This window comes from Gopherus flavomarginatus, chromosome 1, assembly GCF_025201925.1.
Source record: "Gopherus flavomarginatus isolate rGopFla2 chromosome 1, rGopFla2.mat.asm, whole genome shotgun sequence".
NCBI lineage: Eukaryota > Metazoa > Chordata > Testudines > Testudinidae > Gopherus > Gopherus flavomarginatus.
Window position 1 is genome coordinate 274,094,112 of NC_066617.1, and position 288,358 is coordinate 274,382,469.

Genomic DNA, 288,358 nt, shown 5'->3' on the forward strand with positions numbered 1-288,358 from the left:
TCAGTGTTTCTCAAACTGGGGTCGCCTCTTCTGTAGGGAAAGCCCCTGGAGGGCTGGGCCGGTTTGTTTACCTGCCCTGTCCACATGTCTGGCCAATCATGGCTCCCACTGGCTGTGGTTCACCGCTGCAGGCCAATGAGGGCTGCTGGAAGTGGCAGCCAGTAAGTCCCTCGGCCCACACTGCTTCCAGCAGCTCCCATTGGCCTGGAGCAGCGAACAGCGGCCAGTGGGAGCCTCAATTGGCTGGACCTGTGGACGGGGCAGGTAAACAAACCAGCCCATCCTGCCAGGGGCTTTCCTTACACAAGCAGCAACCCCAGTTTGAGAAACACTGCGCTAGTTGAACTAGTACGATGACATAAACCCAACCACTAGCAATATGGAGATGACACACAGCTCTATCTATCCTTCACCACATATAACTATACCATTATCACCAAGACAGCCTCGTAGTTGGACAAGGTCAGTTCATGGATGAAGAACAGCTGGTTCAAGCTGAACCCAAGCAAGACAGAAGTAATGCTGGTGGAGAGATGAAAGCAGTTTGAAGAATGCTGTCATGATGTAGTCTCCTATGGTTGGAGGTACACACCCTCAATTAGTCTTTTCAGTCCACAGGTAGGAGTGCTCCTGGATGCTTCATGTAGCAGCATCTGTGAGTATACCGGAAAGGAGTAGGATGGAGGACAAGGAGTTGAGGATGGCGTGGATAGGGAGACTAAGATTGGATGAGGAGCCTATGGAGGGATCCTGGGAGCTAATGGGGAAGGAAGGAAGAGACAGATTGGATGATGAGCCAGGAAGTGGGATTGGCTGGGCAAGGAGACTGGGTGTGGGGAGAGATTGGGACTCAGATGATAAACTTGGAGGGTGAGAGTAGGTTAATGAGACTGAGACTGGGATGAGAAGGAGTGGAGACTGGGACAGGATGGACAAGGAAAACTGACTGGGACAAGGAACTAGGAATGGGAAGAGACGTGATTGGGACAGTTACAGATTGGAGGGGACAGGGAAGAAGAAGTCAAGTGGAAACTGACAAAATAATGCTTTTTCTGGTACAGCTTATACAGGTTCCCCAAACAAAATAAGCTACACTGGCAAATGCACTTTTTGTTAGTACAACTTGCTAGTCTGCACTTGGGCTTTTGCTGGTGCAGAAATGTTGTTTTAATTTAAAAAAAATCAAACTGCTAACCAAAATTAGTATATTGGCGCAAGTTTCTAGTGTAGACCTGGCCTAATTCTGCCATTCTTTTGCAGTCATTTAAAACAATGAGGGAAGGCTCAGATTTGCGTAATAACTGTAAAGGAAGGTGTTCCTACCCTCTCACCTATACATAAAACTTTTTGGGACAGATCCTCAGCTGGTGTAAATCAGCATAGTGCCATTAAAATCACTGATTTACATGAGCTGACGTGAAGACCCTTAGTTTTTACCAAGGCTTGGAAAACAGAATGAACAGAAGAGTACCAATCTATACAAAGAAAATCCTTACTCTTTCCCTCTCTTGGGAAAAGTTTGTGCTTTTTATTTGTGTTATCTTTAAGGAAATCCTGGTGTAAAACTCTGGTAAACGTACCTGGATACAGTCACCAGAGCAGGGGACATTGGTAGATGAATGCCATCTCTGATTCAAAAGATTTTTCTTTAATATTTTTGGGGTGGTTATTATTGATGCTTGTTTCTATTATTTTGTATTATTAAAATGAATAAAACATATATTCTTGATATGCAGTTACACAAATATATTGAAAGTTAGTGGAATTACTCTGGATTTCCACTAGTGTAACTGAGCATGTCTTCCTACGAACTACCAAGAGTGCATTCCAGAAAATTCTCACTTGAGAACAACAGTAACAACTGTGCTTGCAATGTGGCATTGGCATGTAGCATCTTATCTTGTTGTTTCAAATAGAAGTGGGAGTCAACCTCTCATGCAAAGGACACTATTCACTGCTTTTTTGGCTACCATGGTTCTTAGAAAAATTTGAGTGAATCTTTTAGACATAGTCTAGGTTGTTTTTTTTATTGCTCAAATAGTCTCTCATATATTTCTTTCTCATGATTTTGACAGTTTAAAGAACCCAACATGTCAATGATTCAGCTAATTTTCTGGTTCTGTCAACTTGTTCTAGAAGGAGAGAAAGATCATTGATAGCTCCACAGAAGAGAAATGAAAGTAGGAAAATCAGATTTGCGATTTTCTAGACATTTCTCAAATTCTTAGATTCTCTACTGCCTGTCCCAGTCATCTTTGGACCAGATAAACACAAGTGCAGAATCAATGAATTATTTTACATCCAATTGTTTTTTAAAATCTTCAGGCCTAAAGAATTGCCTCTCCCTGTGCAGTACTGCTAAAGGTATGGTAAGCTCAGATGCCAGAGCTGGATCCCCACATTATAAAAGAGGGGGCTGCTGGAAGGGCTTTCTCTGTGAGGGCTCTGAGGCCTGGTCTACACTGGGGGAGGGGAAGCATCGATCTAAGTTACGCAACTTCAGCTACGTAAATAACGTAGCTGAAGTCGATGTACTTAGATCTACTTGGCATGGTGTCTTCACTGCGGTATGTCAACGGCTGACGCTCTCCCATCGACTCTGCCTGCGCCCCTCACCCTGGTGCAGTACCGGAGTCGACGGGAGAGCGCTTGGCAGTTGATTTATCACGTCTTGATAAATCGACCCTTGCTGAATCGATTGCTGCCCGTCGATCCAGTGAGTAATGTAGACAAGCCCTTAGTCTGAAACTTGCTCTTCCCCCTGGTCCAAAATATCTTGAATCTGGTGACCTTCTGGGCCTGCTGCAAAAGGTGCCTGTTCAAAAGGGCTTTTCGAGAGGGCTAATGGTATGCTTCTCACAATGATGGAAGGATGGTAAAGAACTTCCTGTAGGTGGCAAAGTTCCTTTTTGAATAACTATTTTAATGCTGCTTGAGTTTTTTTGTGGTATTAATTATATTAGGGCTCTGAGAGCCTTTTATAGACATCTTTTTATTATATTTTAAAACAAAAGAAATAAAAGGCACTAACGTTAGGAGAGAGAGCAAAACCTGATGGTGCAGAACAAAACCTCAAGAGACTGAAAAAAAGAAAGAAGAGGGAGAAGGCATATGGATGAGTAATTTGTTGTGCTCACAGGAGCATGGGGACAGAGAAGAAGTTGATATATGGTTTGCATCTTAGAATCTGGGGTTATGAGGGTTTTCCTTTTAGCTGATCAATTATCTATGAGTATGGCATGGGAAGGAAGAACAAATACTAGCTAAAGGATAGAAAAGAAACTTCTAAAGTTCTGTCAATGAGTGTGTGATTCCCATAAGCAATGTATCTCACTGATGGTAAGCAGAAGAGTCCTGTTTGTGGCACCTTCTAAAAGAGTTAAGATTTTTTTTATATACGTGTATGTGTGATAGTATGTAAAGGAAACTTTGCATCCTGCAGAGCCCCAGGGCTGTGGGTCAGAAGAGGGAATTTATGCCTTTGTATGCTATTGGACTAATTTATATGTGCAAAACCCCCAAACGTTTCTAAAACTATTTCGGTTCTAATTAATACAAGAAAAGCAAGCTCTGGATTTCTTAGTGAATAGGATGAAAACATAAAACCTACTTAATCTCAAAAGAGGAGAGATATGCTATCCACTTGAACTGACAGTTCCTATTTACTGAGCATGGTGTGAAAAGTATGTTGCAGATCCATCTCTCCCAACCAGAGCTCACATTTTGTGCCTACTGCCTATTTAAGAAGATGGCAGAATGTTGTGGCAGGGCCTTGATGAATACTTACATATACAGTCTCCTGTCATTACCCAAAATGCCTTTTCAAACACATCTTTAAATTGTCTCTGGGTCACCCAAATATTCCTGGTCCAGAGTCCTAACCATGGTAGACAATCTGTCCAAAACTCTACAAGAGCAACAGATGACACTTAATTCACTTCAGTATATCCAATCAGATAAAGCTACAACTTATTCTAGAAGCAAATACACTGGGAAAGTTGGAGATAGTCAGAATGCCTGAGTTTCCAGAAGAGAAAAGCTCCCAAGAAAATTAAAATAGGGACAGGTGAACCCATCTATCCACATTCAGCAAAAGAATTTTATAAGTAGTTCTACTTCACAGTAACTGACTTCACAGTGTCCAGTATTCAGTCAAGATTTGAACAGAGACTACAAAAATGTTTGAAATCTTGAAACTCTCAAACAATCCACATATAAGAGAAATGCAAGTTCAAGATGTGCTTTAGGTGTAAGGTTCTGATTTCAACCGTGATCGACGGATTACTCAGCTTCCTTTGTAAGCCAGCTGCCAACCAATGAAAAGATTATTACTCAGTGGAATGACAATAATCTACATCATGTGTTTTTTTTAAATGAAAAATGAAAGTCACTTTCTGATATTGCATTGTTGCAAAAGACTCAAGCACTTCTGAATGACTGAAATTAACCAGAGAATATTTTTTAATACCATACCCACAATAAGAAAAATGGTGTGACAACTGTAATTCACAAGCAACTAGATTTTGCTATTTTGCCCCAGGAAAAGGATGAATATAGGTTAAGATTAAAATTTACATATCACTTTTGGTGATCCAACTCTTTTCTTAGCCACATGAGCCTAATTCAAATAGCATTGAAGTCCATGGGAGTTGTATTGGCCCCTATAATAGTATTAACTTTTCTATTAATTGGACAAATTTGATCCTCTGAAAGCAGTGGGTTGACCAATTTAATTGAGGGGCAGAATTTGCTTTGAATATTTGAGGAGATGATCTAAATACTTCAGATCCTATAATATAAATTTTTCTGAAATCAAAAATTAAAGCCATTTAATTACTTCAGCCCTCTATAATCAACAAGTAAGATTCCTCCTAAGATCCCAGGTGACAGACTGAACTGGGACACAGCGGTACACTAAACTAGACCAACACTTTGCTGTCAGCCCCATCAGTTTCTACTGAATATGAACTTACATTTGGAGAAACAGGACTTGTTAGCTTTACTGTTGTAAACCTTTCAAATGTGAATTGATGTAGTGACTTCAATCTCCACAAAGACAGCTTGAACGGTCCTCTTTCATCTCAACAGTGTGGTATCTGGAAGCTATAATGATAGTTTAAATGGAAGCCTTACTAACTATTTCACTGCTGATCATTTTATCAGAAAAAGTCAGACATTATGGGATAGGAGGGCAGAACTTGCAGAGAGTACCATCTCAGTCTCCTTCCTCCTCCCCTGCAACAATGTAACTCTAGCAGAGCACTAAAAAATATAGCTAGGAAACAATTTCTGACCATTAGGGGGTGCACTATATGACCTAGCAGATCTGGAAAAAGCCCTATGCTTTATTTAGATTTTTTTTATTTAGATAAGTATTCTCATGACTCTTTTCAGACTCCTCTCCCATATTTGTATCAATTTAAAAAATGTAGCTTTCTAACAATGTCTCTCTTTGTATCCGTTAGCGTATCATACCTACTTTTCTCAGCAGCACCCATTCATGGCAGGCCACAATAACTCTCAAAGCACTAGATATACCGAAGCCCCTTCATTTTCAGTTTCAACCGATTCTTACTGAAAAATTCCTGGGTATTTTAAAAAGTATTGTTCATTTTTTTCTGATTCACCCTACTTTTGTATCATTCAAATGTATAAAAAATAACTTGTTTTATTAGGAAAATACAATACATTGCATGAGATATATGTATTATGATAATACGTTAGTCTGTGTGTATATGCAAAGCTGCCTGTTGAAGTAAGGCTATGCATTAGTTTAGAAGATACACACAATAAACAAACAGACACACATGCTCTGAAGTGTGTGCACATCTGAACATACTGGTGAATATCATGCCTCCTATGTACACATTTCAAGCTGTCAGCAGATGACAGTTTAAAGATTTGACACTCTACAATGGAAAGAAAAGGAAAATCTGTATTAGAATACATTTCAGAACACAAGGAAGTATTCAAAAGTTTTATTAAAACAAAAACAGGAGAAAAGCATGAAGTTGAGTGTATGTCTGTAAATGGTGTGGCCCAATTATTAAAAATATTTATAAGTTAATAGTTCTAAGTCTGCAACAGTAAACTGTTTTTTCAAATGAAAAGCTTTATTTGGGGATTAGAGATATATTGTTTTCTTAAACTCATAGGTGGCATTGTGTTTTGAGTTCTGTTTTCGTTCCACAGCAAACCACACTGATGAATAGAATTCAAAGCATTAATCTATTGAATACTTCCCCCTGTCTTTCCATTCACCAAAAGAAACCCTGATATTTACCCAGAAAAACTATTAATATTTTTTGCACTGATTTTCACCTGCTTTTGTTGTTGTGGCAATAAACACTGACAAATTCCTGGGAAAAATTAAATAAAATCAAAACTGAAAATGAAGGGCACTAGAAATACCATATATTGGTTATAAAAGCCCTGGTGAGGATGAGTTGTTTCAAGAAGTTCTGTTTGGCACAAGATATTCTTCTTGATATATTGAACTAGACATTTTTGTTCTACCACCAGGAAATCATTTACAAGGATTTGGAACACTTTCACTTGCAGGACAATCAATTTCATTAATATCTAAGAACTCAAGAGCATGTTTTACTCATGCACAGTCAGACTATGAAGTCTTCATTCATGTAGCAACCAAACCCCACAAAGTTTATCACAGCAATTAACTTTGAACTTGGAACTGAGATTTAGAAATACAATTTTCTGATAATATCTGAAGGAAAGCTTGAATAAAATGCTTCAAAAGTATTTTGATTTTATTTTACACTTATATTTGTTTTATTTCAATTTATTTGTAGTCTTGTGGATACCTTTAAGTTGGTGGTGCTTTCCTCCTGCAGCTGTCCATGGAAATCTAATTAGTGCTTATTTATATTTCAGTAGTGCAAAAAGGGGCTAGGCAAAAAGTACAAACATGTAGGAAAATTGGTCCTCTCCTAAAGAGCTGCCAATCTAAGGAAGTGGTTTCCAACCTGTGATCCAGCACCCCTGGGGGTCTGCAGACTATGTCTAAGATTTCCAAAGGGATCAACAGCTCCATTCACCATTTTTTAAGGGGTTTGCAAATGAAAAAAGGTTGAAAACCGGTAATCTAAGGTCTTGTTCCTGCAAGTTGAGCCATGGAGCTGGCCTCTTGTAGATTTCCTTTGTCTTTGCTAAGGCCCAAACCCTGAAAACATTTAGGCATCTCAGAGACTGCGTGTAGCTGAGCTGACCGGCTGAAGCCAGTGCCAGGACTGGGGTGCCTATGTGTTTGAAGGATGGGGGCTTAAACATTTAGGGTAAAATCCTGTCCCCGGTGAAGACCACGGCACAACTCCCCTGACTGCGAGGCGGTCGGGATCTCCAGGCTGGCCGGCGATGGTCATTTCTCATTTCTTGTACCTTTGAACAGGGCGAGGAGCAGCTGTGCTGTGCGTGGGGACCCAGCCCGGGCGCTCAGTAGCCCCGCGGCAGCCTGCGGGCTCCGCCCACGCGGGACTGGCTCGCCCGGGCTCCGGGCCAGCAGGAGGCGCCGGGGAGGGTGTCTGGTTTCCCGGAAGCGGCTCCGACGCCGTGCGGCTGAGCCGGGAAAGCAGCTGCTGCCCGGCAGCCCCACGCCTGTTGCACGCCGCGGGCCGGGCACGGAGCGACCAAGCCAGCGGCAGCAGCAGGTGACGGAATAGCGGCCGGGGCAGGGGGATGGAGGCGCCGCGGCGGGAGGAGAAGCCCAACCCCCTGCGGGCTGCCAACTTCTGCTCCCGGCTCTTCTTCTGGTGAGTCCCCCCGCGCCGGCCCGGCGCCGGCTCCCCATGGCGAGGCACCGCCGCGTGGCTGGGCTGCTCGGGCCGCGGGAGCGCGGAGCCGGGCTGTGCAGAAGGGGGGTCGGAGCGAGCCCGCCCCGCGGCCAGGTTCAGCCTGGCGGTGCCTGCCCCGTCCCGCGCCTCCCGGGGCGGCTCAGGCTGAGTGAGTGTCGCTGCTCCCGGGAATGTCGCTGGCGGCCCCGGTCACAGCCGGGCAGGAGCTGGCCGTGGGCCAAGCTCCCTCAGTGGCAGATCACGGCGGCGGGGGCTTTCGGTGCCAGCAGCCGGCTTCTCAGAGACTAGGGCAGGTCACATGAGAGGTGACCTCTTCCCGCCTTGCGCTGCCTGCTGCACCTGCGGGCTACGCCGGGCTCCTCAGCCAGCCCCCTACCAATCCCTTGTAGGGGGCAGCTGGTTTGAGAAGCCCCCGCCCCGAACACACAGCTGGGAGCAGGCTGTAAAGTAGAACTTCGGCCCCCACTGCCCCCTTTGCTGATTGTGTTACCCATAGGTAGTCAGGGGCCTTGGAGCAGTGCCCATTTTTAAGTATCCTGTGTGGCTTGCTAGGCTACTGTGGGGAATGTCCTTGTTTACTGCTGATTCAAGCTCCCTTCCACTAGTCACTATGTCATTTTGTTGTTCTGTAGTAATTGGAGAAAGAGGAAACTTCTTTTCTACTTGTGTCAACACTTACCATTGTGTGAGCCACTTGTGCTTAGACTGGTTATGACATCATGTCATTTCTTCCTCTTTCTTCATGGATCAGAGGCAAACTGTTCATAGATCATTCTAAAGAAATTTACTCTATCACTACCAAACTCCTGTTTGCTTAAATGAGATCCCTCAAGTAGTACCTGATGCTCTGGGGAATCTCCCAAGGCAACAGTCATCCAAATTTTTGACTGACTGCTTCCTGCAGTATCATTCCTGACCATAGGCTGTATTGGCTATCCTATTTGGGGTGGTAGAGGTTTTCTCAGCGGGGTGAGATGGGGAGAAGAGCCCATAGAAATTACTATGTATTTGGGTCCAGATTCCCCACTGCATTTGCTCTTTTGCAAAGCTAGTGTAAAATTTGAGCATTCTTATTTTGTAGCATTTTACAAGTATTTTGCACAGATGTACGATTACTCAAGGTGCAAGCCAGTGGCGAATCAGTCTGTCTTCTCTCACTTTGTGGATCAAGATCCCAGCAGAGCTCTGATGGAAAGTCTCCTGGTAGGGTGACTAAAGGAGAAGGGAAGAGCAACACTTCCCCCAATGCAGGCTTCACTTGTAGAGAAGGAGGGGGCGGTGAGGGGAGAAGTGCTGGATTCTTTGTTTGGAGCTCTTGGGAACGCAGGATGAGTTTGAGTAATCAAACTTTAACCTGATCCTGAAAACAGTTCTGAGCAGGTACAGAAATCTTTTTTTGAGGATGGAGGGATGAACAAACAAAAATGCACAAACCCAGTGTTACTAGATTTGCCTGTTACTTTGGGGTATGCTCATATATTAGTGTTATTCTTGTGTGGGGGAGGTGTTCTGTAAGTCTATCAATGTGCTACTTGTGTTCTCATACGGAGTTCTACTTCTCCCTGCTGCACATTCTCTCCCCATGGAGCTATCCTGCAGGACCTAGGTTCCCCTGGTCTGGGTTTTTTCAACCCCGGAATCAGACAGACAGACACAGGCACACATACCGTCTGAGAGGACTGGGTTCATCAGCATTCCCAAGTTGACCCTTTATGTGTCCATCTGCTCAGTAGGTTGGGTCGAGCAGCATTTCCAAGCTGTCACCTGCATATGCCCTGGGCACAGCACCGGAATAGAGTATGCCTGAGCAGGTTGGGTTGAGCAGAACTTTCAGTCTGCCACCCTCATATGCCCCTGGACTCAGCAAACTGGGTCGAGCAGCACTTCCAAGGTGCCATCCTTGTATGTTCCAGGTTCATGTTACAATTGTTCTGGTAGCAACTGTCAAACCTTAGTCCCAGATTTGGACCTTAGCCTCCAAAATATGGGGGTTAGCATGAAACCCTCCAAGCTTAGTTACCAGCTTGGACCTGGTAATGCTGCCACCACCCAAAAAATTAGAGTGTTTTGGGGCACTCTGGTCCCCCCGAAAACCTTCTGTGGGGACCCCAAGACCCAAATCCCTTGAGTCTCACAACAAAGGGAAATAAATCTTTTCCCTTCTCCCCCCTCCAGGTGCTCCTGGAGAGATACACAGACACAAGCTCTGTGAATCTAAACAGAGGGACTCCCCACCTCCCCGTTCCCAGTCCTGGAGAACAGAATTACCGAGAGTTAATCTCTCTTTCCCCCCTCACCCAGAGGGTATGCAAAGTCAGGTGAATAAATCTAACACACACAGATCTCCCTCTGACTTCTTCCTCCCACCAATTCCCTGGTGAGTACAGACTCAATTTCCCTGAAGTTTCCCAGTAAAGAAAACTCCAACAGGTCTTAAAAAGAAAGCTTTATATAAAAAGAAAGAAAAATACATAAAAATGGTCTCTCTGTATTAAGGTGACAAATACAGGGTCAATTGCTTAAAAGAATATTGAATAAACAGCCTTATTCAAAAAGAATACAAATCAAAGCACTCCAGCAACTATATTCATGTAAATACAAAAAAACCCATATAAATCCTATCTGATCTTTTTGTACTTACAACTGGGAAACAGAAGATTAGAAAGCAGGAAATAGAAATCACTCCTCATCTGAGAGAGCATACAGGCAGACAGACAAAGACTCAGACACAAACTTTCCTCCACCCAGAGTTGAAAAAATCTGGTTTCCTGATTGGTCCTCTGGTCAGGTGCTTCAGGTGAAAGAGACATAAACCCTTACCTATCTGTTTATGACAGCAACCCACTTGATGAGCAAACCCCACATGATTTTTGGATGCTGTGGGGATCTTTAGCTTAGGTACGAGGAACGTTGCTGCAGAGTGAATGAGAGAGTCAAAAAAACCCACACCAAAAAAAAAACAACAACCCACCTGGGATGGGGAGAGGGGTGAGAGAGAAACAACCAGCTTAGCCATGAAAGTTATTTATTGCCAAATAATAACCACAGGGGAGACAAACAAACAAAACAGGTATAATATTAAATCTAACTTAAATTTGATTATAAAAGTCAGGTTTAGAAAACTATAACTGATCACACAAGTCAGGGTCAGAAGGCTATACCGAGAGAGAGAGCTGGGTTCTCACCACTCTGTGAAGCTTGAATCGATCAGGGTTCCCAGTGGTCGTGTTAGCTGAGGGTCCAGAGTGCTGGAGACAGGCAGAGCCCCCCAGCATGATCAGTCAGGAAAAGATGAAGTCCCAATGGAACTGATGCAGATGTTGGATCCAGGCATCAGAGCACTTACTTGAATATGGATAGGGCTTTGTGTAGGGAAACTGTGGTTCAAGGGAGAACACTAGATTTGTTTGTGGGTAAACTGATGGCTCAAGGGATTATACCAAAGTTGTTTTGTTCAGGCTAGACAATAGGAACTGATCATTCCTGGCTATGAGCAGTGTTCCTTGGAGGGAGCTCACAGTGCAGTTAGGCTGCTTCAGTATTTTGGATAGCAACAAAGGATTTATTACTAGAATTGGTCTGATAACTACTGAGCTGGGTGTGTGCAGGTGTGGGTTCATTAAGTCTGGAGCAGAGATATTCCATCATGCAATGCTTCCCTGCTTTTCTGGTCCCAGAGTTCCATGCGGTCCTTGCCTTGGAATCTCTGTTCTCCATTCTGTATACTAATAGAGATGCCTCCCTGTCCCATCTTTAATGCAAATGAGGCTAGGGGAGTTTTCTTAATTCTGTCACCCTTGTCCCAGGGGTTTAGGTGTGTGTCTCCCTGCCTTTTCATTGTTTTTTGTATGTCTTTCTTCTGATTGGTTTTGGTTCAAGCAAAGGCTGGGGTGGGGAAGGTCTTTTGTAAGTCAGAGAGGCTGACCATGGCTACACTGGCGCTTTGCAGCGCTGCAACTTTCGCACTCAGGGGTGTGAAAAAACACCCCCCTGAGCGCTGCAAGATACAGCGCTGTAAAGCCTCAGTGTAATCAGTGCCGCAGCGCTCCCAGCGCTGCAAGCTACACCCGTAAGGGATGTGGTTTACGTGCAGCGCTGGGAGAGCTCTCTCCCAGCGCTGGCGCTCCGACCACACTCACACTTCAAAGCGCTGCCGCGGCAGCGCTCCGAAATGTCAAGTGTAGCCATACCCTGATACTGTGCCTTGGTTCCCCAAGAACATAGAGCTGATTGGCAATCTGGTGTTACCTAACATTATTTCAGTTGTTAAGGGGATGCTCGCAGGTCCTTATATCTTTTATTAGACCATCTTTTGTGGGTGGAAGAGACAAGTTTTCGAGCTTCACAGAGCTCTTCAGGTCTAGGAGAGGTAATCTATGTTTCACAGCTAAATATAAAGTGAGACATAACGTAAGGAGTTAACATGTTGCAAGAAACCACTTCAAATGAAGTAGGCAAGTAACATCTCTGCTTTGTCATAGGATAAAGGAGAATTAGTATGTTACAAATTGTTGAAATGAGCCATAAACCTAGAGTCTCTGAGACCATGGGTTTTAGTGACTGTCTTGTCTGTTTTCATAGTTCAAACTGGGAGTAATTAAAAAAAATACATGATTTAGAAAAATGTTTTTGTTGTTGTTTGTTCTTTGTAATGCATGGGAAGGTAAAACATGTACCCCAGGCTCCAGAACTAGAACTTATGGGGAGAGATTAGGGAAAATGGAGTAGAAAGGAGGCATACATCTTCTACTGCAGTAATCTCAGGTGCAGTGGGGTATTACTGCTCATTTCACCAGAAAAATCCTTCACTCTGCATAGGGAAGCACGCAGCATTCTTTAGCTTACTCCTTGGCTGCTCCTGTCTTAAAGCCTCTTTAGAGTCTTGCAGCCTCAATATCCTGGGCCTCATCAGGGTGGATTTGATTGATCAAATTGATTTAAATAATGATTTCAGTCACTAGTCAGGAAGACTCGATTTAATCATGGATTTCTACATAAAAGTGCATTCTTGTTGGCTGTTATAAGCTTAATACATATTCTTCACAACTCAGAGATGGATGTAGGTTTCATTTTTAGAAGGTACACACTATACATTTTTAAACTGATTTATTTTGAAAACTTTTCAGATTAGTTTTATGGCTATATCAGAAAATGAATGTTTGGTTATTTCATTTACCAAAGGTAATTGAAGCAGATATTTATGAAGTCATTGGGAGGTGAACTATCTTCAGGTCAACAGGTTAATCATTAATGTTTGGAGGATTTTATTGTCATAAAATGAGAACATCACCAGACAGACATTTAAATTGTTTTATTTAACTAAAACAATGTTAAATATTCAGGATTTTTTTTCTTCAACAGCAAACATAATATTTTAAGAAAACAAGCATATGAATTTTTGAATTTAGTTAAACATTCAAATTTTTTAAAATCAGGTTTGTTTTTGTTAAAATTGTTTTTAATTAATATAGTTAAATGAAATATTAAAAAAAAATTTAAATCGACTGTGTCAGCCAGGTCAACATGAGAAACTTTAAATATTGGCTTCTGCAGCTAACTCAGTCATCTTTACCTTCATTTTCCTGTTTGTTCATAATCTGGAAAAGAAAAACAAGCTTTCCTGCTTTTTCAGATCCTAAACGATTTCTCATTTTGGAATGAATTAGTCTAAAGGAAGAAAATATTCTTTCTACACTGGCAGAAGAAGCTACTGCTGTTAAAAAGTGAGATTATCACTTCAGCAGTCTCTGAAACCAAGTGCTTAACTGACTTCCAGCAGTTCACTGGTGTGACTTTCTTTAAAACATCATCAGCAAACATATATTTCTTTAATGGTTCACCCTGAGCTCTGAAGTTTATTGTAGTTGGGATTATGGAGATTGCTGGATGTCCATGTCATAGCCAACTCCTCTTCATCAACCGTTAAGTCTGAGCCTGGTACCGAGTATTGGGAATATTTGCAAGAAAATGAGCTGGACGTAGTGCTTGTCCCATTTGTTTTTTCAATGCTTGTAATTTAACTCTGTCATTGCATATTTTTCTATTTAAGATCTCACTCAGTTTCTTCCATATTTCAACAGCATCAGCAATAAAACAGTTTTTCCCTGCATTTTGTTCAGGGCTACAGAAATAAGCTTCAGGATACTCAGCATGTGTTCAACATTTCTCTTATGCCCAATGGTGAGAACTTTGGCTGTGACAGTGCTATCTGTTTTTTCATGATTTTGTTCACAAACTGTCATCACATTAGGCCAGTTCTTGATATAGTGCTCAAAACAGTCCACTACTGAGTTCTCTCGCACATCTTGTGGGAGAGTTAGCTTGTTTCCTCCCACTTCTGTCAAAGCAGCTGCTGCAAAGTGGTTGTTATGGAAGTATTTTGCAAGTTCAACAACGTTAGCCTTTATTTCTGGAACACTGAAGTCTTTGGCTAGGAGCTGCATCAAATGAGCACTGCAACCATATGTTATTAGCTTGGGACTCTCTTTTAAATTTCTTCTCATCTTGGATACATTTGCAGCATTGTCTGTGACCAAGATGCATACTAGACATTTGATTTTTTTTTCAGTTTGTTATAGCTTTTACTGCTACTTCTTGTAAGTATTCTGCTGTGTGTGTATTTCCCGATGTATCAATTGTTTCTGTAAGAAAGACATGCCCTTTTTCTGTTGTGACACAAGCACATACAATAGGATCATTGTGGATATTGCTTTGCCCATCAAGACTCAGGTTAACAATTTGATCATCTAGACATTTTGCACACTGTTCAGTTTCTCTTTCATATACTTTATCCAGCAATTTGCCTGTGACATCTGCTCTGTTGGGTGGACTGTATCCTGGTCTTAATGACTGAACCAGGTTAATGAACTGTGGGTTCTCAATCATATGGAAAGGAGAGTGTGTTGCATAAACAAACCGGGCAATTTTTTCATCAATTACCTCTTTTTGTAATCTGCTGGTTATTATCACAAATTTATGTATGGTTGTTTCTGGATGATAGAGGTTTTTTTGCTTTTTGCTACAGATACACTGATTATGTTACATACGTGATGTGACTGAAACACTATCATTGGTAGATAACTCTGAAACTATGGGTATGTCTACATCTACAATTTTGCAGCGCTGGTTGTTACAGCTGTATTAGTACAGCTGTATAGGGCCAGCGCTGCAGAGTGGCCACACTTACAGCAACCAGCGCTGCAAGTGGTGTTAGATGTGGCCACACTGCAGCGCTGTTGGGCGGCTTCAAGGGGGGTTCGGGGAACGCGAGAGCAAACCGCAGGGAAGGAGACCTGCTTGCACGGGGGTTCGGGGAACGCGAGAGCAAACCAGGGAAGGAGACCAGCTTCCCCGCGGTTTACTCTCGCGTTCCCCGAACCCCCCTGCAAACCGCAGAGAAGGAGACCTGCTTGCACGGGGGTTCGGGGAACGCGAGAGCAAACCGGGGAAGGAGACCTGCTTCCCCGCGGTTTGCTCTCGCGTTCCCCGAACCCCCCTGCAAACCGCAGGGAAGGAGACCTGCTTGCTCGGGGGTTCGGGGAACGCGAGAGCAAACCGGGGAAGGAGACCTGCTTGATTACCAGAGAGGCTTCCTCAGGTATGCTGCGATACCTGCTTATTCCACGGAGGTCAAGAAAAGCGCTGGTAAGTGTCTACACTTGATTACCAGCGCTGGATCCTCTACACCCGAGACAAAACGGGAGTACGGCCAGCGCTGCAAACAGGGAGTTGCAGCGCTGGTGATGCCCTGCAGATGTGTACACCTCCTAAGTTGCAGTGCTGTAACCCCCTCACCAGCGCTGCAACTTTGTGATGTAAACAAGCCCTATAGAAGATGATGGTCATCTTGAAGGTTGATAGTCTTCAGAATCTTGTATGTTGAGGATGGATTCTCCTAAATAAAATAAGTCAATGCAGAAGCCCCTGGAACCCCATAAGATTGGGTCCCTAATCCATGAATTTAACCATTACATGAATATATTGTCTCATACTATAGAATTAGAGCTTATAATCCCTCTTTTATGATGATAGCTTTGAGCTATAATGTATCTTAATTAAAACTATGTTTAGATAGGTTTTTTTCCCAAAAAGCATTTTATTAAAAAAAAAAAAATCTTCTTTTTTTTTTCCTTTTAATCATTGATTTTTTTTCCCATACTGGGCCTCATTCATATATGCAGGCAGTGGATCAAGCTGCAGAAGCAAGGGTTCCCTGTTCTGTAGATGTGGAGCCTTTTTCTGTCTCGTTTTGTTCACCTACATATGTTTAGATGGAGGAGGAAGAATGCAATGTATGGATTTTTAACCTGACTTAAAATGTGTCCATTTTTAAGTGCCCCTTAAAACTTGAGAATTTTAAAAATCTATTTTACATCTTTATGTTGTTTGCCCAAGCTTAGGAAGTGGAATAAATAAACAATGAGTAATTTTTTACTTTTACTTTGCTTTACTTTAAGGACTAAAATATAGACCCTTGTTCTTCAATGTGATGCAGATAGACTCCTGCATTCATGCAGAGCCCTGTTGATTTTATTGGTGGTCCCTGGGCACACAGAAGCCCACTCATCTATATCATGTGGCAGAATCATGGCCATCTGTTTAAAGTGAATTTCATTTCTAAATTTTTATATAGAGGCACAAAGCTGCAATGTTTGTGCTTTAAATAAAAACATAACAGTTCTCACTAAATTAAAAATATCTCCCTATGTATTTTGTTTTGTAACCTTTCTCCCCTCTACTCCCCTGAAAAAATCTTCACGTTTTAGGCCTTATCTTTAAGTCACTTCATTTGTCCTGTACTGTATGCACTTCGTGTCTGATTATCAATAACATCACTTTATTCTTACTGAACTATGCAGGGGAAAAGCCACTACTGTCTGTTTTCTCAGTGGAAAACTCACTTGTAGTGATGGCTTTAGTAGAGTAAACTGAGTATCATGGAGCTATATCTTTTAGCAAACTGGCACATAATTTATATATGTGTTAATCCCAGAAAAGGATAAAAATGCATTTAATATATTTTTTTAAAAGCTCACTTCAAGAATTTTACATTACTGTGTACATCCACCCACTCACCCCTTCCTGAAAGCTCCCTGTAGATGATCGAAGAAGAACTCCATTGAAATAGTGGTTTCATATAGCATATTCTGAGCTGCTTTCAAATTTGAAGCAGGAAAAACAGAGCCAGAGGAGGAAGACTGGAGGGAATAGAATCATCTCCCTCCTCCGTGTAACAACTTTTTGTGTACTTGAAAACTGTTATGTTTCCTCTCAGTCTTTTCTTTTGCAGACTAAACAAACCTAATTTTTTCAATCTTCCCTCATAGGTCATGTTTTCTAGACCTTTAGACTATTAAAACTTCCTTTTATGCAGCATATGATGCAGGAGTGGAATTCACTAATACAGGAAGTTATCAAGATGTACATAATGTAACAGAATTTTTAAAAGACTGGATAGTCTTTTTTGGACATAAGCTAGAACACTATGATTAGGGAAATCCACCTTGTTGTTCAGAGCATCAGCTGAATCCACAGTAAGAAATTTGAGAGAGAAATTATGATCATTATGAGTTTTTAATTCCTTTGGAGAATTAGGTACTGCCAAGGCCATAGACAGGATATCTTCCTGGATCATCTGTTGATATTGTACCATAGGACAATTCCTACTATAATGTTAAAACAGGTGACTAATTCCATACTCACTGAGCTGAAAACTTGCTCTAAGGCAGGGGTCGGCAACCTTTCAGAAGTGGTGTGCCAAGTTTTCATTTATTCACGGTAAATTAAGGTTTCGCATGTCAATAATACGGGCTGGCAGATGGAACACCAGGCCGGCAGTGGGCTGAGTGGCTCAGCCTGCTACTGGGTGTCTGCAGTTCCGTCCGCTGGTCCCTACCAGCTGGGATCCTGGCCACTGGCCCCGCTCAGCCCGCTGCTGGCCCGGGGTTCCTTCCATCCAGGCTGGCAGTGGTCTGAGCGGGGCCGGCGGCCGGGACCCCAGGCTGGCAGTGGGCTGAGTGGGGCGACGGTAGCGACCACAGGCCGGCAGCACTGTGCCACAGTAAATCAGCATGCATGTCGTAGGTTGCTGACCTCTGCTCTTAAGGTATCAAAAGGATGAAGGGAAGTGTAGGTTCATTGCTTAATGGGGAAGAGGAGCCAATATTGGATAATGTAGAGAAGGCTGAAGTGTTTAGTGCCTTCTTTGCTTAAAAGGTTAATTGTGATCACATTCTTAACACAATATTAATAACATGGGGAAAGGATTTCAGGCCAGAATAAAGAAAGAACATTTAGGTAAGTTAGATGTATTGAAGTTGGCAGGGCCTGGTGAATTCATTCTAGAGTACTTAAGGAACTAGCCAAAGCAATCTTTTGAATCTTTCATAATTACCTTTGAGAACTCATGGAGGACAGGTGAGGCGCCAGAGGACTGGAAAGAGACTGGAACAAATATTAAACCATTAATTTGTTTCAACTTGGAGGATAAGATAAGAAGAAATAGCCAATGTGGGTTTGTTGAGAACAAATCATGTCAAACCAATTTAACTTCTTTTTTTTTTTGACAGAGTAACCAGCCTAGTGGATAGTGGGAGAAGGAGTAGATGTGATATCTGGACTTCAGTAAGGCATACTTGTAAACAAAATTGGGAAATATGGTCTAGATGACATTACTATATGGTAGATACATAACTGACTGAAAGACCATACTTGAGTAGTTATCAGTGGTTTACTGTCAAACTGGGAGTACATATCAAGTCAGCTCCTGCAGAGGTCTGTCCTGGGTCTGGTGGTATTAATTATTTTCCATTAATGCCTTGGATGATGGATTATGCTTACAAAATTTGCAGATGACGACACCAAGTTGGGAGGGGTTGCTATCTTCTGGGAAGACAGATAAATTGGAGAATTAGTCTGAAACTAAAAAGACAAAATTCAGTAAAGACAAGTGTGAAGTGCTGCACTTAGGAAAGAAAAAGCAACTGTGCAAATACAACAGAGCGTTTAACTGGTTAAGAAGTGGTACTGCGAAAAAGGATCTGGGGGATGACTCAACAGTGTAATGCTGTTTGAAAAAGGCACATGTCACTCTGGGATGTATTAACAGGAGAGTCATATGTAAGACATGGGCAGTAATAGTCCTGCTCTATTCCACACTGGTGAGACCTCAGCTAAAATACTCTGTCCAGTTTTAGGCATCTCCCTTTAAGAAAGAGAGAGAGTCAAAAGGAGAGTAACAACAATGATAAGAAACTTTGAAAACATGACCCATGAGGGATGGATGAAAGAATTAGGCATGTTTTAGTCTAGAGCAGTGGTTCTCAAAGCCGGTCCACTGCTTGTTCAGGAAAAGCCCTGGTGGGCCAGGCCGGTTTATTTACCTGCCGTGTCTGCAGGTTCGGCCGATCGCAGCTCCCACTGGTGGCGGTTTGCTGCTCCAGGCTAATGGGGGCTGCGGGAAGCGGTGCGGACTGAGGGATGTGCTGGGTAGTTCCCACAGCCCCCAATGGCTTGGAACAGCGAACTGCGGCCAGTGGGCGCAGTGATCAGCCGAACCTGTGGATGCAGCAGGTAAACAAACTGGCCCGGCCCGCCAGGGGCTTTCCCTGAACAAGCGGCCGACCAGCTTTGAGAACCACTGCTCTAGAGAATAAAAGCCTAAGGGCGAACATAAGTCTTCAAAGACGTAAAAGGTTGTTATAAAGAGGATGGTGATCGTTGTTTGTGAAATCCACCAAGGGCAGGACAAGATGTAATGGGATTAGTTTGCAGCAGTGGAGATTTAGGTTAGGTGTTGGGGGAAAAAAACTATTTATGAGGGTAGATAACCTTTGGAGTAGATTCTGAAGGGAGGATGTGGAATCCTCATCAGATATTTAAGAACAGGTTAGACAAACACCCATCAGGGATGGTCTAGGTATACTTGGTCCTACCTTAGCATGAAAGGATGGATAGATAACCTCTTGAGGTCCCTTCCAGTTGTGATTGGTAATGATTAAGGATGCAAGTTTGTCTGGGAGGCCGTGGATTCAGTAAGGCATACTTGTAAACAAACTAGGGAAATATGACCTTCCCAGGACCTCCAGGACTTTGGTAGCTGCAGTGGCTGGTGCAGCTGGCTCCAGGGCCACCCCAGCTGCTTGGGCAGCACGGGGGCCAGCCTCAGTGGCTGCTACTCTGGCGGCCCCAGGCAACTGGTCCCAGGCTCTGACCCACAGCAGTGGTCTGGCAGCATCAGTCTTGCCTCAGGTCGCCACCGCTCAGAGGAGCAGCAGCAGTGGTGGGGCCATGGGATGCCCCTTGCCTGGAGCAACGGTGGCAGAGGCCCGGGTTACCCACACCCAGAACAGTGGCAGTGGAGCCCTGGACCACTCCTGGCTCGCAGCAGCGGCGGTGGTGACGTGGTCCCCGGCTACTCCGCAGGCCCAGAGGAGTGTCGTCGGCGGGGCCCCCGCTTGCCCCCTGGGCTGGAAGAGCAGCAGTGGTGGGGCCCTGGGTTGCCCGCTGGCCTGGAGCGGTGGTGGCAGGGCCATCCCCCCGAGGAGCGGCAGTGGCAGCAGGGCCCTGGGCTGCCCCCCATCCCCAGGAGCAGCATCGTCCTCTAGAGCAGCTCCCCTTCCCCCACTCAGCACCTAAGATTTAGTTAGGGGTATTTTTAGTAAAGAAAAAGCAACTTGGTTATTGCCTGCGACCTGTTTGTGATTTTTACTAAAAATACCCATAATTAAATCATAGCATTAGTAATTATATGTATTCAGCTCTTGTATAGCACTTTTCGATCTGATGATAGTGCTATTGGCTTACCAAGGAAGTCATTTAAGGTGAGCAACTATCTACTTCTAGATTTTAGTAATCGTTTTCAGTAGTCTTAGTCAAGATGTCACTGGAGAAGACTCACTACTAGATTAGGGGCAGACAGGCATTTTGGGTCTTTTTTTTCCCAGTTACTTGCACCTTGTAGTCATTTACACCTATGTAACTAAGGGTTGTAGTGTTTTACACCTATTTTGCACAGGTTTCGATAACTACATGCTATTTTTTCATAGATTTTTAAGGCCAGAATGGACAATTAGACCATTTAGTCTGTCCTTCTGTATATAACAGACCATTACATTTCACCCAATTACCTGTTAACTGAGCCCAGTAACTTGTGTTTGACTAAAGCACGTATTCCAGAAAGGCATGTAGTCTTGGTTTGAAGATATCAACAGGTGGAGAATTTACCACTTCTCTTGGTAGTTTGTTCCACTGATTAGTTACCCTTACTGCTAAAAATTTTTGTAATTTCTCATTTTAATTTGTCTGTCTTGTGGTAAAAGTCAAATGCCTTACAAAAGTTTTTTTGCCTCTACACAATCAAACTTGTAATCTATTCAAATAATTAAATCAGGTTTGCTTGACAAGGCCTATTTTGCATAAAACAATGTTGACTGGCATTAATTATATTCCTATCCTTTAATTGTTTATCAGTTGAATCACCTATCAGCTTTTCCATTATTTTACCTGAATTAAATGTCAGACTAATGGGCCAGTATGAGACAATGGAGAATCAGGGTCCTTTGTGCATGTGTTGTCTATAGTCACTAAATATTTAGCATCACACGTGAGCATTTATTAGGTTTAGAGGTTCAAGTTCAAATAGGGTGACCAGACTTCCCGATAAAATTGGGACTGTCACGATTTTAAGGAGTTTGTCCGTGTCCCGACCAGAGTACGGTCGGGACGTCATTTGTCCCGATATTTTGTTTCCTGGTCTTTGGCGGCAATTCGGCGGAGAGCCCTTCAGTCGCGGATGGTCTTCGGCAGTATTTCAGTGGTGGGCGCTTCTGTGTTTAGCGGCAAGATTTATTACCCGCCGCTGAAATACCGCCGCAGACTGTCCGCGAATGAAGGGCTCTCTGCCAAATTGCTGCCAGACTCCTGGATAGGTGAGTATAAAAATAAATAAATGCCCCCATCCCCACCCCCCGTGGCGGTCCTGATATTTTCCCCTTAACATCTGGTCATCCTAAGTTGAAATATCTGTAGAACTCCTCAAAGAGGAGCTCTGCATAATGTAATGTAACTTGGGTATGAGCTATCACAGTCAAGCTGTGATTTAGAATGTCAGTTTAAAATATTAGCCATTGTTGGGCTATCAAGTTTGCAATGAAGAAAGGATTCTGTTTTAAAAAAAAATACATTTAAGCCCCAGATATTGAGAGATAGCGATGAGGTAGTTGCTCAAATAACTGTGGTCCCAATTACTGCAATAAGGGTGAGGCGGTCTGCATAGAGCCTACATCAGGACTGGGGTCTTTGTACATCATAAACAGAAGCAGTTTTTTCTCAGATCAAAAGGAGACTGAGCTAATAGGCATTTTGTAATAGATAAAAAGGCAACCTCCTGTCTCTTTGTTTACCAGAAATATAACACTGTGCTATATTCAAAGTTTGTTAATTCAACAATCACATGACAAACTGCTCATTTTAATTTTTTTTCTGAATCTATTTATCCTAAGGTACTTAGCAACAAGAATAGTCCTTTTATAATAACTTAGGGCTTGTCTACATCACAAAGTTGCAGCGCTGGTGAGGAGGTTACAGCGCTGCAACTTAGGAGGTGTACACATCTGCAGGGCATCACCAGCGCTGCAACTCCCTGTTTGCAGCGCTGGCCGTACTCCCGTTTTGTCTCGGGTGTAGAGGATCCAGCGCTGGTGATCCAGCGCTGGTAATCAAGTGTAGACACTTACCAGCGCTTTTCTTGATCTCCGTGGAATAAGCAGGTATCCCAGCATACCTGAGGAAGCCTCTCTGGTAATCAAGCAGGTCTCCTTCCCCGGTTTGCTCTCGCGTTCCCCGAACCCCTGAGCAAGCAGGTCTCCTTCCCTGCGGTTTGCAGGGGGGTTCGGGGAACGCGAGAGCAAACCGCGGGGAAGCTGGTCTCCATCCCCGGTTTGCTCTCGCGTTCCCCGAACCCCCGTGCAAGCAGGTCTCCTTCCCTGCGGTTTGCTCTCGCGTTCCCCGAACCCCCGAGCAAGCAGGTCTCCTTCCCTGCGGTTTGCTCTCGCGTTCCCCGAACCCCTTGCAAGCAGGTCTCCTTCCCTGCGGTTTGCTCTCGCGTTCCCCGAACCCCCGAGCAAGCAGGTCTCCTTCCCTGCGGTTTGCTCTCACGTTCCCCGAACCCCCGTGCAAGCAGGTCTCCTTCCCTGCGGTTTGCAGGGGGGTTCGGGGAACGCGAGAGCAAACCGTGGGGAAGCTGGTCTCCTTCCCCGGTTTGCTCTCGCGTTCCCCGAACCCCCGTGCAAGCAGGTCTCCTTCCCTGCGGTTTGCTCTCGCGTTCCCCGAACCCCCGTGCAAGCAGGTCTCCTTCCCTGCGGTTTGCAGGGGGGTTCGGGGAACGCGAGAGCAAACCGCGGCGAAGCTGGTCTCCTTCCCCGGTTTGCTCTCGCATTCCCCGAACCCCCCTTGAAGCCGCCCAACAGCGCTGCAGTGTGGCCACATCTAACACCACTTGCAGCGCTGGTTGCTGTAAGTGTGGCCACTCTGCAGCGCTGGCCCTATACAGCTGTACTAATACAGCTGTAACAACCAGCGCTGCAAAATTGTAGATGTAGACATACCCATAGTCTCTTTTGTGATACAGTTTTGTGTGGTAGAGGGTCGCCAAATAAACATTACAGGCTACAAGCACACACCTTTGTCACTAGGTCTGCTGGCATTTTCCCCATTTTCTGTGTATGGCAAAAACCTTTATGGAGATATGGCTCATATGCATTTGCACAGTTTAGAACTAATCAAATAAGCGAACGATTTTTTGCCTTTGAAGTGTCCCAGGTGGCGTAGACTAACCAAAAAATTCTCAGAGATTACATCCTTCACTCCATTCCACCTCCAAATCTCCACAAAAATTGAAAACTAGGCCTACAGTATGCTGCCTGTTCCTGGTCATTCTGTTTGTAAATCATACCTCTTCCCCTTTGCTTCCTCCACTTTAAGAAATTCCCACTGCATGTCTGGAAAGAAAGAGGGGAGAGAACAAAGTCAAATGTGGGTGAGTGGCAGAGGGAATGTTCTCCTAATTCTGTCCACAGTCTACACGCCAGTCACTTATTAAGACAAAGTGCGATACAAAGTGCAAAGTTAAGACAAAGTGTGATGCTATTGCAGTAGATTGTACAGATCTCCATATTATGGCTGGCTGTCTCTTTTCTGCATGCTTAAATTATCAATGAAATAATTAATATTTAAATTACCACTGTTAGGCTTCAGCATCAATAGCTCCTTTCACAGATTAAGGCTATGTCTACACTACAGGATAAATTCGAATTAGCTTAAACCGATAAAACAGATATTATAAAGTCGATTGTGTGCATCCACACTAGGCACATTAATTCGGTGGTGTGCGTCCATGGTCCGAGGCTAGCGTCGATTCCTGGAGCGGTGCACTGTGGGTAGCTACTGTAAAATAATGAGACCAATAACGTCAATTTGCGTCCACACTAACCCTAATCCGATATAGTAATATCGATTTTAGCGTTACTCCTCTCGTTTTGTAGGAGTACAGAAATTGATTTAAAGAGCCCTTTAAATCGATATAAAGAGCAGTGTAGTGTGGATGGGTGCAGCGTTAAATCGATTTAACGCTGTTAAAATCGGTTTAACAGCGTAGTGTAGACCAGGCCTTTGACGAGATGGCATCATTATGATCATCTAATCTGACCTCCAGCACAACACAGGAAATATAATTTCATATAATATTACCTGCATCAAGTCCAACACTTCGTTCTGAGCATTAGCATATCTTTTAGAAAGACTTTCAGTCCTGATTCAGGTGCTAGAGAATCCACCTTGTCCCTATGTCAAGTTGTTCTAGTAATTACCCTCACTGTGAAAATTTTGAATTTTATTTCTTGTCTGACTTTGGCTGCAGCTTGCAACCGCTAGATTTTGTTGTGACGTTGCAGTCTATATGATTTTATAAAAAATTGATGAGTGAATATAATGTAACTGGAATATGCTTCATGCAAAAGGTCTCTTGCAAGGTATCATTACAAAGCTTATTGTCCACTGAGTGTGGTCATCTATTTGTATAAAGATATCACTCTTGTATCTGAAACTAGAAATATGAAATATAGCTCTGAGGGTCTACTGTGATTATGCAAAGTGTGGGCCATTAATGGTGGTTTGGAATCTTAATGGCTCCCATCAACAGGACAGTTGACTGGATGGCTTTGTTTTCAGGCAAGCCTTCCTGTGCGACAGGCTGGGAGGAATGAAGGCTTGGGGTCTTACAGTGACGTGATTGTCACCTGAACTGGAATTCATCTTTAACCTGGTCCTTTTCCAGTGGTGGGGGGGAGGGTGGAAACCCAGAGGGACAAAGGTTTCCCACCTTATGCAAAAGATATATAAATGGCTGGAACAGAACAGAGATGAGCCATCATGAACAATCCCCTAGCTACCACCTGAGCTGTATTCAGTTTGATTAGACATAGATTCGTGCATTTTATTTTATTTTGCTTGGTGACTTACTTTGTTCTGTCTGTTACTACTTGGAACCACTTAAATCCTACATTCTGTATTTAATAAAATCACTTTTTACTTATTAATTAACTCAGTATGTATTAATACCTGGGGGAGCAAACAACTGTGCATATCTCTCTGTCAGTGTTATAGAGTGCGAACAATTGATGAGTTTACCCTGCATAAGCTTTATACAGGGTAAAACGGATTTATTTGGTTTTATTCCCCATTGGGAATTGGGCATCTGGGTGTTAAAGACAAGAACACTTCTGTTAGCTGCTTTCAGGTAAACCTGCAGTTTTGGGGCAAGTAATTGAGACCCTAGGTCTTTGCTGGAGCAGACGGGAGTGTCTGGCTCAGCAAGACAGGGTGCTGGAGTCCTGAACTGGCAAGGAAAACAAGAGCAGAGGTAGTCTGGGCATATCAAGTGGCAGCACCCAAGTTGGGTTCTGTGATCCAACCTGTCACACTTGTTATGCCTTTTTCTGCTAGATTAAAGAGCTGTCTACTGTTAGAAATCTCTTCCTCATGTAGGTACTTGTAGACTGTGATGAAATCACCTCTTAACCTTCTCTTGGATAAACTAAATATATTGCACTTAAGTATCTCATTGTAAGGTATATTTTTCCAGACTGCAAATCATTCTTGTAGCTCATTTTTGAACCTTTCATATTGTTCAACATCATTTTTGAAGTGTGGCTCTTGGAACGTGACACAATGTTCCAGTTAATGGTCTCAATAACACCACATATAGAGGTAATACTCCATCCCTACTCAATATTCCTGTGTTCTAAGGGTTGTGTTGTCTCTCTTAACTGCAGCATTGCACTTGGAGCTCATGCTCAGCTGATTATTTGCTGTTACTGCCAAGTTCTTTTCAGTGTCACTGCATTCCAGGTTACTCCATCTGTGTAACCTATATTCTTGTTCCTAGATGTCTGACCTTGCATTTGGCTAAATTAAAACTGATGTTGTTCATATAAGACCACTTTACAGACCAGTCTAGATCGCTTGGAATAACTGACCTATCCCCATCATTATTTACCACTCCACCAATTTTTGTGCCATGTACAAACTTTACTAGCAATGATTTTATATTTTCTTCCAGATCACTGATAAAGATATAAAACAGAATACCCTGAAATGAATAGAGGCGGGTTTCACCTCTCAGGGTTATGATTTCAGGCAGTTTGTAGATTCAGGCAAATAACCCTGCATTGTTTTACCCCTTGTTCACATTCTGAAGATTTTCTTAGTAACCATAGGGGTTAGAGAACCCCCACCCCACCCCTAAATGAAAGCTGTGATTCAGGAACACAAACTGAGGTCGCCAATTTGCCGCAAGAAGGCGTAATTTGACCCATGGAAAAGGGACAGAATGTTATCGAGGGCTTGAAGGTTTTGGATTTCTGAGTGGAGGGCAAGGCAGTTGAAAGAACTTCTAACACAGGGGTTGGCAACCTTTCGGAAGTGGTGTGCCAAGTCTTCATTTATTCACTCTAATTTAAGGTTTCACGTGCCAGTAATACATTTTAACGTTTTTAGAAGGTCTCTTTCTATAAGTCTATAATCTATAACTAAACTATTGTTGTATGTAAAGTAAATAAGGTTTTTAAAATGTTTAAGAAGCTTCATTTAAAATTAAATTAAAATGCAGAGCCCCCTGGACCAGTGGCCAGGACCTGGCCAGTGTTGAGTGCAACTGAAAATCAGCTTGCGTGCCGCCTTTGGCATGCATGCCATAGGTTGCCCACCCCTGTTCTAACATTTCACTCTGCATGTACAGCCATTTTGATATTGTGGAGCATACGAGGGGGAGGGGTTTGCCAGGGTAATGGTACCTCACAACTGGGGGGTAACATGGAAATCACTGGCTATGTTACTTCTGCTCAACACCACTAAGTGATAGTGCTCAGCAGATTGGAGGATCAGGCCCTATTGTGGAACAGCCATGGACAAAATAATTGTTTTTAAGGCTTCAGGGGTATTTGAGCCTGGCACTGTAACTGCAAGTCCAAAGGGCATTGCTGAGTCTCAAAGACTTTAAAAAACAAAGTTTTACACTGAATGTAATAACCTCTTTTGTAGTGCCAGCAAAAAGCAAATCTTTTTCTTCAAGCCCCAAGGGATTCTTTAAACAGAGTGCAGTAAATAGGAACAAGTGGCAGACAAACTACAAACCACAAGAGTTTTTATAAAAATGACATAGCTCATTCCATTTACTGTGTTAGTGGTCGATATTTTTTATTCCACATCCCCCACCACAGAAACTAAAGTTATGAAAGAGACGAGGTGAGCCTATTAAAGAAAACTAGAAGGGAATAACAAAAAAAAATAGGAATGTTACAAGTTACTTACTGAGAAGTCACACACTTTATTGTATGTAAGAACAATGAAGTTGTAGTTTCTCTCAATACTTCTGGGGATAAAAACAACCAAATGGTAAATAACACTAGATTTTTCCAAACTGGGCCAGACCATTGATTCAATAAATGAATAAAGGAATAGTCAGTAAAAGAAAGCATGCAGGCACTTAAGGTAGAAGGTAATAGAACCACACAAAGAACAAATAATGCCAGAAAACTTTATTGCTTTTTGTAATCAAATTACAAAGCTGATAATTAAAGGGCACACAATGCATGCTGTATATTTAGCTCAGTATTTAAGGCAGTGCCTTAAGAAACTACTTGAAAAAAAAATCTGAGTGCAAGGGAAAAAATTGGGCAGAAACAATTTTGTTTACCCAACTCCTGAAAAACAGCTGGACACTGAGTATAAACAGATGATTCCTGTAAAGTAATTTACAAATAGGCTTAAGGAGAATTGGAAAAATGTCGTTTCCAAAGCCAGCTGCATGAGGAATTAAAGTTTGTGGAAACATACCGAATGTGGCTTTTGTTAGGTATTTTAGCCCCACAGGCAGTAACGTCTCTGTAATTTGAAAATAAAGAGCATGGAAACAGAAGAATTGCCATATTGGATCAGAAGAGTGGTCAGATTAGTCTGATATCAGGGCGTACACTAGCTGTAGGCAAACTGAGCAGTTAAATAGGATAGCAGATTTGGCCTAGCCGCTTCTTCGTCATGACTGAGGGGCAGCCAGGCCAAATCTGTCACCCTAGGCCTGTGAGGAGGGGTCAACATGCTGGAGTTTTGCCTAGGGCATCAGAATGTCTTGAGCAGCCTCTGTCTAGTATCTGTCTTGGTGACAAAGTCCAGGGGTGAAATCCTGGCCCTAATGAAATCAGTGGGAGCAGGATTTCACCTCAGATGTTTCAGAGGAAGATGCAAGAATCCTTGTAGTGGACAGTTATAGAATAATCTGCTAAGGGGTGTCATAACCTATTCCCAGATTTGGACCTTAGCGTCCAAAATATGGGGATTAGCATGAAAACCTCCAAGCTTAGTTACCAGCTTGGACCTGGTAAAGCTGCCACCACCCAAAAAATTAGAGTGTTTTGGGGCACTCTGGTCCCCCTGAAAAACCTTCCCTGAGGACCCCAAGACCCAAATCCCTTGAGTCTCACAACAAAGGGAAATAAACATTTTCCCTTCCCCCCTCCAGGTGTTCCTGGAGAGATACACAGAAGCAAGCTCCGTGAATCTAAACAGAGGGATTCCACCCTCTCTATTTCCAGTCCTGGAAACAGAAGTACTTCCCTCTTCACCCAGAGGGTATGCAAAGTCAGGCTAGTAAATCTAACACACACACAGATTTCCCCCTGACTTCTTCCTCCCACCAATTCCCTGGTGAGCACAGACTCAATTCCCTGGAGTCCCCCACTAAAGAAAAACTCCAACAGGTCTTAAAAAGAAAGCTTTATGTAAAAAAAAAAAAAAAAGTACATAAAAATGGTCTCTCTGTATTAAGGTGACAAATACAGGGTCAATTGCTTAAAAGAAGTATTAATAAACAGCCTTATTCAAAAATAATACAATTCAAAGCACTCCAGCAACTACACACATGTAAATACAAAAAAACAAACCTATCTTTTTGTACTTACAACTGGGAAACAGGAGATTAGAAAGGCAGGAAACAGAAATCCTCATAGCCGAGAGAGAGACAGGTTTAAGACCAAGAACAAAGGACTCGCACACAAACTTCCCTCCACCCAGATTTGAAAAAGTCTTGTTTCCTGGTTGGTCCTCTGGTCAGGTGTTTCAGGTTACTTCTTTCCAGGTGTAAGAGACATTAACCCTTAGCTATCTGTTTATGACAAGGGGAATTTCTTCTTAAACAAGCAGTTAGTAGTTTACATCTTTCTTTTTTTATACTGTCTAATGTAATGATGGATGTCCTTATTATTCATATAATATCTACTATTCTTTTGAATCCTGCTAAATGCTTGGTCTCAGCAATATTTTGTGGCAGTGAATTCCACAGGCTAATTATGCATGTAATAACAAATCCTTTATGCAATTTCTGGAAAACTCTGCAGACTTCTCCTACAAAGTGAAAACCGTTTTAAAATACTAGCAGTTGCTGAGCACAATATAGCGGATACTCACTGTCCAAGTGGTGTATTGATCCACCATCCCTAGATTGAGGAACCATTGCCAGCTCAGCCTCTCTGTAATAAGTTCTTTCCAGTCAGGGAAGAAATGCCTTTTGGAACACTGTCAAACCTCACAATAGCAGGGCTTTGTGATTTAGGAGATAGGATCCTATTCTTCTGTGTAGAAAACACCTGGCTTGACAGTATTGATTCCAAAAACCATAACAGGGACCTAATTCTTTTCTCTCTTACACTAGTGTACAGTAACTCCTCACTTAATGTTGTAGTTATGTTCCTGAAAAATGCGACTTAAGCGAAACGATGTTAAGCAAATCCAATTTCCCCATAAGAATTAATGTAAATGAGGGAGTTAGGTTCCAGGGAAATTTTTTTCACCAGACAAAAGACTGTGTGTGTGTATATGTGTGTATGTGTGTGTATATATATATAAACAACACACACAGTATAAGTTTTAAACAAACAATTTAATACTGGTACACAGTGATGATGATTGTGAAGCTTGGTTGAGGTGGAAGAGTCAGAGGGTGGGATGTTTCCCTTACTGCTAAATGATGAACTAGTAGTTGACTGAGCCCTCAAGGGTTAACTCTCTCTCTCTCTACACAAGGCAGCAGGAATGGAGGGAGATATGCACATTTCCCTTAAGTATGCTGCCTTGCTAATTAGATCAGTTTGCCAAGAGGCAGCTGCTGCAAACTCCCTGAGTCCTGGTCTGTCCGCCCTGCTCTATGGAAGATGGGGTAAGCGGGGTGCAGGAGCAGGGGGAGGGGGACACCTTGTCATTAGTCCCTCTCTTCCTTCCCTCCCCCCCCCGCACAGCAAGCAGGAGTCTCGGGGAGCAGCTCCAAGGCAGAGGGCAGGAGCAGCACGTGGCAGTGGGGGGAGGGACACAGCTGAACTGCAGGCAGCTGCTGCACAGAGAATTTAGGGGAGAGGGGAGCTGATTGGAGGGCTGCTGGTCCACCCTGGTTTAAAGCGCCCACCACCTAGCTGCAACGGGCTGCTCTTCCTGCAAGCAGTAGACAAAGCAGGTGGCTGCCAAGGACGTTAGAAGGGAGCATTACACAACTTTAAATGAGCATGTTCCCTAATTGATCAGCAACGTAACAACGTTAACCAGGATGACCTTAAGTGAGGAGTTACAGTAGCAGAAAATTAACTCAACTTCTGTCCTCACACAGGTGCAAGTCTCATTCAAGATAATAGCAGTTGCAGAATTTGGCCCACAAGTTACATTGATGTGAAACTGTTGTGTGAGGAGAATCAGGTCCCAGAACCCTAAGGCCACAGAACGTTCAGGGCCTACTCTCCCCCCTGCAAAATGACTTATGTATAGTTACTGTTTCTTCAGAGACTAATCACCTACATTGAGGTTCCCCCACCTGTCAAAATGTCAGCGTAATCACTATAATTGGCTCTGGAAGAAGTCAAACATTTCTCTGGACAACCTTGAAGCTATTAAGCCACAGATTATCTGTATGTGATCTTAGAATCCCAGAGAAGATTTTTTATATGGGACTCAGGATGGCCAAGATATGTCATGTGGTAACATACCAAGGAGAGTATGAAAGCAGTTATGTCCATCAAGTCCATGTTTGTAGGATAGTCTCATTTTATAACTGTTGGTCCAGATAATGAGTCCCTCTTCCAGTCACAATGTACAGGAGTGTTTCTGAGGAGCTGTACTCCTATAAAGGAGTACATCTCATGAGCTTGTGTCAGGTTGCCAGGTGAATCCAAGAAGTAAGGACACAGGTTACTTCTTGGATTATTTCCAGAGTGGTGTCCTCGATCCTTGTAAGAGAGTCCCCTTAGGTTTTTTTTTCCAGATGGAGGGAGACTCTGGCCATGCTCAGTTATCTACCCTGGGTGGCCTATACACAGACACCAGTTTCCTAGTCCTTGCAAAGTAGGGACCATGCCCATTGTGGATCTTCTTAAGTATCTTTAGATGGGGATCAAAAAAAAGAAAAAAGAAATGTCTATGTCCTGAGAATAATGTCCTAGAGCCAACTCAAAAGGAAAAAGGCCAACAATAGTTTCTTGTTTCGGTGCTGCTTGCTTAGCAGTTTTTGAAGAGTCAGCTGCCTGGGCTCATTGTGAGGCTTACATCGGGAGTACTGCATTCCCTGTAGGGTCAGAGTTGGAGATCTCTTGGATGGGAGTTCCCTTTGTGGCTTTAGGGATCACTCCAGCAGTTTCTTGCTCAGGGTGATCTCTTCTCTCATCTTCCTGCAGTTTCCTCCTTTTTAAAGGCCTCTTCCCTACCATACATGATTGACAGAGCTGGAGGGGCGGGTGCTAAGCCTGCTCACAATTCCTCTCTGGTGACTTCCTCATCAATGTGGAGCCTTGGCACTCATTCACAATCCTCTAATGCAGGGGTTCTCAAACTGTGGGTTGGGACCCCTCAGGGGGTCGCAAGGTTTTTATGGAGGGTTGCGAGCTGTCAACTTCCTCCCTAAACCCCGCTTTGTTCCAGCTTCTATAATGGTGTTAAATATATTAAAAAGTGTTTTTAATTTATAAGGGCGGTCGCACTCAGATGCTTCCTATGTGAAAGGGGTGACCAGTAAAAAAAAAAAAAAAAAAAAAAAAAAAAAAAAAAGAGAGCCACTGCTCTAATCCCCTATATTGGAGAAGAGGTGTAGTCTCAGCCTGAGCAGAGGATGCTCAGGGCCTCTTTCAATAACATCCCCCTTCTGTTTGAAGGAGAAGGACTGTTTAATATTCAAACTGATGAACCACTAGAGAAAATGAAAAATGTAAGATCTACTATTGGACTTTTAAATTTCTTTAATACAGGGAAGAGGCCATATTCGACTCATTATACAAGTATCAGAGGCAACATCTACCTTCTTCATCTCCTTCACTTCATTATAATTATCAGAGAAGAGCATGTCATTTCCAACCTCAAAATTATACACCACAATACTGACTACAACAGAGAAAGAAATTTAAAACTTTCAATAATAACAGGGAAGTTTCATTGTCTTCATCCTCTGCAGTTCCTCTGAGATATCAGATTTGACATGAGGACACAGCACTTCAAGCCAGTCCACTTGGACATTTTTTGTCCACAGTTTGGGGACTGGTTGTCCCATTTTTATTACCAGTGGGCGTTAATAACATTGGACAGGTGGATTTTAGAAGTTTTATTTCATGCAGTTACACAATTCAGTTCAAAGAAGATCATGCCAGACCAAATTGATATTTTATTTGAGAAGAAAAATGATTTTTTAGACAAAGGAAATGCAGTAGATCTAAGGCATTTAATACAGTTCCAGATGGGAAATTATTAGTTAAATCAGGGAAGATGGAGATTAATATGAGAATTGAAAGGTCGATAAGGAACTGGTTAAAGGAACTGAAAGGTGATCTGTCAGACTAGAGGGGGGTTATTAATGGAGTTCCTCAGGGATCAGTCTTGGGACCAATCTTATTTAACATTTTTATTTTTTAGACATTTTTTGTGACCTTAGCACAAAAAGTGGGAGTGTGTTTATAAAATCTGCAGATGACACAAAGCTGGGAGGTATTGCCAATAAGGAGAAGGACCAGAATATCATACTAGAAGATCTAGACGACCTTGAAAACTGGAGTAATCGAAATGAGACAAAATTTATTAGTGGAAAGTGCAAGGTCATGCCCTTGGGGACTAACAACAAGAATTTTTGCTCTAAGCTGGGGACTTATCAGTTGGAAGCAACAGAGGAGGAGAAAGACCTGGGTGCATTGGTTGATTACAGGATGAGCTGCCAATGTGCTGCATCCTTGAAAAGAGCTAATGCAGTCCTAGGATGCATCAGGTGAGCTATTTCCAGTAGAGACAGGGAAGTGTTAGTACCATTATACAAGGCACTGGTGAGACCTCATCTGGAATACTGTGTGCAGGTCTCATCTCCCATGTTCAAGAAAGATGAATTATAATTGGAACAGGTGCAGAGAACGGCTACTAAAATGATCAGAGGAATGGAAAACCTCCCTTATGAGAGTAGACTCAAAGAGTTTGGCTTGTTTAGCCTAGCAAAAAGAAGGCTGAGGGGAGGTACGATTGCCTTCTTTAAATGCATCAGAGGGCTAAGTACCAGGGAGGGGGAGGAGGAAGTCAAATGCTAACGTTAACACAAGTGCAAATGGATATAAACTGGCCATCAACAAGTTTAGGCTTGAGATTATGTGAAGGTTTCTGACCATCAGAGGAATGAAGTTCTGTAACAGCCTTCTCAGAGGACAGGGGATGGGAGGACACAAAAACTCACTCACTTCAAGACTGAGCTTGATAAGTTTGTGGAGGGGATGATATGATGGCATGTAGCTAACCTGCAACTGTTAGTAGCAAATATCCCTAATGGCTAGTGATGGGACACTGGATGGGCTCAGAGTTACTACAGAGAATTCTTTCCTGGTTTCTGGCTGGTGGGTCTTGCCAAAATGCTCAGGATCCAACTGACTGCCATATGTGGGGATGGGAAGGAATTTTCCCCTGCGTCAGATTGGCAGAGACCCTGGGAGTTTTTTGTCCTTCTCTACAGCATGGGGCATGCAGGTCACTTGCAGGTTTCAACTACTGTAAATGGTGGATTCTCTGTAATTTGAAGTCTTTAAATGATGATTTAAAGACTTCAGTAATTCAGCCCAAGGTCGTGGGTCTGTTACGTGAGTGGCTGGGTGAAGTTACATGGCCTGCAATGTGCAGGAGGTCAGAGCAGATGATCATGATGGTCCCTTCTGGCCTTATAGTCTATAAGCCCATCAGAAGGCAAGTCCTGATTCAACTTACACTTTCTTGGGGACCTGATGAACCTGAAGAAATGGGAACTGGGTATGGTATTTTGTACTCTTCCTTATGGTAATAGTAGGGATATATACTATATTTGATCCTTTACCCTGATTATAAGGTCAATAGCTGCCCTTATCCATATGTGGAATGTCATATGTGGTCTTTGGGATGTCCATAACTAAGCATCAAGCATTCATAGTAATGATTTGTATCACTTATTTCTTAATTCCTATATGTAGAATCATAGGATCATAGAGTTGTAGCACTGGAAGGGACCTCAGGAGATAATTTAGTGCAGTTCTCTGCACTCATGCCAGGACTAAGTGTTCTCTCGAGCATCCTAGACAGGTGTTTGTCTAACCTGCATTAAAGATCTCCAATGACAAAAATTCCACAACTTCTCTAGGCAATTTGTTCCTGTGCTTAACTACCCTGACAGTTAGGAAGTTTTTACTAATAGACTCATAGACTTTAAGGTCAGAAGGGACCATTATCATCATCTAGTCGGACCTCCTGCACAATGCAGGCCACAGAATCTCACCCATCCACTTCTATAACAAACCCCTAACCTATGTCTGAGTTACTGAAGTCCTCAAATTGTGGTTTGAAGACCTCAAGCTGCAGAGAATCCTCCAGCCAGTGACCCGTGCCCCATGCTGCAGAGGAAGGCGAAAAACCTCCAGGGCCTCTGCCAATCTGCCCTGGAGGAAATTTCCTTCCCGACCCCAAATTTGGCGATCAGTTAAACCCTGAGCATGTGGGCAGGACTCACCAGCCAGCACCCAGGAAAGAATTCTCCGTAGTAACTCAGATCCCATACCATCCCAGAACACTGGGCATACTTACCTGCTGATAATCAGAGATTAATTGCCAAAATTAGGCTATCCCATCATATCATCCCCTCCATAAACTTATCAAGCTTAGTTTTAAAGCCAGATATCTCTTTTGCCCCCACTACTACCCTTGGAAGGCTGTTCCAGAACTTCAGTCCTCTAATGGTTAGAAACTTTCGTCTAATTTCAAGTCTAAACTTCCTAGTGTCCAGTTTATGTCCATTTGTTCTTGTGTCCACATTGGTACTAAGCTTAAATAATTCCTCTCCCTAATATTTATCCCTCTGATATATTTATAAAGAGCAATCGTATCCCCCCATAACCTTCTTTTGGGTAGGCTAAACAAGCCAAGCTCTATGAGTCTCCTTTCATAAGACAGGTCTTCCATTCCTCAGATCATCCTAGTAGCCTGTCTCTGAACCTGTTCCAGCTTGCATTCATCCTTCTTAAACATGGGAGACTAGAACGGCACATGGTATTCCAGATGAGGTCTCACTAGTGCCTTGTATAACGGTACTAACACCTCCTTATCTTTCACCTGATGCATCCTAAAATTGCATTAGCTTTTTTAACGGCCATATCACATTGATGGCTCATTGTCATCCTGTGAGCAACTAATACTCCGAGGTCCTTCTCCTCCTCCATTACTTCCAGCTGATGCATTCCCAATTTATAACTAAAATTCTTGTTATTAATCCCTAAATGTATGACTTTGCACTTTCCTTATTAAATTTTATCCTATTACTATTACTCCAGTTTACAAGGTCATCCAGATCTTCCTGTAGGATATCCTGGTCCTTCTCTATGTTAGCAATACCTCCCAACTTCGTTTCATCCGCAAACTTTATTAGCACATTCCCACTTTTTGTGCCAATGTCAGTAATAAAAAGATTAAATAAGATTGGTCCCAAAACTGATCCCTGAGGAACTCCACTAGTAACCTCCTTCCAGCCTGACAGTTCACCTTTCAGTACGACCCTTTGTAGTCTCCCCTTTAACCAGTTCCTTATCGACCTTTCAGTTTTCATATTGATCCCCATCTTTTCCAAGTTAACTAATAATTCTCCACGTGGAACCGTATCAAATGCCTTACTGAAATCGAGCTAAATTAGATCCACTGCATTTCCTTTGTCTAAAAAATCTGTTACCTTCTCAAAGAAAGAGATCAGGTTGGTTTGGCACGATCTAACTTTTGTAAAACCATGTTGTATTTTGTCCCAATTACCATTGACCTCAATGTCCTTAACTACTTCAAAATTTTTTCCAAGACCTTATATACTACAGATGGCAAACTAACAGGCCTATAGTTACTCGGATCTTCTAATGTCCAACCTAAACCATCCTTGCTGCAATTTAAGCCCATTGGTTCTTGTCCTATCCTCAGAGGTAAAGAGAACAATTTTTCTCCCTCTTCCTTGTAACAACATTTTATGTGCTTGAAAACTGTTTTCATGTTTCCTCTCAGGCTTCTCTTTTCCAGACTAAATAAACTCAATTTTTTCAATCTTCCCTCATAGGTCATGTTTTCTAGATCTTTAATAATTTTTGTTGCTCTTCTCTGGATTTTCTCCAATTTCCACATCTTTCCTAAAATGTAGCACCCAGAACTGGACACAGTGCTCCAGTTGAGGCCTAATCAGCATGGAGTAGAGTGGAAGAATTACTTCTTGTATCTTGCTTACAACACTCCTGCTAATGCATCCCAGAATGATGTTTGCTTTTTTTGCAAATTACACTGTTGACTCATATTTAGCTTGTGTTCAGCTATGACTCACAGATTCCTTTCTGCAGGACTCTTTCCTAGGTACTCATTTCCCATTTTGTATGTGTGCAACTGATTGTTCCTTCATAAGTAGAGTACTTTGCATTTGTCTTTATTGAATTTCATCCTATTTGGTTATCAGACCATTTCTCCAGTTTGTCCAGATCATTCTGAATTTTAATCTTATTCTCCAAAGCACTTGTAACCTCTTCCAACTTGTTATTGTCTGCAAACTTTTTAAGTTTACTCTCTATGCCATTATCTAAATCAAAGGTCCCCAAACTGTGGGGTGCCCCCCCCCCCGGGATGTGGAGGAATTTTTTTGGGAGGGCATCTTCCATGACTTTTTGAAGATAATTGATAATAGCTCAGATATCTGCTCAGCCAGCTCCTTGAGTATTCTAGGATGTATTTCATAGACTCTAGGACTGGAAGGGACCTCGAGAGGTCATCGAGTCCAGTCCCTTGCCCTCATGGCAGAACCAAATACTGTCTAGACCATCCCTGATAGACATTTATCTAACCTACTCTTAAATATCTCCAGAGATGGAGATTCCACAACCTCCCTAGGCAATTTATTCCAGTGTTTAACTACCCTGACAGTTAGGAACTTTTTCCTAATGTCCAACCTAAATCTCCCTTACTGCAGTTTAAGCCCCTTGCTTCTATTTCTATCATTAGAGGCTAAGGTGAACAAGTTTTCTCCCTCCTTCTGATGACACCCTCTCAGATACCTGAAAACTGCTATCATGTCCCCTCTCAGTCTTCTCTTTTCCAAACTAAATAAACCCAATTCTTTCAGCCTTCCTTCATAGGTCATGTTCTCAAGACCTTTAATCATTCTTGTTGCTCTTCTCTGGACCCTCTCCAATTTCTCCACATCTTTCTTGAAATGCGGTGCCCAGAACTGGACACAATACTCCAGTTGAGGCCTAACCAGCGCAGAGTAGAGCGGAAGAATGACTTCTCGTGTCTTGTGTACAACACACTTGTTAATGCATCCCAGAATCATGTTTGCTTTTTTGCAACAGTATCACACTGTTGACTCATATTTAGCTTGTGGTCCACTATGACCCCTAGATCTTTCTGCCATACTCCTTCCTAGACAGTCTCTTCCCATTCTGTATGTGTGAAACTGATTGTTCCTTCCTAAGTGGAGCACTTTGCATTTGTCTTTATTGAACTTCATCCGGTTTACCTCAGACCATTTCTCCAATTTGTTCAGATCATTTTGAATTTTGACTCTATCCTCCAAAGCAGTTGCAATCCCTCCCAGTTTCGTATCATCTGCAAACTTAATAAGCGTACTTTCTATGCCAACATCTAAGTCGTTGATGAAGATATTGAGCAGAGCCGGTCCCAAAACAGACCCCTGCGGAACCCCACTTGTTATACCTTTCCAGCAGGATTGGGAGCCATTAATAACTACTCTCTGAGTACGGTTATCCAGCCAGTTATGCACCCACCTTATAGTAGCCCCATCTAAATTGTATTTGCCTAGTTTATCGATAAGGATATCATGCGAGACCGTACCAAATGCCTTACTAAAGTCTAGGTATACCACATCCACCACTTCTCCCTTATCCACAAGACTCGTTATCCTATCAAAGAAAGCTATCAGATTGGTTTGACACGATTTGTTCTTTACAAATCCATGCTGGCTATTCCCTATCACCTTACCACCTTCCAAGTATTTGCAGATGTTTTCTTTAGTTACTTGCTCCATTATCTTCCCTGGCACAAAAGTTAAACTAACTGGTCTGTAGTTTCCTGGGTTGTTTTTATTTCCCTTTTTATAGATGGGCACTATATTTGCCCTTTTCCAGTGTTCTGGAATCTCTCCCGTCTCCCATGACTTTCCAAAGATAATAGCTAGAGGCTCAGATACCTCCTCTATTAACTCCTTGAGTATTCTAGGATGCATTTCATCAAGCCCTGGTGACTTGCAGGCATCTAACTTTTCTAAGTGATTTTTAACTTGCTCTTTTTTTATTTTATCTTCTAAACCTACCCCCTTCCCATAAGCATTCACTATGTTAGACATTCCTTCAGACTTCTCAGTGAAGACCGAAACAAAGAAGTCATTAAGCATCTCTGCCATTTTCAAGTTTCCTGTTACTGTTGCTCCCTCCTCACTGAGCAGTGGGCCTACCCTGTCCTTGGTCTTCCTCTTGCTTCTAATGTATTGATAAAAAGTCATCTTGTTTCCCTTTTATTCCCAGAGCTAGTTTGAGCTCATTTTGTGCCTTTGCCTTTCTAATCTTGCCCCTGCATTCCTGTGTTATTTGCCTATATTCTTCCTTTGTAATCTGACCTAGTTTCCATTTTTTAATATGACTCCTTTTTATTTTGTAGGTCACGCAAGATCTCGTGGTTAAGCCAAGGTGGTCTTTTGCCACATTTTCTATCTTTCCTACTCATCGGAATAGCTTGTTTTTGGTCCCTTAATAGTGTCCCTTTGAAAAACTGCAAACTCTCCTCAGTTGTTTTTCCCCTCAGTCTTGATTCCCAATGGACCTTACCTATCAGCTCTCTGAGCTTACCAAAATCCGCCTTCCTGAAATCCATTGTCTCTATTTTGCTGTACTCCCTTCTACCCTTCCTTAGAATTATTTAATCAGGCCCTGGTGACTTGAAGACATCTAACTTGTCTAAGTAATTTTTAACTTCTTCTTTCCCTATTTTAGCCTCTGATCCTACCTCATTTTTATTGGCACTTGGTTTAACTGCTTGGATATTGCATAACAACCTAACTGCTAAAGCCCCCTCCTCACTCCCAGCTTCTTTCTTGCAGAATCCCATGGTGTGGTACCATTTGTCTCTGAGAATGACAGTGCAAAATAACTGTAGATCAGATATCACCTTAGTCCTACACTATTTAGCTAAATCACAGCCTCTGGCATACAACAGCTATCAGTTATAGCAAGCCTAATAACTCATTTGCTTATGTTTGTATATTTGCCCTCCACACGTGTTCCAAGCTAATAAGCAATATACTCCATGTCAATCTTACACTTCTGTAATGTCATTTTACCTTTAGCAAGCATAAAATCACTCTTGAGTCAGTGTCATAGGTCATAAAATCAGGTCAAGGGTCAACTGGTGAGAGATGCCCAGATGATCCTAGCTGGTGATCTATGCCTTGTGGTTCAGAGGAAGGCAAATCCCTCTCAAGGTCCCTTCCAGTCTGACTTGTGAGAAAATTCCTTCATGATCCCAAATTTGTTTGACTGTGAGCAAGACCCACCAGCCAGACACTTGAGAAAGAAGAGTGTCTTTACCACCTCAGAGCTCTGGTCAGTGTTCTGTCTCCAGTTATGGCCATCCCTGATGCTTTAGGGGAAGATGACCTCCCCTCCTCCCCTGAATACATCTGGACAGTTGTGTATCTGGGGGAAAAAGAATCCTTTGTGATCCCTCTGGCCGACTGGCGGAAGTCCTGAAGTATGAGATTTTATTATAGTCATAGTCATAATGTAGAGCTGCTGGTGTTATGACCATATTGAAGGCAATTCAGAACTTTCTGTTCTCTCTATGACTCATGAAGGATGGGAATGAACAGGGGGATTAGTAGATTCAGACTCCAAGGCCAGAAGGGACCACCACAACCAAATAGCCTGATACCCCGGCACACATGTAGCATTTCTCCCAGCAGCTGTATTAAAGCACATCTTTCAGAAAGATATCTAATCTCATTTTAAAGACTCCAGATGATGGTGAGTCCACCACCTCCCCTACTATGCTGTTAAATTGTTTAATTACTGTTACTGGTAGGAAATTGCATCTTATTTTAAGGTTGAATTTGTCTAACTTCAGCTTCCACTTTTCACAGAATGATAATGCCATATCTGACCTCTTAGTCCTCTTCCTCAAAGGAAACCTGCACAACACCTTCAAAAGACAAGCCTGGGAACATAAATTCATAACTCGGCTAGACACCAGAAATTATGGACTTAATAAAGACCAGGGCTGGCCCTAAACCAAACAGTACCCCAGGCGAGGAACATCTTTGGTGCTCCCCTCCATTTGTTAAACTTTTGAATACCTTATGTTTTATTGCATTTGTAGCCCATTTCATGACTTTGATGCATGACTTATCCCATGATTTTTTTACATTTTCAAAATAAAATGTTTACACTTCTAAATCAACCCCACCCTCAAAAAATTAATTCCAGGTTGAGCAGAATGTTTTAACTCAAATTGAACTTTTTCAGGGTTTTCTTTTCTTCATTTCTGTGAGAAACTAAAAAAATTTCTAGTTTGGGGTTCAACCCAAAATGTGGAATTTTTTTTCCTGTTTCCGCATTTTTCAGTTCTGCCACTGAATAGAAAATCAGTTATTCCCTCAGTTCTATTTCTATCCCAAGCACTTTAATTAACTACCCAAAGTTATTCAGAAAGACTGTGTTGGAGATGATAATGAAGTATATAGTTCTTTTGTTTTTTGAGATTTAGATATTTTGTCTGATAGTGGACAATTCCTTCCTATATGTGTGGGATTTCAGTCTCTAGCTTAATGTTTTACATTTTGGTTTGTCTAGTTTACATGCTATCATTTGTAGAGTTTGGTACATTTGGAAGATAAATATTATGAAGGCGATTCCAGTTTTAAGAAAATTCTCTAACAGGGATAATTCTGGACCATATCCACCATTTAAAGATTTAATTGGACATATCACCAGAATTGTTGTATAAAACTGTTAAAAGATTTTAAGAATTGTTGTTACTCCTATCTCTCTTTTCAGTCTCAAAATATTATTATAACAGTGTGTCCCATAGCGATACAAATTTACCTTATTGTCTGACTTTATTTTCATAAGTGTCATTTCTAATGTATATTTCCTTGCTGTAAATTTTGTGACTAATTTTTTTATTGATGGGAAATTTTAAGCTCCTCTACTTAGCCAGAATTCCACTCCCTTTAAAAGGGACTGATTGTCAAAATAGTCTTTATTTCGTGCTTTCTATGCTGGTAAGAGTATACAATACCCAGTGTCTGGACAGTGGAGAGGAAGGAAGGTGGTGAGGTCTTGAGAGACCAGTGTTCAATTCCCTGCTCTGCCACAGACTTCCTGCGTAACCTTGGGCAAGTGACCCAGGGTACATCTACGTTGCAGTTAGACACCCATGGCTGGCCTGTGCCAGCTGATTTGGTCTCATGAGGCTCAAGCTAAGGGGCTGTTTAGCTGCGGTGTAAATATTTGGGCTCAAGGTGGGAGCCCAGGGTCTAGGATCCTGTGAGGTGGGAGGGTCCCAGAGCTCAGGCTGCAGTTTGAGCCCCAACTTCTACATTGACATAAGCCAGCCGCAGATGTCTAATTGCCGTGTAGACATACCTTGAGTCTCTCTGTATCTCAGTTCCTTATCTGTAAAATCAGAGTGACTTCTTACCTCTCAGGGGTTGTGAGGATAAATATGGTAAAGACTGAAGTGCTCAGTTACCACAGTAATAGGGTGGGGAAGGCTTGTAAGTACCCGAGAAATCAAATTAATACATAAGTAAATTACTCTTTCTGCTCCATTGACTGAATATAAAAATTTGTGTATTTAAATAGGTGGTTGAATCCTTTATTTGTTACTGGTCACAAACGAAAGCTTGAAGAAGATGATATGTATAAAGTGCTGGCTGAAGATTCATCAGAGAGGGTTGGAGAGGAGTTGCAATGGTAAGGAAAAAATCAACACTTCATGTAGTCACGTCTTCACTGTGAAGATGAGAGCTCTGAGATGAAAACATATACCGTAACTCCTCACTTAACATCCTTTCAGTTAATGTTGTTTTGCTCTTAGGTTGCTGACCTATTAGAGAACATAATCCTTTAAAGTCCTGCAATGTTGCCTTATAATGTTGTTTAGCTCTCCCCGTTCCACCCGCCTGGCGCTCTTGTTGAGGACCAGAGTCAGGGCGTGGGGACTTGCCCCACTCTGCCCATCTGGCATTCCAGTCAGGAGGCAGGCAAGCAAGCAAGCATCCCCGCACCTTGACCATGCTCCCAGGCTGGAACACTAGGCAGGTGGAACAGGGCAAGCCCACACACTCCAACCGTGCTATGCCTCTGCCTCAGCCAAGCTTCACAATCATCACTGGTGAGTACAGTATTAAATTGTTTTTTAAAAATTATTTAAAACTTATACTGTGTATGTATATAATGTCTTTTGTCTGGTGAAAAAAATTTCCCTGGAACCTAACTCCCCCCCCATTTACATTTAATTCTTATGGGGAAATTGGATTCACTTAACATCACTTTGCTTAAAGTTGCATTTTTCAAGAACATAACTAGGACGTTAAGTGAGGAGCTACTGTAAAAGGATTTACATTGGCATTTTTTCTTCAAAGATGCTTCATTTGAATAGCACTCTACAAAATGCCTGGAATTGAAGATTCTATACTCTGACATTCCAATAATTATATCTTAATAAAGCAATCCTATGCTTTGGTACAGATATATTATGCAACTTACTCTCTTTACAGAGATAGGAACAAGTTTGCGCTTTCTACCTTTTTGCTTGAAAAACAGAACAAACTGAATTAATAGGGACAACAACATTCCCTTAGTAAAGGTGAAATATGCTACTGATTGATAGAGAGGGTTTAGCTGCACAGGACATCTAAGGGCCTATCTTCACTAGGATTTTTGCCCTGGTATAGGTCCAGTGGTATGAATAGGGTTGGCAGAACTTGATTTTTTTTTATAACTTGACAGTTTAATGTTAAACACTTGGAAAATTTAAATTGATAAAAATAAGTCATGCAAAATTATGGGCTTTAAGCCTTTTTCAGTTTTTATTGATTTTAAATTTTTACAGTTGTGGGAAGTTATGGGAGGATCAGACAATAATTTAATGACAGACTCTGAGATTCAAAAAGTTAAAGCTTTATAGTTGTTAAAACACAATTTATCAACATCACATGTGTAAGTATACACAGTACATATACCTAAATCAAACTTCTAAGTTTTCAAACAGCATTTTTCTTACTCTGCCTATCTGTAAATTTCTGTTGTTATCAATGGAAATATTTTTTTGTTGGTTTGTGTGTGTAGGGTGAAATAGATTGTCTACTGACATTTACTGATAAAAATCTAATCCTTCCAAGTGTAGGTATAAATATCCTTGTTCAAGGTAGGCTTAAAGGTTAAGAGAGTCAGTTCTAGTCATGTGCTGGGATCATAGACCAAGAGTGTATCTTTATTATAACCTGTTTTAAGAGAATAACAGTTCATGCAGGTAATTTTCTTTCTTGAGGCTCCTACAGGAACCTCATCAGTACCTCTATTATAGGAGAGAGGTTTTTATTACATAGTAACTTGAAACAAGCAGTGTTTCAATATATCTGTAGGGGGCTTTCCTACTGAAAGATTGTCTCCTCTCTACCAGACGAGTGTTGGCATGGCCTCTTAACTTCCTGCTGTTACATGAGGAGAGGCAGCTATGGAGGAGGTGGACGGAATCTTCTGAAAGGTCTTATTGTCACTCTTAACTAGATTGGAAGCAAGGACTTTTTTGTAAAGGAGAAGGAGCAAAGAGTAGCGACAGCTTCTTTGAACCTGAGTTAGCTAGAGCGGAATAGTAATTAAATTGATAATCCCCCTGGAATGCAGTATTTAACATCTATTCAGCAGATCATTGCAGAATTCCAAGAGTATTAGCATAGTAGAACCTAATTATGGTGGAAGTGAATATCAATTTGAGCGAGTTCTCATTATAATCAGAGTGGAAATCCACTGACATGCCTTGTAGAGTTCAGGGCTTTCACTATAAAGGAGGGTGAAGTCTTTCCAGGGACTCTTGCAATAATTGCACTTCCTTTCCGTGTGGTCAGGAAAAATACTTGCATAGACATAATGGGATATTTAGTAGAATCTATGGTCTATATGTGCATTTTCACTTTCTATTCTACTTGACAACACACAAGGAGAGTCATTCGTAAATCATAGAATCACAGAATCGTCAGACTGGAAGGGACTTCAAGAGGTCATCTAGTTCAGTCCCCTGCACTCATGGCAAGACTAAGTGTTATCTAGACCGTCCCTGACAGTTGTTTGTCTAACCTGCTCCTACAATCTCCAGTGATGGAGATTGCACAACCTCCCTAGGCAATTTATTCCAGTGCTTAATGTTATATCCTTGGGGGCAACAGTTTTGGGAAGAAATCACTTGTGACACAGAGAACTGAAAACCTTAGAAGCAGCCATTTATTGCCACACATTGAACTAACCAAAAACCAGCCAAAACTGGCTGGGCTATCCCCTAGTAATCTAACTGAATTGCCATAGCAACAACAAGATTCTATTACCACGACAACCAAATACACAACACTTAACCACCCTGACAGTCAGGAATTTTCTCTTAACTCCAATCTAAACCACACTTGCTACAGTTTAAGACCACTGCTTCTTGACCTATCCTCAGAGGTGAAGAAGAACAATTTTTCTCCCTCCTCCTTGTAACAACCTTTTATGTGCTTGAAAACTGTTACATCCTCTCTATCTTCTCTTCTCCAGACTAAATAAACCCAATTTTTTCAGTCTTCCCTGATAGGTCGTGTTTTCTAGGTGGTATTTTTTTTTTTTTTTTTTAAATAATTTTTGTTGCTCTTCTCTGGACTTTCTCCCATTTATCCACATCTTTCATGAAATGTGGCACCCAGAACTGGACACAGTACTCCATTTGAGACCTAATCAACCCAGAATAGAGTGAAATAATTACTTGTGACTTGCTTACAGCACTCCTGCTAATATATCCCAGAATGGTGTGTGTGTGTTTTTGAAACAGTGTTACACTGTTGACTCATATTTAGCTTGTGATCCACTATGACTCCCAGATCCCTTTCTGCAGGATTCCTTCCTAGGCAATCGTTTCCCATATATGTGTGCTACTGATTGCTCCTTCCTAAATGGAGTACTTTGCATTTGTCCTTAGTGAATTTCATCCTAGTTACTTCAGACCATTTCTCCAGTTTGTCCAGATTATTTTGAATTTTAAACCTATCCTCCAAAGCACTTACAACCCCTACAAGCTTGATATCATCCACAAACTTTATAAGTGTACTATCCATGCCATTATTTAATCATTGATGAAGATATTGAACAGACCCAGAACTGATCCCTGCGGGATCCCACTTGATATACCCTTCCAGCTTGACTGTGAACCACGATAACTACTCTCTTGGAGAGGTATTCCAACCAGTTATGCACCCACCTTATAGTAGCTCCATCTAGGTAGCATTTCCTTAGTTTGTTTATGAGAAGGTCATGTAAGACAGCATGAAAAGCCTTACTAAAGTCAAGATATACCACATCTACCACTTCCCAATATTCACAGGGCTTGTTACCCTGTCAAGAAAGCTATTGAGTTGGTTTGACATGATTTGTTCTTGACAAATCCATGCTGACTGTTACTTATCTCTTTAAGTAATCACCTAGAAGATAATAATCATTTGCTCCATTATCTTTCTGGGTACAGAAGTTAATCTGATTGGTCTGTAATTCCCCAGGTTGTCCTTATTTCCCTTTACATAGATGAGCACTATATTTGCCCTTTTCCAGTCCTCTAGAATCTCTCTTCCATGACTTTTCAAAGATAATCGCTAATGGCTCAGAATCTCCTCAGTCAGTTTCTTGTGTATTCTAGGATGTATTTCATCAGGCCCTGGTGACTTGAAGACAGCTAACTTGTCTAAGTACTTTTTAACTACTTCTTTCCCTTTTTTAACCTCTGATTCTACTTTACTTAAGCAAGCAGCCGTCACTACTGCGAGATTAAGGCTTATAGAAACTCCAGAAAATCCAACGAACTGCACTGTGGAGTCTGTCATTTTACCCAATTTCCCACCCCCCGAGATAAGAAAAAATATCTCAGTAATCAAGATAATATCTTTCTGGTGGCTATTCTGCACGCCCAAAGTTAGTGTGCCATCTTTTAACAAGTTTGAGACCTTGGTGTATTCACAGTTTTCAGACCAACAGGGTCTCGGTGCACAGCAGAATGCACTTGACCTCCAGAAACAAGGGAGCACCTTATGTGAAAATCCCATGTTTCAACAATTGTAGAGTGGTGCTGGTGTATTCTTGATCACATTATATGAACAGAATGATCACTTGTGTTCTTACTGTCTTTTGATTTGGATTTGAACAGATTGTGCCTTGCTCATGTGCAGGTGCTGAGCCACAATGCAAAGGTCAAGCACAGTCACAGTCCCTGCCTTAGGAAGGAGCACATACTGGGGAAACCCAGGCACCACAGGTGGTGCAATCCACCCGATGATGTTTGCCACCATCACATTGTTCTCTCTGCTTGTGCATTATCCTCCTTCCTCCACCTTGAGTCTTTCTTGAGTCCACTTTTTAGAGTGTAGTCCCTTAACTGACGAGCTTGTCTATTTGTTCTGTGTTTTTACAGCACCTAGCACAATGGCATCATGGTTCATGACTGGGGCTCCGAGGCAATATAATGCAAATAATAATAAAAAAAATTCCACTTCCCCTTCACCTAAGTACATGACCAAGTGAAGATAAGAGAGCATGCTTCACAACCTAACGAACTGTGGATGTGCACGCTGCTCTGTTCTTCTTGGAGCTCGAGGGGTTTTGCTGAGGTGGCGCATCTCCACACTGCCTCAGTGCAGGCCAGTGCTAGGAAGGCTTATTATGACTTGGCCCTTAACTTAAGTAGCTGGCTCACTCTGATCCAGGCTAAGAACAAACCAAGGACTGTGACTTGCTAGTTCGGCCTTTGTTGTAAGTTTCTATAAATCAGCAGCTAGTCCAAGGTTTGTTGATATTATCAGTGTGTTCTTGAGCACAGAGGAACAAAATGAGCCTGTAAAACTAACCACAAGCTTTCATGAGCCAAATAAATAAATAAAATTAAAAAACAAAAAAGATTATTTTGGTGTCAGGTTCTTAAAGAGAAAGTATTTAATTGTGCAGGATGTGGAGTGATTGACCAAATAACTTGGCAATTCTACTGTAGACCTAACTCTCTCTTTTACAACGTTAGCAAATGATGTTCTGTTTCTGTTGATTTTTAAGTTAGACTTTTCTTGTCCGCCAGTCTCATTGTACTTTATTTTCTAGGTACTGGGATAAAGAGGTGCAAAAAGCTAAAAAAGAAGCAAGAACGCCACATTTAACAAAAGCAATCCTACTTTGTTATTGGAAATCCTATTTAGCTTTGGGATTTTTCACATTGATTGAGGTAAGAGATGGAAAATACAATACAATGTATTTTTAGATATCTTTTTACCCAATAGTAATGTAAGTCTTGTCCAACAGGCATTTTTAATGAATACTGGTGATTTCATTCTGGGACCCAACTCTTTCCCCATTTATAATTTCTTTCTGTCAGATAGTAGCAGCTATAAACTCTGTATTTTTGTTTGTCAGAGACCAGGAGGTCTCTTCTTAACCATCTCTCTCTCTCTCGCTCTCATAAAAATACAGTAGGGCCACACAGACTACTAGAAGTTGAAAACACTGGGTTAGTGTCTCCTTTCAGTTACAACTGCATAAGAGTGGGATTACACTGGTATAACTGAAAGCACATTATCTCTGTGATATTGCCAACCCTCCCCTCTCCCTCTTCAAGGAGTTGTTTCTGAACTCATATCTGCTGCGGGACTGTACATTACAGTATCCGTAGGTTAGTGGGATGAATTATTAAAAAAATCTTTTTTCTATATGTAACTACGTCACAAAAAAGCACCATGTGGTCTTCAGAAATTAAAGGAGATCTGTACTTATGTAACTTGTTATGACAACATGAAATATTTTATTGGTGGCTTAGAGAACTTTTGAAAAGTTTTTAATATTTTAATTTTAATACTATTAAAATACATGTGTTAATACAGAAGTTCATTTCTTCTGGGTTATATGGCAATTAAAACTGGCCTGGGTATTTAAAGCAAGATAATAAAGGAAGAAGGGTGTGCCAGAAAGTTCTTACTTGCCTTGGAAGAAACTTGGATAGAAAACTACAGAATAAATTATTTCTATTTGTTTCTCTCCCTCCCTCCCCCTTCTTTCATTTAGGAAACACTCACAGTAATTCAACCAGTCTTTTTGGGAAAAATTATTAATTATTTTGAAATTTTTGATCCTCTTGATACTGCTGCTTTGAATTTTGCCTACTGCTATGCAGCTGCTTTGTCTGTGTGTACATTGATTTTAGCCATAACACACCACTTATACTTTTATCACGTACAACGGGCTGGCATGAAATTGAGAGTAGCGATATGTCACATGATTTATCGGAAGGTAAGCAACCTTTCATTTTTCAAATGTATGTGTATATAAGTTAGCTGTTCTAGTAATCAGTTTAAAATTAAGTGTTTGAATTATTTTTCACTCTTGCAATAGTTTTGAAGTCATGGCATTTGAAGGAATAGGGTATAAGTATATTCATGAAAATCTGGGTTAGCATTTATATATGTATTGATTTTTTTTATACTGCACTCAACAGTATATGGATGCCTATATAATGTTGTAAGCTATTGCCTGGGCTCCAGAGGATGTGGGGAAAAGGAGCTGTTGAGTGTTGTGTGCTTGTTCTCCTCTATTCAAGAGATGCACTGAGAGAGAATGGGCTCTTCCCCCCCCGGCCTGTCACCTTCCTGTCTCAGAAGGGAGGAAGTTTGATCAAACCAGTGAGTAGGGGAATAGCCGACTTCTGGAAGGGGACGTTCATGTCCAGACAGACTGGAGCAAAACCTCTCCTTATGCCTCAAAGTACATGTGGGATTGTGCTTGGAGCAGGCGCTTCTCTGCCTCCCTTTGACCAGCCAGGGAGGGCATTAGGGGAGCTGCTGGCTCTCACAGCTCCCGCCTCTCAATTTAAAACCTCTCTAGGTGGTCACTTGCACTTTAAAGCCTCCCATAGGTCACTTGCAGTACTGCTGCCCCACCCTCCCTGTAGTTGAGCTATATTGAGCTGTCTTTCCAGGATGCTGTGAGTCTGACTGATCACCAGTTCCTGGGATGAGGAAGGATTTTTTTTCTTGGCAGGTCCAGAGGGTTTTTCACATATTTCAGGTTAAAAGGAGTAAGAATAGGATGGGAATTTAACACTGGGAGGAATACAGAAATGTTAGTCAATTGCAACGTGAGCCTGGTGTCTAGTGTGAATAAAGGCTCAAAGGGCCAGGTCTCAGAGGTAAATGAGACGGATGTGGCTAGTGACCCTGTTGCTGTAAGAAGGGGAGACCTGAAGTCTTTGCAGACTGAATTCATCCTTAGGGCTCGTCCAGATTAGGGGGGGGAAATCAATCTTAGATACGCAACTTCAGCTACGTGAATAACGTAGCTGAAGTCGAATATCTAAGATCGAATTACTCACCCGTCCAGACGGTGCGGGATCGATGTCCGCGGCTCTCCATGTCAATTCCGGAACTCCGTTGGGGTTGATGGAGTTCCGGAATCGATATAAGCGCGCTCGGGGATCGATATATCGCGTCTAGATTAGACGCGATATATCGATCCCCGAGCAATCGATTTTAACCCGCCGATACGGCGGGGTAGTCTGGATGAGGGCTTAGTACCCTTTATCTCCCTTGTGGAGGGAGAGTGAGAGGAGTCAGAAATTAGGTAAGTCCTAGGGTTTAGGCTGAAGAGGGTTTGCCCTGAGTTATTGGTTATAGTGAGAGCCATGATTCTCTACTGGATCCAATTAAATGCTTGGTATGTGAGCAGGGATGAGGAGGTAGCACTCTTCCCCATCTTTACGTTACTAAAGTTGTGGCCTGTCCCTTAATTCTACCCCTGTCTCTGCATTTCTTTCACCTACATGTACTGATCAACATGTAGCAGTCACCATCTAGGGAGAGGAGCCAGGTGATCAGTGGAACAGAAGCAGAAGTAGCAACTACCAGGCCAGAGCAGGCAGGGAAAGTAACTGGGCAGCTCACAGGAAGAAAAGCTGCTTTCGTCCATTGCCAGTGTGGCTCTTGAGAAGCCATAGCCTTACTAGCTGTCAGTAGCTTCTTTGTGGCTGGTGGTAGCCTTCAAGCCACGAGGCCTCTCTCTACTTTTACCTCCATGTAGGCAACCCTGTAAAGAGAAATTTTGGGGCAGCAGCACATCATGGTCACTGCCTTCCCTCCCATTTCACTTTGTTTACACAAAACACTTTGAGAGGACCCCGGACCTCAGGGCCCAAGTACAAGAGTCTCTCCTTTTCTCTCCCTCTTATCAGCCCTTGATGTAGGAACCATACGGGAGGTGGCAGAGGGGAGAATGTCCTATCTATATAGTTAGGGGCTCTGGTGGTATGACTTAAATTACCTGCCTTCCAAATTTTTGGAGCAGTTCCCTCATCACTCTTGCCTCTGAAGTGAAATTTAGGCAGGGATTAGACATTTATATTACATTCAGATTGAATTTTAATCAACCTTTCTTTTTAAGAGGGGAAAAACATGCAACCCTTCCTCTTTTCTAAAACATGTAACGCCCTCACTTAAAGTTAACATTTAGATTACTCCTCTCTCCATCCTCATCTCTGAACTCCATAATTTATAGTAAAGTAAGAGAGAAAAATGTGGGGAATAATGTCTCAGGCCATATTGGGCTGGTGAATTGTTTTTTATGGACATATTTATCCTCCTCCCTCTTCTGATACCTTGGAAATTATCCGCTGGGAACTCAGTTCTAACATGGCACACTACTTTCTTGTACATAAACATATCTCTAAGGAATTAATTTACTATACTGATTATCATAGCACACTTTGTTTGAAATTCATGAAATATTTGTATAGTAAGCATTGTTTGTTGCAGTGTTGATATTCACTTGGAGGGCTGAAAGCTTGGAAAGGCAAAATGTTCACATTGTTCACTTTATTTCTAGGCATGATTAAATTGAATATTAATCTGCTTTCATCTCATAAATGTTTACTCCCCAGGGTGAAGGTTGAGGTCATGGTAGAACACCAATAAACTTTGCAATCAATTATCCTCATTTGAAGTATATGGATGTCATCCCTTTTATAAATCCTTGATGTACAGTTTTGAAAGAGAAGCTAAATGCTAATTTCCCAATACTTTTTTTTGGCATTCATTAATATCTGTCTTAAATATATACCTGAAATGCCAAGTTTCTGTCAGTGGTGGCTGGGTATCACTGTGTGTGCTAGTTTTGTTAACCATAGTAAATGACAGATTCCTAGTACTGAAGTTCAAATGCTAGTTACTTAAATTGTTGTACTCCTTTTCCCTTCATATGAAGTGATAGAAAACTAATTTTATCTGTAGAACAAATCCTTATCTATCTGTGTTATTAAAACTCCAAAAAGTTGTTTTGTGTATACTAAAAAGTATTAGTAATAAGATGCTACACTCAGATTCTAGTGCCATCTTTGAAACAGACTTCCTATCTCATGACTAATTCTCAGTCTGAAGCTGTAACCCAAAGATCATCGATACAGTGCTTATCTTAAAAATAATTGGCTTCATTTTCTAAGGATTCTCTTCAGTTTGGCAGAAATAAAAAAAAACATAACAGCTCAAGTTGTGAGACCCAGAGATTTTTTGGTTAGGACTCTAAAATGTGACAGCAGTCCCTTCAGTGGAAATAAACTGGTCCTTTCTGCAGTGATATTTTTCCATCTTTCTGTACTTGCAACCAGCAATTTGGAACAGGGAGAGAAGAGAGACCAGAATTAGTTAACCTGATTCTAAAACAAATCCTAATCCAGGGATTGATGTCAATGTTATTTAGATGGTATATCTGGTTGGGAGAAGAGTAGAACTGCTTGTAACAGCGGAACGAAATGGACAAAGGACCAATGAGCTCATATCTGAAAGAAGGTGGCATTTCAGAAGAAGACAGCACTGGGAGTAGGATTCCCCTTAATTTCTCCACAACAATCATTAATGATTTCATGTAATTACGCCCTAGTTTCTTCCTCTCCAGCCCCCCAAAATATAGCCCCAGCCATGTGTTTTCAAGGAGCTGTAACTATATGGAAAATTCAAAGGGATATTAACCAAAATGTGTTTTGTGCTAGAAAGAGAGAAACATTTGACAAATAGAAAAATTTCAAATCAGGATTTCTTTTTAATGATCTATAACTCAAAAACAAACAAACAAACAAAAAACACCACCTTGGTAAATTTTCTTCAGTTCTTTCAGAAATTCTCTTTTGCCTTTGAAGTATATTTGGCAATTTTCAGGCCAAACCAACATTCCCAGTCAGTATTCTCGTGGATGGGGAGAGAGCTAAAATAGGGGTTTTTGATGGAACCTGGTTACAAGCTTAAGGCCACTGCTTGGTGTTTGACATTGCCATTTCCCTAGACTTAGGTCTAGGCTGGTTCTTTTTGTCAGGAAAATGTAAATGTTTCTCTGAGATTTTTTTTATGACACACATGCTAATTTGAGAGCAGTTAAGCTGCAAGAGTTGCCAATGACTACAGGAGGGGTTCTCTCCCACCCATAACAGTGGCAGAGAATGACAGAGTGAGCAGCAGGAACTGCTGTAGGTGTGCTCTTGTGTACACCTTCTCCAACCCCTAGACAACCTTTAGAAACTATACTATTTATATGGGAACTATCTGGCTGATTGCTTTCTCAGAGGATATCAGCCCGAATCTTTGTAGGGTGGACAAGTTGGAGCTGCACTAGTGAAGCAGTTTAGCTGGGGTACCTAGAAAAAGGAGGGAGAGTTGGTGAAACATAACACACAAACATAACTACTAAGACATGTACCTAAGATCACTTCAGACATTTTACTGGTTGAATGGTGGTTTGTCGGTCTTTCCAGATCCTGAAATCAGTGAGACTACTTTGCTTAAAGTTGAGCACATGCTTATGTCTTTGCAGGATCAGGGCTTTCAGTTGTGAGCTCTTTGGAGAAGAGACTATTTTGAAAGCACCAGCGATATTTTCAGTAGTGATGTAATGTAAATAACAACTCCAATAACTATTTGATCTGCCTCTTGAAGATATATTTCAAGGGTACAGTGGGCATCATTAAAAGTCTTGGCATTTTCCCCCTGCATCTTCATATTTACAGTACCTGTATTTTGGCATTTGCTGTGTGCTCTGTTCTTATCATTGGAAGATTGGGGCAAAGACTCAGCCGGTCAAACTGAATCTTCAGGATAGAGCTTTCCAGTCTAGTTTTGCTCAAGTATTCTTGACGGAGGGATGCGTGTGAAAGAAATGTGCGTTTTTTTTTGGTTCAGGTTTAATATTTTGCCATATTAGTTTCATGTTCTGAGTCACTTCTGCAAATGCAGAGGGAAATAGATTTTTAATGTCAATTCTGCTCCTCTTTCCGCCTCCCCCATATACTCTTCGATATGTGTTTTCTACTTTAGAGCCAAATGTTGATCACCAGCCAGTGTTTTAACTAAGGCCTTTAAACAGCAGTTCCAAGAATTCTCATGTGTCTTCATCTTTAAAATGCCTTATAATTCATAGCTCAGATGCCAGTTTTGTCAATAATACATCTAGGCTTTAGAAGAGATGATGCAGCTATTCTGATACCATACAGTGTGATAGTTAATTTAAAATAATTTAAGAATGCTTGATTTTTTTTTTTTTTTTTCTATTTCAGGCTCTTCGTCTCAGTAACACAGCTTTGGGAAAAACTACCACAGGTCAAACAGTAAATCTTTTATCAAATGATGTGAACAAATTTGATCAGGTAAGACTTATTATTGGTGGTCTTAGACAATTCTGGTAAGGAGATGAGAGATGGGTCCAAGTTGCAATATTTGAGGGGTATGGGAGATGAGGTTTTACTTCACAATCATTGTTAAAGTGACAACTTAGGCTCATAATTTAGTATTGATTTTTAAAGGTGGTTTTACCAAACATATTAATAGCAATATCTTCCTGAAATTGGAAAAAAAAATCCATTTTCTTTTTGTGTGTAGATATTTCTGCTCTGTTTATAAACCTTGCATAGTGCTGGTGCATGTAAGTGTATTAAAGGCAACTCTACAATTGACTGAATTATTTGAGATGCTTTTCATTTTAGTTTTTAAAAGGTTATGTTGAGTGAACTGAAACACATTTAAAACTCTTCATTTTAGCTTTTAAGCTGCAGTTCAACCAGGATTATTGTAATAACTGGGAAACACTTCCATGCTTTTTAATAAGGTATCCTAGGCTGAAGTGATATCCCAAGGCAGTGTTCCTGTTGAATTAATAGACTTCACCCTAATGTTATGTGTGTTTCACTAGAATATTTAAAATTTAAACAAAATACCCCCACAAAAAACTACATTAAAAGAACATTATTAAAGTTGCCAAGTCAAGCACTCAAAAGTTAGGAAATGCATTACAATCTCTGATTACACCATCACGTACTATGTTTTTCACAACCCCTATCAGTTTCAGTGCATAGGAAGGATGGAACTGACTGACTGAACAGGCAGTCAGTATTTTTGTTTTATCCTCCTCATTCAGTTGTGGCCCTAGGCCTTATTTATTGTGCACTATTCAAACTGTGCCCTGAAGAAGATTATTCATTTCCTTATAGTATCAGAGGGGTAGCTGTGTTAGTCTGGATCTGCGGAAAGCAGAAAACATGCAAACATTTATATTTTAAAATTGAAAATTACATGTATTTATATATACAATTCCCTACTGATAAGAGTTTTATTGTTTGTGTTTGTCTTTTCAATTAATGCTAAAAGCTGTTTTTATATCTTAACTAATTGTGCAGGTCACAATTTTCTTGCACTTTTTATGGGCTGGACCACTTCAAGCTATAGCAGTAACTGCACTTCTCTGGATTGAAATAGGCCCATCATGCTTTGCAGGAATGGCAATTCTGATTATTCTACTTCCTTTACAAACCTGTATTGGGAGGTTGTTTTCTTCACTAAGGTAAGGTAAATTTTTGTGGTGCCTATTATCTGTGCAGGTTTTGAAAGTGCATGTGTTCGGCTGGCCTGATGTCAAAACTGCCATGGGCTAGGCCCTTGGTTCAATTTCCAACTGTTTGCCAATATTTTCAAAAAGTAGCAGCTAAAATAAGGGATGTGATTTGCAAAAGTGCTGAGCATCCAGCAAATCCCATTAAAGTCACTGGGACCTGCTTGGGTGCCCAATCCTTTTGAAAATCAGGTTGCTTATTTGCTTGGCTACATATGGACTTGGAAATCCTAATATTTTGAAAGATCTTGACCTTGATGTCTTGCTGCATGGGCATTTAGGGAATGGGATTGTTGTGGACAATGCTGCTGTTCCTTGCAACAGGAAAAAGAGAGTGCCTTGGTTTTTCACAAGGTCTGACCTCTGAGGATGATAAAGATGTTGCAGTCAGAAGCTCTGAAAAGATTCCTATGTAAGGCTCCTCATCTGCAAGAATGGTACCCCTGATTCAGGGTCTTGAAAGTGGGGAGAGGCTGTGAGGAAACAATGCGGGGGAGGAGGGAAAGGAAGAAATGGGCTCCTTAGGACATCAGTAGTGTTTCAAGATTTGTAACAGGAAGGGTTTTTATGTATAGTGGCTCTGCAGTATCTTTCCAGCCAGATTCAGACCTTATGGTCTCCCCCCACCCCACCAGCTTCCTCCCCCTCAAAAAATTATATATTGTGGAAAATCTGATCGTTTTTCTTAAATTACAGTATTCTGATTTACTAACTTTCAAACTTTTATAATGGCAAAGTTCTAGTAATGTGTTAAATTAACAGATAACTTATTTTACAAATGTATTCTGTTTTAATGAAGCATTTGGTGGCTTTATCTGAGAATGTTATTAAAGCTCTTTAATGTGTTACGAGTGGATGTCTGTGAGCTTGGCCTGGCTCTTCTTTGTGTCATAACCTGTTATAGTGTAAATAGTTTCCTGCTTTGTGTTTATATAATAAAAACTGTATGGCTAGGTACTGATGTTTTTATTTGTTTTAAGATTGGTTGAAGGTAGAATTTTGTGAAAATAGTCAAACTGACATTGTTATTGCATGGCTAAGCACTCAAAAGTCTGGAAATTACCAAATTAGAGTTACCCATAGAATGCTGTTCCTTGTGCATATTCACTGTGATACAATCTTCAGTTACATGGTCACATACTATTTCTCAAATAATAAAATAACAGTTCCCTCCCCCCCGTACAACTTTAGTTATACATACATGTACCATGTTTTATTCTATACACTTGCACTGTTTTCATTGTTGTAATGATCCAATGTAGCTTTATTGACTTAGGCTTTTTTATATTAACAATCATCATAATACTTAGCACTTACATAGTGCTTTTTCAAGGCGGTAAGCATTATTATCCCCATTTTACAGATGGGAAAACTGAGACACAGAGAGATTAAGTGACTTGGCCATGGTCACACAATGAGATGAGCAAAGAATCCTGTGGCACCTTATAGTCTAACAGACGTTTTGGAGCATGAGCTTTCGTGGGTGAATACCCACTTCGTCAGATGCATGTAGTAGAAATTTCCAGGGGCAGGTATATATATGCAGGCAAGCTAGAGATAATGAGGTAGTTCAATCAGGGAGGATGAGGCCCTGTTCTAGCAGTTGAGGTGTGAAAACCAAGGGAGGAGAAACTGGTTTTGTAATTGGCAAGCCGTTCACAGTCTTTGTTTAATCTTGAGCTGATGGTGTCAAATTTGCAGATGACCTGAAGCTCAGCAGTTTCTCTTTGAAGTCTGGTCCTGAAGTTTTTTTGCTGCAGGATGGCCACCTTAAGGTCTGCTATAGTGTGGCCAAGGAGGTTGAAGTGTTCTCCTACAGGTTTTTGTATATTGCCATTCCTAATATCCGATTTGTGTCCGTTTATCCTTTTCCATAGCGACTGTCCAGTTTGGCCGATGTACATAGCAGAGGGGCATTGCTGGCATATGATGGCGTATATTACATTGGTGGACGTGCAGGTGAATGAACCAGTGATGGTGTGGCTGATCTGGTTAGGTCCTGTGATGGTGTCAGTGGTGTAGATATGTGGCAACCTGCCAACCTGAAACATATTCTCACCAGTAACTGCACACCGCACCATAGGAACTCTAGCTCAGGAACCAGTCCATACAACAAACCTCGATACCAACTCTGCCCACATATCCTATTTTTCAGGATGGGACTCTTATTCTATAATGTCTTGAGTAAGACTAATTAGTGTACTTGTCATATAAATGACCTTTGTGGTCTCTGGGACACTATATTATATGATATGACTGTTAGCCACACATAAACATTTATCTAAAATGTATGTATTATACTGTATTATTTGAAAAACAGTTTGTGATCGTGAAATTGAAGACTGTATTGTAAATATACGCACGGGAGCAACCTTCAGATTGTGTGAACAATCTTAGCATTATAATTTCCAGACTTTTTCAGGGTTTAACCATGTAATGGTAGCATTCTCTTTAAATGTACTTTAAAAATGTAATTTTCTATGTGATTTAAAAGAGAAGAAGTTAGAAAAGATTCATTCCACTATTGGGCTAGGCACCACTGGTATGCACTGTGGCTGCTACCATTAAAGCCAGTGGGAGTTTGAGGACTATATGAGGGAAACTCTCATACACAGTTTAGGAAGTCTATAGGAAACCTTTGGTACATTTCCTTTTCACACCTAAAATTGGTGTGAGTGCACGTGTAGCACAACTAACATGCATGTGCTGAGATTAGATCTGTCCTTTTTATAAATCTGGGGTCAGGTCTTCTGTTGGTATAAATTGTCATAGCTCCGTGGAAGTCCATAAGCTACTCTGATTTACACTAGTGAGAATCTGGCCTCCAGTGTGCATGTGCAAATATGACTTTCCAATGGGGAATAACTCATCCAAATAAAAACTAATTTTCACTGGAACATTTGAAGACGCTCCCACTGAGGACCATTACTATAGGAAACTTAACTTTCTGTCCTCAGCCCCTCCAAGAATGTCTGCACAACTCAGCGGCAGCATATGGCAGTGAGCCTCCGAGCCCAGGTCTACAGTCTCAGGCTCATTGGGCTTGTGCTACCACACTAAAAATAGCTATTTGGACAGAGCTTTTAAGTTGTGTGTAGGCCTGGAACTCAGGTTCTGAAGCTTACCCTCCTCCCTATGCTTCAGAGTCTGAGCTGCAATGTCTACACATCTCTGTTTAGTGCGGTAGTGCAAGCCCCGCGAGCCCGAGTCTCTTGACCCAGGCTCTGAGACTCACTACCGAGGGCTGTGTAGATGTACCCTCACTGGGAGAGTTGAAAAATCATAACAAGGATTATTTTGTTTGTTTTATTCTCCCCATACTAAGCTTCTCTCCCTTGACTAAACCCTACAAACTTTAACATACAAAATCTACTCTGGTATGGGTTCCAGACTATATGGAGACCAATCCTGGAAAATAAGCATCTGAAAGGTAAACATTTTCACAAAGTTACAAGTAAGACTAATTATTTGTTACACAAACAAATCACACATTTGATTTTTTTTGCTATTATCTGGGAATGGGGAGAAGAGTGTGTTTGTATCATGGCTGTTCAGTAGTCCTCTGTGGCAGATTTTCAGTTTTTTGCTAAAATAGTTCGTAACCATCATAGTTGTAAAGAGAAATCTTCCTGACGTGAAACAAGAGTGACTGATACTATATTGTCGTCCTGTGTTCTACTAGCAAGCCTTGTTTATAGGGAGACCAGATATCCCAATTTTGTAGGGACAGTCCCGATATTTGGAGCTTTTTCTTATATAGGCACCTATTACCCCCCACCCCTTGTCCCGATTTTTCACACTTACAATTTGATCACCCTACTTGTTTACATTAGAAAACACAGTAAACAAAAATATCGATAAATTCTTATAAAAGTTATAGTAAGGTTTATTTTGATACATCATGTGCTGCATTCCTAAGTGATATGGTTTTACAGATATCCTATCATCTCTAAACACAACTTTTATATGAAAGAAAAATGCGTTGCAGAATGGCTTCTTTGGCTATGCATACACAAGCCTATTTTCTCTGAAATTTCTCTCCAATTCTAACAGTAATAGTAATGGTCGGGGCACCACTATAGAATGTGCTGTCTAGCCCTGATGTGCTAGTGCCTTGTCCACACTAGTGCTCCAGTAGTTCCTGCTGTTAGTGAAGCTGTGCTGGTAGTAGCAATAGTGGAAAAATTTAGCACATGATGTGTCAAAATAAACCCTACTATAAATAAAAATTTATCAATAGGTTATATTTACTATGTTTACTATGTTTTCTTTTCTACATGAATGAATTCAATATGGTTTTAGAATACTTTAAAAATAAGGAACCATTTCATACATATGAAAAAATGTGTTAATTTTTCCCCAGTTTAAATTTGTGACTTTTGACCATTAAAAAGCTATGGTTTTTTTTAAACTTGTTTGACACGATAAACTAGGACCTTAGTTATAAGCAGAGATCCTAATTTTCCATGATAACAAGAAAAATGAAACCAAAATCTCTCATTAAAAAAAGTAAGTATGTTTTTCCACAATTAAAATAAAATACTGTACTTCAGTTTCCCTAGCCACAATATATATAGGCATCAGCTGAACGCAATATTTTGTTGATACAGTGGAACCCTTTTTATCTAGTCTAATTGGGACTGGGGCCAGATCAGATAATAATTTGGATAATCCGGAGAGCTCAGCCCTGAGTGGCAGGGCTGCAACTTCAGCTGAAGCCTGGGGCTGACAGTGGGAGCCCCGTCGCCTGGGTCTCGGGCTGTCAGTCCTGGTTTGGTTAATCTGGAGAGCTGGATAATGGAGGCTCAGATAAATGGAGTTCCACTGTACAGGTTTTTATCTGCAAAGTGTAAAAACTAAAGATTCTCTGTAAAAATAAAAATTCCTTGTTTTTCCATGGCAAATAGACGTCTTGGATCCCGGGTTATAAGCAACTGGAAACTTGGAGCTAGAATAGATATGCTTAATGCAACCTAAACAACAAATCCTGCTGTCATTTTATAGAGTTATCAACAAATAGTGACCGTTTCTCATTGTTTCCTGCTATAACTTCCATTCACTTTTGTACCTATCTTTTATATTATTTTTTGAAATATCCCTGGTGATTTTAAGTCTTAAAGTCTAGAAGTATATTATGTGTATTTACAAGAAAATTTCTTTCTTATAATTCCTGCTTTCAGACGGTAGGAATTATAATAGATACCCACTTTCCTTCCATGTAGTATTAGAGGTGGTCTGCTTTCCCTCTCATATTGTCAACTGCTTCTTGAAGAAACTGGTGGCTTTGTAAAAGCAGCAAAGAATCCTGTGGCATCTTATAGACTAACAGACGTTTTGGAGCATGAGCTTTCATGGGTGAATACCCACTTCTTCAGATGCATGGTGGTTTTGGTAGTTGTAGACTGAGTTTATGCTACCTGCTTGTGAGGTACCAATAGCTCTGGATGCAGAATATTATATTTGAAGCTGGTTAGAAAACAAGAGTTCACATTTTTTTCCCCTTTCATTTGTCAAAAGAATTTAATCTTGATGAAAATTTTCTCACCAGGTCTAATTATAACTAATTACTTTTAATACTCAATATCGTGGGTTTTGTTGTGCTTCAGGCAGAATTAGCCACAGAAGTAATCAAGATCAGATGAATCCCATTCATTGACCTCTTCAGAAGAGCCTCTTTCCCCACTTTGTGTGGGCAGAAAAAGCTTCAACATACTGTTTTGGAGAAATGCTTATATTTTCGCATTTTCAACTCAGATTATTTACTTCTTGAATGTCCAGTATTTTCCTTCTCTTTTTTTATCTTGTCTTTTATATATGTTTGGAAAATCTCTATTATATTGTATGTTACAACTGATGGGAGGTATTTTCTTTATCGGGTTATTATTTTTATTGGCAAATATTCTTACTCTGGCCAAAATATATTTCAGTTAATCTTAACCATGCAAAAATACATTTTCTTTTTTTTGAAATAAGGCATATAATCACAATGTGTGTATATACTGGTATATGCAGTGTTCTGTATATAGACTTCCAGTGTATACAAATGCTAGGCTCTTCACTGAAAACTGCATAGATGAGAACACATAATCCAAATTTTTACTGCATATCAAAGTTTACTGTATAAGTGTAACAGTACAGATTGAATAGTCACTGTTGTTGTGAATCTAAGAACTTTTCTTTTAATTACAGGAGTAGAACTGCAGCCTTGACAGATGTCAGGATTAGGACAATGAATGAAGTCATAACTGGTATGAGGATAATAAAGATGTATGCCTGGGAAAAATCATTTTCAGAACTAGTTAGCAGTATAAGAAGGTAATCAGTGTTTTACTTAAATTTATGCCATGGTATTTGATCTAAATTCATGTAAGTTTTTATGTTAGTAGATGCCCTATTTTTGGATTTGAAATCCAGGAATTTCCTAGAATCCTTATATAGCTTTGTCGTTTTTTTTCTGCACCTCTGCATAAGGGGTGACAGTATGAGTTTGTCTTGTGGGCAGAAAAAAAGTTCTTTGATATTTGTTAAAATTGGTTTCTTGTAAGTGTGAATACAAAATCACCATTTTTCTTCTTTCCACATTTGGTTTATTGCCTAACAACCTATTTACATCAGGTGTCCTCTATTTATAAAGAGTTTCATCCTCGCAATCGACTTACTGGCTCTCCTGACTTGAACCTGCAAAATTCTTTTCTCTGTGGAATATCATGGGATTTCCTTTCTCACCTTAGCTATAAATCTAGAATCCCATAGAGGCTATACTTAGACTCCTTTTGTGTTCATCTGAAGTGCAGCCATCAGGTGGCAAGCCTGTTGCTGCACCTTTCTCAAGGGTGGAACTCTGCAGTTTAACCAGTCTGGGGCTGGATCTCTGGGCTGCGACCCCACTGTTTCCCTAATTGTGTTGGATATTAAGCCTTTTCCTTCAGGAGCCTCTGACTGTTGCTGTTTGTGGTGGGAGAAGCAGACTGCTTGCTTGCTGCAGTTCCTATCTCTCTCCCTGCATTTCTGTCAGGACTCTCAACCTCCATCCCTTTTCTAGGTGCAGGGATCTGTAATGGTTTAATCCTCCTTTGGTGCTAGGGTTAGAATAATAGAATCATAGAATATCAGGGTTGGAAAGGACCTCAGGAGGTCATCTAGTCCAACCCCCTGCTCAAAGCAGGACCAATTCCCAACTAAATCATTCCAGCCAGGGCTTTGTTAAGGTCAGGCTTGACAACCTCTAAGGAAGGTGATTCCACCACCTCCCTAGATAACCCATTCCAGTGCTTCAGCACCCTCCTAGTGAAAAAGCTTTTCCGAATATCCAACTTAAACCTCCCCCACTGCAACTTGAGACCATTACTCCTTGTTCTGTCATCTGCTACCACTGAGAACAGTCTAGATCCATCCTCTTTGGAACCCCCTTTCAGGTAGTTGAAAGCAGCTATCAAATACCCCTCATTCTTCTCTTCTGCAGACTAAATAGTCTGTTCCCTCAGCCTCTCCTTATAAGTCATGTGCTCCAGCCCCCTAATCATTTTTGTTGCCCTCTGCTGGACTCTTTCCATTTTTTCCACATACTTCTTGTAGTGTGGGTCCCAAAACTGGACACAGTGCTCCAGACGAGGCCTCACCAATGTCGAATAGAGGGGAATGATCACATCCCTCGATCTGCTGGCAGTACCCCTACTTATATAGCCCAAAATGCCGTTGTGTGTCCTTGTTGCCAAGAAGGCTCTCTCATCCACGGTAACCCCTAGGTCCTTTTCTGCAGAACTGCTGCCTAGCCATTCGGTCCCTAGTCTGTAGCAGTGCATGGGATTCTTCCATTCTAAGTGCAGGACTCTGCATTTGTCCTTAAAATATCAGGGTTGAAAGGGACCTCAGGAGGTCATCTAGTCCAATGCCCTGCTCAAAGCAGGACCAATCTCCTGACAGATTTTTGCCCCAGATCCCTAAATGGCCCCCTCAAGGATTGAATTCACAACTCTGGGTTTAGTAGACCAATGCTCAAATCACTGAGCTATCCCTTCCTTCAACTTGTTGAACCTCATCAGATTTCTTTTGGCCCAATCCTGTAATTTTTCGAGGTCTCTCTGTATCCTATCCCTACCCTCCAGCGTATCTAACACTCTTCCCAGTTTAGTGTCATCTGCAAACTTGCTGGTGGTGCAGTCCACACCATCCTCCAGATCATTAATGAAGACATTGAACAAAACCAGCCCCAGTACAGACCCTTGGGGCACTCTGCTTGATACCGGCTGCCAACTAGACATGGAGCCATTGATCACTATCCACTGAGCCCGACGATCTAGCCAGCTTTCTATCCACCTTATAGTCCATTCATCCAGCCCATACTTCTTTAACTTGCCAGCAAGAATACTGTGGGAGACCATACCAAAAACTTTGCCAAAGTCAAGGAATAACACATCTACTGCTTTCTCCTCATCCACAGAGCCAGTTATCTCGTCATAGAAGGCAATTACGTTAGGCAGGTATGACTTGCCCTTGGTGAATCCATGCTGACTGTTCCTGATCACTTTCCTCTCCTCTAAGTGTTTCAGAATTGATTCCTTGAGGACTTGCTTCATGATTTTTTCAGGGACTGAGGTGAGGCTGACTCACCTGTAGTTCCCCGGATCCTCCTTCATCCCTTTTTTAAAGATGGGCACTACGTTAGCCTTTTTCCAGTCATCTGGGACTTCCCCTGATCACCATGAGTTTTCAAAGATAATGACCAATGGCTCTTGAATCTCATCCGCCAGCTCCTTTAGCACCTTCGGGTGCAGCACATCCGGCCCCATGGACTTGTGCTCGTATAGCTTTTCTAAATATTCCTGAACCACTTTTCTCCACAGAGGGCTGGTCACCTCCTCCCCATGCTGTGCTGTCCAGTGCAGTAGTCTGGGAACTGACCTTGTTCGTGAAGACAGAAGCAAAAAAAGCACTGAGTACATGAGCTTTTTCCACATCCTCTGTCACTAGGTTGCCTCCCTCATTCAGTAAGGTGCCCACACTTTCCTTGACCTCCTCCTTTTTGTTGCTAACATACCTGAAGAAACCCTTCTTGTTACTCTTAACATTTCCTGCTAGCTGCAACTCCAAGTGTCATTTGTCTTTCCTGATTTCACTCCTGTATGCCTGAGCAATATCTTTATACTCCTTTCTGGTCATTTGTCCAGTCTTCCACTTCTTGTAAGCTTCTTTTCTGCGTTTAAGATCAGCAAGGATTTCACTATTAAGCCAAGCTGGTCGCCTGCCATATTTACTATTCTTTCTACAAATTGGGATGGTTTGTTCCTGCAACCTCAATAAGGATTCTTTAAAATACAGCCAGCTCTTCTGGACTCCTTTCCTCCTCATATTATTCTCCCAGGGGATCCTGTCCATCAGTTCCCTGAGGGAGTCAAAGTCTGCTTTTCTGAAGTCCAGGGTCTGTATTCTGCTGCTCTCCTTTCTTCCTTGTATCAGGATCCTGAACTTGACCATCTCATGGTCACTGCCTCCCAGGTTCCCATCCACTTTTGCTTCCCCTATTAATTCTTCCCTGTTTGGGAGCAGCAGCTCTGCCCCTACTTGGTTCCTCCAGCACATGCACGAGGAAATTGTCCCCAACACTTCCCAAAAACTTCCTGGATTGTCTGTACACTGCTGTATTGCTCTTCTAGCAGATATCAGGGTGATTAAAGTCTCCCGTGAGAACCAGGGCCTGTGATCTAGTAACTTCTGTTAGTTGCTGGAAGAAAGCCTTGTCCACCTCATCCCCCGGTCTGGTGGTCTATAGTGGATTCCCACCATGACATGACCCTTGTTGCTCACGCTTCTAAACTTAATCTAGAGACTCAGGTTTTTCTGCAGTTTCATATCGGAGCTCTGAGCAGTCATACTGCTCTCTTACATACACTGCAACTCTCTCATCTTTGCTGCCCTGCCTGTCCTTCCCGAACAGTTTATATCCATCCATGACAGTACTCCAGTCATCTGAGTTATCCGACCAAGTCTCTGTTACTCCAATCACATCATAATTCCTTGACTGTGTCAGGACTTTCACGCTTCTTGCATTTGTGTATAGGCACTTAAGATAACTTGCTGATCATCCTGCTTTCTCAGTATGAGGCAGGAGTCTTCCCTTCTTGGGCTCTCCTGCTCATGCTTTCTCCCGGTATCTGACTTCTCCACATACCTCAGGCTTTGGTCTCCTTCCCCTGGTGAACCTAGTTTAAAGCCCTCCTCACTAGGTTAGCCAGCCTGCTTGCGAAGATGCTCTTTCTTCTCTTCGTTAGGTGGAGCCCGTCTCTGCCTAGCACTGCTCCTTCTTGCAACACCATCCCATGGTCAAAGAATTCAAAGCCTTCTCTCTGACACCACCTGTGTAGCCATTGGTTGACTTCCATGATTCGACTGTCTCTACCCAGGCCTTTTCCTTCCACAGGGAGGATGGACGAGAACACCACTTGCGCCTCAAATGCCTTTATCCTTCTTCCCAGAGCCATGTAGTCTGCAGTGATCCTCTCAAGATCATTCTTGGCAGTATCATTGGTGCGCTCATGGAGGAGCAGGAAGGGGTAGCCATCAGAGGGCTTGATGAGTCTTGGCAGTCTCTCCGTCACATCGTGAATCTTAGCTCCTGGCAAGCAGCACGCTTCTCAGTTTTCCCAGTTGGGATGGCAGTTAGATGACTCAGTGCCCCTGAGGAGGGAGTCCCTGACTACCACCCTACCTCCTTCTCTTGGGAGTGGTGTTCGTGGTACCCTCATCCCTAGGACAGTGCATCTCATGCCTTCCAATCGGTGGAGTCTCCTTTTGCTCCCTTCCCTCAGATGTATCATCTAGTCCACTCTCCACATTAGTACCTGTGGAGAGAACATGGAAACGGTTGCTCACCTGTATCTGCATTGCTGGTACATGGATGCTATTTCTTCTTCTAGAGGTCACATGCTGCCATTTTTCTTCACCGTCCTTCTGTCCCCGCTGCGCAGCCTGCTCTGATTCTTCAGAATGTTGTGCCCATAGAAGCATATCCTGACGTCTGTCCAGGAAATCTTCATTTCCTCTATGCAATGCAAGTTTGATACTTGTTTCTCCAGACCTTGAACCTTCTCTTCCAACATGGCCTTCGGAAGAGTAAACCACAGCCTGGACAGAGCCAGGTAGGGAGTATTCCCTACTGGCTTCTCAAGGATCCTGGGCATTCCTTATGATAGCACCTTGTCTTTGTTAATGTTTCATTTCATAATAGTTTCCCTCTTACAGCCTCTTTTGATTTAATTGTATGCCTTCACACAGGATAATACTGCACAGGTAAAATTCTAGCCCTGGTATCCAATTTCCAAAGAAAATAATCTAACTGTTCATTACTTTACTTGAGAACTAGAAGAAGATCTAAGATTGAAAACAAATGAGTAATAGGTTTAACAGAAGTTACATTAGATAAATTCAAGCAGAAAGTTGATAGAATTAGAACAAAGAGAGGAGAGAAGTTGTCACATATTCGGCTAAAGTGTCACCAGTACGATCCAGAGTTACTACTGTAGCCCTATTATTCAGAGAAAAGCATTGCTTCAGATCATGAACTGTGTGTTAGATTGAATGACTAATTTATAAGTGAACATTGAAAATAAATTTTAGTCTGAAAACACATGCTCCAGCAACCCTCAGATCACTATGGGGAGATGAATTAGGTGAACAGCCTTGTATTCCTATGAACTGAATCGGTCTACCCAGCATCAGGTTGGTAGTGTAATGGTTGGCAGAATAGCTGGTACAGAGGTCACAGCTGTGGATCTCATGGCTGTCAGGAACTAGATCTAGAGAGGCAGAAGTTTAGGAATAGGGCCCAAATTCAGTGAAGGATCTGGAATAAGCACTGGGAACATTGAGGGGCCTGTGATTCAGCCAGAGGAATTGGCAACCAACTAGCTACACAAATTCATTTGAACCAGCATTCCTCAGCTGAACTCATACATTTTTTTTCAGAGTTGAATCAGTTTTTAACTGTGATATCTATTGACCATAATAGGGGTTGCATGGTCAAACAATACTGGACTCCGAGAATATTAAGAATAAAGAGCTTCTGGATGCTCTGACTATATATGGTCTTAAAGAAAACCCTCAAAGTAAGAAATTAAACAATAGTAAAGAATGTATTAAAGTTCTTTACAGAGATAACAGTTTCTCAAAGTGTGATGCTTTGTATTCTGATTAAATTAGATAAAAGAAAGCACTTTATTTTGCTTTTCCTCCTTTGGATAAAAAGTAGTCTTACTTAGAGCTTCCCTTTCCTAAAGCTATTGGTGAAGAACCTTGCATTTAAATTTTATTCTAAGCCCTATTTAGAAGCTCCTCTGTTGTTGTTTTATTTTATTACTATTTGCCAAATACAATACTGTTCTAACAATTATTCTTGAGTACATTATTTTTAACAACAATTAAAACATCCCAGCAGTTAACAACAAAACACTGAAACTGGATGTTTTCCTATTATTGAAAGAAGTCCATGATGAGAGTAAGCCTGTGTGGATGGTCTAATATAGTGATAGCGCTGAAACTATTTTGTGTTGTGTTTTTAGGAAGGAGATTTCCATGGTTCTTAAAAGCTCCTATCTTCGAGGATTGAACTTGGCATCGTTCTTTGTTGCAAGCAAAATAACAGTTTTTATGACTTTCATGACATATGTACTCCTTGGCAATGTTATTTCTGCAAGTCGGGTGTTTGTGGCAATGTCACTGTATGGTGCAGTGAGACTGACTATCACTCTCTTCTTCCCTGCGGCTGTTGAGAGAGCATCTGAGGCACTGATCAGCATACGACGAATCAAGGTACACTGAGAAACTGAGAAGTTTTTGGATTTAATGTTTGATAGCTATATATACAGTTCCATCAATATTTTAGTGTCTCCAACAAAGTTTGAATTTATGTTGTAATTTGTAGCGTTTTGGATTCCTATGGAATAACCTTGTTCCAAAATAGAATACTCTATTTATTTGTGTGCAGTACTCTGGAAAATATCTGAATTATACTACAGTACTCTGAAGTACAATAGACCTATGTTTCTGGGGGTTGGGAGGAGATGTTACAACTTCCTTTCTGTTATATTTCAGGAGAGAATTCATACTAGAGAAGTACTTGCTTTAAAATTCCACAGCTGGGTCTCTTGAATTTGCTTTGAGTAATATTGTAGTATATCGCACTGTGTCAAATACTTATATATTCATTTTTTCTGGAGATATGATAAGGAGTTACACAATGTTATTTTCTTTAAATATTTACTGCTACGTGCAAATACCTTATTTTTCTTAAAGCTGCAACTATATTTTTGTGGCTAAATTTTTCCTTTTATTGTGGAGGCATCAGCTGCAGCAGGGACTGGATACCAGCAAATCCTCTTCAAAATTACTTAATTTGTGAAGTGCAGAATTATTTTTTTGAGAATTTAGAAAGCTATTAATTAGTTTGTGTTAAAATTTAATTAAATACTGGGTCCTTTAAGGAAATTTTAGCATCCTGTCTGACTTTTTTTTTATCCCAAATGATCTTCGTAATGGAATAACAAAGACTTCAAACTTCCCATACAGTGATAATTCATTGAAAATTTGTTCATTGTCTAAACTTGAAGAAAATGTTTAGGATTAAGGGTCTTTTTTTGCCAATATTCTTCGTAACTGGAAGTTTCTTCCTCAGCAGAGGGGAGACTGTTCTATTGCACAGAATTCCACAACCTGCTTTTTCAAAATTGCTGCCATCTCTTATTTTTCCTCAGTGGGACTGAGGCAACAGGTTGAACATGGGCACAGTGTTAATACATATATGCACACACAATTTTTAGAGAGAAATTATTTTAACACAATACATTTCTAAATAAAGTAAATATTTTACAAAAATGTTAAGATTGACAGAATACAGTGTTAATGCATAGTTACATGCTAACATGCATTTTTAGAGAAAAATATCTTTATATGCAGTTAGTACATTTCTAAAAAAATAAAATTGCACAAAGGTTGCGAAGTATTCGTGACAAAGAGACAAAATATAACTGTAGAGTTAGTTACATTGTGCGGGGTACAGTTGTTCTACAGCCTCTTTTCAGAGGTGACCAAGAAAGTTTTTTAAAAGTACAGAGGAAAAAAGGCAGAGAGAAGTGAAAAACTTGCCCTTTTGCCCCGTACAAGGCATGTCGCAGAAACCTCTGTTCTGGGAGCTTACAACAAATCCTACCTCATTGGCCTAGCCTATCAGAAGGTATTCTTTAACGAGTGGGCTTTTTGCAGAATCTCATTGTTGGGGTTCCCCTGAGACATCTTCCACTCAGTTCCCCAAGAATCCAGTCTGACTCCAGTTCATCACTCAGGTTCCTGTATCTGGCATACAGAAAAGCTACACGGAGTTGAACACAAACAAGCATAGGAGATGTGTATGGCGTTACACAGTAAACCTCTTCCTTTTATTTTATATATAATTTACACATTGAATCACATGTTCTGGGATTGGCTTGATCACTTTGTAGGAGCCAATCCCTGTACAGCACATTTTGTCCATGCTCAATTTACTATTTATATCATCCTACGTTCCAGGCTTATCTTGCCCATGATAAATGATTCCCCAGATGTTTCTAGTTACTTTAGCTAGTATAGACATTCCGTTTCCAGCCTGCTGATCTGTTTTCCTCCTTAATCCTGTCTCCTAAGAAATGAGGCCTCACTCTTGTCAAGCCAAGCCTACACACATCATAGAATATCAAGGTGCATTGCATTTTCCTGATCTAGTCTGAAGGTTTTTCTAACCCCACATCTTTTTATGGGATTATTCACTGTATCATATTAATATATAAACTAAAGGGGATAAAACAAAAAAGCCCAACAAAACAAAAATATCAAAATGAGTATGCAGAAAGACTTTTTTCAAACTCTTTACAAAACCTGTGTAAATTTAGCAATTAGCCTTATTTGTTTTTTAATTCTGGAACACGAATAAAATTTCCTCTCTTTCACACAATTCCTTTAGCATTTGTCTTTTTAAAAAGACTGATAGACCATAATGGGAATACATGCCTAACCTGCACTCCAATTTCTCTTATTCCATTTACTCAAATTAAGGTCTTTCTTCACAACCTTTAATATTTGTTGGAAATTAGCATCTATTGTCTTTAGCTGTATTGGAAGGCTCTTCATTTTAGTGAAAATTTTGAAGGATGGATAAATATTTTTAAAATTTTTTTTTTAGCAAAACATTCAGCACGCAAACACAGAACACCACTCATAAGCACCCTCCCCTGCCCTGCTTCCCAAAACAGTTAAGTATACATTCAAGCCCACTTCTGTATTATTTTATAGATAGATCACTCTAAGCATACATTCAGTTAGAACAGGGTTTCTCACTCTGTAGGTGGGGACACAAAACTGGGTCTCCAGAATGTTTCAAAAGAGCTCCAGTGGCTCCTGTCCCATGGGGCTGGCTGGGCTTGCTTCCGTGGTCCAGGCACTGCAACCTCTGGGTCCCAGCACCACTCAGGTTTGGCCTAGCTATCGTGATGACGGGAGTGCAGGTAGGCCAAATTTGAGTGAATCGTATTGCAATTCCACAACTTCACTCTCACAAATTTGGTTCAGTCAGCGGGGGAGGGAGGCAAACCTGAGCAGCACTGTGACCCCGGAGAGAGCCAAGCCCAGACAGCTCCACAGCACAGGAGCTGCAGAAGCCACCACTGTGGGGTGAGTGCTGGGCAGACCCCAACCACCCCCCTCAGGGACAGGACATGACCAAAAGCACCCCAGGGCCTTCACTCCCAGACTATTTACTGGGTCGCGACAGGCCATAAATATTTATAAATGGGTCTTGAGCCCAAAAAAGTTGAGAACCACTGAATTTGAAAGCCTGGGCTTGTGGCAAAAGGGGGGATGATGTGTAAAATGGGTGCTCATTAGTGCAATATCCCAGAAAGGGGTGTGGAAACATGCCAAATTATGCGATGAGTAAAGATAGAGTCAAAACTGTTGATATATCGGGAAAGGTGCTAGATGAGGCAGAAAAAGTGGGGAGATCCTTACATATTATATTGTCAAAATTTCAAAGCAAAAATTCAGCTGACTTTGAAGTTCAGATTATGGTACCAACTTTCTCGTAAGAGTTCTTAACAAAAAAAAATCCTGAAACCTCACTGGAAGTATTTTTATTCCATGAAATGTACACTTCTGGATAGTATTGCTGTTGGAACAATAGGCAAATGCACGGATATGGTTGGTTAATTATGGGATATCGTTTTTGAAGTCTTTGTCCGTTGCTTTGGAAACATAATTCCTAGGTCAGAGTAGTTTTGTCACAGATTATTTGCATTTTTGTACGGTATACCCAGAAACACTTTTATTTTTAATTCATTTTCTAGATCCTGTTAAGCAATCCCTGTTTTTTCTTTTACTACAGAACTTTCTAATACTTGATGAGATTTCACAGTTCAATCTGCAGTTGGAGAATAGCAATGAAAATGTCGTACTTCATGTTCAAGACTTGACTTGTTATTGGGATAAGGTAAAGCTCCCTCTGCAAAACCCCATGGATACAGGTTTTTTTAAAACTATATTGAATTTGGTGCTGCAAGTATTTTGAGCCTAAATAAGGTAGTGGGTATATTGCACAATACATTCAATACACAAACTTCGTATATAACTTCTTACATATGTGTGAAACCATTTAGCGGGTGAAGTCAAAACTAAGGAATAGCTATGGAAACCCTATCAAATTAGATTAATTATAAAATAGAGCTATCTCTAAATGTTAAAACCAGTTATATAAGAAGCTACTGTTCTATGTGACAATTTCTCTCAGCTTGGCTGAGTAGCACTCTGCTGTCACTCAGATACTCTGAACCCTAACTCTGATTTGTTGCTAGTCAAGGACACAAAACATAAAATGGAGTATAATGCTCCTTTCTGGTGAGCTTTTTATAGTACATTATCAGGTTTTAGTCTTTTATCTGATTCAGAACAACTGACTGAAGATCAGTCACTGGTCTAGAAACAGCATGATGCACTGCCATGCATGTTGGGGTTGAGAGCAGGAGCTCACCATGGCGAACCTGAAGCATTTTGTTCTTTTAATTACAGTGGCAACCCTAGAGTTCATTTATAGATTACTTTTATGTAAAAAGGACTAAAAAGCTTCATAAACTCAAAAGTGGTGTTTAAAAAAAGGTATTACATAGATGATAAATCTATTACATGGACTGTCTGGGTTTTTAAAAACAAGATGCTAAGGTACCTTTTTCATTTTAAAACTAGTAATGCTGTGTCAAACAACAATCTATTGTGCATTTTGAAACTTTCATAGTTTCTCTTATGGATTGCATCCGGCAGTGCACAGTGACTTCTATCTGTAGGTATAAGGAATCTTGAAGTTCTAAAAATTATATTGTATATAAATTTAATGTTATCCATAAGACATGCCGCATGCCTCTCCCAGTCTGACTTAACCCCCCTCCCCAAAGAAGTTACTTTATTTTTATATATAGTAATTTATTTCAGTTGTGCAGTTCAATGTTAGTCCCTAGTTGATGTCTTTATTCAGTTAAATCATTTTAACAATATTTTTGATGTGAGTGGGTATACAAGCTTTTGTTACTAATGAGCTTTAAAGAAATAGATGGAACTTTCAAATCTGTGTCAAATTTTGCTTGAACATGGCTTCACAGTGTGATTTAGCATTTTGTTTTATATTTTCTTGTCTATACTGGCCATTTGTGATTTGATGACAGATTACAGTGTAGCATGATGCTGTCTCTGCCATCTCCTCCTGCGCTCGTACTGACGTTTTCAGCTTTTCTTTGTTGTTTTTTGATTAAAAGTCTTCACATTTCTTATAATGGGCCTGATCCAAAGCCCTCTGACATCGAAAGAATTACCACCGCCTCACGTACAGAGCCTTCCACTTAATTCTGTGGGCTTTGGATTGGACCCGGGTAATGAAATAATATTCCCATATGTCTTTTCCCAGTTTGTCTTGAGAGAGGTCCAGGATTCTGACAAGGGGTCAAGACTGAGGTGCATTGCCAGAATGCTATGGGGCAAATCTTATATACTAACGTTTGCCTGAACTCTGCATTGTTCTAGTCAGTGTTATCTGTGTCACACACTAGGGCCAAGTTCAAAATATATTAAGACAACCCCTTCTCTATTTGGTTTACTGTGTGTTGTATGTAAGTCTGTAAGTTTTATCACTGACTTCTGATTTGTCACATAATTTCTGGGGGAGGAAAAAAGTGACCTCTAGGGTTTTACATAGTCATGGGCTCTTTCACCCTGGTCTGATGACTGCTGAGCAAGACTTTTCCGTGAATGTATATGCATGTAGCTCTTTTTTTGTGTGTGATTGGCTATCTTTATAGCCTTTCAACTATTAATAATAATTTTACATTTTCTCTAATAAACGATATTTATTAAAAAGAATGTATGGCTTGAACTTCCCCTTTTATTAGAACTAAAATTAACTTCTGCATTTTTTGCTGTAACTTTTCCCATATTGTACAACGATAAATCACCAGTTTTGGACAATGTACAGACAAGAAAAGAATCTTTTTTTTTTTAAGCCAGTTAAATTAATCACCTAGTCATAGGAAATAGCTTTCATATGTGTCTTTTTAATTTGTGTCCTGTACAGGGCCAATCACACTGTTGGCACTTAATAAGTAATACATACTGTTTTTGTTAGTGGAGACACATTTTCAAATAATTTTTTTCAGTAAGTAGAGTATTTCAACAAACTATCTGTTGAAATGTTGATTATTTAATGACACGAGTAACATGTTACAAATATTGTAAGTATTGTGTGCATTTGTGTGTGAAATAATCTAGGAAAGATCAAGTATCAGAGGGGTAGCTGTGTTAGTCTGGATCTGTAAGAGCAGCAAAGAGTCCTGTGGCACCTTATGGACTAACTAACAAACGTATTGGAGCATGAGCTTTCGTGGGTGAATACCCACTTCGTCGGAGACATGCATCTGACGAAGTGGGTATTCACCCACGAAAGCTCATGCTCCAATACGTTTGTTAGTCTATAAGGTGCCACAGGACTCTTTGCTGCTCTTAGGGAAGATCAAAATATCAATTGTTATGCATTCTTAACAATGGTGGGGGGGATTAGTAATAAAAGGGGTTTAGGGGTGTGTGTGTGTGTGTGTGTCCTGGCATTTTCTAGAAGTTAAAATACAGTTTGGCTGTGCCAAGCATCAAAGAGGGCTTATAGGTCTCAACACATTATTATTTGTCAAGTTTGATCCGTGTTTTACAAGCTGGTACTATTCCGAACAACCAGGACCATGATCTTTTCCAATTTCCTCTGCCTCCTGCTCATCCCTGTATCACAGTTAGGGTATTAAGTACACAAATTATACTGTTTATTACCTGTTGTGAGATTCATAATGCATGTGAGGTTTTTTGTGTGGCAGCCATATTCTAATACAAAAGGGAAATGTATTCCCCAAATGATGATTTTTTCACCAGCACTTGTGCCACCATTGATAATTCACAGGAAAAGATTACAAAATGTTCTTGTAAAACAATTTAGTCACATTTTCAGGCGAGTTGCACAGCATTCAAGCCCAACCAATAGGATGACTGGAATTAGTCTTAATGTGCTGGCTAAAATTAATCTCAAATTACATTTTTTATTTTAATTTTTAATTAGAATAAGGAGGTGAGAATACTCATCTGGAACCAAGTTGTCTTAAGTTTTTAGTAATGTGACAAAATAGCTTATTAGGGGAGTTTTGCTGAAAAGATCATGGAGAAAGCTAAGTTATAAAACACTTATAATTTCATCAATACATCAAGTTTGATAAAGGTAGTAGTATTAATGTAATATGCTTTGGCTGGCTATCTGATAGGTCTCAAAACATATTTGTAAAAAGGGACTCATCACTGAATGGGTGTGCTTCAGGTGGCATCCCACAGGGATCAGTTCTTGGCCTATGCTATTTAATATTTTTATTAATGATCTGGAAGGAAACATAAAATCATCACTGATAAAGTTTGCAGATGACACAAAAATTGGGGAAGTTACTGGTAAATAATCAAGAGGACAGGTCACTGATACAGAGAGGTCTGGATCTCTTGGTAAGCTGTAGTCAAGCAAACAATGTGTTTTAGTATGGCTAAATGTAAAGGAACAAAGAACGTAGGCCCTGCTTATAAGCTGGGGGATTCTATCCTGGAAGGAGCGACTGCAGAAGATTTGGAAGTCATAGGAGACTGTCGGCTGAACATGAGCTTCAAGTGGCATGCTGTGGCCCAAAGAGCTAATGCAATGCTTGGATCATAAACAAGGGAAACTGGGTTTGGAGTAGAGAGTTTATTTTACCTCTGTATTTGGCACTGGTGTGACTGCTTCTGGAATACTGTATCCAGTTCTGGTGTCCACAATTAAAAAAATATGATAAATTGGAAAAGGTTCAGAGCCACGAGAATGATGAAGGGATTAAAAAACCTGTTTTATAGTGATTAGGCAGTTTGCATCTGTTTACATGAGGAACAGATATTTGATAATAGGCTCTTTGATCTAGCAGAGAACGGTATAAAGCAATCTGATCACTGGAAGTTTAAGGCAGACAAATTCAGGCTTGAAATAAGGTAAATGTTTAGCAGTGTGGGTAACTAACCAGTGGAACAACGTACCCAGGGTCGTGCTGGATTCTCCATCACTGAGAGTTTTAAAAACAAGATGGGATGTTTTTCTAAAAGATATATTCTAGGAATTAATTTGGGGAAATTCTATGGCCTGTGTTATACAGGAGGTAAGATTCGATTATCACAGTGGTTCCTTCTGGATGTGGAATCTATGTATTGATGAATTTAAAACATGTTGGTTAAGTAATTTTACTTAACCAGTTACCTTACTGAGTTTCTCATGGTTCTTTGGATCTTCTGTTTCTTAGCTGAAGTACAGCTGGGGAATTATTGTAGCTTTCTAAATTTTGTTAGTCGACATAAAGCAAATAAGAAATCAGAGAAAGCAAAATAAAGTTTGTTTGTTTGTAGTATTTACAGTCTTTTAAAAGAACAACTCAGCATGGAATGTTATAATTTATCCAAAGACAAGCATAATCAATTAATGCAAGGTTTTATAACACTCCTGTTCCAAATGCATACTTTATCCTAGTTCTGTATTATTTGGAGCAGGTTACTTTGGTACCAGCATGGAGCTATGAATCCTTATTAGTGTGCCCATTAAATTTATATGCCAGTTAAATTATGAAACTGTCTATGGCAGTTTGGCCGAAAAACTCTAAAGTTAGAATTGAAAAATATAAATAAGCTATTTAATTACTTAGATTGTCAATTCAGTTCAGAATTATCTTGCCCAGGGGATACTCATATCCAAGCCTTTTCCCTTATATATTGTGACAAAGTTCCTCCTCTGCCTTGATAGGTCCTGCGCTTTCTGGAGATTTGCTCGCCTCAGAGGTTCACGGCAGCTTTTGCTAGAGGCTCAAACCTGCCATTCACTCAGCCAGCCTCATCGCTGGCCAGCATGGGGGAAAGGGAGAACAATCCCCACAGTCTCCGTCCCCCACCTAGTGGGTCAGGGACAGGGCAGATACCTTTTCCAATTTAAACCTTCCCTCCGATGTGTCTCATAGGCCAAGTCAACTCCTTCTGTGTCAGATAAGGGTTGGGGGGAACCCGAGCCCGCCCTCTACACCAGGTTCCAGCCCAGGGCCCTGTGGTTAGCAGCTGTCTACAGTGTCTCCTGTATCAGGTGCATGACAGCTACAACTCCCTGGGCTACTTCCCCATGGCCTCCCCCCCAGCACCTTCTTTATTCTCACCGCAGGACCTTTCTCCTGAAGCCTGATAACGCTTGTACTCAGTCCTCCAGCAGCATCCCTTCTCACTCCTTGTGTGCCCCCCATTAACTGATGGGAGGTCCTTTTTAAACCAGGTGTCCTGATTAGCTTGCCTGCCATAATTGATTCTAGTAAGTTCTTAATTGGCACCAGGTGTCTTAATTAGCTTGCCTGTCTTAACTGGTTCTAGCAGGTTTCTGATTGCTCTAGGGCAGCCCCTGATCTGGTCACTCAGGGAACAGAAAACTATTCATCCATTGGTGTTAAATTTGCCTTCTACCAGACTTCTGCACCCAACTGGTCTGGGTCTGTCACAGTATATTACATATAGGAAATGATTGCATATACACCCTAAATACAATATGTAGGTAATTTAAAAGTGTGCAGATTTCTCTGGAATTTCACCAGTACCAGTGCCACTTTCTATATATATACCCTGTGATGGAAATATTTTAGCTTTTACCCAGGTTAAAACTTTTCTGTGAGACATGGAATGTCTCCTGCCATCAGAGATGTTTTAAAGGTTTAGACCTAAATTATACCAAGAATATATATATATATTGTGGTGGGGTGGGGTTGACCATGTGCGCTAGAGTTTTATATGGTCAGTACCTGACTGGTAAACACTGACAAATGGGTCATTATAGCTGTTATAATGTATTTCTACTGAATCACTTCTTAAATAAATAAACATATATGTTCCAGGTCCCCAGCTGGTGTTAACTGGCATTGCGCTGTTGAAGTAAACACCAGCAGAGATCCTAGACTGTTTATGCCGGGTTGAGAAATCAACCTGTAAAAATGTACTGTTGCTGCCACCTTGTGGGGATTAATTATTTTCATTAAAATGATGGATCATGGCCATAAAGAGTTTACAATTTAGAAAAGGAATGAATCTCCATTTTGCTAGAAATTAAAATGTTACAATTAAAGGTTGGAAGGAGAGATGCAAAGCATGTGGACAAATGCTCTGTATCAACTGAAGAAATAAACAGAACTAGAAATAAATAAATAAATATTTTAACAGTTTCATGTTTATTAAGTGTGTGGCTTTATCTACTAGTTTATGTACACTATTCCACTTTTTAAAAGACATTTTTAATATATTTTTCAGTATTGAGAAAAATTAACTTATTTTTCCCTTCATATGTTCATAGAGTTTGGAAATCCCGACCCTTCAGCAACTTTCTTTTACTGTCAGACCAGGTGAATTATTGGCTGTGATTGGCCCTGTAGGAGCTGGGAAAGTAAGTCATAATGTGTTGCTCTGTTTTGCATTGTTTTCCTACAGTTCTATTGGACATATGCGTTCAAGTTTTATGAATTTCTTGTGTTGTGTAATACATTTAGATGCGCATGCTGGAATACAGAGCAGTTAGGGAAATACCACTTACTGTGAAGAATATGGTTAGAGGTTCAAAATTAAGACTCTGCCCCCTCCACCCCCCCCCCCAATGCATAATGTGTTGGTTTTAGAATTCTTTTAAGTTTTGTCCCATTATTTACAAAATGAAGCTTTTAATACAATAACAATGGCAAAGTATTTTAAAAATGATATAACTAACTAAGTTAAAGGATGACATTATTATAAGTACCTAAGTGACTTCAGATTTCAGTCCCATTGAGAATTAGGTGACTTTGGAGCTTATGTCTCTGACTCTCAATGGGACTGAAGTTTTGAAGTCACTTAGGTGCGTTAGAAAATTGTATCCAAAGGTTTTTTTTTTTAAACACATTAAAATGAAAAATTAGTTTCTGAATCTGCAGTGGGGGCATGTATAATTTCTTTTCTGCATTTTCTAGTGTTTAAAAACTGCATTTTCTAGTGTTTAAAAACTGAGTTTAACAACTTTTTTTTTAAACTACCAACCAACCAATAAACTCTCTTGCAGTCATCTCTCTTAAGTGCTGTCCTCGGCGAACTGCCTAAAGATAAAGGTTTGATGGATGTTAGAGGAAGAATAGCCTATGTTTCTCAACAGCCATGGGTATTTCCTGGCACCGTGAGAAGTAATATACTATTTGGTAGAGAATATGAGAGAGAAAAATATGAAAAAGTTCTAAAAGTTTGTGCTCTTAAAAAAGTAAGTGGTTTTCTTTTGAATGTTGATTCTGTTTTAGCAGCACCCAACTTTGTTTTTCACTTTAATGTTATTGCTGTAATAGCTAGTATCTGTTGTGCTGTGTAATCTATAGAATTTGTTACCAATTTACTTGTGATATAGATGAATCCTGTAATTTAACACTGTACATAGTAGTTTTGTGAGATCTAGGTATAAGAGCAAATTCTTGTAATTCATAATACATTCACTAGAGGGAGACTGATTTTCTGAGAAGCTAGGACAAATTTGATAGAAAAAGCTACAATAGTTCCAAATATTTTGTTTCATAATGACTTTTAGCCATGTTAATCGTTCGTATGGTAGACACAATTGCTTAGAGGAGCTAACTGCTTAAATGAGCTAACAAGGTAGAAACACAAACATTCATAACTGATGTCACTTGGGACTTTTGTTTTGCAAATAACCGTTACACAATGCTATACTCCCTTTAAGATGTACAATGTGCATATTGCAAAGTAATATTCATAGCTCCTGAACGCTATAGACTGGAGAACCTGCTGAGTCCTTGTAGCCTTGTGGAAAAATGTTTTTGAAAGGAATGTGTGTCTGTCTGTCTTTGTATGTATGTATAGAAGGAATTTGTGATGTGTGATACAGAAGAGGGTTAAGCCTATTTGTCAAGAAATAGACATTTGGCTTGGAATCTAAAGGGTATTATTATGCTGCATATCCTGCAGCGTATTACGATATTCCTATCAGCAGTAATACAGGTGAAAAGTAGACTGTTACTGTGATGGAAAATCTTTCTTGCAAGGTTGTTTTTACACACTGTAGATAGAACTTCCTTAATCTCTCCTGCTGTTATAGTTCACTGGTGTCTAAACTTCAAGTTTTGTGAGTTTATACAGAGCACAAACCATATTTCTGAAAAATTAACATTTTGAAGTGCCTGACGCTTAAAACTGACTTTTCTTCTTTTGGCAGATCTGCTTTTTTAGAGTTTTTCCTCAGACTTATGAAGTGTTAAAATGTGATGAACTTATTGAACATGTTACATGAACCAGCATAAGACCTCTGCTTTATTCAGGAAGGAAATGAAGTAGAATATATCTATACAATTTTATAAATCAAAAGCAATACTACATGGCAGGGGTGGGCAAACTTTTTGGCCTAAGGGTTTCCAGAACTGTATGGAAGGCCAGTTAGCAGAGACTGCCCCTCCCCAAACAGCCAGGTGTGGGCTGGCCCCAGCCCCTATCCGACCCCTCCTGCTTCTTACCCCCTGATGGGCCCCCCCGGGACTCCTGCCCCATCCAACCCCCCCATTCCCTAGCCACTGACAGCCCCCGGAATCCTCGCCCCTGACTGCCCCCTGCCACCCCATCCAACCCCTCCTCTCATTGCTGACCCCCTGCCCCATCCAAGCACCCCTTCTCCCTGACTGCCCCGGGACCCCCCCTCTCCTGACTGTCCCCCACCACCCCATTCAATCCCTCCTCTCATTCCTGATCCCCCCCCCCGGGACCCCTGCCCCTATTCAACCCCCGTTTCCTGTTCTCTGACCGCTCTGACCCCTATCCACACCCCTGCCCCCTGGCCGCCACCCCGAACTCCCCTGCCCTCTATCCAACCTCCCCCCACCCTGCTCCCTGTCTCCTTACTGCGCTGTCTGGAGCACCGGGGGCTGGCAGTGCTACAGCTGCGTCCCCCAGAGCACTGGGTCAGGCAGATGTGCCGCCAAGCTGGAGCCAGCCATGCCACCGCGCAGCACTGAGCACTGGGTGAGGCCTGGGCTCTGCAGCTGCGCTGCACGGCAAGAGCTTGCAGCCCCACTGCCCAGAGCATTGTACCTGCGAAGCAGTGAGCTGAGGCTGCAGGGGAGGGGGAACAGCAGGGATGGGGCCGAGGGCCGGCTAGCCTCCTGGGCCAGGAGCTCGGGGGCTGGACAGGAGGGTCCCGCGGGCTATAGTTTGCCCACCTCTGCTATATGATGTACTACACTCTTGGTATATGCCATCAGAATAGTTAAACTAGTGTAATTCTTAGGGGAAGTGTTGATGGAAAATAATTACTTCATATGGGTAGTAGATACCTTTCAGTTTTTAATAGATTTTGTGGTTAAAAAAATTTGTATTTCGAAATATTAACATCAGTAGTCTATAATATAGACTAATTGCTTATTAAATTTTATACTGATTAGTGTACTTAAGGGGTAGTCTGAGCCCAGCAAGTAGGTGTATGGGGCCATAGATCCTCTGCAAGCTATCTATATGGCATTGAAAGTAACCATACACCCTCCAGCAATAGAACTAGGCAACTTATGGCCCAATTGTTTTTCTGTCCCACTTCCACCCCTTCTGCTTCTTGCTTGGAGGTCAGTCATGTTATGTTATATTGTTCAAATATCTTATCTTGTATACCTGATACCTGCTTTTTTAATACACTGATGAAAGAAAATAGCTTCAGTATCTTGGTAAAATAATTAAATAACTACTAAATACTTTGGGAAGGTCATTTTGATTCAGATATAGGAGATATTCCTTTTATAAAGAATTTTTACCACTATATGTTCTCTATATCCACAGGACATGGATTTGTTAGAAGATGGTGACCTAACTGTGATAGGAGATCGTGGCGCTACACTGAGTGGCGGTCAGAAAGCCCGTGTAAATCTTGCCAGGTAAATATAGTTGTTTCTTGTAATATCTGGTGGTACCTATCATAGACACTAGTGACTAATATAAGCAAGTTAACTATAAGAATGTATTTGGCACTGACTTGACTAACATTTCTTTAAATGTTGTAGAGCAGTGTATCAAGATGCAGACATCTACCTCTTGGATGATCCACTGAGTGCAGTAGATGCAGAAGTTAGCAGACACTTGTTTGAAAAGTATGTTACTATTTTGTTTTCCTTTGAATTTTAATTTAGATTTACTGTTTCCAAATGGGGAAATTTGGAAAAAAACATTGTTTTTAGAGACAATTCTCCTTCTGTATCTTATATTATCAGTATTTTCTTCCTGGACTTATTCTTTAAAATATTTGTATGGAAGCAGTTATCTGTTCATGCTGTTTCATTCCTCACTTGAATCCATAATCTGTTTTTGAGGCCATAATAAATAGGACTATATGTTTTTTAAGGAAAAAAAGTGCCATTTTCCATGGAGCAAAATGGCAAATTTCATAGGGCAATATTACATTTGTTGAGCAAGTTTTAATCCCTAGTACCAACCAAACATTAGTTTATAATGTTTCAGTCTATACCTGAAGAAAGAAACAAAGAATTTTCATTCATTTTTTTACCTTGTTAGAGCTTTATGTTGTTAACTGCAACTGTTTGTTCTAAGTGGCTAGGAGAAGCGTCTCCCTTCTCTTTTAAATTCTAGAGTTATTTTACTCTTCCCTCATTCTTGATAGTTTAACCCATCTCAGGCAGATGAAATAAGGAGTCATGTCCTCTTGTCTAGACACTTGAGAGAAGAAAGGGGAATCTAGCCCTTCCCTTATTCCCAAGGAAAATAGAGCTGTTCTTTGTGAGAATCAGGTTCCCTTTCTCATAAATTACTGTGGGTTTTTTTCTTTTCTCCCTTTTCTGCTTTCAGAGGTCTGCTCTGCAAGCCCAGATAGATAACTCAAGAACAGTTGAGTAGGCCAATGTACCTGGTATGCTCCTATCTCTATTGACAGGTCTCATCCAAGGCCTGTTGCAAGTCTGAAGAAAGATTCCCATTGACTTCAGTGGGCTTTGGATTGTTTTCTTGATCATATCTACATTTGTCATGATTTTCTTTAGTGGATGCAAATTCAATCTTGCACACACTTCTATAGCCATGCAGAAAAGTAACATTTAGGTTTAGATAATTATACATCTGAATACCTATTGGTGTAGGTGGTTCTCTGATTTGCAGCTGCATTTTCAGACCATTTGAAAATTGGGCGCAAAATATATATTTTTTTTCACATTCTTATTCCATCATACTGATTTTGTTGTTTCTTTCAGTATCTGAAATACACTTCTGTGAGCCAGCACTACCTGCTTTGTAGGTCTTAAATAAGACTTTAGTGGTATATAGGCTTTGTGCTAGACTTGTGTGCAGGGGAGAATTTTGCCTTCTATGATTGGTGTGCATCCCTGATCACTTATAAAGCTCATATATTCTGATGCTCTCCACTGCATTCCCATGTACACTGAGCTACACTGTTTCCATTTCTGCTTCTTGTGGGAGGGCTACTTCCAATTTTAATGTCTTCAATTTTCATTACATAGACTGCAAAGAAAAAAGGAAAGGGCATACGTACCGTTTTAGAGGTTAATCTTCCAGCTTGATAGTTCCAGATCCATTATTTCTGAGTTCATACAGTGCCTAGCACAGTGAGGTCCATGACTGGGGCTACTAGCTGTTATCGCAGTACAAATAATGTTTTCCTACCAATAAACACCATAAAGAGGCTAGACGACATTCGTTCATTGGCATGTGATCTCCCATTGCTGCTGAATGGCATGTAGAATGAGATATTTAGAAACTCAGAAAAGAAATAAAAGTTCTTTTCAGTCTGCTTTTCCAAACTCTAGAGTAAAACCAAGATCTATTATGAGGGAGGAAGACTTGGAGAACAGCTCTTTCTGTGATTGCACATGTCCATTCCAATGATGCAGACTTCGGCAGGATCGGTGGGAACCACTGAGCCATGGTTGCCAGGCAGAGACTCCTTGTCATCAGAGTCAGAAGGGGGTTGTACTCCTCCTGTCCTCAAGTTGACTGTACCTGGCTGTGCACCTGGGCCATGGAATACCGTCGGGTGCTTGGCCTCCTGATCACTGGCCGTGACCATGCTGTGGCCTTTTTGGAACCTGTGGCCGTTTCCCCCAATGCAGGAACCCCAGTCAAGGCATTCCTATTTGCTGACCTCTGAAGGAAGGGCACCCCCACACCTTTGGGCAGCACCCAATCCAGACTTTGGAAGCAAGGCCATGGCCATATACCAGGAGCAGGTGCATTGAGATCCAATCAGCACAGAAGGTGAGGAGGAGTGCCCTCAGTCAGTGTGAGGCTCCTCTGTCTCCTCTCTTGACGTTACCGTGTTGGGAGCAGGTATGTCACCTCCCCATAATGACTAGAAGGCCCACCAGGGCTTGTTGAAAAGGACGGTCCAAAATTTGGGAATACAGGTGGAGGAAGTCAAAGAGTCTTCCTATAGTTTGGTTGTCATCCTGACCCTGGTGAGCCTGTCAAGGATAGCCCTCAGTGAGGCCATCATGGACTCTACTTCATTTAGTCAACATTCCAGGCTTTAGGCATGCTGATAAATGCACAGAAATCTACCTCCATAGAAGATAGTGTTTTTTTGGCATGGTGCTCGATTCCACCCAAGTCAGAGCCTTCCTCCGAGAAGGCTGGTTTCAGATAATCGCATCCCTGATAGTACTCCTCAGAGACCATCCCATTATAACAGCCTGTTCTTGTCTGAGGCTGTTGGGCCACATGCCCTCATGCATGTTTTTGGTGCAGCATGCATGACTACACCTCAGGTCCCTCCAGCTGTGGCTGGCCTCAGCGTATGCACCTAACCGCCATTATTTGGACTTGGTCATCACTTTATCTTCTCTGGTCCTCACCTCTCTCAGTTGGTGGCTGGACCCATAGACAATTTGCATGGGTATTCCCTTCTCACGGTCCCATCCGCCAATTTCCCTGGTCTTGGACTCATCAGCGCTAGGTTAGGGAGCACACCTATGGCCACTCGCGACTCAAGGCCTATGGTCTCCGTAAGAACTCTCTCTACATATCAGTGTCAGAGATCTCTGGGCAGTTTGCCTGGTCTGTCAAGCAGTTTTGCCTCATATTTCGAGAAGGTGCTTATAGGCGCAACACTGCAGCCATGTTCTACCTCAACAGGAAGGGAGGTACTTGCTGTTCCCCACTGTCGGTACCATACCATTCTGTAGATCCCTTCAACTCTTCATAGCGATCGCTGAAAGGGTGAAAAGTCTGCCTGTCTCTGCTCAGAGACTTTTGTCATGGATCACATCATGCATTCTCACGTGTTATAATCAGTTGGGTGTTCCGCCACCAGTTATCTTGACTGCCCACTCCACAAGAGTGCAAGCATCTTCAGTATCAGCATTCCTGGCTCAGGTGCCTATTCAGGACATTTGCAGAGTGGCTTCTTGGTCGTCTGTGCGTATGTTTTTTACTCATTATGCAACAGACTAGGATTGTGCCAGTTTTGGTCAAGCTGTTTTACAGTCACCACGTCCATGAACTCTGATCCCACTTCCTATACAACTGCTTGGGAGTCACCTACAGTGGAATAGACATGTGGAATCACTCAAAATAAAAAAAAAGTTTACGAAGCTTTCCGTAACTGTTGTTCTTCAAGATGTGTTGCATATGTCCATTCCAAGACCCTCCCTCCTGCCTCTCTACATCAGAGTTGGCTAGAAAGAAGGAACTGAGGGGGTGCAGGGTTGGCCAGGCCCTTTATACTGGCACTAAAAGTGCACTGCACCAGAGCTGTCCCAACGGGTACACTGAGGGAAACCTTTCTGGTGACTGTGTTTGAGGCACACACACAGCTATGTTGGAATGGACGTACAACACATCTCAAAGAACTACAGTTACGAAAAGGTTAGTAACCATTTTTTTCTATCCACAGTCTTCATGGATACCTCTTTGAAAGCAGAAGTTTTCTTCTGATACCTCCATAACAGCTGTAGAATTGGGAAAGGTCTACATCAGGGTTTGGCAACCTTTCAGAAGTGGTGTGCCAAGTCTTCATTTGTTCACTCTAATTGAAGGTTTCGTGTGCCAGTAATACATCTTAACGTTTTTAGAAGGTCTCTTTCTCTAAGTCTATAATATATAACTAAACTATTGTTGTATGTAAAGTAAATAAGGTTTTTAAAATGTTTAAGAAGCTTCATTTAAAATTTAAATTAAAATGCAGAGTCCCCCGGACTGGTGGCCAGGACCCGGGCAGTGTGAGTGCCACTGAAAATCAGCTCGCCTGTGCCATAGGTTGCCTACCCTGGTCTTCATTTTATTGGCATTCAGCAGCTAGCTGAAATGAGTAACAAATTTTGACATATGCTTTAATATCTGCTGGTTCCCAACCATGCTAGATAGAACTGAACTCTGAGCATGATCTTTTGTATTTGTAGAATATCAGGCTGTGGGATGTTTCAAAGACAGCACTTTTGAGTCCTGATAGCAATTGTGTGAACAGCAGAGCAAAGAGCAATGGATGGGATGAGAGAAGTGGAGAACTTTTTAATGAGAACTTTAAATGAACATGTTATTTCACCAACTCTAACCTGCTCTTCCTTTTGATTTTACCAGAACAGATTTCAATATATTAATGCTAAATAAAACAAAGTAGTATTATCTGGCCAACCCAAACCCAAGTTCAACTATTCCATTTTCTCTAAAGTTGTGATTTGTGTAGATTTGTGTAATTTGCTTTACACAAATTATCTATCTCATAATAACTAGAGATTACGCTAGTTCTTTTCCTTGTAGTTCAACTATATCACTAGTACACCACAGTTCATGCTGAAGCATCTCATGAAATGGGAATATATGTAGCAGAATACGTGTGAAAGGAGAAATGGCATCATAGAAGTTTGTGCATTCAGCATCTCCTCATGGTATACCACATATTTTGTTCTTTAGTAAGTTGTAGAGAATTTTGACCTGCATTTGTAAAAGACTTTGTTACTTAGTTTCTGAAAACCTGTTTAAATAAAGGTCACTGAAATTTGCAGAAATACTTTGAGGCTTCTACTCCCCAAACCCTTAATACTTGACAGGAAAAAGAGTAGAAAATAAGAGTGAATGAACAAACCAAATATAAATCAATAACAAAGGCCCTGATCCTGCAAACATTTGTGCATGTGCTTAACTTCATAACCATATTTCCATTGAAATCAATAGGATTGACAGGAGTACAGTTAAGCATGTGCATAAGGTGCCAAAAAGAGAACACTCAGGGGTAAATACACAATTTAAAATGTGTACATAGCTCACTCGCTCTCTCTCGCGCGCTCTCTCTCTCTTTCAGGGTTGTGTTTTTGCAGAGGTGAAAAAATAAAACTAAAAAATGTCTTCAAACAGGATTACATTAGTGAGAATGAGGAACCTTTTAGTTCATGCCATCAGTGTCCACATAGGAGAGTTACAAATGCAGCGCTTTGTTGCATGCTGCTATTCAGACTCTGTAGTCCAAAGTGCAGGCAATGTTGGCACAGCCTTACTTATCACGAGTGCAAATGTATAGGACCTGGAGGGAGAGAACAAAGTTATATCTAATAAATATAATAACACTGATCAATTTAAATATTTCATTTTTGAAATTGACTAAACTTAATTGATACTATGGAGAGGAAAGATTGAAAAGAATAAACAAATTGAGATACTTTTTTCCACTCTAATCTTTCAGTTATGGTAGTAATCTTAGGTGCTACTTGGAACAATAGCAGGTAAAAAAATTTAGACCGAAATGTTGCTTCTTTGAAGTTGGTGTCTCTTTAAAAAAAACTTCCAAATGACTAAAATCATGTATTTATAAAATTAGATTCTAAGATTTGTAGTGATGATGATATCCTGAGTCCTTCTAGTGGTAGAAGCAAGTATCATTTCCAGGGAAATCTGAGAATCTTCTTTTCCAATGAGACAAAGCTCCTGTTTCTAGCTTGGCGACTTTGTGAAATATTGGACCGTAAACATGTCAATGGTGCAAGATTTGACAATTGCCAAATCTGCACTTCAGAATAATGTAATTTTGGAGGGAAATTCCACGTTTTAGACTTGCTTCTGACTAATGGGAAGGAATTCATTGCGCATCTGAAGGTGGAAAGCAATTTGGATTAAAGTGAACATGAAATGATATACAATTTTAAGGAAAGGAATGAGTGAGAGCAGCAGAACAAAGGATTAAAAAAAAGCAGACTTTAACAAAGAACTGGTACGTTAGGTCCCCTGGGAAGAAAATCTAAGGGCTGTTATAAAGAGGACAGTGAATTGTTCTTCATGTCCACTAAAGATAGGACAAAAAGTAATCAGTTTAGCGCTTGTTTACATGAACAATTAGATTGCGTGAAGGTGTAAATCTATCCCTTGCTAGTCTGCCACAGTCTAACTGTCCATGTGTATTCTTTTCATGCACATTAACTGTTTGATATTACTCTTTGAGCTAGTCCAATTTCAAAGAGGGCTGGATCAAAGCACTGTGACGAACTGTTAATGTGCATCTGCAGGATGCACGTGGACAGGTAGACCACAGCAGGCTAGTGCATGGTAGATTCACATCCCATCTTGCTGCAATCTAATTGTTTGTGTAGACAAGCCCTAAATCTGCAACGAGAGAGAGAGAGAGAGATCAGATATCAGGAAAAACGTGCTAACTGTAAGGATAGTTAACCACTGGAATAGGATTCCAAAGGACTTAACTAGACTTCCTGTTGTTGGAGGTTTTTAAGAACAGGTTAGTACCCTTTTTTTTTTTTTTTTTTTTTTTTTTTTTTAAGTTGGAGCAACTCCATCCCTTTACAAAATGAGACTTTCTAATGTAATCTAGATGGAATGGGGCCATTAATACATTTATTTCAATAAAGGTGATTCTGCTTTAAATAAATTTGATCCTGCTGTCTGTGTGTAGGCTATCTTACTATTCACAAAATTTCAGGGTATTATTTCTCAGTTGTGTGAGGTCGCAATGTCACACACTGAAATATGGCCTGGTCACCCCTTCATCTGGGGCATGAGAGTGGGATGATACCACAGAGACAGGTGAGCTCCCTTTCTGTGAAGGTGGGATGGAAGAGGGTGAGCTATGCTTGAAGGATCCCCCACTATACACACATTTGAGTCAATATGGTCCAGGCCAATAATAATAATGTTCACTCCTCCTGTTAGTATTAATTACATACGCCACAAACTTTTGGAAATTTAGCTCACAGAAGTTGAATGTTGCCCTTGTTTTTGGATAATTGTCTACGCTACAATATGTTGCCTAACTTCATTCACTTCTGTGAATTTCATTTTGATTAAATAGGTCTGTTCTGCTCGTAGCCCTGTTTACTTTAAGACATGTACATGTATTAATAATAGGCTTAATGCAGAATTATAAGATTTCCTTAGTTATCTCTTTTCTCTAAAATCAGAAATTTTCATTCACAATTTGGTTTACTTCACTACTTTGTAAGAATACAGTATTTAAATAAGAGATTCCCATAGTGTGGTGTTCAGTGTATTAGAGACATGCCAAGTTAATATAATTTTGACAAGTACATTATTTTGGATGTCTGCCTGTGGTGGTATTTTTCTTCCTTGAAGACAAAGTAATTAATATATATAGTTTTATAAATATTTCCGTAATGTACAAAAATGTTTTAGAACATTAATGTGCTGTCAGTTTCTTTCCTTCTGTTTTCAGGTGTATTTATCGGGCCTTGCACCAAAAGGTCTCTATTTTAGTGACTCATCAGTTGCAGTACCTCCATGCTGTAAACCAGATTTTGATTTTAAAAGAGGTAACTGATATCACTGGCTAGCTTTTAAAACTCAGCTGTTGCTGCTACTCATTCATACCCTGAAGATAAAAATGTGAAGAGTTAGGAAAAGTGATTTTCTATAAAATATAATTACTATTTATAAATGTATTTTATGTCTCCTAAAGATATTCTTCAAGTGTATCTGTTATTAACAACAGAAGCTGAGAAGAGTTTTCTTAGAATACCTCAGGGCTGTCCAGAGTGGGGGGCAAGTGGGGCAATTTGCCCCAGGCTCCGGGCCCTGCAGGGGCCCCCACGACAATATAGTATTCTATAGTATTGCAACTTTATTTTTATGGAAGGGGCCTATGAAATTTCTTTGCCCCAGGCCCCCTGAATCCTCTGGGTGGCCCTGGAATATCTTACCTGAAAAATTTGAACTGGTATATTATCATATTGTATATTCTGCTTGTAGGAAAGTGATTTTTATTGAGTATTTAAAACTTTGTTCATTGTTAAGATTTATTTTAGTGCCTTAATAAATAGGTGGGGCAGCGGTAAGAGCAGGAGAAACTGTATTAATTAGACTCTGCACCTCAGTTCCCTTTTAATTAAAGGCTGAGAAAAGGCCATATGTATCTGAGACCAACGAGTCTTCCAGCAAAAGCAGAGAGCCCCAGACTTGAGGGTCCTAAATACTCAAGATTTAAAAAAAAAAAATGCAGGATTGTCCCCCTATTTTTTAAGATTGGGAGAAACAGGACCCTTTAGGCCTTCATTATACTTCATAAAGTTGGGGGAAAAAAAAAAAAAAAAGGGCCACAACACCCATCTTTTTCCTTGTCAGATCGCCTTGAAGATACAGTAATCTCTGGCATAGGTGCAAAAGATTGGATTGCGTTGGGGTTTTTTAGGCTGGAACACATGGGTGAAATTCTGTGTGGCTCCTCTAAGAGCATGGGGAGTAAAGAGGGCTAAGGTAACTTTAAGACCTCCCAGTTCTTGGGGGGCTCCACAACCCCTGGCATATCGCATAAGCTAAGAGACCTGTTTATGATACGGAAGCCTGTCTCTAAGCTGTAAGGCTACCTTCTGCAGGTTCTGCAATGAAGGAATCTTCCCCCCCCGTCCAGATCTGCTTCCCTTTATAGCACTCTGACCCATTTACCTGGCATGAAGGGGCTGGTTTGGGGGAGGTAATGATCTTGCCTGTTATGCCTTGCTACAGAAAAAGAATAGATAATTGGAAGGATTTAACCTTTCAGTGTTATGAGGTGACGGTTTCTAAGAAATCTCTTGAGCTTTTATTTGCAGACAGTACATGTGTCAAAAACCATGAGGCTCCAGTAGTGAAGAGGTATGCAACAGATTGTTAAATTCACTCTGTACAGAATATGCACACACAATGTGAACAACATTTTAAAAAATATTTTGCTGTAGGGTAAAATGGTGGGGAAAGGGACCTATTCAGAGTTCCTGAATTCTGGAATCGATTTTGCTTCCCTTTTGAAAAAAAATGAAGAGGTTGAACAGTCACCAATTCCTGGAATCCCCACTATGAAGTCAGCAAGGAACCGTACCTTTTCACAGTCCTCTGTCTGGTCACAAGATTCCTTGGTGCAGTCACAGAAAGATGGAACAGTAGATCAGCCACCTGTGAGTACATAAAATATGAATTAACATATTACTTAATTTTTTTTCAAACTGTGATATTCTTATGATAATGTAGGCTAACATTGAGGAGAGATGACCACTGAAGCAGGGAGACAAGCCACCAGTGAGGAGATTCTGAATCTGAAACAGCTTCCCTGGCACACATGGAACTGAATCTGTGACCCTTGCATTCCCAGACCATTGCTCTAACCCCCTGAGCCAGAGAGATGGGCTATAAATATGTGTATACATAAGGGCTATGTCAGGGTTTCTCAAACAGGGGTCTCCGCTTGTCTAGGGAAAGCCCCTGGCGGGCCGGGCCGGTGTGTTTACCTGCCCTGTCCGCAGGTCCGTCCGATCACGGCTCCCACTGGCCGCCAATCGCGGCTCCGGGCCAATGGGAGCCGCTGGAAGCAGCGGCAAGTAAGTCCCTCGGCCCGTGCAGCTTCCAGCAGCCCTATTGGCCCGGAGCAGTGATCCTCGGCCAATGGGAGCTGCGATTGGCCGGACCTGCGGATAGTGCAGGTAAACAAACTGGCCCAGCCCACCAGGGGCTTTCCCTACACAGCGGTGAACCCTCTTTGAGAAACCCTGGGCTATGTGCTCTCCATCCCTGTGCATATAAATACCATTATTTAGTCTTATCCTAAAAAAGAGAATATATACATACATATAAAAATAAATAAAAAGGAGGGGCAAGGGTTCTTCTCTGTATTTTGTTTTCTGTATTTTAAGACTGTTTAGAATATTAATTTTAGGCCAACAAAACTTGATATTTTACTGTAATTTGTCAGTGATTAGTTATATTTGTTTAAACTCCCTCTCCATCAGCTGGTACTAAAGCCGATGGGCTCAATATTTTCATCAAATGTGCCCATAGCATGCTGTCTGAGAGCCAACCTCAGGGCAGACTGTCAAGAAGCACGGCAGAGACCCCAAGCTGGTTGTGAATTCTGTAATTAGATTTCACCAACCCAGTAACAGATATGCACTCCTAATTCACTATAACAACTCACCGTGGAGTCACAGACATCCCCTTGGGCATTCCAAGCTGTCTGGCCACCCAGGCAAGCTGGACTTAGTGATAGTTGGTTGCAGTACAACAAAGATCACAACACATGCAAGTAGCTTCCAGTCCCAAGAGACCAGTTACTTACCGCAGGTCAATTTATACCTTAGATCTCACACCAAAGACAATGCTTGTAGCCGATCCTATAGTAAACTAACTAAGGATTTATTAACTAGGAAAAAGAAATGAGAGAATTATTATAAGGTAAAAGCAGATTTCCAAAAGGTGACAGAACTGTAGTAATCTATCAGCTATGACTGTCTTTTATGGTTGGCTCTGGGGTATCTGCTTCTCTTTCGTAGCTCCAGCCGTGTAAAAGTCCAAAAAGCAAAAGAGAGTTGAAAATTTTTCTTGTCGACTATTTTTATTTTCTTCTCCCATAATTCAAAAGCTGATGGGATGAGCCCTTTTGCAAGTAGCCTCTTCATGGCTATGAAAGGCAATTAACAAAGTCTTTGTATTGTGATGTCCCTTCGTGTCTCATTTAGTTATGATAGCCCTTCTTGATGAGGAGGAGATGATCCCCCCTGACAGGTTCACAGTTTCAGAGCAAACAGTTTTTACAGTTACAAAGCAAAAACTTTAATATTACCTTACAGCATTTAATAAAGTTATTTTAAGTTGCTGCATGCATTAATCTCACTTACAAGCATTTCATAAAGTCTGAACACTAAACATATTGTTATAAGTCCCGTACCCCTCTTAACCATACTAATACGCAGGTGAAACAGACTGGTTTCCAGCAATGAATTGTCAGTGCTCAGCTGAGGCTTAAAGCTTTGGCATGAGTTGGCAACTGGTTGCCAGCATCACAGCCCAGGCCATGCAAAATGCCAGTAGTAATATACAAACCCAGAACAGATTATCGTTCTCTCCTAGGTGTGTGTATACTGAGTTCCTCTGCTCCCCTCCCATCCGCAATGAGGGTCTGTCATTCCCCCTGTTCCTACACAATCATATCCCTGGACATCTAAATGAAACGTGTATTTCACTGTATTATGTTCATGTCTGTGTGTCTCTCTCTTCCTTCTCTTTGCTTTTTCAGTGTTCACTATAATTAACTTTTCTTTTTCCTCGTTCCTCAAACTAATTTTCTCCATTTGTCATCCTCTCCTTCTGTTTTCCCCACTAAAAGCTCCCTTGTGGGCACTTACTATTCGGAGAATTTATTAGAAGAAATTGACTGGAATTTTGTGGCTCTTGCAATCTGAACTGTTTCAAGGGAGTTGCTCCTGTTGAGTTTGATCCATTAAAGAGGCGAAGATGCACAGTTTTTGGCTATAGTTTTTTTTTTTTATTTTTTTTTTTTAAGGACTTGATTCAGAAACACACATGTTTAAACTGTTCCTATTCAGGGAAGTATTTAAATACATGCTTAAGCTCTCTTTCTGAATTTGGATTCTTTCCCACATTGTGATCTTGGTCTCTGGAACCTTTATTACTGATGTTGATACACAAGAGAGAAAAAACTCAGGTTGGCTCTCAGTAGAGGTTTAGTTTGCAGCACTGGCAGTTAGAACAAACATCTGGTTACTTGTAAACTAAGTACTTTTAACATGGAGTCACTGAGAGAAAAAGATGGAACCCCCAGAATCCCGTTTTGCAGAGTCAAATTCTTGAAGTAGTACTGCACTGTTAGATTGAATTTCCTGTCTTCTGTTGCTTTTGTCACAATGCTAACATTTTAAAAATATTTTAATAAGTATAATTTTATCTCCTTATTTACAATATTGCTGATTCACAACTATGATCTATCAGTAACTTTTTCTGGAACCATGACTTTAATATGAATTTTAGCATTAGTTTTCTTATCCATTTTATTTTTTATAGACTGAACCTTTGGTGACTGCGCTGCCAGAAGAGAGCCGGTCTGAGGGAAAAATAAACTTCAAGATTTACAGGAAATATTTTGCTGCTGGAGCAAACTACTTTGTAATTTTTATACTTTTACTTCTAAATATTTTGGCACAGGTAAGATATCTGATGGATGCCACAAATAATAAAGAATGGATTTATGTTTTGTGTTTACATTAACATTGTGTACTGAACAGCTGTTTTGATGTTTAAGTGAAAAGCTTTTGATACATGATGCTCTTATGTATAATCATGTTAATACTTGGCAGTATACCTGATCAAATCTGATAATATCTGAATGTGGTTTCTGTAGTTTAAATTTGTACTCCGATGGCACATTAGGGTAATAATCCTCAGTTCAAAGTCCTACTGATCAATTTAAAGCACTTTGTGTTGTATAATTTATTTTATATTGCCATTCATACAAATTGTATCCCACTACCCTTCTCAGAGATACATAATGTAATTACTAAATTAAATAAAAATAATGGCAGCCATAGATTGCATTTGAGGTATAGCTATGGGAGAAAATGTGTTTTCAGTTCAGAACTGAAATATTCTGTGTGGCTAATGAGACAGAGTGATAGAGGCTGTTCCTGACATAACAGCTACAGAGGAGAACTTGTCCTGCCAACAAACAGAAGATTATGGAAAGAGGTCAGAGGCTGTCGTTTACCAAGCAGAAGGAGTAGGGAACAGGAAATAGAGGAAGACTATATGTCTGAGGCAAGCTGGAGCAAGTTTGTGAAGGAATTTTTACCAAGAAGAACAATTTTGAACTGTATCCTGAAGTGAATGGGGAACCAGTGAAGTTATTTTGAGGATGGTATGATGTGGACTTGTTACTGTGTTCTGGTGAGAAAGTTCAAAGGAATTTTGTGGACATGATTGGTCTTGGCTTTAAAGATAAGTTTGAGGAAATAAGAGAATTTGCACAGGGTCCTTGAATTGAGACCATCTATGTTTGGGAAGATGATGAATATGATCTGATCTCTCTGGGTAGACATACAGTATTTTAATTGAATTGAACAGAGGTAGATTTTGAGATAAATTAAGTGCTGTTACAGAGCTTGTAAGATCATAGTCATCTCTGGTTGGGGAGTTCTTTTCAGTTTTTCCTTCTTTTTAACATTGTGTTCCTAATTATCTCCTATAAAAATAAAGTTCTGAACTGATAACATCAGGAGTTGGCTCTTATGCCTGTGAGTGTATGTACTAAGCAAGAAGCAGTTTGGGAGATGTCTACAATAGGGAGTTTAGGAAGGGAAAGACCCAGCCCTTTGCTATATGAATGAACATCTGTTAGAGAGAGTTGTTATGGCTGTTTTTTGTTGAATGTCTTGCTTTTCCCTTGTTTCACCATCATGCAGTTCTCATAACCAGGTAACTTCTTACCTTCTGGAGACTGAGGGTTCTAGCTCTCCTAATATTCCCTGCAAATAACTGCTGGTCTTGGAAAAATCAGCTCATGCACTTTCATATGGATGCCTAGTATTTGATTTTACTAAATATACAGTGAGGTGTACAACTAACAGAAGAATGAGGTTGGGCCTTAAATATATATGCACCACCAGCTCAGTATAGTATATGGAGAGGGGGTGGGGAGGGAAGGGGCAGGTTTGGGATAGGGCAGCATGTTTTTTTAATGATAGATTTTACCAGGGGGACATAGAAGAATGACTAAGGAAATTTAGTTCTCTAGTACTATATACTTTTTATAAATTAATGCAAATGTTTGGTTTTATTTATTCAAGGTTGCTTATGTGCTTCAGGATTGGTGGCTTTCATACTGGTAGGTTATTTGACTTCTTGCAGAGAAGGGCTGTATAATTAATAGAAAACGGTAATATATGTAGGGGAGGGGGGAAGTCTGTTTCAAGAAAATTCAAAATTTGTTCAACTTTCCTTCTAATCCCCTCCTGTTTTATATGTGGGAGAAAATAAAGTTCTTGCAGTAAAAGTGTGACTCATAATAGTCTGCATCCATGTGTAATCCATGACAGCATGAACTCAGATGATATTTAGAATTGGAGATCTTGATTGAAGTTCAGTTTAAAAGTAGTAGAAGGTACATGTGAATAATATAATAAATGTACAGGGATATGGCAAACTTCAGGTATGTTTTTCCAGTTTCAGAATGATTAGATAATGCCTGGCTTAAGTGATCTTCCTGTTTATATTGATAATTATTTATCTTTTGCATACATTTCTGTAGGTCAAACCAGCAAGAAAAGCTGAATGTCACAGCACATGGAAATAGTGGAATGAATGAGACTAGACATCTAGATCTTAGCTTCTATTTAGGAATTTATGCAGGTAAAAATATTTTAATCATTTGCTCCATTATAATAGAGGGTTTTGAAAGGAACACTTTAAGTAGCAGTGTGGGAAAATAGGATTTCTAACAGTGATTCAGTATTGTCTGAGCAGATTAGCCGACTGAGCCTTGTTTCCTGACTAAATTAATTGGAATAATTAAAAAAGAAAAAACTCTAGTAGAAGCAATAGATTGAATGTAGACTCCTAATTTGCTCTGTACTGGATTTTGGAAGGTAAACCAGGAATTGAGTATTCAAAAAGGCAGTCACTGTAAACTTGTGGCTGTTGTCTATACTAATAGGTTGTTTCAGCTAAATCGTCAGTCATTATATGTGTGGGCAAGAGGGATTAGAAATTGATCTTCATTCTGCAACTCTGTGTTCCAGTTTTTGTTTGTATACAGTGATGGCTTTTTAAAAGTCACGGTGGGTATGTTCCTTCTGAAGTTCTGTAGCAAAATAAAGCATCTTTGATAGGTACACAGGACTGCGGAGGAGGGGGGCAGCAGGTGAGGGGCCGGGGTGAACCTCCTGAGCCAGGAGCTCAGAGGCCGGGCAGGAACGTCCCACGGGCCACGGTAGTTTGCCCACCTCTGTAGCAGAGGCTCATGCACGAAGCTCCAGTGGTCCCAGGTCCAATCCCAAACGACGACCAGGGTCGGCATTACACAGTTTCACAGGGCTACACATTATGAGTAAGGGTAGCAGAATCTGGCATTTTATGATTGTACAATCAAATCATTTTACAAATAATAAAGTAATTATACAGATTTAAGGCAAGATTTGTGTATGCTAACAAAATAAAGATATATTTGATATATTGAAATTTTAAGATATCTCAATGATAGAATTTTTTTTTTAATCGAAAACAATAGGTTGGTACAATGTTCATTTTACAGAAATCAGTTTAAACCTCAATCCAAAAAAATCTTAAAAACCAAATGCAAAAGGATATATCTAATAGTCTAATGTGATCTCTGCCTATTGCTACCATTTCTGAATATTTGCAAAAGGCTATGTTTTGTTTCAGATCCTGTGTGATGTGGGGGGAAATAAATGCTACAGTATTTCTTTCTCAACCTTTGTGTAAAACAGAGATTCAGAAAAGTAAAGGATATGTTACTGATGTAGAACTCTAAGCCAGCGGAAGCTACTGCAAATAGCATGGTACAATTGATAGACTATATAAAGTGGTTGACATTTAAAAACTCACCATTTCCCACTGTTGCCATACAGGGAGATCTGAAATATAGCCAATTTCCCCTATCCTTAGAATGGGAAATAATTGGTCACTATGTGGTTAGTACCTGTTGGAAAATGTTGACTTTTCAGTAGTGACCAACATAAGCCACGATTACGTGTAATACTGTATAAAGAATTACGTGACAGAATGGATGTGCGAAGGATAGTATACAGACTATCAGATAGTTCATGAAATTTCCTGTGGTGGTATAAAGTCATGCCTCTTTGTAAATGGTATAAAAATAAACTCTTAAATTGACAGTTAATTTTAGGATAAATTAAACTATTAACAAGTTTATAATAATGCTTCTTACTGGAGAGAGCATTCATCCTGAGTCTTAAGCTTTAAGATTAGGATTTGCTTCATGTGAACTGTCTGAACACAACTCTGAACAAAATGGATATAGTTTTAACCAAAATGCTCTTGCACTGTATCATTAAAGAGCTAGATCTGTGTATATACTGTGACCGTATTTGTTTAATTTTAGGATTGACGATGGCTACCGTACTGTTTGGCATAGTGAGAAGTCTGTTGGTATTCACAGTTCTTGTGAATGCTGGTCAAACTTTGCACAACAAAATGTTTCAATCACTTTTGAAAGCTCCAGTGTTGTTCTTTGACAGAAACCCTATAGGTAAGATGAACGTTTTAAAAAATTACATAGTATACATCATTAAGTATGATAAGAAAAATAAAACAAATGTATGGTAATCCAAATTAAGTCTTCTGATACTCACACAGTTTTGCTTTTTAAAAAGTAAATCTTCATATTTACCACTACATCATATCAGTTAGAAAGCTAGAGTTTCATTATTTAAAGCATATTAGTAACTGACTGATCTTATTCTGGATATCTGCCTAATCCTGTATTTGCATATGCAGACAGAAACTGTTATATTTGTATCACTTATCTACCATTTGTATTACTAATTACTTGATTTGTGAACATGAGTTTTAAGTTTTTCTGGGTGTAACAAGTATACGTGCATTTTTGTGAGGGAATCTGTAGTGTCTTTCATTGGAAAATTGACCCTAAATATTATTTGTGACTGGCAAAGATATGTACAGAGATTATTTTAAAAAAGCTATTTAAACTATGATATAGCGGTGCAAAAATGTGTGGAAACAACAGTTTGGACAGTGACTGTAAAAACAACTCACTCCCATACCCAGAATGGATAGAAAACAAAACTCTGCAATTTAAAAGATAAAATCTGGATCAGTATCCTTAAATGGAAAAGGGAAAGATGTTTGAATGCAAAGTACACCTGATAAATTTGTAATGTGATTATAAGATTTGAGGAGGGGGAGAAGTGAAAGGAAGCTAAAGTGAAGCAGAGTGAGGAGGAGTGGGGAAAGAAAATACCAAGAGGAGAATCACTGGTCTTTGAGAAATGGAAGGATAATGTGATGTTCCTATAGTGGTTTTTGTTTTATAAAACACATCTTCCAGGATTGTGAGAACAAGTCTAGGTTGCTGTTAATTGAGAGAATTATTATTTTTCCTTTACATAAATGTTCATATGAAGTAAAAAGCAGTAGATGTGAGATTATAAGTGCAATAGATAGCCATAGTACCATTTTTGACATACCTCTGTGCATGTCTAAATGCACGTTATGTCTGTGGGCCAACATTATGGGTATGTGGCAGTCTAGGCCGGAAGACTCGAAGAGAAACTGTATGCTCAGCTAGGGGGCTGGTGAGTGGAGAGCTGGTGCTCAGTGGAGCAGGATATTTCTGTTTGTGTGATGCCTATTGGAGCTGGTCATGAGGAATGGCAGGACCAACCAAGGGGGATATCACCAGATATGCAGCATTTCCCCCTTTTGAAGTGTTTAACAAGGTACAGTAACTCCCTCTGAGGGGAGATGTAATCATCGTGTAGTAAGCTCAATGAACATAATTTATTATAACAATCGCTAGGTCATATCTATGGGATAGAATTAAATGGCTACCTACAGTCTGCATTACCAGTCTGCTTTATAACATACTTTGAAACTTATAGATAAAAAGTGAGATGTAAAAGATCATTATTTGTTTTTTAACAACAGCTACGCACAGAACAAATCCACCATTATTACCCAGATCTCTCTATGGATTTTACATGGATGTTTCCATTATCAGTAGTTATTCTATGACAGGGGTTGGCAACCTTTCAGAAGTGGTGTGCCGAGTCTTCATTTATTCACTCTAATTTAAGGTTTTGCACGCCGGTAATACATTTTAACGTTTTTTAGAAGGTCTCTCTCTACAAGTCTATCTATTATATAACTAAACTAGTGTTGTATTGTAAAATAAACAAGGTTTTCAAAATGTTTAAGAAGCTTCATTTAAAATGTTGATCTTATGCTGCCGGCCCACTCAGCCCGCTCCTGGCCTGGGGTTCTGTTCACCTAAGCCAGCAGCAGGCTGAGCAGGACCTGCGGCTGGGACCTCGGCTGGCCAGGGTCTGGCAGCCAGAACCCCAGACCGGCAGCGGGCTGTGCGGGGCTGGCAGCCGGGACCCCAGACCGACAGTGGGGTCTGAGGTCCCGGCCCTGCCCACATACAGTGGGTACCTACCTTCTCGCTTGTTCTGGCCCATTCTTTTCCTCTCTCTTCACTGAGCTGAGGGTGGGAGTGCACTGAATACATGGCTGGGGGTGAATGGTCTGGCCAGGAGCTAGAATGAAGGAGGGGGCTCAGGGTTGGGGTAGGAGATTTGGGTGTGAGGGCACTTACCTGGGCAGCTCCCATTTGGTGTGAGGGGTGCAGGTGGGGGTGAAGGGATGCAGAAGCTCCCGTTTGGTGCTCAGGGTGGGGATGGGGATGTGTGGGGTGCAAGAGTCAGGGCAGAGGACTGGGGGCATGTGAGTGGGGTACAAGTGTCAGGGCAGGAGGACTGAGTGTGTAGGGGTGCCAGTGTCAGGGCTGGAGTCGGGGGTGGGGGTGAAGGAGTCAACAGAGGGCTGGGTGCGTATGAGGAAGGTACAGGGCTCAGGGCAGGGGACTGGGGTGTATGTGGGGGTACAGAGCTCAGGGCAGAGGGCTGGGTGTGTGTGAGGGGGTCAGGGCAGAGGGTGACTGCCTCCCTCAGAACTCCCAACCCCCCCGCTCCTTGTCCCCTGACTACTCCCTCCTGGGACCCCTGCCCCCAACTGCCCCCCAGGACCCTATCGCCTATCTAAGCCTCCTTGCTCCTTGTCCCCTGACTGCACCCCTAGGACCTTACCCCCTACCTGTCCCCTGACTACCTCGACCCTTATCCACACCCCTGCACCCAGAAGGACCCCCCCCCCGCGTACTCCCATGCCTATCCAACTGCTCCCTGCCCCCTGACAGGAGCCCCAGAACTCCGGACTCATACAACCCCCCCTCGCTCCCTGCCTGCCCCAAGCCCTCTCCACACCCCTGCATCCTGACAACCCCCCCCGAACTCCCGACTCATCCAACCCCCCCAGCTCCTTGTCCCCTGACCACTCCCTCCAGAGACCCCCCCCACCCTAACTGCCCTCCCAAACCCTCCTTGCTCCCTGTCCCCTGACTGCCCTGACCCCTATCCACCCCCCACCACCTAACAGACTCCAAGACTCCTTTGCCCCATCCCTGACTGCCCCCTCCAGAGACCCCGCCCCTAACCACCCCCCCCGGGATCGCACCCCCACATCCAGCCCTCCCTACTCCCTGTCCCCTGACTGCCGCCACCACTTATCTAACCCCCTCCCCTCCCCAGCCCTGGACCCTTTACCGTGAGGCTCCTCGCTCATCTGTAGCCTTGCTGCCACGCGCGCAGCCCCGCCCTGCCCCTCAGAATGCTGCACGTGTGGTGGCAGGGCTCCGGATGAGCGGGGAGCGTCTTTCCCTCCCTGTGGAACCAAACACTGCCCCACTGTGGCGGCAGAGCTCCAGGGGAAGGCAGCGGCTTGCTGCGCTCTTCCGGATGCTCCAGCCCGGGAGTGCGGACCCTGCGGCTTGCCACTCCGGCAGGATTTTTACTGACACACTGGAGTCCCGGCAGGCTTCAGCCTGCCATTAAAATCGGCTCGCTTGCTGTCTTTGGCATGTGTGCCGTAGGTTGCCAACCCCTGTTCTATGATTTAGGAATAATTTCTGTGTACATCATTCCTTCTCCTACGTCATTTGCTAACGGTAGCATATCAAGATATTCTTGTGTAGGTATTTTTGCATATCTTTTTCTCTCATTAAGAAGGCATATGAAACTCTGGTTGTTCTTATTCAAAGTTGCTGCAGTCAGCAGTTCTGCAATTTAGTGTTGAGCACCAAATCTGCACCATCTGTCAGTCATCTGGAAAACCTTGCATCTTATTTTAGATCTTCACCTTATGGATTCCATTTTGCTATCAATTCCTATGCAGGTAGCTTCTGAACTGGAGCAAAGTTTGCCTGGGTCAAAGATGTCTCCGTTTATTAAAAGAAGTGCCTTCTTAATATTTATTTATTTATTAAATAAAAGAACTACAACTTTATTTTGAAAATACTGTGTTGCTCTTGTAATATTATATGATAGACCCAGGCCAGTTGGGTACAGCAGAATAGCAGAAGGCAGAAATACTGGCCACTGGAATAACAGTTTTCTGTTCCCTGACTGACCAGAGCAGGGACTCTAATTAACCTGCAAAGAGTCAGGTGAGGCCATTCAGTTAATGTGACCACCTGACTCTAATTAAGGCCCTGCTGATACTATAAAAAGGCTCACTCCAGTCAGACAAGGAAGAGCCAGGGAGCCAGAGGCGAGGAAGTGCAGCTGAAGGGCTGGTTACTGAAGACACCCTCAGACCATCGTTAAGGGAGCCCTAGGTAAGGGCGAAGAAGGGAGAAGCAGGAAAGCTGTGGGGAAGTGGCCCAGGGAAATGTAGCAACTCTGGCAGTGAAAGGTTAGCTGCCAACAACTGCTGCCATTAGGGTCCCTGGGCTGGAACCCGGAGTAGAGGGCGGGCCCGGGTTCCCCTCAACTCACCACTCTCCTGGAACATCTCCTGGGAGGGGAAGTCAGGCCCCTGTCAGGACAGGAGGCTGAACAGAGACTATGGGAGTTCCCTCACCAACCTCCTTGCAGACCTATGATGAAAAGGGCTCAGTAGACTATGGCTGCGTCTTCACTACCCGCCGTATCGGTGGGTAGCAATCGATTGCTCGGGGATTGATATATCGTGTCTCATCTAGACATGATATATCGATCCCTGAGCGCGCTTATATCGATTTCCGGAACTCCACTAACCCCAATGGAGTTGCGGAGTCGACATGGGGAGCCGCGGACATCGATCCCGCGCCGTGAGGATGGTGAGTAATTCGATCTTAGATACTTCAATTTCAGCTACATTATTCACATAGCTGAAGTTGCGTATCTGAGATGGATTTTCCCCCATAGTGTAGACCAGCCCTGTAACCCTGGCCCTAGAGGGAGAAGGGCTACGTGGACGGTCACAGTGGGCCACTGAGGCTAGCATAAACTGCCTAGAAGCGCAGGACCCACGGGAGCAAGGTCAGAGCTCTACCACCATTATATTTACACTGTTATATGCACCAGGAAGGACGAGATTGTAGTAATGCAGAAGTTAAGGAATGTATTGTTAACTTCCCCACAGCAATCTTAGCAATCTCTTTACTTATCTGTTGTACAGTAGGATCATTCTTTATATGACCACTGAAAATATAAGCAGTAATACTAAATACAAGAGCCAAGATTTTGAAAATGGTGGACTAAATTAGGCTCCTGAATCCAGTTAGGCAACTAATAAGTGGTTTGATTTTGCAAAAGTGTTGAGCACCTAATAGTTCCTGTTAGGGCTAGTAAGCAGGGCTAGGCAAGTGACATTGGAAAAGGGAAATAGGTGATGAATCATGACACGTCCATCATCTCCCAGTGGTATATCTCAAATCAGGTAAAATAATTAATGGGAACAACGTTTTAAAAATAATATTTTACTGATTAACTTATGACTGAGATATGGGGCCTGATTCTCCTTTACATGAAAACCCATTTATGCTGCTCTGACAGTTCCAGAAGTGTGTAAAGGTGTCTTGGTATAAATTAGGAATGATTGAGGTAATCTGGAATAATTTTGGAAATTTAGATGTCATGATGTTTTAGGAAATAAAAGAAACAATAGAAAAATGTGTTGTGTTTTTAAAAAATATTATTTTAATAATGAAAATAAAGGTTTTTACATAGGCAGAGTCTACCATTATGTAATATGACACATGTAAAAATAGATTGTTTAAGTGTGTTACTTATTGGTAACATTATCGGAAAGAACCAGCATCCTATATTCCGAAGTGATTTAGGGTATAGCTACACTACAAATAGACGTTGTGGTTCTGAGGGGATGTTTAATTGTGGTGTAGACATTCGAGCTTGGCTGGAGCCTGGGGAATCCCAGCATGCAGGTTGGTTTTTAATTGCAGTATAGACATAACATTAGGAGCCTAAGTCTCATTGCAAATAGGACTGAAGTGCCTAAATGACTTAAACATTTCTGAAAATTTTACTCTTCATGCAGAAGTGGTGATTGGAAATTAGGGCACTGAAATTCAGTTTTAGCTGTGGATCTCGACAGACCCCTAATTATGGAGTCATCATAATAATGTTTGATTTATATGTGCTATCCCATTGTTGGGTTTCAGACTTTATTATGTATTGCTTGTCTATATTGGTTAATAAAACTTACTTGCATTCTTTTAAAGGAATATACAAGTTGCCCTTTGCTCTTCAAACTTTCCTCTGCTCCTCCCTCCAGATACCAGTGTGGGAGCCTGAACGTGCATTCCAGGTTAGCTCTTAGGAGGAAACTGTGGACATTTTCCACTTCATAGTGAATGCTTCATATGTTCCACTTCTTCTGTTCTCCAGCATGAATAAAGCCTCGCTCTCTTTTGCAAGTCTAGCACAAGAGGGCAGCATGATCCATTTTATCCTGGTCTAGTATTACAACAGTTTATTAGAAAAACAGCAAAAATTCATCTGGTCTATTTTTAGAAGCAATCTTTAAGCATTGGACTTCCAATTTGTTCAATCTATAAATTTGGCAATAATATGGTTCTGTGGTATTATCTTGATTACAGATAAGTATAATATTTTTCCTTAATTATTCTCACTGTAAGTTCTCTGCCTACCTTCTAGGAGATTAGAGTTCACAAACTGTGTAGTCTTGTCACCAAAGGAGGCAGGTAACTTTATGGATTTTACCTATTTGCCTCCTATAAGGAGGACTCTAGCAACACTTCTGTTAATTTCTTTTTCCACTTGTCTGTAAGAAACATTTGTCATCAAATTTGACAGAACTCTGGGTTATACAGGAGTGATTGTTTAATTGAGAGCTCCTACTTTGAAATATAATTTCATAGCTTTTAAATAATGGTGTTTTTTTTTTCTGTTTCTTGGATCTTGTGGGCAGATCTCTCCCCTGAGAGAAGAGATGCTAGTACTTGCAATAATGTTTAGTTTTTGTGGATGGTCTACATAATTTGTCGGTTTAAATTTAGTAAACTGAAACCCGCTGCTGCCATGTTAAGTGCCATAGGAATGATTCATATGGATGAATTTGTCCAGATAAAATAGGAACCTGTTTTCCCCTCAAAGCTCTGTCTAGAACCAGAAGCACTACTGAGATGTACACAAAATTTTCTAAATCTTTATAAACAAAACAGACGCTTAGTACTTTTAGCACTCTTGGTTTCGGGCTGGAACTAGAACAAGAGGAGCTGCAGTACTGTGGACTACTCAGCAGCAGAAAGTGCTGAAAGTCTTGCAAGAAATGTCCTGTTTTTGGTGAATTTTTCAGCCCATTTGTGCCAGAGGGCTGGATAAGCTGTGACTAAGTGTTCAGTCTTTTGGGTGCTTCCATGCCAAACTTTTTGAAATTCAGGCATAATTATCATAGAAAGAAGTAGTCCCTTACCTTGACAGCCAAAAATGATATATTAAACTGAAAGCTACTAGCCATGTGGCAAAAGTAAATCCCAACTATAAATGTGGGAGATAAAATTATAAAAGAAAAGTGGTTTTATAATGCAGTTTATTTTTTCCTGTGGCATAGATTATTTAATTCTGGTGTTCATAAATCAACTGATGAAACACCTATAATTTGACAGAGAAAGTTTCTTTGTAGGATGAAAAGCATGTTCATCAATACACAAGTACCTGTCTGTTTTATTTGAAAGTTGAAAGTAGCTTCAAATGGGAAATGCTGTTAAAGTATTTAAACATATGATATTTTCAACAGGCATGGTATTTCAGCACTCTGAAAATTACAGCACTGATAATGGGGTTAAATTATAGCTCTATCAGTTGGATGGCAAAGCTGCTTAAGTTAGTGTACTTTAATCTATGCTTGTTCACACAAGTGATTCTGCTGAATAAGTAGCATGCTTAAACAAGAAATACTAGTCTTAAATTCTGATTTATGGTAGGTGATGTTTTGACATATGGGGCAGGCAGTTTACAAGGCTTCATGTTAAAATATTTCACTAGTGTTATCATTCGTTGCTGATAAAATATTCAGTAGCAATGCTAGAAAATTGGTTATGTGCCTATATGAGTGGAATTACTCAATTGGTTTCCTTTTATAACAAGATATATTATATACTGGGTTTTTATAGTAGTTTTTTGACGTTTCCTTGTGATCAAGATGAATTTCAAGGAACTGTGAGTAAGGATAATAGCTATTTGACAGCTCTCTTAAGTAGAATATTTTTCATATTTGCTCAAGTTCCACAGGCTTTGTGTTTTCCCTCTGTGTGCCAACTTTAAAAACATATTCACATGTACACAGGTTTGTTAGTTTATGTTCAAAGGAAGGAGTTAGTCACTGTAAGACAACCTTTATTATAAAATAAAAACACGCACTCCTTTTCCTTGTTAGTAACAACAAATGTGAGTCATTATAAAAATGACTACACAATAGGTTCCATCAATCATAAAGATCCTGAACAACCACATAACACTCTAAATATTATTTTTGGGTGTTCGAATGGAACTGTTTGTAGTTTAAAGTAGGTGTGGTAATTAAACCTTTTTAAAAAAAAACATGTGGTAAACAAACAGGTTATAATGTTTTTTCACATAACAATGGTTATATGTACTTAGTCTTATCAGGGTGTGATATTAAATGATATTACATGGGAGTTGTTCACTTACTGATAATAGTCTCGTAGCTTTTGTTACAAATTTAAATAGCCTTACACTCACGTATATTTGATTACTGTTGTGATTCTGCCAATCACCTTGATAAAGTTGATTACTGTAGGAGTAGTCTAAGGTTAGTAAATATTACACCAGAATTTTCATTACATTTATTATCTATTATCATAACCTATTTCATCTTTATTATTATTTTTCTTTGTAATAATCATTCGCTGAAGCTGTTAGAAGCTGATAATGAGACAAGCCTTTGCAGCTTGTCAAATTGCCATTCACTCTATTCACTTATTTAATGTGTGAAATAAAAATAATATTATAAAAGCTGTTTAAGAGAATACTGCACATTATTTGAAACAGAAATAGAGTGACACTTTGTGCTTGCAGCCACTTCCAGTGTCCTGCTTTACTGGCAGTGTCCTGCTTTACTGGCACAAAATTTCAAGTCCCTTCACAGAGATTTTTCCATCTTCCTCACAGTAAGATCCCATGCAAAAGAAAGGCCTGCTGTGAATCTCATTTCTGACCATATGCTGACCTGCCCAGATACTGCAGTTCTATGCTGAAGCAGCCAGAAAGGCAGCCGTTCCATCTCAACCAGATGTAAAGGAATAGAGAGAGGAGCTGACAAAGGGAAAGAACCTAATTAAAAGTGTTGAATTTAGAAGACTGAATTAAAGTCATTCATGAACATGGCACGCAGAAAAGTAGAAGAGGAGTTATGCCATGGTTATAAACAGATTCAGGACATTTTAACAACTCACCACAGGTAGGAAGGAAACATTGATGGTTCAGGGCCCTTTCAAAAGGAAAGAATAAGTGATAATATTAGTGAAACAATGTGTGAGTGATTTAAAACTGTAACACTGAAGACTAGCCCAGTTAGTGTGACCCTGCCATAAAATACAGCTTTGGAAATAGACAAATTGGTAGACAAGTATGGTTTGAAAGCTAGGAATAAGTGATCTGAGGGATGCAGAAAGTATTAGTCTAGTTGCTTAAAAATTGTGAGAGGCTTCTAGGATTGTTGTGAATTGGAAACAAAAGAGAGAGCATGCAAAAGTCATTCTATCTTGCTGTTTATGGACAGAACCCTTGGTCACGGCTATATGAGTCTTTGAATTATGAAACCAAAAAGCTTCCAGGAAACTGCACCTTATGTTTAAAGTCGTATGTTGGGATAATCAAATTACTTAAAAACCTGTTAGTGTTTGTCATTTCTAATTGATAAAATGGATACAATTTAAAGCACAACATCGCCAGCAGAGACGTCAACCTGCTGGGTGCTGTGAACTGAGCTGCTTCAAGTTGGAATGAACTGAAGAGCGAGCATTACAATTTAAAAAAAAAAAAAAAAAGTTTCATTAACAGTGCTTTTCTGTTTTGTACTGCACGGAAATCTCTCTCCCAGATGATCCTGGGTAATCTGCACTGCAGCATCTGGATGAGTTAATTAGTCTCATACCAGACTGTAAGCATCTAGCAGATTATGCAACAGTTGAAGATTGTTTCTCTGCATGTGAGGTTCCTGAAGATGACTGGGATTGAAAATACACTTCTCAGATTTACAATCCAAAATAAAAATATCAGTAGAAGATATGAATGAAAATTAGGATAACGCTATATCTAAGAGTCTAACTACTCCAGAAATCCAGATTAAAACCTGAGCTATAGAAATCAGTAGCTAAGGGAGTGGTGAGATTTTTGCACTTAATAGTGTTTAAGTGATCACTACTCTGATGTTGTTTAATTAGAAAATGGAAAGGTAACAGCTAGAATTAATTGCCAAACCATTAGAAACAATCCAGAATAAATAGGGTGTTGGTTTTTTCCTCTTTTTGTCCCCCCAGAAAAAATGTGTTGATGCTTTGTCAGCTGTTTTAAATCACAGCGCATTATGCATTAATATGGGTAGAAATGCAGGAAATCTAAAGAGAATCAAGGCTTGGGTATTTGTGACATTATCTTCCACTGTATGAACATATTCTAAATAATAACATGATTTAGTATTTAGGTATGTAGGTGAAACAACAGCTTGATGGGCTTGGGGTGTGACAGATACCAGTATTTAAATAGCCTTTGCATTAGTAAATTATTGCGCTTGTATGGTGTCAGGGCTGATTCTCCACTCTGGCACTTTGAGTGCAGAAGGTGAGGTCCGCAAGGGTTCTAAAAATTAATACTGGCCACTTCAGGCTTGTATTAAACTCCCAAGGTTACAGCTTCACTCTGACCTTGGATAGGTAGATGCATCCACCACCTAAGTGCAAAAACCCCGCTTTTGAGAACCCAGGAAAGCGCACCTGGGAATTCCTTCCTATGGGGTACCCTCAAGCCTTTCACACCCCACTCCAGGGAAAAGCTGAGAGAGAAAAACAAAGGAAATCAGTTGTTGCCACCAACTAATTAAACAACATATGCACAAACCTCTTAGGGCACAAAAATTCAATCCTGTTTTTTAAAAAGGTAAATTTTATTAAAAACGAAAAAGAAGAAAATACATTTGGAATTTAGGCTTTTTGCTAGATTTTAAAAGAACCACTTATAAGGATTAAGCATCAAAATAACTTCCTTGAGGTCCAGCTTAAAGGTTACAAGCAAAACAAAAGCATTTGGGGGTTGGCACAGAGGAGTCCACAAGCCAATGAGAAATAAAAGAAATAACCCTAATCGCGTCTTCCTAGACATTTCGTGATTTACTTACATATCTGGGGTTTCAGATAAGTAGTCTCTAGGTATGATCTTATGGTTTTTCATACCTGGCTTAAAGCTTTCTGTGGCATAGTTTTGCCCTGTTCCTGTTCTGCATCTCTTCTCTCCTGAGAACAATAGACAGACAAAGGGGAGTCTTGTTTCCATTGGCTTTTTTGGCTAGGTGCCCACGCACTTCCTTTTACCTGTGCATAGCAGTGAGACTTTTTAACCCTTTACAGGTAAAGCAAGTAGAGAACAGCTACCAAGAGGGATTTTATAGCTAACTGGCTGGGTGTCCATAAAAGGAAGCTATCTCCCCTTCATTTATCACATATGGCTTTGTTTAATTTATTATATTTTAAGAGTAAAAATCATAAAAAGTAGACGTATGTTGTATGTCCTACTACAGAGGCTCTGGGAAGTGACTCCATAGCTAGGGTAGTATTCCAAAATGGGGGGGAAAATTCTCTCTAAATGTTAGGTGTCCATTTGGGGTGAAATTTTACACTAGTGTAATTTTTATCCCCTTTTGAATTTTCTATGTATTTTTATATGGTTTATCATATTTTTAATAGGAAGTATTTGAATTTGGTCGTCTGCTGAATTATTTTCCTAGGCAGTCCTGTTTTATATTGTTGACCAATATCTTTTTAAAAAGATTATCTAGCGATGCAAAACTTGGCAGGAGGTGTCCCTTGAAAACAACTGGTGGAATCAGAGTTTTTAAGATATATAAAATGGTGAGCTGAGGATCATATTTAACCATTATAACAAAGCTTATGCACTGTGCACACTTGGTGGGGCAGGGGGCTTGGATGCTCCCAGGGCTAATGGGTTTATCTTTGGGGGAGTGTGTCAGGGTGTGCATACAACCCTGTTGGTTGGTTGATGGGTCTGGGTGTGCACAATATCTTCTCAATGATGAACTACATGTTTCTGTGATATTTTATTCTATGACTAAGAAGGACCCATGAACACCTGGTGATTAAGGCTACAATTTATTCATGGGTATTTTTAGTAAAAGTCATGGACAGGTCACGGGCCATGGATTTTTGTTTATTTCCCGTAACCTGTCCATGACTTTTACTAAAAATACCTTGGTTAAATCTTGGGAGGGAGGGGTATGCTGAAGGAGCATGGGGGGAGGACGCTGCTAAGGGGGTACTCGGGGGCAGCGGCACCAGCTGCCATGAGCCGTGGACTGCTGCCAGCGGACCACAGCTGCTCCGGCTGGCCAGCAGGGGACCGCTGCCCGGGGCCAGTGGACCATGACTGCTTTGGCTGGCTGGCGTGGCACTGCTGTCCAGGCCAGCAGACCGAAGCAGCTCCGACCAGTCATGGACAATGAGCCAGGGGATGCCAAGGACAAATGATAAATACAGTGCATGAATTAGCCCAAACTGGAGGATTTATTGATGGCCTGGAAGAATAGTTACCTGTAAGGGAGCGATTTGGTGGGTGACCGGTCCCTATGAAAGGGATGACACATATATGAACTCCACTAACTCGGGGAAGTCCTTGTGCTGGTGGGGATCTTGTGTGCTCCAGATCCATGAAATTGCTTGAGGCACTTGAGTCCATCAGCACCTCTACTTTGGTGTCAGGTATGGCAGGGTGCCAGAGTTGGAGATGTATTGGATGCTGATTGGCCATCACCAAGATACCGTGAGACAAATGTTGGCCTTCAAGGAGAGGAGAGAGGCTCTATTGGGGCTGGAACTTGGCGTTTCCCACTTGACCGCATCTCAGACCTTGGTGGGACTGCTTGATGGAAGTGTCCTGGTTCCCATACAGTATAGCATAGGCCCAATGCCTGGCACTGATTCTTCTCCATGTTGGAGAGACAGGGCTGGTCCAACTGAGTTTGTTAAGTTACTTGGAGACTGTCTTTGCTTCAAGCCCTGAAACCTGACAAACACTAACCCATAAAAGTAAGGAAATGAAAAGTTAAGCCACCGAGCGATTTGTACTATTTACTCTTCCATCCACAACTACATTCCTTACCAGTGCCACAGTTACTGTACCTCAGACAACACACCTCAATCTCTACTTTGCCTATCTAGAAATGCCATCCTTCCATCACCATCTTTAAACTTCCCTCTGCACACACTTTTTTGCCAGGCTACCTTCTCCCAAGATAACCCTATACTACACGACTACTAGTGTTGAGGGGAAAAAAGAATCTGATGAAGTGATGCATGCAGAAAGGTAAAAAAAGCCCATAGTTAAGATTGTGGTGCATGTCTGTTGTGTATGGCAGTTATGGTGATGATAGTGTGTTGGTCGGTGGAGAAGATAGTATTTATAGAGTTAGGTGGCTTAACTTATCATTTCCTTGCTGTTTTCAGGCACAGTACTTCACAGTTTTGTCAGGCACGCTATTTCATGGCAAAAATGTTTGTGTATTAATACATATAAGATAAAATATAGACCCCTGCTAATTAGTAAATAGCAAACATAAAGCCTTGTATTGTGGGGAATCTTTTTCCATCAAAGACACCTAGTCATGGCTTCCTCAGTAGTTCATCAACATTGTTCCTTAGTTGACTGGAAAGGTCACAAGAAAACAAACACAAAGTACTTTCTCCTGCTCGGCCACAGCATTCTCACTCCATAAATTAAGGACAACATTTAGATCCCAAAGCTGGGTTCCCCACATATAAGCATATTGTACCAGCATTGAGATTAGACCAAGATGGTCTCAAAATCTATGCTATTTTAATATCAGCTATTGATCCTGCAGTGTGCAATTATTGCTATTTATAAAGGCCAAGAAGTATACAATTAAATACATATGGCATCATCCTAACAAACTTCGGTATGGTCTTTCTGATAACTCATTACACTTATTCAGTAAAACAGCCCATGGCATAAAACTTCTGTCTTCGAGTCAAGAGATTTAAGATGTACAGTCAAATTATGACTCTTTCTGTTAAAGCTATGGTGTGGGTGTGGTGGCGAAAGGCTAGGAAGTGTGGTGATAATGGGAGGCATTATGCATACAGAACAGGAGCAAATATGATGCCTCTGATGATGCAGGGGAAGCACACTCCATAGTACTCCTTTGTATAACCATTGAAAAGATGTAGCATGGATTGCCCCCAACAGACCTCTCCAGAGGTCTTCTAATACAGAGGAAGCATGGCTACAACCTATCTGGGCTATTCAGAGCTGGTGGCAGCAGCTCTCTTTTTTTTTTTTTTTTTTTTTTTTTTCCTTTTTCCCCTCTCTCTTCCTGTTCCAAGAAGGGCAGGCAGCTACATTATTACTACATTCTTTGCATGGGAGCCCTGGATGGCTGGCAGGGTAAGGCTAGCAACCTCTCTCTAGCTCTCACAGTGCCTACACTGGAGCAGCCATTATTTGGCTCATAGCTTCATTACTAAAACTGTTTTCCCTAATTAAAATGAAGTTAGGACACTTAATTAAAATATTTTTATTGCAGGCTAATAAACTGAAGGTGCATTTTTCTAAAGACGGTTGCCAGGGAAAACAGGTGTAACTTCTAAATGTCAAGCTGCTAGATGATGATATAAGGACAGTTTTTTTCCTCCACAGGAACATCTCAGGTACAGGATGAGGACACTCCAGAAAACAGCCACTATCCCCTTTTTAGGACTTTCCCTATACATCTTTTCCTTTTCACATCAGTGGTAAACACCTCCCCTAAACCCAGTCACCTCCCCCCCCCCAAATTCAAACGTCCATTCCATCTCTGTGCTAGTGCACTTATTTTTTGTGTGTGATCCCTGTTGTCTTCCTCGGAGACAGTATCCTGGAGTGGCTGTTACCCCTTCTCTTAGGCTAGCCCTTCTGAATAGGTGGAGTCCTGACCATGAGGTTTTTCTATGCAGGACTTCCTGCAGTATGAGAGTCAGTGTGGAGCATGTCAGAGAAACATTGCCCTCATTTATGGGTCAGTGGGCTTGTTTGCTCTTTCTTGCTCTACGTGGCAGAAAGGAACATGTGACCTATAGTGCTGACTATTTGCTATATATCTATATCTATATCATGCCTTTTATTTATTTTCATTATGATCTATAAACAATGATCAATCATTGCAGCACCCAGTGAGCAGGTACTTTAATATTTCCAATTTGCAAATGGAGAAATCGAGATAAATTCAGGTGCTAAGATTCTGAAGCCTGTGTTTAAACCACACTTGTGATATATAGCTATTCATCTAATTTATGGTTCTATTAAAAAACAGAAAAGCTATTTATAGTATAAATAAATTGTTCTTTTAACAGTTAAGACCAGAGATGGATTGGGTAAACAGTTATACAAAATCCTGCTGAAGTGGCACTGGCATACAAAGTTATAACTTCTCATAATGGATCTGCAGAAGCTTTTATTTCCCAGCCAGGAAAAAATCTCAGTTTGAGGGTGACTAAATATGTTGTAAAATGTCCAGACAAAAGAGCCCAATGCTCTAAAATTGCTAGTAGTTTTTGTTTTGTTTTTTTTTAATTTGGGGAGGGGAAAAATGCATACAAAATTTGTCTGTCTTTGAGTAAAAGCTACTATTATTACTTCTTCAAAAGTAATTCTGGTATTCCTCGACTAAGAGTGCAATTCTGGAAGAATCCTTAGATGATAGTAGACATCTTTATTCATCTTGTACATCTTTGCTATTCAGAAGGAACTTCTTGGTACTTGGATAGGATGGAAGGTAATAATATAGGGCATTGCAAGTTGAAAGTTATTAGTTATGTAATCAAGTTCTTGGTAGTTTTTCAAAAACATTTTTTTCTGTTGCAATTCTATTGATCATAGAAAAATTATATCGCAGGGGTAGCCGTGTTAGTCTGGGTCTATAAAAGCAGCAAAGAGTCCTGTGGCACCTCATAAACTAACAGACGTATTGGAGCATGAGCTTTTGTGAGTGAATACCCACTTCACGGATGCATGTAACATCCACCCACAAAAGCTCATGCTCCAATATGTCTGTTAGTCTATAAGGTGACACAGGACTCTTTGCTGCTTTCACAAAAGAATTGTAATAATCTTTCTAACATTTTCATTAAAAAGTGTTCATTTTAGACTTGTTCTAATAGTGAGAAATTTATCCAAAGGAATAATTTCAAAAGAGAACCAAATTCATCCTGCAAGAGAATATTGACTTGAAGTTTCTTTCTGAAGCATTGACAAGTGTATTGGAGACCTTTGTTTTTGAACTATGTTACTAATGATGGCAGTACATCTGTTTTAGTAATAAAGTAAGTTCGTTTTCAGCATTGACACATACAATGAAATTTAGCATTGGCTTTAAAGTCATTCACCAAACACTGCTTATATGTGTGTGTAAAAAATAACAACAACAAAACACAACCCCTCAATCCTCCCCGAGCCCGCATTTTCATAGTGATTAATCCAGTGATGCTCATTCTGTAGTAGAGACTTGGGAAAATTGTTCTGCAGGTGGTCATTCTAAAACAGGTGTCAGACACATGAATGGGGCAGAAGGCAGAAAGCTTGCATTGATGCTGTATTCCATGTGTGGGCTGGACTTGAGTGTGACCTGGTCTATTATCTGTCACTTTTCACAAGCAATTCACTTATAATATTAGAAATATAGTTGAAAAAAGGGATTGTTTCCTTTTTTTTCTTTTTGTAATGCAGTCAAAATAATGTTAGAGAAATAGCTAATGCTGCACTGTGTTGATATTTTTAGCCAATTGATTTTGACTACACCTGTGGCTGGATATTAAAAATGTCTGAGACACCCAAATAACCAAGCTCAGCCAACTTATTGTAGATAGACAAAGAAATATGGTGCACAAAAGAAACAGTTAATAAATCATCAGTCATAGAATCATAGAATATTAGGGTTGAAAGAGACATCAGTGCTTCACCACCCTCCTAGTGAAATAGTGTTTTCTAATATCCAACCTAGACCTCGCCCATTGCAACTAGAGACCATTGTTTCTTGTTCTGTCATCTGCCACCTCTGAGAACAGCCTAGCTCCATCCTCTTTGGACCTTCCCCCCCCCCCCAGGTAGTTTAAGGCTGCTATCAAACCCCACTCTTCTCTTCTGCAGGCTAAATAATCCAGTTCCCTCAGCCTCTCCTTGTAAGTCATGTGCCCAGCCCGCTAATCATTTTTGTTGCCCTCCGCTGGACTCTCTCCAATTTGTCCACATCTGTTCTGCAGTGGGGGAGACAAACTGGATAAAGTGCTCCAGATGTGGCTTCATTGGTGCCAAATAGAGGGCAATAATCACTTCCCTCAATCTGCTGGCAATGCTCCTACTAATACAATATGCTGTTGGCAGTAAGGGCACTCTTAACTCCTATCCAGCTTCTCATCCACTGTAATCCCCAGGTCCTTCTCTGCAGACCTTCTGCTTAGCCAGTCGGTCCCCAGCCTGTAGCAGTGCATGGGATTCTTTCTTCCTAAGTGAAGGACTCTGCACTTGTCCTTGTTGAACCTCATCCAATCCTCCAATTTGTCTAGGTCGCTCTGGACTCTCTCCCTAACCTTCAGCATATCTACTTCTCTCCCCAGCTTAGTGTCATCTGCAAACTTGCTGAGTGTGCAGCTCATCACATCATCCAGATCATTAATGAAGATGTTGAACAAAACCGACCCCAGGACCAACCCCGGGATGCTCCACTTGATACCGACTGCCAACTAGACATTGAGCTGTTGACCACTACCTGTTGAGTCTGACAACATAGCCAGCTTGCTATCCACCTTATAGTCCATTCATTCAATCCATACTTCTTTAACTTGCTGGCAATAATACTGTGGGAGACTGTACCAAAAACTTTGCTAAAGTCAAGATATATCACATCCATCGCTTTCCCCATATCCACAGAGCCAGTTATCTCATCATAGAAGGCAATCAGGTTGGTCAGGCATGACTTTCCCTTGGTGAATCCATGTTGACTGTTCCTGATCACCTTCCTCTCCTCCAAGTGCTTCATAATGGATTCCTTGAGAACCTGCTCCATGATTTTTCCAGGGACTGAGGTGAGGCTGACCAGTCTGTAGTTCCCTGGGTTCTCTTTCTTCCCTTTTTTAAGGATGGGCATTATATATTTGCCTTTTTGCAATTGTCTGGGACCTCCCATGATCGCCATGAATTTTCAAAATTAATGGCCAGTGGCTCTGCAATCACATCAGCCAACTCCCGCAGCACTCTTGGACGCATTAGATCTGGACCCGTGGACTTGTGGACGTCCAGCTTTTCTAAATAATCCTTAACCTGTTCTTTCACCACTGAGGGCTGCTCACTTCCTCTCCATACTATGCTGCCCAGTGCAGCAGTCTGGGAGATGACCTTGTCTGTGAAGACCGAGGCAAAAAAAGCATTGAGTACTTCACTTTTTCCACATCTGTCACTATGTTGCCTTCTCCATTCAATAAGGATCCCACACTTTCCCTGACCACCTTCTTTTTGTTAACATATCTGTAGAAACCCTTCGTTACCTTTCACATCCCTTGTTAGCTACAACTCCAATTGTGTCTTGGCCTTCCTGATTACACCCCTGCATGATCTAGCAATATTTTTATACTCCTCCTTAGTCATCTGTTCAAATTTCCTCTTCTTCCACTTCTGGGGAGCGGGCTCTTGCAGTATGTTCAGTTCACGTTACACAGAAGATGTGCTTTGGAAATATGCGTTTAAATTGGCTATATTTATGGTGTGGTTTCACACGTTACAAAACATTCTATATGTCTTTAAAATTCAACTCTCCAATTCGTACCTGTTCCTTAACTTATTGTTTTGTACCTTGCTTGTCTTTGTTTGCAAAATAGCACTCCAGTTACTGGTCCATGAAGGTATCTCCCAAACTTGTATTGGGGCGGAACGTTAATGCACTTTGTTTCTGACAGTTTTCGTGTCCTCTTATACCAAATTCTGAGTTGTTCTGTACCCAGGTATTGTGGCATATTCCAGTGAATAAGAGTGAACAGCATTGTTGAAAAAACAGTACAATTCAGTTGGTGTAACCCCAAATTTATACATACAATATCCATATCATGCATTTAATCCATATGAATGTGAGGTAAGTAATACATATATATGTTGACCAACACCTTTAATCTATTGGTAGCAGGGACAAAAATTATTTGTAAAAAGAAAAATCGTGTTTTCAAACTAATTTTAGTCATGTTTTCAGCCAGAGATACAGCCCTATGAGATCAATTTCCATGGTAATAGCCATTGTGACAAAGTTCCTCCTCTACCTTGGTAGGTCCTGCGCTTGCTGGCGGATTTACTCACCTCAGTGATCTTCCCCTCTTGTGGAACCCACAGACTGGGTCAGCTCCTCCTGTGTCTGATCAGGAGTTGGGAGGTTTAGGAGGGAACCTGGGCCCGCCCTCTACTCTGGGTTCCAGCCCAGCGCCCTGTGGATCGCAGCTGTCTATAGTGTCTCCTGTAACAGCTGCATGACAGCTACAACTCCCTGGGCTACTTCCCCATGGCCTCCTCCAAACACCTTCTTTATCCTCACCACAGGACTTTCCTCCTGGTGTCTGATAATTCATGTCCTCCTCAGTCCTCCAGCAGTTCACTCTCAGCTTCTTGCCCTCTTGCTCCCAGCTCCTCACACGCTCCTTCTCCTCTGGCCTCCCTGCCTGACTGGAGTGAGCTCCTTTTTAAACCCAGGTGCCCTGATTAGCCTGCCTTGATTGGCTGCAGGTGTTCTAATTGCAGTAGCTATCTCCACTGCCTTCTAGAAAGATCTTAATTGGCCCCAGGTGCCTTGATTAACCTGGAGCAACTGCCATTTGGTTATCAGGGTCCTAGGGATTTGTTTAGGCTGGGGCTAACATACCTGTTTCTCAGTACTTTACTATAGCCATCTGGCCTTGCCTCATCACACCATAGAGCCTGCTTTTGTTGTGTTGTGAGCTCTTGCCATTAGCTTTGTCACTTTGACCATGGCACTGCTCTATTTGCACCCCTCCATTGGATCCAATTCTCTGTGGCATCAAATATCAGTTCCTTGTCTTCATTTTCAAGGCCCTTCATAGTCAATCCCCATCCTACATATCGTCTCCCATTTGCTGTTGAATTGTTTACAATCGCTTCTGATTGGTCCATGGTGCCAGTCTCCATCTCCACTTGTTACGTTTTTCAAATAAGCACCTTCATGTCTTTTTCCATGCTGTCCCTGAAGACTGTCCATAAACATCTGCAAGCCTCCTTGTTATCCACTTTCAAATCCATCCTCAAAATACCTTTGTGCTGTGTTGCCTACAAAAGACTTGACATGGGGAGTAGTGGGGGCAAAACACCCAACTGGCTTCAAGACTTAGATTGAGAAGTTTATGGAGGGCATGGTATGATGAGAGTGCTGACAATGGGATGTAACCGATCTGCGACTCCTACTTGCAAATATCTCCATGGCTGGTGATGGGATACTAGATTGGGAGGGCTCTAAGTTATTACAAAGAATTCTTTCCCAGGTGTCTGGCTGGTGGGTCTTGCCTACATGCTCAGGATCTAACCGATTGCCATATTTGGGTTCAGGAAGGAATTTTTTCTTGGGTCAGATTGGCAGAGACCTTGGGGGGTTTTCACCATCCTCTGCAGCATGGGGCATGAGTCACTTGTAGGTTCAAACTAGTATAACTGGTGGCATCTCTGTAACTTGAAGTCTTTAAATCATGATGTGAGGACTTCAGTAACTCAGCCAGAGGTTATGGGTCTATTACAGGAGTGCAGGAGGTCAGACTAGATGATCATCCTGGTCACTTCTGGCCTTAAAGTCTATGAGACAACAGTTATGCTGCTAGTGTGGTGTGACCATTATCACCAATGTTGACTCAGTGTTTCCTTGTCTATCTGTATCCATCTGTTATCTCTTGTCTGATACTTACTGATTGTAAGGTTCTTGGACAGGGACCATCTTTTTGTCTCATGTATTTGTTCAGTTCCTAGCGCAATGAGCTCCTGCTTCATGACTAGGGCTCCTAGACGCTATGGTAAAACAAATAATAAAAAATAAGCCTCTTTGTCCCAGTCCCTTGGAGAAAATGTATTTGAGTTGAGACGTTCAATTATTGTTTGAATCTCCTGTTTCAGCTGGACTATAGACACCAGTATGTCTTGAATAGAAGTGTCCCATGTTAGTTCTTAAATTCAAGGTGCATGGCCCCATAATGAGAGCAAGCTAGCACCACCCTTTTTGGGCAAATCAGAAAAATATCTCCACTTGAAAAACAAAACAAAAAATACCCCAAATCTCTCCATGGTTAAAGAAGAGAAATCGGATTATATCTGTGTGTGATCTAAATTGTTATGGTAGAATACGCAGCAAACTAATCCTAACAAGTGTATCCAAAGTACTGTGCAAGGTAAACATGAGGGCTCTCTACAACACGTTAGGTACATGAAATAGATATTGGTGGACTGCTTAAAAAGCTCTTGGGCTTGTTGTAAGAAGTAAGTCATACATCTTTGGCTCTAGTTTTAATGGGAATAGAGGTTCTGTTACATTAGACTTGAAACGATAAAGAAGGCACCAAAATATGCCACTCGTTTAAGAAAGGAAACTCCTTTAAGAAAGTGACTGGTATAATGCTTCTTCTGCAAACTCTGTTTGCATCTTACAGTATGTCTTTCTATTTCTGCTATAATTCCAAACACAATTCTGGAAGGAAACAGAGCAAAGAAGCACTTATTTTAATTACTGAACTCTAGACAATCCTCAAAGACCATCTAATACTTCCATCCAATTCAATGTGCAACAGATTTTCTGTTAAGTTTTCCAAGTACTCCAGACTTAGTAAAACAAAGCCCGTTTCTTCACAATTGTCAAATTTCATTGAATCTGAAATCCTGGTGATAGATTTAATTGTCATCAAAATAAGTCTTGGTTTCTGTAAATTGTTTGATCTCAGTTGCTTTAGAAGTGACAATATATTTTCTTTTACAGAGTTTAGATATTGTTTTCATGTGGTATGTGGAGTGAAGTTTGAACCTACTAAAGAAATTATTTCAATTGTTTGATTTCTGTCAGGAAGGCTTACACAAAAAGCTTAATCTCAGATCCTTTAAAGTTCAAGCATCTGCCGCTAGGGGCAAAAAATTATTTTCCTGTAGGCAATCACCCTTCATTATAGATTATAGTGCTGCTTCTTTTAGCAGATAATCTAATTTAAACCTAAGAGATGAGTCATGCATCCTCAATAGGATTCAAATCTAGTTTAAATTCTCAGATGTTAGAACCTTTCAGTTCTTCCTGTGTCTCTTTTTTAAACATAGAAGTGGTCCTTGGTTGTCTGTTTCTGCTGAGGAGAATAGAGGAATTGAGTATGTGTAGCAGCAACTAATTAACATTATCTTCAAAATATTTCTGTAGTACTTGAAAACACCTAGAGTTTGTTACTAATGGATTTCCACACGAAGGGCCTTGTTTTTCAATCACTTTTAAAGCACATAATTTAAGATCTCATCCTGCAAGATGATCCATCTGAGCAGATATGCATCTTTAAAAAAGGGAAGAAGGAGAATCTGAGGAACTGCAGACAGGTCAGCCTCTCCTCAGTCCCTGGAAAAATCATGGAGCAGGTCCTCAAGGAATCCATTTTGAAGCACTTGGAGGAGAGGAAGTGATCAGGAACAGTCAGCATGGATTCACCAAGAGAAAGTCATGCCTTGCCAACCTGATTGCCTTCTATGATGAGATAACTGGCTCTGTGGATATGGGGAAAGTGGTGGACATGATATATCTTGACTGTAGCAATGCTTTTGATACAGTCTTTCATAGTATTCTTGCCAGCAAGTTAAAGTAGTATGGATTGGATAAATGGACTGTAAGGTGGATAGAAAGCTGGCTAGATCATCAGGCTCAACGTATTCAATGGCTCGATGTCTAGTTGGCAGTCAGTATCAAGCAGAGTGCCCCAGGGGTCTGTCCTGTGGCCAGTTTCGTTCAACATTTTCGTTAACGATCTGGTTGATGGGATGGATTGCACCCTCAGCAAGTTCGCAGGTAACACTAAGCTGCGGGGAGAGGTAGGTAAGTTGGAGGGTAGGGGTGGGGTCCAGAGTGACCTAGACAAATTGGAGGATTGGACCAAAAGAAATCTGAGGTTCAGTAAGGACAAGTTCAGAGTCCTGCATTTAGGATGGAAGAATCCCATGCACTGCTACAGGCTGGAGACAGACTGGCTAAGAGGTAGTTGTGTCATTCCTCTGGTCTTACCTGGATTGGTGATCTGCTAGGTCACTCCAATCCTTGACTCTGGGAGCCAGTCTTACCCTGCTCTGCTGTGAAAACCCCCACTCCCAGGCTATTCACACACAGCCTCTAGCATGTAAGCCGCTCTCAGCTACGTGAGTGAGCACTTTTGGTAGCCGCTGCTTGGATTGTGCAACCAAATGACACTAGCCAATATCTCCGGTCCCAGACACAATCCTAGGAACCTCTGTCTTGCAGTGTTCAGTTATGCCTGATGGATGCTGCGAACTTATATGAGTTTTTCAGTTTAACAAGGAAGTTGATATGTACCAAGCTTGTTATTCCAAGAGGAGTCTCTGACATGCTTCAAACCAAACACACTGCTTCAAATAAAATAAACAAACACATTTATTAACTACAAAAGATAGATGTTAAGCTATTATAAGTCAAAGTACAACGTCAGATTTGATTGAATGAAATAAAAGCAAAACACATTTTAAGCTGATCTTAACACTTTCAGTGCCCTTACAAACTTAAAAGCAGCAAAGAGTCTTGTGGCACCTTATAGACTAACAGACGTATTGGAGTATGAGCTTTCGTGGGTGAATACATGCATCCGATAAAGTGGGTATTCACCCACGAAAGCTCATGCTCCAATACGTCTTTTGGTCTATATGGTGCCACAGGACTCTTTGCTGCTTTTACAGATCCAGACTAACATGGCTACCCCTCTGATACTTACAAACTTAGATGCTTCTCACTACCGGCTGGCTGGTTGCCCTTCAGCCAAGCTCTCCCCTTTGATCAGCACTTCAGTTGCTTGGTGGTGGTGTCTGTAGATGGAAGTGGAAGAGAGTGTGTGGCAAACGTCTCTCCCTTTTATCATGTTTTTTCTTCCCTCTTGGCTTTGCCCCACCCCTTCAAAGTCAGGTGACCATTACCTCCTCATACTCCCAAACTGACCAAGGTTTGGGGGGGAGGGGTGACTCACTCGAAAGTCCAACAGCTCCTTTGTTGCTGCCTAGGCCAGTATCCTTTGTCCTGTGAGGCTGGGCTGGGTTTGTTTCATGCATGCCCTGATAAGGTGTGAACTTCCCCTCTGCTCCTGGAGAGTTTTGCCTGGGCTTGTTTTAAGCCATGTTTCAGCCTCATAACTATACACATGAAATTACAACCTATAATTTACTGTAACAACAATGCTCAGTGCATCATGAGTCTTCCGAAGACACCCAACATGACAAACTTTGCATTGGATACCACACAATCATATTATAAGGATGAACATAGGGGGTGCAGGGTGTTTCCCCCAAGGTACAGAGTGTCACAGCAGTTCTGCAGAAAAGGACCTGTGGATTTCAGTAGATGAGAAGCTGGATATGAGTCAAGAGTGTGCCCTTGTTGCCAAGAAGGGTAGCGGCATATTGGACTGCATTAGTAGGAGCATTGCCAGCAGATCTAGGGAAGTGATTATTCCCTTCTATTTGGCACTGGTGAGGCCACATCTGGAGTATTGTATCCAGTTCCCCTGCCCCCCCCCACCACAGAAAGGATGTGGACAAATTGGAGAGAGTCCAGCGAAGGGCAACAAAAATGATTAGCGGGCAGGGACACATGACTTATGATGAGAGACTGGAGGAACTGGGCTTATTTAGTCTCTTTAGAAGAGAAGAGTGAGGGAGGATTTGATTGCAGCTCTCAACTACCTGAAGGGAGGTTCCAAAGAGGATGGAGCTAGGCTGTTCTCAGTGGTGGCAGATGACAGAACAAGGAGCAATGGTCTCAAGTTGTAGTGGGGGAGGTCTAGGTTGGATATTAGGAAATACTATTTACTAGGAGGGTGGTGAAGCACTGGAATGAGTTATCTAGGGAGATGGTGGAATCTCCATACATAGAGATTTTTAAGGTCCGTCTTGACAAAGCCCTGGTTGGGATGATATAGTTGGGGATTGGTCCTGCTTTGAGCAGGGGGTTGTACTAGATGGCCTCCTGAGGTCTCTTCTAACCTTAATTTTCTATGATTCTGTGAAGTCTCATTGAAGTCCTTTGGGCTGTGTACTAGTAAAGGGGTCCATCAGAATGGATTATGTTGTGAGTGGAGCCATATTTTCTCTGCATAGATCATGTATCTAAAGTTTGTTAATTGATCATGTAGTTTTCCAGAAACTAATTTGATTATGAAACAGTGGACAAAACCTAAATGATGTGCACGCATGCATAACTGGTAGAATAGACCAGATCCTGTAACTTGTTTTGTATTCTCCTCTTTCAAAAAGCATGTATGGTTTGGAAATTTTGAAGTTGACCAGAGAGAACATTAGATGATGAATCCTTCTTATTTGGAATGTAGCCTGTTTTGGGGGTATCCAAGCAGTCCCTTCAGGTTTCAGTCACGGTCTAAATAGACATTTAGAAAGTTAATATGTATTTGGCATAATGCAGTGGAATTACAATGGAAAAAATGAGTTTATTGGAAAATGCATACATTCTATACTATGCTTTTTTAAAGGTAGCAGCACAAACAGCTATTCTCTGAATATTAAAGATTATATTGTCTTAAATAGACACAGTATTAAATTGCTATTAAATATTTGAAAAAACAGAAATAACAGCGCGTACATTGTTTTATTTGTAAAGTATTCAATTTCATGTGACAGAACACCTTCACAGTTTTTAAAAAACACAATATTGATAGAAAAAAGAACAAACCTGTTTGTTTGGGCCTTTTGGTGTCCTTGCCCACTAAGAGGATGCCTTCATTGGATATGTCTACACTTTGAGCTGGAGGTATAAATCCCCCATGTCAAGGAGACATACTCACACTAGCTTGATAACTCTAAAAATAAAGTGTAGCCACAGCAGCACATGCGATGGGAGGCACTAGCAACTCCGAGTACATACCTGTATCGTAGATGGAGTTTTCAATGATGTACTTATGAAATGATCCCTAAAAAAGAACTCTGATCATGCTATTAGTACTAAGAATTAACAGTAAGGAAGACTTTGAAATCTTTCTTTTGAAATGAATGATTTTTTTTAGGAGTATTGATTAATTGCAGTTAAATTGCAATTAAAAAAATTAATCACAATTTTAATTGCATTGTTAAACAATAGAATTCCAATTGAAATTTATTAAATATTTTGGATGTTTTTCTACATTTTCAAATATATTGATTTTAATTACAACAGATAATACAAAGTATACAGTGCTCACTTCATATTATTTTTATTACAAATATTTGCACTGTAAAAATGAAAAAATAAATAGTATTTTTCAATTCTCCTCGTACAAGTACTATAGTGCAATCTCTTTGTCATGAAAGTGCAACTTACAAATGTAGACTTTTTTTTTGTTACATAACTCAAAAAAACTACAATGTAAAACTTTTGAGCTTACAAGTCCGCTCAGTCCTATTTCTTGTTCAGCCAATCACTAAAACAAACAAGTGTGTTTACATTTACGGGAGATAATGCTGCCCGCTTCTTATTTACAATGTCACCTGAAACTGAGAACAGGCGTTCACATGGGACATTTGTAGCCAGCGTTGCAAGATATTTACACGCCAGATATGCTAAACATTCATATGCCACTTCATGCTTCGACCACCATTCCAGAGTACATGCTTATGATGCCTGTTAAAAAAATAATGCATTGATTAAATTTGTGACTGAACTTCTTGGGGGAGAATAGAATGTCTTCTGCTCTGTTTTACATGCATTCTACCATACATTTCATGTTATGGCAGTCTCGGATGATTACCCAGCACATGTTTGTTTTAAGAACACTTTCACTGCAGATTTGACAAAACACAAAGAAGGTACCAATGTGAGATTTCTAATGATAGCTACAGTACTCGACCCAGAGTTTAAGAATCTGAAGTGCCTTCCAAAATCTGAGAGGGACAAGGTGTGGTGCATGCTTTCAGAAGTCTTAAAAGAGGAACACTGCAATGTGGAAACTACAGAACCTGAACCACCAAAAAAGAAAATCAGCCTTCTGTTGGTGGCATCTGACTCAGATGATGAAATGAACATGCATCAGTCTGCACTGCTTTGGATTGTTATCGAGCAGAACCCATCATCAGCATGGGTGCATGTCCTCTGGAATGGTGGTTGAAGCATGAATGGACAAATGAATCTTTAGAGCATCTGGCGCATAAATATCTTGAGTGGCCGGCTACAACAATGGCATGCGAATGCCTGTTCTCAGTTTCAGGTGACGTAAATAAGAAGCGGGCAGCATTATCGCCTTCAAATGTAAACAAACTTGTTTGTTTGAGCAATTGGCTGAACAAGAAGTCAGACTGAGTGGACTTGTAGACTCTAGAGTTTTACATTGTTTTATTTTTTTGTACATAATTCTACACTTGTAAGTTCAAATTTCTTGATAGAGATTGCACTACAGTATTTGTATTAGGTGAATTGAAAAATACTATTTTTTTTACAGTGCAAATATTTGTAATAAAAATAAATATAAAGTGAGCACAGTACACTTCATATTCTGTGTTGTAATTGAAATCACTATATTTGAAAATGTAGAAAACATCAAAAATACTTAAATAAATGGTATTCTATTTTTAAGAGCACAATTAATGTTTTTAATTGCTTGACAGCCCTACTTTTTTACATATTTTGTAGTGGTTTTATAGAAACCATGTCAAGACTTTATGAATTCCCTCTTCCAAATTTGCAGTGGTAAGTCAGACCAACTGCACTGAGTCTTATGAGGGAGATTTTCAAAGGCACAAAGGAAAGTTACATGCCCAACTCCCACTGTAAAGGTACTTAAATTAAGTTCTCAGTCTTGCCTAAGCAGGGAAGTGATAGATTTTGAATTCACATGGCTGCACATTTCCCTTAGAAATATGTTAACTCCAGTGGAAGTTGTATGTGCACATCCTAGAGCAGAATGTGGTCCACAGAGAGTTTTTTGCAATAAAATTTCATAAACATACACATTTTTTGTCCAATTCTAATCATGCTTTTTCAGAGATTTAGTATAAATCCTGTAGTTTTAGGACAAGAAAACCTCAGAGCACACATTTATGTTAGCCTTTCTCATTAAGACTAACTCTTTTCATGTTATAACCAATGCACACTTACAGTAATTTATTTTTTTTACTGCAGTCTGTAGTATAACTTGCAATTCAGCCACATCACAGTATCTGATGCACAGTTTTGCATGGAATATAGACACATGATAAATCCAGGTTTTCTCACAGTCTTCATGTTGTGCTTCTGCCTGTCCCTGAACTTCTTTTCTTCCTGCTCTGTTTGATATCTTATAGTAGATAGGCAGAGCATCTTGATGATGAATAAAGCATCTGAGCAAAAGCAGTTGGCAGAGAAACAAAGTTGCCACATAGGTAGGTGAAAAGTTAATGATTAAAACACCCAAAGAGAAGTGCATCTTGAAGGAACAAAGAGAAAAATATTACACGGAATTCCTTTATCAATGAAAGCTTTTGATGCAACATCACCTCATGAATACCTTAACTTACTCATGAAAGCTCATGCTGAAATAAATTTGTTAGTCTCTAAGGTGCCACAAGTACTCCTGTTCTTTTAACTTACTAGTTGGTAGCTTTCTTTCCTAAATGCAGTGTCATTTAGGATAAATTGAGATGTTCTATTTATAGATAATCATTAGGATGCTTAGTGTCTTTTTGTGCAGAACTCTTACTTAAAAAAAATTGGACTTGACTTAAGGGGTCTTCAGTTTCACCTGAAATGTAGTTTTGTTTGCCACAAAAAAATCCCATATGCTCTGGGACAGACCTTCAGTTGGGCTGTTCTGATGTTGGTGATAGAATTACTCTGATTTATGCCAGCTGAGGATCTGGCTCTACATGAACATATTGTATATTTCCTTCATGTCTGTAGTGGGTTAGTACTTTTCTTTACATTTTATGCTGCTGGCTTTTTCTCAACACATAGCTAAATTACAGTTCATAACTTGCCTTCAGATTAGTGTTTAAAGAAATATTTTAAGTTGTTTTTGTAACGCCTCCAGCAGGATTAAACCCCAAAATTATATATATAGACTAAACATCTAAGACAGGGTTTGTCTACGTGGGGAAGTTATTCTTGAATAAGGTAAAGTGTAAATTTAAAGAGTAATAGCTATTCTGCAAAAGCTCTTCTGGTTAACTTCCTAGTGTAGAGAAGCCCTATTTGAGACTATATTCTTCCTTTTTGTCTGCCACAGTAGCTGTAAAGATCTACCTTTTTCTTTTGCAAATAGTTTGGGTAATATGAGCTACATTCTTCTCATATTTGCAGATTTAAAATACAATAATATAGTCCAAATTAGGAAGATAGTGCTTGTGAATTTTCCATAGCTTGTTGATCTATGCATCCCTGAGGTTGCTTCACAACGAAGAATTACTGTACATTGCTTTTATGGTATAAGGATGCAAAATACTGTCTGGCAGACATTCTATCAGTCTGTAATTTTATTTTCTCATTAACCCCCATGAGCAATATGAAATACAACCATCATTTTATTCCTGGTAGAAAATGTTTTAAGAATTGCTGTGTCCTTTTATAAGACTTATTTTCATGTAATTTTCATGAAAGGTATATGTAGTGTAACTGCATTTATACTGGGGACAAGAGTTAGGCGGCCTTTTTATAGACACAATTTACAAGGGGCACAGTGGCCCTTTGTAGGATTATCCACATAGCCTACTGCATTGAAGTAGAGCTGTGTCTAACTTCCTTATAAGTTTGAGACCAATGGAGTCATTTAGCTTAGACAAGAGAATAAGAAGATACTAGTTCACTGGCAACGGCTGCTGTAGACCACACACAAATTTATAGTGTGCAGTGAGCTGAACCGGATGCAGTTCCTTCTTTTACAAAAGAGTTCATAGATCTCCAGGCCTGCACAAATAATAATAATAATAATTACTAATAAATAATGTCAAATGTAATCTCACAGTGTGCCTGATCCAAAGTTCATTGAAGCCAACAGAAAGGCCCCTTGACTTTAGTGGGCTTTGCATTATTGCTCTATATCATGCCCCCTGGTATAAGGTCCAGGAATATATGGTTTTGACCAAAAATAGTTGTGTACATGAGAAACTTTTTCAAGGTAAATTACTAGCCTTGCTTTTAGGGATAATCTATAAAACAATTTGTCCCCTTGATATTAACAGCAAAGTGCTCATTTGGTTGCTAACAAAGAAATGTATGTTGTTTCCACTAAAATCACTCTTTTTGAGGAAACTGGTCAGATTAATTACTGATTGGTTTAGAGAAAAATGGATAGTTCTCATGATTCTTCATCTCCAACTTCTGAATTCTTAGGCAGCAAGTAGTCAGAACTATTACAATGTATTTAAAGAAACCAGGGCCTTCCCTGTGTTACTGAAATTATTCCTTAGAAACCATACTGCTCTGCCCATATCTTCTTGCATATGATTGCTACATGAATTTATGATCCACAGCAATACACCCCTATGTCATTTGTCTGCAGGCATATAAAGTAGAAATGAAGCAACAGCCCCAACATTTGTCTTCAAAAAAAAGGTGAACTTTGATGTCTAAATATGACAACTTAAATGCCAACGTTGTTAACTGTTTCACTGCTATTGTCATGCCATTAATATCAAAGTATTGTAGAAAGTGTGCAAGGAAAAGACTTAAGCCATCTTATCTTTCTCTTTGTCGATGACAGATTGTTACCTACTGTATATTTTTAAATACATTTTATAATCTAGTTTTTAAATAACTCTAGTAATGGGGTTTCCACCATTTTCCTTTGGAGACTGTTTCATAGTCTGATTATTTATGCTGGTTAAGGAATATTTTCTGCTATACAGCCTAAAAGTTTCCTGTCTCATTACTCTTAGTTGTAACATAATACTTGCTGTTTTGTATAGTCCACAAATGGATTTGTCTTGACTACCTGGACATACCTTTTATATTTTAATTTTTGAATAGATGTTTCCTAGAAATAAACCCACGAGATCCAAATAAGTAGCTAAATGAATATTAATTTGATTTGTTAGTTACTTTAATCTAAGAGAAATAAAAAAAGTGGTCGTATTCAGAAAGAGAAGCTAAAAATGCAACATACAGAAAGAAAGAACTAAATAATTTTGTTTAGACTTTATTGACTTTGTATTCTCAGGCTGGTGATAAAGAAAGGGGCATGTGTGTCCCCCTGGAGCAGCAACAGCGTAACAAGCTGCAGATGCCTGCTCAGGTCTACAGGTCTGCCAGCTCAGGCAGACAGTCTTTCAGGGTGGCTTCTTTCCTCTCTGGCCTGTGGTTCACATGCAGATGGGGCACATGCATTCTATCACAGGTGTCCCTTTTGACCTTGCCCTCGCTCTCTAGACCTACGCATCCAGGTTCTATTTAAGTTGAGCTTCTTCTTGCTTCACAGTATTGCCAACATCCACACCCCAAGACCTTCATTCAGGCACTTATGTCCTATTTTGACTATTGCAGCTTCCTTCTCTTTGGCCTCTCTGACATCTATCTTGTCTCACAAAAAAGATTCTGTTAAGATCAACTTTCTGATCCATTGCTCTGATCAGGTCAGCACTGGTTCTCCTTTCTTTATTGCATCAAACACAAACATCTGGTCCTTCTCTTGAAGACCCTTTATCACTTGACCCCTTCATATTTAGCTTATTTCTGTCACCTTATCAGGACCCATTTTTTTTTTTGGCTCAGCCAGTAATGGCAACTTATTATGATTATTAATAATCATAAGCAAACTAGGGAAATGTGGTCTAGGCAAAATTGCTATAAGGTGGATGTGCAACTGGTTGAAAGACCCTGTTCAAAGAGTAGTTATCAATGGTTTGCTGTCAAATTGGGAGGGTATATCTAGTGAGGTCCCATAGATGTCAGTCCTGGGTCTGGTACTATTCGATATTTTCATTAATGACTGAATTCAGCATGATAAAATTCAATAAAGACAAGGCAAAGTACTTCACTTAGGAAGGAAAAATCAAATGCACAACTACAAAATGGGGAATGGCTAGGTGATATAGTGGACCACAAACTGAATATGCATAAACAATGTGATGCAGCTTCAAAAAAAGGCTAATGTAATTTTGGGGCATATTAATAGGGATGTTGTGTGTAAGACACAGGAGATAATTGTCCTGCTTTACTCAGCATTAGTGAAGCCCTAGCCGAGGTACTGTGTCCAGATGAGGGCCCCACAGTTTAGGAAGGATGTGGACAACTTGGAAAGAGTCCAGAGGAAAGGAACAAAAGTGATAAAAGGTTTAGAAAACCTAACCTATGAGGAAAAGGTTATCTGTAGCACTGGAGAATTAGGTTAGATTTTAGGAAAAACTTTCTAACTATAAGGGTAGCAAATCTCTGGAATAGGCTTCCAAGGGAGGTCATGGAGTCTCCATCATTGGAAGCATTTAAAAACAAGTAGGACAGACACCTGTGAGGGAAGGTCTAGGTCAGGAGTTGGTAACCTTCAGCACACGGCCCATCAGGGTAATCCGCCATTGGCTGGGAATGGCAAACCGCTGCCATTGGGAGCTGCAGGGGGACATGCCTGCGGACGATCAACGTAAACAAAATGTCTCACGGCCTGCCAACGGATTACCCCAATGGGCCTTGTGCCAAAGGTTGTCAACCCCTGGTCTAGGTTTACTTGGTCCTGCCACAGTTCAGGGGTTTGGACTTGATGACTTCTCGAGGTCCCTTCTAGTCCTACATTTCTATGATTCTGTGTTTATTAGAGTAGTGCCTAAGGACCAGCCATGAATGGGGCTCCATTCTGCTGGGTGCTCTACACACACAGAGTAGCGGTCTGTGCCTGGAAGAATTTATGATCAAAATAGAGAAGAAAGTCATAGGGTCGGGGAAAGCCAAATGAACAATGTGACAGTAGCAAATAGTATGTTAGTTCCACAACATTTTGGAGTTGTGGAGGCAAGAGGGAGTTACTAAATGAAAAGTGAGAGGGGGCCATTGTAAGGAATGAGACTGAAGGGACAGGATGAGGAGACCAGGGTAAGGGGGCGGATATGGAGTGAAGCTCAGCTGAAGGGCCTGTGAAGGAACAAGGAAAGGGGAAGGAGGGAATAGAGTCAGTCAGCACGGACAGAGAAGGTCCAAGAAGAACTGTAGAACATTCTCTGAATGTCCAAAGGTCCCTGATTTGGCTTCTTCTGCAGCTGCACTTACCAGCTGGAGTTTGATTCGTTTCTGCAATTTCCCCTGAAAGCTACATGGCAGAGGGGAGATCCTAGTGCTCCCCCGGATTAAAGTGTTTCCCTTGCACAATTGTGGCTTCAGGGGGATAAGTCAGGGAGGGGTACCCCTGGCTGGACCCCATTTTGACCCCTGCCCCACAGTGCTGAGCTTGCTTCTCCTCCTGCTCAATGGAGTCTCTGTAGCTGGTTCGTCCCTGCAGTTTTTCTCCCGTCCATCACCACTTTGTCTGCTTCTCTCACAAGGTCATATATGTGTTCATGCCCTCTGTGCACAAAAGACTGTCCTGAGCTTATCCACAAAGTAGATCTACTACTTTATTGTTCTTGAAGTCTTTTGTCAAGAGCCATCTCTGCCATGATTCCCATAGTTAAACTACCAATGAATAATGGCTTGTAGAAATTCACTAACCGCGCTCTTTTATAATTTTATTTATTTTTTCCTTAAAAGCACATAGTAGGTCTTGTGACCCCATTACTGTTACCTTCTTCCCTTTTTTCCTGTCCATTTCCCTTGTTATCTGCTGCAATCCTTTGTGTTTGTATTTTGTCTTAATCTTAATTGTGAGCCCTTCAGGACAGGGACTGTCTCATACTACATGGTTGTCCAACACCCAGCACAATGGGGCTTTGAGTCTCACTGGGTCTGTGAGTACTACCATAATACAAATAACTAACAATAGCACCACCATGTGACAGTCCTAAATACTACACTTTTGTTTAATTGGTTTCTATTTTGTAATCACTTGTTGATTCATTGTTCCAGTGTAAATCTAAGTTTGAAATATACTTTTAAAAAGTCTACTTGTAATTATGTAATGTATTTCCAGAGACATGAATAAAGTTAGATTTATAGTATCGTGAGATTCCCCCCCTTAATTTGCTTTTAATATATATGCGTGTCTCAAATGTAACCTACTTTATTAATGTAAACAATCTATCTTTCAGCTCTCAAAGAATGTAGGTGATACAATTAAATTATGCTTGTATATGATAAGGAGCGATCACTATGAATACTGAAGAATATTCCTAAGGTGTAAAGTTTGCTTTCATAGGTTTAGTTTCATGTATCACTGCCTTTGTAGTTATCGCTAGAAACAATTGGAATAAACCATGACACTGTATTCTAATATTAACTGCTTTGTCTAACTGTAATGACTGGTATTGTTTACATCTTCAAGAAATGTAAATTTCTAATAGATGACCAGTAGAGAGGGTATATTATAATATTACCTTTGTCAAGTATTATTACTTAAGATAATATGGATTTTTTTCTTTTTGTTTAATGTATCTAATCTTATATGCCATTGTGGATTGCTTAAGAAGAAATTGTTAACTTTGTCTAATTAGAAATATAGGATATAAGATTTCCTATACATTCAAACAGCTTTTGGTATTAGTGAAAGCTATAGATAAGGCTGTATAATTATTTTTATGATAGCCCCTTTTTTTCAGAAGCTGGGTTCTCAAAGGAAGTTATACACAAAAAATTCATATGCATAATCTCTGTCCATCAGTTTGGGTTATCATTGTGGAAAGATGGAAGAAAATTGAAGGAATTTTTTTTCAGCCATATCTTAGTTTTAGTCAGAGAGAAAATCCCCCCCCCCCATTCTAAAAAACCCTCGGTTACAATTCCAAGATTGGGAATAAAGGATGAAAGACTAGCTGCAGATTGATTCCAGCTGGATAGAGGCCAAACTCAACATCCCGCAAAATTTAAGTTGCTCTTTGAATCTGATAGTAGAGTAAGCACACTTACAGTGTTGTTGTGCCACTCCTAAACACAATGGGTAGAATGATGGTCCCATTAAAGTCGGCAACAAAACTCCCATTGGTTTCAGTGGGGCCAAGATTTCTATTCTATTCTATATAGATTTTTATACCGTGCTCATCACTGTAGTAACTGGGTGCCTTCTAGTAGTACATGAAGCCGTGTGACTACATCTATGCCATGTGTTTGTTCTTATCCTGTCCTTAGAGGGTGAAGTGCATGGAGTAGAATGTCTTATTTTGGTAAGGTTTTTCTGTTTGTTAAATATTCCTGTTATGTATTTATATTAGAGAAGGGAAGGTCAATGAAATGTGCCTTTTGTTTGGAGCGGAAGTTGTTGAGGTTTGTGATAGTCTTTATTTCCTAGGGGAGTTCATTCCACAGTCTTGGACCAGCCCGGGAGAAGGTACTATCTCCCACACACAGACAAGCTTGACTCTTACTGTTGAGAGTTCCGTTGTGCCAGAGGAGTGAAGTTGTCAACCATGATGTTCATCCTGGAGCTTTTAAGTGATCTTTTAGGTACAGTGGGCCCAAGTCATTAAGCTCTTTGAAGATGAGGACCAAGAACTTGAACGTGATTCAGAGTTATGTGGGCAACCAACATAAAGAACAGGGGATAGATTTGATGCACTCATGGTGGCCTGTGTGGCTGAGGAGATGTATTGCAGCATTTTGTATTAGTTGGAGTTTCCTAAATGCTGAAGGGTTCATACCCAGGGATATCATGTTGCTGTAATCCATCCAAGAGGTGACAAAGACATGAATAACTGAGGTCAACTCTTCATCCGCTAGGATGGGATGGAGTTTCCTAGCTAACCAATGATGGTAGAAAGCATTACTCACTGCCATTCCATGTGTTTCATATATGATGGGCAAAAGACATGGAAAATCAGTGCTAACTTTTCCAAACTTTGAGTAGTAAAAACACCACTAGTTTGGTATCTTCTTTGACAGTACAAGCTGATGGAGAAGAAAAGGTGCCTTAGGAATCGTATGAGATGTGGACCTGCTAAATTGTATGGTATAATAGGCCTTTTATGAATATCAGTTTTGTAGCGCTCTTCGCTAGGCACTTTACTGATTAAAAACAGATGTTAGTTTGGACAAGGCTAAAATAGATATAAAGATTAGCAAAGAAAACATTGATGTACAAATCTTCACGGAGGCTTGGGTCAAAAAATAATAATTTAATAGAGGGAAGATGAGGCTCAAGAAAATCAGATGAGGGCTTGAAATGTCACATTTACTGGGTTTTTAAGAAGCAGCACAGTCCTAATTATCTTCTCCAATATGAGAGAGGATATTATAAAAGCTGCTAAAAGTTTTGGAGATCTTATACAGGATGGTAATAACATGTGCTTTCCTGACCATAGCCACATGACACAGGCAGGCAGAAGGCCTTCTAAATGAGCATTTCGAAAGGAAAGAGTTGTATATTCAGTGATGTTCTATGTTGTCATCATGCCAGTCTGACTCTGAATGATATAATATTGCAATCTGCATTGCCATTCACCTGGACCCTCTCTGACTCAAATCTCTCCAAAGTTGTGTATTTTGCCACACCAGTCCTGATAGAATGCATACCAAAATTTGGTGGTTTGAGCACCAGGTGGTTAACACGTCACTCAACACTGTGGCAAAAGGATATCTGGTCAGGTAGCTACCGTCCCTGTGTACAAATGGAGGTTCTAACTTCTGTGTGCAAAGCTCGAAATGCTCTCATGTCTTTCTCTGGACATATCTGTTCATCTGAGCATTCTTTTAGTTCTGATGTGGACACACATCTCTGTTTGATAAGTCTTTGACTCTTTATAGACGCTGTTCCAATAGACCACTCCATCAACCTCATGAAGCAACTTGCACAAATACAGACAGATATCGTCTTCCTTTCCAAATGCAAACGGATGGATATCATACCAAATGGACTAAAGGTAAAAAATCCACTGTTACCTACATACTACACAGACCACAGTGAGAGATTATGCCATACTCTGTCAAAGAAACTGAGGAACCACCTGATCAGCATCCTATACAGCAAACAGGAAAAAATCAAAAAAGAGCTCTCCAACCTGGAGACTCTCATTAATAACCAAACTTCTATACAAACGGACTTCACTAAAATAAGACAGGAGATCTATATTACTCACTTCACCTCTCTGCAAAGGAAAAAGGACTGTAAGCTGTCTAAACTCCTACCTGCCACATGGGGCCACAACCGTGGTACCCCTAACCCACTCAGCAATATTGTCAATCTATCCAACTACACACTCAGCCCAGAAGAAAAGTCTGTCCTATCTTGGGGACTCTCTTTCTGCCCTGCCACCCCCACCAACATAATACAGTTCTGTGGCGATCTGGAAGCCTACTTTCGCCTTCTCTGACTCAAAGAATACTTCCAGGACAACACTGAACAGTGCACTGATACACAGGTGCCCTCCCACCAACAGCACAAGAAGAAGAACTCCACATGGACTCCTCCTGAGGGTCGAAATGACAGTCTGGACCTATACATTGAATGCTTCCGCCGGCGTGCACAGGCAGAAATCGTGGAAAAACAACATCGCCTGCCTCATAACCTAAGTCGTGCAGAATGCAATGCCATCCACAGCCTCAGAAACCACCCTGACATTATCATAAAAGAGGCTGATAAAGGAGGTGCTGTTGTCATCATGAACAGGTCTGACTACCAAAAGGAGGCCGCCAGACAACTCTCCAATACCAAATTCTACAGGCCACTTCCCTCAGATCCCACTGAGGAATACACTAAGAAACTGCAACATCTACTCAGGACACTCCCTACACAAACACAGGAACAAATCAACATACCCTTAGAGCCCTGACCAGGGTTATTCTATCTACTACCCAAGATCCACAAACCCGGAAATCCTGGACGCCCCATCATCTCGGGCATTGGCACTCTCACTGAAGGACTGTCTGGATATGTGGACTCTCTACTCAGACCCTATGCCACCAGCACTCCCAGCTATCTCCGTGACACCACTGATTTCCTGAGGAAACTACAATGCATTGGTCACCTCCCAGAAAACACCATCCTAGCCACCATGGATGTAGAGGCTCTCTACACAAACATCCCACACACAGATGGAATACAAGCTGTCAGGAACAGTATCCCTGATGATGCCACAGCACAACTGGCTGCTGAGCTCTGTGCCTTTATCCTCACATACAACTATTTCAAATTTGATGACAATATATATCTCCAGATAGTGGCACCGCTATGGGCACCTGCATGGCCCCACAATATGCCAATATCTTTATGGCAGACCTTTAACAGCGCTTCCTCATCTCTCGTCCACTCATGCCCCTTCTCTACCTACGCTACATTGATGACATCTTCATCATCTGGACCCATGGGAAGGAGACTCTGGAAAAATTCCACCATGATTTCCACCCCACCATCAACCTCAGCCTGGACCAATCTACATGGGAGGTCCACTTTCTAGACACCACGGTGCAAATAAGCGATGGTCACATTAACACCACCCTATATCGAAAACCTACCAACTGCTATGCCTACCTTCATGCCTCCAGCTTCCATCCCGGACACATCACACGATCCATTGTCTACAGCCAAGCACTGAGGTACAACCGCATCTGCTCTAACCCCTCAGACAGAGACCAACACCTCCATAATCTCCACCAAGCATTCTCAAAACTACAATACCCGCACGAGGAAATAAGGAAACAGATCAACAGAGCCAGACGTGTACCCAGAAGCCTCCTACTGCAAGACAAACCCAAGAAAGAAACCAACAGGACTCCACTGGCTGTCACATATAGCCCCCAGCTAAAACTCCTCCAACGCATCATCAGGGATCTACAACCCATCCTGGACAATGACCACACTTTCACAGGCCTTGGGTGGCAAGCCAGTCCTTGCCCACAGACAACCTGCCAACCTGAAACATATTCTCACCAGTAACTGCACACCGCACCATAGTAACTCTAGCTCAGGAACCAATCCATGCAACAAACCTCAATGCCAACTCTGCCCACATATCTACACCAGCGACACCATCACAGGACCTAACCAGATCAGCCACACCATCACCGGTTCATTCACCTGCACGTCCACCAATGTAATATACGCCATCATATGCCAGCAATGCCCCTCTGCTATGTACATCGGCCAAACTGGACAGTCTCTACGGAAAAGGATAAATGGACACAAATCAGACATTAGGAATGGCAATATACAAAAACCTGTAGGAGAGCACTTCAACCTCCCTGGCCACACGATAGCAGACCTTAAGGTGGCCATCCTGCAGCAAAAAAACTTCAGGACCAGACTTCAACGAGAAACTGCTGAGCTTCAGTACATCTGCAAATTTGACACCATCAGCTCAGGACTGAACAAAGACTGTGAATGGCTTGCCAACTACAGAACCACTTTCTCCTCTCTTGGTTTTCACACCTCAGCTGCTAGAACAGGGCCTCATCCTCCCTGATTGAACTGACCTTGTTATCTCTAGCTTGCTTGCTAGCATATATATACCTGCCCCTGGAAATTTCCACTACATGCATCTGAGGAAGTGGGTATTCACCCACGAAAGCTCATGCTCCAAAACGTCTGTTAGTCTATAAGGTGCCACAGGATTCTTTGCTGCTTTTACAGATCCAGACTAACATGGCTACCCCTCTGATACTTGACACTTTTTTTTTTGTTTGGGTCATGCTAGCATCAGGAAAATATCCTGCATTGTAAATTTTATCCATGCATGCTAGTGGGGATTATATTGTTTTGTAATAAATTATATATCTTTATAATATTGCGAATTCCAAGCACAAAGACATGAATCAGATCTGCAAAATCATGAGATTGTCTTAAAAATCACAAGATTTTAAAAATAATTTTATCTTTTTATTTGCTTTTTGAGCATTTAGATTGCAATAGGGTCACACTGTCAGTCTTTTCTCTGCCACCATGAATGCTAAAAACTTTTTTTTTCTTTTTAATGGAAGTTGTGATACTCAGATAATCATCTGACTTCAAGAACTGGGGCTTTAAGAAAATCACCAAATATTGTGAGACTTGCCATTAAAATCTTGAGACTTGGCAATGTTCTTTTTATATTGTTTAAGAATTTCACTGTTAATGTTTAATGGTGCATTGTGTCCAAAGCCTGTTTTAGATTCTAGCTTCTAGCATTGTACCACATTAGCAAGCAATTGCTTTTTAATATTATTGGAGAGCATCCTTACAAAAAAAAAAGTCACATATTTCTATATTCTTCTTTGATTCCTATAAACAAACTAAAAATGGCTTTGAAAGGAAACATAAATATGTCTCTAGCTATTTCAGTCCATTGTTCTAGCCTCATAGGAAGAAAAACAATGTGCAGTGGATGTAGTTTAATTAGGCTGCAACTTTATTAACTTATCTGGGAATATCGGGCAATAAATTATACTGTGCAGGTCATCATTCTTCCCTTAATCATCTCCACCTATTGGGACTAACAGTTTTCCCCTTTCCCATCCTGGAAGTAGCCCATTGTTGAGAAGCTCTTCCATCATGTGAGGGTTAAGAGGGGCTGGAAAGAAAGGGGGTGCCAGATGTTAGGGGCATCAGCCCCCTTCTCCAGCTTGTTTAGGAGATGACTTCCCTAAATCCCCTTCCATCTCCTGTTTATCAGGGAACAGGAACCCTTTTGGAATGATTACCTGCACTGGAGACCTACCACATCTGGTATCTACTGAGCTATAACATCTTGAGCTAACTCCTTACCTATCCCACCAGATCTCTGATCTACTATGAGGAGGGTGAGAAAACCCACCCTGCCTTGGCCAGTCTGGCAGAGGGAAAAATTCCTTTCTAACCCCAAAGATCAAGTCAGCTAGCACAATGTCCACAGCAGATCAGAAGAGATACTCTGATCCCATGAGTGGGAGGGTGAGTGCTGCTGTCAGTGGAAGATTCCACATGGAGGTCATGGGGTATAACCTTCCCCCCTCCCCCCACCCGCCGCCCCTATGTGCCTGATAGGTCGATGCTGTCACCTGAGCTGGACTTCTGGCTTACCTCTTGCTTAGTGGGGGCCCTCAAAGCTGCCATATCCCCTTTTCTTTCTTGTGCATTCAACAGCAGTAAGCACATTCTGAGCTATATCATTTAAATTACTTCCTGGAAAGAGATCCAAAAGAGAACAAAATGAAATAAGAAATGATCTGACTACAATCAGGATTTATACATCATCATACAGTTATATCACACATGCTCTTTCAGAAGTTAGTGTCTTCATCGTACCCAGAAATCCAAGTGAGAGTCCAGTAAATGATCTGACTGGTAAAGACCCAACAAGTCATACATTTTATATGGCCTATTCCAAGTTTTTGCTATGTTGGTGATTTGTGAAAATGTGAGTAGATGAAGCATTTGTGTAATAAGTGTGAATGTGTGAAGTGTAATATATATATAAATGGCAACCAATGTTAGCAATGCATGATGCCATGTCCTCTTATTACTGGGACCTGTTCATTCATAAAAAAACTGCTTATTTTATAGGTTGTTAGACTCCTAGAATTACAATGCTCTTGCTCCTCATATAAAAGTAGAAGTATACAAAAAAAATTAATATTGAAATGTATTCGCAATGCATTTAAAGAGGTGGGATATTTTATTTCTTGCTTTTGTATTCATGCTGTTTGCATTGCATTACATCCAGCACTTAATTTTTCTCAAATGCAGGGAAATTTGATAATTAAAACACCCTCCTCCCCAGCAAAGCTAGTGGGGAAAAAAACAAGTCAAGACTCTTGAGTGCAGTCAGTGTTTTTGGTTGTTTGTTTTTTTTTTCCTTTAGATGTTAGTAGAAGAGAGACAAAATTTAAAGCTATTTCTGAAAAGGAAAGGAGAGAATAAATAAGCTGTATTATTATGATTAAAGATCTTATTATAAACTGAAAAAAAGATGTGGTTTTGTATTTGGTGGATAAAGCTATGGTTTTTAGCTAGAGGCTATTGAAAATTGTTAAATGATTCTGATCTGTTTATTTACTGTAAAGGAACACAGTGATTTAGGAAAATATTGATATATGAAGTGAGAGGCAGTAAGTGAGCTCAATGATCAATAATTTGAAAATTGGTTGTGAACATACCATGAAAGAAGGTAAAATCTTTTGTAAAAGAGATTATTTAGGGGCTTATTTTATTGTAGCTACTAAATCTTATTCTGTATGGAGAAGCCTGGTAAGACTGAAATTGTAGAGAAAGTGGTTAACTGGTAATGCTGTATTATAATAGAGTGTTCTGACACTTAATGTGAAGGTAATTTGAGAGCAGAATAGTAGTACAATAGTGGGAATCAAGATACTTTTAAATGTAGCTATTGTTAATGAGGAATTTGCATACATTCTGTGCTAAAATTTTAAGCTCGGGAGATCAAATATAGAATGTTAATAACATATATGTGTTTTCCTGACCATATGCATGTGAATAGGGTTGCCAACTTTCTAACTGCACAAAACCAAACGCCCTTGTGCTGCCCCTTCCCTGAGGCCCTGCCCCTCCTCCACCCCTTCTCTGAGGCCCCACCCTCACTCCAGCTCCCCTTCTTCTGTCACTCGCTTTCCCCCACCCTCACTCATTTTCACTGGGCTGGAGCAGGCGGCTGGAGTGTGAGAGGGTGTGAGGGCTCTGGCTGGAGGTGCGATCTCTGAGGTGTGGCAAGGGATGAGGGGCATGGGATACAGGAGGGTGCTCTGGGCTGGGGCCGAGGGGTTTGGAGTGTAGGAGGGGGCTCTGGGCTGGGGATGAGGTGTCAGGATGTGAGAGGGGGTGTGGGCTCTGGGCTGGGGCCAGAGAAGAGTGGGTTGGGGTGCAGGAGGGGTCTCAGGGCTAGGGCTGAGGGATTTGGAGTGTGGGAGGGGGCTCAGGGCTGTCGTACAGGAGGAGGTTCTGACCTGGGGCAGGGATTTTGAGTGTGGGAGGGGGTTCTGACCTGGGGCAGGCAGCTGAGTTGCGAGAGGGGGTGAGGAGTGCGGGCTCTGGGAGAGTGTTTGGATATGGGGGTGGTTCTGAACTGGGGCAGAGGCTTGGGGTGCGGGTAGTGGTGCAGGGTATGGGAGAGACTTAGGGTGCAGGAGGGGGTTCCAACCTGGGGCAGGGTGTTGGGGTGCAAGTGGGGATGCAGACTTCAACTGAGTGGCGCTTACCTCAGGTGGCTCCGGTCGGCAGTGCAGCGCGGTTATGGCAGGCTCCCTGTCTGCCATGGTTCTGCACTGCTCCCAAAAGCAGCTTGCCTTAGCTCTGTTGCGCCGCTGACCGGAGCTGCCAGGGTCCCTTTTCGACCAGATGTTTGGGTCCCAAACTGGACTCCTGGCAACCCTACATGTGAAACAGGCAAGTGGAAAGACCTTTAGATGAACCATTTAAGTCCCACTTAAGACCTCAAAATAGAGTTTAAGTGCTACTTGAGTGATGCATGGGCTTTGTGCTGGTCTTCTGCACAGAGATGAATTTAATCAAAAGTTCATGAAAATAATGATACTAGTTGGAATAAGCAGCTCAGGAACAACAGCAGTAAAGTTTGAGAACAATAAATCGCACCAGATAGTGTGTTCATCTGGTGTCATTCAGTACGAGCGTTAACAGTATCAAAATACAGCCCATATGTAGTAACAGGACAACACTTGCATAAAAACTATCAGCCAGGTTTGTAAATATATCTCTTTTGTAGCTGTTTTTCTCTCATTTTCTTCTTCTTTTTAATCTTATACTTGAAAATTAGACAGACTGTTCAGACTTTCTTGCAAAATCTTAACGCTTTTCCTCTTTTCTTTTTGACAGTCTTTGACAGTCTTTTGATGATCGTCTTTTTCAAGTAGTAAATTAATTTGGGTAGCAAGCACCCCATCTGAATTTGTTACATGCTGGCAGTTCAGATAAATGGATGTATGATCTCAGCACATTTCTGCCCAGCACCACTGTGCGCCCATTTGCAAGAATCTGAGAAAGTGATAATATTCCTGTCAGTTTCAGGCCTCTGAGAAAAATATGGGGCGGAATTCATTTGTATTTATAGGATGCCTGTAGGGAAGCCAGCAATGCTGTGTTGCAGTTTACATAGGCATGTGGTGCTAACTCCATATAAAAAAGATAAGAGGCCTATAGACATTTATTTGTGGGAACATGTAAGAAAAGCCAGAATGGATCAGTAATTGTCACTTACACAGGAGATGTATTTTCAGATTTCTCGTTGGAGAAATCTGTTAAACTTATGTTACCTTTCAGAGTCTGTCCATTTTTAATTATTTTGTTGATTGAATGATTGCATTAAGTTGTATTTTACTAGGTTGATGCAATGTGTGCTTCCTGCCAGCATTTGATATGGATAAATCCACTTTTTGTTTTCTGATTTGATAAACTGGAAGACTTCTTATATTTGCAGTAAAATGTATTTATTAAACTATGTGTGTATATACTCAGTGTGGGTGGAAAAAAAGTGTGTATGTCATAGTTTAACAGACCAAGACACACATGGTGTTGTTACCAACTTATACCGTTAGCAGAGCAGAATAGAAAAAAACACATTTAATATTGGTAAATTTGGGTATATTTGTGCTACAGAATATACATCTCTGTGTGTAAAAGTTCAGTTCTCTATAGTTATTGCCTTTCACTCCCATCTTGTATATATTGTTGTTGAACAATATATAGACTCATTTTAAAATGATTTGGGATGGTTAATGCATGTGTGACTTTTTGTATAATTAGCGATTTCCTCTCCTTATAGCCAATCTGGTGTAAATAAATCTGTTATTTATATGCAGCTGTAATGCATCCTGTTATGGAAAAACCGTTAGAAGCATACCAACACTGGCTCCTCTTCTTTGCTTGCACGTTACTTCCCTGCTTCAAACAGCTTTCTGAAGCACGTCAACATAACACTTCACTGGGAATTTCCACCCTAATCTTGCTGAGTAGAATAGATATCTGCCAATCGCACACTTTCTACTGTGTAGCTGCCCAAGCGTGTGAGAAAGTGTTTTCCTCTTGTAAATTTGCATGATTTTGAACAGTTTGTGTGTGTGTGTGTGTGTGTGTGCGCGCGCAAACACCTCATGAGCCTGTTTTCCAGCTGTTGGGGCACTAACCTGGGATGTGGGAGATCCAGGTTTAAATTCGTGATCTGTCTGATTCACCTCCGAGAGGTGACTCGCTGCCTCAAGTACTGAGATATAGTCAGTCTCTGCCTTTCCATTTTGTCAAAAAATTCCCAACCATATCTAGTCCTGACTCAGCTAAGTACTTCAGCACATGTATAACTTTAAGCATACAGTAAGCCTGAAGATGTAAATGGGACTACTTGATCTTAAATTATGTGTATGTGCGCAAGTACCTTGCTGAGGCAGTTCCTAAATGTACAGATCCCCAAGCACTCTGTGTGTTGCTTCCAAGGGGTTTATGAGGGCTTGGAGGCAGTGAGGGGTGATGCTGTTTGGCTCTGTTACCCTTCTTTCAGCCTGTTTGTGGACAGTGGAGCAACATTTTTGCTTCTTACCATCTCTCCATGCAGTGGAGTGGGTGGTAATGACCCCTAATGCAGTTGTAGTAAAGCAGATGTCCTTGAGCTTTAAACCTGGTGTTCAGGCCCATTCCCATGTAACTGTTCAGGTTACAAAGGAAACCAACATTTTATTAATAAAATATACATTGAATAAAAGTGTGGTTCTGTATGTTCAAAATGCTCCATAATAAGGATTAACCTAATCTCTACAGGGAAAGTGTTCTAGGCAAAAAACAAGCATCTCTAAAGCTCTACCCCCAGCAGTCTTAGGGTATGTCTACACTTACAGTTTTGCAGCGCTGGTAGTTACAGCTGTGTTAGTACAGCTGTATAGAGCCAGCGCTGCAGAGTGGCCACACTTACAGCAACCAGCGCTGCAGTGTGGCCACATTCACAGCACTTGCAGCGCTGTTTGGAGTGGTGCATTGTGGGCAGCTATCCCACAGAGCACCTCGTCCCATTTTGGCGCTGTGGCTTGTGGGAAGGGGAAGGAAGTGTGAGTGTCTTTCCGCTTCCTGTTCCAACGCCCCGTGGTGCTTTGCTACACATTCCTAGCAGTTTGGCGGCATTGTGATTCTACAGCGCTTTTTCTGCGATTTTTGTTATAAATGGATCCTGAGCAGCTGACGACTTTATTGATGAATGTTGCCAGCACATCGCGCTTGGCAGTGGAGCTATTCCTTCAGCTGCAAAGTGAGCGTGACAGTGACAGTGAGGAGTCAGACGATGATATTGAATTGCCTCACTGTGAAGACAGTAAATTGCTTGTGGCAGTAACAGACGTGCTCAGCTCCGTGGACCGGCGCGTTTGGGCTCGGGAAACCAGCACTCAGTGGTGGGATCAAATCGTCCTGCAATCCTGGGATGACGAGCAGTGGCTGCAGAACTTTTGGATGAGAAAAGCCACTTTCGTGGCACTGTGTGCTGAGCTCGCCCCTACCCTGCGGCGCAGGGACACGAGATTTAGAGCTGCCCTGCCAGTGGAGAAGCGGGTGGCTATTGCAATCTGGAAGCTGGCAACTCCAGACTGCTTCAGATCGGTGGCGACCCAGTTTGGAGTGGGAAAGTCTACCGTTGGAATGGTGCTGATGCAAGTTTGCACAGCCATTAATCGCACCCTGCTAAGAAGAACCGTGACTCTTGGGAACGTGCAGGACATTGTGGATGGCTTTGCAGAAATGGGGTTCCCTAACTGTGGAGGGGCAATAGATGGGACGCATATTCCTATTCTGTCACCACCCCACCTGGCATCAGAGTACGTTAATCGCAAGGGGTATTTCTCCGTGGTTCTGCAAGCGCTTGTTAATCACCATGAGCGTTTCACTGACATTTACTCAGGATGGCCTGGAAAGGTGCACGATGCACGCATCTTTAGGAACAGTTCCCTGTTCAGGAGGCTGAGGGCCGGGACTTTTTTCCCAGACTGCAAGATCACAGTAGGGGACGTCGAAATGCCCACTGTGATCCTTAGAGACCCCGCTTACCCCTTAATGCCCTGGCTCATGAAACCGTATACAGGGAAGCTTGACAGGAGCAAGGACCGGTTCAACTACAGGCTGAGCCGGTGCAGAATGACTGTGGAGTGTGCTTTTGGCCGTTTGAAAGCACGCTTGCGCTGTCTTTATGGGAAGCTAGATTTGGTGGAAAGCAGCATCACCGCTGTTATATCCGCATGCTGTACCCTCCATAATATTTGTGAAGGGAAGGGTGAAAGATTCAGCGGGGAATGGACCTCCGAGGTTCGACGCCTAGAGGATGAGTTTGCTCAGCCAGAGAGCAGGGCTAATAGGGAGGCCCAGGAAAGGGCTTCAAGGATTAGGGATGCTTTAAGGGAGCAATTTGATGCTGAGAGCCAACAGTAATGTTTGATGCATTTGATGTGCTTTGCTTTACCTTGGTGTATAATATTTACCACTTCCAGCAACAATATAACGTAGTGAAATAGAAAAAAAAACTTTATTCAACATACAGTACATAACAGGCAAGGGGGTTGGGGTGGTGGACTGTACATTCACAGGTTTTAATATGTCCTATTTTGATCACTATTCAATGTCTGCTGCACTTCAGGATTACTATGCTGCAGAATAATGGGGGTGGAGTGAACAGGGTAAGAATTATAGTTATCAGGGCTGGTAGGTGATCTTACAGGTGTTGAGGGCAGCTGGGGATAATAAGGAACTGGCTGCTGGAGAAAGTTGTTTTGTGGAAATACTGGGGAACAAGGAAGAGGGCTTTGGGAGGGCTGTGGGTTACCACGGTATATATTTGTCTGCATGGCTACAATAGACTCGAAAGACTCAGTTTGGCGAGCCAGGAGTCTTGTCTTATCTGCTTTGTGGTTTTTTTGGAAGACAATTCCTTTCTCCTGCTTTCTGTTTGCCTCCATTCATGTACACTCTTTCTCCATTCATGTACACTCTTTCTCCATTCATAGGTCTTCTCTCTCCATTCCTGTGTCTTCCTACTTTCTCTGTTGTAGTGGCTCATAACAGATTTCATCAATTCCTCTTTTGATTTTCTAGGATTCCGTCTCAAGTTCTGCAACCTACGTGAGGCCGGTGATCCGGCTGCAGTAGTCAAGGTCACTAGAAAAAAGAGAGAGAGAACCATGTAATACACAGAGGCTACGTTGTTTATTATCACACGTTGAAGGACTTTTTAGACTTTTGGTAGCATCCTTCTCACATACCTCACATAACACAGAGAGGGCAGGCAAGCTAAGTCATGGCGAGCAATGGGGTGAGTGGTTTTGCCCCGATTTCCCCTTGGGAGTGGGAATTGACCAGTGGGTCACTGGAGTTTATCAGCAATGGGTACAGGAGGTAGCTGGTGTCCTGAAGAGGGGACAGTAGTGAACAGGAAGGTGGTGAGCTAGCTGCTTGGGGGGGGGGGGGGTGTTCTTTGGTCCGCGTTCACGCCGTCCTGCTGGTGAGGGGGAGAGAAGCAACGCGGTGCTGGATGCCTGCTTGGAGGATGGGTGGGGAACACAGGAGCACACCGCGGTGATGGATCCCTGCTTGGAGGGGGGGTGGGGAACACCGGAGCACACCGCGGTGATGGATGCCTGCTTGGGGGGGTGTGGGGAACACAGGAGCACACCGCGGTGATGGATGCCTGCTTGGAGGGGGGGTGGGGAACACAGGAGCACACCGCGGTGATGGATGCCTGCTTGGAGGGGGGGTGGGGAACACAGGAGCACACCGCGGTGCTGGATGCCTGCTTGGAGGGAGGGTGGGGAACACAGGAGCGCACCGCGTGGCTGCCTACGTGCTGGGAGGGGGGGGGGTTAACAACAGAGCGCCATGGGCTGGGGAAACGCGAACCTGGCACCCTGCACTCAATTATCCCTAAACTCTCAACAGGGTTTCCTACTGCCAGACATATCACTGCTGTGTGTTACCTGGGAAGAGAGGGAGGGTCTTCTACAGGAATGTGGTTACCGTCCTGGCTCCTATGCAGCTTGCCTGTGTGCAGCCATGGTCCCCCCACCCCTCGCTGCACAGTGGATCGGACGAGTTAGCCTGACCGGGACAGGGACCACGGTGGCTCTCCCGATCAATTTGAGAAAGCAAATTGCAAACGCTCTTGCAGCAACATTTCAAGAGATTACCGAGGCAGATTACAGAGATGTGATAGAGCAAATCAATGGGCTATTCCACGTTTAGGCATGCATGCAGGCAGCCATAACCAAAATCCTCCTCTCCCAAAACATAAACATCTACTTACCCCGAGCACGATCCTCAGCTTCTTCCTCAACATCAACTTCCAGCTGCTGCGACTGGCTAGCCTCCTCCTGGCTTGAGAAGAGCTCCTGGCTGCATGTGTACTGGGACTCCGGGGTGTCTCCCTGCACGCCAGTAGCCTCACTGTCGCCGTCCTCTACAACCTCCTCCACTTCTCCCTGCTCTGAACTCTCCATCGTGCTCCTAGGATTGGCAGTGGGGTCACACCCAAGTATGGCATCCAGCTCCTTGTAAAAACGGCAGGGTGTGGGGGCAGCTCCTGAGCGGCGATTTCCCTCACGGGCTTTGCAGTAAGCACTCCTCAGCTCTTTAATTTTGACCCTGCACTGCAACGCGTCCCGTTCATGGCCCCTTCTCATCAAGGACTGCGATATCTGCCCATAGGTATCATAATTTCTCCTTCTGGAGCGCAGCTGTGCTTGCACAGCCTCCTCTCCCCAAACACTAATGAGGTCCTGCAGCTCTGCATTGGTCCATGCTGGGGCTCGTTTGGTGCGTGGAGGCATGGTCGCTGAGTGATTGATTGATTAATTGCACTCCACACCTGGCTGAGCAAACAGGAAGGGGATTTTTAAAATTCCCGGGGCATTTAAAGGAGGGGTCCGGTGAGCCCAGGGCAGTGGAGTTTGCATGATTACCAGAGAGGCTTCTAAGGTATGCTGGGATAGCTGCTTATGCCACGGAGGTCAATAAAAACGCTGGTGAGTGTCTACACTTGCTGACCAGCGCTGGTGATCCAGCGCTGGATCCTCTACACCTGAGGCTCAACCGGGTGTATGGCCAGTGCTGCAAACAGGGAGTTGCAGCACTGGCTGTGCTGTGCAAGTGTGTACACATCCTAAGTTGCAGCGCTGTAACCCCCTCACCAGCGCTGCAACTCTGTAGTGTAGACAAGGCCTTACTCTAAAACCTTTTCTCATTTGAAATAAGTGAGTCAGCAGACCAGCAATAACAAAGTAGGTGTGAAATGTATGATGACCCAAGTGAATATAATGCTTTATAAATTATTTGCAAGATTTTAAAATCAATCCATCCATTTTATTCTGTTGTAAAGGAATGTTTTGATTAATACATTGGCCAGAAAGTAAAGCAGGATAGTAAAATTCATTTAACAAGGATTACTAATCACTTGATTTTGGGAATTTGGATTGTGTAATGCTAAATGCTAATAGTAGCACTTGAAGGTTAATGTGGAGGATAATAACATATAACTGGTAGAAGAAAATTCTTTCATTGTCTGGTGTTTAGATCATAAATGTTGATTCAGTTTGGATTATATTCCTTTAATTGTTTAGTATGAATAAATATTTTTAATAGGTGTGGTAAATTGTCAAGTATTTTCATTGTTTGGATGAAAAGATTTGAACATCTACTCCAAAGCACCAACAAACACCTGCAGAACCAAAGTGGATATAGAGCACCTGAACACATTCTGATTCATGAAGTTAAAGCAGTTTACAGAGTTAGTAAGAAAAGAATATCACACTCTGAGGTTTGATGTCCTTTTCATGCAGAACAAAAGAGTTTCGATTCTCTCACTTCAAGTTTAGCCTAACCATTGTGTAGTAAGGGAGGTTTAATGAATCATTGTTTAACTTAGATACTGCCAAGTATTTGACAGTTAAATAGTCTCAAATGTGTGCATAGCACTTTGCTGACAGACCCTTATTTAACTGTGATTAATTGGCACTGAATAGTTATTTAATTACTTCAGAATAAATCTAAGAACAGAGTGTGGTTTGATTAAGTTATTTAATGCAATAACATACATTAAATTGCTGGAGTGAGCACGTTCTCCACTGCAGCTTGCTAATGAAATTACACAAAGCGTTGGGGAGTTTCACAATACCAAAAATAGCAGGTTCTTTTGGCAGATTCAAGTACTCTTGCAACACTGACACTTTAAAAGATTTATGAATAGATTTGTGGGAAGACTTTTTTTGGTCAGTGTAGGTTATCCATCTATACAATGTCTATATTTTTAGTAATTTTGCTTCTTTTAAAATGCTATGTGAAGATGTGATTCCTATTTGAATAATTCAGGCTGCATGCAGTAGTTGAGTTTGATAATTTTTCAAGCTGAAAATGTGGGTTAATTCTAAGGCAGGATTTTTGAGGGAACATACATACTACATGTTCAGTGTCCTGAAAATACCAGTCCAAATGATCCATAGAACACTTACAGTTTATTTAAGGGACTTGGGGAAGCGTAAGGGAGAACATAGAGATGGTGATGGGATATGAGAGCCCCAGAGGGTTTAGAGAAAATATTTTTAGTAGGCCAGCTTTATAGTTCCCAGATATTAGGTGCAACAATCCTTTGAATCTGGGGAGCAGCCCTGGGCAAATTGTGTGTGAATGCTGGCAGAAAACATGTAATCATGTTCTTGGGAAAAGTTTGAGAATTTTTGCAAGAATGACTAATTTTGCTTTCACATCTAGAATCTCTTCTCTTGCACAGTTAATAGTGCATACCCCAGCAACTAAACCATGTGCTATTTAAAAAGGAGAAGTAGACTTATGTTTCTTCATATCTTGTGAAACAGTCTTCAGTTTGAATTAGAAATTTAGGGTAATGTCTACACTGCAGTTAGAAACTCCATGGCAGGCTTGTGCCAGCTGACTCAAGCTTGCGGGGCTTGGGCTAAGGGGCTCTTCAATTGCAGTGTAGATGTACAGGCTCAGGCTGCAGCCTGGCCTCTGGGACCCTCTCACCTCGCAAGGTCCCAGGGCTCAGTTCTCGGGCTCCAGCCCAAGCCTGAATGTCTACGCCGCAATTGAACAGTTCTTTAGTCCAAGTCCCACGAGCCCAAGTCAGCTGCACAGGCCAGCCACGGGTGTCTAATTGCAGGGTAGACATATCCATATTGTGAATATGCAGTCCCTGCGTATGCAACATCAGAATGGCAAAGCCCTGAATGGGGCACTGAGATTTGGATGCAGACTGTTCTCTGTGACTGGTCCCTGATGATGGAATTTGCTCTTTCTGGTGAGCTGTCATAGCCTGAGTTTATCACTGTTCAGAGAAGTTATACCTTCTGTGAATGGGTCCCCTGGGCTTGATTCTGATCTCATACAGTCAGTGGAGTAACACTGGGGTAAAACCAGCTTTTGTGAAAGTGGGATTAAGGCCCACTGCTTGCTTTGTTTCTTTCTTCTGTGCTAGAAATTTTTTGTTTTTATTTGCGAAGCACCCAGATACAACAGTAATGGGCACTGGAATAACTAATTAGCAATAGGAGAAGGAAACATGAGCCTTTAGGAGGCAAACACTGCCATGAGCTTAAAGATCACAGTCATGCTTTAGCAAAAGGATTGTGCATAAATACTAAATAAACAATAAACAACTTTGTGTAATAACTATTGAAGGTTCCAGAATATTAAAATCTTGCAATTGTAGATAGACCTGAATATCCTATTTAGGAATTGGTTGATCCAACTCCAGGATATTTACATTTCTTGTCTTTTCATAGAGTGGATTGTAGGAGGGCCCATTGCTTTCAAGTTCAGTCATGTTCATACACCAACTGTTTTTCTTAGTCATATTTTAGTCCTTGTCATTCTACAGAATTACTATATTTACATTTGAATGTGGATTAGGCGGATTAAAAGATTTTTTCACATTTTATTGATAATGGTAGATTAATTTCTACTTTCCTACTAGCTGCTGTGTCAAAAACATTCTCTGAAAACATATAACAATTTTATAAGGCAATCACCAAAATTACATTTTTGGTATTAATTAGCAACTTGATTATCCATGAGAATTAAGTAGGAGTTTGTTTGTAATGTGGATAAGAAGAGGAGATAGTCATGCCAGAGGAATCTTTCTTATGGTTCACTCAGCTTGGTTTTAGCGTGGGTCTGTATGCATCAAAGAACTTTAGCCAAATGAGATGTTATTGTAAATGAGAATATTCTGGAACTTGTTCTTGGCAGTCATAATGAGTTTTGGTATTATTTTATACAGTTTTTGTTTTGCATTTGTTTTGTTTTATTTTAAAGAGCAAGAACAGAATTTTATTATTATTGCAACTTAAAATGTTCTCCTTTTCTTTATAGGGGCTGCAGTAGAGCTTTTTGAAACTTTGAGGTAGTGCAAAGGCTTAGTCACTAACCTCTACAGTAACAAACGTCTTAAAAACTCCTTGAGTAACTTTCACTTGTAAATTGCAATAAAAACAAGTCTGAAAATGGACAGCAAAACTTCAGATACTGTTAGGATTGAAACTTCAAAGTGATAAACTGCTTTGTGATAGTTTGTGAGCATTTCAGTACTAATTTGTCTCAGCCTTCTACCTGTTAGGCCTCATCTACAAAAAGTACAAAGTTAAACTGTTTTCACAACTGTGTTAGAGTAACTGTAATGCTGCTCCAGGAAGGAGTGCATGTGCTATCTACTCACTGAATCATGGGACATGACGAAGGTATTCCAGGTTTCCTGACATTGTTGATGCTGACCTGCACTGTACTACTCGTGTGGAAGTAGCCAGTATGAAGGAACTTGCTTTGTTGGTGCAGAGCTGTGTATTATGGAATTTCCTCTGAGGAATAACCAAGATAATTCTGCTGCAATCTCTTATCACTATTACAAATAAACCAGATTAAAGGTGAATGCCAAAGCAAAATTTAAAACAGAGAGAAGCTCAGGCTTCTGTGCTGTGTCCCCCTGCTAAGCAGGCCACAGGGGTAGTCTGAGGAGAAGTTAGCATTACATTTTTTTTAAATGATCTTTTCCCTTGTGAAATCCTCTTGGTATTATTTGGTTCCCTTGAAGATATCTCAGAATGTTATGTTAGAGCTACCAGGAGTCTCCCTCCAGCACATGCATTTCGTGGGTTGAGTCACCCCTCCTGTGTCAAAACCCCCATGAGAGGACCAAGGGGAAAGAAGCCTCCAAGAGGCATCCCTTGGTGGAGTTTTCCCTGATCTTTCTGTTCCAACATGAAACAACTGGAAGGGCTCATTTGCAAATCTGGAGGATACCAGAAACTGCAGGATCTCTGCGCCATCTGCATGGAGGCCCTGTGTCTGAGAGCTATCTCCATGCCCTTAGCGTGCCTTTCTCTTCCCTTCCCTCTGCAATGGCTCTGCGTGAACAGGGACACCTCCTGGTGATCACCCTTAAAATGTGATTTCCCCATGATTCAAGGGCACCTCAGAACGGGTTACTGTGCCAGAATCAGTTAATTTTCCTGAGTACTCGTTACAAGGTTGAAAGAAGGATTGTGTTTCTCACTTCAGCCCACTCCCATCCAATGTGGGGTTTCTCAGTCCCTGTCCTGTCCACAGCACATCAATCTTGACCCTGTGGACAGTCTTCTGTAAGTGGGGATAGTTCTGTAGAAGGAGCTGTCCTTTCCCACTGTGTGATGAGATCTGCATGGGGATTTTAGGGGCACAGCCTGGTCACATAGTGTTTATGATGTCACAGAATAATGCGCTGTGAGATATCTTCAGTAAACCTAGACATACCAAGAGGCTATCTCAGAGAGAGAAGAGAGACTGTTGAGAAAGCAGGTTTAAAGAAACATTTGTGAACTGACTCATCCTCTCCCACGTCATTCTGGCTAATGAGAGAGATGTCCATCACAAAAATCTCTGTTTTAACTCTGTTTTCATTTTTTAATCTGCAGTTCATCTTTATGCCAAATTTTTAAGATCAGCAGAATTTTCAGCAGAGGACCTGCTCTTGCCCCTCTACCAGAGGAGGATTTGGAAAGCACTGATTTTTGTCACTTTGCTCCAAACAAAAGACATTCCTTGATCCCTTCCCCTTATGATCCATGATTCCAAAAGAGAGAAAAACCAGATCTCATCACAATACATTAAAATAATAGAGTTAGATAGAAAGAAAAAGAAAGAAACTTGAATGGGTCCACATTCATAAACCCCTTATGGAAGGCAAGATTCTCATCCCTAGGTTAAGTGATACCTTACTTCCTGAGTAGAAGCTTCAGTGTGTGGAGTAAAGTACTAATCTACTTAATGGTGGCAGAATGGTGATGTTTATAATTAAAGCTCTCTTGCTATGACTGAATTTTTTTTCGCTCAGGTAGAACTTAAGAACATAGAAGAGAATAAATGCTTCAGTGATAACAGATTAAAAATGTTATTAGTTTCAATAAAGATCAGCATTGTCAAGGTTTTGAATAAATATAAAAAACATGCTGCATCGACATAAAAACATGCCACATCAACACAAACCTAACTAAAATTTGATTTCAGTAACATCTGCAACGTGAATTTAAATATGCTAAGATTTCTTTACTTTTTTCTTTTGTGAAATCTAAGTTGTTAAAAATCACAGAACTACTAAAAAGGACCATAGCAGGCCTTGCAGTAAATGCATACAACTCAGGTAAATGTCAGCTGAACTTGCAAGCAGGTACCAGAGTCAGCCAGGTTATGACCCATATTGATTGATGTATATAAGTATTAAAAATCTAATCCTATAACTGCTTACTTATGTGAATAATGTTATGCATATATATAAAAGTTTGCAGGATTGGGGTCTTCAGTTCTATCTAAATGATTAGTTTCAGACTGTTATGAAACATGTGAAATGATGGTGATCACACACTATAACTGTTAAATAAGCAATTCACGTCTGTATTAAAGAAACATTCATTCAAAAAAAATTTTTATTCTTTTTTAGCAAAATATATTGTACTAGCTGTAAAATAAAATCTCCTTTTGTTTTGTATTCAGAAGATCTTTTTTGTTTATTTTCAGAGGTCAGCTATTTTCTTCTTGCTTTTCTTAAATTGTCTGTAAAACTAAAATATGTGTTTTTAAAATTATTATTTTGATTTTTGTGAGTTTTTAAAAATTGTCTTAGAAAAAAAACACAATTTCTTTTGAATCCTGTTTTCATAGGGAGAATCTTAAATCGTTTCTCTAAAGATATTGGCCATCTGGATGATTTGCTTCCACTGACAATTTTGGACTTCATACAGGTAATGTAGTTGTTACAGTTCGAGAATTTTACCTTGGTACTATGAATTTCAAGTCCTCTATACTCAGTTGACATACAAAACCCCGTAATTTATCCGCCAAAGTTTTAGTTGAGTGAATTTAATGAAAGTGCTTGTTTGTGAAAGAAGGGTGTGGTCAAAATTTAATATGCAAGTGAAAAGCTATTATGAGCAATAAGTGGCAGGTAGGAGTGGCTATACATCTTGCTATCCTGTCAAGATTTCAGTTCATAGTAGCTACATGCTTGGTAAATTGCTCTGGATTTGCCTCCAAGCAGTCTGGCAAGCATAGTGTGTTATGAAATATATCCACAGTAAAGAAACAATCAATTCACATGGCAAGATAGCACAGATTAACCTAATTATGTGTGTACTTCCACAAAGAAGCAAATGCTTACCACACCATTTTGGATTAAAATAGGTGTGACTATTTACAAAGAAAGGATTAGTAATAACAGAGTGAAAATAATAGTCTTAATAGGAACAAGAGAAAGAAGTTACTGCAAATAGAAAAATGTCTATAAGCAAAAACTATTTTAGTGACAATGAAAGGATTAAATTTATGGCATTACAGTGATTTTGATTGGCATCCCAATTAGTCCTTTTCATGAATACTTCCAAAGCAAAATGTTTACAAAAACAACTGCTGTATGCTAAAGTATTCTTAATGCCTTTAGCCTTAACATTCAGAATTGCAGAAATTAGAGATGGAAAAGATTGATTAGGCCATCTGTAGATTCATCATTCTACCTATTCAGAAATGTTTCTTACAGTAATATTACTTAGTGCTTTATGCAGTCTGCTTACGGTTGACTCCATGGATTTTTCACCTGTTTTTTCATATTGAAATTAAATGTACTTTGGGTTTGTAAAAGTTACTTTTAGCTAAAACACATTTTTTAGAAAACACCTGTTTACTTGCCTAAGCAAGGCCGTAAGGTTGAAGAGCTTTTTGCCCTGCTTTTCAAAGCTGTTCAGTGCAGTAGAGCCCTTTGGGAGGGAGATAGGATGGCTTTTTTTTTTAATCTGCTGGCAGGACCTCCATTAGAAATTGTAAACACTTTTTACCATTAGCTACTGTTGTCCTTACTCTTAATGTTAAGCTTTTGAATTTGCCTGGTTTCCAAAGTATACAAGAGATCTGTCCTATGCACAGAAGGTAAACAATCTGCTAGAGTGTTGGCCATTTATTTCTATCAGTTATATGGAATCAGAACTTTCTTTCTTTAGACTTATCAGCTATCTTTTATTAGACAGGACATCTTGCTTCATTTCAGTTGGTTTAGGCAATGCATTTGTGTCCTGTTATCCTGCTGCGTGCCCAGACTGTTCTTCATACTGCCCATTTGCTAGCCTCCTCTCCTTCGTATAGTATGCTTCTGCTGTCCGTACTGTGTACAGGACTGGGTAAGTCCAGGCTGCAGGCAGTGAAATGACCTGGCTTTGCTGCTGCTTCTGGTACTTGATTGGCTGCCCCTGTAATCAGCATGAAACTCCTCTCCTCCACAAAGCCTGGTGGCTGCTGCCAAAGCTGGAGAGAGCTGGAAAGAATTTAGGGGACAAAAGGAAAGGGGAGGTGTTGAGAAACTGAGGAGGGGAAAGGGAACAGAGGTGAACAGACAGTTGCAGGGGAAGTGATGTTCCACATTGTATTCCGCAATTTAGGGTTAACATGTCCCATGTTGTCACTCATTTGAGAGTAGGGAGGGGGGTCTGTGTCCCATTGTGGAGTGTCTGGAGTTAGAGAGGTACAAATGTCTTTCCAATTGGTGCAGGTAATTTATATTATTACATGCATCTTTCAAGTGCCTGCCACTGTAGTTAGTAAGTGCTCAGATATTACAGGCAAATGGGGGCAGAGTCAGTGTACTGTATGTTTACCCAAACTAAACTGATCTGGGATGAAAGAATAAAGTATTTGAATTTGAATTTCTTGTTCTTTTGACTGTTATCAAGCATCTTATCCATATTGTGAAAACTGCAATTTGCAAAAGTTTCCTATCTGAAATCTCATATGCTTAGCTACTTAGTTCATCTCTTGTAAATAGGGCATTTAAGTAGTTGAAAGACAGGTGTTCTGAAGTTTGCACTGAACATGAAAACACACAGGCTTTGGGAACAGACGTATGGTATAGTTAAGTGGGGAAAAAAAGGATTTTTTTTAAAATACACTAGTTGTAGATGTCCAGAATCTTTACCGAAATTATTTAAATTATTTTTGTTGTACATAAATTTAAGTGCTTCCCTGTTCTGTTAGGCATAAGAAAAGAAGCCTTAAGTAGTTAAATCTTATTATAGGTTTGTTGCATTTAGCTATTAAACTTCTGATCATGAGAGGAAAAACATTCCCTCTTTGTTAAAATGTGCCACTGCTGAACATCAGTGGTGCCTATTAGTTACTACATCTTGAATTTAACAGCAAAGTTTATATTACATTATTTATCTCTAAGGAGCATAGATTTCTAGAGAGGATAACTGTTATCAATTATGATAAAGATCTTTTGTCACTTGTTTTGTTTGCAGGTGTCTTTTATAAGACTTTTTATAATCCCTTCAGGAAAAATATTTTCTTCTTTTTAAGAACAGTATTAGCTAAGTATAAAAGCTCTGATCCCTACTATTGTTGTTGATTCTTTGAGGGACATTTCCCAACATTCATTGTTTAAATGGTTGTCAGGAGGAATCAAGTGAAGTTTAATAAACAGTGCAGTAACTGGTTCATCTTACTTCGTGTGTAGAAGCTTTTCTTGTGAGGATTTGCATTGAAGAAGTGGTCCTTGTTGTGAGTTATCGTTAGGGTAGTTTTGAAGCTTTCCAGTCCGTTACTATATTAGCAAGTGTATATTTCATTTCTGAACAAATAAACTTAACTTGGCTGGGCTCAGATACTACAATGAGGAGTGCTGTAGAAGTACCTGTAAATTAATAACAAAAAATTACTAGTTTCAAGAATATAGATTTTAAGAGAATACCAAAAATTCCTAGTATTACCATAGACCCCTAATAAGATTTACACACTGCACTACAGTTCTAATGAACATGATTAGTCTAGATAGCTATACTGGATGAAAAATAATTCCTAAAACAGAAAGAATTACATTTATTTTGTCTGTCATTGGAGATAAGAAATAGTTTATTTTTAAAAGAGAATAGAAATGTTCTGGACACGTAATAAAGAGAGAGAAAATGTAATGGGGGGAGGGCATGCAACAAGCACAAAAATGCTTAAATAAAGCCTTGCTATATTTGGGTTCCACAGCTGACCATGATTTTCAGAACTGTGGATCTGAAAGGGCACCCAAAGTCAGCTCCTCGTAGTCCAATATTTGAGGATTAAAGAGCAGGAGACTGTATAAATTCTGCTTCCTTTGTTTTGTGAAAAGATCTGCTCAACTTGAGAACGAAGGTATTCAAAAGAGAAGATTTAGCCTTAGAGAATGAGGAAATTATTTTTTGCCTGCTACTTTGTAAATCTTTAACAGCATACAGGAAAGGTCATGTTTGCTTGATAACTGTCTGTTGGAATAATTGCTTCCTTCATCTTATAAATAAAAAATAGAATGATCTGTCAGAGCATATGCTGATATCAAATGGAGCTGTATGTGCAGACAGGGTAGGTTATTATACACCTCTACTCCGATATAACACGAATTCCGATATAACTCGGTAAAGCAGCGCTCCGGGTGGCCGGGGCTGTGTGCTCTGGCGGATCAAAGCAAGTTCAATAGAACACGGTTTCACCTATAAAGCGGTAAGATCTTTTGGCTCCCGAAGACAGCATTATATCGGGGTAGAGGTGTACTTAACTGAGTTTCTTTGAATTTTACATTTACAGCCTGATTCAGAACTCATAAAAGTAAATAAGAATGTTTTAATTAACTTCAGTAGGCTCTGGATCAGGCTGCTAGTGTTCAAGGCTTGTATCCAGAAATAGGTGCACTTGTGTGGGCCCTTATGCCTCTGATACACTCTGTGTGGGCATAAGTTTCAATGCCAGCTCATCTCTTTGAGAATGTGCCATATTTATTAAATTCGTAACTGATAATTTACATTTACTGCTATGTTTGTTATAGTCCAAGCTGATTTTTAGAAAGTTAGTGACTTAAACTAGTACATGAGTGGAAATAACTTGAAAAGCAAATTGAAAGTAACAGTGTTTGGTTGATGTAAGCCCATATACTTTGTTAGTCAGTTACCTTATAACACTTACCCTCATTCTTCCTTCCCCTTCCTTTCTTGCTGTTGTTTACATTCAGTTGGGACATCCTGTTTTCAACTAAGTTGTAAGCTCTTCAAGGCAGGAACCATGGATAAAATGTTCAAAAGTGCATTGATGACTTAGGTGACTGATTCTCATTGTCTTTCAACGGGATTTAGACACCTAAAATTACTTACGGTACATCTACGCTGTAAATACAGTAAATGGTTAGTTCTTAATTCAAGTTAGCTAACAGGTTAAAAAGCAGTGTGGACATGAAAACTATTATCTTGAGTTTGAAGCTCAAGGTAAAGCCTGTAGGGGAGCCTGGGGTTGCATTTGAGTGCTAACTTGATTAAAAGCTGGGTTGCAATGTCTTAACTGCTATTTTTTTCTGAGTTAGCAAACACCTTTTTTTGCACTGAAAGACATCATCTTAGATTTGTCAGAATATTTTACTTTATACCTGCTTATATGTTTGTACTGTATTTGACACAATGGGACTTTCATCCTGAGTGGGGTCTAAAAGTGCTGCCAGAATATAAATAATAGTCACAAATATTCTTCCTTTAGTGAACAATAAAACTGATCAGATTTAAATAAATAAATGGGCTTAAGGATGTTCAGTGCCCAACTTCTGTTAAAAGTTAATAGGACTTGGGCACTCAGTTTCTTTAGGCTCTTTTGAAAATCCCTTCTAAGCTCCCTTATTAACCTAGCCAAAATTTCCTGACTCTGTGGGTACGTCAGCACTACCCGCCGGATCGTCAGATAGCGATCTGTAAGGGATTGATTTATCGCGTCTCGTCTAGACGTGATAAATCGATCCCCAAATGCTCTGCCGTCGACTCTGGAACTCCCTCAGGGCTAGAGGCAGAAGCGGAGTGGATGGGGGAGCCATGGCCATCGATCTTGTGCCGTGAGGACAGGAGGTAAGTTGATCTAAGATACGTCGACTTCAGCTATGCTATTCTCATAGCTGAGGTTGCTTACCTTAGATCGACCCCCTCCCCCCCGCTCCCCGTGTAGACCAGGACTGTCTTTAGCAAGGCAGGGGCACAAGGTTCCAACTATGTGGAGCTCATTGACAGACTGGGGCTTATAATTTAAATACACTGTGGTTAAAATATTACATCCGTATACAACTTAACATAATAAATTCATATATTGGCTTTTTTTAGTTGGAGAAAGAATCCAGTGGTGGAATATTCTAGTACTCTTATTTTAATAGAACGTAAGGTATAACATTATATTAAATAACATTTTATATACAATAGCCCATATTTTCAAAAGTGGCTACTGTTTATGATGCCTCGATTTCTGCATGCTCAACTTGAGACACTTTAGGGGCTTATTTACAGAGATAGTGAGAGTCCATATCTCATTAAATTCAAATGGACTTGTGGGTGCTTAGCATCCTTGAAAATCAGCATTTTAAGTGTTTCAAGTTGGGCTTGCAAAATTAGTAGCTATTTGAAAATGTTGGCCAGTATGATCATCTTCATAAAGGTCTACGGAGTCTTCCATTTCCAATAGCTTCACCATTTCATGCCCTTTCTCCTTTTATGTTCCTTTTCTTCTACAATAGCCACTAGTTGGTATTTAAAGTCAGCATAATATAGATGTCTTAGTTTATTGGCTTTTTGATAACAAAATGTAAATCCTCTATGATTTCATTATTCATATCTAGATAAATGAATTGCTGGTTTAGTTTCCAGCATATTTAAAGAAGATAATTTAAAAGCAGTATTTCCCACTCATTCTGATTTTACCCTGTGCTGGATTTTAAAAACTCAAGATTTGTTTTGTTTCTGGGGAACACTGTGAACATGTGAACTATCAGCAGCTGCCCTTGGTAAAGGGCAGTGATTTATTGAGGAAAACTGAATTGCAAAACCTTTTTCCTCCCAAAATCAACAGCTTGACTGAGCTTAAATAACTGACTTTTCATATCCTTTCATCACATACAAAGACCTAATCTTGAGACTACTTGAGCCACCAATGTAGGCTTTGGCTAAGACCACCGCTGAATGTGTCATTCCCTTCTCACCACACACAAAACACATTGACTGCAGCTTTATGAAGTGAAAATACTGAAAAAAAGGAAAATGTGAAGAAGGTGTCCACAGTCATTCCTTTAAAAAAAATAGCTGCTGCATCTGGATATTAAGAACAAAAAGTGCCTAAGACTGGAATAATAAGCTAGGGTCACTTGCTTTCATAGATGCAAAAGAGTGGAACTGCCTTTACTTGTTTCAGTACCACTGACCCTTGCATTTTATTGTTTGGCAATGTCAGGGAAAGTGTGTAGAAGGAATTCCAGTATCTTTTAGCTTTACAATGACTTTTGTCATTTTTTGATTCCTGTAGTTTGTTCCCCCTCCCCAAACTTAGTCAGGTTTTGTATTGTAAGATAATTTTAAGATATCTGTACATTGGATAATTAAATACAAGTTCTTTGTCTGCTAAAAGATTATGTAACTTGGTTCCATTTTTATGATATTTTAAAACATCAAAATAATGAGGGTATGAAAAAATACCCAAGGACTGGGATCTTTGTTAAATGTCTGTCTGTCCTCTTTGGTAAAGCAGGTGGTACAAACATGTGTCTTTAGTGTGTGTGTTGTTACATTCTGATTTTTTGAGTGATATTAGGTGCAAAGATTCTGTGATTTTGCCATTATAGGAAGTTTAGCTAAAAGAGAACAGTAAATAGCAGCATGGTGACAGTTAATCATGGAGGACTCTCTGAACCTTTTTCTGCTTGCATCTGCTTGTTCCAATTTCTCTTTTCCAGCAGCCATGCCACAATGGATCAGTTAGTATTTAACGTAAGGCTAATTAAGACCTATTGGGGCCGGGGGCGAAAATAAGAGTGTAATTTTTACCAGGGCTACTAGAAGATGGCACAGGCATTTAGATAGAAATATGGTGAGGTGGAAATGTTCATCTAAAAAAAGAGGTGATTCTGTAACTTTTTCTGAAAAGCAGAATATGTATGCATGCAATAAGCTTTATTACTATAGTGAAACAGAAATTTAATATAAAATATCAAATAATGCAGATAACTATTTCAGTATTTTCTGGATTTTGTTCTTGTTTCATATCCACTCTATTTTTGAATAAAATAAATTCTTTATACTTATGTGGAAGAAGACAGTACACAAACATTCCTCTCAATTATTTTGCCTTTATCTTTTGCCCTTGATGACTCTGTTTCTCTTCCCTAACTCTTTTCTTCTTCATTTTCTTTTCACTTTCTTGTCTTTGTGTACTTCTCAGCTTTCAACAACGTACTGTACCTAAGTTATTTCTCCAATTTTTCTTAATGAATTAGGGAAAAGCAGTATTTTGAATATAGTACCTCTCAGTTCCTTGAAAAATAAAACTAGCTTTCATTTAGTGATATATGAACTCTTCTCTGTAATTTTCTTGGTCTAGAGTACTAGAAGTCTTGTGTGATGCAGTCTTTTGGCAAGATTTCTAGTAATTCATGGTTTTGACTGGTTGCAAGCAGTGGGAATATAGCAAGGACAGCTTTTCTCAAAGTATTTTGGTGCTTCTGGATGAAACCAAAAGGTGCTGAGGTGCACAAAACTACTTTAAAGTTAAATGAATTTTTTTTCCTGGACAAAACTACCAAACAAAGGTTCAGTTCTAGTTTTGGATGAAGATTTAGGTCAGACCTTACCTTTGGCATTCATATTCCTATTTTCCTTCCCAGCTTACTTTGGGACAGATCTTTAGCTGGTGCAAATCAGCTTAGCTGCATGGAAGTGTACCAGCCTTTCATTGGCTGAGGATTTGGCCACCCAGAGGCCAAGTGAGGAGTTGAGTTCACCCAGAATTTCTAAATATCTTTCAAGAGATCCTGCTGATCCTAGACTCTTCAAGTCTATTAGAAGTGGGGTTTGGTATATTTTACTATGGAAAGCCACAAAGAGGTATTCAAAAGGCTAAGCAAATATATTTTCTACAGTTTGTTTTTTGATCTATCTTTGTTGAAATACTTAATTTGCTTTTGGCACAGAGGTGGAACCTTTGATTTTATTTACATGATTTGTAAAGCATTTTTATAACCCTCCACATTTGTAGCAAAGCCTGATTATTGAAGAAAAGACATATCAAGGTCATTAACATTTCTAACACTTCACAGCAGCTAGAAATCTTTTAATTCTACTGTCAGGGAGTGTAACAATCCTGTTCCAAATGGCTATAAGTACAAATCTTCTAGATTGCCTTAAACTATTGATATACTATAGATATGACTTATATGCTTACAAATAAAGTAGGATTTCACTGTTTGGCAAAAAGACTGCAGATTTTACTTCTGATTTATGGAAAAAAACTGATCATAATTTGAATTATTAAGCTATGTTCACTAGTGTGGGTGTTGGATCGTTATGCATATTTATTCTAAAAACAAATATGAGGACAAGAAATTATCTGTAACAAAAAATTATATATCTCGTAGAAATGTGTGCATATCATGCCGTACTTAAGAACTTTTATCTTGCTTTTCACAAAACCTGAAATTAATATAGTTGCTGATCAGTGAATCCTCCAGCAGATTAAAGAGTTGCATTAATGACTCCAAAGACAGTACGTCATCTATGGATTGATTTAAAGAAAGGCAATTTAAATCACTGATTTAAATCACCAAGTGGAAATCCTAGCTATAAATCATTAATTCTAATCAAGTTTTCGACTTGTACTTTAGTTATTTTCTAACTACATTCTTATTGGTTGATATAACCACTAAAACATGTTGATTTGTAACTAAATAGAGCCTTTATACTAGATTTGGTACCTGGGAGGGTCCACTATAACTATGTATATTTAATATTTAACATTTAATATAGTTTATATTTTCAGATTATTATTAATTGTACCTTTTTATTATGTTAGAAAGTGGTGAATGGTATATTGCTTATTTGCTAGATAATTAAGATTTTTTTTTCATGATTTATGTCAAGCTGCATTAGGGTGAGAACTAGAATTGAACACAAAGCAGCATATACAATTTTTTTAATGCTTAAAATATTTTAGATACATAAATTTCAATTATCAAAATGTTTCACATTTACAAGTAAATGATTTCTTAAACAGAGGGATTAACTGTAGTCAATAAACAAAACTATTTCAGCCCAACTTGGTAAACTTTTCAAATATGTACAAGTGAAAATGACTGGACCTTAAGTTTCTGCTTGCCTAAGGGCAGGTCTACACTTAAAACACTGCAGCGGCGCCACTGTAGTGCTTCAGTGAAGACACTACTATGCCGACAGCAGAGCTTCTCCCATCGGCATAGTTAATCCACCACCATCAGAGACGGTGCCTATGTTGATGGGAGAAGCTCTCTCATTGTCAGAGAGATGTCTACACTGGGGGCTAGGTTGGTATAATTGTGTCATTCGGGAATGTAGATTTTTCACACCCCCTGAGCGATGTAGTTATACCAGTGTAAGTTTATAATATAGACCTGGCCCAAATCTCTTGAAAATGAGACGATCTACTATGTTACTTAGACTGTCCTTCAAACTTTTAAAACTAGGGGATCTCATCCCCTCCCTCCTTGTTTTTATTTCATAGACTGGAGGAGACAAGACAAGTTTTCCTGCTTTTTCAACTCCTAATTGAGTTCTCAACTTTGAATGTATTAGTCCAAATGAAGAAAATACTCTTTCTATGCCTGCAGAAGAGGCTGGTGTTATCAAAAGCAGTTGTAGCACTTCAACAGGTGCTTAGCTAGTGATTTCCACCAGCTCAGTGGTGTGACTCTCTTTAAAAGATCATCAGCAAACCTGTAGTGCTTGAATGGTTCGCCTCCAAACCTGAAAGTCATTGTGGTTAGCATAATTAATGGGTGATTATTAGATGCTCATGTCATAGTGGCATCATCTCCTTCAGCAGTTAGACATCTACCCCGGTACTTTGGGTTGGGAATATTGGCAAGAAAATGAGGTGGAGTAAGTGCCTGATTCATCTGCTTCTTTACTGCCTGCAATTTAACTTTGTTGTTGAGTATTTCTTTCTTCAATGTTTCTTGACATTCTTTCCACATTTTAACAATATCAGCAATATAGCAGCAGTCTTTATGCAGTTTGTCCAAGGCTACGGAAATAGGTTTTTGTTATGTTGACCATAAAATAATGGCTGCAGCTTAGGTCATCTAGTACATTGAAAGAGGAGGGTACTTTTCAGGGACTTCTCGCTTCTCGGGCTTTATGAGCTAAGATGTGAAAAAATTATCTAAGTTATACATTTCTTGCTTTGGGACGCATGGCTGTCTTTTGGTATTAATTTAATAGCACTTTTTACTTAATTCATTTGGATTATTTTCTCTAGTTCCCCAAATAGGAGAAAATTAGGGGAAAAAAGAACTTTCACTTTCTAGACAACAGCTATTCCTGCATTATTGTGGACAGCTGATATTCTAAACCACTGTGTTCACTTCCATCCTGTTTTCCCCAACTATTTTTTAGTGGGCTTTGAAATACAGCACAGTCCTTTAAACAAGTAGGCCTTTTATTTGCAAGTCATTTGCATCTTGTTAAATGGATTATTTTAGGTCCTCATTGCTGAAAACAAATGTTAGGCTACCAATGAGTAATACACTGGCTTAGTAATTGTTTCCTTATGTCTGCTTCCATAACTGTAACAGCCTATAACTTACTCATAGCTAAAAAAGTTTTCCGTAGCTCAAGAGGTAGAGGGCTGGTTTTTGGTTCCAGTTTTGTTATCTGCCATGAACTGTGGAAAGTGTGTGTGTGTGTATAGATTTATGTGTGTGAGTGTGTGTATATATATGTATATACAAACTGAGAGAGTGTGTGTGTGCGCACACACACACACACACAATGTCCTCAGTTTGTCAAAAATACACTCTATAAAAGGTTTATATTTTATCTATAGTGTTAAGGTAATTTCTTTATTACCCATTCAGATATTGTCTGTATTTCTCACAGGCAAGAATACTGTAATAGATCTCCACTGTAGAGTTGGATTCCCTGTGCATGATTGAAATTAGAACCTACTAGGGTGACCATATTTCCGTATGCTGAATACGGGACACCTGGTAAAATTACTCGTATTCAAACAAGTTCAATGGCAGTCAATCAGAACTACACACTACAAACATTCAAAAACATACAAACCCGTTGAAAAGAAATACTGCGTAGTTGGATTCTTTTTATTTACCTTCTTATCTTTAAGGCTTTAGGGTTCACACAGGGAGGAGTGACACACATGGGGAGAGCTGACACACACACGCACACCCGTACAACTCTCTCGTATGGTGGGGTGACTGACCAACCTGACCCTCCCTGCCTGCTGTGCTCTGCCCTCCATGCCTGCTCCTGGGACCAGACCCATGTCTCCCAGTACTTGGCCCCAAGGCAGCTTGCAGTCAGGGGTACAGGATTTCTTTTAGGCATTGTGGCTCCAGCTGAGGGCAGAGGTAGGCAAGGAGGTGCCTTTAGAGCTGGCTAGGATAGGGACAACTGATTCTGGAGGGAATGGTACACTGGAGAAATTCATATTTTCATTGTCAGTGAAGGTGGTTTTAGAGGAGCTAGAGTCTTTTAATGGGTCCTCCCACTAGCCCAGGAGCCACAGTGAAAATGAAGTAGTCTCACAAGAATTTAAAGAGCTGCTTTGCTGATCACACTGATCCCCTGAGTGCTCTCCTCACTCACTTGGTGAAGGGGCGAAAGCAGTGCTGGTAGCAGAAATTTTGATTGTTTTTTTCCTAGTATTATTGTACGTTTATTTATCCAAGTAAAATGTATCCTGTCATCACCCTGCCTTGTCTCCCAGTGTTTAAATCTACTCAGAGTACTCTCAATCCACCATATATGTTTAGTAAGTGAAACAACATAACTTCACTGGTGAACTTTGTCAACTTTCTCTGCACTGCCTCTTCCATGTAACTAATAAATACATCAACACTGGCCTCAAAACTGACCCCTGGAGAATTCCCCTATTAACTTATTTTAACTCTGATGAACAGTGGGCTACAATAACTGTTTCATACTGTTGAACCTGTGTATAATTCACAGCACGACTTTACCTCTTACCCCATAGTTATGTTTCTCACTAGTCTTTTATGAGGCACTGTAACAGGGTGGCAAAGTGCATGATCTTGCATAGGGATGCAGGGTTCTTTTGTTGATCCATCCTGTTAGGAGGAATTAGAATCTTGCATAAAGATAAGTAAATTCTCTTGATTCATGGTGCCACTGAGATACAACAGAAATGTGTATGTAGGACCCTTACATGAGTATAGGGGAAATTAATGTTCAGACAGGAGGGTCCTGTAAGAAACTCTAAGAAGACATAGGCGTAAGGGGAGAGGTTCCACTGAGGTTTGTGCTAATTGACTCTAATGACTCAAAAATAACACAGCCACCATGAGGGGGCAAGTTTGACTTTATTCAATATGTGTGGACTTTATTAGAAGTAAGATGGGAAAGCTTTGTGCTTCATAGGCAGCTTAATGGAAAATTTTATGAAAATCCAAGTAATTCAGTTTATCCATTAGGTCATCCATATCTGACATTTCCTTAAACTTTTCCAAATATCTTTAAAAATATAAGGATTGAAGCTTTCCTGCCAGCAAGTCTTGCTTTCTCAAGGCCAAAGGGAGTCCCACATTTCCATTGACATCTGAGATCAAGCAGCAGTAGAATTCAGCTGGAATTTAGTTACACACAAAAGTTGATAAACCCAAAGGGATTACACATCTAGGAGCGAGTATGGAGAACAGTTTTCTAACAGTGTACCTTCCAAGAAGTAGTAATTAACACTGTGCAGGAATTTAACATAAATCTGGAATTTCAGCTATCTGCATGTCATAAAGGCTTATGTTACCTGCCATTGGATATATGTGGGAGCACTAACTGCCCTGAGGATTTCCACACCGTAGACAATTAACCTCCTTTCTCTAGTATCTCCAGATTTCTATAGGTAAGCTTCAGGTTTAGCCCAGCTGTTCAGTCTCCTGTTTCTTGCTGGATCCTTAACCTGGTACACTGGTCTCTTTGGAAACCTCTTTGGCAGTGTCCATGTTGTTCTTAACTGTAGAAGTTATTAATCTGATAACAGGGAAAATCACATAGGCATAGAAAGTTCAAACTTTAGCATACTATCAGGCAGTCAGATCTTCAGTTTATGCTGGGTACGGTGGTTCAAAGAACAACACCTAAGTTTCTGTCAAAGCTCAATTCAGCCTTTCACCTGAGCTAGCAAATACATCTATAACTATTACCTATCTTGAACTTGTCCATTTTGTAAATTAGTTATTTGTGGGATCACAGGAAATGGATCAATGCCATGAAAGCATGCGTTTCATGTTGGGTCAAGTTGGTTGTAGCAGCTCCCATTAGATTCTGGCAGAACAAATCATGCAGAAAATAGAGTAAATTCTACAATTAATCTGAAATATTAAAAACATTAAATCTTGTGAAAATAATTGTGATCTAGCTATTATATGAAAGTTCTTGTTTATACTTTTAATTGGAGTGTCATCTTTATGTCTGAATATTTAACCTTTTAATGATGTGAAATAGTTTTTGAGCTTGTTTTGAGTGGAATCCTTCTGGGTAAAGAAGTAATGCTTTCTCTTGCCTATGTTGTTGCAGACTCTCCTACAGATTTTTGGCGTGGTAGCTGTGGCTGTGGCAGTGATTCCTTGGATCCTCATCCCTTTAGTTCCACTTTGTATTCTTTTCATTTTTCTTCGACGGTATTTCTTAGACACAGCGAGAGATATTAAACGTCTGGAGTCCACAAGTATGTTGCTTGGATAGAGCTGATTTTAAGCCTGAGCAACAATTATATGAGATGCTAATATTCTGCAATCAATTAGTTAATCAGGAATTTTTGCTCTAGTTTTGCAAATTACTTGCTTGTTGTCTTGGGTCTCAACCCAGCAAAATCCTTCAACACTTGCTTAACCTCAGGCTTAAACCCACAATTAATGTCTTTGAAATCAAATGGACTACTCATATATTTAAAGTTATGGACATATTTAAGTGATTTGCCGGATCATGGCCTTATTGGGCTAATTGCAAATAATAATGTAGGTTTTGACCCAGTATGACCTTCATGATTATCTCTGTATTTCAAATTGACTATAGTATTAAATAGCAGAGTCTGAGTCTTGAGAATCATGAATTTGAAAAAAAAATTGGGTGCATTATTCTATTAGTGAAAGAAACAAAGGAAGAAGCCATGGATAACAACTGTTGAAAACTTTTTTTGTGTCAATTAGATAATCCATTTTGCCATCCAAGTGGGTGTAATTGGGTAACAGGAAAGTAGGTTTATCCTATGTTTATCCTAAAAGATGTGATTCACTGGCTTGTGTCAGTAAACAGAGAAGTAGGATTAAAGATTAACATAGTGCAAAAAATTACCAACACCTCCCTTCAGCTACAATAAATTAGTCTTTTTTTACTTCACAGCTCGAAGTCCAGTGTTCTCCCACTTGTCAACATCTCTTCAGGGACTTTGGACAATTCGTGCTTTCAAAGCAGAGCAAAGATTCCAAAAATTATTTGATGCTCACCAAGATCTTCACTCAGGTTTGTCATGAATAGACATGGACTCCTAAGTGTGTAGCTCTTTCAGAGGGAAGTATTTTCTCCCCGTAGATACACATGAGCAGCATACATGCACAGCTCATGCTGATTTTAATACATCTCTCTTTAGTGCAAAATCTCCCCATTAATAGATTTCATAGTTGTTTCTTCTGTCTTTCTGGATTTGTGGAATACACTTTGGACTCTAGAATAGTTTGAGAGATCCAAGCATGCATCATAACAATATTTAAGATAAACATTTTAAAGTACACCTCTACCCCGATATTATGCTGTCCTCAGGAGCCAAAAAATCTTACTGCATTATAGGTGAAACCGTGTTACATCGAACTTGCTTTGATCCACCGGATACCCAGCACTGCTTTACCGTGTTTATATACGAATTCATGTTATATCGGGTTGCGTTATATAGAGGTGGAGGTGTATACCCAATAGGTATATTTAAAGTATCGTTCTCCACCAAGTTCCCATATTGCATAATATTTTAAGGCAAAACAAGTTATACTTAGCAATATTTAATATTATTCAGGTGGAACACTAAGGATGTGTCCACGCTAAAAAATTAAATTGCCCTACATTAGGTTGGCTTACAGCCACTGCAGTAATTACTACCGTGGTGCATGTCCACACTACTCTCCTTGGTTGGCGGAGCATATCTCAACAGGAGTGCTTCCACTGACCTAAGAGGGGCAATGTGGGGAGCTGAGAGAACAGTCTCTCAGCTCTGCTGGCAGATCTCTGCCAGGAGCCCTGCTGGCCGCCTGTCCCCTCGGCTCCCTGTTCCCTGCCAGGAACAGGAGAAAACCTCCCAGGTCTTTTCTCCTCCCAATTCTCTTCCAGGAGCAGGCAAGGAAGCCTGCCAGGACTTCTCGCTTGCTCATTCCCTGCCATGAGCGGGGTCCAGATGCTCAGTTCTCCCAGGGAGCAGGGGAAGCTGGGCTCTAGCTGCCTGGCTTTCTTGTCAAGTTCACAGCAAGCCGTGAAATTGACAAGAGAGCTAACAGCTGATGTAAGTAGCACAGTGTTTACACAGACACTGTCACCCTAACTACGCTGACATAAGCCCCATGCCTCTTGCAGAGGTGGAGTTATTATGTCGGTGTCGTGGGCACTTATATCAGTGGGACAAGGCTGTAGTGTGTACACTGACATAATAAGGTTGTTGTAAGTTGCCTTACATTGACCTGACTCTGTGGTGTAGACCAGTCCTAAAACACACTAGATATTTTTGTAGAAAGTTATCCTTTGGAAAAATATAAAAATCTGTTAATCTCTTATCTTTTTTGTCTGAGCACCTGTAAGAGCTCCTGGCCATGTTAAACTGTAGGTTAGTTTTTATTAAAGTCTACTTGGCTGCAATGTGAATATTCTGTGTGCAAAGCAATCTGAATTATGTTTGTACAAAGTATTCTATAGTAGTTTGCCTTCTTTTTTAATTGATAGATTCATAGAGTTTCAGGCAAGAAGAGACCATTTTATCGTCTAACCTGACCTCCTGTGTATTACAGACCATGACATTTCACTTAGCTGCCTCTGTACTGAGTCCAGAGGCTTGTGTTTGGCTAAAGTATATCCCCCAGAAAGTCATCCTGGCTTGATCGGAAGTACTTGTCTCACTTAGGCTTTCAACCATTGGTTCTTGTTATGCCTTTCTCTACTAGAACACAGCCATGTAGTACATGATATTTTCTCCCCATGCAGGTACTTATACACTGTAATCAAGTCACTTCTCAATCTTCTTTTTGATAAACTAAACAGATTGACCTCGCTAAGTCTCTTGCAGAAAAGCATTTTCTCAGAACTCCAAATAATTTGTGACTTTTTCCTGCACTTCCGGTTTTTTAGTATATTTTGAAAATGTGGACATCTGAGCTGTACATAGTATTCAGTATCAGTCTCGCCAGTGCCTTATACACAGAAGTTAAATTGCCTCCCTGATTCTACTTACTACTGCCCAGCTTATACACCCAAGGAGCGCATAGCCCTTTGTGCCACAGCATCGCACTCAAAGCTCATGTTAAGTTGCTTTTCAGAGTCACTGTTTTCCAGAACACAGGCCCCCGGTCTGTTGGTATGGCCTGCATTCCTTTTTCCAAGACACGTAACTTTGAATTTGGCTATATGAACAGGCCCAGATTACAAAGTGATACAGAATTCTACCTTATACCTATTTGATTTTTGTTATTGGCCCTAAATTTGAATACTTTAATTTTCATTATACAGACTATGCTGCTTTCTTCTGTGATTTATATCATATAACTTCCACTGTCCAGTAATACTAAATTCTGTGAAGCGTATTGGGATATACTTTATCTAAATATTATATGAAAGAAAATTGCAATGGTATTTTACGTAGCATACTAGGCATCTGATCCAAAGTCCATTGAAGTCAATTAGTCTTTTTGTTGGCTTCACTGGGCTATAAATCAAGTCCTAGCATCTTTTATTTCTGTTCCAACTCCTGTTTGATATACTAGTCTCAGATGTGTTAAACAGTGTGAAAACCTGAAAGCTGGCCAGCACTAGCTAGGAAAACAGGGCATCATCATCATCAACACATGAAAACTCTCTCCAAGACAGTGATATTTTTGCAGCTTATAGAATTAGTCCATGCTGATATTATATTACTATCTTATGGGAGTCAATATAGAACTGATTTTTTCCCAATAACTTATTGTTCTTCTTATGACTTTTAAAAAAAACTTTTTAGAGGCTTGGTTTCTGTTTTTGACTACCTCCCGATGGTTTGCTGTGCGGCTGGATGCCATCTGTGCCATCTTTGTTATAGTGGTTGCCTTTGGTTCCCTGCTTCTCGCAAAGAGTAAGTGCAGATGCTCGTAATGTTAATGCTATAATTACAATTTATAGCAATACCTTTATTCTTTTTCGGAGTTTACTTTCTCTAATTGTTTAAGGATTGCAATTAAGTAAAATGTTTCTTTCTAGATCCTGGTCTGTCCCTCAGTCCAAGACATTCCTGTAAGTACTGGAGACAGTTCAGACTTCTCTGGACTGAAGGGCTTGGCCATGAACCTAACATCCTTTCTCCAGATTATCTCCTCCGTGTGTTGCAGGCAAGCGTGCAATTCTACAATTCTTGCCTCTACTGTTGAAATACTTGCTTTTAAAGCTGTCTTTGGGACAACAACATTTGTTTCCCTTATTGTTATGGAAGACTAGGCCAAACAGAGCAGGCTGAACATTCAGGGATGCAGCTCAAATGTCTTGGGTTCAGGGAGAGGCCAATCCCAGAAAGGGAGATTGCATTATAAGAAGTTTTATATTCATTGTCATTCTCGTGCTGTTGTTTTATATGATTGTCCCAAGATGTAATTACGGTAGGTGTTCTAAAACTAGATAGCCTTCTAAAATACAAAGGAAGTAATTATCTTGGACATGAAATTTGGGTGCTAATTTGCTGTTCTTTGTTTCCTTTATTTTTCCTTTAGATAATATATATAGAGATCTATATACATTGCATTATAGAGAAGATTTCCAGCTAGGTTTCAAGTTACTAGCCTTGAAGACAAATCAAAACACTGGGTTTGATTCGTCTCTCCAATCAGTATAAGGAGTAGCTTTTGTGAAGTCAGTGGGGTTATGCTGATGTAAAATGGCTATAGTGAGAGGAGAATTGAGTCCCATATTAGGGCCAAATCCTGTTTAGTTTATTCACACGAGCTGACTTGTTGAGTGTAATGAATCTGTCCATGCGAGTAGGATGAGCAGAAGCTTGCCCTTCAAAAACTTCTTTTCTGCTCTTACAGTGCTTTGCACCCATTTGTACCAGTACATAGTTTGTGTAAATGCTAGCAATGTGTTTTAGTAGTGTTTTATGCTCACCGTGCACAGGTTTAGGAGCCTGATCCAACTCCCTTTGAAATTAATTGAAAGATTCTCAATTGCTTAACTGAATAGCAATGACCCCAAACTTGTGCTTAAGAGATTAGTTTATTCTGGGCTTTTTTTTCTTTTCTTTTCTTTTTTTCTTTCTTTTTCTTTCTTTTTTTTTTTTTAAGACAAGGTGCCTGGCAATGGAGAACCAGGACCTTATTTTCAAACACAAATATAGTTTTAGAAAGCTTACAAAAGTAATGTGACAAGATAGACCTTTTCCACAGAGCTACTGTTTAAACTAGTGTGACCGAGAGCCAGTCTGGCTCTACCACTTCAGTGGCATATTAGTTTGAAAAAGGAGTTAAGTAGAGTTTTGTGTCATTATATAGATGTGATTTTTCTCCTCCTTGCCCTACAGCTCTAGATGCAGGACAGGTTGGCTTGGCATTGTCCTATGCAATCACGCTCATGGGAATGTTCCAGTGGGGAGTTAGGCAAAGTGCTGAAGTTGAAAATCTGGTAATATTAATTTGCTCAACTTTGTATTTTTCACATCTCTTTGCTGTTAAGTGACATGAAATACATTTGAAGCGTTATCTTTGCGTTAATGGAATTTTAAAGACCCTGTATCTCATGGCCAAAACTGAACTGCCTTCCATATTTGCAGGAAGAGAGACAGTCCAAATGTCTCAGATTTGGTGAGAGGTTAGTCTTTTCCGTTTAGAATCCCATCAAATCTCAATTATCAATAAATCTTGCTGCCTCTTTGATATTTGTGTGTCCATGGGTATGAAAAAAATTCTGCTAGCTATCTAGCCAGTACTGTAGCAACCAGTATACTGATTTGGCTCTACTGCTGAAATATAGATATTCATTCCAAGCGCATAATAACCTTAGCCAGAGCTGCAAGGGACAAGCTCATTGGTGAAACCCCAGGGATTATGGTGGCTCAGTACACACAAAAATGATAAACTTATCAATGATATTACTAATAGTCCTGGATCTTCCTGTAGCTCAGATATAAGTCTGATCTCTAGTACTACTCCCATAGATGCCCAGCAGAAAGACAACCTATCATGTAGAAAATAAGGTTCTAGTCCTGCAAAGCACTTAAGCATGTGAGTAATCCCATTGACCTCAAATTAATGCTTACATTGACTCAATTAACATGCTTTAAAATTAAGTACATGCTTAAATGTTATGCTGGATCGGGACCTATATTAGGAGGTCAGACTTGCATTCCTATTTAATAAAAATAGGACAGTACCATGATTCGGCCTCTCGCTCTCATATGATTGAAAGAAAATTTCTGGTGTCATTTTGTAGCTTTTTTTATAATCGAAATGTTACCCAAAATATAAAAGAGTTTGAGTTTATTGCTTGTGTGACTTTTTTCTAGATGATCTCAGTAGAAAGAGTAATGGAATACACAGAACTTGAAAAGGAAGCTCCTTGGGAGTCCAACAAACGTCCACCAGCTGAATGGCCAAGCCAAGGAGTGATCGCCTTTGAAAATGTTAACTTCACTTACAGCTTAGATGGACCCTTGGTGTTGAGGCACTTGTCTGTTCTAATTAAATCAAAAGAAAAGGTATGCATTGCATGCTTACTTCAAATATACACAACATTTTCATTAAGGAGGTAATACCTTATAGTCTTTTTTTGTTTTGTTCTCAACTCTGTACAGTGCTATAAAATATACCAGGGTGGCCAAACTGTGGCTTGTGAGCTGCATGCATCTCTTTTATAGTTAAAGTGCAGCTTGTGGAGTCCCCTACATGCCTCCATTCTCTGCCCATCAGACTGGGATGGAAAGCTCAGGGCTTCTGCCCTGCAGTGGGGTGGTAGTGCTCGGGGTTTCTGCCAGAGATGACTGGTGCCTGCTGAGAGTGGAGAGCATAGTTTAAAGGTTTAAACAGTATGAGTCACACCCCCAGGTATACCCCCCTCTTACCCTCAGCGGCCCCTTCCTGCAGCTCCCCTGTGTTAGCTCTGCATGAAGAGGCAGCAGCAAGCAGCTGGGAGCTTCAGGGAGGGGGCTGCTGCTTTAGCTCTGCAGGAAGAGGCAGCAGCAAAAGCAGCAGCTCTCCCTGCTGCTCGCCACTGCCTCTCCACATGGCTGCAACTTCCAGCTTGCCAGCTCCAGGAACTGACTGAGTGGAGGACAGATAACCCTAGCAAAAATCGGGGGGAGGAGGGGGGAGGGCAGGGCACGTGACCCCGAGTGACCCCCCCCCCATGCATCGCCTGTGGCTTCTGCCAGCAGGAAGGGGGCTCGAGCCCTGGCAGGCACTTCCCGCAGGGCTGAAGCCCTGAGACCCCCTACTCCCTGCCAGGCTGAAGCCCTGAGCTCCAGCAGGCGTGCCCCGGCTCTTGAACTTCTGAAGATTCTTGTATGCAGCTCAGAGGGTCAGTAACTTTGGCCACCCCTGAAATATACTATCCTTAGAAAATGAGGCCTGTATTTAAAAAAATAGTAATAATAAAGTAATTATATTACTCATATTTACTAAAGGATATAGCATATCTACTTACTATAAGTTATGCAGTAATATTTGGTAATTCACTTAAGTAAAAATCTTAAGCAAATCCCCATGTTCCATAGAATCGCTATGGATAGAAATTTCATGCTCTAATAAAAATATAACATTAGGGATCTGTTATCAACCACCTGACCAGGACAGTAATAGTGATGATGAAATGCTAAGGGAAATTAGAGATGCTATCAAAATTAAGAACGCAATAATAGTGGGGGATTTCAATTATCCCCATATTGACTGAGAACATTCCACTTCAGGACAAAATGCAGAGATCAAATTTCTCGATACTTTAAATGACTGCTTCATGGAGCAGCTGGTACAGGAACCCACAAGGGGAGAGACAACTCTAGATTTAATCCTAAGTAGAGCGCAGGAGCTGGTCCAAGAGGTAACTATAGCAGGACCGCTTGGAAATAGTGACCATAATACAATAGCATTCAACATCCCTGTGGAGGGAGGAATACCTCAACAGCCCAACACTGTGGCATTTAATTTCAAAAGAGGGAACTATACAAAAATGAGGGGGTTAGTTAAACAAAAGTTAAAAGGTACAGTGACTAAAGTGAAATCCCTGCAAGTTGCATGGGCCCTTTTTAAAGACACCATAATAGAGGCTCAACTTCAATATGTACCCCAAATTAAGAAACACAGTAAAAGAACTGAAAAAGAGCCACTGTGGCTTAACAACCATGTAAAAGAAGCAGTGAGAGATAAAAAGACTTCCTTTAAAAAGTGGAAGTCAAATCCTAGTGAGGCAAATAGAAAGGAGCACAAACACTGCCAGCTAAAGTGCAAGAGTGTAATAAGAAAAGCCAAAGAGGAGTTTGAAGAACGGCTAGCCAAAAACTCCAAAGGTACTAACAAAATGTTTTTTAAGTACATCAGAAGCAGGAAGCCTGCTAAACAACCAGTGGGGCCCCATGATGATCGAGATACAAAAGGAGCGCTTAAAGACGATAAAGTCATTGCAGAGAAACTAAATGGATTCTTGGCTTCAGTCTTCACGGCTGAGGATGTTAGGGAGATTCCCAAACCTGAGCCGGCTTTTGTAGGTGACAAATCTGAGGAACTATCACAGATTGAAGTGTCCTAGAGGAGGTTTTGGAATTAATTGATAAACTCAACATTAACAAGTCACCGGGACCAGATGGCATTCACTCAGGAGTTCTGAAAGAACTCAACTCAAATGTGAAGTTGCGGAACTATTAACTGAGGTTTGTAACCTGTCCTTTAAATCGGCTTCAGTACCCAGTGACTGGAAGTTAGCTAATGTAACGCCAATATTTAAAAAGGGCTCTAGAGGTGATCCCGGCAATTACAGACCGATAAGTCTAACGTCAGTACCGGGCAAATTAGTCGAAACAATAGTTAAGAATAAAATTGTCAGACACATAGAAAAACATAAACTGTTGAGCAATAGTGAACATGGTTTCTGTAAAGGGAAATCGTGTCTTACTAATCTATTAGAGTTCTTTGAAGGGGTCAACAAACATGTGGACAAGGGGGATCCAGTGGACATAGTGTACTTAGATTTCCAGAAAGCCTTTGACAAGGTCCCTCACCAAAGGCTCTTAGATAAATTAAGCTGTCATGGGATAAAAGGGAAGGTCCTTTCATGGCTTGAGAACTGGTTAAAAGACAGGGAACAAAGGGTAGGAATTAATGGTAAATTCTCAGAATGGAGAGGGGTAACTAGTGGTGTTCCCCAAGAGTCAGTCCTAGGACCAATCCTATTCAATTTATTCATAAATGATCTGGAGAAAGGGGTAAACAGTGAGGTGGCAAAGTTTGCAGTTGATACTAAACTACTCAAGATAGTTAAGACCAAAGCAGATTGTGAAGAACTTCAAAAAGATCTCACAAAACTAAGTGATTGGGCAACAAAATAGCAAATGAAATTTAATGTGGATAAATGTAAAGTAATGCACATTGGAAAAAATAACCCAAACTATACATGCAATATGATGGGGGCTAATTTAGCTACAATAAGTCAGGAAAAAGATCTTGGCGTCACTGTGGATAGTTCTCTGAAGATGTCCACGCAGTGCGCAAACGATGTTAGGAATCATCATTAAAAAGGGAATAGAGAATAAGACTGAGAATATATTATTGCCCTTATATAAATCCATGGTACGCCCACATCTCGAATACTGTGTACAGATGTGGTCTCCTCACCTCAAAAAAGATATTCTAGCACTAGAAAAGGTTCAGAAAAGGGTAACTAAAATGATTAGGGGTTTGGAGAGGGTCCCATATGAGGAAAGATTAAAGAGGCTAGGTCTCTTCAGCTTGGAAAAGAGGAGACTAAGGAGGGATATGATAGAGTTATATAAAATCACGAGTGATGTGGAGAAAGTGGATAAGGAAAAGTTATTTACTTATTCCCATAATACAAGAACTAGGGGTCACCAAATGAAATTAATAGGTAGCAGGTTTAAAACAAATAAAAGGAAGTTTTTCTTCAGACAGCGCACAGTCAACTTGTGGAACTCCTTACCTGAGGAGGTTGTGAAGGCTGGGACTATAACAATGTTTAAAAGGGAACTGGATAAATTCATGGTGGCTAAGTCCATAACTGGCTATTAACCAGGAAAGGTAAAGAATGGTGTCCCTAGCCTCTGTTCATCAGAGGATGGAGATGGATGGCAGGAGAGAGATCACTTGATCATTGCCTGTTAGCTTCACTCCCTCTGGGGCACCTGGCATTGGCCACTGTCAATAGATAGATACTGGGCTAGATGGACCTTTGGTCTGACCCGGTAAGGCCGTTCTTATGTTCTTATGGTAATATGCACAGTTATGAGTAAATAACCTATTTAAGAACTTGGGCAACTAGGAACTTTGTGATTACCTATTGCATAAACTCCAAAAACAAACACCACTTAGATTATATGTTCTTCAGGGCAGGGACTTTCTCTTTTTTATATGTTTGTAAAGTACTTATCCTAGTAGGGCTCGGGCCTGTAGGTGCTACATAATACAAATAGTTATAATAAAACAAATCCAGACCTTGGTCCTGTGATTGGATCCATGTGAGCAGATCTGAGTCCTTGTGCAATGCTGAGGCTTGATAACTTCAGGGGGACTTAGCCCAGGCATATGGATCCTCTTGCACAGATCTGATTGCACGATGATGGCTTTTATTTCAAAATGCAGCTAAGGTCACTAAGAGAAAACAATATGCATGCCAGACGTCTTTTACAAAGCCCAGAATTTAAAAGCAAGGAAATGAATAATTAAGGGTATGCTAAACCAGGGGTTCTCAAACTGAGGGCTGGGACTTCTCAGGGGTTCATGAGGTTATTACATGGCGCGTCGTGAGTTGTCAGCCTTCACCCCAAACCCCGCTTTGCCTCCAGCATTTATAATGATGTTAAATATGTAAAAAAATGTGTTTAATTTATATGAGGGGGTTGCACACAGAGGCTTGCTATGTGAAAGGGGTCACCAGTACAAAAGTTTGAGAACCACTGTGGTAAACTGTTAGCCACCTTATGAACACATTACTCTTATTAACTACAAAGAAATGGGAGAATCACACTTTGCTTGAGAGCATTTTCTGTCTCTGCCACTGAGAAGACAAAGCTGCTCTAATGATTCCAACAGTTTGTATCCATTAGGGGAAAAAAGGTCAAGGATGGATTGAGTTTAACTAACTTGTGTTAGCTAACTGCATGTGACCTTTTCCCTAGTTTAGAGACAGGTTTAATACCTTTTCCATCAGCACTGGTCTTGAGAAGCTAAACTATTAGAAAGCTAAGTATGGATGGGAAAGAGGGTAGATAAGGAGAGCTGTGCAAAGGGACACTGAGGATCCACTAAAGGAAACACAAAAGGGGCAGGGAGAGGCAACACACAAGGTGGACAGTGACAATACAAAATAAAGGAGAGTGCACGTGTGGACACACACACAGTCCCAGGATGGAGGAAAAATATATGGAGATATACCTATCTCATAGAGCTAGAAGGGACCTGAAAAGGTCATCGAGTCCAGCCCCCTGCCTTCACTAGCAGGACCAAGTACTGTTCCTGACAGTTTTTTTTGTCATCTTTTTTTTTTTTTTTTTTTGGCCCTGCATCCCTAAATAGCCCCCTCAAGGATTGAACTCACAACGCTGCGTTTAGCAGACCAGTGCTCAAACCACTGAGCTAAGGGGGGAAAAAGTCAATTTCATAATTTTAGGATTGTGGGGATTTTACTTCAGTGCCTTTTGGCAACTTATTCAATTAACTATCAGCATTAATTAGATTGTTAGCCGAAAGAAACACAGAAATAAAAACCCTCACTCTGAAAACTTTTAACTCTTCTTCCTTTGCCCCAACATCCCAATTTAAACCATCTCAATTGAAAGAGTGTGATAGGGCAAGTTTCCCCCATAGACCAAATGAAATTAGAGCCCTGCAGTGTTAATTCATGTTTTGCCATATTTCAAATGCAGGTATACGTATTTTGATTAAGAAATCTTCCCTGGGAGGTTGGCTCAGTTCTATACAATCATTGCTCTGGCTTAATTTGTAACACGCACTTCCATTCAGCCCCAACCGCCTTTCCATTCCTCAAGTGAATCATTTTAATAACAAGCATGTTACAAGAATTCAGCCCTTCTATCCTGCACAAAGATGATTTCATGGAGAAAGATAAGTGGGAATTGAGGGCAAGGAGTTTACAAAGTGTAGTAAAAAAGCTGTTTATCTTCTCTGTAGTTTTCTTGCCTTTGGGCCAGCTCTGTAGCAGTTATAATAAGCCACTCTAGTGTAATAGTGAATAAGAAGATTTAAATATCATGGCAAGAAACAGAAATAAAATAAAAGAACAGAAATAAGAGAAGTACCCAGACAGTGGCTAAACGCTTGTTGCTTTTTTGATCTGAGTGATTGTGCTGTGGGTTTGTCATCCTGAAGTAAGTTTGCCCAGTTTGAAACTCTTGCAGCTCTGGAGAGAGAGTGGTTTCCTTTTTAGAAGCTACTGGTTTTGATCATGCATCACATGGTATGACAGTAGGCCATCACCACTATAATGTGGAAAATAATAGGTTTCCAGGTATCTGACCCTGTTCCCTGGATTCTAGTAAAAGGGAAGCATTTCTTGAAAGCCTAGAAGTTGCTAACATTTCAGGCCATGTCTCTGCTATAGGAGTTACTGTGATACAGCTATGGCACCAAAGCTATGCTGCTGCAATCCTGTAGTGTAGACGCAGATGACAGTGATGGAAGGGTTTTTTCCGTCACTATAGGAATGCCATCTCCCTGAGCGATGGTTGCTAGGTCAATGAAAGCATTTTTCTTTCAACCTGGCTGCCTCTACAGTGGGGGTTAGGTTGGCATAACTACGATGCGCAGGATTTTTCAGTCCACCTGGCTTAAGGTTTAAATATAGGCTAGGCCAAAGTATTTTGTCACTGCCCTCTAAGGCTTCAAAGAACACTTAGCACCTAATGTAGATGAAGACTATGTCTACACTATGGAAGCTTCTTGGAGCAGCTAGTCCTGGAACCCACCAGAGGAGAGGCAATTCTTGATTTAGTCCTAAGTGGAGCACAGAATCTGGTCCAAGAGGTGAATATAGCTGAACTGATTGGTAATACTGACCATAACATAATACATTTTAACATCCATGTTGTGGGGAAAACACCAAAGCAGTCCACCACTGTAGCATTTAATTTCAGAAAGGGGAACTACACAAAAGTGAGGAAGTTAGTTAAACAGAAATTAAAAGGTTCAGTGCCAAAAGTGAAATCCCTGCAAGCTCCTTCAGCAGGAGCAGGGTCGAAGCCCCGAGCTCTGGCAGGTGTCTCCCATGGGGCTGACTTCCTGGCAAGTTCCCTGAGCCCCGGCAGGCAAGCCCCACCACCCTGCTGTGGGGCTGATGCCCTGAGCCTTGACAGGTGCACCTAGCTCTCGAACTTCTGAAGATTGTCACATGCATCTCAGAGTGTCAGTAACTTTTTCCACCCCGTCATAGAAGATAGACCCATCAGTGGCTGTTATCCAAGGTGGTCAAGAACACAACCCCATGCTCTGGATGTCCCTAAGTCTCTGACTTCCAGAAGCTGGGAGTGGATGATAGAGAATGGATGCCCTGTTCTGTTAATTCTTCTGAAGCACCTGCCATTGGCCACTTTCAGAAGACAGGATACTGGGCTCGATGGTCCATTGGTCTGACCCAGTATAGCCGTTCTTATGTTTTTATGGTATAAGTTTTAAAAGAAGACCAGGCCAAAAATAGTGGTGGCTTTTAAATACAACACAGCTATCTTTGTCAAAGCTAGATGGTAAGTGGTGTTTAAAAACACATTAACACATGTCGGTTCGTACATTTGCTAAACTTAAATTATCTTCTTTATCTGGATGACCTAAATCTGAGTTATGTGTTTAGTAATCAGGGACCCAATCCTGCTGACATACTCTGTTGTGTATGGAGGTAGACATTGACTTCAGTAGGGCTGCACAAGTGCCTGCCTGCTTGGTTTCAGTTTTGCAGGAAAGATTTGATTATGATCTGTATATGGAAAAATAACATGCCTTTTGAATAACATGATTTATAAAGTATCAGAGGGTAGCCGTGTTAGTCTGGATCTGTAAAAGCAGCAAAGAATCCTGTGGCACCTTATAGACTAACAGATGTTTTGGAGCATGAGCTTTCGTGGGTGAATACGGCATCTGAGGAAGTGGGTATTCACCCACGAAAGCTCATGCTCCAAAACGTCTGTTAGTCTATAAGGTGCCACAGGATTCTTTGCTGCTTTTACATGATTTATAAAAGGGAATAAAATTCTGTTGACTGAGAGCCAGTTCAAATTCATGTTGATTTTCGCAGCATGTAGTCAATTTAGAGAGATCCATTTGTATTTTTGGTCAAACACTGAAAAATGCAATGCTTTCATTTGATGCCTGCCTGAAAGAGAGTGAGTGGCAATATATAAGCAGCTTCATTTTTATTTTAAGAATCACTTTATTTTTGATAATGTTTTTCTTCATGTTGCTAATACAGTAGTGTATATCACTAAGGTTTTCAAAAGAAATGCTTTTGAACTCTTTCTTTTTAAAACACTTTGTGTGTTCTCCGTTTAGCTTTTTCTTTCTGATTTATCTTTTTGAAGGAAGAGGAGCTTTAGTAGAGTTTCTTCAGAAATATTTCTCATTATTTCAATTATTTTTTTTTCTTTTATACCATTCCTTTAAACAGATTTGCTAAAACTATGCTGTCTTTTAGGTAACAGTAAAATAATTATTAGCATTTACATAGTACTTAGTGATTGTACATACCTACGTGAATCAGTTTTTCAATAAAATCATAGAATTCGAAAAAGTTAGAGGTAGAAAAGACCTTTTAGGTTATCCAGTCCGTCTTCCAAGTTGCTTCTTCCAGTATATTTTCTTGTGCTTAATCTAGGGTGTTTTGGTTTTTTTAAATGCAGGTTCTGCCATTTTGCTTGGGAGCCTGTTCCATATCTTAATTTCTCTGTTACAAATTTTTTCCTGATACTCACTTTGTTTTCCTTTCCTTAATATCATTTCAGTATCTCTGTGTATCACACTACATAATTGCCCAGTTTTGTTAGGTGTTTGTACTTTTCAAATATTCTTCTGTTTTCATATGCCTTCTTAATCACTTAGCCATGCTATACTGTACATCAGTGGTTCTCAACATTTTCAGACTACTGTACCCCTTTTGCAAGTCTGATTTGTCTTGCGTGTACCCCAAGTTTCACCTCACTTAAAAACAACTTGGTTACAAAATCAGACATAAAAATATGAAAGTGTCACAGCACACTATTACTGAAAAATTGCTTACTTTCTTATTTTTACCATATAATTATAAAATAAATCTATTGGGATACAAATATTGTACTTACATTTCAGTGTATCGTGTATATAGAGCAGTATAAACAAGCCATTATCTGTATGAAATTTTAATTTGTACTGACTTTACTAGTGCTTTTCATGTAACCTGTTGTAAAACCAGACAACTATCTAGATGAGTTGATGTACCCCGGAAGACCTCTCCTTACCCCTGGTTGAGAACCACTGCTGTTCATATTTAACTCCTTTATGTTTTGTCATAAATCAGTATCTCCAGTCCATGGTAATTTTTCTTGCTCATCTCTGAAATCAGTGTTTGCCAATATCTCTCCGTAAATGTAGTGCCTCAGAGTTACAAACACTTTGAGAATGGAGGTTGTTCGTAACTCTGACTTGTTCGTAAATCTGAAGAAAATGTTATGGTTATTTTTTCAAAAGTTTACAACTGAACATTGATTTAATATAGCTTTCTATTATGCAGAAGAAAAATCATGCTTTTAACCATCTTAACTTAAACGAAACAAGCACAGAAACAGTTTCCTTGCTTTGTCAAATCTTTTTTTTAAAACCTTCCCTTTATTTTGTTTTATTAGTAGTTTTTAGTAGTGTAGTTTAACACAGTACTGTACTGTACGATATTTGCTTTTTTTTGTTTTGTCTCTGCTGCCTGATTGTGTACTTCTGATTCCAGTTGAGGTTGTGTTGACTGGTCAGTTTGTAACTCTGGTGTTCATAACTGAGGTTCTACTGTAACAGGCTCTGCCAGAGCAGATCTATAGAGAGAGCTATCCCAAGCTGTACACTGTGACACAGTTGATTGGATGTACATTCCATTTTTCTAAGTAATCCTTACCTGCTTCTTGATGAAGACAGGTTTTTTGCAAAAAACTTACTTTATTATGGCTTCTCATTGAGTTAGATCAGGGGTAGGCAACCTATGGCACACATGCCAAAGGCAGCACAGGAGCTGATTTTCAGTGGCACTCACACTGTCCGGGTCCTGGCCACTGGTCCGGGGGGCTCTGCATTTTAATTTAATTTTAAATGAAGCTTCTTAAGCATTTTAAAACCTTATTTACTTTACATACAACAATAGTTTAGTTATATATTATAGACTTATAGAAAGAGACCTTCTAAAAAGGTTAAAATGTATTACCGGCATGCAAAATCTTAAATCAGAGTGAATAAATGAAGACTCGGCACACCGCTTCTCAAAGGTTGCCGACCTCTGAGTTTGATACTATTCCACTTAAGTAAGGTCATCAGAATCTGACTCAAAATTGTCTCAGGTGCTGTTAGTAATGCTTATTTAATACTAATAATGTCCATAGGCAGATCTCAAAGTGCTTTAGAAAGGAGTCAAGTATCAGAGGGGTAGCTATGTTAGTCTGGATCTGTAAACAGCAACAAAGAGTCCTGTGGCACCTTATAGACTAACAGATGTATTGGAGCATGAGCTTTCCTGGGTGAATACCTACTTCATCAGATGCATGTGTATGCTCCAATACATCTGTTAGTCTATAAGGTGCCACAGGACTCTTGGTTGCTGTTTACAAAGGAGTGTTAGTGTCATTGCTCCCTTTTTACAGATGGAGAAATTGAGGCACAGGGAGGTGATGTGACTAGTGCAAGGTCATCCAACAGGCTAATGGCAGAGCTGAAAATGAAACGCAGGACTCCTAAGAACCAGTCTGGTGCTCTATCCACTTGGGGACATTGCCTCTGATTTAGGCCTCAGCAGCTCATATTAAGGGACAAACATTCATTTCACCTTTAAATGAGATGATTTAGAAAATTCTTGAAGCATCAAATGCTATCCGACTCCAGGGTGGTGGTGTTCTTAGAGTTTACCTTTTTGAAAAAACAACAATTTTTAAGGAATTTACCTGTTGCCTTGCCTTTTAATAAATTTCAGTTTGCATTAATGGAAGAGTACTACAAATACTATGTCGGAAGTGCCTGGGGTTAATCATACTGGCTTGGTTGGTTTTGCAGGTTGGAATTGTGGGACGAACAGGAGCTGGAAAGAGCTCCTTGATAGCAGCCCTCTTTCGGTTGGCTGAACCCAAAGGAAGAATTTGGATTGATAAGTACTTAACATCAGAACTGGGACTTCATGACTTGCGGAAGAAAATTTCAATCATACCTCAGGTATGAAGCTGACTTTGTCCTCCACATGCATTTTCATTTTAGGGCTGTAACATTTCAAAGAACTCTGTCAAGATTGTTTTTATAATCATTTTTTCTTTTTCTCCTCTATGTTTGCAGTGCTCCTAGATCTCTGAATTTCATCCTTGTCCATTTTGTAAATATTAGTTTCACTGTTCTCCCACTGTAACCTTAGAATGGAGCGGAAATAATCACGGCTTTTTAACAACTTCATTATCTATGTATTTCTGTCATGTCAACCAATTATTTTGTGTGTGTGTCAGTGATATCAACATCAGCACAATTGTAGAAATAGTTTGAATTAAGTTTGCTGGCTAACTGCTGCTGAAGAGCTAGCACAGAGAATGAAATATATTTGCTAGAACCTAAAAATACGAGTGGCTATCGTTTTCCATAATATCTCTGCAATGGACTACTAAATTGAAATAACAGTCTATATATTTAGTATCCAAATGATTCAGTCTGAAAGTACGGCATAATGTCTTGATCATTTAAATCAGTCCATTCTTGTGGACTAATTCTTCAACAACTTCTAAGAGACAATAACTGAGATTGTGCTTCTCTGTAATCTGATGTATTTGAAAGAATGTGAATAAGATCACATTCTTTCCTACAGACTGCCTCTTCCATAACATAGAGGATCAGCCCTTTGGGTCTGACTCTTTCCTCTGCTCTGTCCTCTTTGTGCTGCTCAGAAGTGTAGGGAAGTGCAAGCAGTAGCCACCTTCCCCACCAGGAGAAGGATACAGAGAGGGCATGGCAGGAATATATTGCACTCCAGCAACATCCAACTGGCATATGATCCCTTGGGGACTGTTCAGGACAGGAGCTCGGCAGAGAATCACAGATCTGCAGTCCCTTACTTTCACCCCTCAGCTGGACTACATGGAAAGTGGTGCAGCAGAGAATGTGTGTGTGTAGAGTTTTATTATTTTTTACAAATAAAAAAAGCAAAGAAAGAAACTCTGCTCTCCTCTCCCACACACATACATGCTCCTGAAAGTTAGATTTGTTTGGCAGTAGGGTGAGTTTTGTTTTTTCATGTATTTTAATTAAATTCTGCGTGAAAATTAAACGCACTTTTTTTTTTTGCATTGGTGATTTAGGCACCTAATTGACGTGAATGTTTGTAATGTTTTCTTTTTTTACTGAGTATATCTGTATGATGATATTATTTAGTGTAAGCACAAAAATTAATAATAAACAATATCAATGGCCAAACAAGACTTCACAACTAAACATCTGTTTGCCTCTCAGCTCCTCTCTCCAACAACAGAGCCTTTCTAAATTTTAAGTCACTTGACTCCTTCTTCCAGAACTGACCATACATTTCCTACCAGCTAAAATGCCCCAGTTTGAAGAGATGCTATTTCAGGGGTAGGCAACCCATGGCACGTTTGCCAAAGGCGGCACGCAAGCTGATTTTCAGTGACACTCAAACTGCCTGGGTCCTGGCCATCGGTCTGGGGGGGGCTCTGCATTTTAATTTAATTATAAATGAAGCTTCTTAAACATTTTAAAAACCTTGTATACTTTACATACAACAATAGGTTAGTTATATATTATAGACTTATAGAAAGAGACCTAAAAACATTAAAATGTATTACTGGCACGCAAAACCTTAAATCAGAGTGAATAAATGAAGACTTGGCACACTACTTCTGAAAGGTTTCTGACCCCTGTGCTATTTGCACTGCATCTTAAATATTACTATGTTCTGGCTTTGGACTACTGAAGGGATCAAACTTCAAAGCTGAAAACCTTCTCCCAAAAATCTTGCCTATTCTCCCCGAAAAGATGAGTCTTATTGCTGACCTCTAGAGCATTCTGCATGTGGCATTGCGTGGAAGTTTTCTTTTGAACCTCCTCTGCAAAAGGGGTATAAAAAGGGGGAGTTATGGAGGAGATCACAAACTGGATGGTGGACAGCAGCAGCAAAACAAATTGTAGTCCAACAGCAACAGTTCTTACTGTAAATCACAAAGGAGAAACAAGCCCAAGGAGTGATCCACTAGCTATGTTCCCTATGTTCAGTAATCCAAGGACACCAGTTAAGCAGCCAGTGACTACCAGCCCTCCTCTGTCCGAGACTGGACTGGATGATGACCCTGATACCTACCTCTGAGTAGTGACCAACGTTGTTCAGTGACAGCAGTTCTAGGCCTTCAGTTTATTAACAGAAGAGGCACAAGCCGTGTGTTAGGTCCTGGATGAGGATGATGCTACCAGCTACAAAGCCATAAAGCTGCCATCCTAGACCTGATGAGTGACGTTGGAAGAAAAATACTTGTGATGGTTCTGGAAGTAGCCCTTTTCCGCATCAAAGCAGCCACACACCTTTACCCTACAGATGACTGAAAGAGCAAGCTAGACATTGTTGCAGCAGAACAGTTTTGTATGACCCACATGCCTTTGGATAGCTGGGCCTATGCAGGTCACCAGATTCCATGGGGACTCTGACCTATCCTTTGGCCATAATTCCCCTTGGAGTGGGGAACATGCTCTAGCAGCCATGACTATAAGGTCCTCCCTCTGCAGTGCCCTATTCTTTCATGAACACATGGACTAGGAGGCATGTGCTTTGCAGGTAGCTCATCCTATTTGTTTGGGTGATGGATGGAAACACTTGGCTAAACACCGGTGGGATTTGTTTGGTAGCAGCATTTTAACTGTTAATTTCCAGCTTCCATTCTGTTTTGTTTAATAATGTTGGATCCAGAAGCCTTTTACCATATTGATGTCTGAATGTGTTTGTTGGTCCATGGTGAAGAAATCAAGGTAGCACTCATTTAATGTACTAGTTTATATGTTTATATTCTATTATCTCTTTCTCAAAAAATAACTAACTGTGAATGTAATAAGAAGGCTAACAAGTAATGGCTGTTTAATACTTCTCTTCGTCACCTGGCTTTCTTTGGCTTCTATTCTCAAGAAAGAAAAAACAGAAAGAGGTAGGTATGCTGTTACTAGCAAAGAAATACAATTGGATTGCAGCCTAATGTGGGCCCTCTTTTGTTTCTGCATACTGGAGGCTTCATTAATGCACAGTGGTGCTACTCAGTGGAGTTAGTGACCTTTTTCTATTTAAAGAGGACTTTACATAGACTTAAATTCTTTCTCTTTTGTTTGTGCACAATGTTCTTTTCTCCTGAAAATGAATGATGATCAGTTCATTCAAGGGCTACAGGGTTTTGAGAACTTTAACTACAAGTATTTCAGGTGATTTCCACATTTGGATATCTGAGCCCTGGTGAACAAAATATAACATTAGAGATGGAAAACTGCTTATCAAATGCTGTCTCCACACCTTGAGCACTCATAATTAATTGTATGTGTTATTCATGCAGAAGTTTCCTGACCTGAGCATAACATTATTTTAATAAAGTAAAATGTTATTTTTATCTTGCTAGTTATATAGAAGGTTTTTGTCATGATCCCCAGGGGTTTTAAGTGTCTGAAACTTAGCAGCTAGGGTTTCTCTTCCAGATAAAAAGAGGTTTGTTTTCTACTAAGTATATGCAAAGGTCTAAGACCAAGGCATGACTTTAATCATTTTGGAGGGTGGGGGAATACTATAATAAAGATTTTGTACTATATTACTAATATTTGTATAAGTAATAAAAATAGCTACGTAACATGGAGCAACAGTTTGTAGCTGCAATCCTCAGCATTCTCTGGGAAAACTATGTAGTCTAGCTGTAGACGTTCAATAAAATATATTGTGTAGCATGCTAACTGAGTCACTCTCCAGAGAGTGGTGAGAAACAAGACTGAAGTTTTCTTAAATGTGAATTTAAATATCTACCCACAGAAATAAATGTGCTTAGGTTTCTAATTGCTTGCTTGGATGGAGCTGTTTGAAGGTTGTGTCTGTCTGTAAATATTATCTGTTACCCTGACTGCAAGCATTTTTACAACAATTATTTACAGGTTTAGCTTATTAACTTCCTCTCATAAAACAGGTTATTTTAAATACTAATCTGTGTCAGAAGTGATAATTAAAAATTATCCTTATCTGCTTGTTGCAATACATGTTTGCTTTTAGGACAACTTATAATAGTTATGAACATTTTAAAAATTCAATTTCTTATTTTGCCAACCTATAAAAATAGATTGAAATGTAAAATTATCTTAACAATACATTCAAAACATCTCAAATAACTTATTAAAATGTGTATTGTTAAACAAATTACTTGCAGTGGTGTTTTTTTAAAGAAAAATGTTTCCTCAACCATTCTATTAAACCCCTTTGCTAATTCAACAGGCTTTTATTTGTTTTCTGATGCAACAAATACTTTCAAGTACTTGGCAGGTTACAAGAAAATAAAAAGAAAACAAACACATTATCTTTTTACGTTTATTGTACCACATTCTGCCATCATCAATACCTTCATAATACTCTAGGAATGGTTTAAAAATTAACACATCATCATAAAATATTTAGGTCCAAATTCTACCCAAATTTTCTTTACCCTCATGCAGGTCCATGAACACCGGTAGGGTTACATGGGGTCTTCATTAAGGGAGGATTTAACCTTTAAGATATGTGATGTCTTTTAAAAAAAAATCATATGATATAAACAAATGTTTACGCTTTTTTAAAAAAAAATTGTAGATTTAAGACTCTCTGGTAACAAATCAGATATTTCACAGTCCTCAACAGCATTATGATGTTTTTTTTTTGCTTGGATTACCTTGTGTATGACACCAAGAATTACTGACATCCTAACATTTTCTCCAGTCCATGGTTCTCAGACTGTGCCATCTCTGCTTAAATATCAGCAGCATTCAGGGCTGTTAGTAGAGAATTCTGGGGCAAAATCATGTCCCTCTTGCTTTTGTTGACTTAAAGATCAGTTTGTGGCATTGGGCTAAAACTCAGTGGTTCAGCGCTCTCTCACTTTTGTTGCCTTAACCTTTCGATTTCCTTTGGGACCTTTGGGTAGGAACAAACTTATTTCCTGGTCTTTTCATTCTCTTGCACTACTTCTTCACTTCAGACCATGGAGGTCTTTGCCTTCTGGGTCTTCCAGTGTAGTGCTTCCCTGATAGGTCCCTCTATCTCTCCTCTTCATGGCAGAACTGCCCAGAAGACACCAACCAGAGACCAAGCAGTGTTGATCTAATGAGGCAGTTCTGTTTAGCAGCTCAGGAGAGCTTGGCCATGCCTGTCCACAGTTTATGGACCTTTGCTCTGCCAAGGGGAGAGGCTCTGAGTTGCACTAGTTTGAGAGGGTCTGCCTCCCATTAAGCCACAATATATTCCACACTTAGAGAGAGAACACAGAAAGGAAGGAATAACCTGATTGGCTCACAGGAGGAGGAGTCCAGGCACCCTATGCCTGTTCCAGAAGTAAATCTATAAATGCAACCCCTCTCCAACCAGGATTAGTCCAACCCAGAAGAGTCCTGCCACAAGTCTTTAAATAGGACACTTCTCATTAGGGAAGGGGCAGGCATCCTTTCCACCTTCCCTTCCCCTGAAGATAAGGCCAGGGAATTTTAGAGGGATACCCTAGGTATTTCTTCTCTTGGAATAGGATCCAGAGCATGATAACTTCTTTGCAAAGGCTGTCTCTATCCCGAGGAGCACAAAAGAGCACACCTATCCCACCAGTGACTTAACAGTGATTTTACATACCCACACAGAGGCTACAAAAGGAAGAATGAAAATCTAGAAGGTATGGGTCTCTCTCACCAGATTCCAGTTCCAGCTCATCAACTGATGAGGGGTGCTAGAACATGACAATCAAAACAAGATACGGGGCGGGGGTTGAACCCCATTTGCTCACTAACTCCATAGGCAGAAAAGTGGGGTGTCCACAACTGAAATCCAAGAGCAGAAAACCCCAAGGTTGATCAGTCCTCAGACTGCAGATCAGAGGCTGCCTTTCCCCTATGTAATGAAGGAAGGAATAGGAACACTTTTACAAGGGCAAAATGTTTTAGAAAACAAGCTACAGTATTTTAGTAAATTCAGGAACCAAGGATGTCATCACATTCCTGCCTGAGGTCTATGAAGTGGTAGCAGCCCTAACCCAGGGTATGTTTAGTCCCTCCATAGAATAGACTAATAGTATATCCTGGCTGTCTTCAGAGGGGGCATTAGGATGCCAGCAGCAGATCTGGGATTCCTACTGCCCCAGCTGGGAAAAAAGGCCATAATCCTCCTCCTCCTCCTCCTCCTCCTCCCTCTTTGATTCCCTGCACTGGCTCATTGTATTTCACTGTATCAAGTTCAAGCTTCTTAACCTCCCCTCAAGACTCTTTACAACTCTTCCCTCAGTCATTTGCGCATTCTTATCACCCCCATACCCTGTGTTCTGCCAATTATCTTGTCATTTAATGCCCATTTGTCTGCTTCTCCTACAAATATCTCCAGACTTTCTTCCACATTGTCCGTAATATAGAAGTCCCTCCCTGAACTAATCTATCCTTCTGCTCCTTTTCTGCTATGACACCTACAAAAAATCAGTCAGTCATGGCTAGATTAAAAAGAAAATTCAGATGATTTTGAACTATCAGCTTGGGCATGTGTCTAGCCTGTGTAAGTGCATGTTGTTTTCTTTGCCACCCTTGTCTCTCCATCCTGTTCTCTCCTTTAGTTTGTCACACTCAATGTGTTACGTCTTGTTTGAAATTAGAGTGTAAACTCTAAGGGACAGTGATTTTGCCTTGTCCTGTGTTTGCCTAGAGGTGCCCCAGTTCTCTCTTGGTGCTACTGAAGTACAAGTATTAGTATTAACCATCATTAACAGATACATGTGTAGATGTAAATATTGCAGAAAAGTTGTGAAATCTATTTATCTTTCAGATTCTTTAATGTTAAACTTGGAGGGTTTCTCCAGACTGAAATAAAACAAAAATGCCAACACCTTGTATTCTACCACTTGAGCCACTCTTCTCCTCTGTCTGTGCCTTATGTAGGTAGGGAGCAGAGTTTCAAAAGCACCCAAGTATCCCAGGAATGTAAGTGCGTTGAGTTGATCATCTTGTTGTTGCTTGTTTCTGCTAACAGTGTCCGTGGATTTAATTGCCTAGCTTGTAAATATACTATAAAGTGTTGTGGTGTCAAAAGTAGCACGGATATGCCAATTCAAGTACAGACAGAATAAATCGTTGCATATATTTCGATTCTGTCAAAATACCTATATTTGTTTCATCTGTTTTATTAAATGTTTTCATGAAGGCTTGTTATGCATTTATCTTATTTTTTTCTTCAACGTGCCCCTAGTACACCTCTGAGTCTTCTTTTCTTTTATTACTTCTGTGATATGAAAAGAATCACAACCATTTTTTTCCTTGCATTGTTCTAGGGATCATTTGTTGTACTACGTGTATATACCATGCGTGCTTCAGATCAGCTTTACTGTGTTTAAATTCTGTGTTGCAGTATGAAAACTAAGTGTATATAAAAAGTAAAATGTAATGTTGTATTGGTTTGCAGGAGCCCGTTCTGTTCACTGGAACGATGAGAAAAAACTTGGATCCTTTCAATGAATACACTGATGAAGAGCTGTGGAATGTCTTGGAAGAGGTAATGCCAAGTATCTGATCATTTGTATCTAATGTTCACATATAACATAATATTATTCATAGTGTTTATACATATTAGGTTTGATTTGGTTTTGTTGGATTCAATAAGGATATGGCTGACAGAAGAAAGGAAAACAATTGTGGGGTGTGTAAATATATATAAATGTCTCTCTATATAACATTGACCTGATGGATGTTGCATTAATATTTTTATCATCCAGGATGCAGGTTTGACATATTTTGATTAATTAAAAATAGATTTTTAAACAGTTTTAGACTCAGCTGTAGAATTGAATTACATAGTGTATGGATATGAGTATGAAATGCATATCTTACATGCTTATTGTTGTGTAAAGCATAACAAAAAATAGGTAATGTAATCACAACAACAATATTTTGTTTAGAAGTGAGTTACTCATCCCACAGTGCATTGGCATACCTACAGGTGCAACTGAAGGAGGCTGTGGAAGAACTTCCTGATAAAATGGAGACACAGTTGGCAGAATCTGGATCTAATTTTAGCGTTGGTCAGAGACAGCTCGTGTGCCTTGCCAGGGCAATTCTCAAAAAAAATAAAATTCTGATTATTGATGAAGCAACAGCAAATGTGGACGCAAGGTAAAACACCAAAGGCCATAGTAAAATGAATTATCCTGTTTGTACACAGTTGGTGTAACACAAAGGTGAACTGAGAAGCTTCGTATCTTGTGCAGCCTGTGCTGGGGTTTGTGTTTTCATGAAGCGCTGACGGCATCACTAATGCTTAATCAGAGCAGGCAAACCAAGCACTGTACATGGCTTAAGGGGTTCGATCATGAAATCTTCCCTGAATGCATCCTGAGAGGGGATAGATACAGGCTCTGTCCTTGGAAACAGAAAAATATCCTTGATTTCTGTGCGTAAATTAACATTCGAAGCTATTTACCCTGCAGCAGCCATGGATAAAAGACTCCTTTTGGAAACGCAGATCAGCACTGTCAAGATAACCTCTCAGAGAGACAGAATGGATGAGGCAATATCTTTTATTGGACCAACTTCTGTTGGTGTCTCTCTAATATCTTAGGCCTGACACAGCTACACTGCAAACAAAAGATGATAATCTTACAGACTTCACAGAATGGAAAGATTCTAAGCCACCACCATCCTACCTCATGATGAAAAAGTTAAGCACAGTGTTGGGGTCTGTTGATCCAGGAAAGGTATCCTGTGCACATAGTGACAAAGACTAGCAAGGAAAAATGACTGTGACAAATAACAAATAGTATTATTAGATGTCATTCCTTCCAAATGCTCAGAATGGCATTCAGTACATACAGTGGGTTACAGATAAAACCCATTAAACAGAGGAACTCAAAATCCTAAGAGATCTTCAAATATTCTAGGAACTACAAAATAAAGTAGTCTTTAAAGCTCCTTTGAAAACTGGTGGGAATAAGTAAAAGAGACCATATTTTTTGAAAACACTGCAAATATGCTGCATCAATTTGAGCTGAACAGATAGTTCCACCAAACTATGGTTTGAGAAAATCAAAGGACAATAAAACAGCAAGTCCCTCAAATAGATGCATTTAATATTTTATCATCAAAGCAAATTGTAGTTCACTCACTGGTCAAAGAATTTATGCTATATGTTCATGACTGGTCATTCACTACACTTTTTTCCACTAGCTGCAATCAGTAGAGTTGCTTTGATATTCAGATATAAAAGGAGTTACAATAGTCAATTCCAGATATAAGATGATCTGAACAGCATTACTGAGAAGTCTTGCCTGTAGTATTCCAGTGCGCTATACTTAATATTATTATTTATTTGAATTACCACAGCATATAGGAGGTCTAGTTATGAAACAGGGCCCCATGGTGCTAAGTAGTGTACAAGCACAGAACAAAGAGATGGTCCCTGTTCCAAGCAGCTCACAATCTGTGTATAAGATTAGATAACAGATGGATATAGACAGACTGCAGAGTACAAAGAAACAATGAGACAGTATTGGTCAGCAGGATGGGCAGAGTTCTCTGCACACCAGCAACCGAACTGTTGTCAAGCGTTTTGTAGGCATCATGGCAAAGGCGAGTAATGCTTTAATCATGCAAGATGATCAGTGCAGATCAATGCAGGTGACCTGTGAGGATCAGCTTGCGGGATTGGGGCTTGTTTGGCTTTTTATTTGCTCACTGTAGGTCATTTTGGAGTGGTAATGATTGCAGTTTCCCTGAGGAAAATTAAATTTGGGTGCTAGCAGAAAGAGAAAAGCTGACTGAGGAGTTGTGAACATATTGCCACATGCAAAACCTACAGATTTTGTGGCCATTTCTGAGGGGGTAGTACAAATTCTTGATTTCCCCAAAGAAGTGAGTCATTCTATACACAATACACAGTTACTTCCACCACTGCAGTGCTGCATATTGCCAAACTGTTTTAGTACTGTGTGAGAGACTGGCAAGATGTGTAATGGTCCAGTGCTGAAAGAAGTTACCTTTCTGTATCAGAATGCCAAACTTCAAAAATGTAAGGGCTGTGTCCAGTGAAACCCTCCCAATTGCAGTTAACTGTACCTTGTTTACCTATAACAAGTCTCTAATTCTGGAAGCAGTTCTTACACTGCCAATAGCCAGCCAAGGTGGCACTCCTTTTTCCACAGAAGAAACGGGCTATTTTATTTTCACTTGTATTAAAAAACAAAACGAAACACCTAGCATTAGCAATTATAGATTTCTTCCTGGTTCCCATGGAGTCCAGAAACACAAATTCATCCTTCCACTGAGGTATCTGCCCATGACTCATTTTTGTAACCTCTTCCTGGGAGAGAAGTGGTGCCAGCAAAGAAGCTTTGCAGTGAAGCATGCATTTCATTTCTAAAACCTTTAGAGAAAGTACCTTTCCTTCTCCATAGATTTTGGGCTGCTAGCTTATTTTTGGCTAAAAGGTGATATTATCTGTGATTTAATCAGACCAATGGAAATTTCATATCCTCTTGTTCATCCTTCTCATTTTGACATCTTTATTTTTTAATTTGCGCTATCCATTTAAATTACCTTACTTGACGTGTGCTGCAGGTATACTGCAATAAAGTAAATGTTTACTAATAGCAACCGTAAGCATTACAATACAAATGATTGAAGAGGTATCAACTTTAACTTGGAGTTTCTTCTTTGAGTTGGTTTGCACTGCAGTTTGCACTACTCTTTTCTTAAAATCTCAGGCATAGCTGTGGTAGTGGGACTTTTAAGCAGTACAACCTAATAGGATGCACATCAGGAAATACTGCAGTCTGTTGCCAAATAGGAAATGGTCTAAATATGAAAGTTTAAATAAGCCTGGTGGTCTAAGTATTTCACATGATGATTGATGGAAATTTAGCACAATTTTGGCTTTTCTTCGTGATCATAAAGTTGGAAATTTTATCCCCATGAATAAAGTAGATCTGTAGTAGTTAAATGATTCTTAAGTTGCACATGAAACTCTCGGCATTACAGTTGGAAATTATATGAATCACTTTATTTCCGGCATTATGTCTTGAAAAATCTCCAGTAACTGAGACTTGTGAAACTTTCTGAAGAATTTACATCCCTTTTTCATCCCCAGAGAAATCTGTTTGCATGACATTTAATTAAAATAGGGTTGGGTTCAGTGATGAGCAGCCAAAATCTTAACAACCTGTTCCCTCCTCACCCCACAAGGGGGTCGTGGCCTGCCTCCCCCCGGGACTCCTGCCCCATCCAACCCCCCACGTTTCTTGATGCCCCCTCCGGGCCCCCTGCCCCATCCATCCCCCTTCTCCCTGTCCCCTCACTGCCCCCTCCCACCCCATCCAACCACGCCTCCTTCCTGACTGGCCCCCCGGGACCCCTGCCCCCATTCAACCTCCCTGTTCCTCACTCTCTGACTGCCCCACCTCGCTGGGCCTGAGCGTGAAGTTGCTGCTTGCTTCTCTGCCCTCCCAGGCTTCCCGTGCGAACAGCTGATTCACGGAAGCTGGAGGTCAGGGGGAGAAGTGGGGCAGAGCATTCAGGTAGGAGGTGGTGGCAGAGCAGAGGCGAGCTGGGGCTAGGGGGAGGGGTGGGGAGCTGGAGCACCGATGAGGTCGCTGCCTAAGGCACCACTTTTGGATAATGTGCTCAGGGGGAGTGGCCACTCCTCCTCCTTCCCCCCAGCTACGCTCCTAGGTCACCTCAACTTACCGGTTGATAAATTTTGAAGTCCGCGCAGGACAACCAGTTCTAAACTGGCTTCTAAATTTAACAACCGGTTCCCGCAAACCGGCTCCAGCTCACCATTGGTTGGGTTTCTTTGTCAGCTAGTTATTTGGTTAACGTTCAGATCAGGTTTTTGTTTTCAAACATACGTGAAGGATCGGGGCTGTACTGAAACTGGTCGACAGAGGTGCCTGATTCCAATGTGAATTCACCCTGAGAAATGACAAAACCACTGCTACTTTGCCTCAGTTTTTCGCTGGGTGAGTAGCTGTAATTCACACTGGAAACATCATTTGCACTCAGTCAACCCAGGCTCTCTGGCCCACACCCATTTTCCAGCTAAATCTGGGAGGGGTCTTTTTTGAGGCTGTGCTTGCTTCCTTCCCTCCTTTGTTGAAGATAAAGTTGCAGCTTCTTTCAACCACCACAACCCCCTTTTCCCCTTCCCTTTAGCAGACTCTCCTCTGAAATCTGCATAAGTCTTGCAGTGAATCTGTCTCAGTACCTATCATGATAGGTTCTATATTATTTTGTAACCTGTGCTGTTTTAAGTATGCCCCTCCCCACCCCCACCCCCTGCTTTTTTCTAATTAATATGATAAACTCTTCTTTTGGCAACCTCATTTTCAGAACTTTTTGAAACTGCGCATGCATGCATGCATGCAGCCATTGGTTTATTATTAGGGATCAAAGCCTCATTGTGTTAGATTCTGTCCAAAATATAAGTAAACATGGCATCTGCCCTGAAGAACTTACTAATAAAAGATGCAACAAGAGAGTGCAACAAACAATAGGAAGAAAAGGACAAGCATGATAGTAAGTTCGTGTGGCTACAAAGGCTGGCAATGGGCACAACTTGAAAGTTCCAAATTGTTTAAACTTTATTTTTAATTGTTTTCAGAATTTTTTGTTAAGCTATAACTCCTTGTGCTCCCCTAATAACCCATCAGTAAAAATGGTTCTGAACTTTTTTTTAAAATTGTTTCCCCCCTCTTCTACATAGACCATCTCCAACCACCATTCTGTCTAGAATTATTGGAGAGGAGGGATGTATTGGAGAGGAGGGATGTATATAAGCTTTCCTCTCAACTGCTTCAGATAGTAAGACCTTCTCTCTCCTTTGGGCTACTGTCTCCCAGGTGACTAAGAGATTGTCAGGGCCCTGGTTTTCCCCCTTGGACAGCAGCGTAGAGAATAGCAGGGGTTGGTGTCTGAGAAGAGGGCAGAAAACCTATTGGTTATGGATTGAGTGCTCTAATACTACCATGGTTTGGGGTTTGAAGGTGCCAGAAGGGCTTGCCTGTGGTCTAGGGCTTCTGGGACAAGAGTGCTCGAAAAGTCTGGCTCCAGGGGAGATGATGGATGGGTGAGGAGGAAGCTCAGCTGTACCCCGTAAGCCTGCCTCAGTGGCAGTTCTTCTGCTCCTGACTTTTCTCCTTTGGGAGAAGACAGGGGACCTTCTTAAGAGGCAGTTTCTTCAGGAAACTCCAAGGAAGGCTCCACCCATGCTGGGCGTCTGGGACCATGTGCCCCCAAAGTCCTGGTTCCACAGGAAGCTGATGTTCTGCTATCTTTATGTCTTGCATCTCTAGGTAATAAACATATTCACGGGGCTGACCCCTTTGCTGGAGAGAGATTGTGGGTCCTGAACTACTAAAGAGATGTCTTATATGTAATATGTGGATATTTTTATATTGCTGGGTTAATTTCAATAGGGGATATTTGCTTATTGTAGATACTCTCATTCAGACTCAAAATAAAAGTCAGACTGACATTTTGGAAGATGTATATAGTGTGAGACCTTTGCGTGGATGTGATTTAGCTTGATGATTAAAGCAGTGGGATCTCTTACTGCACTAGCTGAGGGAGAGATGGGAGCAGGTGCCGATCCCTCAAGTCAGGGAGAAGAAACAGAGCCATTCTCTCCACCAGTTCCATCTTGCTTTAACTGCTGATCTTTGATGCACATGATAGTGGAAATTCTTTGAAAAAAACATTTTCATCCTTAACCTTCAGAATCCTCCTTTTGGGTTTGTTTCATGATGTGCCAAACCATACTGAAGGAAGGACATACTCCAGCACCTCTGCGAATTAGTATTTCCTGATGTTACAGTTATTTACAGTACAATCATAGAACTTTTCTCTGCAGTCAGATCATTCATGTAGCTCTCTCACTTCCATTTCCGCTGCTCTTTCTGTGTTTCAGAACGGATGAGTTGATTCAAAAGACAATCCGTGAAAAGTTTGCCCAGTGCACTGTGCTGACCATTGCACACAGGTTGAACACCATTATCGACAGTGACAAGATTATGGTAAGAAAGTTAACAGCATTGGTTCAAGTTCCCTCTAAATAAGATTGAATAGACGGGGTGGGGTGTTGTTCTGATCCAGGGAGGAAGAGAAGGTGGTTTTGGCAAATATAAATCTATGGAAAACTACCTTGACTAGCAGCTCAGAGAAGTTAAGGATGGAAAAAGACCTATTAGATCACCCAGTCACACACTCTGCTGATGCAGCATTGTACTCTACAGTCAGGGTCCCATGTACTCTGCAGACATATAAATTTATTAAATATCTTTCATTGCCATCTCTCGCTGCCCCCAGCTCATACCTGAAAAAGACTCTGTGAAGTGCAAACCATTGATTATTTTTCAGGAGGGGATATTTTTGCTGTGCTCTCCCAGCAACTTGGCTGCAGTCCCTGGGCCTTGGCTCCTGCAATGTTGTTTAGCCTGGCTCATAAAATTCTTCCTCCCCTGTGTGCCAGGGGAAAGTAGGTAGCTTTAGCAGCTCCTCTCCTCAGCTTCCCAGTGCTCAGTTGCTTTGCTGTTCTCCAAACAGCCCTGCTTCCCAGCCTGTACTTCTGGTACCTGATCTCCCTCCATCACCCTTCTCTGCCCCCAGCCCCCACAATCTTACTTCCTGGGTGCAAAGTGGACATTTTGGGCTCCCAGGCTTGAAGGAATAACTACCCTTAGTGGGGAAGGTTGCAGGAAGGGTTTGGTAGGCCAGGGAGACAGAAAAGAAAATGTCCAGCACCAGGCTTTAGTAAAATGCTGACTTATTTAGCAAAAATGCTGAATATTTTGGAAATGCCAAATTCGTGTCTACAGAATTGTGGACTCTGATTGAGATGAATTAAACAATTCACAATTCTTGGGATTATTGTTTCAGGTTGCATCTGACGAAGTGGGTATTCACCCACGAAAGCTCATGCTCCAAAACGTCTGTTAGTCTATAAGGTGCCACAGGATTCTTTGCTGCTTATATGAGAACAGATTCTGGAGATTAATTTTGTAACAAAAATTGAATTCCACAGCCATTGCATGCATGTGGCCCTGCCTACAGTACATGAATTAGTGCAGGAGTCGGCAACCTCTGGCACGCGGCTCGCCAGGGTAAGCACGCTGGTGGGCCGGGCCAGTTTGTTCACCTGTCGCGTCGGCAGGTTCAGCTGACCGCAGCTGCCACTGGCCGCGGTTCACCATCCCAGGCCAATGGGGGCGGCGGGAAGCGGTGCGGGCAAGGGATGTGCTGGCCACGGCTTCCCGCCACCCCTATAGGCCTGGGACGGTGAACCACGGCCAGTGGGAGCTGCGGTTGGCCGAACCTGCCAACGCGGCAGGTAAACAAACTGGCCTGGCCCGCCAGGATGCTTACCCTGGCGAGCTGAATGCCAGAGGTTGCCAACCCCTGAATTAGTGTTTCCCCAAATAAATGTCCTATGCGGTGTTGGGGTTTCCACCACTTCCCTTGAGAGATTATTCAACTGCTATATGAGAAGATTTGTATTGATGTTTTATATATATTCTTAATTTCATCACATTATAGTATGGATACTTCCTTGTACCATCCTGATATAACTTTCCCTCCTTGATGTCTTCTGCAGCATTCAAATATTTGTATCTCCTCTTTTATAGTCACCAAACCAAACTATGAATACTCAAGTGAGACATTTAAGTCTTTCCTTGTAAATAAGTCTCTCCAAATTCCTAATTCTTAATCACTGTTGTTTCTGTTCTCTGAACTTCTTCCAATTTGTAAGGATCGTTCTGGCATTGATGTGTACAGAACTGCAAACAACATTTCATGTGCAGTTGTCTTAGAGCTATATAGAGAAGTACTGTTGCTTCCCTGCTCTGTCATTGTTGTGTCTGAGCAGCCTAAATTTGTATTGGCCTGTTTTGCTCTCATATTGTATTGCAAACTTGTGTCTGATTTGGTTCTTTGTTCCGCTCTGTGTCTTCTAGCCCTCTATCAGAAGTATTGCTTTCCAGAATATTTCTTCCCATTCAATATCTATGTAAATTGTATCTCAGTTCGTTATTTACTGCCCCAGTTTCTTCAGTCATCTGTGCTGTCTTACTATAAGAAACTTGAAAATGGGATATAGACATAGTACATCAAGATGGAGGACAGCATGATGTTAAGAGAATGGAATGGATCATCATCATTATCATCATCATGTTCCCTTTACACCTCTGGTGTTTAGGGCAGTGACAAAGCTCCTCCACTCCTGTCTATTTCTGGCAAGTCTTTCAGTGGTTACCCAGCTGTGCCCCAGGTTTTTCAGCTTAGCTTCCACAGTTTTTCACCATGTTGTTTTGGGGTGGCCTCGTTCTCGCTTGCCTTCAGGTGTCCATCTTATTGCTACTCTGGTGATGGAATCAGTTTCCATCAGTTTCCATCTCCCCCACCTCCTGGCAATGATGGTGCTCATGTCCTCTTGGCTGCACTATGTCAATAGATCTTGGTTTGAGATTGGTCTGGGACAAAAGATATGGAGCCTATAATGTCTTGTTGATTGGTTTGAAACTAGCTTGATAGTAGTCAATGAAAGCAACTGCCAGTTGTTAAGTGGTTTACTAGATGTGGATCTGTCATCTCAGTTCATTTCTTAGATCCCAATTATGCAGTTGGTAGCTCACAGCAGACTGCTACTCTTGCACAGAGCCTCAGTCAAGTTAATGCAACTCTGCATAGGCACAGCTATCCACCCACATGCTATTAATTGTAAGACGAGGGCCTTTGTGGGCACATACCAGCGGCAGCTCCAGGCACCAGCGCTCCAAGCGCATGCCTGGGGTGGCAAGCCACGGGGGGCACCCTGCCGGTTCCTGTGAGGGCGGCAGTCAGGCTGCCCTCGGCGGCTTGCCAGCAGGAGGTCCGTGGTCCTGCGGATTCGGCGGCAATTTGGTGGTGGGTACGCTGAAGCCGTGGGACTGGCAGACCTCCCACAGGCAAGCCGCCGAATCCACAGAACCGAGGACCTCCTGCAGGCAAGTCGCGAAGGCAGTGTGCCTGCCATGCTTGGGGCGGCAAAAAAGCTAGAGCTACCCCGGCATGTACATCACAAAAAGAAACAATAGAAATGACACTAGAGGTCACCCTTATGGTTGAACAGAAAGGTCAAGATTTTACAGAGCTGAAGACTGAAGTACACTCTCCGCCCTAGATGAGGGTGATATTAATAGAACCATCTTATTAAACTTTTTCTCTCATAAAAGCTGAAATAGGGAGTGTTTTTATTCTCACTAATTATTTTTTCCTCTTGGGCACCATAAACACATTTTGAACCAATAGTCAAGGCTTGTAATGGTTGTGTGGTATATACAAAAATGAAGCATCTGTGCCTATTGGTGTTCTGGAGCATCATAAACATTAGGCTATAAATTGACAGATTATAGTTTACTGCTGGGTAGTCACTTCATAAATATTGTCATAATAAGTCATGTAACTGCAAATGCTTACGGTGTAATAATTAAGTATTTCTTCACTGGTGAATACTTCCCCACAAAGACTGATTTGGTTTTGTTTACTGCCACTACATTGAACAAAACGCGTGTTTGGAAACAACTGCAACCTAATTAATAGCTTTGTTTATATGTTAGCTATCCAAAGGGATTTCCACTAGTTTTGGTTCATAGGCACCATTAACATGTTAGGTTCAAAATACTATTTTATAAAGATGTTTTCATATTATTAAACATGGTACAGTCATCATGATAGTTACTTAATTCTTTATTTATTCATTTGCTATAAAATACTGGAGCAAGATAGACAAATTAAAAATAGTCTTTCTTCCCATGCTGCTCACTCTCTTATAACTAAAGATAGTTCCTTTATTGTAGCTCTAGAGTTAGCTTGCTATTTCTGGCTTTTTATTGTTTCCTTTTAGCTTATATTACAGACCCCTTTCCTTTAAATACCCTTTACGTCCACATACAATCCAATCTGACTGCTCTTGGAATGGTTTTGCTGTCCTTTCTAGATTGTAAAAGCAGCAAAGAATCCTGTGGCACCTTATAGACTAACAGACGTTTTGGAGCATGAGCTTTCGTGGGTGAATACCCACTTCCTCAGATGCATGTAGTGGAAATTTCCAGGGGCAGGTATATATATGCTAGCAAGCAAGCTAGAGATAACGAGATCAGTTCAATCAGGGAGGATGAGGCCCTGTTCTAGCAGTTGAGGTGTGAAAACCAAGAGAGGAGAAAGTGGTTCTGTAGTTGGCAAGCCATTCACAGTCTTTGTTCAATCCTGAGCAGATGGTGTCAAATTTGCAGATGAACTGAAGCTCAGCAGTTTCTCTTTGAAGTCTGGTCCTGAAGTTTTTTTGCTGCAGGATGGCCACCTTAAGGTCTGCTATAGTGTGGCCAGAGAGGTTGAAGTGCTCTCCTACAGGTTTTTGTATATTGCCATTCCTAATGTCTGATTTGTGTCCATTTATCCTTTTCCGTAGAGACTGTCCAGTTTGGCCGATGAACATAGCAGAGGGGCATTGCTGGCATATGATGGCGTATATTACATTGGTGGATGTGCAGGTGAATGAACCAGTGATGGTGTGGCTGATCTGGTTAGGTCCTGTGATGGTGTCGCTGGTGTAGATATGTGGGCAGAGTTGGCATCGAGGTTTGTTGCATGGATTGGTTCCTGAGCTAGAGTTATTATGGTGCGGTGTGCAGTTACTGGTGAGAATATGTTTCAGGTTGGCAGGCTGTCTGTGGGCAAGGACTGGCCTGCCACCCAAGGCCTGTGAAAGTGTGGGATCATTGTCCAGGATGGGTTGTAGATCCCTGATGATGCGTTGGAGGGGTTTTAGCTAGGGGCTGTATGTGACGGCCAGTGGAGTCCTGTTGGTTTCTTTCTTGGGTTTGTCTTGCAGTAGGAGGCTTCTGGGTACACGTCTGGCTCTATTGATCTGTTTCCTTATTTCCTCGTGCGGGTACTGTAGTTTTGAGAATGCTTGGTGGAGATTTTGTAGGTGTTGGTCTCTGTCTGAGGGGTTAGAGCAGATGCGGTTGTACCTCAGTGCTTGGCTGTAGACAATGGATCGTGTGATGTGCCCGGGATGGAAGCTGGAGGCATGAAGGTAGGCATAGTGGTCGGTAGGTTTTCGATATAGGGTGGTGTTAATGTGACCATCGCTTATTTGCACCGTGGTGTCTAGAAAGTGGACTTCCTGTGTAGATTGGTCCAGGCTGAGGTTGATGGTGGGGTGGAAGCTGTTGAAATCGTGGTGGAATTTTTCCAGAGTCTCCTTCCCATGGATCCAGATGATGAAGATGTCATCAATGTAGCGTAGGTAAAGAAGGGGGGTGAGTGGACGAGAGCTGAGGAAGCGTTGTTCCAGGTCGGCCATAAAGATATTGGCATATTGTGGGGCCATGCGGGTGCCCATAGCAGTGCCACTGATCTGGAGATATATATTGTCATCAAATTTGAAATAGTTGTGTGTAAGTATAAAGGCACAGAGCTCAGCAGCCAGTTGTGCTGTGGCATCATCAGGGATAGTGTTCCTGACAGCTTGTATTCCATCTGTGTGTGGGATGTTTGTGTAAAGAGCCTCTACATCCATGGTGGCTAGGATGGTATTTTCTGGGAGGTGACCAATGCATTGTAGTTTCCTCAGGAAATCAGTGGTGTCACGGAGATAGCTGGGAGTGCTGGTGGCATAGGGTCTGAGCAGAGAGTCCATATATCCAGATAGTCCTTCAGTGAGAGTGCCAATGCCCGAGATGATGGGGCGTCCAGGATTTCCGGGTTTGTGGATCTTGGGTAGTAGATGGAATAACCCTGGTCGGGGCTCTAGGGGTATGTTGATTTCTTCTTGTGTTAGTGTAGGGAGTGTCCTGAGTAGATGTTGTAGTTTCTTAGTGTATTCCTCAGTGGGATCTGCGGGAAGTGGCCTGTAGAATTTGGTATTGGAGAGTTGTCTGGCTGCCTCCTTTTGGTAGTCAGACCTGTTCATGATAACAATGGCACCTCCTTTATCAGCCTCTTTTATGATAATGTCAGGGTGGTTTCTGAGGCTGTGGATGGCATTGCGTTCTGCACGACTTAGGTTATGAGGCAAGCGATGTTGTTGTACCACGATTTCTGCCTGTGCACGCCAGTGGAAGCATTCAATGTATAGGTCCAGACTGTCATTTCGACCCTCAGGAGGAGTCCATGTGGAGTTCTTCTTCTTGTGCTGTTGGTGGGAGGGCACCTGTGTATCAGTGCACTGTTCAGTGTTGTCCTGGAAGTATTCTTTGAGTCGGAGACGGCGAAAGTAGGCTTCCAGATCGCCGCAGAACTGTATCATGTTGGTGGGGGTGGCAGGGCAGAAGGAAAGTCCCCGAGATAGGACAGACTTTTCTTCTGGGCTGAGCATGTAGTTGGATAGATTGACGATATTTCTGGGTGGGTTAGGGGTACCACGGTTGTGGCCCCATGTGGCAGGTAGGAGTTTAGACAGCTTGCAGTCCGTTTTCCTTTGTAGAGAGGTGAAGTGAGTAATGTAGATCTCCTGTCTTATTCTAGTGAAGTCCGTTTGTATAGAAGTTTGGTTATTAATGAGAGTCTCCAGGTTGGAGAGCTCTTTTTTGATGTTTCCTGTTTGCTGTATATGATGCTGATCAGGTGGTTCCTCAGTTTTTTTGATAGAGTATGGCATAATCTCTCACTGTGGTCTGTGTGGTATGTAGATAGCAGTGGATTTTTTACCTTTAGTCCATTTGGTATGATGTCCATCCGTTTGCATTTGGAAAGGAAGATGATATCTGTTTGTATTTGTGCAAGTTTCTTCATGAGGTTGATGGATTTCCACTCCATACGGCTAAATGCAGTGCCTTGCATGGTGTCAAGTATCAGAGGGGTAGCCGTGTTAGTCTGGATCTGTAAAAGCAGCAAAGAATCCTGTGGCACCTTATAGACTAACAGACGTTTTGGAGTATGAGCTTTCGTGGGTGAATACCCACTTCCTCAGATGCATGTAGTGGAAATTTCCAGGGGCAGATATATATATGCTAGCAAGCAAGCTAGAGATAACGAGATCAGTTCAATCAGGGAGGATGAGGCCCTGTTCTAACAGTTGAGGTGTGAAAACCAAGAGAGGAGAAAGTGGTTCTGTAGTTGGCAAGCCATTCACAGTCTTTGTTCAGTCCTGAGCTGATGGTGTCAGGATTGAAGTCAGGACCAGACTTCAAAGAGAAACTGCTGAGCTTCAGTTCATCTGCAAATTTGACACCATCAGCTCAGGATTGAACAAAGACTGTGAATGTCTTGCCAACTACAGAACCACTTTCTCCTCTCTTGGTTTTCACACCTCAACTGCTAGAACAGGGCCTCATCCTCCCTGATTGAACTGATCTCGTTATCTCTAGCTTGCTTGCTAGCATATATTTACCTGCCCCTGGAAATTTCCACTACATGCATCTGAGGAAGTGGGTATTCACCCACGAAAGCTCATGCTCCAAAACGTCTGTTAGTCTATAAGGTGCCACAGGATTCTTTGCTGCTTTTACAGATCCAGACTAACACGGCTACTCCTCTGATACTTTCTAGATTGTATTAAGGAGAGGATTTACAAAGTGTCCTATAGGCTCAGCAAACTTTACTAGTCCACATTGTTGGGTTGAGAATTCTGCAAGAATTTGCAGGGGAGAAACATAGTGCAGAAAGAACGAGAAATTTAATACCTATTGTGAGCCATTAAGAAACCTCTTTTCTTCAAGTCACTACACAGAGCTTTTTCTGGCTTGGAGCCACTTACAGCTGGTTTCCAGTAGCTATGAATGAGACTTAATCTTCTCTCACTACACTAGCAGCAAGAATGATACCCAGATGAAACTATTGGCTCTGCCTCCGAAAGATCAGAAGCATTGTACACCATTGAAAATAAGAACATAAGAACGACTGTACTGGGTCAAACCAATGGTGCATCTAGCTCAGAATTCTGTCTTCCAACAGTGGCCAATGCCAGGTGCTTCAGAGAGGCAGAACGGGCAATCATCGAGTAATCCACTCCCAGCTTCTGGCAGTCAGAGGCTGAACGGCATTGTCTATGGAAGAGATACTTTTAAACGAAAGTATACTTAAAAATCTGCATTCATATATACATGAACCTTATGGGAAGTGCCCTAATAAAGAGGCTATAAGGATTCTGAAATTGTAAAAAGAAACAAAAGAAAACCAAAACAGTGTTCTGTATTCTTACAACAGCAAGATACTATTCTTCATTGTGGAAGTAGCACATCTGGTAGCCCTAAATAAATGTATTCCATGCATGCAAACTAGGTTTAATGGATGATTCAGGTTAATAAACAAATTACTCAAAAAGTCAAAGAATTTCAAAAGTTAAGGCTAAATAATTAACCTTAACTGTATTCCCTTTGTGCACATATTTTCAGATATGGGCTCTCAATATTATAATTTGTTATTTCTTAAATACAAATGTGTAACTGTGACAAGATATGTAAAGCCCACACCAGGCCGGAAGGGGTTAAGGAGCTGCTCTGTGCTGGAGTGGTCCACACTTGTGAGTAATGTCAAGAATGGAGGAGGAGGAGGAGCTCTGAGAAGACAACTGAATGCTCAACTTTCTAGCTCCCAGAGAGAAGCCTGGCAAACAGCAGAGCCTACACCTTCGCTGAAAAGAAGGCCCAAGTCACATGAAGCAAAGGAGGCTGTATCTTATTCCTTCCACTGTTGGTGAACCAACCAAGACCCTTCTGACAGGCCTGGCAGGGACTCTCTATATAGTCCCTTTTTCCTTCATGTATATTGCTACTCCTCAGTTGTTTATTCCCTGGGATCCCAAAAGGGGTAAGCATCCTAAGGAACTTGGCCGGAGGGCTGAGAATCCAACCCCTTCAGAATGCTATTGAGTGCCCCCACTTAAGTGACCAGACCCAGAATAAGCATGCAGCTCTGTCTGCACTCCAACGAGGTGTTGATGAAGGGCCACAACCCTGAAAATAACATGATACAAATTGCAGGGATGGGCGGAGGTGTAAGAGTAAAAATACAAACATGGAAATGAGCTATTTATCCTCCTGAGGTGGAGGAGTTGGAAGGATATTTCTCAGGAATGCCTTACTGCTAAATGATGAACTAGCAATTGACTGAGCCCTCAAGGGTTAACTCTCATATTCTAAGGCAGCAGGAGTGGAGGGAGGGGAGACAGCATTGCAGACAGAGACAGACAGAATGTGTGTGTGTGAGAGAGAGATGTGCATTTTCCATTAAAGTACACTGCCTTGTTAATTAGATCAGCTTACTGGGACCAGCTGCTGCCAGCAAGCTCCCTCCATCCTGAGCCCTGTCGTGTGTCTGCCCTGCTCTATGGAAGATGGAGTAAGCAGGGTGCAGGAGCAGGGGGAGAGAGACACCCTGACATTAGCCACCCTCTTCCTCCCCTCCCCCCTGCACATCAAGCAGGAATCTCGGGGAGCAGCTCCAAGGCAGAGGGTAGGAGCAGCACATGGCAGTGGGGGGGAGGGAAAGTTGCAGTTGCTAGACTGCTGGGCAGCTGCTGCACAGGGAGCATAGAGGAGCAGGGAGCTGATAGGGGGGCTGCAGTTCCACACTGCTTCCAAGCCCCCACCAGCTAGCTGCAACGGGCTGCTCTTCCTGCAAGCAGTGAACAGAGCAGGCGGCTGCCAAATGATGTTATAAAGGAGCATCGCACAACTTTAAATGAGCATGTTCCCTAATTGATCTGCAACGTAACAACGAAACAGTGTTAACCAGGATGATTTTAAGTGAGGAGTTACTGTATTTGCCACTAGCAGCTGAAGATTGGCTACATGCCATTGTAGGCAGTCTTGTCATACCATGCCCTCCATAAACTTATCAAGTGCAGTCTTGAAGCAGGTGAGGTTTTTTGCCTGCCTCCCGCCCCTCCCGTTGTGCTTGTGTCAATGTTGGTGCTTAACTTAAATAACTCCTCTCTCTCCCTGGTATTTATCACTCTGATATATTTAAAGAGAGCAATCATATCTCCCCTCAGCCTTTTTTTCATTAAGCTATGGAAGCCAAGCTCTTTGAGTCTCCTCTCATAAGGTAGGTTTTCCATTCCTTACATCATCCTAGTGTCCCTTCTCTGCACCTGTTCCAATTTGAATTAATCTTTCTTAAACATGGGAGACCAGAATTTCACATAGTGTTCCAGATGAGTCTCACCAGTGCCTTGTATAATCCCTACTGATGCATCCTAGGACTGCATTAGCATTTTTCACAGCTCCATCACATTGGCAGCTCATTCTGTGATCAACCAGTACACCCAGGTCTTTCTTCTCCTCTGTTGCTTCCAACTGATAAATCCCCAACTTACAACAAAAATTCTTGTTGTTTGTAAGTGCATGACCTTGCACTAATAAATTTCATCTCATTTGTATTACTCCAGCTTTCAAGGTCATCCAGATCTTCTTGTATGATATTCTGATCCTCTTCCGTATTGGCAGTACTTCCCAACTTTGTGTCATCCGCAGATTTTATTAGCACACTCTCACTTTTTGTGCTAAAGTCATTAATAAAAATGTTAAATAAGGTTGGTCCCAAGGCCAATCCCTGAGAAACTCCACTAGTAACCCCTCTCCAGCCTGAGAGATCACCTGTCAGTTTGACCCATTGTAGTCTCCCCTTTATCCAGTTCCTTATCCACCTTTTAATTTTCATATTAATCCATTCTTCTCCAATTTAACTAATAATTTCCCATGTAGAACTGTATCAAATGCCTTACTGAAATATAGGTAGATTAGATCTACTGCATTTCCTTTGTCTAGAAAATCAGTTATCTTCTCCAAGAACAACAACAATTTGGTCTGTCACCATCTACTTTTTGTAAAAACATGTTGTGTTTTATCTCTATTACCGTTTATCTCTATGTCCTTAACTACTTTCTCTTTCAAAATTTGTTCCAAGACCTTGCATACAATGGAGATTAAACTAACAGGCTTCCTGGATCACATTTTTTCCCTTTCTTTAAAATAGGAACTACATTAGCAATCCTCCAGTGATAGGGTACAACCTCCAATTTTACAAATTCATTAAAAATCCTTGCTATTGGACTTGCAATTTCATGTGCTAGTTCCTTTAATAATCTTGGATGGAGATTATCTGGGCCCCCTGATTTAGTTCCAGTAAACTGTTTGAGTTTGACCTCCACCTCAGATGTGGTAATTTCTTCTTCATATCCTCCTTTCCATTAGCCCCCCTGCCACTGCTCCCAAATTCCTCATTACGCTTATTAAAAACTGAGACAAAGTATTTGTTTAGGTGTTGGGCCATGCCTGGATTATCTTTAATCTGCACATCTTCAGTGCTTCTTTCCTCCTTTTCTTTTTATTTATATGGCTATAGAACCTTTTACTATTAGTTTTAATTTCCTTTGCAAGGTCCAATTTTGCTTGGCTTTTGGAAGTTCTCACTTTTCCCCTACACTTTCTGACCTCCAAGGTCACTTTCCTTGCTGATCGATCTCATCTTCCATTCCTTGTAGGCTTTCTGCTTTCTCTTAATCATCTTTTTGAGATGCTTGTTCATCCAGCGTGGTCTAGAATCCTTCTCTATGAATATTTTTCCCTTCTTGGGATGCAGGCTTCAGATACTTTCTGCATCTTTGACTTGAAGTAATTCCAAGCCTCTTCTGCATTCAGGTCCTTGAGTTCTTCAGTCCAGTTCCCTTCCCTAACTAATTCCCTTAATATTTTAAAGTTTGCCCTTTTGAAATCAAAGGTCCTCAGTGCAGATCTGTTTTTGTTTATCTTTACATTTAGTTTAAAATGAATTAGCTCATGATCACTTGAACCAAAGTTCTCCCCTACAACCGGTTTTTCTGTGAGGTCCTCACTATTCACCAATAAAAATTCTAAAATGACATCACATCTTGTAAGTTTGGTGACTATTTGGTGAAGAAATCTGTCAGCTCTCACATCCAGGAAAATATGGGTCCTACTATTATTACTATCACTTGTCCTCCAATCTGTATCTGAGAAATTAGTCTCTCTAAATCACACATTTCCCAGTAGTATTTATTTAATTAAAAACATTAAAGAAGTCTCTATCCATATCCAACTTGTATTGTGGGGGTCTGTAGCAAGCACTAACCCAGGGGAGCCTTTGGTAGCTTTCTTCCCCAAAGTGATTTTGGGCCCAAAGAGACTCTGTTTTATCCATTCCATCACTTCTCATTTCTTTACAGTCTACCTCATCATTAATATGTTATGCTACTCCATCACTTTCCCTTTATTTCTGTCTTTCCTGGATAGCACATACCTTTAATACCTGTACTCCAATCTTTACTGTTCCAACATGTTTCTGTTATCTCTATAATATCTGATTTCACTTCCTGCAGCAGTAGTCCTAGTTCCTCCATTTTGTTACCCGGGGTCCTTGCATTGGTATATAGACATCTTAGTTTTTTCTGCTTGGCTTCACCCAGATTCCTCACCCAATTAGGTACAGTCATTCTACTGCCAGTAATGCCTATCTGGTAGCTTTATTGGTATTGGCGCTATCTTTTCTCTTGATGTCCATTCTCCTACTCTCTATTATTCCTTTGTCTGTTGCTGTATTCTCTCTTACTTGATTTTCCTCTAGATTGATGATAGAATTAGGCATGGACATTACATGAGCATCTCTCAGCCATCTCACCTGAGTTCCTAGTTTAAAGCTCTTTAATCACTTAGCCAGCCTCCATTCCAGAAGTCTATATCCCTCCGTACTCAGGTGAAGTCCATCCCATGAGAAGAGACCTCTGTCCATGAATGCCTCCCAGTGGTCGAACATCCCAAAGCCCTCCTTATACCACCACTGACTGACAGCCATCTGTTGATCATCATCATTTTGTTTCGCCTTTGTTCTCCTTCTCTAGTCTGTTAGTTAGGGCACTCATCTGGGAGGTGGGAGTGTATGTAGGTCCCCCCACTCCAGGTGAGTGGCATAAGCAATGCGCTATACAGAATGGGGGTGGTCTGTCAGACGAGAAATTCCATCCTGGACCTGAGAAACCTTTTGTGGTTAACATTTCATCAAAACCGGTACAGTTCTGCAAAATGTTTGGATTTCAGTGAATAAACATTATCTGATGAAAAACTGTTCTGTTGAAAAATTCCTGACCAGCTCTACTAAAACCAAGCTAAATTAAAAGAAAATCTGCTAATAAGTTTCAAGGTGCAACTGTTTGCATTCAGTATATGCACTGAGAATGAGATATCCTAACAAAACCATTGTGCACAAAGAAATTGTAGAAAAATTCTGACCCTAGTGCTGAACTGTGGAGTTCTACCCTCAACAAAAACCTGTACAACCCCATTAGCCTTAAAAGGGGCATAATCTGAAGACAGTGGGAAGCATGCATACTGAAGGCTTAATATGTACTGCAGAAACTTTAGTAGCGATGCAAGACTGACTGTCAGAGCCCAGGATGAGTTTGTGGACTAGCATTTGGTATCAACATGGTCACTTGCAACCTTAGCAAATCTGACATTAAAATCAATGACACTGGTAATTTGGACCCCTACAACTGATATTTTTACAGTTTGGAGTGAAATCACACTTAACTAAACCAAACAAAACTGGCTTAAACCACATATCTAAATGCAATTTGCAAAACAAAACAAATTTGATATTTCCTTCATAAGTAATGATGGTACTTGATAAGGATAGTGAAAGTAACCAGAACACATTTCTAATTGAAATAGGGGGACAAGTTGTTGCTGGTTTTCGTTTAATGCTCAAACATGTAAATGATTAGATTGAGTTGGCTAAAACTTTCAACAATATTCATGTTTAGGCTGAGTCCAAGCATGGAAATTTTTGAGAAAGTCATGAACAAATATAAAAGTTAGGTTAGTGTAAAAATGGCAAATCTTCTATTCACACGCACTATAATAATCTATTCTATTTTGGAAAAGGAAAGCTTAACTGAAAGAGAAAAAGGAAGAACAGAATTCTTTTTACCCAACTACAGACAGAGTTGGCCTTAGGAATTGTTTTAATTCTAGTTCCATCCCTAAAGCCATATTTCTGGTTTCATAATCCAGGTCACGCCTTAAGATTATCTCCACTATATCTTCCTTAATTACAAATATGTTTATCAAAACTTCAAACACTTGAAATCATTGAGAGAAGAGTTGTATTGTGTAAGAGGATACTTTTCCAACACAATCACATCAATGAGTAATAATATTTTGCATTATACAGAACCTTTCATCTGGAAATTTCAAAGCTCAGTACAAACATTAATTAATTAAACCTCAACAACCCCGTGAGGTAGGGAAGTATTCAGAGTTATTGAAACTAGAATTGGAAAAGACTTGTTAGGTCAGATCATCTAACCCATCTCCTGTAATAATAATACCATAATAATAATCTTCCCATGTTCCAGATGGGTAAATTGAGGGACACAGAGATTAAGGGACATGCCCAAAGTCACAGTGAGCCATCAGCAGAACTAAAAATACTCGAGTCTTGATGCGTTTGTCCTCTCTGAACCCTGCATCATGGTGCTTTTCTATGAGGAAAGCCTTATAGGAATCTTTGAAGTGCTGAGATATATTTGCCAAATTTCTGAATTATAGTGATGTTTCCCTCATGGAGACTTTCATATCACTGGAATGTTTCTTTGATATGGAAACTGCATGCACTGCAAACAATACTTCATCTTCTAATGTAAAAAAATGTAGTTCACCATTCTGGTAAAAGGGAATTTCAAACTTATGGGGAGTGTTACTTTGTTGTACAGAAAACATGTTTTGATTACATCCTGAAATGACTAATATCCAGACAGACAATGTGAAAGTACTGTAATGTACTTCACAGCCAGAGCACAAGAGTTCAGACAGCAATAAGCCAATATCCATTGCTTAGACTTAGTCTGATCCACTCTGTTTTATCAGCAGCTGTTTCACCAATCTGGCCTCATGTCTGTCTGTCTAAGTTCCAAGCAGAGGCAACAAAATATAACATCACTTATCCTACAAAGGCCATGGAGTTTTTAGAAGCATAAGAAACAAGAAATGATACTCTTGAAGGAGAAACAAAGAGTGACACATGTTCTGTGGTGTTGATGTATTCTCTTTAAAGTGCTGGATCCATGTGTAGAATTGTTCTTTTGTTTTTTAAATTGAAAGCATTTGCTAGTTTATATTGAGAAACCATTGAAATTTCTTATTACTCAAGCAATTTACAGCTGATTTTTCTATCTATCGTTCGTGTGAACTAGAGTTGTGTTCTCTGTCAATATAAGTAATTTCTTAAGCTCTCTAATCTCTTTCATTCTAGTTGTCCTCATATTTTTTTAATGTATTGTGCCCTTGGTAAAGTTTATTCCAGGTTCCTATATATTGTTGTGCTTTTCTTGCATGTATGGATGAGTTTACCAGTTTGAATGGGGGAGCTGGTAGATAGGATAAATGCTGTGTTAGCACCACTCTGAATACAATGATTTACAGTCTCATCTTTTGCTTTTTGTGTTAATGGAAATCATTGGCTGTCACTATTATAGATAATCTTACAAATTCTTTTAGCTGACCTTATAGGCGGTTTGATCTTGTAGAAAAGTGTGAAGTTAGTTGCAATGCAGTTTCTTCTAGAAGCTGAGCATATCACCAGGAAAGTTGATTCTCTCTACCCGAATGTTTCTGTCTAGTATCATTTATGTGGTGAAGAGCTACTGCCTAAAGGATATACTGACTCCTGCAAGCATTACCATGAGACAGAAGCCCTGCATTTGCAAAAGCTGGCTGAGATAGCCCATCTGGCGAAGACTATAGAGTTTGCTGGACCCCAGCATGAACTAGGAAACCACGAAACATCCTGAGGAGCAGAAGTTCAATTTGCATACACAACTTGAAATCCAGAAGTCGAGAGAACTACAAAGAGGGTATAAAATGTATACAATATTATATAGAAAAGCACAGAAACCCAAGAAGCATCTGATCTTATAGCGATCCTGGATCATGAACTGATCAACTGGGTAAGGTCAGTGGGAAACATCACAGTTCTAGTGCAATTGACACCAATCAAAACATACGGCCTACTGAAAGAATACAAAGATCTTTTTAAGAGTTACAGCATTTATTTGTGGGTAAAATTTTCAAACCTCTGAGCCTAAAGTCAGGCTCCTAAATCCATATTTAGGCACCTGAATAAATGACCGTTATTCAGAAGTACTAAGCATCAGCAGCTTCTATAGAGGCTAGGTTTCTAGTTTTGAAAATATTGGCCAGAGAACACTAGAGAAAGGTCTAGATTCCAATAGGTCTCAGAGTACATACCATGGTCCAAGAAGAATCCCACTTGTACTGCAACACAAAAATCAATCAGTCTGGTAATGAAATATTGAAACTGGAACATGTAGAGGTAATTGTCGAAGTAGATGGTCCTACAGAGAAGGTGATTGAACTTTGCAGTGGCAGAGGAGAAGCTGCACACAGGAGAGCTACAGCTGTGTTGAGTTCCGTGACCAGGGTCACTCCAGGCAACAACGAAGGAAGCAGGTGCCTGGGGTGGCCAATAGCAAGGGGCAGCACTCTGTCTATTATTGGAGAGGCAATTTGGCAGCGGGTCCTTCAGTCCCTTTCTTCCTCTTCAGTGGCACTTTGGCGGCAACGCTATTGCTCCGCTTCAGTCTTCGGCGGCAGTTCAGCGGCAGCTCAGTCCCTGTGCTTCAGACTTCAGCAGCGAGTCCTTCACTCCCTCCCTTCCTCTTCGGTGACACCTCAATCGGGTTTTTCTTTTTCTTTTTTTTTCCCCTTCGCCACTTGGGGCAGCAAAAAAGCTGGAGTCAGCCCTGTCCATGACACCTGAACAAGGGAGTCAAATGGGACCATTACCAGATGCATACATTTGATGAAGTGACAGGTACATTCTTGGGATACCCAGTTTTCCAGTGTCTGAAAGGCAAGGCTGGAAAAACTGGAAAAGAAATTGAATACTTATCGCTAGAGCTGGTCGGAAATTTTTTGACAAAATGTTCTGTCATCAGAATTTACCAATACATTAAAATCAAAACATTTTGCAGAAACTGTTCAGTTCTGACAAAATTCTGCTGGAAACCAGGCAGGATTCCAGCCAGTTGTTTCTTTGGCAGTCTTCCTGGCATGCTTCTGAGGAGCCTGAGCTTCCAGGCTCTCAGCTACTTCGCAACCCACCAGGCTCATGAGTTCTTGGCAGCCCGGGATTTCTGGGTTCCTTGCTCCTCGGCAGCCCACCAGGTGGGCTGTCCTGGAGCTGGAACTTCCAGTAGAGCTGGGCTGAAAATTGGAACAAAACCAAATTTGGAAATCTCAAAATTTTCCACAAAATAGAATTACCATTATCTAGCCAGGTTTACTAACCATGTTTACTATCCCACAAGGGAGAGACTTATTTACTAGCTTACTGTTTGGTATTCATTCAGCTCAAGATGTGTTTCAAAAGACCCTGGATTAAAGCTCTGCAGTGCTTTGTGGGCCTGAGGAGGACATATTAATGTTTGTGCTTTGTGCTGAGGAAAACGATGCCGAGCCACATGCTGTGCTCCAGATATCTGGACAAATGTATTATCAAAACAACTGAAATAAAGTGTGTCAGTCACATTCTCTCACCTGAAGGTATCAGGCCTGGCCCAGCAAACTCAGCAGCAATCTCTAAATTGAGACTGTCAGAATCCTGCTGAGCTTGAAAAGAAAATTGTTGATTTGCCTTGCCAAGTTCAAACCACACCTCTCAGATGAGTTGCCATCACTAAGAGATCTCCTAAAGAAAGAGTCAGACTAAGTTTCAATAGGATGCCCAGCAAGGTTCTGCTGTTACCTAAATGAAACAGTTAATTCCTAATGCAAGCACATTGAGCTAAAGCAGTGTCTTTATGTGGAAGCATCGAATTGAAGACTTGGATTTGAGTTACTGCAAGACGTGAAGACTGTTTAATGCATTCAAGTCTGTCATCTCCACAGAAATAATCTATGTCCAGATTGAAAAAGAAATTCATACAGTTGTGTTAATTGTGAGCACTTCCATCAATACAATTTGAGGGGAGGGGGGAAGGACAAAGGAGTCAGATCCTTTGGCGGTAACCACAGGTAATAAAACCCACATAACAGCAGCACCAGACTAAAAAGAACAATTTTTTTTGCTCTGGCAGAAACCCAACACTGACCAGAAAAGGACATACCAGTTACTGAAACCTTAAGCAGATAATTTCTGGCATAACATGGCAATTTGCAAGAGTCATTTGAGCCACAAGTTGATTGTCAAGCATGAAAATGGCTGAACCAAGCTAGGTCTCCATTTATCGACACTGAAGAAACCTATCATTGCTGGCTGGTCATAAAATGTTTGTCACAGTTGTTGGAGTTCTGGACATTCTATGAGTAGCTAGTAGTTATGTATGATCTGACTCCTGTAGGTGAAATATTTGTGGTTTCATGGTCACTGAGCTTGAAAAGGACATTGATAATTCTTTCAAGACACACTGTGATAAAGTAGTGCATGGCACAAGCTTTGCTGTTTGGTTTCTTAAGAATGGACAAATAGAAGACGTGCTAAAGTTTGTGCTGCTGTGAGAAACCTGAAAGTGAAACTCTTGGAAGCATGTAATCTCTTAACATTCTGTTTTGCCCATGGCCAGAGGTGGTAGCAGACCTTTGCATGCTGTATAGTGAAAACAATGTGAATCTAGTAGTATATTATAAATGTTACATAAGAACGGCCGTACCAGGTCAGACCAAAGGTCCATCTAGCCCAGTATCTGTCTACCGACAGTGGCCAATGCCAGGTGCCCCAGAGGGAGTGAAGCTAAGAGGCAATGATCAAGTGATCTCTCTCCTGCCATCCATCTCCATCCTCTGATGAACAGAGGCTAGGGACACCATTTTTTACTCTTCCTGGCTAATAGCCATTTATGGACTTAGCCACCATGAATTTATCCAGTTCCCTTTTAAACATTGTTATAGTCCCAGCCTTCACAACCTCCTCAGGTAAGGAGTTCCACAAGTTGACTGTGCGCTGTCTGAAGAAAAACTTCCTTTTATTTGTTTTAAACCTGCTACCTATTAATTTCATTTGGTGACCCCTAGTTCTTGTATTATGGGAATAATTAATAACTTTTCCTTATCCACTTTCTCCACATCACTCATGATTTTATATACCTCTATCATATCCCCCCTTAGTCTCCTCTTTTCCAAGCTGAAGAGGCCTAGCCTCTTTAATCTTTCCTCATATGGGACTCTCTCCAAACCCCTAATCATTTGTTGCCCTTTTCTGAACCTTTTCTAGTGCTAGAATACCTTTTTTGAGGTGAGGAGACCACATCTGTACACAGTATTCGAGATGTGGGCATACGATGGATTTATATAAGGGCAATAATATATTCTCCTTCTTATTCTCTATCCCCTTTTTAATGATTCCTAACATCCTGTTTGCTTTTTTGACCACCTCTGCGCACTGCGTGGACATCTTCAGAGAACTACCCACAATGACGCCAAGATCTTTTTCCTGACTCGTTAGCCCCCATCATATTGCATGTATAGTTTGGGTTATTTTTTCCAACGTGCATTACTTTACATTTATCCACATTAAATTTCATTTGCCATTTTGTTGCCCAATCACTTAGTTTTGTGAGATCTTTTTGAAGTTCTTCACAATCTGCTTTGGTCTTAACTATCTTGAGTAGTTTAGTATCATCTGCAAACTTTGCCACCTCACTGTTTACCCCTTTCTCCAGATCATTTATGAATAAATTGAATAGGATTGGTCCTAGGACTGACCCTTGGGGAACACCACTAGTTACCCCTCTCCGTTCTGAGAATTTACCATTAATTCCTACCCTTTGTTCCCTGTCTTTTAACCAGTTCTCAAGCCATGAAAGGACCTTCCCTTTTATCCCATGACAGCTTAATTTATCTAAGAGCCTTTGGTGAGGGACCTTGTCAAAGGCTTTCTGGAAATCTAAGTACACTATGTCCACTGGATCCCCCTTGTCCACATGTTTGTTGACCCCTTCAAAGAACTCTAATAGATTAGTAAGACACGATTTCCCTTTACAGAAACCGTGTTCACTATTGCTCAACAGTTTGTTTTTCTATGTGTCTGACAATTTTATTCTTAACTATTGTTTCGACTAATTTTCGACTAATTTGCCCAGTACCAACGTTAGACTTACCGGTCTGTAATTGCCGGGATCACCTCTAGAGCCTTTTTTAAATATTGGCGTTACATTAGCTAACTTCCAGTCATTTTTTATTTTGAGTTGCAGAGAGTGAAGAATGCAAAAACTTCCACTGTGGCTAGTACACATAGACATCTTTGCCCAACACAGAATACATGAGGTGTTGGTATCAGATGATGGCCACCACTGTAGGGATTTCAGCAGATTGCACATGGCTATGATTTTTGTTATGCTATCATAGCTAGCTACAGGTGTCTGCAATCAAATGGGCAAATAGAAAAAGACTAGACTGTTAAGCACCTACTAGTAAATGTTGACAAGTGGAGGTAACTCATATTTTGTTGGGGTAGAGCAATTTGCTAATGGATGGTAGCATGGTCAACTTCCAGTGAGCTATAATTTAAGTCTAAGCAGTCCCACCAGTCCAGATTCTAGAACAGGGCTACTTAGCATTACTTCTCCCCCAGAAAGTGGGGAGAGAGCGTATTCAGAATCCTAATGGTCAGTGGCATTGTCACACCATAGTCCTATCTGGACATTGGAAAAATGGTTAGGAGCATGAAAAGACAACTGTTCAAATCAAATAAATAAAGTTATGCTCAGCACTGTACAAGGGTGGGGGGAAATACAGCAAGCGGTACTGTATGTGAAATCAGCGCCAAATTTGAGCTGCTTTTAACTGGAGTAGTTGTACCAAATCTCAGGAAGGGTGTGAGGAACATTTATATCATGTGTGGAGAGTAAAACCTTTGAAAATTATTCCTGAACTATATTTGCAGTTTTCTTTGTATCCTCAGGTCACAACTGTGTACCAGGAAGGATGAGATCTACAAAATGATTTTTATGACAAATGTGTATAAGTTTCTGAGCCAGCTAGGCAAACCATGATGAAGAGGAAAAGGCTTAAAACTTAAATCTGAGTTTATTCAAACTGGGACACAAGCTGCTGAATTCTTTCCCACAAAACTATGCATTATCTAGAGTCTTGGATAAAATATATTTCTTATAATTATGATGCAATTAAAAGTGTCTCCTAAGTACTCCTCTCTTGCCAGCATTTTGCTGAAGATCAGCTTGATGTGTCCTCTGAGGATAACTGTTTAAAGTATTTTTCCCTAGTAGGATTTTGAACTTTATAATAATTTTGTTGTTTAGTTATGTGCTCCCTAAATCCAAATTAATTCAGATATATTCCCCAGGAGAAAATTTGCTTGAATTAGTTTCCTTTTTAATTGAAAATAAAAATATTTATGGTCAACTCTTGAATGTCCCATTTTCCCTGTGGCTATATGATGAATATTATTCATTCTTTAATAATTGAAATACACCACTATTCCCTCGTAATCTATTTTTCTCAGAATGTTTTATAACTGTAGTTATTCTATTTGTTTGACTGCTTTCATTGTTGAAAGTTAGAAAATAATATATACAAAGTTTAAAAAAAAAAAGTTTATTTTGTCTCTGTTGGATAGCCACAGTTACACAATATTTGGGTAACTTTCAAAGGCTGTATGCTTTACCTTAATCTGTGGCTTGTGATACATTAGCTTGATGAGATAATGCAGATAACACAGATCATGTAAGAAGAAACGTATTATTCGCTTTCAAAATTAGTATTTATATAGAGTACGGTGAATGTAGGTCATTTGAATTCACCAAGTCCTGCATAACTCATTAATGTGGGCAAGATACAGGGATAAACAAAGAAACATAAATAGTTCACATGCTTTGTCACTTACATTTCGATGAATAAATCAAATCTTTTTTTTATATAGTATGTACTTTCTTTGTCTTCAAAGTCTTTTAAACCCCTTTTGCTCTTTGCCAAAAAGACCTCTAGATTTAACATAACTTTTCTTTATCCTGTATATTATACTTTGGCTTATATTTTTCTGCATTCGTTAAGTGAGCTGCAACAGTAAGCATGAATACAGAATGAGCAACCAAAATGTGCTCAATATCCAAAATAATCAGTCTGTGAGGGGAGTTCAGTACATAATAAATTTAAACTAATCTTAAGCAAAAAATAATGTTCCTGAAGTCTGCTGGCCAGTTTTCTTTGCTGTGGGCACTCAGAATGCATCATTCTTTAAGATCACAGGTAGTGAAAAAATCTACTTTTGCACAGAGTGGGTCCAGGTTCATAAATAAAAATGAAATTATAAAAAATAATCCTTAAAAATTGCACCAGTTAAGGAGAGAAAACATACTATTGCAATAGATACCAGAGAAAAAATGGCCAACAAACTTGTGGCATAAAAATAAATCTTTATAAAAATGTAGCTCAGAAATATTTTTGTGGCAAAAGCAAATAGCCCCCAGAGGCTGGCTAGAGAGGACGTGGGGAAGATATGTATTTGTATGGATAACACTGCACTTCCAAATTTGCTTTTGCAAGTCACTGTAAAATTGCTGCTTTCCTCTAATTTTGTTAAACCCTTTCCCACTCTTTTCTCTCTTGATCTCTCTCTCTTTGTCAAACTAAACTTTAGTAGTGCCTTCTATCCAATGTAGTACTATTCCCTTTTGGTAACTTTCACACTAAATTGTGTGTGATGGGGCGAATGACAGCTATTCACCCCAAGAAGACTCCACAACTCAGATGAAACATTCCGTGGTTCAGAAATGGCTAGGGGACTCCATTCAAGAATCAAGAGACACATTTACACATTTTTAAAGTAAAAACTGTATGGCCAATACTGTCTGAGTACAAATGGCATTCTAGGCAGAAATAAATTATAATCACATGCACTTTGCATATTAAGGTGGATCAATGTCTTCCATTAACTTTAAAGATTACCTTTCATATAGTCCTGTGGGTGATCACCAAGGTCCTACCTTGTAAACTCATACTCGTGTGAGTTATTCTTTCTCAGGAAAATAACCCCGTGAAAGTAAATGACAAGATTAGACATAAGGGTCTGACTTTCCTCAACTTTATTCCTTGTGTAGTCATGTATACCAGGGCAGAATGAGTGCAAAGTGGGTAAAAAATGCTGCCAAATCAAAATGGTTGCTTTTTACACTCACTTTGCACAGGCATAAATAAATGATGCACAAGGTGGAAGGCAGTGGAGAATCAGGCCCTAATTTATATACTACTGTTTTGGGTTTATAAAGTGTTTTTATCCAAAGATCTCATATAACTTTACAAGCAGTTCATAATCCTTACAACATCCCTCTGAGGCGACAAATAGTGAAGCTGAGGCACTGAGAAATTGATTTGTCCAAGGTGTCAGATAAAATCTGTGCCGGCACTTACACTGATATCAAGATCTGACTTCAGTCTAACACCAACACCTGCCTCCATGCTTTCTTACTCCTGTCTGATCTTGCTAACTGAGAGTCTGTCTGGCTTTTCTGGACCGAATTCAACAGGTACAACTACCTGGGAAAGTGTCTGGGCTGAATTTAGTCATATTGCACGGTGGTATGGGTTATGCTTTGGATGTAATTTGATCAGAAGATAAGTGTCAGTAGTTAAGGGCTAGATTCTGTCTGTCTTATACTGAGTAGCAGCTTATTTTACAAATAATGATATTGATTTTAATAGGTCTAACTCTTGGAGTAAAATACTATTCATTCAGAGTGTGACTTTTGGCCAAAGTATTTTATTTATTTTGATTTTAATATTTGGTCACTTAAAGAAGAGTGCCTATCTTGTACTCTAGGCATTCATGGACTATTCTTAAATATAAGCACCAAATAGACCATTCCTCTAGCCAACCCCCCCCCGCCTCCTTTAACCATTAATCAGTATTCATATCTACTAATGATAATCCGGCGATGAAAAACATATTTTAAATTATTAAGAACTCCTACCTCAGCCTTCCTGTTTCCTCACAGCTAGCGAAAGCATATGGGCCTTTCATGCTGCTCCAAAGATCGATAAACTAGAGCTGTTTTAAACTTAAGTGGAGAGTGAGTTCCAAAGCTGAGTAGTGTGTATGGATAATGCAACATCAGCCGCTGCCCTCTGATACTGGGGGCCCCATCTCGTCTGTCTCCTTTGAATGCAGCTGTGGCAATAGCATGGCACGGGAGAGATGCAGTCTTTCAATAAGTAGCTCCCAGGCCATTTAGGGCCTTTAGAGGTCAAAAGCTTTCAATTTTATCCAGTAGTTTGTTTTTTGTAATGTTTACAAAGTTCTTTGTAGCTTTAGCACAATCTGTAGTCCACACGAGTATAAAACAGTATTTTACATAGGAAATAGCTTCATATTATCTACATAATTCACATGAGAGAGAGAGAGAGAGAGAGAGCATCCTATATTTAGAGAATATGCTTTGTCTTTGATTTCCTAAGGAGAAGTTACATAATAAAGTGCTATCCTTTTTTAAAAAAAAATAAAAAATTGCACATTCAAGGCATCTAACTTGGAATGCCAAATTATAGTTCATCTTAATTATTATGTACGTACTGTATACATGAGATTCAATTATCCTTAAATGCTTAAGAAAGCTGCATTTAACTGTGATTTACTGTAGTAGATGAAAGATTGCAATGAAAATTATGTTTTGTAATTTACCCTTAAATATGCAGATTAATACTGATGAGTGTAAGAATATTGAAATATCTGCATGTATAATTAATACCTGCCCAGGTGACATACTTTGAGCATTTATTATAGAGTAAGAGTGATTTATGTGCTGTGTAATATAACTTGAAAAAGTTTTCCATTAACACTTTGCACATCCATACACATAACAATACTGGATATATATTGTTCTCTTGAGGAATTCATTGCATATACTTTGCATTTTTCTTTACTATGGAAGCTTTTTTAAATGGAAAAAAGTCTATGGCTACTTCTCTGCAAACTATTTTTGTAATAATTGCTACATATGATCTTGATTATCATATGTTCAAATATAATGCATCATATTATACTTCTAAATGTATAATAACTGGTACATTATAATTTTACTGGTAGTTTAGATTGGGAGCTTGAATTTCCCAATGCTAGTTCAAGATATTTAAAACACATTAGCAGAAAGAATCAACAATGCCTAATTCTTACATGGGACTGCCACACGGATCAGTCCATTGGTCCAATTAGTCCTGTTTTCTGTCACTGACAGTCACCAGTACTAGCAGCTTTAGAGAAAACTATGAGAAACCTAACTATTCTGGAATTACCTATTTCATGGGCCATTTCCTCCTAACCCCTAAGAGTAAGAGTTTGACTTACAATCTGAAATATGACAGCTTATATTGCTTCCTACCTTTTTTTTAGTATTTACTATTATAATTCTGTATGTTCTTGTTATCCATATTAACATCCAATCCGTTCTTGAATCCTCCTAACCTCTTGGCCTCAATGATATCTTGTCACAATGAGCACTATAGGTAGGTTATGCGTTGTATAAAGCAGTTTCCTCATCATCGTTTTGAAATTTGCCACCATTCAATTTCAATGAGTGTCTGCTGGTCTTGTGTTATGAGACAGGGAGAACATGTTTTTGAGCTACTTTCTCCATACTACTTACTATTTTGAATACTTTTATCATGTTCCTTCTTATTCATCTCTTCTTTAAAGTAAATAATCCCAACTTCTTTAACATCTCTCCATATGAGTTTTTGTCTTTCTAATCATTCCCATCATCTGTCCCTGTCTTCCTGCTGTATCCTTTTTGAAAACCGGGTACAGTATTCCAGGTAAGTGCATATCATTGATTTATATAATAAAAAAATATTATCTATATTATTTTCCATTCAATTCCCCTCTTCATCCTAACATTTTGTTTGATATCTTGACTGCTACTGCTCTTAGAATATAGTTTGTACACCATGATATCCAAGTCTTTTTCCTGAGTCATATAATTACTTTAGAACTCAATAGAGTATATGAGTCGTTAAGTGTTCCCTCCAATATGCATTATTTTGTATTTGTCAGAATTGATTTTCATCTGCCACTGTGGTGCTCATTCATTTTCGTTAGGGTCCTCTGAAGTTGTTGACAGTTCTCTGTGGTCTAGACTTACCTGAATAATTTTGTATCATCTGCAAGTTTTGCCACCTCACTAATCACCCCTTTTCCAGACGACAAATAAATATATTGAACATCAGTATTTGTATGAAACTTTGTGGTATCCCGCTTTTGTCGTGGTAAAAATCGACCATTTATTTCTACTCTTTGTTTTCTGTCTCTTAATGCGTTCCTTCCTGAGCAATGAACATTCTTTGTCTCTAATACTGTGCGTACTTAGTTCCTTCAATAGCCTTTTGAAAGTCCAAATAAATTGTCAACCAGTTCTCCTTTATCTACTGTGTTATTGATGCATTTTAAGAATTCTAATAAATTCGTGAGGCATAATTTTCCTTTGCAAAAGCCAAGGTGGTTAGATCCTTAATTTATCATGATTTACTAAGTACTTTATAATTCTATTTTTAATTATAATTTTGATCAAATTACCAAGGAAAGTAGTAAGACTTCATAGTCTGTAATTCCCCAGATCACCCCTTCAGTATCTTTTAAATATATTTATATATGTACAGTATTTGCTACCTTCTAGTTCTTTAGCAGAATGGCTGATTGTAATGAGAGACTGCACATATTTCCTAGCAGCTCACCGACTTTATTCTTTTTTTCAAAATTCTTGAGCATGTACTGTTGGCCTAACAACTTGTTACTTTTTAATTTATGAATTTGTTCTAGCACTTCTTGTTTTGACACCTCTATCTCTGATAGTACCTCATCTTTATTATGAGTAAAGAATAGATTCAGGGTAGGTATCTTCCCAACATACTTCCTGGTCTGGAAACAGAAAATATACCATGCTCCCACTAAAAAGATATTTTTATCTTCAACCTTCAATCCATATAATGCATTTTAACGTTAAATCAAAGAATACAGTCTAAAAAACCCACCTACCATCCCTACTGTTGTAGTGAATTACCTATAATAATGTTGTTTCAGAATTTCATGTGTTAATAGGTGTGTTGCTGCTGATTAACAGGTTTTAGATGCAGGAAGACTAAAAGAATATAATGAGCCATACATTTTGCTACAAGAAAAAGAGAGCCTGTTCTACAAGATGGTGCAACAAGTGGGCAAGGCTGAAGCTGCTGCTCTGATTGAAACAGCAAAACAGGTAGTTTTAAAAGAAGTTGTAATTAAGTTTGTGTCTCTAGTCTTATTTTTCACAAGTTAGCATATTCCGTATTAGAGCAGGCCCCATCCACTCCTGTAGTTAAGGGTCTATCAGTATTTCAGTTCTAAACCCTTATATACTATGCTTTATTACTTGGATATAAAATAATATACATCCAGATCTCAAAATGATATATATTCTGAGTTGAAAGATTATGCCTGGGATTGTTTGCATCTGTATGTGTTTGTGCATATAGTCATGTATAAATAATATAGTGTGTGTCAGAGTATGTTATAGACATACATGACTCAAAAAAATGACCCTGAAAGAACATTAAGGTTGTGAGGTCAAGCACTCAGAAGTTAGAAAATGACAAAATTAAGGTTGCCCGTGCAACCTAAATTTGGCCCCCTTGTGACACAGCTGTTAGTTATATGATCACTTATTATCTTTTCCTTGCTCAGTGCACAAGATGAATGGTGCTCATTGAATGAGTGGCTGTTCAATATTTTGCTTTCTCTTCATTGTATGGTTCCAGGCCTTATTTATTGCACACTATTCAAACCAGCTCTGAATAAAGAATTATTAATTTCCCCATGAGCTTTTCTATGACGCTTAACATTACAGCGTCTGAGTGCTTCACAAACATTTACTGATTTATTTCCACAACACCCCTCTGAGATGAGGGGGTAGTATTATCCCTACTTTACAGATGGAGAACTGAGACACAGAGACATTAAGATCAAATGTATATTAATTTTTGGTGCCCAATTTGATAAGCCTGCAGCCTGATTTTTTAAAAAAAGTTTTGCATTTTATAGCACTTCTGTTCTGAATACAGCTCCCACTGTTTTCTGTTGTAGCAGTGAATGCTTAGCATGTCTACAAATCAAACTCCAGTTCTTGCAAATTGGGCACCTAAGAAATGAGGAACACACAGTTAATGACCACCCCTGACAAGTTTGGTTTAAGTGACTTGCTCAGCATCACATAGGACAGGTGTGGGCAAACTTTTTTTGACCCGAGGGCCACATCTGGGTATGTAAATTGTATGGCGGGCCATGAATACTCATGAAATTGGGGGTTGGGTTTTGGGAGTTGGGTGTGGGCTCTGGGCTGGGGCCAGAAATGACAAGTTCAGAGTGTGGGAGGAGGCTCTGGGCTGAGGCAAGAGGTTGGAGTGTGGAGGGAGGAGGGTGCAGCTCTGGCTGGGGGTGCAGGCCCTGATGGGGCTGGGGACGAGGGGTTGGGGGTGCAGGAGGTGCTCCAGTCTGGGACTGATGGGTTTGGAGGGTGAGGAAAATCAGGGCTGGGACAAGAAGTTGGGACACAGGAAGGGGTCAGGAGTGCAGGCTTCGGGTGGCACTTACCTCAAGCAGTTCCCAGAAGCAGTGGTGTGTCCCTCCTCCAGCTTCTACATGGATGTGTGACCAGGCAGTTCTGCGTGCTGCCCTGTCCGCTGGTGCCACCCCTGAAGCTCCTATTGGCCATGGTTCCCGGCCAATAGGAGCTGCGGAGGCAGCGCTTGGGCGAGAGCAGTGTGCAGAGCCCCCTGGCTGCCCCTACATGTAGGAGCTGGAGAGGGGACATGCCGCTGCTTCCAGGAGCCGCGTGGAGCCACAACACGCATGGAGCAGGGCAAGCCCATGACCCCGCTCCCCAGCCAGAGCGCCGGAACTGGGAAAACCCTGGACCCTGCTCCCCAGCAGGAACTTGAGGGCCAAATTAAAATGTCTGAAGGGCTGGATGTGGCCCCTGGGCCGTACTTTGCTCATCCCTGACATAGGATCTCTGTGCCAGAGGCAGGGATAGAATCCCATTCTCCGGATTGGTGGTCAACTGTCTTAACCATGAGACTCTCCTTTTTTTCTGCCCACTCCATTCACTATACACTTTCCAGCTTCTGCAACAAACAAGGCAGGAGTCCTACAGACAACAGCATCCTTCAGTACACAGCCCTGCTTTATTCTCAGAACAGGCTCATGTTGTGCACCGAAAGATGCAGGGGTCCTTTGAACAAATAGTATGTGATCATGTAATTAAAGAGCGTACTGTAATGCATATGACCAAGGAGGAGAATTAAGATTGCATAGGCAACTTTATTGTGATATTGCCATATTTTTACTGTTTGACTTTGCAGTCTTAACATTAAGGTAGTTTTTTGTATGTAACTTTCTGGATTTTTAAAAAAGCAACCTGAAAAATCAAATTCCATCACATGGAATTGTATGGTCTCCTGCGCAGTGCTTTGACTGTTCCATGGGTTGGAAGAGACCTCAGGAGGTTATCTAGTTCAACCCCCTGCTCAATCTGAATCTTTAGATCCACCATTCAGAGCTCTGCTACTTGAGCTAAAGGAGTAGCTGACCTCAGTAGTAGGTTATCATCTTCTGTGTGGGCCAGCACAAATTTTGCCAGCTGGTTATACAGCTATTTGCTGAGTAGAAAGGAATATTGACTCTGGAATCCTGGTTCCTATTCCAGATTCTGAGGAGACTTTAGTGGCTTTAGTGACAGACACTTCTGACCCGACCCCTCCAGCCTGTCCTTGTCCCAGTCCTTATTCTCTCTCTTGACCTTTCTCACAGTCTCTTTGGTATGATCTGCAGGCAACCCATCTGCCCTGGCTTCTGACTTGTGCTAGATGACTTCAGTAGAGCTGAGCCTCTTCCCTTTTCTCCTCTCCTTTCTACTACCCCCTAAATGTGTGTCAGTGAAGAAAGGAGTTTGCAGTTTGCTTCAGTCTCTCAACGCAACTGTTGCTGCATTCTTATCAAGGCAACCCAGCTTGCCAAACTATGCTGCTGGCTTTCCCCATTACCTGACAGCAAACTGAACTCCAGCTCTGGCTCCCGTGGATATTGCTGCCTGGCTTCATAGAACAGTATGAGGAGCATGCATTAGAATCCAATTTGTGGGGAAGGCTGGAGAACACTGGGCAGGCAGCATGGCTGAGATTCAGGAAACAAAATGGCTGATGCCTGGCTGCAGCAAAGTGGAGAATTGCATAGTAAAAATAGGCTATTCTTTGACATCTTGGAAAAATGGATCGATGGCATTAAAGAGTCCATAGGTTTCAATGAACAAGGCACATCATGCCCCTCAAGGTTATTGTTTCTGGCTTTCTGCAGATGCAGGAAGAGACCACTGCATAAGTTCACACTTTCAGTGTTTTCTTCACAGCAGGGATGTCTAGGGAGATTCGATTGGAATACAGTTTAGCAGCCAGGGGTGTATTCTGCAGCAAATTCTACAGCTACAGAGTGCACAAGGCCTTATTTATAATTATGTGTACTAATTAACAGGTTTATTGAATGGCAAAAGCAGAGCAGATCTTATATTATAACTCTCCTATGCAGCACCAATTTCAGAACTCTGGAAACAATTCTTTGTTCATGATCCCAGCCAGAATGTATTCCAGAACATGCTGTGTTTCCCAGGATGTTGAATGGTGAATCATATTTTGATACATTATTAGAGAACAGGGTTCATCATATTCTGTATGATAATTATATAGAAAAAAAAAAGTAAATTTGATATATCTGGAATTTATAGAAATTATGTTTAAGGGAACCAATTAAATGTATATAAACAGAATTAAAAGTTCTAAATCAGTGTTTGTCTACAAAGCTAAAACCAACTTCATGGGAAATTAGGGCTCAATCCTGCAGAGAATGGACAGACTAGAGCCAAGACTCCGAAACTCTCATCTGCAGAGAGTTTGACCACATGGTGATGCCTCCTTCTGTTTCCAGTTGCAAAACTGCATTCAAGGACAGCTCAAAATATGTAATAGAATTGCCTAATAGTACTTGTCTATGTAATCACCTGCTGTTGATACAGGAGTGTTATGTGATTGTATGCAGGAAGGGAAGAGCTCCATGAACCAATCTCTCTTAGAATGTGATTCATGCTGTGCAACAGTTTGGTAACTACTGGGCTAGAGGGTAGATACAAGCTAAGTATCTGCTAAGGGAGTAGAGCATGGTACCTGTTAGCTCCTCATCCAAAATATGGGAGTAAAGAGAATCTCAGCAACTGCTCAAAACTACAGATATGGCACAGTTGTGAAAGGAGCAGGAAGCTTAACTACGGATTCCTTTATTAGTGTCCCCTGTGCGTCTTGCGCGCTAACACAGGATGTGTTAGAAGAGCTGATCCTAATGGCTCCTCTTTCTGTTGTGATATGTTTGTTGTTGTGTTCTCATAAGTTCCTACTGTGGTTCCTAAGGCATTCTGATATCCAAAACCAGCTGCACCTTAAATAATGGTAAGAATTGGATTGTAATCTTTTTCAAACCATATACTTATTTGACAATGGTTTGCCTTACCAAAATGGTTCCGCATGTGGCTTTGTTGGCTGATAGGCATTTCTGAGTTTTTCATTGACCTTGCTTGGATCCTGCAGCAGAGCATACACTGGCAACAAGTTGCTGCAGGTTACAGTAAGTTTTATGGAGCAGTAGGGCAGCTGTGCATCTAATTTAAATGCATGGAATGCACACTTTAGCATCAGGGCCAAGATTTTCATAAGTCACCAGTGATGGAGTGTCTTCAATTTTCACTGTCCACCTTGAGACAACTTAAAGGGACCTAATTTTCTGAAAGTTGCCCCCCTTACATGTTTCAGGTTAGATATCCATGGATTCAGGCACTCAAGTTTAGTAGTTGCTTTTGAAAATTTTGGGTCAGCTTCTAACACCTCTCTCCCCCAATTCTGCCCATTTCAGCTCCTTAGCATTCCTTATTATTCTTCTGCAAATGTAAAAGGCAGCAACACTGGCTTAGTACGATGCAGCTCAAAGTCCACCCTGCTGAGCACGCTCAGAATTGCTTATGAGTCTGAATGCTATGCGACACTGCTCAGCCACCTCCAAACCTCTCTGCAAGATTGAGCCCTAAGTGAACATTGTTGTTATCTATGTTCAGTTTAAAAGGAGCTGTTAAATCATCATAAGAAAAAGAGAAATAATTGTCAGAAGGAATAACGTGTTCATTGAGTTTAGTTTAGTTTACTCCACTGCTGCACACTCAGCAATGATTTGTTCAGATAAACAACATTTACCATTTGGACTCCAATCCTGACGTAAAGGGACGCTTTGCTGCTGACTTCGGTGACACCAGGAATGCACAATTACTGTATTAACAGCCTTTGGATATATTGATAAAAGCAAGATCTATATTTAAATATCAGCTATTGTGCATGCAGAATCATTACTTTTTAGAAGTTTTAATGCCATTACAGTCCTGTTAATGTTAGTGGAAGACCTGCTTTATGTGAGGCCCTGTGTCCCTTCCACACTTGAACTGTGGGCATTCTGCATCTTGCAATATCCGGCCCAGGGGAAGGATTCCCATATGCTTACAGTGAGATGGCTGAAAAGCTACTGCCATTTCATTGTATCCCCGGTAATGTGCTGAGGTTTTCTATTACCTTTCCTTAAGAGAATTCACTGTCAAAAGCTACAGTAAAAGTATGTTAAAATTATGTCTTAAATCAGTAAAAAGATGGAAATGCTCTTACCTCCAATATGTAGATGCAACCAGGCACTAGATTAATTTTCCTCTAGTGCGCCCCATTATGGCTGGTTACTGGAGAACACTTGACTTCCAGTCCTTTTGTTGATTCAAATCATAGCCTTCTTTGAAAATTGTACAAATACACTGCTTTAGTGTGTGTGTGTGTACACAAAGAGAGACATTCATACATATATATGAATCATATGATATAACTTTCTTTTTTATAATTTGTATAATACAGCTATTTCTTTTTTATATCATATGTCCTATACATTTATTCCTATATGAAAATAACATAATTATCAGGTAAAGCTAACTTTGTTGACGGTGCCCCCAAAATATAAATAGGAGAAATGTTTCACAAGCCATATATATTCAGGACAGTTTGAATATGAGACTTAACTTGTGACACATGTCAGCCTCAGAAAGATAGCATATTTTCTGTTTTTTAAAGGCTCAAACAAAACTTTTCACATTCTTCTTTGAAAAAATTACATTTGAAGTCCTTTTTCACCCAAACACATTTTCAGATAAGAGCACACAAGTCTTGACATTATTTCATTTTGTTATGCGCATCTGTCAAGGAACAGAGATATGATACAGCTACTAAAAACTGATGATTGTGGAACAGTGAAACTTGACAGCATTTCATTTCCTTTATGTTCTGATTATACATTTATCAGGAAACCTGTATCTCTTCTAGTTCAGCTAGAAATTGGTAGAATTCAAGAACTCAAAGGCTTGGCAAAGAACTGTCCTATTATTTGGTATCATCTTACATTTTAGAGAAGTTGCTTGGTTGAGTCATTGTTAAGGCTTTTGCTTCTCCTTTCATTATTGTGGTACACTATCCAGAGATCACATTTCTATAGGCCCTATAACTGCTCTGCAGCGCAAATTAAACGCTGGGATATTTCATACATATACTGTGAAGTTTCAATGGTTGTCAATCATAGTTTGTAAAATATAAGGATTACAACCTGATATTAACATCCAAATCCATTGTGTTCATTTTATGTGTGAAAATGAGAAACCCTTGTGCAGACTCTAGATTTCGCAGCCTCTTTGTCACCCTGTTTTTAATTTATCTCCATGTTTTGAGCCAGTAAAATAATTTTACTTATCTGTTCAATGCAAAGTGATAAAATATATCTATTGATCTGAATTATCAGAACTTGAGTGGGTCTGCAGGTCATGTGAGGCATCAGTTACATTTTATTCTGATCAGAGAGCAAGATCAGAAAGTAATTTTAGTAATTTCTCAGTGAGTAAGGAGCTATTTCTTGAATTTTGTTAAACTAAAGTTCCTGTTCAGTTTCCTTAAGGAAATTAATTTCTGTGCTTACTTTGCATTAATCTGAAGAACTTTTGTCTCTTGAAACTAAAACATGTTTAACGATGATGGGTAAAATTAATCAGTGTATGGACGTTTTCTTTTTCTAGGTCTACTTCAGTAAAAATTACCCAGAAGTTATTCAGAATGGTCAAGTTGTCACAGATTCTTCAATAGATGCTGCCTCAGGATTAATCTTATGTGAAACTGCCCTGTGATCCAGCGTAGACGTGATTGCTTTCTATAGAATGCAAACCGGAAACCATCTAAACTGGATGACTGTCAGTGTTTAGAGTGGAGCTTTTTGCACTAGACAAGAATCATATTTAATATTAAGAAAAATGTTTCATCTAGCTCTTTCTTTAATTTTAAATACATTTCCATTGCTAAAGGAATTAGGCAGACCTAGGGTTTTTATTTTGAAAGTTACATTGCAAAGACTTTCATATTTAAATTACAGATGCAAGGCATCTAACAATTCCAGGGTGCAGTTTTAGAGGTTGTTAGAAAACCTGGAGTTTCTCTATTTTCCCATTTGAAAGAATGTAAAATCAATTTGTTTAGTGTCACTTTAAAATTTGTCTTACAGCAGTTTTGATAATATAACACACCATTTTCTAATGCAATACTTATTATATACTCCATCTTTTTAAAGCAGTTTTGCAAACTGGCAGAAACAAGAACTGAACCAACCAAAAATATATTTTTATAGAGATAAGTTCACATATTGTTGTAAATATAAATTTTAAAATTAAAATGTAATACAGGTATGGCGTGTAGAAATTAACGTAAAAATTTCAGTTTTCCTTTGCTGAGATCCAAATGCTGAAAATGAATATCAATCTACTGTATTTTAGAAGAAAATGGTTGCATTTTGCTTATATTTTGCACTGCACCAATATTTAAATAATTTAATATACATTCCTCTTTTTATCCAGCTAATCAAAGAAAAAAGTATTAAATTAACTAGAGGAAATACTTATTGAAAGACTTGTCATCAGTAAACACTATGTAGTGAAAAGTTATCTTCTGCAAAACACATTGTGAAAATGTATACGTTATTTGCATTTATTGTGCCTTAATACAATTCAAGCCAAATCTCCACCTGCAGAGTACACAGCAAATTCATTAAATATACTTTTTTATTTTACTGTTTTAAATTAATGCATTTAAAAAATTTGCATCAGGAATTCTGTTTAAATGAAGCTTTGTGAAGTTGCCATTTCAGCTCTCATGGATAGAAAACTATCACTTGTAATTTTGACAGTTTCAGAGTGGTAGCCGTGTTTAGTCTGTATCAGCAGAAATAACAAGGAATCCTTGTGGCACCTTTAGAGACTAACAAATTTATTTGGGCATAATCTTTTGTGGGCTAAAACCCACTTCATCAGATGCATGGAGTGAAAAATACAGTAAGCAGTATAAATATTACAGCACATGAAAAGATGGGAGTTGCCTTACCAAGTGGGAGGTCAGTGCTGGAAACTGGACATCATTAAGTTAGGCCTGAATAAAGACTGGGAGTGGATGAGTCACTACAAAAAGTAATTTTCCTTCTGCTGATACTCACCCTTCTTGTCAGCTGTTGGAAATAGGTGACATCCACCTTGATTGCATTGGCCTCGTTAGCACTACATAAGTAATTTTCCTTCCCTTAATATTAGCACTGACCCCCCAAATGTTTTAGTCTCTAAGATGCCGCACGGACTCCTTGTTGTTTTTGTAATTGTGAGTATCCCTACTGATATTGAGAAGAATTTAAGGAAACAGATCTGTATTATGTGTTCATAAGTTAGGTCCTGATCCAGTAAAGGGCTTAGCATGTAGCACTATTGTGGATGTGTCCTGCCAGTCACACCCCTTCACACGCACTTATGCCAAGGTTCAAAATAGAGACCAGCTGTTACAGATCTCTGCTCTGTGGCATTCAAAGGGTTGTGGCATCCCTGGATGTGGGTTCTTTGTGGTATGGACCACCTGCACAGCAGAAATGATCCATTTCTGCTGCATTTTGTTCTCATTTGCCCATCTACACAGGTGTGGCATCTGGCTCCTAGTAACACTTTTATTATTTCAAACTGAAATACTTTTCTGCTTGGGCAGATTCTGACACCCTTTCCCTCGATGAGTAGCACCTTACTCCACAATTACTCCCATTAAATTCAATAGGGTGGCATTTGATATGGTGCTATTTAACATAAGGGGCTCACATTCGGACCCTTTTATTGGTGTGAGTCTAATCTCACCTAACCCTGTTTTACAGTGGTGCAATTCTATGGCCTTGCATGGATTTATGTCTTGGGTTTACAATAAGATAAGAGGAAAGTCATGCATACTGTGTGTGATATGCTGGAGTTTTTAAACATACAAAAGTGCAGGCATCTGGCCATATTGTACTGTGAATCTATGCCCATAATTTCCATCTATATTCAGGAGAATCATGTGCATGGATCAAGGGTATAATGTGGCTCTAGGCCATTTCAGCCAAAAATGCTTTTATGATATATTTGAGAGAAGAATCCAAAGTTTCTAGCTTCTGCAGGCTCACTGGCATGAAAGCTAGACAGATCTTGCTATATCAGACCCTCCACTAGTATACTGTACTTAGAATTAATTTGATACTCTAGCTTTTTGAATGCACACAGAAAATGTTAGGCATCTATGAGAATGCTGTTTATGCTGTATAACATGTTTTGACAGGACAATACTGGCTATATTTCTCAAATGTCAATGTCATAGAAATCAAACTGAAAACCTGTGTAAGTTGTTGAACAGGACAACTGGTACTGCTATGTTCATGTTCTAGTAACTCCTCTCAATGCCATTAAATCCATATTGTACTCTTTAAAAAAAATAGTTCAGCTAAGTAATGCAGGTTAGATTTGATCAATAAATCATTGTTCAGTTTTTTTTCTTAACATCTGTTGCTGTTTTGTTTTAACAGTTTTGTAGGGTAACATGGGCTGGTTCATTTATTTTCAGATGAGTAAAAAATGTATCAGTGCACCTTATTGTTAACAATCAAATGTATGACTTAGTGTTTAAGTAACGTGTGGGAGGGAATTGGTCTTCCATTTGTTGAGTCTCTTGACTGTTAAATGTACATAGTGTTGTTCCAAATAAGCCTTTTACATATCCATTTATGGTAGAATTCAACTGAACAGTTCTCACATCCACATTTGAAAATATTCTTAATTTACTTGCAAGCAACAAAGCTGGGTCATTATGATCTACATTCCTTAATAGGAATCTCTTGGAAATTAATTCCATCTTCTGAATTATTAAAGTCTTTTAAAACAATTTCTTCACCATAAGCTGCCTTAAAATTCTCTAGATACTTCATTCTAATATAGACTATTTAAAATACAACAACTCTGAAAGTCACCAGTGCATAGGTTTATTTGTTGGGAAAGAGACAAAGAGCAGCCCTTGGTTCCGATCAAAATAATTGTGGTTTAGCCAAATGACAGTCATGGCGTATCTGATATCTGTTGGTACAAAATTGACAAATTGTGGAAGAATAAACACCATCAGGAGGAAGATTGCACAGAATTCTTTTAAATAATGTTTGTCCCCGGGTCTGGTGGACCTTGTGGCAATGTTCTGTTGAATTCCCTGCACCAAGGTCTCACGCTTAGGGTAGATCTAAGCTCAAGTGCAGCAGTACCAGCATGCTTAGTCCTTGAAAGAGGCCATCACTTTCTTTGGTGAAGATCAGTTTTTCTGGTTGTCTGAGTGATTGTTGACTGGTTCTAGTAAACTTTCCAGCCTGTGGTTAGAAAAATAGTGGTATGATGCATATGGATAAAATTGTGGGGAAACAGAAGATCCTTAGAACTCCCAAAAAAGGTATAGAGACCTCCCTGAAAAGTGTTGCTTTTCAGATTGCCTGGTCTGTTTTCGCTCGTCTTTTTTTAAAAAGGCTAATTATTTCCTCTGATGTGGGTGAACTTCTGACATTTTAACAGAAGAATGTAGATTTCTACATACCCTTTAGTTTTCCTTGGAATTTGTATAATGACTTTAGATTGTTGTTGTCATAGAACGGTTTTTAATTGACTATATGGTTTGACGTATTGCTGTGTAAAGAAAGTGGGATGATAAAATCCTCAAAAGTATGTGTTACCCTGCTGTAATGATCACATGTATTATCATGTAAAGACACAAATGCAGTATTGCATTTGAAATAATTTGTATTATGGCACTATCCAGAAGCCTCAACCAACATATGGGCCCTTTACATTTGTGTTCGATGCTGTAAAAACACGTGGTAAGAAATGGTCCCTTCCCCAGAGGGTTTACAGCCTAAACAGACCAGACGGACAAAGGGTAGGAGGAGAAACAGATATTTGCAATATCTGTCACTGCCCTGACTCTGGAAGAGTGTTCTGAGTCCAGAGGGCCTTGCTGATAAGGAGCCTGGATGGAAGGGATGATGGACTGAGGTTAACTCTGCCCACTTCTCCTGCCAGCGAGGATGCTGGCGTGGAGGCTCATTTGTGCAACAAGTTCCCCTTTGGAATAAATAAACTAGACACTGGAAGGGGCACCGTTTAATATGTGTCAGCCTCACTGAACTTATTGAAAGCACACTAAGGGAAACCAAAGCAGAGACAGAGCCCTGGTTCCTCCACAGACTGCCAGAGATTGCCCCAGCTGTGAGTGCTCACCATTACACCTGTTTGTTGTTGGGATATTTGCTATATTAATATATTGATTTAGTTTAATAGCAGGCTTTAAGCAGATAAGCAGGAAGAAAGGAATGAATTCAAAATGACCTTGACAAATTGGTGAATTGGTCTGAAATCAGCAAGATGAAATTCATTAAAGACAAGTGCAAAGTTCTATTCTTAGGAAGGAAAAAAAAAATCAAAAGTACAAATACACCATGGGAAATAACTGGCTAGGAAGTAGTACTGCTGAAAAGCATTAGGAGGTTTTATTAGATCACAAACTGATTATGAGTCAGCAATGTGATGCAGTTGTGAAAAAGGCTGTTGTGACAATCAAGGTCCAGACACCCCAAGGGGCGTATGGGGGATCTGAACCCCACAAAATAAGCAATTGAATCAACTGGTTGTAGACAGTGTTATATATTTAAAATATGCCAACTAAGGTCCTTTGTGAAAACTTGTAATGTCCTGAACTTGATGGCCATTAGGAGATATATATACAGGCTCTGGTTACGAATTGATGCATGTATTTATGTGTAGAAAATTGTAATTGTGCCCATAGTGCAAGTGCAGCATCACCTCAGAGCAGTGCAATGAGACAATCAGACAGGGAGGGCACCGCCTAGGCAGGTGTTCACACTCTGAGCACCTAGCATTCTTCAGGTAGGAAGAGACAATGGTGGACCATTAAAATAAATGGGAAAAACACTGAAACAACTTGAAACTGAAAAGAAAACCCCATTCTGGGAAACCTCATCCCTGTTCTGTGTGATCATGAATTACCATAGTCCTAGGGAAAAGGAAGAAAACCCTGCAAACTCTGTTAAAAGGCAAGGGGTTTGAAGTGAAGACTATCCACAAATGAAGGGTCAGCAATTAAGCAGGGTGCTTTCCATGAAGCACTGGATCCCTGTAGGACAGAGGGCCTGCTGGGAAACTGTTCAGAGGCAATAGGTAACTTGTATTAACCAAGGGAATTTAGCTCATATAGAAATGTAAACCCTCAGATTGTGTCTTTCTGTTCTGTGTGACTTGTATGTGTTTTGCCTTTCCTTACTATTGCAACTTTGAATCTGTGATATTTTTTCCTATTAAACTTTTTGTTTGTTTCTACCTCAAGCAGGCCTCTGTTGTGCAGACGGTGGGGAGCATAAGTGCCAAAGTGAATGGATAACTGGGGGCAGGTTTCCTGCCCTTCGTGGTGATGAACTGGATGGGAAAAGTCCAAGTGTCTGGTAGTTACGACCTCAGGAAGAAAGATTTGGGGGAACTCGGGACCAGCAGGGATTGTTGTGGTAACCCAGTAAAAAGTAACTAGGCTGGTGGAAACCAGGATGGGACCTTAGACTGGCAGGCTGGCTACTGGGAGCAGAGCCATGAAGAAAAACAGCATAGCACTAAGACACCCAAGTTACACGGCAGGCAGTGACAGAATCCCTTATTGATCCCCAAAAAGGTCTGGCTGTACAGCAGCAAAACCCTTTATTGTAGAAGGCAAAAGCAACAGAAATATTGTCCTTTGTTGGAAAGAGAGTTAAAATACAGACAGGAAAAGTGAACAGATCAAGAAAGGTCAGCGAGTCGAGTTCTGCAAAGAAAGGAAGCTGAAATCTAAAAGCTTAAGAAGTCAGAGCTGGTGTCTTCGCTGTATGAGGATAACCAGGGGCAGAATGAGTACCAGACCAGGACCTAGGAACTCCCAAGAAGAGGTATGGAGGAGTAAATCTTTCTCCTTCATTCTCACTCAGAGCTGGTGTGAAGCTGCACAGCACAATATCTACACTCTATCTCAAATGGGACAACTGTCATGTTAGAAAACTGGTAACTATTCTTTCATTACATATCTTCTAAATTAAAATATGTAACTGATACTGACTTGTAGGGGTTTATTCTGCCAGACATTTCCATCTTTTCACTTTTTCATTCCGCACATAAATTGTTAAAAGGCAGGGCAAGCTTGTTATAAAACTTAGTTGTGAGGCTAGCTCTTTAAGGTCAGTGTCTAACTTCCAGTTGCACTGAAACCCACTGCATATATAGTACAGCATTTTTTTCCTATCCATTTTTTTAGTATAGCACACAAATTGAGCAATCCCCCTCTTGTACAAGTGGGACAATTTATGTGTGTGGGTGTGTGTGTAGTCACTGTCAGTCTGTAGTATCAGTTACCTCCATGAGGATTTCAGTGTACTTTGCAGGGGACATTATTGTTTTTGAAGAACTGGAGTCCATGTTTTCTTCCATTCTCTGAATGGCATTTTCACCTTTAAAAAAAAAAATAAATATGTAACTGTCTTAAGTTTAAGATGGAAAGACTTCTTAGTTTTCTCAATTTATTCATAATCTTATGAAATGTAGGTGGGGGAAATAAATAGGATTTCAAATGTGCTGACTTGTTTGAAAAATGTATATTGTTGCTTTAGGACACAGTATTTTGGAGACAAAAAAGACTTTTTAATGCTGCTTCTGAAAAAGGAGAAAAGGGTCCTATTTTATATTTTCTGTTTCATCTTTGACCGAAATCCTAGACTCTGGGATGAGATTGTCTGTCCTTGCTGCCATCCATCTTATGAGAGAGACAAGGTGGGTGAGGTCATATGTTTTATTGAGCCAACTTCTGTTGATGAGAGAGAGAGAAGCTTTTGAGATACTCAGAGGTCTTCTTCAGGTCTGGGCACTCTACAGTCAGAATAGTCATACAAAGAATTTATACAAAATATTTCTTAGCAGTTAGGTATTCCACAAACAGTAATCTTGTCATCATGGCTTCTCACTTCAAGTGTACATGGGAAAGTTTCTTGGTCAAAACCACACATCTACAATAGTGAATAATTTTCCTATAATTTAGACTATTATAGATCTTTGTAAGACTCTGAAGGCCAGATCCTTAGCTAATATAAATCAGCATGGATTCAGTGGATCTATGCCAATTTATACCTGCTGAGATCTGGGCCTGAAAATTGCTATTATGATTTATATTAATGATATTATTTGTTGTAGCCATACTTGAGCTTAGTGATCTGCACTAAGGGTAGGAATCGGCCCTCAGCCATGTTTCCACACCATCAAAGAGTGCAGTATCAGCTAAAGAAGGGGTCTCAAACACGTGGCCCCCGGGGCTATTTCCTGCAGCCTGCACCTGTGCCCGCCCCCCTAGCCTACCTCCAGGCCAGAGGTGGGCAAACTACAGCCGCAGGATTGCCTCCCTTGAGCCCCGTGCCGCTCCCTGAAGCAGCTGGCATCATGTCGCTGCGGCTGGGGGGGGGAGCAGAGGGCTCCATCCGTGTGTTGCCCTGGCTTCCCAGCATCGCCCCCCTGCAGTTCCCATTGGCCAGGAACGGGAAACCGCAGCCAATAGGAGATTCGGGGGAGGTACCTGGAGGCGCGGCAAGCAGTGTGGGGAGCCCTTCATCCCCCTCCCCCAGGGGCCACAGGGACATAGTTCCAGCTACTTCCTGGAGTGGGGCTGGGGCTGGGGCCAGCAGCCTGCCCTGGCCCTGGTGTGCGCTGCTGCCATCCCGGAGCCCGAAGCCCTCCTGCACTCCAACCCCGTGCCCTGAGCCTCCTGCTGCATCCCACACCCCTTCTGCACACCAATCCCCTACCCTGAAACCCCTGCCTACACTCCAACCCCCTGCTGCAGCCCAACTCCCTGCCCTGAGTAGGTTCTAAAGTTTTACATTTTACATTGTTTTGTTTTTGAGTGCAGTTATGTAACAAAAAAAAAATCTGCATTCATAAGTTACACTTTCAGGATAGAGATTGCACTACAGTACTTGAGTGAGGTGAATTGAAAAATACTATTTCTTTTGTTCATCATTTTTACAGTGCAAATATTTGTAATAAAAATAATATAAAGTGAGCACTGTATACTTTGTACTCTGTATTGTAATAGAAATTAATATATTTGAAAATGTAGAAAAAATCCAAAAATATTTAATAATTTCAATTGGTATTCTATTGTTTAACAGTGTGATTAATCACGATTAAGTTTTTTTAATCACAGTTAATTTTTTGAAGTAATCACGTGAGATAACTGCAATTAATCAGCAGTCCTAATTTAAAATAACAGTAGCAAAGATAGTGTGTTTTCTTCTCCAATAATACAACATTAAAAAAAAAAAAAGAGGAATGAAAAGGAATTGCTTTGTTGGGTGCAGGCAAAGGGATTGGGCTGGTGCGAACTCTGTTCTGTTGTTGCACTTTGCTTTGCCAAAGTGCTGCATTTAGCATTGCCTGTAGCATCTTCTGGCAGCGATGTGGGCCCAGATCCTGGGCTGGAGCCAAGGAGCGCACACAGTGCACCACAGGAGGGCTGGTTGTATACATGGTTGTAAAACATCTTTGGGTTCTCATCCACAGCTGGCTCTGCTGGTCCCATGTCATGAGGTAGAATTGCCTGAACTTTGCTCTAAAGTTACACCGACTGTCAAGAGTCCCAAGGGCCCATTATAGTAGCTGAGAATCAGCAAGTTTCAAGCAGGTTCATGTCTCACCTCTTTTTCCTTGGTAATGCTCCATACTCTGCCAGCCAAGAAAACACTGGCGTAAGTGCGGCTTTGCTGGTTTGACATCCCTGGAGAATCCTCCTTTAGTGGGGTGATTCTACCACATTGGATTACCAGTAACAGCAGTGTTAGCTCCATGATCACTTTGTGCTTGCAGCATATTGCAAAAAGGCCAGACCGCACCCCAAGACATGGGCTCTGATGTGGTTTGGTTGATTTAACATCTGCAAGCTTTTGGAGAAGTGATTTCTGCAAATGGAGCTGAGCAAGTAATTCACAGAGAGTCACTTATCCAGCTACACTCCACACCTACCCCTAACCCTCTGCTCCTCTGCCCTGTCCTCATCCATCTTCCCTTTTCTTTCTTTCTGTTTAGCTGATCCCCTCATAAGTAACCGCCAACCTCAAATCATCATCCTCATTATAGAACTAACACACTGTTTGTTGCCATCACATGGCTCACGCCGCTTGTGTGTTCTACCCTGTCCTCCACCCTGTGTCTGTCTTGTCTATTTAGATTGTAAGTCGTCCAAGGCAGGGACTGTCTGCAACTCTGTATTTGCACAGCACCAAGCACAAGGTGGTGCCATTCTTGGTTGGTCCTCAGGCCCTACTGTAATAAACATGTTTAATAACAACAGTGGATTTGGTTCCCCTTTGCACAATCAGATGGTGGTTTCCTCACATTCATTCTTTAGTTGAAATTACTCAGTCTTTGTATTGATTGTAAACAACTGTTTTTAAGTATTTGCTTAATGACTCCTGTTGTTTGAGCTGTGATGGTCATTTGTGACTGAACAGAGAAGTCACATGGTTTTGTTTCAGGTCCCTTATTGGTGTGAATACTCATACTTGTGAAGTTAAAATTTAGTTTTCTGTGAATACTTGGGCATGTGACTTTGAATGTCAGTTTCTATGAGCCTAGAGTGGAGTGGATTGTTAGTGGTCTGTTGTGGACAGTCTCTTGTGGTAGGTGATTTATTCTGAATACACCCAATATGAGGTGATTATGCTACATCGTTTTCTATCATTGGACAGATTGTAAATGTATTTGTATGTTTGCAAGAAGCTGTAACAAAAAAGGCTTTGCAGAACCAGTTACAATTGTTGAAAGCAAAAAAATGAAAGACTAAATGCTCCCTGGAGAGAGATCACAGGTTCATCCTCTTGAAGCCCAGGGGAAGGGAAGGGATTCAAGCACATTCTCAGAAGATTACAGTCTCGTCCTCATGAGAACTGTGTGGGTCTGCTCCCTGCGGAGAGATCTCAGAATCATTTCTACAAGGCCTTGGGAGAGGCAACCATTCTCGTGACCCCTCTAGAAGTTAGAACCCCTCCCCAGGGAGAGTTTGCTTGTTTGTAGGGGGTGTGACAGCAGGAACAGCATGAAGATTCTCCTACAAGGGTCCCTGTGGCATAAACCAAGTGTTCAGTTTTACCTATTTGAAGAGAGGGATGGGACACTTCAGCAGAGGGTATGGGATGACCAGCTGTTGTGAAGCTTCAGGGTGCCCTGTGAGGAACATTTGACAACAGACAATGGTTAAAAAGATTTCCTAATGGTTTGGTTAATTGACTGATAGGGAAACCTTCACTATCCCCCCCGCCCCGCCCTCCAAGGAATGTGAATGCTTATTGGCTGGGCTCCACTGATTGTTTAAGAGGGAAACTTGTGGGCCCCTGGGAGGGGCCTTCTCTGGGTTGCCAACAATATGACTGATAAGAAACTGGTCGGAATCGCTGCTGCTGCTGCCAAGGATCCACTGGAAAGATTGCTTTTCCCTCCAGCTTCTTGTTCCAAGAGGAAAAGTATCAGTCACCCTTTCCCTGGAGCTGTTATTGAGGCAAACTTCTATCACTGCTTGTTAATGTTTATGATCTGGAATGAATGTTTCACACTCAGCAGGAGCTGTTTGCCCAAGTGATATTAAGCGTTTGCTTTGGACAGCTTAGGGCTTGTCTACAAGTGCAAGTTTTGTCACCAAAAACTGGCTTTTAGAGACAAAACAGCGACAATGTTCACACTGCAAGGTCACTTTTTTCGGGGAAAAAACACCTAGTTTGGCGACAAAAAACTTCCACCCCTGCGAGAGACTATTGTCTTGTCCCCTCCCTTTATTGTCAACGAACAGCCAGTGTAGACACCAGAGTTTTTGGGTTTTTTTTAATTATTTTATTGGCCTCCAGAAAGTATCCCACAATTCCCATGCTGCCACTCTGGTCAGCAGTTTGAACTCCACTGCTCTGCAGCCAACCCACCCCTCCTCCTTGCAAGCCCTGGGAATTTTAAATCTCATTTTCTGCTTGCTGGCTTCCCAGAGGAGCTTCCCAGGTGAGTATGGCTGGCTATCTCACAAAACACGCTCCCACTTGGACCACTGCTGAGTTGTTGGATCTGATCAGTATATGGGGAGATGAGTCTGTTCAGTTACAGCTGTGAGTGACCCGTAGGAATCGAGAAACATATGGGCAGATTTCTCGAGGCTTATGTGAAAGGGGCTATGATTGGAACACACAGCAGTGCAGAGTGAAGATAAAGGAGCTGAGGCAGGCGTACCATAAGGTGTGGGAGGCGAACCATCACTCCAATGGTGCACTTAAGACATGCCGATTCTATAAGGAGCTGAATGCTATCCTCGATGGTGACCCCATCTCCATTGCCAGTTGTCCTGTGGATATTTCACATGCAGCTGGAAAAGGGGGTAACCTGGAGGCTGAAATTGTAGATGAAGAAGACAAGTTAGAAGAGGATGTGGTGCTCCCAAGAAGGTCGCCCAGTCGGGCAGGCAGCCAGGAACTTTTCTCCACTCCAGAAGTGCTCAACGGAGAGCAAGAAGCAGATGAGACTCCGTGTAAGTTGCTGTGGCTTGTTTAGGGAATCGAAAAGTGGGAGGCAGGTAGTGTTTTCAGTGAGCTGGACATTGCCCTGTGTAGCTAATCTGCAAGGCCAAGTAGAGTGTCGATGGACATTGAAACCTGCAGGGAATCCTCCAGAGAGAGGCTCTGGAAAGTTTCCAAGAGGTAGTTGTTAATCCTCGGCCACAAATTCCCATCACTCCACCCCCTCTCACAGCTTGCACAGTGATAGCTGGAGCTGCACACAATTGTGAGGTTTTACCCTTTTTAACAATAAATAAAGACTACAGTATTTTATGGTACAGTGTTTTTATTCTGTGTTCTACAAAAGCGTATAGCAATCAATTCACTCTCGGGAACAAGCTTCTAAAGCATTGGGTTGCACAGATCTTGGGCCCCAAAATTGTAAATGGGTGCAACAGGGAAGCAACTCCAAAGCAGACGTGTTACTGCCCTTCATTGTCAAAGTGGTTCCTCAAAGCCTCTCTGATGTTAATAGCAGCCCTCTAGGCTCCTCTGACAGCCCTAGCATCTGGCTGTTCAAACTATGAAGCTAAGCGCTCTGCCTCAGTGCTCCGCACCTGAGCAAACATTTCACCCTGAGATTCACACAAATTATGCATATGGCCATGGGAATATTATCCTCTGTAAGGTCTAGCCTGCTATTTAAACACCTCCGGTGAGCTTTCAAATGGCCAAAAGCCCATTTGACTACCATGCGGCACCTGCTCAGCCTGTTGTTAAAACGCTCCTTGCTGCTGTCCAGGTGCCCTGTGTAAGGTTTCATGAGCCAGAGCTGTAAAGGGTAAGCTGGGTCTCCCAGGATTACTATGGGCATTTCCATATCCCCCACTGTGAACTTGTGACCTGGAAAGAGAGTCCATGCCTGCAGCTTTCTGTACAGGCCACTGTTCCTGAAGATGCGCCTTTCCAGATCAGCCTGCATTGATGTTCATGAAACACCCCCAGTGATCCACAAGCACCTCCAAGACCATGGAGAAGTATCCCTTTCTATTGATGTACTCAGAGGCAAGGTGGTCTGGCGCTAAAATTGGAATGTGGGTGCCATCCAGCACCCTGCCACAGTTAGGGAAACCATCTCTGCAAAGCCATCCACTGTTTCATGCACATTTCCCAGAGTCATGATCCTATGCAGCAGGATGCGACTTACTGCCCTGCACAACCCCAACAGTGGACTTTCCTACTCCAAATTGATTTGCGACTGACTGGTAGCAGTCTGGATTCGTCAGCTTCCACACAGTGATTGCGACATGATTCTCTACCAAAAGGGCAGCTCTCAATCTGGCGTCCTTGTGCCACAGGTTGGGGGCCAGCTCAGCACATAGCTCCATGAAGGTTGCTTTACGCATCCTAAAGTTCTGTAGCCACTGGTCGTCATCACACACCTGCATGACAGTGCATTCCCACCAGTCAGTGCTTGTTTCCCTAGCCCAAAAGCGATGGTCTACCGTAAGCAGCTGCTCTGTGAATGCACAAAACACTGCTAAGTTGCTGCTGTCCTTACCACATTCAGGTACCTGTGATTCATCCTCTGACAACTTTGCAAGTAACTCTGAGAGTAACTGCTGCCATGCGCGATGTCCTCACGACAGCTGACAGCGCATAGGAGAAAAAGTGCGGGATCCATCCTCTCTCACTGCAGATGCTGGCATGCACTACGAAAGAATGACAGTTGGGAAAATGGCACAAAAGGAAGCCAGAGACCTTTGGAGGGGTGGGACACAAAGCGATGCATGATGGTACATTATGCACATCCCAGGATGCACTGCGCTCTGTTTCTGCATTCCCACAACACCTAGCGACAGATGGTGCCGCTGGGCACTATGGGATACATACCCACAGTCCATTGCTCTCGCTATCGACAAAGGTGCCCCAACTGTGGACATGATCCCTCGACAGAGGGAGCAAATGTAGACACGCTTTGGTGGCTTTTGTCGACTTTTTCCATGGCGACATTAGTTTCATCGAAAAAACTTGACAGTGTAGACAAGCCCTCATCTACTTGCTTGCTTTGCATATGTCAGCTAATGCTTCATCTTGCACTTGTGGCTTTGGAACGAAGACCACTCTCTGTTGTCCCAGTTGCATTACTACTTGCTGTATGTAGTAGAACCCAAATGGTCAGTCTCAAAAGTCTGTGATGCTGCATGAAGCTCCACACAGAGGCCCAAGCAGCTGAATTTCCAGTTGCTGTGGTCAGTGACATTTGGGCAAGCAAAATGTACTCTGCCCCTGACCAAGGGAAAAGAGGCCATTACCTCCTAAAATGGGGATATCCTGCAGCTGCTTTGGACACTGTGCCTATAAATCAACTAATTAATGAATTAACATAAATGAATGTTTACATTTATTCCTTGGCTGGCTAAGTTACATGCAAGATCAATTTTGGTTTTATTTTTTCTCATAAAGATTTTATTTAACCCGTTTGAAAAGGTCCATCTATTGAAATTTACTGTTTTCTCTTCCTATTTTAGGCAGAAGCTGTCAGGGCTGTAGAGGGAGAAGTTTAGCAAATGGTAAAATATTCTGCAGATGCTGTAAATCAAAGGAGATCAGGCAACCAGGATGAATAAAGGAATTCTCTCAACCCACCTTCCTCTAGCAATATACTCTTGCCAGCAGATCTGATTCAATCTAGGAGTCTGAGAAGGATCCACTGGAATCAAAATCCCTTCCAACACCTCAGCATCGTCACCGGTCGTTAAAGCAGCTATCATTGCCTACAAGTATCAGGATAAATGGGGCTCATGTCTCAGCCACATACCTTTCATCACATTTCCTCCTTAAGCAATTTTCCATCACTGCCATTTCTCCTTTCAGGGAGTGGAGACAGTACCACCACCATCAGTGACCTCTTTCAGGGAGAGAGGAACCATCAGTGTCTGCCTTCCCCCTTTCACCCTCTAAGATGTAGGGTAGGATGAAAACTAGTGTTGGTGGCACTAAGTGGGGTGTACTAACAGAAGCGTCATTTGTAAGACATGGGAGGTAATTGTCCTGCTCTTCTTGGCACTGGTGAGGCCTCAGCTGGAGTACTGTGCCCAGTTCTGGGCCCCACACTTTAGGAAAGGTGTGGACAAATTGGAGAGAGTCCTAAGAAGGGGAATTAGGTTTAAAGAACTTGACCTATGAGGAAAGGTTGAAAGACTTGAAGATGTATAGTCTTGAGAAGAGAGAGCTGAGAGGAAAAATGACAGCCTTCAGTTTATGTAAAAGTTTGTTATAAAGAGGATGGTGAGCAACTGTTCTCCATGTCCACTGAGAATGGGACAAGAAGTAATGGGCTTAGTTTCCAGCAAGGAATTGTTCAGGTTAGATATTAGGGGGAAACTATCTAATTATAAGGATAATTAAGCTCTGGAACAGGTTGTGGAATCCCTGTCATTGGTAGTTTTTAAGTACAGGTTAAGTAAAAACCTGTTGGATTTGGTCTAGGTATGCTTAATTCTGTCTCAGCATGGAGGGATGGATTAGGTGACCTCTTAAGGTTCCTTCCAGCTCTGTGATGCAACTGAAATACAAATCCTTCCTATCCAGCTACTTACAAGGAGAGGAGACTGTGCTGATAGCAGGTACTATGTGAGAGAGATGGTAGAAAAATTCCAGGCCACCCCCAGGTCGAGAGATGGTGGCCCATGGAGAAAGATGAGTGGTGATATCTTCCTTAATTTTCAGCAGCTGCAACAAGAAGCAGTTTTTGTCATTCACTGCGCTGTGGCATCTGCAGCTAGACACAGCCCTGGTGTCACAAGGATGCTGGGCAGAGGGGCAAAAAGGGAGAGGATATTGCAGTGAATCATTTAGATATACAACACTCTTAAAACTGGTTAGTGATATTTGTTTATTTAAGATAAGGATCAATCCCATCAGGCTTTTCCTACAGTTCAATAGGCCTTCAGGTATATTTTCATTGGCAAAGAAGAGAGGTATTTCAATATGATGTAGAAAAAGAGACCCACTCTACATTGCATCATGGCTTCTTTGTTAACCTCACTTAAAAATATCATAAACTGCAAATAGTATCCACCATAAATACACAATTATGCTTATGTTTACTCCCCTCACAGACACACCCAAAGTCATATCCCTAATAATATTCACAGAATACTGGGTTTCACATCATCTTTACGTCTGTCATTCTTCTTGAACACACTTTTTGTCTAAATCTAAGAAAATTCAGCCATGCTCACTCATCTGAGCAAATGGGCTGCCTCACTGGGCTAAAGAGCGAGTGCTCTAATGGTGTGTTCTTACAGATATCCTTATTCTGTGTCTGATGTTCATAACAAGATAACACTGACACTTGGTTCTCCTGTAAGAAACACTGATATGTAAATGTCAACCTATGGTGCATAGATCCACAGACATTAAGGTAAAACTACTCAAAGGTGGGTGAGTATTTTTGACATTGCTCAAAATCCACTCTTCCCACTGACCCCATGACTTTTCTTGTAGATGTTAGACAGTGCGCCTAACTCTTGTAGCAGGTATGAGATATAGCAGGGGTTGGCAACCTCTGGCACATGGCTCGCCAGGGTAAGCACCCTGGCAGGCCAGGCCAGTTTGTTTATCTGCCATGTCGGCAGGTTTGGCCAATCGCAGCTCCCACTGGCCGCAGTTTGCCACTCCAGGCCAACGGGGGCTGTGGGAAGCAGCGCAGGCTGAGGGATGTGCTGGCCGTGGCTTCCCGCAGCCCCCATTGGCCTGGAGTGGCGAACCGTGGCCAGTGGGAGCCGTGATTGGCCAAACCGGCCCTGCTTACCCTAGCGAACTGCGTGCCAGAGGTTGTCTACCCCTAAGATAGTCTTTAGCCATGAAAGGGGCTTGACCATGACATCATCCTGGGATAAATACTAATGCCCTTCTGTCTTTAATGAAGGATTATATTGATTTAGGGGCTGGAATGAAGTGTAAAAGACACATATTAATTTTAATGGGGATCAGCTAGTGTTAACCATCTTTGAACTTGTTGGTAAATGAATATTCCCACAAGTAATAGTGTATGGCAAAAGAAATTGAGAGTAACAATGTGGTGACAGTGGAATGTGTTAATTGTAATTCCATTATGGAATGTTCAGGTTGCAGTGCTGGTGTAATGGAACTACTCAGAGTTAGCTGCTATCAAACCAATCACTAACAGATACATCTGTTTCAAATGTCTTCGTGTTGTGACACTTCTCTAGTTCCCTTTGAAGTTTTGGATTTATAAGGAGTGAGGCCTAGATATAATTCCTTCAGTACAACTCTTCCTTTAGTGGATGAATATGTACAAATCATTGTTCTACACACTTGGTTCTTGACAGCTGAGCTAGCCCCTTTAGAAACCTCTCTTTGGCCCCAGGAAAAATATGGTTGCAGCATCTATTTCCTAGAGCCTCGTTGCTATTAGCAAAGCCGCCTTCTTGGGTTTTCATGTTGTGGTAAAATACAAGAGCATGGCAGCAGTCACCTAGGTGAGCCAACAGGTGGTGCAGGACGTGATACCTGGAGTGGCCTCCTGTTATCAGTGATAGTTCTACTCTCCACTTGAAGATTGTGCATCTCAGATATACACATTAGGAAAGAGAAAATGGGGACTCTGAAAGTCTCAGCAGACATGACCAATCCCCACAGAATGGAGACAACGGTCAGGCATGTTCTAGAAAATTTGCCATTACCTAAGCCAGAGGTTTCTAGACTTTTTCAGAGTGTGGGCCATGTTTTAATATAGAGTAGCCTTGCGCATACCTCTCTTCCCATTCATAGCAAACATCTGTCCTACTGGTGCCAGAAGCTGAGACTGGGCGACGGGATGGATCACTTGATGATTACCTGTTCTATTACCTGTTCTGGCACTGGCCACTGTCGGAAGACAGGATACTGGGCTAGATGGACCTTTGGTCTGATCCAGTATGGCCGTTCTTATGTTCTCATGATCGTATTACATCCTGGTGGCAGCTAAAGTTATTGGTTACCTGGAAATTATTAGGTGTAATGGAGGGCTCGTCTCTTAAAGACTGGAGGGCCCAAGGCTAGCCAACCCTGATTACTAAAGAGACACATCTGGGTTGAATATGGGGATTCCATATAAAGAGCAGCAGGAAGCTGCGGTTGACAAGAGAAGGAAGCCAGGGCCAGGGCTCCTGCCAGAAAGTGCTGGGACTGCTGGCTTTAGGTGGAGAGGATTAGGACAAAGGAAGAGTGTGGCACAAGAACCAGGACTGAGTATTAACTGGTGTGTTATGGTTATGGACTTTATTTTAGGAACCTGAGGAGTGTTTGAATCACTTCTGTTCTTAGGCCAGCCCCTGATGGGGGTGCTGTTAACCAAGTGAAAGAGAGCATGGAATTTTTAAAGGGCTGGCAAGAAGGGGCTGATAGGGGCTAGGTTCTTGCAAAGCAATCTCTGGCCATGGGGAAGTGCTCAGCAAACAGCAACCCTACTACATTAGGAAATGTATTAGGGCAGTATTTACTGTGTTTCTAATTGTCATTGAATGCAACATGGAGAAGGTGCCAGCACTATGAATTAGGAAGTAAGAGAATTTACACATAAAATAACAAAAACTAAACTGGTATTAAGCATGTTTCTTATTAAACAAATCAGCCAACCTAGCAGATTTGTGAACAAATACCACCCTAAGAACATTTACAGTTCAATTTTATTCTTCATCTTTGAGGGATGTCCTCCCAGCTAAGGCTGGAATACTGGGCTTAGTCCACTTTTTGGCTTATAAGGGTTAGAACCCAGTCCTCAGACCCTTACTCATGCTGAGTGACAGCTCCTCCTCAACAAGTCCCAGTGAAGTGAAATATGAGTCCCCTGAGTCAATAGGACTCCTTGTGGAGTGTGGTGCTAGTCATTGTGAGTAAGGAGATCAGGACCTGCCTCTTAGAGATTCTGGACTTGCAAAAAAGAATATGATGAGCTCATCTCTAAATATCTGAAGCCCCATAAACAGTTTCCTTCATGAACAATGATGAACTCAAGCAATGAAATCCTGGCCCCTCTGAAGTGAATAGCACCCCCAATAGTCAGACAGGGCTCCAAATACTCTGATGTACTGAGCACTTACCGTACTGTTGTTAGTATATCTTTCATTTGTATCTAACATATGGTTTGATTAATTCTATTGCGCTGTACGTAACTATGTCCTTTCATCCTTTTATTCTGGTTTTTTTTTGTTTTTTTTTGTAATGCTGTAGTGAAAAGGGTGGTTTTTCTGGAAATGGGTATGTTGTTCCACAATGAGATGTAGGATTAGTGCTAAGGGTTTTAAGGGGCTCCCTTTTCTGAGCTTTTATGGGAAGTCTCCCTGCAACTTTTTCTCAAAGTGTAACTTCTTGTGAGCTGATTCTTCTCCCTAAAGGATGGCTGAACTGAGGTTAGCCATCGTTGTATTTCACCTTCTCCATCCCCTCTACAACCCCCCCCACCCCACCCCACCCCAAATACTGTAGTTTATCCCTAACTCCAGTTTCTACCTTAATCACACTATTGTGCTACCTGGCTTTATCTGACTCTCTCTCTACTCCTCTCCAGGAGATACTCACTCACAACCAGAGAATGTTAATGTTCTATTTATCTAAATTCCTATGGAAGGGAAAATTAAGCCCCCTGCTCCCCCTTTTCTTGTTGCCATGGTCACAGAAAGGGAATTAAAGCATCAAAGCTTTTTATTTCCCAATGATGGATTAAGGAAATTATTAATTTGTTTTATTAAAAAAGCAGGTTGTGTCTCTCCAATTTATGGTAGAGGGCCCTTTATAAACAGAATTTCAGCCTCCTGGGCAGAGAAGGCTAAGGCATCTGCTTATTCACCAGCTAAATATGTACTGCTGCGATGGGGTCTTTTCTCCACCTCCATTAGGCACTGCAGATAGGACTTGGCTGCTTAGACAGTGGTTTCCTTGGGGCAGAGGATTAAAAATTGAAACTCTCCTATAAGGTAAGCCTTCTTCCTTATCCATATTGCATGTTACATCCACGGTCTCTTAAGATTTTTCCATTGCAGGATGAGGAACAGAAAACTGAACAGAAAAAGTTACTTATCTGTAGTTGTCTTTGCATTTTTCTTCCTCTTTCCCTAGTCAGCTTCTCTCCCTTTCTGACACCCCACCCCTGCGGGAACTATTTATATAGAAACTGTCTGCCTACATAGCTAAGGGGCTGGGTATAGTGGGACTCCTTCTCTCAGGGTGTACAACAATTTTCAACGCTAGTGCTGCACTGGCACTAGCCTTTGAAATGGGGTGGGGTGCCACAAACCCTGCCACCCTGCACCAGTTGGTGGGGTGCAGAGAGGAGAGCATGTGATAACCTCTCTGAGGGTGGTGTAACAGCCACACTGCTCCCTAAAGATCCAGGAGCATTGTCCAGTGTGTTCCCTATGCTGTAATGGTTTCTGAAGAGTACTTTTTTCATTTCTTTGCTGTGTTTCCAGCCTTCTTCATTATACAAAATGCTTCAGTCAGTGGACTTATTTTGTCATTTTTTACCCTTTATAAAGACTCAACTTTTCTCTTCTGGGCAAGCTCTAGGTACACTGGACTTTTGCACAAGCTCTCCAGAAGGGCCAGAGATTTGGAAACTACCCATCGAGGCAGCCAAGTCAATTGCACGTTTGCTACTACAACCTATGGGCTGCACCAGCTGCCGTTGTTCCTATCTTCTGTTCAGGGGGTATAGTTAGATGGTCCATGTCCTTTTGCATCTTTTCCTACTTTACTCCACAAAATTTCCCTAAGCTACCATGGATGGAGTCCTCCAGAGCAGGGCTCTGCAGCAGAACCACACTAGTTCCATTGCCTTTCAAAGCTGTATGTATTCACAAGACAGGATTTCATGAAAATACGTTACTGTAGTTCCTGCTGCTACATGGAGTTTTTTTCACTGTTTTCCTCTTTGAGTTTGGTCCATCTTTTCTTTTAATTTTCATTCGCTGCCACCACCTCCCCCAGAACACTACAAAAAAATTTTTGTTTTAAAATCACAGCCACCCTAATAAAAGTTTCTTGCAAACTGAGAGAGCGAGTCAGCTCCAGTGATAGCTCCTACCTTGATGTGTGTAGGGAATATATTTCTCAAAATGATAGAACCTTTCAAACCTGAAGAGACTTTTTAGGTGTGACCGCTTATGTCCGTCTGTCCTTTATATCTCTGTTCAATCAACCTGGCCACTTCTATTCACCTGAGTACTTTTTGCTGAAAGGTGATGCTATTCAACCCACAGGACTAAAGTATCTCACAATAGATAGACTTCGAAGACAACAGAGTTACCCTGGTGCACATCAGGATAGGTAAAATCAGAATATTTTAGCATATAGCATATATTCTAGCATATAGAAGGAAATTATCCTGCCTTCATGTTTTGTTCTGTTGATCTAAATGCCTTGTGTGTATAGTGCATAGTGTATTCCCAGCTTGCCATGGGAAACATGGAGACTTTTTGCTCCTCTCATCTTCTTGCAGAAAATCTCGTTTGTACCATCCCCTACAGTGACCAAATGCATGTCCATTATTTCTGATACACCCCTAAATGCCCACTATCTCAAGAGAATGCTGATGCCAGCATCCTACACCCCCTAGGAAAGAATACATATATGTTTCTGCTCAACCCCCACACAGATTTCCCTTTCTCTCTCCCACCCATCACAGACAGCCAGAGGCTCCTGCCCCTCCTTGTATGGATTCCAGGGGCCAGATCGTTTATTAACATTAGCCACATGAATGTGGGAAGCTGGGTCAGTCACCTCAGTGGCATCAATCCTCCCTCTCTGGACTCTGTAGGAGACTCCAATGTGGGGGTGGCAATTCATGGTGTGTGGCAAGGTGTCTATAGGGATATGCAACAAACTCCCTAGAGCCCTGTAGAAAATCAGGCAGACAGTTTATGTTTCTAATTCTACCATGGTCCTTCCATGCTTAGGAAACCGCCTCCAGGGGATTAAGAACAAGGGCACTTGGGGCGAGCCCTAAAAGGACAGCTCATTGAAGTCATGCTGTTAGATGACCAAAGGGTTGGTTGGGCTGAAGGCAGGGTTCCTGGAGCCAGTGTGGAGGCACAGGACTTACTAGAGATCCTGATGAGCTGCTGACTTTGAGGGAGAAACCACAGCTCATTCCACCAGTGTGCTATGGGATAATTTGGGGAAACTCCACAGGAGATTTTCAGACAACTTTTCTCCACCAACCATCCCAGACTCTGCCAACAGATATTTCTGCAGAATGGGCTGCTCAGGCCCAGACAATTTTACCACCTGCTGGATCCTGTGTAGAGACTCTTGAATAAGATCCTAAAGATTATGTCATGTGATGAAATCTCCAGGAATATGTCCGTCCAAAATTGGCAACGGAATTAAACTGAGTAATGATTCTGATTGTATTTTATTTAATTTTAATTCACAAAATGCTCCAACTCAAAGCCACCCTTCCACTGTTCAATCTTAACAAAAGACTCTCCCATTAAATAAAAACCACCACACACCCTCCCTACCTTTTAGCAAAATGCTGCGAAGACTTTGGCTGCTGTCACTGCTGTAAGATGTAATAGGTATCACTGATGTGGGTCACCTCAGCCGCTGATTGCATCGAATCTCTGCTGTATTTCTGTTCCTTTAATAAAGAAATGCTCTTACCACCCCAGCCCCTCCACCCATAGGGTTTGTATGGCTCTTGCTTACTTCAGTGTCTACTCACTGCTTAATAAAGACACTACAGTTGGTGCTTAGCAATGTTTAACCTTGCAGAGAGAAAGGGACAAAAATACACGGCATAGCAGAAAATGCTTCATTTTCCAGCCCAGCAGAACTAGGCCTCAAGCACAAATATTATACATTGTTTAGTTGCACTGGAAGAATGGCAGGTGCCCATGGGAAAAATGATATCTTTGATACATCTATAAGAGACTGGCCAACATACATAGAAAGGCTGGAGTAATATTTTTAAATTAATGAGAGAGAGCCAGAGAAAAGAGTCCAAGCTTGATGAAATTTAATGTGAGGCAAAAAACTCATATAGTTTACTGCTCCATTTGCCTGCTCCAGAAAGCACAGCTGTTAAAATAATGACAAAATTATAAATACTCTGCAAGAACGTTTATCACCCACACCACTAGTTATAAAAGTTCAGGTTTCATAAATGAAATCAACATGAGGGCAAATCACTTTTCTTTCCTGCACTGCAGCAGAATTAAAGTCATTGTCAGAAAACTCCCAGTTTCATGATGGTTTGCATGAAGCACTGAAAGATAGATTAAGATGTGGAATGTATCCTGAAAGTTCACAGACAAGGATTTTGACTGTATCAGACCTCAAATTTCACCACGCCATTGAAATTGCTGTGTCTATAGAAACTGCAGCAAGAGATGCAATCGAGTTTCAGCCGCGTGTTAAGACAGAAAGCAAGCAGCATAACATAATCACAGAACCGAATGTTAAGTGGAAGAATTCTAAGTGGGCAAAAACGTGTTACTGTTGAAGGGGAGCTTTCTGTAACCCTGCTGCATGTAGATTTCAAGGTGAGTGTTTGAGAAGGTGTAAAATAAGGGAACGTCCCAAAGAGTTTGCTGCTTAGGGAAGGGTAAAGAAAAATCACTGTTGAAGGACAGGAGACTAAATAAAAATATGCATGCTGTGGATACAGATAGTGATGCAGTCACTGAGAGTGGGGCAGCCAATTTAAAAGTATTCAGCTTTGCACAAGATTGATAGAAATATAATCTGGTTAACACCCTGGGTAGTTGGAGAGAGACTGAAGATGAAGCTGGATACAGGATCAGCACTGTCCGTCATCTCACTTTGGGAGTATTAAAAATCCTTTATAAAGTGTCAAACTGATGCAGGCACCAACATGACTAGAGACTTAGAGAGAGTGAGCCCAAGAGATGGCAAAAGCAGGACTGAGCTCTGTGTATCTGAATGTCATTGAGAAGGGAGGCCTGGCATTCTCAGGCCACAATGGCTCAATAAAATTCAGCTGAAATTTGATTCCTCATGCCCCTCACTGACCATCACCAGAGCCACTGAGCAGGTGCTGAATGTGCTGCCTGTTCAAGTGTCTCAAATATTCAAGGACAAGGTATCAACACACCTAAATACGTGAGTGTCTGGTTCACACCGTGCTGCTCCCTTGCTCATCAAGAGAGCATCTTCCCCAAATGACACAGAAGCTTCCATGTCTCATGTTCTGACACATGGTTTTAATGGACGTTCCCTCCATAGCAAATTCTGGCCATATCACGTAGGTTGGTTCTTAAACAGGATATCACAATAATCACTGCCAGCACCTAGTCTTTTAGTTTTGAAACTTTTCAGGGCAGAGTTGAAAAATGTCTCCTTTGTATTGTTTAATGAGGCAGAGAGCAAAGGTGGTAGGGTGGCAGACTACTTATTACAAAATATATCTGGTAGCAAACGCAGGGTAAGAGAAAAGATTTATTTTTATACATAAAATCAAGTATAAAGAAACAGGCAAAATAATAACCCTGCCCCCCAGGAATACTAGTGACCTAATAGAACAAGGAATAACAGACCATACTGAATGCACAAGAAAGGCTGAGACATATTACTTATATGAAAACAAAATTGCCCTATACCTTCCATATTTACCATCCATTATCTGTATTGTGTCGCAACACGTTGCGTATAACAGCCAGATTTTTTTCAGCTATTGCCTTTGTTTACTAACTTGTTCTCCTGGTCTTATATCGAGGTGTAATTCAGTTTTGCTGGGTCTTGGTAAGATTCCTAAATGGCTAGAATCCAAGTCTCTGAGGGCCAGTTCCTGTTCCTATTGAAGTCATTGACAAACTCAATAACTTCAGTTTCTCAAATTATAATACCATCATGCTATTTTGAGCTATATGGGTCTGATCCCAAAGGCCATTAAAGTAAATGGGAAGGCTGCCATTTTAATGCCAAGAAAGCTATTCTAATACTGACATTGAATAGCTGCAATCTAGGTTCTCTTCATAGTTTTTCTTGTAGTTATGACAACAAAGGCACCTCATTCTGACCATTGGCATTAAGAAGATGCTACAGAGCGAGATCCTTGTAGATATTCAATAAGTCCCAATCTGAAGACTTGTTTCAACAAGTGCTGTCATACAGAGGAAAATCAAAAGAGATCCCTTATTAGTACAAGTGAATAGCTACCCTCAGTGGCTGGAAACAAATAAACAGAAAAATCTCAGTCCTTGCTGTGCACAAGAGGATGATCTCACTATATATATATCAGTGAAAAGAGTTATATAATACTCAACAATCTTCAATGGGTGCTAGATGGTCTTCTAAGCATGAAAATGAATGTTGCCTGACCAGGCATTGACCAACAAATAGATGTGTTCCAGTGGGTACTCAGCATGTCAACATGCAGCAGCTATCCAGTTAATACAAGCCATGTCTACACCCTTGTCTGTCACTTTCCTGGCAATGTGCTCACAATGTCTTAGCCGCTTCATTTATGACACTTATACTGTATATCTAATAATTGTGGATGATTATTCCAAAGGGCTGGAGGAGTTCTTTGTAACAACCTCAGATTGAGCAGACTCCTGAAACTCTGATGTCTGGCTGTACTCTGGAAAGTGACACTGTAAAAATGGCATTCTTGACTTCTGGGTTTATTTTAGCTCATTAACCCCTTGTGAGATCTGCTCAGATTACAAAGATGTTTTTTCTAATTGCCAGCTCTGCAAACTCAGCTTGGGATCTGAAAGTCAAGCTGGGCTCTTTCATACTTGTGCATTATCAGTAATAAAGATTCTGAAATTGGAAATTAGCAATTCTGTTAATAATGCATGAGGTATAATGGAATTCAAATGTTTGTCCCAGAGCTGTATGGGTTCTGCAGTGTTAACATGAATAGAACATTGCCAAGAAATGTATTTTATTTATTACTTATTTTTCCCAAAAGTACAAAGGAAGCAAATATAACTTGGAAATACATCCTGAAGCAGGTAGGTGCCATTACTCTTGTTTGATAGAACTTGTGCCTCAGAACTATTAAAAAATAACATCCAGTCTTTGTTTCTGAAGCATTCTAGAAGTTCACAGTAATGACTAGTGATAGACATTTAATGTAAGCAATGAATGATTTGGCTGAGAGTTTTATACACAGTCTTAAATCATGGTAACTATGATAGGAGAGACCAGACCAGTGCCACACAAGTTGGTGAATTTCTTTATAATGTTTCAAAACTCCATATGCTTTATGAAGGTTTGTGGTGGATTCTCCATCACTGGCAATTTCTAAATCAAGAATGATTGTTTTTTAAAAGATCTTCTCTAGTTCAAAAGGAATTATTTTGAGGCAGTTCTATGACCTGTGTTATACCAGAGGTCAGATTAGATTATCATAATGGTCCCTTCTGGCCTTAGAGAGACACAGTGAGTTGATATTTTTTATTGTCTCAACTTCTTTTGGTGAGAGAGACACACTTTTATCCAGGGCTCTTCTTCAGGTCTGGGTGACCTTGTCTCTTTAATATCCTGGGACTGACATGGTTACAACCACCTTCTGACCTTGCAATCCATGTATTTACATGACATCACAAACCAAAGGCCTATGATGTCTTTACTGAGTTGGACACTTCTTTTTGTTATACATCACAGACAACACAGCTTCTAATTTTATATACTAACTGCATTTTGATCCAATTTTTCTTAATTTTGGACGTAGTGGAGATTTTAAAAATTAATTAATCAAATGCCACCCAAAGAGATATTTTGGAATATATAGGGACAGATCCATATGTAAATGGGTAGAGCTCTATTTACTTCAACTGAGGAGGATCTGGCCCAAAATTTTAAGGGAGCGAATAGGTAGCATGTGTAATCCGTACAGTGAATCTGCTTATAAGTGTAATTGGCTAGCGCAACTAATGTTCGTGTTGAATCTGTTTCTTGAAAATGGCTACTATGATTTGGTTGCTGCTGTCAAACTACAAGGCTGACAATCTCTAGAAGTTGAAGAGTCTGACTCATATTCCAAATTTTACTGTTTAGAAAATGCATTCCAATTTCAATGTGCTTTCACATTCCTCCTCAGTAACCTCCTGTTCAGTCCTGAACACCCCTTTTCAAAACCAGGACTTGCTCATTTGCTGCATATAAATTCTATCTGGTCCCACATAGATAAATTTCAGTTTCATTAAAATAGCTTAGAAACATGACAAGCTATACAAATTTTGCTAAAATATTAAGTACAAAAAGACCTCACAACGCTCAGGTCTCTGCCATTGGTGAGTACAATACGTCTGTCCAGATTACAGTAGAAGTAACATTTGAGGTTATAACCTCTTTCCATTTATCGTTGTGGAGTATTTCTGATTCAGTGGCAAGTTCCTACATAGTATGATCACAGCCATCTTTTTCTTTTCACCTAGGAGCATGCATGATTTTTTCCTCACTTTTTAATGGAAAATCTTATTGTTTTTGAAAAATTTTGGGTGCAAATGTGAGAAAGAGATTTCCTATTTTGAGCGTTGAAATAGGATGTGTCTTCCCATTTCAATTTCTTCTCTATCACATTGGTTGCTTAGTAATTTCTCTCTGGTTCTGCACTGTGCTTTGCCTCTTCCAATTTCTGCTTCTAGTTTACAGTCATTGATTCTCTATTTGCTGAGGGTCTACTTTAGGTTTCACAATGGTGAAAAAGTCTGTTTGTGTGAAAGTTCAGCAAGCTAACGTGTTAAGCTTTCTAATATTTTTGCAGTGATTCCTATTGTTTTAAGTCTTGAACTAGTGTCATTTGGTTTTAGGTGAGGGGTTTTAGTTTAGTTTCTCCATTAGTCTGAAAACTGGGAGTAATTTTATGTAAGAGAAAATTATTTTTGTTAGTCTTTAGTTTCTTGTCTACTCGTGCTTTTTGGTGGAAAAAGTATATGCAGCTTTGATTCAGAGACCACCAGAAGTTGTATTCTCTTCATATTAATGAAAGAGGCTCATTATCCTTGCTCTGCTCATCAGCCATTCTGGGAATTTGCAGGGAGAAAATTGAGCTTCAGACTTTCCTTCAGGATAATATAGAATGGGTTGAACGATGGTGTATAATCAACTAATGTGAGTAGTAGTTTTATAAGTAGGTTGGATTTGTCCAATTTTTGTTGTGCTGTAGAAGTCCACAGTGCTTTCCAGTAATGATTTTATGCCAATCTGAGATTCCCCATTGAATTTATTATGAACTCAAGGCAAGTGTGCTCTATTTCTAGACAGTCGAGATTGCATTAAAATGTTTTGTTTGTTTTTGGAAGACTAGTTTATAGAACCAGTGTTTTACATGCCCTAGAATCATATTGTAAATTCCCTTGTAGGTCACCTTGTGTAGATGACAGCATAACCAGGCCAGATTTTATTTTCCCCGTTCTCTTCTTCACTTACTGAAGGTGTCACCCTGCGGAGGTCTCTCTCTGTCCCTAAGGCGACAATCTGTGTCACCCTTGTGAGGCCCCTAATTCTCCACCCCCAGAAATGTCACCCCCACAGCTCTGTCACGGCACACAAGTCATCATACCATGATCCCCTTACTCTCCCTCTTTATTTCTGGTGGTGGATTGAGGTCTCTCCCTTTATCCCCCTGATTTCTCAGGGCCTCAGGTTCTTCTAACCCTCGAAATTGTGCTTGGGCTTCTTCTCCTTGGGGCTGCATTGTGGGTGTCAGGAGACTGGGTCGTAGGTGGTCATTCCTAGTGGTTAGAACAGGAGTCAGATTAGTGGTAACAGTCTGAATGTCAGACCCAGAAGCTGAGACAGAGTTCGCATCATGAATCAGAGCCAAGGGTTGGAACTGAAGTCAGAGTGAATACCAGAGCCAAAGGTCAAGACACAGTTGAGTCAGGAATCAGAGCTGAGTGTTGGCACCAGGTTATGAGAATTTGGTAAGGCAGGAGCAGTGCTGGGACAGAATGGAACAAGGCTGGATGTAGGGCAGGATCTGAGCAGGAGCTGTGGAGGAGCAAAGCAGGACAAAGCTTGGAGAGAGAGGAGCACAGGGAGGCAGAGTCCGTTGGGGGTGTGACTTGAAGAGCCAGCGAGCTACAGCTGCTGCTATGGTTAAGAAGTGGCTTGCTAGCTTCCTCAGCCAGTCTGGCAGGGCAGTCCATCAAGCAGCCTAGCTGGCTCATTAGGGTGTCAGGAATACAGGGCACATGCAGCTGCAGGGCCTTACTCCTGAAGCAGGGAACTCCACAGTTCCCGTGACCTCTACTAAGGAGTTTGGGCTGTCTGTTTTCCCTGTCCCTCCTTCCTTAATTCCTATCCTGTTGTCCTCAATTTCCTGGGGGAGTCTCCTTTCCTCCCTTTCATCCTGACTAAGGGCTTGTCTACACTTAACACTACAATGGCACAGCTGCACCTGACCACATTCTTATATTCCTGGGGAGGCCCTGAAAGAACTGTTCTAGTACCAGAGTATCCATTATCTCTCCCACTGTTTGGGTATTTGGTCTCAACCAGCAGGTCACCCAATCCATCAACCTTTGGGCGAAACCCACTCCACCTTGCGGATCAGAACTTTTAACGGTACTTCTCAGTGGACAGCCCCTTCCAATCCAGGGTGGCCCCCCCTTGTGATTTCTGGCTTGCTCCTGACTCAGAGCCATGTAGGCCACTCGGGTGTTCCTGGACAGATAGGGATCCAGCGTTAGGGGCCAAGTTGCCTCATCCCAAATTGTGCCCATAGTTACCCTCTCAAAGGTGCCCAGGAATGCATCAGGTCATCTGCATGGCTCATCTTACCCATGGCCCTGTGCCCAGTTGACATCCCCCACCACAGGAGTCCCCATCTTCTCTAGGAGCTGCTGCCTCTGTGTGATGGGATTGTTGGAATCTTTTCAGGGTCTTCTGCACTTCTTCTTGCTATTTTACCAGCCACTGTAGGGTCTCCTCCCTTGTCCAAGCCACCAACCCCTTGCGCCAGCTAAGCTCCTGGATAAGCCCCAAATGTATGGCAAAGCGGCTCTTTGCTGCCTTTGTTCAAGCCCACAAATGGCTCAGAGACTTTGTTGCTGATAAACCACCCTGTTCTGTTTATTTACAATATCATTTTCCTCCAACTTTATACATTATCTGACCCACAGTGACCAGAGTGCTGGCTCAGCTGCTGTTGTACTCGGTCACATATAGATTTTCTTTTAACAGTTTAAATGTGATGTTTTCAATTTAATCCAATTTTCCCTTGTTCTCAGATTATAAGAGAGGGTAAATATATTTTCTTTTGAAAACCATGAATTATTTTTTTACCTCCATCATATTCTCTCTTATTGGTTTTCTCTGGAAATTAAACAGTCCTAATTTTTCAGTCTCTCTCCAAGCAAGTCTTTCCATGCCTCTACTCATTTTTGTCAGAGCCTCTTCTATATTTGTTTTGAAATAAGGGCACCAGAGCTAAGCATCATATTACATCTGAAAGTCTACCATTGACGTATTTAATGCAGTGGTGGAGTAATGATTTTGGTGCCCTTAGGATCTGAAATAATTGCCGCCCCCGGCCCAATGAACTTGTTTTAGTTTTTTTACAAATTCATTTGAACTAAAATGAATCTAAATATCATTAAAATAATTGAACATTTACAAGTTTTATTATAAATAAAATTACAAGTACAGCAGACCCTCACTTGAACGCATGTCTGTATAGCGTGATTTCGCTTATAGCACAGGACCGCGCATGGATCCAAAACTGAGAGCTGCTTAATTTCTTCCTTCTGGTCATATTATTAACATTTAGGATTCTTGCGAGTATGTTTACTAAATGGCGTCGCGCCATCATTGGTGGTTTCAATACGCACTATGGTTGGTAGAATCGCGGCATCCCTGATGTCGTGATTACAAAAATGCTGATATTATAAATTTGCTACCCTAGGCCTAGGCCTTGTTGGCTTAGGCAATAAGACGCTGCTGATTTAATGGCATTTCAGTGTTATTTTCTATACCTTTCTTGAAACATCCTAACATTTTTTTACTGTTGCTGCATATCAAGCAGAGCTTTCCAATGAGCTGGCGATTCACCATGTCCTGAAAATACAAACTTTTGACAGCACACTGTATATTTCTTGTTTATTTTGCAATGCAAGATATAAAGACTATCCCCAATAATCCCACCACCAGTGAGTGACTTGTGGGTGGTACTGTCTTCAGGTGGGTATGAGGAAAGGGTGTATTTTCACACTATTTTCATTCCCCTCAGCAGAGCCCTCACCCAGTGATTTTCCACTCCCACCTCTGTGCAGAAACCTCCAACATTACGTAGTGTTACTTTCCAATTTTCAAGAGTACAGGCTATAGAGAGCACAATCCCTTTCTGTTTTCCCAGGTGAAACTTCCAATACGACATTCCCCCTGCCTCACCACTACCCCACTCCCTGGCAAAGACCATTTATGAAATTCCCCACCCTTGTGCACAGATTCTGGATGGCGTCATGCTCTTTCTGTCACTTCATATATTTCTGACATGCTTTCCTCTTCCCTCCTTATAAGGACCTCTTATGTGCAACTCACTCCCCTGCTGCTGTGCTACTCAATATGTTCTAAATCCCCCCATAGGAACCCCTGACATTCTAATTCTTCCCTACTCTTCATACACACACCCCTAACCTCTCCTAATCCTTGCATCTGATAGAATTTCAGCCCAACTTTAGATTCTTCTTTACCATTAAGGGACTCTGAGACTTGCGTTCGGCTGAAGTGAAACAAACTCACCCAAATAATAACTTTTGTTGAGATATTAATATAAAATGTTCCTTTTCTCCTCTATTCCCAACCTTTAGGTCTTGGATAATGATGGAAAGTTTAGTGACATCCATTTAATCTCATTGTTAAACAGATTTTGAAAGAGATGGTAGAAGAACACCAGCTCATAAACAGTTCTTAAATAGTCACAATGAATTTGCTTGGCTTCAGAGCATTGCACTCCTGTTACAGGAAAAACAGGTTGTGATAATATTACCTATCTAAACCTGACAAAAGCAAGAAACTTGGAAGATAAAGCTGTCATTTTCCCTTGTGTGCAGTATGTACAATTAGCGCATCCACCATATGAAACTTACCCAATTGGTGGGGGTAAGGACAGAGTGGGGCTTGAACCTGAATTCACTTGCTTGTTTAAACTCCTGTAAAAAGACATTTTAATATGGTTTTTATAGTCATTAAACATGATGTTTTTTCTATTACTGTTAAAGGTCTATGTTTCCATCTTAAATAACATTTTTAGAGCCTTATAACAACCATAAAAGATGCTCATTCTGCAGAAGTTAAACTACAAAGTCACTGCCCAGGAATGGTTTTTTTTTCCAAATTAAATTTTACAAAATGCCATTCAAGGATTTTTACGTTATTAGAAGTTGCTTAATTTTTTGTGGTCTCCTAAGATTTCAAATTTTTAAAACAGAACATGTCCCAGCTATTAAACAATAATGTCCACAAGGGTCTTGAGATATTTTGAGGAAAGTAATGAAAAGCACCCTAGGTTTCTTTTCCATTTAGACATTCATTTTATGTGCATGCGCACTCATTTTTTTCAACCACCTCCCCACAAAACAGTCTCACAGATTTTCAGCTAAGACATATAGTCTGAACTTGGATTTGCGTGGCTGAAGCTCAGCAGGTCTAGTTGAGCATAATCCTCTCTAGTGCACATGCATGGCAACTGAGTAATTTGTGGATTTAAAAGTCCCTAAATGCTCATTGACGTGATGGATCATAACAGCTTTGAGGCAGCTACCACAACCAGTAAGGTAAATAACATGCAACTGAAAATTGTCAAAATATGTACTCCCCTCCACCCCAAACACAAGAGCTTAATAATGTCCAATGAATATCAGGTCCATTTTAAATGCTATCTGGACTCTCCTTACTTCCATAAAAAAATTTAAACATAGGTAAAATAAAAGGAACCACACTCACCCACACAAACACCTTTCATGTTATAGTGATGGTCTGACAATCTGAAATAAGGACATGGTAGATAATATGATGCCTTTTACCTTCTCTGGATTAACAAATAAATTACAGTGTGCAAGTTCTGAGTTTAAAAGGTTTCCTCTTTGCAACTTATACAAATATGATTTACACTGAATAAGGTGGTGACGGTAGTGACCTATATATACCTATTCTTATTCCATATCTTTGTGCCCAGGACTTCCATCAGGGTCTCTGAACAGGAGATGATTTTAAACACTAACATGTGCCATGACAGAGGGTAGTTTAAGGAAGGCATTTCAATCTTAATGTATTGGGTTTTGTGTGTACGTGGGACAAATTTTCAGCTAGCCTCAAATTTGTGCCTGGGACATCTATGCACACACAAGTCTGCATTTGCAGCTATTTCATTTAAATAGGCATAAATCCATAATTGTGTGTCTTCTGTAGTTATCCCAATTGTATGTGCAAAATTTAAATGACAGTTTGAAAATTTGGCTCTAAAATAATGTGCTTGTTGGGTACATAATTTTTGTTAAGTTGCTGGAAGTTACAACAAAAGACTGCTGTGAAAATCCCTATGATAATGCATCTAAAATAAATGTGTGGCCTTCAAGAGCTTTAGTTATATTTAGTTTTATGGAAAATTTGCCAGCTACTGTGGGGGGCACAGAAAAAGAACATGCAAAATTGCAAGCTGCTGCTGCTGAGCCATCACAGTTTGCAAAAGGCTTTGCTCAGAGGATCTTGGCTGTTTCTTTTCTAGACAAGCTTTGACAAGTCAGATGGTGAATAGATACGCAGGAAAAGCACAGATCTAATAATATTTTTGGACACTCAGAAAAGTAGCAGCAGCAGCAGCAGGACAGGTAAGAAAGGGGGTGATGAAGGAGGCATGAAATCAAAATGACAAAGAAACAAACCCTGCTGGAAGGAGGATCTGCTTTTCATAAGCAGCATTTAGCGCACACAAAATCCAGAAGAGAAGAAATAACTTGCAGGGACTGTTCAGCAACATGTTTCCCCCTGCCAGCAAAATGGGTCTCCTTGTGGGCTAGCAAAAACCAATTAAAGACCCTAAAGCCCCAACCTTCCTTACAATAGGGCTCCTTTCAATCTATCATATAACCCCCTGAAGTAATGAGCTTCATTTTCCATTTACAGAATTTGCTTCCAGTTTTTAATGTGCAATGTACATGTAAAAATATAATTAATGTGTGTATTTAGTGTATAGTCATGTACCACAATGACAGTTGTGATAGAAAAAACTATGGTACAGTAGAGAGATACATATCCAGTGTACAGTATGTGTAATGTATCTGTGTAAGCATATACAGGCAGATACATTCATATGTGTTTCTATGTAGACTGTAATTTTATATATAGCTATGCATGTTTGTCTTTCTGTAATAGCACTGAGATCATGTATTTAGATTATATAGTGTGAACAATGAGACAGAAGTTTGTTTTGGATAATTTTAGTTGTTAAGATTGGATAAAATTTTTAAAGCATCTAGTTGACTTGGTAGCTTAAGTCCCGTTTTGAAAAGTGACTTAGGAAGCTAAATCCCATTGACTTTCAGTGAGCTTCAGGATATGTTGACACTGTAAAAATATCCTGTGGCAGGGAGCCTCAGAGCCCAGGTCAACTGACTCAGGTTCACAGGGCTCATGACGCAGGGCTAAAAATATCAGATGTTCCTGGAAATTACAGGAATAGGTTGGCTTGCCCCATAGTTTTGTACAGTTTGGGGGGCAATGCCCTTACATGCTACCCAGCCCAAGCCTGGACATCTACACTGCAATTTTATAACCCCACAGCCTGAGCCCCGTGAACCCTAGTTAGCTGACATGGGCCAGCCACAGCTGTTTTGTCGTAATGTAGACATACCCTAAATGGCTTTTGAAAATGGTCGTAAGTGCCTAAAAAACTTTTAAAAATGTTACCCATTGTCTCTGTCTTCTTATCTGAATTTCAGTGGCCAGGATTTTTGGTATATCTGAATTATGTCTTTAGTGGAAATACTAACATTAGTTTTACTTAATGAGTGAAAAAAAGTGAAATGTGCCAAATTTGGTTCAATATGAATTTATTATCTGAAATTCAGCTTAGTTCTCATATTAGTATACAATATATATGTTGTGATATTTGCTAAAGTTTGTAAAATGCTTTGAGATCTGTGGATAAAAAGGGCTATTAAAGAACTAACTATTATTATTACAATACATGTACATACTAGGGTGACCAGATGTCCCAATTTTTGGGTCTTTTTCTTATATAGGGTCCTATTACCCCCACCCCCGTCCTGATTTTTCACATTTGCTGTCTGGTCACCCTAGTACATACACACCCACACAAACATGTTCATTGTGTCTATGTATATACTATATACTAGGGGTCGGCAACCTCTGGCACGCGGCTCTCCAGGGTAAACAACCTGGCGGGCTGGGCCAGTTTGTTTACCTGCCGCATCGGCAGGTTTGGCCAACTGCGGCTCCCACTGGCCGTGGTTTACTGTCCCGTGCCAATGGGGGCTGTGGGAAGTGGCGTGGGCTAGCCATGTGCTGGCTGCGGCTTCCCGCCGCCCCTGTTGGCCTGGGACGGCGAACCGCAGCCAGTGGAAGCTGTGATCAGCTGAACCTGCTGACATGGCAGGTAAACAAACTGGTCTGGCCCGCCAGGGTGCTTACCCTGGCGAGCCGCATGCCAGAGGTTGCCAACCCCTACTATATACCTTATGGTGTGGTGTAATCATAGAAGTATAAGGTAAATGGGACCTCAAGAAGTTATCAAGTCCAGTCTCCTGCACTGTGGCAGGATTAAGAAACCTAGACTATCCCTGACAGATGTTTGGAAGTTTTAAAAAGCAGGCCTGTCAGGGATGGTCACAACACATATATCATATATATATATGGATCACACGCATTGCTCATGAGCGGCAAAACCACCAGTTATGCCCATCATCCAAACAAGTTCCAGTGAAACCTTTATATTATACTCCAGTATAATGTATTCTGTATATGCCATATTTTATAGAAAAATCTGTTCTGAAAATATTTTGGAGAGCATCTAACAGTATTATTGACAGTATAATTTTCTGCTTATAAAGCCAGTTGACTTAGGGACTTGTAAACATTTACACACTTGAGTAACTTTATCATGTGAATAGTCTCATTGACTTCAACTCTACAGTACTTGGAGCAAAAGAGTGTAACTCCTCAATATTAAAAACCTCTCAAAAATTAACTAAAATAGCATTTCCATACGTCATACAGTTACAACTTTATGGTGGAAAACCTCTGAATTTTCCAAGGCTACAAGCAAGTACCATGTATTTTACAGAAAAGTCAGGATTTTTCTCCTTGACCAGTATAAAGCTACCATTTCTAATCCTAATGAATTATGTAATAGCAAACCTTAAAGCTGTCATTAGTTCAGATCTATTTTGAGCCTTGAATTCTGGGGCAGTGAGAGAATTTGGGGTTTTAGGCCCAAATGTGTAAACACATAAGCATAGGAGTAACTTTATACACCATTCCTGATCTAATGCCCATTAAAGTAAAGGGGTGTATCTCCAGTGACTTCAGTGGGCCTGATGCAACCCTCACTGAAGTCAACGTGGGACTGTTAATGGGCATAAAGTTATTCACATATATAAATATCTGTAAAATCAGGGCCCTAGCAAAAAAGAAGGAAATGCTTATCTGACAGGTTGATTTTTAAAAATAAATGGCAGCTGTTTGAAGTTGCTCAGAGTCTTGGAATGTTAGAAGTAATCAGGGCAGCGAAGGATAAGTGGGGCGGAGAATGCAGGTGACTATGTCTAGAGGGCATAAAAATGTAATTTATCCTCACATATGCCATGTATGAGTGTGTGCACATGTAAAATCCATAGTTTGTATGTGTCTACATGTAGATATATGTGCGCACACACATGCTGTACCTATGTGGAGAATGTGTACACACACAGTATATATTGTCATAGTGACTGTGTTATATATTTCATAGCTAGATCTGGCTTTTGTAGACACAGGCATACTGGGGACAAAATTCTACTTGGGCTCTTCTGTCACCTTTGTGACAGCTGCTCAGCTTTGCTGGGCTGTGCAAAGGGAGGGACTAGGCCACAACTCATTCCTCTGCTTTGGTGCTGTTGGTGCTACAAGGAGCAGTGCATGTGCTCGCTAATGGGTTGGTCATGGCTGGGCCTGCACAGGGGAGCAAGGAAGAGGCTTCTTGCACCACTCTCTTCTACCTCTACTGAAAGCTGCTCACAATCTAGCCCATTCTGCCTGTACACAATATTCGGTGTTATTTAAGCTGGAGGAAGTTGATGCATGAGCTGCCATTTTTCTTTGCACAACAAATGTCTCAAAAAACTCAGGCTCACATCCTCATTTGGTGTAAATTGGCAAAACTCCATTGACTTTAATTTGACTTCTGCTGAAGTCAGCACAGCAAGGCTGATTTACACTTTCTGAGATATGGCCCACAGTGTTTGCAGAAACTCCAGGGCATGTTGCTTGTGCCCAGTGGGAGTTGGTAATAGGTTTAGTACAGAAAAGTTTCTCCCTAGTAGTATTCTTCTCTGTGGTATACCGAGGACTGTGCTGGAATCGCAAGCTATCACATTATGAGTTAGGGGGTTCCCTGCATCTGCTTGCAGATTAAGAGGCTCTGTAGGGAAGCATGCAATCAGAGATGGTGTGGAAAGAACCTTCCTAAAACAAGATGGGGTGAGTTGTGCCTCTCTGCCTTAGAGAGCAGTCTGCTTTTTCTCTCTCTGTTTTTGTTTCTTGTGTGTTAGTGTCCTGGATTCTTAGAAATAAACTACTGTTACACTGCAGCCTCCAGAAAGAATATTGAATATTGTTAGCTAACTTCTCAGTCTGTATGTTGGGAACATAACTTTGGCTTAACCCTGCAACAAGAGAGGCATACAGACATGCTGGGAGTTGTTGCTGAGGCTCCAAAGAGACACAACATGTTTGTGAGAGAGAAACCCACTAGCATGTTGTTTCATCCTGCCCCACCACCGCTAATGAGTACTTCTCCCACCTCCACTCCATCATGCTGAGTAAACACCGACTGGCTGCTGCTGGAGTGGCTGCTGCTACAAGGGAGAAAGTCTCCCAAGTCCTGTCTGGGAGGAGGAGGTGGCAGCAGCAGACCTGGCTGGTGGCATGTGCTCTTCAAACACCTATTAAAAGATAATTAGAGAGATCCTGGGCTGTTTTAATAATAGGCCTACTCTTTGTTCAGTTCAATCATAATAAAAGACAATGTCGTCATTCTGAAGTGAAAAAATCTACGAGGAGTTGGCTAAATAACAGAGCCTCGCACCCTCTCAAAGAAAAACAAAATATACACACACACCCTCCACGTGTATGTCATTGTAACAGGACAGGATCCCTCAGCCAAGGCTGCTTCTGTTTCACTTGCCCTACATAGTGATTTTGGGAAGCAGCCTTTGAAACCCCAATTGTAAACAACCACTTGCGCATTTTTCTAACCTGAATCACCTCTTGATTTCCTTTCCATTGCCGACATTTAGGAAAACGGGCTAAGCAATGTCCTCCTTGCACTGCAAGCCCTTTTGTAAAGGGGTTTTGGGGGAAAGTCTGTCAAAATTTAGGAAGAGAGCACCTGTTAAATTCTCTTTCAAGTGTGTGATCCAGTTTTCAAGTTGCAATAATGGCCAAAATCTCAAACCCTTATTAAAAATAGAATGAAAAGAATGGTATGAATCTGCAGCGTTGGCACCTTCTTAAATTTGTCAAATTCATTGTAGGAGATGGAAATTATTATTTTTGCCTGGGAGTTCAATGTAAAGGCATTCGAATACGGTAAGTAGGGCCACTTTATTGCTGTTCACAAATTCACATGCATTTATTCTGCTTAAAATTTGATATAGGGCATTTTTTGTATTCCCATTTATCGCTTGCCAAGAAATAATTAAGAATAGGAGCTAGAAGATTAATTTTAAATAAAAAATCTTCTCAAATGAAAATGTCAGGTCATAAAAATTCCTTTTAAATCATAACAGCATATAAATCTTTGAAATTAACCATGTAATTACAATGTCTATCAACTTTTACCTTGAGCTTTGAGCCTCTCTTTTTAATCTTCCATTCTTTTTTAATGAATAGCTATTTTGAAATTAAAAAGTACTGTTCATTACACATGCCCCACTATAATAGGGTTTTTATCATATTTGCTCTATTTAAAAATACTTGCTACTTTGTGATTATTCACACGCCGATCCCTTCGTATATTGAGTAGAAAATAAAAAATGAAATAGAAGTCAAAGGTGCTTTAGAGCTGAATGATTTACACAATTCATTAAGGACGGTGATTTTTCAGTTAGCATCAGATTAAATGGTTACTTACTCTCAAATAGCCCTCGGGGAGTTGAATTGCTGGGTAGCAAACAGATTAAAGTTTGCATTGAAAGAAAAATTGAATTCAGAGGTAATCAATAGCATAATAGGGGCAGTGAGTGGTGCCTGCTGCCTGAAATGAAATTACCATATTTTTAATCTTAATTTTCCACTCTGTTTATCTGACAGTGCGGATGTGCAATCCAAACAGATAATGAGAGAGTGGGATATTGACACTGCTGTCCTCTGGAGTGCTTGTTTTCAGTGATTAAATGCTGTGATCTGTGATTACTTTGTGCAGGGATGTCAGAGCTGCTGGCCAGAACTATGGGAGGGACACTAACTCAGCAGCTGTAGCTCTCCAGTCTCTCAGGTCCTAATGTCTGAAATTCATTTTCTACTGACTATAAGGGGTTGGGAGTGGGGGGGGGGGGGAAGAATTACCTATTTATGTATATACTTCTGCAGCACAAATTATAATAATTAATCCTATTATTATTGTTGTCCTGATTCAAAAAATTTTATTAGATCAATATGTAGTGCACCCTCTCTGTAATCATTACATTAATGAACCAACAAACTTGCAAGCGATAGCAAGACATGAGTTATTATAAGCATGTCTAGCAGAGTTTGGAGGTAAAGTGAATGTTCTTCACAGCCGAAGTAGGTGAATAATAGAAAGTCCTAGTATGACTGGATCAGAGATCCAGCACAGCTAGTTGCTGTAGATATAAGAGAACCTGAAATGTAAATAATAGCCAATCTATTGTCAGAATACTGTCCAAACTCTCTTAAAATGCAAAGGTAACGACAGGGACGTTATTGTTCAACTACAGAGTGATGTGGGGACAAAACACAACTTTAAAAAAGTACAATGCATTAATACAGCCAATAAAACTGAAACACAGAGAATAATAATGATGCGTTCTTGTCCTGACAAATACAACCGTAATGTTATTTAATTCCACATAATATGAAATCTCATAAATACGGTATCTCCGGTGCTTTTCTTAAAATAAACACTGCATATGCCATTTAAACCTTGATTAGATTAAAACCATCTATATGTTAAATTCTTCATCGGGGCCTGTTTCTGCAAAATCTGCCAATTGGCCTAGCAGCATAGGTGGGGTTTCTCATGGGTAAGGCTTACAAGAAAACAATGTGCAAAGCTTTGTAATCTATATAATCTCTATCTCTCTGTCTTTATACAATGGATGTATTATTTGAATCTGAATGTGTCAAGTCTTGGGAATTTGTTTATAGGGGACAACAACCAACTGTCTCTAGTGAAGTAGCATCTCTAAATGATACTGTTTCCACTTTATATTATAATAATAATTAGATTTTTCATTTATAGCATCTCCCATTGGAGGATCCTTTAACACTTTCCAAAAACATTTAATAAATTAAATCTTCCAACACCTGTTTTACTATAATATACCAAGACCTGGTATATTGTAGTAAACCAGGAAAACCAGAGGTCTTGAGCTCCCACAGCTGCTCTTAAAGTCATTAGTAGCAGTGAGTGCCCAACTCCTCTGAAAATCAGGGCCTAAATACAGTATTGAAAATGGAAGGCACTCAAAATGTGAGCATAAGTGATCTTCTCAAGGACATCTATGGCAGAGTCAGGAGTAGAACCCAGATCCCCTGAATCCAAACCTGTGCCTTAAGCACAAGACTACCCTTCCTCATATGGCTGTTCAGCCTCATCAGAATATCATTCTTGCATGCTGCCCTGTATTTTGCGTGCGTGTGTACCTCTGGTGTTGGATAGTTTAAACAATTCCAAATCTCTTCCCCCTCCTCTTCCCCCTCACACTAACAAATGGATATGAAAACAAGGAAGAAAAATACTGTGTATCTGATAGCTGATTAAGTCACTGGACCAAATCCTGCAGCCCTTAGTCTTTATTCAAGCAAAATCTTCATTGTGCTCAGACTTTGTCCCACAGTAATTATTTCTACAAGTTGGAGTAATAACACAATGTGCAGCTATGCCTTATTCAGTCATTCTTTGATAGGAGCAGCTAAGAAGACCCTCACTCTGCTTCCCTACTAGAAACTGAGGTATTTTCTTCCAACTCGTGTAATATTTTGTTTTCTCCTTCATTTTTATGTTCCTCTCTGCTCTCTGGAGCACAGATGCAGGACCTTGTTTGAATGCTCAAGCAAAGGCAACTCCAAACAACTTCCTGATATAGAGGAATGAAGGTTCAGAAAGGTAAGTTAACCCCCTGCTCTTTCTACAGCAATCCTCTGTGTGTCAAAGTGGTCAAACATAGCATCTTTGGGGGTTCATAACGAAAGCTGGAAAGAGTGTTTCACCCTTGAATGGCCAGAGATATTTCCTTTACACAGATGGTCTAAACAAGAAAAGAAAAGGGAATATCTGTAAATATAAAATACATTTACGATATGATTTTGAGGTTTATGAAGTGGAATTTATTTTTTATAAAAGGCATATGTGGCAATAAATATTAGCAGAAAAGAGGTACACTGTCTGCTCCCACTGCTACAAACTTCAAGGGGAACAAAAGAAAGCCTAGCCAGATATGGGGCTGAATTCTGCCCTCTATTATGCACACTCGTGTAAGCCCAGAGCATCTTCATTCACTTGGTAGTCATGACAGTGTGAATTTCAGAATTTAGCCCCACAGACTATAATACAGCACAAGGTGGCTTACAACATAATACTAGCCAAGCACCTCACCTCAAACAGGGCAATGGCAATTTCATATATACCGCTACACATTAAAGTTGAGTAAATCATTTGCAATGAATGATTTATCTGATGAATCTAGTATCCTTTTCTGCTCGAGGACTATCCATAAGCCTGCCTTAACTTGAAATTATTTGTTATTTGAAAGGATTCAACTAGCTATTACTGCAATGTTTTAACTATTGGTTGATCATGAGCGGGTTTCTACATTTATTTATTTATTATACATTCTTTGAGCTGTGTTGGTTAATTGTAGTTGGTCATGTAAGTCACATGTTATGGTTCAGTTCCCTGACTGGATGAGTATGCCAACATAGGCCCTGATGCTGAACTGCTAAAGTCAATGAGAGTTTTGCTATTGACTTCAATAGGAGCAGAACTGGGGTCATAATTTACACTAGCACACTGAGGATCTTCATTCCCTTTTAAGGGTCAGTCCAACATATGAAGATATTAAAGTAATACAGCTGCTAGCTAAAGAGTTGGTCTTTTAGCACTGAAGGTTCTGGGTTCAAATCTGTTGTTGCCTCAAGCAGAGGCATTGTACAAGTATTTCTCACATGAATACTTATGCATGCTAATTTGAAATACTATTTCCATGAATACTTGAGCCATGCGGTCTTGAAATTTGGTTTCTGCAAACTCATATGCACTAAAATGCTTGGAAAGTGAACATGAAAGGGGTTTGAACATGACTGAAGTAAATCCAGTTAAAAATCTGACCAAACTTTCAGGAAATGACTTTGCAGTATTTACTCACCTTTAGTAAGAATACAGCAACAAAATATCTGCAGAATTATAACCTGTGCTTTCAGCAAGCTTTTAAAATTGCACCATTTTCTTCAACACAAGGTAGATAAGTTAATAGCTTGTATTTGACCAAATTCTGTTGATGGAAAGTACAGTCTTTAGAACTATACAGATTTCTTCTTCATGTCATTTTTCCCACAATTTTCATATTAATTTAACCTTCAGACAACGCACATCTGTACGGTCAGGCTGTATGAAGGTCTCCTCAGATTCATCAATATCCTACTGAGACACTTGGTTTGTCAGATCTTTGAAAACGTTTACACTTGAAATTACTATATTGTCTATATTTTTCATACCCATTAATCTAAAATATAATAAATTAGTATTAACATAAATAGACATGAGAGACACCCTTGATTTATGAAATTTTGATCTACTCTACCTATTTTGTGAATTACCTTAGATAAAGATGACATCAAAATAAAGGAATGCTCCACAATTATAGAGGATTGATAATTCTACTGAAATTCAGAAGCTTGTTAGGGACAGTTTAAATAAGAAATTAACTAGAGTATCTATCAGTTGGATTAGTACAGTTTCAGTTACTGTCACATATAAACACACAATTTTATTGCTATTTTGCAAATTATTCAGCATTCAGAAAATTATAAACTCAGGTGTAAACTGCAGACAGCCCTCTATCCTTTATAACAGGTTCATCTAACACTTGAATTCTGTTATCTGCAAGTTCTTCAAACTTCTTATCTGAACTTAAAGTGCTGATCTTTAAAACCCTGGAATATTGCTGATAAACACCCATTGAAATGGAAAGTGGTTAAAGAACTGTTTGAACTTCTTTCCTGCCTTCTGACTACCTCTATAGTTGGGGTTTATAAGAACACAAAAGCTTTCTTCTCCCGTGTACCTACAGTCAGCACTTTAAGTATATTGAGCTTCAGGACCCATAAAGAAAGGGGAGAAAATCTAAACCAATCTCTTTCCTTTCATTCTGTAAATCCTGACATGCTCCATCACCTTTTTAAAATAGTGAGCTGCCCTTCCCCAAAATGGAGAAAAGAAACAAAATCAAATGGAAAACAATGGAGGAAGGATAATCTGATCTTTAAATAAGGGGACATGTTGCTCAGAGCTTAAGCAGGATAAAGTTTCACAGTGATGTCATCTTCTTCTGAAAGTGTGAACCCTGCAGGAGGTTAGGGGTAAACTATAAATACCACTAATCCATTGCGTTTGTATATCTCTTTCATATGTGGGATGTTTAGCATGGTAGAATCCACCAACTGTCTGGCAGACTAGTAAGTCTTCACTTCAGACATCGAAGGGGAAGGTGTTCATGTAAAGCAAATGTCTGCTCTCCCCCTGCCCCCAATTGACTTACTGCTCATTGGCGTCTTTTCATTAAAAGGGAGCCTATCTTGTCCCATTTCTGACAAAACCTAGTGTTCACATGCAAAAACTGCAGCCTTCGCTTTTCATGTGTAGAGCATCCTCCACACGTTTAGCAAGCCTCTTGCTCCTCGGTGAAAAGGTGTGCAAGTGAGTTAGTATATACTTCAGTTAGTGGGGTGTTGTCAGCTTAGCTTAGGCCCTGAATTTAGGGGTTGAGTTATAAAAGAAGAGATTTCTACACAATCTCTTAAGAACTGAAATATAGTTTAATGTTTTGTAAAATGTCACTGAAATAGGGTGGGGTTTTTTTTTTGGTATAACACTCATTGTTGGAATATAGTGACGCCTTGGGCTTGTGTATGAGACTCCAGAAGTGAAGGTTACTCGCATGCCAAAGTAAAATTGTCCAGTCACTTGTTTTTATCTGGGTGATTTTAAGACAAATGAGCAGCAGAAATGTTAAAAACAAATTACATTCTTTAAAATCTTTCATTTAAAAGAAAACAATGGGGTAACTGTAACTGTAGCCATTGGAATCGGAAGCTTTTGCCCTCTGGAACCCAGAGTAGAGGGCGGGCCCAGGTTCCCCCCCAACCTCCCAACTCCTGATCAGACACAGGAGGAGTGGACCCAGACTGTGGGGAAGATCACTGAGGTGAGCAAATCTGCCAAATCTGTCACATCTCCACTTCAAAATGCAAGAGTATTTTCAGTTTTGGACTCAAGGCAAGGATCTTGTCAGCTCTAACTTGCTACAGAAAGAGCAAACATCTGTATCTTCAATTCTCCTTTAAGCTGTTACATGTTTAAGTAACTTCTTCTCAGCCTCTGAGGTATAGAAAGCAGTATGTCCCAGATGTCCCAAATGATCATTCAGAGGCATATGCTTTCAAAGCACTGATTAACACACAACAGAACTATATCCTGGTTTAAAACGTTACGTAGGAAGGGGTTTGAATATTGAAACAGATACCTCAAACTGGACTATGTATTCAGTGGGGAGGCTGAGGTGTTCAGTGGAACACTAGGGAGATGTATCATGTGACCTGTATTGCTAAGCGTATGGGCTGCTGCCTCTGTACTGTTGTGTGGCTTCACTCTTGACATAAAAAGGACTTGCAGTAACCAAGTCCGGAATGCCAGACAGCTACCTCCATTGCAAGTGGCAGAGAATGTTAGATCTAATAATAATAATAAAAATAAATAATAAATGACTGGCAACCTGGCAGTGTTACAACTATATCCAGTGCATAAATGTCAAATCCCTTTAATTTCTCCTGGGAGTCAGTCCTACAAAGAAGCAGAGACACATAAACAAAACCAAAGTTTGTTGAGGATATCCAGAATGCTGCTGCCAGCAGTAACACACACCTGCCTAGTCACTGAAAATGAAAAACACCAGGCAAATCCAGGCTCCAGGTGTCCATCTCAGTGGTCAAACAAGATATTTGGATGAAACTGTTGTGAGAACAAGAAGTGCCATAGCTTCCCTAGTGAAGATGCAGTGTGCACTGACAGAGTTTTTCTGTCAGCATAAGAACACCACCTCGCCTAATAACATTAGCTCTGTTGACAGAACCACTCTTCCATCAACACAGCAGCATCTAAACTGGTTTTTTTGGTCAATATAGCTATGTTGGTCAGGGGTGTGGTTTTTGTTTTTTGTTTTTTACATCCTTGCCTGATGTAAACTGTGCCAATACAACTTTTAAGTGTAGCTTAAGCTTAATTGTAACCTGTTTTATTTATACACATACCCCAGTCCTAGAACAGAGGTTGTCAAACAGCATACAGGCAATATGCTTCTTTCAAGAATCTCAGCCTAGTATCAATGCCCCGTTCCCAAGGGCAATTCTACTTGATCTTAATCAGAGACTATGGCAGACAACAAACTCTCTAGCTGTTTGAACAACTCTATCTACCTAGAAGTTTTTATAATCAAAAACTAACAAGACAAGCAAAACACTTGTTCACATGCTAAGAATTAGAATTTGGAACACTGTGAGTAGCAGTGACGCCTGGTGACACCTGCCACAACATTATTTTTATTTGATATTATGTTTTATTTGAATTTGATTTGGAAAGAAAAAAGGAAGATATAATAGTAGCAACTGAAGTAGGTGGTTACTGACTTCTACCATGTAGAAGAAATATAGGCTTTTTTGTAAAGATGAACCATGACATATAATGGGGGGTCAGATCACAAAATAAAGATTAGTTTCTTACAGATCTTTGTATCACGCCTTTATTAAAGAAAGGATTTACATAGGGTCCATCTTGCATGTTCTCCATGCACCAAGCTCCAAATGAAGTGAAGGAGAATTCTGCATGTAGAAGACTTGCAGAATCAAGTCTATAATTTCCATCTTGATGGTGAGTGCCCCTTTAAAAATAAAACTATTTTCACAAAGTAGGACACTTAAGCTACTGCATATCTTGAGCAGTAGTGACATAGATCCTGATCCTGGAAAGTGATCAGTACCAACACCTAATGTGGAAGTTAAAAGGAGTTGTAGGTGCTCTGTGTACCTTTGTGTATTTTTACCAGACTCAGGTCTTGGAAAGTCTTACCAATTATACTGGTATATACTACACAGGTCTAGTTATACTGGTACAACTGAGGCCTGGTCCACACTACAGCGTTAAATCAATTTAAACAGCGTTAAATCGATTTAACGCTGTACCCATCCACACTACAAGGCACTTAAAATCGATTTTAAGGGGTCTTAAAATCGATTTCTGTACTCCTGCTCAACGAGAGGAGTAACCCTAAAATCGATATTACTATATCGATTTAGGGTTAGTGTGGACGGAAATCGAAGTTATTGGTCCCATTCTTTTACTGAGCTACCCAGATGGTAGCCTGGGACCATGGACGCACAGCACCGAAGTAATGTGCCCTAGTGTGGACGCGTAAAATCGATTTTATAAAACATGTTTTATAAAATCGATTTTATTAATTTCGATTTTACTCTGTAGTGTGGACGTGGCCTAAGGCTATGACTTAGTCACAGAGGTCACAGAATCCATGACTTCCGGTAACTTCTATGACTTCATCCTGCAGTGATTGGGAGCTGCAGGGCCGTCTCCCCCACATCTGGTGGCTCCCGGAGCTCCAAGTCACCGGGGTGTGTCAGGGTACCCCACAGTTCCTGGCCTCAGGCAGTGGGGAACTCCGCAGGTTCTGGCCACCATGGGCAGCAGGGGAACCCCCAGAGTTCCCAGCCGCCGCAGGCGGTGGGAGCATCCCACAGATTGCCGCCGCGAGGGAACCTCAAGCTCCTGGCCACTGGAGCTGCAGGCAGTGGAGGTACCCCACATTTCTCAGCTGACACGGGAGGCAGGAGCACCTCACAGCTCCTGGCCCCCATGGGCAGCAGAGGACCCCCAGAGTTGCAGGCTACAGGGGTATCCCACAGCTGCCAGCTGCTGCAGGAGGCTCCTACCTCCTGTGCAGCTGTCCCACCTCAGGCAGTGTAGGGACCCACAGATCCCCATTTTGTCAGGGATAATTTTAGTAAATGTCAGGGACAGGTCACGGCTTCCACGAATTTTTCTTTTTTGTCCATGACCTGTCCATGACTTTTACTAAAAATATTTGTTACAAAATCTTAGCCTTAGATACAACCCCCAATGTGCATACCCTTCTTATGGCATAGGAAGGGCTTTTTTCAATTTATCTAAATCCCTTCTCAAGTGACATAAACTAAACCAAAGTAGGCACTCTGATACCTGAATTAGAATGTCTACATGGAGATGCAGGGGTGTTATTCTGGTATAAAGTCACACATTAGGTTGTACTGGAAAAAATTTTCCTTGTACACAAAGCCTAATGGCCTGATCTTGCACCCACTGAAAGTAATGGGAATTCTGATTTCAGTGTGAGAAGAAAGCCCTAATTTAATATTTAATATAAAATAGGTATACTGAGACATTTCCTGGATTACACAGTGTTTGTAACTTCAGAAAACGTTCACTATCCTCAAGATTTATATTAGTAAATATTTATATTGGTGTCCAAAGGTCCCTGTCAGCATTGGGGTCTGTGATGGGGTGGCCTAGGCCCAGAGGTCCCATGCTGGAGGCCTCAGTGTCCTGCCACATCGCATCCCAGAGAGGAGCAGAAGAGAAGTCCTCAAAGCGGCTTACAGTGGTTGTGGGGAAGCAGTCAATGAGAGAGGCTGCAGGAAGCAGCTAATCAGAGCCCAGCAGGGCCATATAAAAGGAGCTGCAGAACAGAGCAGAAGTCAGTTGCTGGCTGGAGCTGGAAGGAAGAGGACTGAGTAACTGGATGGTTGAAAGAACAGCTGGGCCACAGACAGCTCAATCTGGGCAGGGACTGGGGGAGCTAAGAGAAAACTCCTAATTGGCTGCTAGGACTGATCCTAAGACAGTTGCCTGCAGGGACCAGTGGAGCAACAAAGAAGCTCTTGGCTGGCTTCTTGGACTGAGTAAGGACTGAGTCTGGGGAGAGCCACAGGAAGATAATGTATCCAGCGAGGTAGTCCTGGGGGTCCATCCCCATTCCTAGGCTGGGACTACTTAAAGACTGAGCCCAGGGAGGGCTAGAGAGACACCAACCAAGGGGTACTGTATACCCTAGAATAGGTCTGTTCTGATTCACATAGTGTCTGTGACTTGGCCAGAGAAACCACCCACAGGGGTCACCAGAACTGAAAGACTGCAGACCACATCTGACCAGAAGGCAGCACTTGGGACTCGGAGAGGTGAGTAGGTGAGTGTTGCCCTGTTACAGGGCCTCATTTTGATTAGGGTTGTACAAGGAAAGAAAAGATATGGTCCTTGCCCTGGGGGGGGGCTTACCTTCTAAAAAACCCAAGTAAACAAAGAGGAAGGGAGGATAACATTCATGCATACATAAGACTGTAGTCTAGAACTGACATAAGCTTGTTGGCATAGTGATGGTGATGTTGCTTTAATCTGGAGGTTAAGATGCACAGTACCTTGCCAGTAAATCAGTGAAATTTTTAAACAGATATTTTCAGGGAATGGAATACTGTTGTTTCAACTGATTTGACTTTTTTTTTCTAATTTTCTATTGTTGTTTTGGTTTGAGGGGTTTTGAAGGTGGCAGGAGAATCTTTAAATGAGGATACAATACAGGTAAGTGTTTAGACTCCTAAAGCATTATGAACCAAGCAGCCATCTTCACTTCGGTTGCTATTCATTATGTCAAGAGATCAGTTATACTTTCCGAATCCTATGTACACCAGCTCAAGTCATGCAACACAGTTCACTTTTAGGAACAGTCTGTACAGGAGTGAAAGTAAGACAGTTCGGGCTGGTACGGTGTACCGTAAAAAGTAGTTGCCAGTACTTGCCTGTACCACTGACTTTAAAGTGCTGCCGCAGCGGTGCTTTAACATTGCTGCTCCTTTTGCGCCCCCCCATCGGCAGCCCTGCCAGGTCTCTACTGGAAGGGCCACCAATGGGGGGCATGCAAAAGGGGCAATGATGACCCGGCAGGGCCGCCAATGGGGGGCGCAAAATGGGCAGCGATGTTAAAGTGCTGCTCCGGCAGCGCTTTATCATCATTGCCCCTTTTGCCCTCTCCCCAGCCACCAATGGGGGAGGCAAAAGAAGTAGCTGCCACGAGCCACGATTTAAAAGGGCCCAGGGCTCTGGATGCTGCTGCTGTTACCACAATAGCAGCAGCTGGAGCCCCAGGCCCTTTAAATCACTGCTGGAGCCTCAGATGGTGAGGGCCAGGCAGCGCAGATGGGCTGGCTGAGGGATGCTGCCCCCAGCCCCGCCCCTTCCAGGGCAACCAGAGCTGACCCCATACCAGTAAGAGCTCCATTTTACTTTCTCCCCTGGGTCTGTATCTTGTTTTGGTGCAAGACTCACAACTGGAACCTTCAGGAATAAGGCAGCGCTCATTTGTGAGATTCTTGTGGAATGCAAAATTATGTACACACACACACACACACAAATCTTAGAAGCACTTGCTGCCTTCTAAAAACCACACCACTAAATGATTTCTTCTCCATCCATGTGCATTAAAGTGGGGAGAGGATACAGGGATCCGTTTTTCTCTCATTAACACATTTGACCAAGGGGCAAGTGCTGGGAAGTGCAGTGGAGTGAGGTCAGCTCAGCTCATACCACCTACAAAACTGCCTGACCCCAGAGGAGATATTTCTGGCCCCACTTGAGGACAAGGCTCCACTTCTCTGTGTGCCACGACGACTGCTCTAGAAGACCGTGCTATAACATGTCCCCCTCCCAAAACCCCTAAGAGGCACTATGCTTTAAGGCATACAGTAATACCTGCTGACACTGAGGAACTGTGCCTGTTACCCACCCTTAACACAGCTCAGCCTCATAAGAGGCATGAACATAGGTTGTCTCTGTGTCAAAACTGTCTCTGTGATGGCACCAATATCACCATGGTGATGGGTGCGGTCTAAGAACAAAAACAGAATAGAACATTTAGTGTGACAGGTTATTTTACTTTCTTAGTTTTGCTCTGCTGAAGTGTCAATCATTTACCAAAAATGGTGGAGTTCTTTGGGTGGATATTAGCAAAGAAGGAATCAATTAGGCAATTTTTGTAAATCTTGCCAACAAAGCACTCATCTGCTAGTACAAGCTGAGACATGAAAATCTTTCTTATTCTGAGCATTTTCCAGGTAGGAGTGAAGTCAGACATCCTGAGAAGAAGGCCTTTTAGCAGCCACCTCTCTATGACTTAGCTTGAGAGTGGAGTAAAATTGCTTTTTCTCATATGGTACTAATAGTGTATCTTCAAATATTTTCTGCTGTTCACAACAGCCGCTATCCCTTGTGCTGACCTAGTGTAGCCTTCGTTTGCATGCCTTTGTATCTGACGATGTGTATTTCATACCAATTTCCAGGGTGAAGATGTAACTTTAACAGATTCAGGGGCAAAGGGAGGTTTTAAAGATGTCCTAACTTTTTTTTTTTAAAAGCTGAACAGTGAGATGTTAAAAGAAAATTCTTGGAAAATTAAATGCTGTAGTGCTGTTTATCCATCTTTTCAGAGAAGGTTGAGCTGGGAGTCCTGAGGTTTTTCTAGTTAGAATTCAACACATGAAACATGAGCAGTGAGCTTCCGGGCTACAATGCTGTTGGCACTGGGTAATGTTTGTCAGTCAGACCTTTGGGGTAAATGGGTAAAAAGGAGGATGGCAAAGATCAGTAACACTTTTGAGTGTGTTAATTTCTTAGAATCAGGCTTTGTCTATTGTTGCTTGTCCTTCACCTACGTCACAACAGCTATTTGCATTAATGAAGAGGACTGGGATGTTCAGAGAAATAGAGAACACATACACACTAATTATAAAGACTGGAAACTCAAATATCTTTAACTACAGTCTCACTTAATAGAAAAAAATATTTTTTCCCTTCTAGAAATTCAAACAAAAATTCATTTTTTTGGTCCTCTTAGTATTGTAATGAAACTCCCTGTCATCAGGGAAAAAATGATCAGAATCTGCACTTTGTGGGTGGTTTAAGTGTAAGAGAGCCGCTAAAAATTCACTTTACAATTAGAATAGATGCTGTTATCTGTCCTGTTCCTAAAGGCTTTTTTGGGAGGGGGAGAGGGGAGTTAGGGGTAGATTACAGTGAACTGATCCCTTCAAGAAGGTTGTCACAATGCTGCCACTTGTGGGTAACAGTCTCCTGCAAAATATGCAGCTGGGGCTGAGTGTTTGTGAGCCTCATCCTCATTCTCAACTTTGGATTTTTTTGGTGTAGTGTCTCTTACCTGCTGATTCTGCTTGTGTAATAAACCCAGTTCTTCTCCTATCAGTAGATTTTATTTGTATCTGTTTTTCGCACATTTACTGCTGAAAACTATCCATTTGTATATTTTAAAAGGTTCCTTTTGTTTGTTTCCTGTTTTGTTTTATGAAGTGGGTATGAGAAAAATTCCTATGCTGGAAGAAGCATCCTCATAGTTGAGAGGATTATAAATAACCAAGAAGTCTTATTTTCCAGACCTGAAACAAAGAACTACTGGAATAATACTAGGGTACATGGGTATGTTAAATGAAGAAAATCGGTAGCTGTAGGTGGTAAAAACAATAGCAGTATTAGAAGCGTGAATATTGTAGATTATTCATATGAGAACAGGTAGCTTTAATGCAAAATTTCTACATAGCTGAGCTAGTGAGGTCAAATTTAATCTAGGAGGTTTACAATTCTTTTGGTGTAAAAAGATCACTGATTCTCTGTAATGGCTCCATCTGAGAGCTCTTCAGTACAGTGCTGTACTAAGGACCTGGTTCAAAGCCCACGGAGGTCAACAGGACTCTGAATCAGGCCCTAACACTGTACGTCACCTGTTCTCCTTTGCAAAGCTTTCTCTTTCCCATGAACAATTTGAATAGATACTAAAGTTCAGTTTTCCATCTAACCATCTCTGTGACTAGACTTCTTCTGTGGGCACTGTTTCTTTTGCTCACTTGACTCTTATAATTGTTACTGTTTATAAACTCTTCACTATTCCTTGTACAGGCAAAGATTGATAAACTTCATTCCAGAAAAATGTGGACTTTTAATATGATTTTAGGCATGATTATATTTTTAGAAATGCATTTACAGAAGGGGTGATTGGAAGGTCAATGTAAATCTGACTTTTCATTTTAGCAAGTGTGGAACAGTTTAACTGTCTGTATTCAAAACCTGAGCCTGCATCCTGTGGTTTTATTTGTTAGGATTCCAAACATGCAACACAAGGAGCAGGGAGTTTCTAGACTACGAAAAACTAAAGAGGAGAAACAAGTTAAGAAAAAGTGTATCATATAAGAGAGGTCTGAACAGAAATGCTTCAAAATAGCCAACTCCAGAATGAGTATAAGACTGCTGAGGAGTTTTCAGTGAATAGTCTTGATTGTGAAGGGACTAGAAGCAGGAGTCTGTTATTTTGCCCACATGCCAGGTGCAGTGCAAATAAAGCCTCAGTGTGGCCACAAACTCAGAGAAGCGAAAGCACAATATCACAGTACAAACTCTGAGTTCTGCTAGCTCGGCCCTAGCTACAAACTGGAGTTCATAGTCAAAATGTGCCTAGCAATACATATGTCCCTTAACAGATATGCT

General features: G+C 40.8%; 1 protein-coding gene across 5 annotated transcripts; it reads left to right on the forward strand.

The window, feature by feature from the left end:
- Positions 1 to 7,579: 7,579 nt before the first annotated feature.
- ABCC4 (ATP binding cassette subfamily C member 4) lies at positions 7,580 to 237,967 on the forward strand. Of its 5 annotated transcripts, XM_050947104.1 has the most exons (32): positions 7,704 to 7,769; positions 30,444 to 30,576; positions 42,770 to 42,880; positions 48,293 to 48,413; positions 49,247 to 49,471; positions 54,768 to 54,857; positions 55,884 to 56,047; positions 62,285 to 62,410; positions 68,650 to 68,899; positions 72,498 to 72,602; positions 79,068 to 79,157; positions 79,803 to 79,994; positions 82,559 to 82,653; positions 82,780 to 82,866; positions 90,411 to 90,507; positions 91,909 to 92,124; positions 95,021 to 95,161; positions 96,799 to 96,836; positions 97,260 to 97,360; positions 99,093 to 99,239; positions 155,703 to 155,782; positions 169,640 to 169,790; positions 170,465 to 170,584; positions 173,310 to 173,420; positions 174,855 to 174,955; positions 175,836 to 176,027; positions 186,775 to 186,930; positions 194,396 to 194,485; positions 194,930 to 195,102; positions 200,888 to 200,993; positions 228,062 to 228,196; positions 235,160 to 237,967. In XM_050947104.1, exons 2-32 carry the CDS (start codon positions 30,572 to 30,574, stop codon positions 235,265 to 235,267), a joined length of 3,924 nt encoding a protein of 1,307 aa, XP_050803061.1. In that variant the 5' UTR covers positions 7,704 to 7,769; positions 30,444 to 30,571; the 3' UTR covers positions 235,268 to 237,967. The 5 variants fall into 5 exon arrangements, with proteins under 5 accessions (XP_050803051.1, XP_050803069.1, XP_050803078.1 ...); XM_050947094.1 differs by lacking the exon at positions 30,444 to 30,576 and having other exon boundaries at positions 7,580 to 7,769; XM_050947112.1 differs by lacking the exons at positions 30,444 to 30,576; positions 49,247 to 49,471 and having other exon boundaries at positions 7,580 to 7,769.
- The last annotated feature ends 50,391 nt before the right edge of the window (positions 237,968 to 288,358 follow it).

What these genes read in the sequence shown, in the direction of transcription:
- ABCC4 (XM_050947094.1), top strand. Translation starts at nt 7,696, where the DNA reads ATGGAGGCGCCGCGGCGGGAGGAGAAGCCCAACCCCCTGCGGGCTGCC. An exon ending in ATGTGAACAAATTTGATCAG is followed by an intron (nt 54,858 to 55,883) that starts GTAAGACTTATT and finishes CTAATTGTGCAG; the next exon opens with GTCACAATTTTCTTGCACTT. An exon ending in GCCCGTGTAAATCTTGCCAG is followed by an intron (nt 82,654 to 82,779) that starts GTAAATATAGTT and finishes TAAATGTTGTAG; the next exon opens with AGCAGTGTATCAAGATGCAG.